This window comes from Rhinopithecus roxellana, chromosome 19 (genome assembly GCF_007565055.1).
Source record: "Rhinopithecus roxellana isolate Shanxi Qingling chromosome 19, ASM756505v1, whole genome shotgun sequence".
Classification (NCBI taxonomy): domain Eukaryota; kingdom Metazoa; phylum Chordata; class Mammalia; order Primates; family Cercopithecidae; genus Rhinopithecus; species Rhinopithecus roxellana.
The window spans coordinates 70951823-71169210 of NC_044567.1; the positions used below are offsets into that span (position 1 = coordinate 70951823).

The window sequence follows — 217388 nt, forward strand, 5'->3', positions numbered from 1 at the left end:
AGAGCTGCATGACTTTCCAGAGATGGTCCCCACCCACCACCCATCCCAGGTCCGCCCCTCCTGCTTCCTCTCCCGTAGCCTGAGCAGATCTCTGCACCTTTGTGTGTGCTGTTGCTTCTCCCCAGATTGCCCTTCCCCGCCTCTGCCTGCCTGGTGAACTGCTAGTTCCTCCTACAAGCTCAGCTCAAGCCTCATCTTCTGATGCTCTTCCTTTGCCCCCTCAGCACTAACCATCCCTTCCTTCATTGTGCTTTCTATGTTTTCACACCATAGCGCTGACCGCCCCAGGCCTACAGGGCGACCAGTGGACCCGTCAAGCTATGGCCTGCTCACCCTAGCCCCCTGATGTTCAGCATGGCATCAAGCTGTCATCCTGAAACTCCCTGGGATCTCATAGGCAAGGCGCCCAGGCACAGCAACGGCAGAAGTTGCCAGATCACAGGATGGGGTGGGGGGCTGGGGGTGGGGCCTGGAGGGAGTGGTGTGCTTTTCATTTTCATGTCCTCGGGAGTCTTGTGTTGTTGACCTAGGCAAATGAGCTTGTGTGGTTTCCTTGTTAGGGGGCAAGGGATTGGTTGTGAGGGCTGTGAAGGTGGCCTCACGTGGAGCCAGGGGGCCCCAGTTTCTGCCTGGCTCCCCCACTCCTAGCCACGTGATCTTTGCTAAGTCCATCTACCTCTCTGCATGTCCGTTTCCCCATCTGTAGGATGGCAATCTGGCACTCATTACTTTATGTGGCCCCCTGCCTAATCGCTAACATTCACTTGTTCATTCAACACTTCTGACTGGAGCAACCTTCTGTGTGCCAGGCGTTGTGCCAGGCTCTGAGGACATTGAGCAAGACAGGCAATGTTCCTGCCCTGTGGAACTCACAGTCTCATGGACAAGATATGCAAAACATATTGTTTAATTACAATTGTGAGAATTGTGGGATACTCTGAGATTATGGAACAGGAACTCAATATAGTTGAGGGGTTAAGGAAATGGTTTCTCGAAGAAGTCACATTTGAGTTGAGACTTGAAAGATATAAAATAAAAGAAAATAATAACAATAATGCCTACCATTTAGCAAATACTTGCTAAGGGCTCTTTGGGTGCATTATCTCCGGCATTCTTTTCAACACCTGGTGTGTGGGGTATGTGGGCTCCCTCTCCGGTAAGGATCAGGTGATAGCCACTACTGGCAAGCAACCTCTTCTCGGTTTCTGACACAGACCAGGGACTCATCCCCACCTTCCTCACCCCTCCCGGTATTCCAAGGTCCAGCTTATGGATGCTGAGGTCATAAATAACTAATGTGCAGCCTCTCCTTCTCCTTTCCACTGACACAGATAGCGTGTCCTGCTCAGGAGCCCTCTGCATTTGTGCATCTCTGTCAACAGCTCAGGGGAGTTGAGTCCCCATCCACAGAAAACTCCATCGTGTTGTTTGCCAGGCCTTGGTTCTGTCCCTCTTAGGAGCTGCTGTTCGGGGAGGGTTCAGAAACTCTGATCCGGATGGTCTGTCTCATCTAGGAAGTCCCTTGTCCAGCTCCCATATCCTTCTTCCACGAAAGCTGTCTCCCCAGAACCATGAAGTCTGTGCGGATGTATCACTGGGGTTTTTGGTCTGAGTATTTGTTCCTGCATGGCTTGGTGGTTTGGCTCTTGTCAGGCAAATCTCCATACAGCCACTTCCACTCAACCTGGCCGAGCCAGCCAGCCTCCTGGGGGAGGGTTCTGCAACAACCAGATCGCATCTACACTGACAGCTCTTTGAGGGGAGTCTCAAACTCTCTCTAGATAGTGGGGCCCCTTTGAAAAACTGATGAAATCAATACATCATCTCCTCTCTCATCACCCATAAACACATATGTACATGAGAATGCATTTGTGTGTGTGCACACACACACAGTCTCTCTCTCTCTCTCTCAAAGTTTTGCATAAAATTCTAAGGTCTTCTTGGATCTCTGCAGTTCACCGAGGGACCCAGGTTAATAACCCCTGTTCTAGAAAACGTGACTTTCTCTATGCTGATTTCTTTGGATTATCCCAGCACAGCTCCCTGTGGGAGGAAGCTGTTGTCAGAAGCAAGCTGGAGATGGTGATGAATAATGAAAACTGTATAGAGGACGCCGGTAGCGACTCACTGGTGAGAACCCAGAAGTGGCATGCTGGGGCCGGCTCCTGACTGTACACTGGGCCACCGCACTGTTGTTGGATTTCTCACCAAGTTTTGAATTCAGCCCATTCCAAGATGATTAAAGAGTGAGAGAGAAGGCCAGGCGTGGTGGCTCACACCTGTAATCCCAGCACTTCTGTGACCGAGGCAGGTGGATCACCTGAGGTCAGGAGTTCGAGACCAGCCTGACCAACATGGAGAAACCTTGTCTCTACTAAAAATACAAAAATTAGGCCAGGCGTGGTGGCTTACGCCTTGTAATACCAGCACTTTGGGAGGCCGAGGCAGGTGTGATCATGAGGTCAGGAGATCGAGACCATCCTAGTTAACATGGTGATAAAACCCTGTCTCTACTAAAATACAAAAAATTAGCCGGGCATGGTGGCGGGCGCCTGTAGTCCCACCTACTCAGAAGGCTGAGGCAGGAGAATGGCGTAAACCCGCGAGGTGGAGCTTGCAGTGAACCGAGATTGCAACCCTGCACTCCAAACTGGGTGACAGAGTGAGACTCTGTCTCAAAAAAAAAAAAAAAATTAGCCAGGCATGGTGGTACGTGCCTGTAATCCCAGCTACTTGGGAGGCTGAGGCAGGAAATCATTTGAACCCGGGAGGCGGAGGCTGCGGTGAGCCAAGATTGCACCATTGCACTCCAGTCTAAGCAACAAGAGGGAAACTTCATCTCAGAACAATGGTAACAAAACAAAACAAACCAAACAAACAAACAAAAAACAGAGAGAGAGAGAGAGAGAGAGAGAGAGAGATAGAGAGAGAAAGAAAAGGTGTCTGTGGCCATACATGTGAATATAAACAGTCTACAGATCAGAGAGGCAGGCATGGCTGTTTCTTTGCCACAAAAGTCTGCAACCTCCCGAGTTCCCAGGGACTGGCATGAGCTTGAGGCTTTGTTTCTCTGATGTGGTCATAGTTCTTTAGAACCAGTGCCTTGATGTAAAGCGCCATGTGTGAAGGATGTTTTCTTCAATTCCTCTTTTCTAAGGATTTTTAAAAGCATGAATGGTTGTTACTTTTGTCCAATACTTTTCTAAAGCCTCTACAAGGAAACTCTTGTATTCTTTCACCTTGTGATAGATTTATGTGACACATTAGGTCATGAACTTCCACGTATTGAACCCTCTGCATTTCTGGAATAAACTCGATTGGGTCAAAGTACTTTATTCTTTCAATACTGTGCTAGGTTTGATTTGCTGTGATTTTCTTTAGGATTTTTTTTTTTTTTTTTTGAGACAGTCTCACTCTGGAGTGCAGATGTGCAAACCTCCACCTGCCAGGTTCAAACAATTCTCGTGCCTCAACCTCTGAGTAGCTGGGATTACAGCCATCCACTACCACACCCGGCTAATTTTTGTATTTTTAGTAGAGACGGGGATTCACCATGTTGGCCAGGCTGCTCTTGAACTCCTGGCCTCAGGTGATCCACCCACCTTGGCCTCCCAAACAAAAGTGCTGGGATTATAGGAGTGAGCCACCGCATCCCGCCTTTCTTTAGGATTTTTGCATTAAATGAATTTGGCCTCCATTTTCCTTTTCTGTGCTGCTGTTGTCGGTTTTTGATATGCTGACTTTGCAAACACCTTTGGAAGCATGTCACCTTCTCCCGTGCCCTGTGACAGCTTATAGAGTGGGGAATGAGTGCTCCTTGGAAGCTGGGAGAACGGCTCCGGTCTTGAGGTCTTCCACTGTGGGATTCTTGGCTTCCCACTCCCCAAGCTTCCTTCTCTTCTCTCTTCCTCAATCCTCCCAGGTACACACCTGTAAACCTCAGTGCTCCCAGGCTCATGCCCGAGAGCCATCTTTGATTCTTGGCTTCTGATGTTCAGCCACTAGGTCCCACGGGTGCTTACTTTATATGCCTTTCAGCTTACAAGAATGCCTATTTCTACACTGAACTGGGCCGATCCACCTTGAGTGCATTCCAGGTGCTGCATTTGGAGGATGCTGATCAGCCACTTCATACTCAGAGAAAGGTGACCAAGATGGTGATGACAGAATATGAAGTAATTAAGAAGTAGAGAGGTTTTTCTCCAAGAAGAGAAGACAGAGGAGAAGTAGTATCTGTCTTCAGATGTTTGATGAGCAGTGTCCTTTGAAAAAGGTGAAGACACCTCAACTGGGGGTCATTCTCCAGGATGGAAAAGGGACGATGGAAGGAAAATTGTAAGAAAATAGACTCCAGCTCACTAGAAGGAAGATCTTAGAGAAATTCAGAGCAGATCAACAATGGAATGGGAGGCTTTGTGGTGGTGAGTTTCCCGTTGGGGAAAGTATGCAGGGAAAATACGTGTTATGTATTATAGAAATGAGAGCCGTGAGAAAGGAGACCAATATAGCTCATTTTTAAAGAGGCTGTAGTTCTCTAAATCATGGTGGCCATGTCTGACTGGTTGTGTAAACACTGGTTGTTCTGAGAACATAATTCGAGTTTAAGTAGTTCAGTGACCTTCAATAAACACGTCCCATAGCTGGGCAGTTTGCTCAGAAATCCCACAGCCCTGCTTCACAGCCCATTCCCCAGAGCAGAAGCACCTTGGCTGTTAGAAAACCATAGCCATTCATGGACACTGGGATCCTCGCCCACATCCTCTGCTGGGAGCACGGCTTTTTCTTGGAGTCTCTTGTTCTTGGCTCCTTCAGATACCTGGTAAAATAAACTAATTGAACCCAATTTCAAAATCGCCTTCCTCTGTGAGTGTCCCAGATAAGATCATGGGGCCAACGTATCTCACCTCCAGTTTGAGCTGGGAATTAATGTCCTCTTGTTCTTGGGGTTTTCAAGTCAACGTTTCATAGGTCTTTGCACTGTGCATTCACTTCTGTACCATGTTGAGGGTTTCATTTTGAGAAAACAAAAAGCTCTGCGTTCTCTTTGGCCTGTTATTGTGCTTAAGAGAACACAGGGGGCTGTGATGTGATGTACAGGCTACAGGATGGGAATAGAAGATCTAATCTCTAGTCCTGGTCCCTAATTACCTCCTCATCTTGCTCAGTCTGTTTCCTCCTGGACCAATTGGACTCTATGATTCTGACCTCCTGTGAGTTTTCAAAGCCTGCTCTCCAAGAGTTGTCTTGTGGGAGCTGCTCTGATGGGCTGAGCAGAGAGGGGACCTGCTCCTTCCCTCATGGTGCCACCTTACGACAGGACTCCCAGTGACTATGAGTCCCTCTTCAGACCCCAATGGCAGAAACCCACCCTCCAGCCCATGATCCTGCTGGAAGGCTTCCTTTCAGGTCACTGGTGGTTCTGGAATGGAAAGTTCCAATAGTCTCTTCCCAAACTGCATCTTTTTTTTTTTTTTTTTTTTAAGTTTCCATAAAGTCTGATGCCCAGCACATTTTTTTTTTTTTTTTTTTTTTTTTTTTTTTTTGAGACAGAGTCTTGCTCTGTCGCCCAGGCTGGAGTGCAGTGGCGCGATCTCGGCTCACTGCAAGCTCCGCCTCCCGGGTTCACGCCACTCTCCTGCCTCAGCCTCCCGAGAAGCTGGGACTACAGGCGCTCGCCACCACGCCGGGCTAATTTTTTTGTATATTTAGTAGAGACGGGGTTTCACCGTGTTCGCCAAGATGGCCTCGATCTCCTGACCTCGTGATCCGCCCACCTCGGCCTCCCAAAGTGCTGGGATTACAGGCATGAGCCACCACGCCCGGCCACTTTTTTTTTTTTTTTTTTTTTTTGAGACAGGGTCTCACTCTGTCACCCAGGCTGGAGTACAGTGACACGATCACAGCTCACTGTAGCGTCAACCTCCCCAGGCTCAGATGATCCTCCTGCCTCAGCCTCCTTAGTAGCTGGGACTACAAGTGCGTGCCACCATGCCCAGCTAATTTTTTGTGTTTTTTGTAGAGACAAGGTCTCACTATTTTGCCAAGGTCGTTCTCAAAGTCCTGGGCTCAAGCCATCCACCTGCTTTGGCCTCCAAGTACATGCTAGTTATTTTCACTTGATGCCCTATTTCAACTTAAGCAATGTCCAGAGCCCAACTCTGCATCTACAAAGCAGGCTTCCTCTGCAGACTTCCCCATTTCTGTCTCTGCTGAAACCAGACTCCCAGCCTTGAAGCCTTGGACTCATCTGAGTCCTCCCTCCATCTTCCTTGTTCCCCACTCACCAGCCAGTTTTGATGGTGCTTCCTTTCTCCATGGTTCTTGTTTCTCTCACTTCCCCATTACTCTCTCTGCTACCCAATTTGGCTTTCTTTACCATATGCCTCTGGTGGGCTTTTTGGACCACAGGCTCTTCCTCTCTTCACCAGGAGATTCTTCTTATGAAAACTTCTATGTCACTGTGTTCAGATGCCTTTGATGGTACCCCACTGCTTAGGGGGAGTCCAGAGTCCTTAGTCTTCTGTTCAAGTTTTGAAGTTGAGTCCCACTCCTTTCTCCACAAATCCTCACGCTCTCCTCCAGCCAGACTGCCTGACTCAGTTTTCCCAAGACCTAATGTGTGTTCTTGCCTCACTCATCCCCTTCCCAATGAGGGAAGCTTTCCAACCATTTTGTTCAGTGCTGACTCTCCAGTGCCTTGCAGGGGCCAGCGTTTGTCATTCAATCAGTGCTTGCTAAATGAGTGATTGTCTGGTTGAACAGCCAGCATGGAAGAGGCCCGGGCCTCAGCTTTGGATGACTGATGATCGGGCAGGCTGGCCTGCTCCCCATCTGAAACCTCTGTGGGGTTCAGTCATCCTCCCCCAAGGACCCTTCAGGTGTGTCACTGGCCTTCTGTGCACAACTGCAGGGGCTTCAGACACCTATGGCTTTGTGATCCACTGTGGGACAAAGCAGGTGTCCTCCTCTGGGCTGCTTCAGACCCCTAAGCCTCTGACAAACTCCAGGTGCAAACTCCAGGTGCTGAGAGCCCTCTGCTTGGGAATCTTTTTTTTTTTTGAGACAGAGTTTTGCTCTTGTTGCCCAAGCTGGAGTGCAGTGATATGATCTCAGTTCACTGCAACCTCCGCCTCCCGGGTTCAAGCGATTCTCCTGCCTCAGTCTCCTGAGTGGCTGGAATTATAGGCACTCGCCGTACAGCGAGCTAATTTTTGTACTTTTGGTAGACGTGGGGGTTTTACCATGTTGGCCAGGCTGGTCTTGAACTCCTGACGTCGGGTGATCTGCCTGCCTCGGCCTCCCGAAGTGCTGGGATTAAAGGTGTGAGCCACTGCGCCCAGCAGGGAATTTTCTTACCACCCTCCCATTTAGTCAGATTTAAGATGAGCAGTTAGCTAAGTGTGAGAGCAGGGGAAGCCCTGGTAGGGGAAGCCCTTCCCCCAACAAGCCACTCCCAGTCTGGTGACAGCTTCTGCACAAGAGCCTAGGGAAGTGTCTGTTTGCAACACGGTGTTTACAAGGCAGAGGGGCTTCCTGTCCCGCCCGTGCCAGGCTGTGGGGCAATCAGGGCAATCAGGAGCTATGTTTTCAGAGGGAGTAAGGCAAAGAAACTGTTGAGGGATTTCTGGGGATTCTTCGAACATCACCAGGGGTTGCCTGGCCTACTTGACCCTGGAGGACAAGGAAGATGTAAAACTCAGGTTTAAAAATTGGGAGCAAATTAAAGTATTGCTAACAATGATGAATTTGCTTGTGGTCCTTTGCAGCTTGCAAAAATATGACGTATTTTTCACAAAAGTGGCCCTCCCTCTGAGTCTAATGTGGAAGTCTTTAGAGCAAAAAACTTCCTTTCCTCACTCCCAAGCAGGGAGCATGGGTCAGAGTAAGCAAGGACAGAGTTCTTTCTCTCTCTCTCTTTCTTTCTTTCTTTCTTTCTTTCTTTCTTTCTTTCTTTCTTTCTTTCTTTCTTTCTTTCTTTCTTTCTTTCTTTCTTTCTTTTTTCTTCCTTTCTTCCTTTCTTCCTTTCTTTCCTTTCTTTCTCTCTTTCTTTTTGCAGAGGAAAGAGTGCTTTCTGGGGGAAGGGGAGAGCAGTGGAAATGACTCCCCAGGAGAGATAACTCCCCCATTCCAATTCAGAGCTCATGCATGATGGAGAATGACACTCTCTGTGCATATGTGAGAAATGGGCTGAGGAGGCTGATACCAGCCCCTCTGCCTCCTCCAAGGACTGTGGCAGCCCTAGGGCACACACCTGCCAACCTGGAACCACTGCTATGGCACCCACAGAAACATGAGCTTATGTCCAGAGCCCTTGTTGTCTCTCGGGCCTCAGTAAAAGTATCTGGAAAGGTCTTGGAAGGTGGGTTGGGCTTTCTTGGCCCTGGGGACAGGAATATAGTCCACTTCCCCACTTCAGCGGGTGGGTAACCCAAGCGTGGGTGATCAGAAGATGGGGCTCGCTCTTCCCACCTGACTTCCGAAGACCTCAGGTTGTTTTTAGTGGTGAATCCTTCCTCTGAACCCATTTGATGCCAAGTGTGAGCTGCCTAGCTGTAGGGCCAAGGTGCAAAGGCTCCTGTGAGATCAACACATTAGCCTGTGGGTCACGGTGCTATGATAGTTGTTGTTGTGAGGGGATTTGCTTTACTGTGCAAAACAGAGAAAAATAAGGGTGTGGCCCTTTAAATAACTTGCTAATAAAAACCTCCCACTTGAGAGAGGTAGAGGTTGACCTGAAGGGTGGGGTTGAGGAGGGAGATGATGGGTGGAGTTGAACAAGGACTAGCTTTGTGTAAGCATCAAGAAAACACATTTCTGAACTAGTGAGGCTAAGTAGCTCAGGTCCAAGGCATGTGAGATATTTGGGAGTTGGTTCAGAAGGTTGTTCTAGAAGGTACTTGAGTTGCCTAGCAGAAGAGATGGTGGGGACTTGTGGGAGTTGATGGAAGCAAGCCCTCAATGCTGGACCATGTAATGGATGCAATGAATAAAGAGGAGGCGTCCAACTTCCCATTCTCTCATTCTCCCAGCTGTGGCCCAAGGGACTGTGCCATCACAGTTCAACGCTCTCCTCTGAGATGGATGTAGCTGGTCAAGAATGCTCCTTCTTGGACCATGGCTCAACTCTACCACGTTCCCATCAAGGCTCCTGTCCAGGGGTTGTTGAAGGGATGGGGTTGCAGCCATGGTCATCATATGATAATGGCCACAGTTGCACGTTGGGTCCAGAGCTCAGTGGCCTCAGAGGTCACATCTCCCCTCCTCCCCCTACCTTTCCTTCCTGCATTTTCAAAGCTGGGGGCTTACTTCTCATTGGCTGTGTTACTCCTCAGATCTGCTCAGTAGATGGAGGTGAAAATGTTATTTTTCACTAAAATATCTGACTTTGTTTAAGGAGAAAAATTTTGTAATAATGCCCATAACTTATTCTCATGGTACTTTATCGACCAGTAAGAGATTACCCCTAATGCATTTATAAAAACATTACTCTCTCATCTTGAGTTGCTTCAATACTAACTGGCCAGCCCAGTTTGCTCCAATGAGTGTCTGGCCTTTAAATAGCTCAATCCCTGCTGGTCACCCTAGAGTAGGACATGCAGTGGTGGGGACTCCATGAAGAAAACCTATGCTCCAGAAGTCATCTCTGGATGATGACTTCATCCTCTGGAGGATGACTTCACCTTTTATGAGGTGTCTCTGTCAAGGAAATTTTGGGTATAACATGTGATCTTTAAGTCAGACCATAAACCACACTCTACAAATTCAGGAGAAACCCATCAGCTGTAACTAAATGACCTAGTAACAGAAAAACAAAAACATAATTTCTCTTTTTAGATAACTCAGCAGTCCCTGAAATAATAGTTGGTCTACTGGTTTCTCTGTTGGATTGGAGAGACCCAAAATAATAGTGGCTTAAACAAGATAGAGGTTTATTTCTGTCCCATGTAGCAAGCTGGGCATAAGTGATCCAGACATCACATGACAGCTTTACAGGTTGGGAACCAAGGTTCCTTTTGTGTTGTTGCTCTGCCTTCTTCAACATGTAGCTCTCATCTCATGGTCCATAATGGCTGTTCTAGCAATTGCCATCACATCTGCACTCCAGCTAGCAAGAGGGGGTAAAGGGGAAGGGAAGGGCATGCCTCTTCCTTCTAAAAGCGTGATTTAGAAATTGCACTTACCAATGTCTATTCATATTTCCAGTAGCCAGAATGTAGTCATGTGGTCATACTTAGTTACAAGAGTCTGGGAAATGTGATCTAAAATTTCTAAAAGTTATATTCCTATAGAAGGAAGGAGAATACATATGGAAGAACAATTATGAGTCTCATCCACATCTGAACTTTGTGAATCTTCACTGTTATATGGATGTTCTTTATCCCTTCTGTTGTGGAGTAAGCATGACTTCTAAGCCCTACTGAAAACTGTTGATAAAAAACAGCATGCTACACCAAAAGGTGGAATTAACCCAAATGTCCATTGATGGATACATGGATAAACAAAATGTATATATACATTCAATTGAATATTATTGATCCTTAAAAAGGAATGAGGTTCAAACACATGCTACAATATGCATGAACCTTGAAGACATTATGCTAAGTGAAGTAAGCCAGGCACAAAAGGACAGATACTATATGATTCCACCTATGTGAGGTAGCTAGAGTAGTTAAACTCATAGAAACAGAAAGTAGATTAGAGGTTACCAGAGGCTGGAGGGAGAAGTGGTGGGGAGTTAGTGTTTATTGAGTATGGAGTTTCAGTTTGGGAAGATGAAAAAGTTCTGTGAATGGATGATGGGGATGGTTGCACAACAGTGTGAATGTACTTAATGTCACTGAACTGTACACTTAAAACTGTACACACAAAACTACACACACAACCTGCAGAATGGGAGAAAATATTTGCAGACTATGTATCTGTCAAAGGTCTAATATCCAGTCTGTAAGGAACTTAAACAAATCAACAAGCCAAAACCAAATAACCCCATTTAAAAACAGGCAAAGGACATGAACAGACACTTCTCAAAAGAAGACGTCCAAATAGTCAACACACATATGAAAAATAATGCTCATCATCACTAATTATGAGGGAAATGCAAATCAAAACCTCAACAAGATACTATCTCGCACCAGTGAGAATGCCATTATTAAAAAGCCAAAAAACAACAGATGCTGGCAAGGCTGTGGAGAAAAGGGAACACTTACACATTGTTAGTGGGAACGTAAATTAGTTCAAACACTGTAGAAAGCAGTTTGGAGATTTCTCAAAGAACTTAAAATAGAGCTGTCATTTGACCCAGCGATCAGATTACTGGGTATATTCCCAAAGGAAAATAGCTCATTGTACCAACAAGACACATGTACTCACATATGTTCATCACCCCACTATTCACAATAGCAAAGACATGGAATCAACCTAGATGCCCATTGATGGTAGATGGGATAAAGAAAATGTGCTACATATAAGCCATGGAATACTATGCAGCCATAACAAAGAATAAAATCATGTCCTTTGCAGCAACATGGATGGAGCTGGAGGCCATAATCCTAAGCAAATTAATGTAGGAATGGAAAACCAAATGCCACATATTCTCACTTTTAATTAGGAGCTAAACACTGAGCACATGTAGACATAAACATGGGAGCAAAAGACATTGTAGGCTATCAGAGTGAGGAGGGAGGGAAGGGTGAGGATTGAAAAACCTATTGAGTACTGTGCTCAGTACCTGGATGCAATATAACCGTATAACAAACCTGCACCTGTATCTAACATAAAAGTTGGAATTTAAAAAATACTTACAATGGTAAATTTTATATTGCGTATATTTTACCACAATCATGCTATAAAGGACCAAAGGCAGGGTTCTCTGACATTTTAGGAGCGATGTCCCTACAGATGAAGCTACTCAACACCCTTTGGGTGAGGTTATTAAGCCAGTAATGAATCCATCTGTCTGTGTTATCATTCATGTTTTTTACATCATCATGAGACTATATAGCAAGACTTGCTAAAATTCAGATATGCTATTTTTGTGGCTGTTCTTGTATTACCTCTTTAGTCAGTGAATCCATTGATCCCTATGGGCTGCTGGTGGTTCCTGGATCCTTCCCTTAGCATTCACAGACTGTCTCTTAATAATGTATAGAGAGGCCGGGCACGGTGGCTCACGCCTGTAATCCCAGCACTTTGGGAGGCCGAGGCGGGCGGATCACAAGGTCAGGAGATCGAGACCACGGTGAAACCCCGTCTCTACTAAAAAAAAATACGCCGGCCGGGCGCGGTGGCTCAAGCCTGTAATCCCAGCACTTTGGGAGGCCGAGGCGGGCGGATCACGAGGTCAGGAGATCGAGACTATCCTGGCTAACACGGTGAAACCCCGTCTCTACTAAAAAAATACAAAAAACTAGCCGGGCGAGGTGGCGGGCGCCTGTAGTCCCAGCTACTCGGGAGGCTGAGGCAGGAGAATGGCGTAAACCCGGGAGGCGGAGTTTGCAGTGAGCTGAGATCTGGCCACTGCACTCCAGCCTGGGTGACAGAGTGAGACTCCTTCTCAAAAAAAAAAAAAAAAAAAAAAAAAAAAAAAAAAAAAAAAAAAAAAAAAAAAAAAAAAAAAAAAAATACAAAAAATTAGCCGGGCGCGGTGGCGGGCGCCTGTAGTCCCAGCTACTCAGGAGGCTGAGGCAGGAGAATGGCGGGAACCCGGGAGGCGGAGCTTGCAGTGAGCCGAGATCGTGCCACTGCACTCCAGCCTGGGCAACAGAGCGAGACTCTGTCTCAAAATAAATAAATAAATAAATAAATAAATAAATAAATAAATAAATAAATAAATAATAATAATGTATAGAGAATGTTGCCAGGGGACTGGTGGATTCAGACATATACTTTTAAGAATTCCACTTAAAAATTTAAAAAAAAATTTTTTATTACCATAGATTTTTGGGGAACAGATGGTATTTGGTGACATGAGTAAGTTCTTTAGTGATGATTTGTGAGGTTTTGGTGAACCCATCACCCAGCAGTGCACATTGTACCCAATGTGTAGCCTTTTATCCCTCACCCCCTTCCCACCTTTCCCCTGCCAAGTCCCCGAAGTCCATTGTATCATTCTTATGCCTTTGCATCCTTATAGCCTAGCTCCCACTTATGAGTGAGAATATATGACGTTTGGTTTTCCATTCCTGAGTTACTTCACTTAGAATAATAGTCTCCAATCCCTTCCAGGTTGCTGCAAATGCCATTAGATAATTTCCCCTTTTTTTCTGTTCCCCAAGATGAGAACAACATTTTCTAGCCTGTCTTGGTTTTTCTCTGTCTGTATCTGTCTCTTATACATCTTTCATTTTCTCTGATTCTTCAAAGATAATCGGTAGCAGCTCCCTTTTACAACCTCAAGTTTCTGTATGACTCTGAGATGCCTTTATTCTCTTCTGCAATCCTAAACTCATTTTCAGCAGCAAGCCTCCCTATTTGGCATCAGATGTTTCAATATCGGACCCTTTCGCCGCAGTCTACCTTTCACCCTGTGGCCGGTGCAACCTTCCAAATCCCAAAGCTGATGTGTCATTCACCAGCTCGAAATTTAGCAGTGGCTCCACATGGCGCTTGAGTAAACCCTTAAGCACGTAGCTTGGCAGATAAGGCTGTTCACAGTCTACCATGCCAGCCCAAGCAGCATCATCTCCCAGCATGCCCCATGTCATGCTTACCCTTCAGTAGGGTTGAACAGCCAGCAGTTCCCTAAAGGAACCATGCTGTCTCCCGCCTCTTGCCTCGGTTTATTTTCCTACCACCACGCCTGAATCTCGGCCAAGGCAGCTCCTCCTTCCTGAAATGTTATCTCAGGAGTCACCTTGTTGGAGAAGCTTTGCTAATTGACATTCTCCCTCCTCCAAGTTCCTATGGCACCTGTCCCATGTTAGCCTCCACTGGGACACCTACTCCACTGGGTAATTTCTAGTTTGAGGGTTATTTTGGATGGTGCTGCTCTGGACTTCCTATTGCATGCCCACTTGATATGTAGCTAGAAGGCATATACCTGGGGCCTGGAGCATGCTGAAGCTGAGCTTTTGTAGGGTCTGCTAGAGGATCTTCCATTCGGTATGTTGTCATACTAGCGTACATTCCCTGCAGCAACCGTGAAGGTTTGCGTGGCTTGACATCCTCACAACAGTGTTTTTCACCTTTTTCATTTTGGCCCTTCTGCTGGGTGTGTAGTGGTATTCTCTTGTGGTGGGAATGTGCGCCTCCCTTCTGACTAAAGATTCGGAGCACCTTTCCACGTGTTTAGTGGCCATTTGGACACCCTCTTCTGTGAAACGTCTATTCAAGCCCTTTGTCCAGCTTTCCATTGGGTTGTCTTTTCCATATTTTTCTGTTGCTCCTGCCACATAGTGTAGTGACTGCTCCATCCTCTTCCTGACCACGAGCTCTGTGAGATTTCTGGACCCCCAGTGCCTCGTGAAGTCCCTCAAATAGTAGACCCTCAATACATATTTTCTGCTGACTAAATAAAACATCTGTGATTCATGCTTTTCAGTAGGTTAACCATTCTCCTTACAACGGAAAAGCTTATCATGGTAAAGCTTTAGCTCCTACTTATAAGTGGAGGGAAAGATGGAAGTAGCATAGGAGTGCATTTCGGCTTTCTCTCATGCATCGGTCACTGTCTTGAGTTATTGGCCTGATTTCTCCTGGTTTGTGCTCTGCAAATAGCTTTACAGGTCCTTTTTGATGAATGCTGCATTTTTCTTTTTCTTTTTCTTTTAACACGGAGTCTCGCTCTGTTGTCCAGGCTGGAGTGCAGTGGCCTGATCTCGGCTCACTGAAAGCTCCGCCTCCTGGGTTCACGCCATTCTCCTGCCTCAGCCTCCCGAGTAGCTGGGACTACAGGCGCCCGCCACCACACCCGGTTAATTTTTTGTATTTTTAGTAGAGACGGGGTTTCACCGTGTTAGCCAGGATGGTCTTGATCTCCTGACCTTGTGATCCACCCACCTCGGCCTCCCAAAGTGCTGGGATTACAGGCATGAGTCACCGCGCCCGGCTGCTGCATTTTTCTTAAGGCTTGCTTTCGTGAGATGCTCACTCTCTCTCTTTTGTATCATCTTACTTGGGGACCTCGATTCCATCTTGATGTATGCCCCAGGAAGTCACGCTGGCTCCTTCACATTTCCCTCCTTTTCTCCCTTGTGACACTCTCTCACTTGCCTTCAGAGCTTGATTTTCCATTTTCTTTCCCTGTTAAGCCACCCTCTCTGACTTCCAGCCTCTTGTTGTTGTTATTTTAATAGACTAGATATGCACAGAAACAATTCCCAACCCCTTGAATAGCTGCTTTCATAAAGTCTATGACTCGCGTCTGACAATGTCTAGCATTTTCTTCCATGATTACTACAAACCCCGAAGTTATTGGTCCTTTTCTCCCCATTTTTCTCTCACTTCTATTTTACAAAGCTTTCATTGTTCTTGGTGAGAATTAAAGGCAGAAGATAGGATAGTTATCTTCCTTATCACTAACTTCACCTTCCAACAGATGAGATGACCAAGGGAGCAGGGATTCATTTAGGAACCTGGCTCTAACCTAATGAGCCACCCAGCTGCTGTCCGGGCAAAGATCCTGCCAGCCCTAAACCGTGGCTCTGGGTTCATTTTGGGATGCATGCGAGAAAAGCCTCATCCGTATCTCAGTCAGGCGGGGTGTGTGATCCCATGTGCTTCTCTCTCATCTTCCTTCAAACCTCTTCATCATTCATTCATTCATTCATTCAGCAAATATGTGCCAGGCATTCAGATGGGTCCTCATGGAGCTCACATTCTAATGGGTCTGGGAGTTAGAGAAAGGTAATGAGAGCAGTACAAAAGCAAAATGTCATCGTGTGTCCGTTGCTGAGAGAGATGCAGGAAGAAGTAAGGCAGGAGGCAGCAGAGATGGGGCTTGTCAGGAGTCCTCCTTGAGAACAGAAGATGGGAGAGAAGTGAAGGAGTGAGCCAGGCAGACACATAGGAGAAGAGCACTCAGGCAGAGAGAATGGCAGGCGCAAAGATCCCGAGCCAGAACAGTCAGGAGTGGGCTGTTGTGCTGCTGTGGTCATTTGAATCCTCAGAACATGGCGGGGCGCATGCTGGCATGTGAGCAGCTCAGCATTTGAAATGAAGGACAGCATGTTAGCCGTCTTTACAGCTACCACAGCGTGCAGCAAAGCACCTTATGGTCATATTCACTTGGTAAGAAAGGTTTCTATTTCAGGAAACACACTTAGGTTGCACAGCCTCTGAGGACCCTTCTGCCTCTGAATTGCTGTGATTATCTTAGATGCCTTGTGGATGGTGCCATCTCCTATAGTTTTCTTAGATGCCTGGCAGACGGCGCTGTCTCCTAGTAGTTTCCTTAGGTGCCTGGTGGATGGCACCATCTTCTAATAGTTTCCTTAGGTGCCTGGTGGATGGTGCCATAGTAATTTTCTTCCTAGTAGTTTTCTTTCTAGGTTTTCCATCTGGACTTTTCTGAACACATGGTCTAGTGGCTTCTGGGCATGTGACCTGATCTCGGTAAAGGGCTGGCACTCACACCAGATGGACCTGGTCTTGGTAAGGGGTTGGCACTCACACCAGATGTGCATGTTCCAGATACTATTGCTGTGTAACTACCTACCTACCCCAAAATGCAGCAGTGTAAGATTGCAACTGTTTTATTATGCCCATGGATTCTGTGGGCTAGGAATTTGGGCTGGGCACAATAGGGATGACTTGTCTGTGTTTAGGGTTGTCTGGGGTCTCAGCTGGGAAGACCAAACAGCTGGTAACTGAAACTGTAAATGAGGGTGCCTACAAGGGGCCTCTCCATGTCGTTTTGCCTACATCATGGCAACCTCCAGATGGAGAGTCTAATTTCTCACTCGATGGCTCAGAGCTCCAAGTTCAAACCTTCTAGCAAACAAGACAGTAGCTGCGTTGTCTTTAGTGACCTAGCCTTGGAAGCCATACAGCATCACTTCCGCTATCATCTATTGATTGTGGCAGTCACAAGCCCACCCATGTTTAAGGGGATGGGAATAGATTCTGCCTCTTGATGGAGAAGTGGCAAGGCTGTGATGTAAAGGAGATGTGGGATGGGAGCTATTGTTGGGATCATTTTCGGGACATAAAATCTTATAAGTACTTTCTATTTTTCTGGGGAGGAGTTCTCATTTTCTGTTGTTTCTGGACTACGGTGGATTTGAGATGTCTGCTTTGCCTCCTGTCTAGCAGAAACTCCCAGTGCCAGGTGCTTGCTGTGATGCCCAGCCTTCTTCTCACTGCTGCTAGCAGTCCTGTCCCAGGCTTTCTCTGGGTCACCAGCGAAACCTCCCTTATGAAGAAGGAGTAGCCAAGGGGCCGCCAGGTGGAGGGAATACAGTGCTGGGACCAGTTTCTCATCCCCTGAAGGGTGTGAGAGTGTGTGTGGCTGGGGTGGGAGGCAGACCTACTGATTGTTAGGGAAGAATCTCTTGGAGCTAGTGTCAATCAAATGCCCCATCCCAGTGGCTGGTTTCCTGGCACAACTCCTGGGCCTTAGCTGTGCCTCTTGAGTGCATAGGAAGCCAGGGCCTGCCAGGGAGTGAGTATACTTGCAGCTGGGGAGGACTCAGATCCTTGCTTTGAAGCGGGGTGAGGGGCCGAGCTAGGGTTTGGCTAGAAGCCTGCCACAGCTGAAATAGTGAGAAAGCTTTGCCAGCTTGCTGGGCTGCTCCACAGCAGGGCTTCCTGGACCCCCAGGCAACAGCATCTTCCTGGAGAGGAAGAGCCTCTTCCACACCCTGACCTTCTCAAGCGTATTCATTTGCTGTGGACTTGCTGGACATTCATCTGCTAACCTCAGCAGGAAATTGCAGAACTAACACATTAGGGCGGTAAGTGTAGGCCGTTTTTCCCCAGTCACAAGTCTCGGTGCCTAGGTGTAGTTCCCTGTGTGCCGCGATCACAAAGCTCCTGGCCCAGGATGGCTAGATATAGGAGGATCCCAAGAAGTTCACTTGAGAAGGCTGAGGAACTCTCCAGCTCCCTGTCCTGGTATTTCTCTTAGGATCACCCGTGTTCCTGCCCTAGCCAGGTGCTTTTGAAGCCTGAAGACAGGTCTGGAGAGTAAGGATGGATATAGGAGTGGTCCCAAGTTCCCGTTTCACCAGAGAATATGTTCCCACTCTTCATTCCTCAGGGAAGGAAAAACGCAACCTCCTCATTCCAGAATAAAATCATGGAATGCTAGTGCCTGAAGGAACTTTATACATAAATTAATTCATCTTGCCCCCTTTGCAGAGGATGTGCCTCTGATGATGGGCACACAACAGATGCTCAGCGAGTGTGTTCACTGTTTGAGAAATCATCACTGCATCATTCTGCATGAAGACACATGCACACTTATGTTCATTGCAGCACTATTCACAATAGCAAAGACATGGAATCAACCTAAATGCCCATCAACAGTTGACTGTATAAAGGAAATGTGGTACATATACACCATGGAATACTATGTAGCCGTGAAAAAGAGCAAGATCATGTCTTTTGCAGCAATGTGGATGGAGCTGTTTTTCTCAGCATAATAGATAACATAATAGAATAACAGGATGGCTGTTTTTTCTCAGCAAACTAACGCAGGAACAGAAAACAAAATACATGCTCTCACTTGTAAGTGGGAGCTAAATGATGAGAGCTCATGGACACAAAGAGGGGAACAACAGGCACTGGGTCTTACTTGAGAGTGGAGGGTGAGAAGAGGGAGAGGATCAGAAAAAAATAACTATTTGGGCACTAAGCTTAGTACCTGGGTGACGAAGTAATGTGTCCAACAAACCCCTGTGACATAAGTTTACCATAACAAAATTGCACATGTACCCTCTCACCTAAAATAAAAGTTAAAAAAAAAAAAAGGTGTATTCCCTAAGGTGTGGCAGACAATATTTCAGAATTATTGTTGATTTGCTAGGTGTGATCAGGTTGGAAGGTTGGAGAATGTCTCTTTTCTTTTTTTTTTTTTCTTTTTTTAGACGGAGTATTGCTCTGTCTCCCAGGCTGGAGTGCAGGGGCGCAATCTCGGCTCACTGCAACCTCTCCCTCCTGGGTTCCAGCGATTCTCCTGCCTCAGCCTCCTGAGCAGCTGGGACTACAGGCACGTGCTACCAAGCCCGGCTAATTTTTGTACTTTTTAGTAGAAACAGGATTTCAACATATTGGCCAGGCTGGTCTCGATCTCTTGACTTGGTGATCCGTCCGCCTTGGCCTCCCAAAGTGCTGGGGTTACAGGTGTGAGCCGCCGCACCTGGCTGAGAATGTCTCTTTTCTTAAGAGATTGTGCTCAAGTGTTAGACTGAACCTCATGAAACTGCTAATATCCTCTAATGTTTAATATGATTCAGTCAAGGCCAGGCATGGTGACTCATGCCTATAATCCCAGCACTTTGGGAGGCCAAGGCAGGAGGATTGCTTGAGGCCAGGAGTTCAACACCAGCCTGTGCAATGTATTGAGACTCCATCTCTAAAAAAAAAAAGAAAAATTAAATTAAAAATTAGCCAGGCTTTGTATTGCACACCTGTAGCCCCAGCTACTCAGGAGGCTGAGGTGGGAGGATCATTTGAGCCTGGGAGTTCAAGGTTGCAGTGAGCCGTGATTGTGTCACTGCACTCCAGTCTGGGCAACAGAGCGAGACCCTGTCTCCTGACGGGAAAAAAAAAAAAAAAAAGAAAAAGTTTCAATCTGATGTTTAGGACTGATGTGCTATGATGTCCACAGCCTGCAACTCACTGTCAAATGTTTTAGCAAAGCGTGTGTGTGTGTGTGTGTGTGTGTGTGTGTGTGTGTGTGTGTGTGTGTATGACGTGATCTGCTCTGTCCAGCTGGGGCAGCAGCCAAATAAGAATAAGGCTGACAGGAGATGAAGGCTGCGGAGCTTCCCTCTGTCTTCCTTCCTCCCACCCAAGACACCCCACCCCCTCCCACAGACTGTCTTTTGGCCCTGTGCCTGTCGGGGTGCTGGTGGGGCTGAGCAGGGCCCCTGCAGATGGGGGTTTGTGACGTGGGTGAGGTGTCAGGAATGGGTGAGGCAGGAGTGGAGGCAGGAACTGCGAGGAGGCTCCGACTATGGGTGGAACAGAGAAGAGGCCGCAGGGTGGGGGCAGGGAGGGGCTCTCCAGGGGCAGCTGTGTATTTCTGGATGGGGTCGGGCCGGCAGAGGCCAGGTGTGGTTTCCTGGGAGGTGGCGGAGATGAGAAGGGGTACAGACTGATTTCAGCCCCAGCTCAAGGATCTGCCTATTCCTCCAGGGGCTTTTGAAATACCCCAGGACCCTGTGAGACCCTCTGCAATAAAAGGGAGAGAAGCAGGAGATGGGATGGGAGATGAGGGCCCCATTGTGAGGAGCTGGCAGGGTGACCTCGCCTCTACCTGAGCTATCAGCTCCTTGTCTCCAAGGCAACTCTGCCGCCTGAGCCTCCCTGAAGCCCCCACGCCCGCCTAACGGGAAATTCTCAGATAATTCAGATGGTCATGGGAAAGCCCATACACGTAAATCCTCCTGAAGGGTTATCTGAGTAAATAGGGGGATCTTTCTGTTTACCACTGTCTTACTGCCTGCATCTCGATGCCTGCATTGATGCCTGCCATAGTGCAGCAGGCAGGATGGAGGGAGACCACAGGATGAACTGGCTGACAGGTGGTAACAGGTTGATATCCACAGGCCGCAGGCAGCAGGGACCACCACGGCAGGTGGTTCCCTAGAGGGCTCCTGGCCACACTCCTCTCGGGATCCTTGCGCTGCAGACCCTGCCGCCTGCCCTGCCACATCCTGTGCCCCGTCGCCGCGTGGGCCGCTCTCGAAGCACAGGCCAGATGTGCAAATTCTGCGGCTGTGCCTGGGGGCAAGCGCAGCACAGCTTGCTTTTCTTGGAAATCATTGGTGATTTGTTAGAAAAACAGGAAACATTGGGGCTGCTGGTGTACATTTTGACTTTTTTGTTTTTGTTTTTGAACTCCTTTCATCTGTCTCTGTATCAGGGTGTTTTAAGGGTATTTCTGCTCAACTCAGCCCTTTGAGCCGTCTCTGGTCACTCTTCCCTCTCTGTGCATCCGCTTTTTCTCTTTCCCCCTCTTGTCTTCTGCTGCCTTCGTCCCCTAACCCCAATCACTGCGTGGGGAGGGGGCCAGATCCAGGGAACCATGGAAACGTGCTGGTGAGTCACCTTGGCCACGTGCTTCTGTGGAGCCTGGCCTCCCTGCACCTGCCTCCCCACTCTCTGCCTCCCCACCAACCCTGCATTTATCCCCCTATAGCCCTCAGTCATGGTGGTTAGACAGGAAGCAAAGTGGTCTGCACAGTGGGACCTGCTGCAACGGGGACAGCTGGTGTGGCTGCCACTGTCCTGCTGCTGACACGCAGGGATGATGTGGCTGTGATCAGAAGTTGTTCTTCCCTGCTGGGTCACCCTCATTGGAGTGGAGAGGCCCTCATTGCTATACCCACTGGAACACTGAGGCTGAGAGAGGAGCAGGGATGCCTTCAATAAAGAAGAGGAAGGGGTGAGGAGGTCTGGGTTGGGACACGCTCTGGCTGTGTCCCAACTCAACTCCTCCCTGGCTATGTCTCAAAAACACAGCAGGGGCCGGGCACAGTGGCTCACGCCTGTAATCCCAGCACTTTGGGAGCTCGAGGCAGGCAGATCACCTGAGGTTAGGAGTTTGAGACCAGCCTGGCCAACACGGCAAAACCCCGTCTCTACTAAAAATACAAAAATTAGCCAGGTGTGGTGGCTCATGCCTGTAATCCCAGCTACTCGGGAGGCTGAGGCAGGAGAATCACTTGAACCTGGGAGGCGGAGGTTGCAGTGAGTCGAGATTGTGCCATTATATTCCAGCCTGGGCAACAAGAGCAAAACTTCATCTAAAAAAAAAAAAAAAAAACCCACAAAAACAAAAAACAAACAAGGAAAAAAACCTCAGCAGGCAGGAGGCTGGGAACTGTGGTCGTTTTGTGTATGGGATCTTCAGGAAAGTGTTACAAGGCTGCTGTTTGCTGGTGTCCCTTGGTGAGTTTTCCTGGGTCCTGTCTTGTCAGGGGTGAGCTCTGAGGATGGCCAGTGGTTGCTTTGGGATTGTTGTTAAGCCTTCTTGCAGCGGCTCTGAACTTCATAATGTACCACGGTGGAGAGACTCCTCTCCCATTTTATGGTCAAATAAACGGGTCCAGAGAGGTTCTCCATTCCCTAAACAGGCCCCAGTGAGGCGAGAAGGGCAGGGCCTCCCATGTGCCCAGCTGCTTGCGCTAGGTGGGCTGGGCTCTGCCCCTGGGTTTTCATCATTGCAGGGGTCCTGATACCACACCTTCAGCCAGGCCCCCATCTCCCAGGGGAAGCAGGCTTAGGGGCTGCCCTTCTAAAGTCATACAAGAAGTCTGATATGAGCGATTAGAAACTCCCCACAGCTCTCTGGGGGTTGTTTTTAAAAGGAATTAAACTGTCCAGAGAGAGATGTGTAAGACTAAGCTGAGATGGGGACCAGCGTGAGAACTGAAACACTATTTGGAGCTTTCCAGAAATAAGCAGATTGGAGGAATCTGGAGTAGGGAAGGACATTGGGGCAGGAAGGTGACCCCTTCTCACACCAGGGCTCCTGAATACATGAATATCAAAAGGCAGTGACAGGCCTTGGGAGAGGCAGGGGCCGTGTTCCCATTCCTCTCGACTGCACAGCTTCTCGGGAGCAGAGATTCTCAGCCAGGCATCTGTGAACTTGGATGGGGAACACGCGGCGTTGTTATTTTCACTCACCTGTAACTGAAGTTCACATTTGAACGTAGGCAAAAACCACAGTCATACCAGTAGCACCTGTGACTTTGTCACCAACAGAAATCCAGATGTTTTTGTGTCACTTTGAGGTTGCAGATACCTCAAATGTCATTCATGCTCTTCACTACATTTAGGTGATCATAGTCATTAGATTCTCTGCTGGGCTTTTGTTATTTCATGTGTTAATGAGAAGAACATATACTCCCATTTCGTAAAGCTGATGATTTTTTTTTTTAATCCAAAATGTGTTTATTGAGATGGTTTCCCACTCATCTTGATTCAGGGTGCCTTTAGTGCTGCTTCCTCCTAAAGGAACATCCTTCTGTAAGCCTTGCTTTTCCTCCTGTAGGCTGGCAGAGGACAGTGGAGCAGCCAACACACAAAACTACCGTTTGTGCATGGCTAAAGACCATGGTGATTTTATAGCATCCTGGGCATTTCACATCCATGAAGTAGGAATTGGGCTCTGCACCAGGCGTTTCTTCTTGTGTTTCCCCTTCTCCTCTTCTGGGGAGGGATGAAGGAGATCCTTTGCGAGAGGCATGTTCTCGTGTGGGTAGGTCGTCACCGCCGGAAAAAAAAGCTGATGATTTAAAACTAGTTCGACCATTGTATTTCAACGTCCGTCATTTCCTTTGCAATTCTGTATATTTTATTTCGTGCATTTAAAGCATTATTATGAAGAGGGGTCTGTAGGTGTCAGACTGCCAAATGGTCCCACGGTGCAAAAAAGTTTAGGAATTCCTACTGCTGGAGCAATTAGGTAGAGAATTCGACATGTTCCTTGACGGCTGGGGAGGGCTTTGGTGGTCGGCAAGCCTGAGTTAGCATCATCGCTCTCACTTGCTGCAGATTCTGAGAAAGTGACTTTATCTCTCAGAGCCATCGTTTCCTTATGTGTAAAATGGAGATGAAGAATGACTACCTGAAAGGATTGTCCTACGTGAAAGTGCCTGCCTCTTCCAGCGTCTGACAGGTAGTAGGAACTCACTGTGGGTAGTAGCTGGTGGCAGTGGCACCAGCTTATATAAGCCCATGAGACTCAAGCAGGATTCTTTCTTATTACAGAGGAAACTCCAGGCTACATTCATTTCTTACCTGTGCCTCATGTAGAAGGGTAAACTTGGGTCATATCTGGATACTGTCTCTCATCTTTTTTCTTTTGCTCTGAGCAGGTAGCTCCCAGGTATCCAATAGGAATCTTGGTCCATAAATTCAAGTATTTGAGAAATAAAATTTCAAATATATACTTGAAATGCTTCAAGTATATTTGAGAAATGCTTGGTATGTCCACACAGTGAAATATTACTTGGTCATAAAAAGGAGTAAGTACTGTTACATACTACGACATGGATGAACCTAGAAAACATGCGCTAAGTGAAACAAGCCAGATGCAAAAGACCACATATCATATGACTTCATTTATATGAAATGTCCATAATAAGCAAACCCATAAAGACAAAAAGTAGATGAGTGGTTGCCAGAGGATAAGGGGAGGGAGAATGGAGAGTGATTGCTAATAGGTATAGGGTTTCTTTTTGGAGTGATAAAAATGTTCTGGGATTAGATAGTTGTGATGGTTACATACTTAGTGAGTATACTAAAAGCCACTGAAGTGTATACTTTAAAATGTAAAGTCTGTGTTATTAATTACAGCTCAAGAAAAAAAGTAAAAATCACTCCCTAACCTATGGACATTGAAAGGATAATAAAAGAATATTATGAATAACTCTATGCCCACCAATTTGGTAACTTAGATGAAATGGAATAATTTCTTATTTCTATTAAAACTCATACAAATAGAAGTAGATTATCTGAATAGGCCTATATCTATTAAATAAATTGAATCAATAATTAATAATCTTCCAAAACAAAAAGTTTCAGGCCCAGAGGATTTCGCTGGTTAATTCTACCAAACATTTAAAAAAAATGGCCGGGTGCGGTGGCTCACACGTGTAAGCCCAGCACTTTGGGAGGCTAAGGCAGGCAGATCACCTGAGGTCAGGAGTTCAAGACCAGCCTGGCCGACATGGTGAAACCCCATCTCTACTAAAAATACAAAAAAATTAGCTGGGCGTGGTGGCAGGTGCCTGTAATCCCGCTAGTCGGGAGGCTGAGGCAGGAGAATCGCTTGAATCCGGGAGATGGAGGTTGCAGTGAGCCGAGATCACGCCATTGCACTCCAGCCTGGGCAACAAGAGTGAAATACACACACACAAAAGAAAAAATGGTGGCAACTCTCTACGGTCCATTCCAGAAAATAGAAGAAGAGGGAATGCTTCCTGACTCATTCTATGAGGCCAGCATTACCTAATACCAAAACCGGACAGAAATATTACAAAAAAGGAAAACTACAGATCAATATCTTTCATTAATGTAGATGTGAAAATCCTCAACAAAACATTAGCAAATTGAATCCAACAATGCATGAAAAGAATTATAAATCACAGCCAAGAGGGATTTGTTCTGGATATGCAAGGCTGATTCAATATTTGAAAGTCAATTAATGTAGTTAATTACATCAACAGGCTGAAGAAGAAAAATCATAAAACTAGACACAGAAGAAACATTTGACAAAATCCAATACCTGTTTATGATAAAAATTCTCAGCACACTAGAAATAGAGAGGAACTTCTTCAGCCTGATAAATGCTTACACGAAAAACCTACAGCTAACATTATGGTGAGAAACCAGATGTTTTCCCATTAAGATTGGGACCAAGGCAAAGATGTCTTCACTTACCACTCATATTTAACATCGTACTGGAAGTCCTACCTAATGCAAAAATATAAGAAAAGGAGATGAAAGGTATACAGATTGGGAAGGAAGTTTCTGTTCACCAATAACATGATTGTCTATGTATACAATCCCAAAGAATCAACAACGACAAACAACAACATTCCTGGAACTAAGCAATTATAGTAAGGTTGCAGAGTGCAAGACAAATACATGAAAGTCAAGTGCTTGCCTATATACCAGCAATGAGCAATTGGAATTTGAAGTAAAAATACAATACCATGTACATTAGCACCAAAAAATGAAATGATCAGATATGAATCTAACAAAATATATGTAAGATTTATATGAGAAAACAACAAAATGGATGGAAAAAAATCTACAAAAATCTAAATAAATGGAGAGATATTCCATGTTCATGTGTAGGAAGACTCACTATTGTTAAGCTATCAGTTCTTCCAACTTTATCTATAGACTCAATGCAATCTCAATCAAGACTCCAATAAATTACTTTGTGAATATTGACAAACTCATTCTAACACTTATATGAAAAGAAAAAGACCTAGAATAAACAACACAATATTGAAGAAGAACGAAGTCAGAAGATTGACATTACTAACTTACTAAGACCTGCTATAAAGACTTACAAGACTTACTATAAAGGTGCATCCGTACAACGGAATATTATTCAGTAGAAAAAGAAAAGAGCTATCAAGCCATGAAAAAACGTGGAAGAACCTTAAGTGCATGCATATTGCTAAATGAAGGAAGTCAATCTGAAAAAAACTACATACTGTATAATCCCAACTATGTGACGTCCTGGAAAAGGCCAAACTATGGAGGCAGTAAAAAGAAGAATGGCTACCAGACGCTGGAGGGAGTAGGATGAATAGATGGAATATAGTGGATTTTCTGGGCAGTGAAAATATTCTGTGATACTGTAATGTGTATTGATATGATATATTTGGAGAAACCCATAGAATTGTACAACACAAAGCGTGCACCCTAATGCACACTGCGGACTTCAGTGACTGCTCTTATATCAATATTGGTTTATTAATTTTAACGAATGAACCGTGCTAATGGAAGATATTAATAACAGAGGAAACCATGGGTGGGAGGGGAAAGGAGAGGGAGTTTATAGGAACTCTTTGTACTTTCTGTTTAATATTTCTATAAACCTAAAACTACTTTAAGAATTAAAGTCTATAAAAGAAAAAGAAATAACCACTGTCGTCTTCTTCTTCTTCTTTTTTTTTTTTTTGAGATGGAGTCTCACTCTGTCGCCCAGGCTGGAGTGCAGTGGCGCGATTTCAGCTCACTGCAAGCTCTGCCTCCCGGGTTCATGCCATTCTCCTGCCTCAGCCTCTCGAGTAGCTGGGACTACAGGCGCCCACCACCATGCCCGGCTAATTTTTTGTATTTTTAGTAGAGACGGGGTTTCACTGTGTTAGTCAGGATGGTCTCGATCTCCTGACCTCGTGATCCGCCGCCTCGAGCTCCCAAAGTGCTGGGATTACAGGCGTGAGCCACCACGCCCGGCCTTCTCTTCTTACATTGACAGAAGTCCGATGCAAAGCCCCATCCTGCCAGGAGCTGTCCAGGAGCTCAGAGCTATTCACTTTCCTGCCACAAACCTTCCTCAAGGTGGTTGCCTTCTTAGTTAGCATGGAGATAGAGTGAGGGGAGGGCACAATGTACGGAAAGAAATACATTCATAGAAATATACATTGTCCTGTATTTGTACTCTGAGGTCTTAGGAACAGCTCCGGGGAAGCTTGGGTTCTGACCTGAATCTCTTCCTTTGGCCTCTGGCAGAGGAAACACGGAAGGAAGCAGGTCTCCCAGGCAACCTGCCCACACAGTGGGTGGCCAAAAACGACTCGTTCAACACCTCTGAAGACTGACTCACTGGGACGTTGCAATAGACGTGATTTCCCCTTGAAGCCAGAGGAATATCCCCTATTGCTCATATGGTCATAACATCATGGGCACATATTTGGGTGGGGCTTTGTTTTGCACACTCATGTAACTTTCCAGGGAGAATCTGTCCAGACCCTCTGCCAGACACTGGGGTTAGAACCATTATGGTAGATGGGACACTGACGTCAGAGCTGAAAGCCCACTAGAGAAATAGGCAGTTAGAACGCAGGCACAGTGGAACCAGAGAGGCTCTGGGAGCTGAAAGGGTGGGGGGGTGGACATGCAGCCAAGCCTGGGGGTCAGAAGTTCTCCTCTGAAGAAGTGAGCTGGAAATGGAAGACAGAAGAATGCATGTTAGGATGCACATCAGAAGCAGGGAAACGTGGGCGAAGTGTTTCAGGCAGAGGCAGCACATGCAGGAAGAAGTTTTTATGGAGAGGAAAGGTAAAGGTTTGAGACTGGCCAGGGAAGAAGGGCACGACCTCTTGGGGTCTAGTGAGCCATGTTATGGGCTTGAGTTTTGATTCAAGGCAATGAAAACCCATAGGAAAGGTTTCAGAGGGCTGGGAGAGAATGATGGAATCAGATATGCTTTCTCGAAGACAACCGTGCAAAGAACAACATGTATACTGTGGTTGTATTTATATGAAAGAAAACCCATGATACAACTTATTGTGTTGATCTATGTGTGCTTAAATCATCGTACCAGATTGTCTTGATTTCTGTAGCCTTAGAGCAAATCTTGAAGTCAGATAGGATGAGTCGTCCACCTTTGTCCTTTTCCCAAACCGTGTTAGCTATTTTAAGTCTTCGGTATTTCTGTATACCAAAGGCATATTATCCATTTCTATTTTTTAAAGTTTGCTGAGATATTGACCGGGATTGCATTGAATCCATAGATGAACTTGGAGGAAAACTGACATAATATCAATGTTGAGTCTTCTGGCTCATAAATATGGCGTATCTTTCCACGTATTTGTTGATTTATCTTAGCAATGTCTTGTAGTTTTAATGGTGGGGGTTTTCCACATTCTTTGGTAAACTTAAGAATTTTGGTTTTTTGATGCTATTATGAATAGTGTTTCTAAAAACTTCACTTTCTAATTAGTAGTTATTAACACATAGAAGTACAATTGACTTTTAAATACTGACTTTGTATTCTGCAACCTTGATAAATTCACGTATGGTAGTTTTTAATAGATTCCTTAGGATTTTCTAAGTATACAGTCATGTCATCTCAGAGTAAAGACAGCATTACTTCTTCCTCCCTGATATATATGTGTTTTTTTCCTTGCCTCATGGCAATAGCTATGACCTCCAGTACAATGTTGAATAGAAGTGGTAAGAACAGACATCCTTGCTTTGTTCCCAATAATAGGTGAAAAGCGTTCAGTTTTCACCTTTCAGTATGATGTTAACTATAGATTTTTCATAGTTGCTCTTTATAAGTTCAAGCAGTTCCCTCTTACTGAGAGTTCTTATAAATGGGGGTTGAATGTTTTCAAAGGTTTTGTATGCATCCATGAAGTGGTTATGTGATTTTTTTTCACTCTTCTTTATTAATGTGGTGAATTACATGAATTTTTGAAAGTTAAAACAACTTTCCAAATACAGCATTCCGAGTGGATAAGTCCCATTTGGTCTTTTTATATATTTCTACTTATTTTGGAAATGATTATATTTATGTATTTCTAGACTTCATTTTTAACTGTTTTGTTAGGAATTTTTGCATCTTGAAATGTAAAATTAGAGATACCGATCTGTAATATTCTTTGTTGGGTAGTGTTCTTGTCTGGTTTCAACATCAGGATTATGCTGGTTTCATCAATGAACTGCGAAGTGTTTCCTCCTGCTCTATTTTATGAAAGAATTTGAGTAAGATTGGTAATATTTCTTTCTTAAAGATTTGATAGAATAGCTTTTTAAAAAACATTTTTAGTAATACATGTCTGCTGGTGACCATCTTTTCAGCATCTTTTCGTCTTTGAATGTCTTTATCTTCATTATTTAAAAATCGTTTTGTCTATGACTTTCTTCACTTCCCAACCCCTTTATTTTTATAGTTATTTTCATGAAAAATTTGCAAACATTAAAATGTAAAAACTTTAACTGTACAATTTTGACAAATGTATACATCCATGTCACCCACAGACCTAACAATATATAAAACATTTCAATCATACCATTAAGTTTCCTAATTTTTGTTTTTGAAGAATATTTCGACTGGATATAGAATTTTAGGTTGAAAGTCCTTTTGTGTTTTGTTTTCCTTTAAGCGCTATAAAGATGCATATCACTGTATCCTAGTTTGCGTTGTTTCTAAGGAGAAGTCAGTAGTTTTTCTAATTGTTGTTTTCCACATACAATGTGTCTTTTTCTTCTGGCTGCTTTTTGAGATTTTCTCTTTATCTTTGATTTTCAGCAATTAACTGTGATGTACCCAGGTGTGGTTTTCTTTGCACGTATCCTTCTTGGGTTTTTAGAGCTTTCCAGATCTATGGGTTCATATTTTTTGTTAAATTTGGGAACATTTTGACCATTATTTCTTAAAATATTTTTCTGCCCCCATTTTCTTTCTTCTCTCTTTTTAATCTATTAGAACTTTTGGTTGTGCTCAGAGGTCACTGACACTCTGTCCATATTTTGAAAATCTTTTTTATTTTCTATGTTTTAGCTTGAATGGTTTCTATCGTTTAGGTTCACTGATCTTATTTTTGCAGTGTCCAGTCTTTTATTCAGTCCATCCAACGAACTTTTCTTTTCAGAGGTTGTGTTTCCCTCTGGTAATAGATTTCCATTTGGTTCTTTTAAAATAGCTTCCAGGCTGGGCGTAGTGGCTCACGCCTATAATCCCAGCACTTTGGGAAGCCGAGGTGGGCAGATCACCTGAGGTCGGGAGTTCGAGACCAGCCTAACCCACATGATGAAACCCTGTCTCTACTAAAAATACAAAAATTAGCTGGGCATGGTGGTGCGTGCCTGTAACCCCAGCTACTTAGGAGACTGAGGCAGAAGAATTGCTTAAACCTGGGAGGCAGAGGTTGCAGTGAGCCAAGATCACGCCACTGTACTCCAGCCTGGGCAGCAGAGTGAGACTCTGGCTCAAAAAAAAAAAAAAAAAAAAAAAGGTTTCCAATTCCCTTCTGAGATTTCTCCATCTGTTTCTCCATTTTTCCTTGAAATCTCTGAACATATTTGTAACAAATGTTTTAAAGTCTTTGCCTCCTAATTTCAACATACCTACTGTCTTTGGGTTTATTTTATTCAATTACTTCCCTAGTAATGAATTTCATTTTTTGCATTTTTCTTCATTTTCATCTGTCTAGTAATTTTTTCAGTGTATTCTAGGCATTATGGATGCCACACTGTTGAGCATCTGGATTTTCTTGTTTTTCTTTAAAGAATTGTATTCTGGCAGGCAGGTGGATAAGCAGGATCCTTTCAAGTGTTTCTTAAAACTTAATGGATGTCTAGATGTCAAGCACTGCCTTTCTAGGATCTCAATTGAATGCCTGAGGTATCCAGTGAGATTCCTCCACCCCGGCTGATTGGAAATCCAATGTCTTCCAGCACTGTGCAACTTCTAGAACCTCTGTTCAACTCCAGGCTTTCCGGTAGCTGTTTCTGCCAGGCTTCATGAGGTCTCACCCTGCATGCACAGCTTAGTATTCAGCTAATGTCTTCTTGAGCTCTTCTTCTTCTTCACATTTCCCTCTTTTCCAGTTCTTTGCCCCACACGTTCCAGCCGTTTCTAGAGTTCCAAACTCCAATTTCTGTCTCCTCAACTCGGAAAGCCCTCCGTACTCTGCTTGGGTTCTACCTCTATGCTTCAAACCATGGAAGTGCCTTCCAGCAGAATCCCAAGGAAATCAAGAGTCTCCCCTTGTGTGTTTCCCTTCCCTCAGGGATTACAGTCCTGCGTTTGCCTGTTGCCCAGTGTCTGTAAACAGTTGCTTCAACTGTTTTGGGTAGTCTTACAACTGTCCATGGAGGGAGGCTTAGTCCTGTGCTAATTATCCCTTCTCGTCTGATGGTGAAAGTACCCCTTCTTTGGGGTGGACTCCCGAATATCACCTCTTTTATGAGATAAATCTGTTTGAGTATGATCTGTGGGATTTAAAAAAATAAAGTTTTTAGAAGGATAAAGATCAGAATATTGGCAGTGGTTATTCTGGATAGTTTTAAAGCTTATATTTTAACATTCTAAACTTATCTGTACAAGCCTTTTAAGTTTTGTTTTTAAATTAGACCTTTACATTTTGAGATAAATCATAGATTCATATGTAGTTCCATGAAATAATAAAGAGAGATCCTTTGCACCCTTTTATCAGTTTACTCCAATGGCAACATCTTGCAAAACAAATAGGACAATATCACAACCAGGATATTGACCTTGATACAGTCAAGATACAGAATATTTCCATCACCACAGGGATCCCTCATGTTGCCCCTTTCTAGCCACACCCACTTCCCTCCTGCCCCTGCCCTAATGCTAACCCCAGCAACCACCAGTATGTTCTCCATTTCTATAATTTTGTCACTTCAAAAGTATTATGTAAGGAAATAATATATTATGCATTCTTTTGGCATTGACTTTGTTTTTATTCAGCATACTTTTCTGGAAGTTAACCTAGGTTGTTGTGTGTATCAATAGTTATTTCCTTTCGATTGCTGAGTAATATTCATAGTATAGATGGACCATAGTTTGTTGAAACCTTCAGCTATTGAAAGACGTTTAGTTTGTTTTCAGTTTTTGGCCGTTTTGAGCAAAGCTGTTATAAACATTCATGTACAGGTTTTTGTATGAATGTAAGTTTTCCTTTCTTTGAGATAAATGCTCAGGAGCGCAATTACTGGGCCACACGGTAGTTTTAATGTACGTTATTTAGTGTTATAAATTTCTGTCTCAGAACTGCTTTAACTGTGTCCCACCAGTTTTAATACATTGTACGTTCATTTTCATTCCTTCAGTGAATTTTTGGATTTCCCTTGAGACTTCCTCTTTGGCCCATGAATTATGTAGAAGTTGGTTTAGTTTTTGAGTATTTGGAGATTTTTCTGTGATCTTTCTATTATTGATTGCTAGTTTGATTCCGTTGTGGTCATAGAATCATAGAATGCACTCAGCATGATTTCAGTTATTTTTAAGTCATTGAAATTTTGGTTGTTTTAAGGCTCAACTTATGATCTATCTTGGTTTATGTTCCACAGGTACTTGAAAAAAAAAAAGTGTGTTCTACTGTTGTTAGGTGGAGTGCTCTGTACATGTTGATTAGATCCTGTTGACTGACGGTGTTGTTGAATTATTATGCATCATTGCTGATTTTCTTTTTTCTTTTCTTTTCTTTTTTTTTTTTTTTTTGAGATGGAGTCTCGCTCTGTCACCCAGGCTGGAGTACAGTGGTGCGATCTCTGATTTTCTTTATAGTTGTTCTATCAGTGGTTGAGAGAAGGATGCTGAAGTCTCCAATTATTTCTTGTTTTCTACTATTTTTAAATTCGATCGCTTTTGGGGTACAGGTGACTTTTGGTTACATGGATGAATTGTATAATTGTTAAATCTGGGATTTTAGTGGACTCACCATCTGAGTAGTGTACATGGTACCCAGTAGTTGGTTTTTCATCCCTCACCCCCTTTCATGTCTCCCCCATTCTGAGTCTATGATATACATTATACAACTCTGTATTCCTTTGCAAACCCATAGCTTAGCTCCCACTTATAAGTGAGAACATGTGGTATTTAGTTTTCTGTTCCTGCCTTAATTTACTTGGGATAATGGCCTCCAGCTTCATCCATGCTGCTGCAAAGGACATGATTTTGTTCTTTTTTTTTTTTTGACTGCGTAGTACTCCATTGTGGCAGTCCCCAGTTATAATTATGAGTTTCTCTATTTTTTCTTTCTGTTCTCTCAGTTTTTGCTTCACATATCTTTTTGGTGTGAATACATTTAGGTTTGCTGTGTCTTTTAGTGAATTGAGCTTATGTCATTATATAATGTCCCTCTCAAAAAAAAAAAAAAAAGTCCCTCTCTGCTTCTGGTAATTCTCTTTGCTCTGAACTCCACCTTATCTGATATTAATATAGCCATTGCTGCTTTCTTTTAATTAATGCTTGCATGATATATATTTTCCCACCCTTTTACTTTCAATTTGCATATATATTTATATATAAAGTGAGTTTCTTGTAGACAGCAAATAGTTGGGTTATGTTTTATAATTCACTACAAATCTCTGTCTTTTAAGTGGCTTATTTAGTCCATTTAAATATAATGTAATTATTGATATGCTAGGGCTCAAGTCTGCTATTTTATTATTGGTTTTGCATATTTTCCTATGGACTAGTTGAACAGTCTTTAGAATTTATTTTTTATTTTATCTATAATGTTTTTATATGTATGTTGAATGGTTGCTGTATATGTTGTTACTTACCACAGTCCACTGTTACCATTTTGCCAGTCCTAGCGAACTGTACCTCCCTTTATTTCCCTTTGCCTGCCCCATTTATAATATGATTATCTTAAATATTTACTCTGCATGCATTTAATGGTACATCAGACTGTGTTATTTTTTATTCAGCCATCTAAGGTAACTTAGAAAACTCAAGAGGAGAAAGAAAGTCTATTGTATTTACCCAGATTTTTGCCTTCCTTATTGCTTCTTTCTGATGTTCCAAGATTTCTTTCTTTTATCATCCTTTTGTTCTGTTTAGAGAATTTCCTTTGGCTGTTCTTCTAGAGTAGGGATGTGGGTGACAAATTCTCTCGGTTTTTCTTCCTCTGATAATATCTTGATTTCCTCTTCATTCCTGAAGGATATTTTTGCAGAATATTGGACTCTAGGCTGACAGCGCGTATCCTTCAGCAATTAAAATGTTATTCCACTTCCTTCTAGCCTTCATAATTTTTGATGAAAAGTACACAGTCATTCAAATTATATTTCATCTAAGATAAGGTGTTGTTTCTCTCTCGATCCTTTCAAGATTTTTCCTTTGTCTTTAGTTTTCAGAATTTTGACTATGAGATGTCTTGGTGTGTATTTCTCGGCTTTATCCTGTTTATGGTTCGCACAGCCTCTTAAAACCATAGTTTTATATATTTTGCCAAATTTGACAAGCTTTATGTGATTATTTATTCAAGTACTTTTTCAACCCTGCCTTCTTTCTCCTCTCCTATTGGGACTCCAATTACAGACATTTTGTTAGATCCCCTGTTTTAGTCCCACCGGTGTCTGAGGCTTCATTCATTTTTCTTCATTTGTTCTCTGTTGTTCAGATTAGATAATGTGATTGTTATATATTCAAGTTCACTGATTCTTTCTTCTATCCCCACCATTCTTTTTTCTATACCTCTCCATTGAGCCCACCCATTGAGTTTTTTTTTAATTTCAGTTATTTTCTTTCTCAAGTCTACAATTTTATTTAATACTTACTTATATCTTCTATTTCTTTGCTGAGGCTTTCCTATTTTTCATTTGTCTAAAAAGAGTTTAAGCTCATTGAAGCATTTTTACTGATGACTGCTTTAAAATCTTTGTCAGGTAATTTAAAAAATCTGTCACATTGGTGTTGGCATCCATCAGTTATCTTTTCCCATTCAGTTTGAGATATTCCTTCTTCTTGATGTGACAAGTTATTTTTTATTGAAATGTGGACATTTTGGGTATCATGATAGTTATGAGGCTCTAATTTTTGTTTAAACCTTCTATTTTATCTAACACATCTCCAACAGGAGAAGAGTGGGGGGCATTGCCTCATTACCGGGGTAGAAGTTCAGGTTCCACACTTAGCCTCCATTGCCAAGTTTTAAGTGATTATTTCTTCAAGTACTTTTTCAGCCTGGCCTTCTTTCTCCTCTCCCACTGGGACTCCAACCACATGAATGTTAGACCTTTTGTCTGACATTACTAATGAGTGGCATGAGAGTTCCATCTTCCTATTAGGTTTTGTCTTTGTTTGTGCTGCTATAAAGGAATACCCGAGGCTGAGTCATTTAAAATAAAAGAGGTTTATTTGGCTCACAGTTCCACGGGCTGTACAAGGAGCATGGCATCAATATCCACATCTGGTGAGTGCCTCAAGCCACATGCAGTCATGGTGGAGGGTTAAAAGGAGCTGGTGTGAGGAAATCACATGGTGGGAAACTGGGTGCAGGGGAAATGTGCCAGGCTCTCAGGGGAACTAAGCTGGTTCCAACCAGTTCTCAGGAATGAAGAACGAGTACTCACTCACTCCCATGAGAATGACACGAAGCCATTCATGAGAGATTGGCTCCAACCATCCAAGTAACTCTCACCAGGCACCACCTCCAACACTGGAGACCAGATTTCAACATGAGACTTGGTGGGGCCAAGAAAACATATCGAAGTTCTAACAGGCCTCCACTGAGAAGTCTCTGGCTAGAAAGGGTAGGAGTGCCTCATTACTGCTACAATGCCACCACAGCAGAGGGGATGAACTCATTACTTCTAGGCAGCGTTAAAAGTCTTGACTCCCTACTAGGCTTCCTCTGACATCATCTTATCGCGGAGGTGTCTCTTTACTGTCTGGTGGGGGTGGAAGTCCAGGCTCCTCACTGGTGTCCACTAACACTGTGGAATGGGAGGGGGCTCATTACCACTAAGGGAGATAGAAGACCTGGCTATCTACTTGGCTTTTTCAGACAGTGCCCATGGCAGGGGATTTGGGGAACCTCATTACAGCCTGGCCAGAGTGGACGTCTAGGCTGATTAATTGGCTTTTGCTGGTGGAGGTGGCACCACAATTTTCCCTGTGGTGTTTGGCTGGAATAGAGCAGGTATTGTCTAAACGTGTCTGTCTTGCTAAGTTGCCTCTTTCCTCAGGCTTTGGCTAGAGAGAGAAGGCTTTCGTGAGGGCTTTATTTTAAATCTGCACCCGTTGTTTTTTTTCAGACTGTGGGCTCTTCAGCTCCAAGTCTGGAATATTAAGGCAAAAAAAAAGCCAGGGAACTCACCCACGCCATTCTTTGTCCCTAGGGTTCCTAGCATGAATGCCTTCTCTCTGTCTTTCAGGGTCTCTTATGTTAGTTTTATATATAATCTTCAAGGCTTGTAGTTGTATTTTAAATGGAATAGGGAAAAGCATATCTACTCCACTTGCCCAGCACGATTTTTAAATTTTTATGTATGTTATCTATGTGATAAAAAACACATAATACTACTATATATTATATGATATATAGTATATATATGATATTATACTATAGATAGTGTATATATATAAAATACTATACTATTATCTGTGTGATAAAAACAAGGCATAAAATGTGTATTATGAAAAATATTTATAAAAAATAAAAATTATTCCTATTTTTACCTCCCAGATATAATTGCTGTTAGCATTTTGACGTGTAACCATGTCGGGTAGTGACATGGTTTGGCTCTGTGTCCCCACCCAAATCTCATCTCCAGTTATACTCCCATAATTCCCATGTGTTGTGGGAGGGACCTGGTGGGAGATAATTTGAGTCATGGGGGCAGTTTCCCCCATACTGTTCTTGTGGTAGTGAATAAGTCTCACGAGATCTGATGGTTCTGTCAGGGGTTTTTGCTTTTGCATCTTCCTCATTTTTCTCTGGCCGTTGCCGTGTAAGATGTGCCTTTTGCCTCCTGCCGTGATTCTGAGGCCTCCCCAGCTGTGTGGAACTGTAAGTCCAATTAAACTTCTTTTTCTTCCCAGTCTCAGGTATATCTTTATCAGCAGCATGAAAATGGACTAATACAGATAGTTTTTCTTTTGACATCGATATAGACATTTTTTTTTTCAAACTGGAAGCACCTTAGGGTTCTTTTGGTCACCATGACAGCAAATGAACTTGTGCTAGGTAAAGAAAAACAAAAAGGAACTTGACAGAAGGATCCTGGGGCATCTCATAAACCCAGCTCTTCTGGGCAAAGTTTCCCAAAGTAGTTGCCTCTCTGCCACTTATTCTCTCTCCTCAGCCCATTCCATTTGGTCTTCTCTTCCTGCACTTGTTCCTTCATGGTCACCAAATCCAGTGGCCACTTCTCTGCCCTTATGCTGTAGATCTTGCAGCAGCATTCCTCACTCTCTCCTTGAAACATGCTTGTTATGAATCCTGTGACATCATGTTCTCCTCCTGCTCATGAGCTGCGTCTTCTCAGTGTCCTTTTGGTGATACTTCCGGGGCCAACTCTTAACACTGGAGGTGTTCTCCTCACTCTTCTCACTTCACATGGTTCACAGCCTCAGTGACCACAGCACCATGTGAACTCCAAATAGAGAACTGTAGCCCAGACCTCTCCACTGGGGTCTAAAGGGGATAGAACTTGGACAAAGCAGGACTCTTCTTCTCCTCTCCCAAATTGTCCTCTCCCCAAACTTCTCCATCTCAGTGAATGTGATGCATTAGTCTGCATTAAAGGAAAAGAAAAAAGGGGATGAAGCATCCAAGGAAAAAGTGCATACCCACTTGGGGACCAAAGTGTACTCAGCCATGATGCAAGCTGTACCGACTTATTATAGAGATTTTGGCCTGAGCCTAAGCCTGGATTGTCTTAATCCATTTCCATCAGACTTAGACATAATGTCAATCCCTGATTCTGGCCTGTCAGTGTTGGTTTCAGTTTGGATTGTATGCATTCCTTTTTTCTCTATCTATCTATCTATCTATCCATCCATCCATCCATCCACCTATCCATCTATTATCTAACTATCTATCTGGTGTGTTTGGTGAGAAGTTGGGAGAGACTGCATCAGTGCCTGATGCCCTAATGTCATAGTAAATGGTCCTTTAGAGTTCTACAGAGTTCTAGACTGGGCTAAACAGGACTCTTGACATCAGTGTTTGTTTCATAAAGAGTTGTAAAAACCACACCTGGCCAAGTATCAGGAGGAGCATCTGATTTCAGTTCTGTCCACAAACCCTGAGGAGTATTTGTTTTCTTGTTTTCTTGTTAGAGAGGTTTCGCTCTAAAGCATATTCATGAATGGGATTGGCGGGGCGGGGAGGGGAGAAGTTGAGAGATTTTTCTTGCATGATTGAGCAAGAGTTCAAACAGAGTAAAAAGGAGACTAGAGAAAATGGGTGTGCCCGTGTCTGAAAACAATGACCTGCTGTCAGATTAATGGAGAGAAGATGGGGTGGTAAATGGTTTATCATTCTGGAAGAGAAGAAAATCTGTGCAAGGGAAAAGATAGTGGATTGGACCAGTCTACCCCAAACTTATTCTGATAGTAAAGCATCTAGAAGTCACAGTGCTCTGGAAGAATAAAAATCTTCCTTGCCCAAAACTATGAAATATTCATGTCTGTCTTACAAACTAGAAATGATTCTATCTGGAGAAAGTGAGCAGCCTGTGTCAGACTGCAGGTGGCTCACACCTGTAATCCCAGCATTTTGGGAGGCTGAGGCCAGCAGATTGCTTGAGCTCAGGAGTTCAAGATCAGCCTGGTGACATGATGAAATCCCACCTCTACAAAAAATAAAACATAAAATTTAGCCAGGCATTGTGACGTGTGCCTGTAGTTCCAGCTACTTGAGAGGCTGAGGCAGGAGGATCGCTTGAGCCCAGGAGGTCAAGGCTGCAGTGAGGTATGATCACACAACTGCACTCCAGCCTGGAAGGCAGAGCAAGACCCTGTATTGAAAAGAACAGAAAAGAGGAAAGAAAAGAAAAGAAAAAAGAAAAGAAAAGAAAAGAAAAGAAAAGAGAGCAACCTGCAACAAAGCAAATTTGTCACAACTGCAATCTTTTTCCACATCCAGAAAAACCAGAAAGCTGCCAATATATGTGTAATTGGCCTTTCTTGAGTTTTTACATTTACATTCATTTGCTGCTTTATTCTCCTGTGCACATTTGCTAACAATTAAGATGGGTTCCATATTTAAAGGTGGCAGGATTAAACAGTCTCCAGTGTAAGTGCCCATGGATTAGTCCAGGCACCCAAAGAATTTGGTTGCTGCCTGGAGCTTATTCCTTGTTTTATTGTTATAGTCTTCCTCTGGTTTCTCAGTTTGGCAGTAATTTCAGTTTGCCCACCCCTGGCTCCAGTATAGCTTACTCTTACTTGCATGGAAAAGCTAAATTGCCTAGAGCATACTTCATTTACCAGCTGAGAGAATGCTCTGTACCTCAGTCTCCTCATCTGTAAAATGGGGGTAAGGAAGATCTACCTCACATGGATTTAATGACTTAATTCACAGAAACACCTAGAACAGTGCCTGCCACGTAGTAAGCTTTCAATTCCTATTAGCTGCTATTCTTAAAATTATATGAAAAGGCAACATTATACATCCTACTGTCTTTTCAGTACTCTACTTGGGTAGAGTGGACCAGATAGACCTTAGTTCAAATCCTCTCTGTGCTATCCGTATGTCCCTGGGAAAGTCTTTTAGCCAACAGGAGCTGAACTTCCTCATCTCTGCAAGTTCAGAGTGTTCTAGAGTAGCTCTAAATAAATGGGATCATGTGCTTCAAGCCCTAAGCACGGTATCTGGCCCAGGGTCAGTACTGTGTACAGGTTAGCATCTTTCTCCTTCCCCGTCCTTCATCCTTATCCCATTTCTTCTTGGTCTTGACCACAACTGTGGTCTTGGTCTTCCCAAGCATTCCTGTGTTCCTTCCTTGGTAAAGAAGGGCTTGAGCAAAGTTAGAGGGAAGTGGGCAGTCTTACCTCTGCTTCTTCAGTGGTTCTTTCTTTTGGTACATCTCTACTTCATCTACTGCCCTCCCTGGACCTCCATGCCATGTCCACCTACCTTTTCACATTTCCTCCCTCTCCTGGCCCCAGAGTCCTTCTCTTGCCCACTAGCTACCGTCACTGCTGTAATAGACTCATCTGGTGGCTAAATCATCCTCCAAGAATCTTACCTCTTGAAAAATAAGCTAGGACAGAGGAAGTGAACAGCCCTAACCCAAGGAGAATGAATCACTAACAATGGAAAACTCAGCCAATTTTTATGTAAGACGTCTTCCCTGGAAGCCTCAAATTACAACACTGAGATGAAACAGTACACTCAGCCCTTTAAGTGTCTAGAAACCAGTAGAAATGACTTCCTATTAACACAACATAGGAAAGAACATGGGCTTTGAGAGTCACGCCAACTTTGCATGGACTTCAAGCTCAGGCCATAGGAATCATGACCATAGGAACTTGAGTGAATAAATGGCTTAGCCTCCTTGAGCTGCAGGAACTGTGAATAATTATGATAATGTCAAAGGGTGATTATGATGATCAAACTAAGTAATCAGTGTCTTGGGGATTGACCGAATGTTAATCCCCAAGACAATGGAGATTGATAATTTGATAATCAATTATGATTATCAAACTAAGTGAAAGCGCCCAACATAGTACCTGACACAGATCAGCCACTCAATAATTACCTTCCTCCTTTTCTTCCTTCCTCCCTCCCTCCTTCTCTGTCACCCTCCCACCCTCCCTCCTTCCCTCCTTCCTTCCTATTCTCCAGGCTGAAACTTAGGGAGAATGAACAAATCGGGTGGTTTGTTTTTGCTGTTGAGTTATACAGGAGTTCTTTATATATCCAGGATGGTAGCCCTTAATCAGATATATGATTTGCAAATATTTTCTTCCATTCTGTGGCTTGCCTTTTCGCTCTGTTGATTGTATCCTTTGATGCATAGAGTTTTAAATTTTGATATTTAACTATTTTTTCTTTTGCTGCCTGTGCTTTTGATGTTATATCCAAGAAATCTTTGACAAATCCAATGCAATGAAGCCTTCCCCCAATTTTTCTTCTAAGAGTTTTATAGTTTTAGCACTTTACATTTAGATCTTTGATCCTTTTGGAATTAATTTTTTATGGTATTGAATCTTCCTATCTGACAGCAGAATATATATTTCCATTTACTTTTGCTTTTTTGTGCCCCTGAAACATTTTCTTTATAAAAATCTTGCATATTTTTAAAGTTTTTTTTTAAAGTTGTATCACTTTTGTTGCTGTTAGAAGTGGAATCTTGTTTCCCCAACATAATTTATTTGCATAGTTAGATAATATTGATTTCTACGTTAATATGTGCCCAGACAGTTTACCTAACTCTGTTCTTTGGTATGACCATTTTTCAGTTGATTTTCTTGGGTTTCTATGAACATTTTGAGGGTGAAAAATTATGAATTATGTCAATTCTATAATTGACAAAGCTATAATTCCTGAGCCAGAATGAATGACACATGACATATAAAGTCTCAGAAAGTACCTCACCCACACATCTGTCCTGAAATTACTCCAAATACTTGAGCTGAGCAAGAAATGAACCAAAATAAAGGACTTATAAATAGGAATGGTAGGATACAAAACAGTGAGTAATAAAATAAATGAAACTTAAAGCCACTGTCCAAAACTACTGCTGTTATCACAGTTATTACATTTAATGTAAATGTCAAAAACATTTAAAGAACTATGAAGTAGTATAAAATATTTAATACAGGCCGGGTGCAATGGCTCATGCCTGTAATCCCAGCACTTTGGAAGGCTGAGGCGGGTGGATCACCTGAGGTCAGGAGTTTGAGACCAACCTGACCAACATGGTGAAACCCCATCTCTACTGAAAGTACAAAAATTAGCCAGCCGTGGTGGTGCATGCCTATAATCCCAGCTACTCGGAAGGCTGAGGCAGGACGATAGCTTGAACCTGGGAGGCGGAGGTTGTGGTGAGCCAAGATTCGCACCATTGCACTCCAGCCTGAGCAAGAAGAGTGAAACTCCATCTCAAAAAAAAAGAAAAAAGAAAAAAATATTTAATACAAATATGGATCTGTATTTTGAAAGAAAACATGTTGCATTAAAAGAAGGGCTAAAATTACAGAAGTAATTATAAAAAATATATAGGAATTTCTGATTCTTGCTAATGAACTTTAAAATCTTGATTAAAGTGAAAGATATTGTCAGAAAACCTAAATTTGCAAAGTTGACACATAAAGTTCAGTACCTGAACAGATCAATAACTCTGGAAGAAATTTGAAAAGGGATTCCAAAAATAGCCTTGAGAAGAGCAGCTGAAGTCACTCACTGCTGGGCAGCAAGGAGAGTGTGATCCTCATTCAAGCAGGAGGATGCATGATTATCTTTTGTTCCAGGCTCAGATTCTACTTACAGATTTACTGGGGTCTAATCTGGGCAAGTCCCTTCACCACTCAGAGCCTTTGTTTTCCTATCTGTAGAGTGGGAGTGTTGTACTAAATGGTACCTAAGATGCCTTCCCAGTCTTAGAGTCAAATGTGTGTGTGTATGCATGTGTGTGCACATGCACGTGTGCATATTTGTGTAAAATAAAAAGCATGACTTTCCCAGCCTAACTGTGCATCAGAATCATGCAGGAGGTGTTTTATTTCCTGGCCTAGTCCCGAAGACATCAAGAGTTGGGCAGCTGAGATGTGTGTATTAAGAAAGCACTCTAGGCCGGGCGCGGTGGCTCGTGCCTGTAATCCCACCACTTTGGGAGGCTGAGGCAGGCGGATCACTTGAGGTCAGGAGTTCAAGATCAGCCTGGCTAACATGGTGAAACCCTGTCTCTACTAAAAATAGAATAATTAGCCTGGTGTGGTGGCACACGCCTGTAATCTCAGCTACTCGGGAGGCAAGAGAATTGCTTGAACCCGGGAGGCAGAGGTTGCAGTGAGCCAAGATCACGCCACTACACTCCAGCCTGGACAAAAGAGCAAGACTCTGAAAAAAAAAGAAAAGAAAGAAAGAAGGAAGGCAGGAAGGCAGGAAGGCAGGAAGGCAAGAAGGCAGGAAGGCAGGAAGGCAGGAAGGCAGGAAGGCAGGAAAGAAGAAAGGAAGGAAGGAAGGAAAGGGAAGGGAAGGGAAGGAAAGGAAGGAAGAGAAAGAAAGAGAGAGAGAGAGAGAGAGAGAAAGAAAGAAAAGAAAAGAAAAGAAAAGAAAAGAAGAAAGAAAGAAAGAAACTCTGATAGCTAACAGAGAACATATATTGAATGCTTATTATGCACCAGGAATGTTTCTACATATTTGCCTATGTTAACTCATTGTGCTTAACCTTGAGCTCTTGCAAATCCCAAGCACACATGTGGTGTGCCCTGTCCTTTTAGGTGACACCAACACGGTATGACACAAATGCAAACTAGGCACGAACATCTGGTAATGTTTGGTCATGAGGTGATCATCAAGATGTTCCGTAATATGTTAACTATGAACTGTATCTAGACTGACATTAAAATGAAAACATAACTTGAACATTCTCAAAGACAGCCCTTAAATCCCCCACAGAGCCCCAGAAATTCTCATCCCCAGTTTAGGAACTTCAGGTTGGGGGGTTTTGAGGCAGCCAGCCCTGCACTGGTCCACTGTGACTACAGAAGAAATAGCAAATGTTCAAGAAGTTCATGTAAGGTAGTGAATCATTTGATAACTGCCTGGAAAAGTACTGAAAGGGCATAAGGCTATGTAAATATATAAAGGATCTTAGAGCCATGTCCACCATTCACTCAGCTTCCTCTAATGAACAACTTACGTAAACATGGTGCAGTTATCAAAACCAGGAAATGATCACTAACAGGGTACTATTAACTAAACGACAGACCTCATTTCAATCTTAGCGTATTTTCCCCCTAATGTTCTCTTTCTGTTCTACAATTCAGTATAGGATCCCACATTGCATTTAGCCTTTGTGTCTCCTTAGTCTCTACCAATCTGTGATAGTTCCTCTGTCTTTCCTTATCTTTGATGACCCGAACATTTTGGTGAGTACTCCCCATAGTGAATGTCTGTATGGTGAATACTCGCTATATAGGATGTCTCCAAACTGGATTTTGAATGGTGTTTTCTCATGATTATGGTTATGTGTTTTTGGCAAAACAAAACAAAAAAACAAAGAAGTGACATGTCCTTCCCTCCTCAGTGCATTACAGCAGGGGATACATGATGCTGATATAGCTTATTGCTGGTCATGCTAATTTTGATCATATGGTGAATGTGCTGTCTGCTGGGTTTCTCCACGGTGAAGTTCTTGTTTTCCCCTTTGTAAGTGGTAATTATTTGGGGGGAACTACCTTGAGGCTATACAAATATCGTATTTCTCCACAGATTTTCACTAACAGATTTTTAGCATTCATCAGTGGATCTACAATTATTGCCATGGTGTTTGCCTAGTGGCAGTTTTCTATTTCTCTCATTCCTCTCACGTTTATTAATTGGAATTCTTTTGTAAAGAAGACCTGTCTTTTCTCCTCCATTTATGTTTTTATTCAAGTGTCTATAACATTTAACTATCTATAATTATCTATAGACTTGTGGATATTTATTTTATCTATGAGTTATAATTCATCACTTTCTTTGTTCATCCAAATTGTCCTAGCTGTGGCCATTGGAAGCTCCTTCAGGTTAGTCCCTATGTCCTTTTGACACTCCCCATGGCTTTTCAAATATTGACTTATTTTCTGGCACTACAAGATGTGCTGGGTTTATGTTGTATATTTCCTGTTTCAATCCTAGGATCAGCCATGTCTCTAAGGAGCTCTGGTTCCTTTTATTGGAGAATGGTATTTAGAAGCCAAGATCTGGGCACTAGATCTCAAGGACACCCCCGTAAAGACAGGAATGGGCAGAAGTGGTGTTGGCTGAGAGCGTTCATTTGCATCTTGGGTTTGCATCCATTACAGTGTGGGACACATAATGAGTGAGCGGGATGACTCACTCCTGGTTCATGGCATAGCCAGCTTGGCCATCACAGCAGGGGCTGGGCAGAGGGATCTTAAAACCCAAATCACATGGTTCAGCCCATGGGAAGAAAGGTCATCTAGGATGGAAGTAGCTTGTTGCTACCGGGATGTCATTGCTTCTGGGCTTTCTCTGTAGACGGAACTAGAAAATGTATGTGTATTAATCCGAGCACACCCATCTTTTTAAAATTTTTCTGTATGTATCTATCTGTATGTACACTAAAAACCATGAGTTCATCCTGATTCTTTCAAGTCTGGCCTAACTCCACAAGGTTCATTCCAGCTTTCCCCCTTCTTTATTTGTCACTTCTTTCTTTAGCTCTCCTTATCTATGGTTTATTCACGTATCCGCCTAATCCTAGTGTACACATAAAGAACTTTCAGATTTTTTTCTTTTTTCTTTTTTTTGACATGGAGTCTCGCTCTGTCACCTAGGCTGGAGTGCAGTGGCACAATGTCAGCTCACTGCAACCTCTGCCTCCTGGGTACAAGCAATTCTTCTGTCTCAGCCACTCGAGTAGCTGGGACTACAGGCGCCCACCACCATGCCTGGCTAATTTTTGTATTTTTAACAGAGACAAGGTTTCGCCATTTTGGTCAGGCCGGTCTGGAACTCCTGACCTCAGATGATCCACCCGCCTTGGCATCCCAAAGTGCTGGGATTACAGGTGTGAGCCACCATGCCCAGTCCTGAACTTTTATAATTTTTAACTCACATTCATATGAGAAACATATTTAATAACTGGAAAACAGTATTTGTCTATAGTTTTTATTTTTGTTTTTGACCAGTATCCAGTCAAAGTACCATTTTACAAAGTTACTTAGGTTAGTTCTTTCATTGCCTATCCGCCTCAGTGTGGTTATGTCAGTAATTGATTATACAGTTAGGTTAATGTGTTACTGCTTATCCCCCATTTTCAGTCCCCTGCCCGCATATCCTGGTTGATTTCGATTATTTATTTAATTTTGGGTATGTAAAATATCGCCATGGTTCTAAACGTTAAAGCTATACACACAGATAATCCTCAGAGAAGTGCTGCTCCTCCCTCATCTCCAGTTTCATTCCTTGATCCTGTCCACCCTTTTCTCACCTCCACCTCCTAGAGTAACTAATCAATCTCCTTAGTTTCCGGTGTATCCTTCCTGTGTTGCGAAGAATTCTTTTCCGTAGGTCACCGTGGAGATTCTGCTTTATGAAGGCCTGAGGAAGGGAGTGGGGCAGAGAAGGGAGAGTCAAGTCTTGGAGGGTAGGAAGCAGGAGAGGGAGGAGTCATCCAGGACGGAAGCAGGCTGGGTCAGCCCAGGACTGCATGGGCCTAGAATATTCCAGAACACCAGGAAAGCAATATGGAGAGCCAGCCAGAACCTGGAGGCCCCCTCCATATGAGATGCAGGCCCTCTAACTCCTCCCTTCATCGCTGTTTAGAAACCCCCAAGAGGGTCTCCTCCCTGCCCCATCGTGGGCTGCCTGGGGAAGCTGGACCCGGGCGGACCCCACGCCTTCTCTGACCAGCGCTGCACCAAAGGGAAGATGAGCCCTCCGCATCATGATGTCCTATCAACATGGGAAGAAAAGGTGGAAGCAGGACTGGCTCTCTCTGTGCCCTCTGGGGTCCCACCAACCCACCCCAACTCCAGGCCTTTCTGCCCCATGCAGGGTCCCCAGCAAGCACTATGAGTCCTCTTCGCTGGCTCAGAAGAGGAACTTGGAGATGGGGGAAGGCCCCGTTGTTGGACGTTTCAACACCACCTCACCACTGGCAGGGGAATTGGTGGTGGGGGGGGGGGCATTCCCGGCAGCAGCTGGAATTTTACAATGGGAGCTCTTCTCAACAGGATAGGGAGGGGGCTTGGGAGAGCAATGCCAGGGAAGCCAGGCCCTGCTTGCCCAGCTTTTGAAAAAAGGCGTCATGCTGGGAGAGCGGGTGCCACTGCCTTCCCCTGTCACCTCTGCCCCAAAGCCGTGAGGTTCTGCTGACAAGTCATAAGAAACAGCTGATGACTGACTCAGACGGAAATGAGCGTTCAAAGGGCTGGGTGGTGAACCCGGTGTGCTGGGTTAACCCCCAGGGCAGCATGACTGAGGGTCCCCTGGCTGGGCTCCCTCTCCCCGTCTCTCAGGCTCCCAGGGGCTAGTGACTCGGGCAAGTCCTGCCTCTGAGAAGAACTTGGGGCAAGCTTGAGGAAGCCTTGGAATGCCAGGGAGGCTGGCACACCAGAATTCCACCAGTGCCTGAGGATATCCTGCCCTTCCGTGGAGAAGGCTTTGATGTGTCCCTTGAACAGGGTGGGGCAGGGAGGGGGCACACTGAAGCCAGGAGATGGGAAAGTCACAGGCAGCCCTAAGATGAGAAGGAGAAGCCATGGGCAGGCAGGCATTGGGCGGGGTGTGCTAGCAGCAGCCCCATGGCACTGTATTCTGCCCCCTTAAGGACAGGAGTGTGCAGAAGTGGTGTTGGCTGAGAACGTTCATTTGTATCCATTACAGTGTGGGACACGTAATGAGTGAGCAGGATGACTCACTCCTGCTTCGTGGCATAATCAGCTTGGCCATCGCCGCGGGGGCTGGGCAGGGGGTCTTAAAACCCGATCACATGGTTCAGCCCAAGCTCCAGGCTAGAGATGCCTGGGCCCTGTGAGCCACCACAGTCATCGCCGGTGCAGTCCGAGAGAGTATTGCGCGGTATCCCCTCTGGCACACACTCCTGGGAGCCTTGGCCCTTTCTCTGGAGGATGCAGGGCTGTGAGGGGCAGCTGGTGTAGATAGACGTGTGGGGCTCAGAATCTCCAGCAATTGAGAGTCTAGATCTTTTTTTTGGAGACAGAGTCTTGCTCTGTCATCCAGGCTGGTGCGATCTTGGCTCACTGCAACCTTCACCTCCCAGGTTCAAGCCATTCTCATGCCTCAGCCTCCTGATTAGCTATGATTACAGGTATGCACCATCACACCCAGCTAATTTTTTGTATTTTTAGTAGAGACAGGGTTTCCCCATGTTGGCCAGGCTGATCTCGAACTCCTGACCTCAGGTGAGATCCACCCACCTCAACCTCCCAAAGTACTGGGATTACAGACATGCCCAGCCTACCTCTTAAAGCAAAATCAAGTCTTCACTTGTTGAAGTAGAGACGTGAATTGGTTTTATTTTTCTTCCAGTAACTGCCTCTGACTGTGCTGAGGGGCAATGTATTCTAGTGGTTGAAACCCCAGACTCCCTGGGTTTATACCCTGGCTTTGCCATCTCCTAGCTGTGTGACTTTAGGCAAGCTGTTTAACCTCTCTGTGCCGCCAATTTCCCATCTTCAATCTGCCCCATCCAGCTTCCTGCAAAATTGGTCCAGCCTTCAGCCTCCTTCTGATAGGTTTCCCTCACCTTGCTGGCAGCCCTCTAGAAAAGTAACAACAAATGGCTCAAGTCCTGCTTTTGTTTCACCTCTCACTCCAATCTGGAGCTCAAGTCTTTGACTTGTCCAACAGTGGGTCTGCAAGATGCCCCCTCTGCCCTTTGTCTCAGCCCTGCCATGGCTCACAGGCAGCACAGGAGCAGCCAAGTGAGGAAAAAAGGGCAGCACCCTCACCTTTGGGCATCCCAGTCTGTGTCAGGACTTCTCTGAAAGCCTTCTGCCCTCGGCTTTGGGGAGAGAAGGAAGAACCTTCCAGAATGGTTGAAGACCATTTTTCTCTTCCCAATCTTATAATGACAGGGTTTGGCGGATCACTGTGCTGGTTCTGGACTGACACCTCCCAGCAAGCCCACTGGGGTGGTTGTGCCCACATCCTTGACAATACTCCATGGCTCTTAGAACTTTGGAATGCAGAGCATTTAGTACTTTTTGTCCCTAGAATTGGGTCTCAGCCACAATTTGAAAATAAAAAGTCCTTCCTGATCCCCTTGTCTGTTCATACCAGTGGCAACTCTCTCCCAGCTGCCTTGAACAAGCCCCTTATCCTCACTGGACCTCAGCCTCCCCTTCTGTAAAATGAGGTCTCTGAGCTCCCTCCAAGAACCTGCCCTGGGGGTAACCTGAGAGAAATCAGCCTGAGGACAAAGGGTTGTTGATGACATCTGGGCCAGCCGTTTATGCCCCAGGCTCATCCATGTGAAGGTGCCTGGTGTTCTACCTCCTCCAGCAGGTGCCATTAGCCCTGAGCTGGAACAGGACCCACCTCCAGAGAGTCTTGTGGTCGGGCTGCCATGGGAGGCAGAAAGATGAGCCTTCATCACAGGTGTCAGTCCCCACAGATGCTCATCCATGCCAGGTACCAGCACAATCCCAGGTCAGGGAGGGGTCTGCCCAGTCTGGCTCAGGGTCAGTGGACTCACTACCTGAGCTGCCTGTGGAGGTGTTAAACAGAAGCCCCAAAGGCAACTGTAAAAGTCACACGGAAGGGCCTCAGGATGCCTCTGGGCATCCACGTGCTGCTAATGGACACACCCAAGGTCTTGAGTCACCAGTGAAAGGTTTTCTATCTTTTTTTTTTTTTTCTTTTTGAGACAGAATCTCGCTCTGCCACCTGGACTGGGGTGCAGTGGTGTGATGTCGACTTACTGCAACCTCCGCCTCCCGGGTTCAAGCGATTCTCCTGCCTCAGCCTCCTGGGTGACTGGGATTACAGGTGCCCACCACCATGCCTGGCTAATTTTAAAAAATCTTTTTTAGTAGAGATGGGGTTTCAACGTGTTGGCCAGGCTGGTTTCGAAATCCTGACCTCAAGTGATCCGCCCACCTTGGCCTCCCAAAGTGCTGGGATTACAGGCATGAGCCACCGCACCCAGCCACCCGTGAAAGGTTTTCTGAACTCAGCTCTTCACCTCCACAGCCAGAAGGCATGGGACCTAATGGGTTAGTCTGTCTCCTCGGCCAGCCCAGCACCCTGGCCTATGCTCCTGGGTCCAGGTCCTCAAGCGAGCTAATTCCTGCACCCAGACCATGGCATGGGCTGGCTCCCCTTTCTCCAACACTCTTCCCCATCACTTGTCCTGGCTTCCTCATCCAGCTTAAATGTCCCTTCTTTAGAGAGGCCTGCCTGACCCCCCAACACCCTGTAGCGGGGTCCCCACTTGTCCCACTCCCAGCACTATCCTTTACAGTATGTTTCACTTTCTGGAATCACGTCTTTCTTTGTTCCATTGCTCAGTGTCTGTGTCTCCCACCAAGGAGCACAGCTGCTTGGTTCACTGCTGTCTCCCTAGTGCCTGGCACATGGCAGACAGTCAGTGAAACTGTGATGGAACCAAGATGCGTGTGCTGCTTCCTGTGTGCCCGCTGCTGCACCGTCCAGCTTTGGTATGCGTAGCCTACCACAGACACTGTGAAAGGATGCTGGAGAGCTCACAAAGGGCTTAGTTTTCACTCGGTCAGCGGTGCCTCCCAGGCTGCGGAGGCAGGAGGATTTGCCTGTGTGGGACCTCCGTAAGCTGAATACTCCAGCTGCACAGCTGAACCCAGGTTAGGATTTTATCCTTCTTTGTCTGTCATTTGCATGGCTCAGCTCTGAGCTCTGTGCTTCCTCTTCTGGCTTCCAGAGCTGAACTGCAGCTTTCTCAGCATCCCTCTACGGCCTGGCCTGACTGGCCAGTGAAGGGGTCTGCCCAGAAGGGGTGAGTGCAGTGACATGCCCTGGGGCCAGGGGCGATGATGGCAATGACTGTAGGAGGACAGCTGTCGCGTGTTGGAGGCTTACTCAGCGCATCTGCCACAGCATTTTATCTTCCCAAGAGCCCCATGAGGCTTTAGCACCACTGTCATCCCATTTTACAGATCAGTCAACGGAAGTTTGGAAAAGTTAAAGTATTTGCCCAAAGTCATGTAGTTAAGCAAATATCAGAGTCCCGGTTTGAGTGTAAGTCTGTTGGATGCCAGAGCCAAGCTTACTCACTGTGCCAAACCACCTTCCGTGGCTTCTCCAGAGACCTGGGAGCCCTCATACATAACTAAGAAGCTGGGCTGGCCTTGCTGGGGGCTCTCAGTTCCCCATACGGGGCTAAAACCCTCCTGAAATTCCCACTTCAGTGACTTTCCAGCTCAGCTAACCACCCCTTGGATTCTCCTCAGTAGGATGAGGAAGGAGGGCAAGGTAGGTCTTTGAATGACAGGTAACATTGCCAAGCCCCAGGGGAAGGAAAGAAAAATGGCAAAAGTGGAGGTTAGGGCAGAAAGGAAACGGGTGCCTGTGACCTGGGCACCCAATCAGAGGGAGCTCCCTCCAAGCATATTTAGGGAGTTCCTGTGGCCTTCTCATCAGGAACATGCTCCCTGCCCCATCCCTGGAGGTTTGGAAAACACAGCCCTGGAAATTCAGAAAAAGTCCTCCAAGTGATTCTGATTTTCCCCTCAGGGTCTTCCTGCCCAGCCCATTGGGGTCTGACCACTCCCTGGGTACTTGGCGATGCTCCCTACTGCCCAGTGTGGAAGGCAGATCCCTTTCCATTTCTCTGCTTCCATCCCTGACCCTTTACTTCCCACACCTCTGTCCTGTCCTGCTGCAGGGGTGCTCTGTCCTGTAACTCAGATGTGAGCCTCCAGACGCCGTTCCTACCCTGGAGGCAGCTGTAAGGCCCCTGGTGCTGTTTCCACAGCACCTGAGCTATAGCTGGGCTGGGCTGATCGCGCTGCACTGTGAGTGCCCATTGTCTTTACTGGACCAGGTGCTTTCTGGGCAGGGAGCTCGATAAGCTGACTGGTGTATGTCCCCCATGCAGGCAATGACCCAGGATGCAGCCAGGGGCCACGACATGCACGGAGGACCGCATCCAGCATGCTCTGGAGCGCTGCCTGCACGGACTCAGCCTCGGCCGCCGCTCCACCTCCTGGTCAGGTAGGTTCGAGGGAGCCGGAGAGGCGTTTGAGGCCTCAAGGACGCCTCAGGGACCACGGTGGGCTCTGGACCAGGCATGGAAGCTGGTAGATTCTAGGTCAAACCCTGTCTGTGTGACTTGGGCAAGCCCCAGGCTTCACCTGGGCAGGTGCCCGGCACAACACTTGATGTCGTCAAACCTCAGTATCCGGCACTTTCTCCCTTCTCCCATGGCATCTTCCTCATCCTGCTCAGGGCTGCCTTTTGCTTCTGGAAGAATCCATTGAATCTGCTTAGAAAACCACAACTGCTGATTCTGAAAAAGCAGCTGGGAATCCACGGGCAGCTCGCCCCAGAATTCTCCCGTTTGTTTGTTTCTGGTTCTCTCATAGCCCTATTTTTCTCTTCCCTGTAGAATAAGGGAACACAGCAGAGCTACGGAGAGCGGGAGGGCTCTGTTTCCCATCTCCCAGGACTGAGAAATAGGATGTCTGCAGTCCCGGGCAGTTGTGTCTCTGAAGGCTGGCGCCTGGCTGTAAATAATTCCTTATGCTTGTAGAGCTTTTTCATGCCCCGTATCTCACTGGCCTCCCGAATTTCTCCGTGAGTAGCCACCCAGTGCTCCTTGAACATACCTGGTCCCTCCCTACCCCAGCACCTTTGCACTTGCTGCCTGGAATTCTTCCCTGGGAACTGCACATAGCTGGCTCCTTCTCATCCAGGTCTCAGCTCAAATGTCGCTTCCTCTGAGAGGCTGTCCTTGGCCTTTGGAATGAGAGAGACCTGGATTAAAGCTATCTCCCATTGGCTTTACAATCCTACACAAGCCACTCACCCTCCCAGGACCCTGGCCCTACTTGCCTTGTCTGCAAAATGGGAATAATAACAATGGAACCACTTTCCTGAAGGGACAGTGGGAGCCTCAATGAAGATAATGTATTCAGAGGCCTAGCACTGTATTGGCACATAGTAGGTGGTCAATAAATGGTAGTTTTCTTTCTTGCCTCCTACCCAGGTTTTGATGGAGGCTAAGCTCATAGGGCTGGGGAGAGGGATATCGTTAAGCAAAAGAATATAAAAATATCTGATCTTTGCAAATTTTCTGACAACCTGTGACCACGTGGACACATTGTTAGAAGCCTCCAGAACTTTGGAGGGAGCCTGTACACGTGAGAGGTCCTGGAGCTTGAGCTCCACGAAGTTCAAGTTTAATCCATTTCCACTCCTGGGGCTCTTACTCCCCACTCCTCACACACATACACACAGCCCCTCCCTGCTCCTCCGCCCCGGGCTGTCCCTTTAATTTTTAGGGGTTTACCCTTGCTGACTGCAGGGAAACAGAGATTGACAAAATAAGAAAGTCTGGGGAAGTTACAAAGTGACACAGTGCTCATGGCAGCTTTTAAAATAGAACTCATTTAGCTTCCCCTTCCTGGGCTCCATTGCTGCTCCTGGGAAGCTCCACGGCTGCTGTAGACTCAGTCTTGTGCCTTGGGACGGAACTCACCATGGCTCTTCTCTGTATTCTTCCAGCACTTTCTGCCTCTGTTCTAACCTCCCTGCAACTCATAGGTACCAGAACCCACTGTAGGAAACCAGGGCAGAGGAGGTTGTGGAAGAACTGGTGCTCCCACAGGGAGCAGAGTCGTGGTGAGCTCATTGTCCTCTAACGCGGATCCCAGACCACATCTCCAATCCCTGTGTCTCTTGCATATGCAGGAACAGGGAACTTGTCATTATGTCTTGATGGGGCATGGTAGGGTTGAGTGTTGATCCAGCCTCTTCTCCTAGATTCACTTACTTTAGAAAGGAGTGTTCCAGGCCCCGTGCAGTGGCTCACGCCTGTAATCCCTGCACTTTGGGAGGCCAAGGCGGGTGGATCACGAGGTCAGGAGATCGAGATCATCTTGGCCAACATGTTGAAACCCCGTCTCTACTAAAATACAAAAATTAGCCAGGCATGGTTGTGCGTGCCTGTAATCCTAGCTACTTGGGAGGCTGAGGCAGGGGAATCGCTTGAACCCGGGAGGTGGAGGTTGCAGTGAACTGAGATTGCGCCACTGCACTCCAGCCTGGGCGATAGAGCAAGACTCTGTCTCCAAAAAAAAAAAAAAAAAAAAAAAAAAGAAAGGAGTGTTCCAGTGCAATAGTGCAATACTGCAGAAGAATGTTCCAGCATAAATGCCCCTTCTCTACAACCCCTACCTGAGTGTGGCCGGAAGACACCAGAACTGACTCCCTTGCCTCTCTCTCCTTTTCAAGCTGGGCTGTGTCTGAACTGCTGGAGCCTGCAGGAGCTGGTCAGCAGAGACCCGGGTCACTTCCTTATCCTCCTTGAGCAGATCCTGCAGAAGACCCGAGAGGTGAGGGCGAGTCAGGAACTGAAGGGCAGAGCTGGGGCCTCGTAGAGTGGAGAAATGGGTCCCAGAGAACATCATTCCTGGGTGCCTGGACCTCCAGAGGGGCTTGGCAAAGGCCCTGGGAACCTGTGCATTTTGTGTTTCGGTAGTGCTTGCATATGAGGGGTTTCTAGGAAGGGGTGCATTCCGTAAGAACACATAATACACGAGCTAGGGTCCTGAGTTCAGCTACAGACATGGCTGGTAAGGCCAGGTATTGACTAGGGAGGGAGAAGACACTTTACCCAATTCCTTTCCTCCAAAAGATCCATAAAAACAAAGACACAAAAGAGAAAACTGATCGGAAAGGTAAACTGAGGCCTCCTCTCATTGTTCAATCAATGACTTTCATGACAAAGAAGAGGAATGTGTTTAGTGCTGAGCTGGGCTTGGGTTCCAGAATAGCTGTGAATCCCAGAAGAGGATTTGTATAAAGAATTCTCTTTTATAAAGAAGTATCTTTTATGGGGGGAGTGTGTGTGTGTGTGTGTGTGTGTGTGTGTGTGTGTGTGTTTTAATTATTTTAAATACGTGTGATTTGGAAAACATGTCACTTTCACTCTCAGTTACCTATCCCTGTAAGAAGATGCCCAAGGTTACACAGTTCTGACCCCACTATTTACCTGGTACTTTTTAACCCTCATCATAAGCCAACCAGCTCAGAAGAGCTGAACCACCTCTGGAGTGCATAACATATAAACCCAAATGGAAAGTCTAGACCACCATGTAGCAATACAGGAGGGTTTCATAGAAAGGTCTGATCTGCAAGGCTTGGTAGACACATTGTGTATTAAGGGTAAAGAGAAGGAGAATTCTCAATTTGAGCCTACTGAGCTCATCTAGCACAGAAGACATGATGGGGCTTTCTCTGTATCTCCAACCCCCACGAGTTCCAAAATGGACCGAGAAACCTTTTGACCAATGAATTCTAAATTGTGTGGTGTGCACACGTGTGCATGTGGTGTGGTAGGTGTGGTAGGTGCATCACAGAGGCAGTTCACAAAGGGATAAATAGAAGTTGTAAACTAATATGAAAAAGCGATAATAAAATGAATGCAAATGAAAACCATAATGAGACAAACTTTGCCTAACAAATTAGCTAAAAAACAAAAGGTAAGGCTAGGTACAGTGGCTTGTGCCTGTAATCCAAGCACTTTGAGAGACTCAGGTGGGAGAAATGCTTGAGCCCAGGAGTTCAAGACCAGCCTGGGCAACATAGCAAGACCTCGTCTCTACAAAAAATACAAAAAGTAGCCGGTTGTGGTGGTGTGCACCTGTAATCTCAGCTACTTGGGAGGCTGAGGCAGGATTGCTTGAGACCAGGAGGTCAAGGCTGCATTGAGCCAAGATCATGCCACTGCACTCCAACCTGTGCAATACCCTATTTTTCTCTCTCTCTTTGTTAAAAAAAGATAAAAACCAATGCAGGAAGAGCATGGTGAAACTGGTACTTATATATATAGATAGATAGCATAAATGGCAAAATCCTTTTTGGAAAGCAATATGACAATATGTCTCAAAGGTCATAAAAGTCTGTAAACATGTTGACAATCTTTGTTGACTACACTTCTTGAACTCTTTTCTAGATAAATAATCAAAATTGTAGAAAAAGGAATGTGCTGCATAATAGTGTTCATTGCAAAATACGTAAAATATCAAGAAAATAATCTTGAATGTCCACAATGAAACTAATAAGATGCTGGGCACGGTGGCTCACGTCTGTAATCCCAGTACATTGGGAAGCCAAGGCAGGTGGATCATGAGGTCCAGAGATCGAGACCATCCTGGCCAACATGGCATGAGCCACTGCGCCCAGCCTAAATATTTCCATTTCAGAAAATGAAGTTTCAAAGAAAATAAGAAAGTATATATGAATATTTACATGATCCTTGCATGCAAAAGCGAAAATCCATGAAGGAAAAATCAACACCTGTAATTTCTGTACATGAAAAATATTTATAAAATTAAAAGGCAAACAACCAACTGCAAAAAAAATATTTATAACACAAATAACAGGTAAATGTATAACCAGAAGAGAGAAAAGGTGGTCTTAGAGACTATATAGTAAAACAGAAATTTACTTATAATACTATATGTAAAATACATTAGGAGTAAAAATATACACACAGCTTATAGCTTTGCAGACACAGGAACAGAAAACCAAATACCATATATTCTCACTCATAAGTGGGATTTGGACAATGAGAACACATGGACACAGGGAGGGGAACATCACACACTGGGGCCTGTCAGAGGTTGGGGGACAAGGGGAGGGAGAGCGTTAGGACAAATACCTAATGCATGCAGGGCTTAAAACCTAGATGACAGGTTGTTGGGTGCAGCCAACCACCATGGCACATGTATACCTATGTAACAAACCTGCACGCTCTGCACATGTATCCCAGAACTTAAAATAAAATTTAAAAGAAAAGAAAATACATAGGGCAAAAATGGTGTCAGGAGAGGGACATTCAAACAGCTGTGGTTGGGTTTGGGAGGGGAAATTGTGAGTGTTTTCATTTACATCTATTTTCCAAATATTTGTCATGTGATTACACTACTTTTCACTTAAAAAAAAAAAAAAAAAGCAAGGCTAGAATGAGGAAGAACCACTGTCTTCTGCTTCAGGGAGCCCTGGACCCCGTGAATGAGTCTCATTCCCTTTCTCGTCCTCTCCACAGGTCCAGGAGAAGGGCATCTACGACCTGCTCACACCCCTGGCCCTGCTCTTCTATTCCACTGTTCTTTGTGTAAGTCCAGGTGGGCCAGGATGCGGGAGGTAAGGGAGGAGGGGCAGGAGTGACCTCTATCTGGGGCAGAGCCCTCACACCTCTGGAGATAAGCAGACAGAGAAACTGTCAAGCAGCGCCATGTGAAATGGGTTTCAACCTTTAGATGGCTTCAGAGCAGCCACCATGAGAGGCTTCCAGAGACTCCATGTGGCTGCCATAGTGCCTGGCATCTCTGGGCTCCCATGGAGGAACTGCTGCCACTGTCTGTTCACAAGCCACAAGAGATATTCTACGTCCACCTCATTCTTCACCCCAGTGGTCGGTCACCCAATGTAATCACCCGCTGTATTCACCAGACAGGGGGCACCAAATGTATACACTGACTGAATCCATCCTCAAAAAATAAACATTTACCTGCAGTGAGGCTATTTAAGTAAAGATGGTTTAAGCATTGAAGACCGCTATCCATAACATAACATTGAAGACCATTGAATCTACCCTCAAAAAATAAACATTTACCTGTAATGAGACTATTTAAATAAAGGTGGTTTAGGCATTGAAGACCGTTATCCATAACATGACACTGAAGACCATTAAATCCACCCTCAAAAAATAAACATTTACCTGTAATGAGACTATTTAAATAAAGGTGGTTTAGGCATTAAAGACCTCGATATTGTAATGAGACCAGGTGTTAGGAAAATAAACACAACCACAATCGAAATAATAAGATATTTTTAAAATTTATAAAATATATGTAAATAAAAAATAATATATAAATGTTTTACGTATGAATATATGAATATATGAATATTGAAGACCGTTATCCATAACATAACATTGAAGACCATTGAATCCACCCTCAAAAAATAAACATTTAACTGTAATGAGGCTATTTAAGTAAAGGTGGTTTAAGTAAAGGTGGTTTAGGCACTGAAGACCATTATCCATAACAATTGTCAGCAATGGCATCATTTACCAGTAAGGGGACAGCCTTTCAGAGAGGCTCACTCAAGCATTGGGTAAAGCAAGTCCCTTCCAGTAGAGACACCCCAGGTGCCATCTTGCCCATCTGAAACTCACTCCCTGTGGGTAACTTCCAGTTCCACCTGACCTTGTCCTGGGACACACCGCTGCCAGGAAATGTGTGTCTTTTGTGGAATATTCCAGAAAGGGAGCAGAGGCTGTTTGGGACTATCCGAGCCTTTTCTCACCTAGATCTCTTTGCTTGTTGCCTGCCTCCATCCTAGACACCACACTTCCCACCAGACTCGGATCTCCTTCTGAAGGCAGCCAGCACCTACCACCGGTTCCTGACCTGGCCTGTTCCTTACTGCAGCATCTGCCAGGAGCTGCTCACCTTCATCGATGCTGAACTCAAGGCCCCAGGTAAGCATTGAGGCAGCTGGCACGGGGGGCAGGGTTCACAAGGTCAGAATGCTTCCAACTCCTCTGAAACTGTTCTTTGTGACCCTCCTTACCTTGCATCCTTTGGTTCATCTCTGCCCATGCCTTGGTTCACAACCATGGAGTCTCCTCTTCACAGCACCATCAAGCATCTGATGGTTGAATCCACACAAGATGAAAGTAAACAAGGAGGTAACTCGAGGAGGGATTCTTAGGGGAAGCAGGAGCAAGCACTCAGGGCAAGGAGACCCCACCCCTTGGCCTGTGCCTCTGATCTGGTTAGTCAAGGGGTCTCCAAGGCTGCCTAGGTCAGACAGAGAAGCCCCCAGGATGCTGACAAGAGGCCTTTGCATGTTGTCTGTGCCTCAGGAACAAGTAGTTAATTCTGTGTGTGGGTTGATGCAGTTTGGGTCGGGGAAGGTGGCTGGTGCTAGGAATGATGGCCACTGTGACAAGTGTGGACAAGACCCGGGACTCAGTTTTCATGTGTGGGGTCTGAAAAGTAGGAGTTCAGAAATTGCAGGTGCTGTCATAAACATGAAAATCAGGTCTCAGGAAGCTATGATAGGGCAGGAGAAAAGATTATCAAGTGTGATTTACTGAGAAGTGGCTCAGCGAATCAGTACTCAAAGGAATAAATTCACAAAAGCACCTCAATAGATGCCTCTAAAATATTTCATAAAATTCATCACCATTCCTGATACTCAAAACCCCTCAATATATGGAAACGATTGCTCTAGAAGTGCTTTTACTATGGCAACAGCCGGAGGTAAAACACTAGAGGCATCTTCTTTAGAGCCAATAATCTTCCTCTTTTGGCTTATCGGTATTTTGCCTATGCAAAAAGACAAAAATAAAGAATGCTTTCTCTTCTGAAGAAGAGAAATTGTAATTAGTTGGAGCTCAAACAATTGGTTTTCTGTCAAGACTGAGAGAATCCCCTGAACGAAGAACTGTCAGAACTAGAAAACAGGTAGCTAAGAGCTTTTTTATAAACCAGCATTAACCAGGAAGAAAACATAATTTAAAAAAATTTACAATAGCAGTTAAAAATAAAAAATAAAATTTTAATAACCTATATAGAGGGAGCAAACTTTGCTAAAGAATGAATAATTGAAGAATCATATTGCTGAGTTGAATCGATATTGTAACGAGACCAGGTGTTAGGAAAATAAACACAACCACAATTGAAATAACAAGATATTTTTAAAATTTATAAAATATATATAAATAAAAAACATAATACATAAATATTTTACATATAAATAAATTTATATATAAATAAAATAAAGAAACTAAAATCTATTTGAAAGATTTATTTATGCACTTAGTATATATTCATTCACGTATTTTTAAAGGAGAGTAAGAAGGAAATATTTCCATTTTTTGAAGGTATTATAGGGCTATAGTTATTGAAATAGTACACTATGGGTATAAGAATAGGTAGATAATGGAAGAAAATGTAATATCTAGAAACAGATTAAATATACAAAATTATATGATAAAGTGGCATCCTCAAATTACTGATGAAAAAATCAGTCATTTCATAAATGATATCAGGATAATTGGTAGACCATAAAAAAAATTGAGTGAGAAAACTTTCTAAAAAGGCCGGGCGCGGTGGCTCACACCTGTCATCCCAGCACTTTGGGAGGCCGAGGCGGGCAGATCACCTGAGGTCAGGAGTTCGAGACCAGCCTGGCCAACATGGTGAAACCCCATCTCTACTAAAAATAGAAAATTAGCTGGGCTTGGTGGCATGAGCCTGTAATCCCAGCTACTCAGGAGGCTGAGGCAGGAGAATTACTTGAACCCGGGAGGCAGAGGTTCAAGTGCCTCTAAGATTGTGCCGTTGCACTCCAGCCTGGGCAACAAGAGCAAAACTCTGTCTCAAAAAAACAAACAAACAAAAAATTCTATCTAAAAAATAAAATTAAGAAGTTCTAACTCAAACACAGAAATAACTTTTAGATACATTAGCGGTTTAGGTGTAGAAGACAAGACCACAAAAACTACAGAAGAAAAATAGGTTGTATGAGCCTGGAGTGGAGAAGAGCTGTCAAACATATTCCCCAGGGCAAAAATTATAAAAGAAAAGACTAACAGATATGAAAGCATAAAATTTAAAGCTTTTCATATGGCAAGCCCACTTTGAGTGAAAGGTAAATGACAAACTGAGAAAAATATTTGTGATAAAAATTAATATATCAGGCTGGGCGCTGTGGCTCAGACCTGTAATCCCAGCCCTTTGGCAGGCCGAGGTGGGCGGATCATGAGGTCCGGAGATCAAGACCATCCTGGCCAACATGGTAAAACCCCGTCTCTACTGAAAATACAAAAATTAGCTGGGCATGGTGGTGCACACCTGTATTCCCAGCTACTCGGGAGGCTGAGGCAGAGAATCGCTTGAATCCGGGAGGCAGAGGTTGCAGTGAGCTGAGATTGTGCCACTGCACTCCAGCCAGGTGACACAGCGAGACTCTGTCTAAAAAAAAAAAATTAATATATCAAATCCATGAAGAGTTTTTTTCTGAGTCCATTAAAAATAGGCAAGCACACTTATGGAAATATGAATAAATATGATTGAACGACATCAAAAAAGAACCCCCCAAAATATTCACCCTCACTACTCATACAGAAAATGCAAAAGTAAAGAGCAAAACTCTTTTTCCACCCTATCAAATTGGCAAAAATAAAAAAGACAGAGCAAAAATGCCAGCGCTGGTGAGGAATGGGGGGCTGTGTTTGCTAAGGTGTCAGAAAAAATATCCTTTCACCCAGCAATTCTATTCCTGAATTTTATCCTGATGAATCCCTATGGATGTACAAAGATTCAGCTACAATGCATTCTTGCTAATAATCAACCAATGCTAAAAAACCTAAATACTGAACATGGTTGAGTACACTGTGACAAAGTCATTTGGTGAAATGTAATTCAATTATTAAAAACAATATTGTAGAAATAGTTACTGAGCTCAAAAGATGTTGAGTAACCAGTTGAGCGAAAAAGCAGTGCCCCCAATACTAAGTATGTTATAATCTCATTTTTATTTTCTCTCTAATGGATACATGCACCAGACCAGGTTTAGTACTGGCAGTGTTTAATTCTCACCTTACACATTAAACACACACAGAATGGAAGTACCAAATCTTATTCCCCAACAACTCAGGGACCCTAGAAAGCTCAATACTGGCTTGTATATTTCTTTGGAAGGGTTCGTAACTTTCCTAACCTAACCAGTTACCTGATCTGTCTGCGCCCTACGCAGTCAGCTGACCTGTTTGTGCCTCGTCCAATCAGCTGATCTGCATGTCCCCAGTCAGTCAGCCGTCTGCTGTTGTCTGTCATTACAAAGAGCAGAGCAGGTACAGCTAGGAATGGCCAACCCCCAAGTCTACCTACAACCAGGTTCTCACCTTGTGGTAGAGACTTGGGTGGAGATTTAGGACGTCAGGAAGACCCTTAGGAGACGCTGGACTCTGAAAGGTAAGAGCTGGGTCTGCCAAGCCAGCATCCCAAGGAAAGGAACAAACCAGTTAAAGGAACAAACACTAAAGGAACAAGCCGGTTTAAGGTCACACTCCTTCATTCCCTCCCTCACTCCCTCCCACTGTCCCCCAAAACAAACAGACTTGAATGTCTTCTGAGCTTCTTTTCTTCCTTTCTACAATGCTCCGAGAAAGAATTTAAAATGCAAATGTCTTGGCAGGGCCTTGGGTTTCTACCCAAGACTGAAATGATTCTTTTTTATTTTGAAAAGGATAAGGGAGTTGTGGGGTTGGGGGAGGGATTACCTGTGGGGAGACCACTTCCCAATTTCAAGTAGAACCAGCTGTCCCTCCTCACCTCAATGCACGCTATGCCTTGAGATATTTTTGCAGGCGGCTGGGTAGAAACTCTGTTCTGGGCAGACAGAAAGCAGATGTGCCATGGAGGGGCTGGCGGTGGTGAGGCCCAGTTCCTGGAATGATAAAATGTAAAGCCTGCAGCACAAGGACCAGGCAGGGCAGCAACTGGAGCCGGAAGTAGAATGAGGGTCCTTTGGCCTCAGAGCAGGGGGAATCCTTGGAACCATCACTCACTGCTGACGGCATATCCTTCCCGGGACCATGTGAAGCCTCAGATATCCTGGTGACCAATGAGAAGTCAGATACCCCAAGAGGGCAGCTCAAGCCAAGTACCCATGGTAGGAACCTCTCCTCTTCCAGGGAAAGCAGAACCAAAATAGGAAACCATCTATTCTCCCTCATTTCTGGGAATCATTTTCAAACAGTTCCAAAACCTCACACATATATAAATATATAGTGAGCCTGTGCCCACTCATTAATGAGGACAGCAGCACGATGATACAGCTGGGTTATAGGAGCATCCAAGAAACTGAGATGAGCTCCTCATGGAAGCTAGGTAAGATTCAAAGTTAGATACCAAATAGTTAATATCACAGAGGGGAATAAAACCATAACCTTCGAGCTTATCTTTTCTACTGAACAGAAATCTCTTGCTACTTATCTCACATCCACCAGTTAACCTTCAATTTTAAAGAAGCTAAGCCCTAATCCATAACAAATAGTTAAACAAAATTACCTTCTACATGACCCTTAAATGAGCTTTTTGAAAAATGCTTTTGTATGGTCTTTTTTTTTGAGACGGAATCTCGCTCTGTCACCCAGGCTGGAGTGCAGTGGCGTGACCTCGGCTCACTGCAGCCTCAGCCTCCTGGGTTCAAGAGATTCTTCTGCCTCAGCCTCCCGAGTAACTGGGACTACAGGCATGCGCCACCATGCCCGGCTTATTTTTGTATTTTTTGTAGAGACGGGGTTTCACCATATTGGCCGGGCTGGTCTCGAACTCCTAACCTCATGAGCCGCCCACCTTGGCCTCCCAAAGTGCTGGGATTACAGGCGTGAGCCACTGCGCCCGGGCTTTCCTATGATTTTTAACAGGCCTGCGGTCATCTTTGTACCCAATTCCTGAGTCCCTCCCACCCCCAGTTAAGTGGAAAGAGGGCTAGGATGGAGGCCAGGGAACTTGAACGCTTGAAGGAGAGGCTGAATAACTTAGTGGCTTCTGGTCCTTGGGGCCAGATCATTGTACTTGCAAATCCTGGGTCCGCTACTCACTAACTGTGGGCCTTCAGCAAGACATTTAGTTTGTGAGCTTCAGTTTCCTCATCTGTAAAATGGGTGTATAGCAATGCCTCCCTGTCAATACAGTTCGGGAGGATTAATGTTGGCCTCATTGATTTCACAGTGCTGGGGGCAGTAAGGGTTGCAGTGGTGTTAGCTCAGAAGGTAGGTCCTGGTAAAGTCACAGGGAGAAATGAGAAGGGACGCGGGGAGGTGAGGCCCCCACCCGTGAAGTCTTAGGGACGCAGTTGCCATGGAAATGAATGAAACAGCTTATCCTGCTTTGATGTGGCTGGGTGGCAGAGGAAGTGGGCCTGTTATCAAGGCTGGGGCCTCCCCCTGCTTCCTGACTCCACCCCCATATGATCGTCCAGTGCCTCGATTCTGGAGGTAGCAGGAAACCTCACGTCAGTGCCACGGGGTCCTGCCCACCACAGCCCTCTTGGGCTCAGCCCACATGTTTGTTGAATATTTACTCTATGCCTGCATAGCTGTGCCGACCACAATGCTTTCCTGCAAAGAATTTATCTGTAAAGCTGGGAGATGACACTGGGCATCTTACGTGCAAACCGCTCTACAATTTTCAAAGCACACAAACTTCAAGGATTGTGTCTCGCCTGTAAGGGAAGAAGGAAAAGTCATATTCTTCTCATTATAAAATGGGAAATGATTTTGAGAAAACCAAGTTCAGTATTTCTTGTTCAAGATACAAAGTGAAGTATGAAGGAGGGAACATGAACCCTCGTATGACAAAGACCTGTAGTTCGTCACTTATTAGCTAATGATCTTGGACAAGTTCCTTAGACTCTCTGAGCCTCCTGGTCAAAAGCAGGATTATAATTATCACTGATGATGAGGAGGAGGAGGACAGCAATGATGCCAGGGTAGTCTATGGCATATGAAGCACTGTCACAGGTTCGTCCCATCTAACCCTCAGAATACCTCCGTGGGTTAGTTACTATTATTCCCATTTTTCAGATGCTGAAACTGAAGGCTTGGCATTTATGTAACTTGCTCCCAGTCACAGAGCTGATAAGAGCTCTACCACTCGAACCCATATCTCTTTGATAGCAAAAGTCATATCATATCCTTTTCACATTTGCATAAATCTGTGTTTCTACCAAGAGGCCTGACAGATGGCTGCATGACCCTGGGTTACCCAGGCTGTCTTTTTATAAACACTCTCCCCATTTGGGGAATTTCTCCTGCCCGTTTCCCTTTGGGATGCTTAATATGGCTTCATACCCTTTGATCTCCTATCAAATGAGGAACAAACCTGGGTTAGGTCAGTTTTGCTTATCAACAGGTGGCAGGTGAATTCAGAATGTTCTTCAGCGGTGAGATGTTTCTCTTGGGACATTACTGATCACAGACATTTGCATTTTATACTTTTTGTCTCTGGTTATGGAATGAAAGGTTAGACCTCTTGAAGGATGTCAAACATCATTGACTAGTAGGTAGGGGAGGTTTAGGGAAAAGAGTAGAGGCCGGTGTTCCAGAAATCACAGGGTGTGATCAGTTAGGACTGAGTTGGCTGCCTATAGCAGAAAGCCCCAAACAACAATGCCTTAAACTCATAGGGGCTAGTTTTCTCTTATACACACACACACACACACACACACACACACACACCACACAATCTGTAAGAAGGCAGGCCAGCATTGGCATGGTGGCCCCATGAACCTCCTAGACCAGCCTTCTCTCATATTTCCGCTCCACCATCCTTAGCAATAGGCACCATCTTCAAGGTTGCTTCATGGTTTAGGATGGATGCTGGAGCGCTGGCCATCATGTCCACATTCCAGTTAACAGAAAGAAGGAGGTGAGGGGGGTTGCACCTAAAACATTCTGCAAGGGAGGTTGAGAAATTGACTCATCAACTGGGTACAGTGCCCAGTGTCTCACTCAGTGGATATTGAGTAGATGCCTAGAAGTCTCTGCCGCATGTGACTTACTCGTAAGAGTAGCCCATAAGGCCTGGATTGGTCCTGTTAGGGTGACTATCACTAGGGTGGTGAAAGGGTGTTATGAAAGGCCTCATCTCACTTCGCCCCCACAAGCCTGGTAGCGCTGCAAAGCCGCAGACCTCATCCCGCAGGCATTTCTGTGGGGTCACTGCACTTGTTCAGAGCGGCATATGTCTTGTGGTGGCACTGAACGTTCATTCCAACAGCTCACATCTCCTCTACCTGCATGGAGGCCTGCCCAGTGGGTTCCTTCTCCCCAGTATTTTCCTCTTGGCTTTCTAGCCACATTCCTTCTCACCTTCCACCTCTCTGCTCCTGGACTCCCGGTGGCCAGGGATTCCAGACTCCCTTGTTAGTCCTCTCCTCCTTTGTCCATTTACCTGAAAGCTGTGCTTCACCTTCCTACTGTGGGCCCTGCTGAGGCCCACAGCCATGAGTTTCCAATTCCTCCAGTCTCTCTGGAGTCCAGGATCCTGGAGATGGGGAGCAGGAAGGCACTGCACAGGGGCCCCCAGTGAGGAGGGAAGTGTAAGAGAAACCAGGCTGTGGAGAGTGGGGTGCCTGGGGTTTGCTTCAGGGTATGACGTCGGTCAAACTGTCCACCGTGAGTTGATATTAATCGTAGATGCTGGAGAACCAAACCTGACCGAGTCTCATTTGGAGACTGCATTGCTGTTGGGGCCGGGCCCTGCTTCCACCCTGTGGATTCCGTGGAATCTTGGTGTTCCCCTTGTAAGAGGAAACTGAGTCAGATGTGGCTGCTGCCTGCCTCCCCTAGGCTCAAGTACCCACATGACCCTCAGCATGGACCTGTCTATCAGTGTATTGTGAATACCAGTGCTGCTTGATGGCAGATGTAGTGATTTTCACGTGTTCTGGATCTTCACAGTCAGCTGTTTCTGTGCAGAATCCCTGTCTATTTGCAACTTTGAAAAGAGTGGAAGCTTTGATGGGCAAACAAGGCTTGATGGTGAAGGGTCTTGGACAACTGGGCCAGGAGTTTGACCTTCACTACGACTGTGTTCTGCCCACCCACCGCATTTTTGCCTATATGGGGTGACTCCTCTCGATTTCTTACTTGCTAGGGCTTGATGCAGGAACAACCCAGGCAAGGTTTTTGTTTAGCCCTTGCACCAATCTTGATCTAAGAAGCTAAACTCAGAAAGTCGTTTCCATCTGCTAAGGTGACCAAGGAAGGCTGTGATCTAAGATCAAAGGGAGAGAGGAATCTGTTGATCTGAGGCTCCCCAGTGCAGCTTCCCTGTTTGGGGAGTGGAGGGTGGAGTTAAGGGTGGTCCCGAAACTGATATTGCACACCCCCACTTAGCATTCATGGCCTCCCTGGCATCACCAGGTAACACTGTGAAAACCAAGCCCATGGAGGATGCCAGGAGATATTTCCAGCCTCACAGCATAGACCAGCAAATGGGGACTCAGCAGTACAATTTCTAAGCCAGGTTCAAAGGAGTGAGTCTGTACAAAAGTTTGTAGGATGAAAGCCTCCTCCACACTGCACAGTCTTTTCTAATTTGTTCCCAGCTCCGGCCCCAGCCCACCAGTTAATTACCCAAAACTCCACACCCCATGCTAAGAAGGAGGGTCCATTACCAAGAGAGGCCAAGGAAGGGGGTTGACGGTGTTTTTGGGGTGATGGTGGGAGTTTATCTGATGATCGTAGCCTCTGCTTGGGAACTGTTGGTACCTTGGGTATTCAGCACCAGCCAAACAACTCGGAAAATAACTCTCTCTGGGTCAGGGTGTGCCAAGAGGTACAGGCAACCTCCTAAATATCCCCCGTTAAAGCAACAGGATACATACAGCAACAGTCGCGTGGAGTCCACGTAGCTCATACGAAGCAGCTTCTTGTTCTAACTGTAGCACAATCCGAAGATGAGACTAAGGCACATGAATGTAGACGTGAGAGATTGCTCCTCATCCTAGAGACGAGAGGAGATGAAGGAACTTCAGCGTTGTCCACAGTATCCACAGTACTCCAGAACAAAAGTTCAAGCAGCGTGATGATGAACCGTTGGGTATGGCGACGGGGAAAACGTTGCCAAGCTTCAGGACAGCAGGGTCAGGAGGGCAGAGGCATTGGAAGCCAATGGCTGGGCGTTTTGGAAGAAAGCTGATGTGGAGGGAGAGCGACATCCCAGTCCACTGCTTCCTGGAGTGTGACCGCGTGGATAACCTGGGTCAACAGAGGCAGAAGTGGCGGTGACGAAATGGGGTCAGCGGGGTGTAGGTTACCTGTTAAAAGCATTAAATAGTAAAAGAAAAGAGAAATAAGGTCAAGAGAAGATTTTGCGTGTCTGTGTGTTTTACGGTCAGGGAGATGGGGGGTTATCTGTTTGTCTCCACTACGGTAACTACGGTAACTACCGTAACTACCGTATTATGTTGGGGTGGTTGGAGAGTGGGCGAGGATCTCTTCTCTGTAATGCATGCGAGTGGCCACCAGATGGTGTCCCAAGTCCTGATGTAATAGCCACTGTGTCAAGGACTTTCCTGGCAAAACAGACCAAATGTTAACTTCTAAATATGTGATGAATACCAGTGCTGTACATAAAGTAAACATCACACAAAAGGCCCAAAATCAAAGCAATTAGGTCCCAAGTTAGAAGAGCATTATATGATAATTTTCTGCCTTTCACAGTCTTTCTATTTATAGCTGTCTTTAACCCCCTGGTCCAGACTTGCACTTCTGAGGGGACATCCTGCAGGTTCCCAGCTCAGTCCCAGTTCAGGGTGGCCCTGCTCTGGATGGGGACTACCCCGGGCCTATTTCCAAGCTATGACAAGAAGGCAGCCCGCCCCGCTGGGTCCCCAGCCCCTGCTCTGTGAGGGAGTGAACTTGTGCTTCCTGTTTCACCTCCTCTTGGTGGTGGAAACAGAACTGAACGCACACTGTAAAGCAACTACTGTGCAGAACGGAGTCAAGTTGCAGAAACAAAAGGAAAACCTTTGGTGTGTTTCTTCTCAGCATTTGGAAGTCAGAGGAGACAGAGAGGGAGAAGGGCCGGGGAGAAAGGGGCTGGGAGCAGATCCTGGGATGCAGCTGCCTCAGGGCAGAGAGGACGCCAGGCCAGACCGTAATCCTTTGAGAGGACTCGGGACTCCAGGCAGAGATGGTGAGGCGCAGGTGTGGAAACTCGAAACCCGCTGCCTGGCTGGAGCTGAGGCAAAGTGGATGGGCTGACAGGTGCCTGGCATAGCGGGAAGGCACCCAGGACCGGGAGAGGGGACGGCGGCAGGGACCCAGGAGTAGCCTGGCGGCACGAGACATGGCAGCCTCCTGGGCCCAGGTTCTGCTTCCTGCGATGCTCTCCCTCCCAGTCTCTGAAGAGAGAAACTTTAAGTTGGTCAAGCTGTGATGGGGCCTGGGAATCGCAGACTGTTAAAGGCCTCAGAGGCCACTGATCTAATCTGCCTCTTCCCAGGAGAAACTGAGGCTCAGGGATTAAGTGACCTGGCCAAGGTCACACAGAAGAGCTGGAATAGAACTCAGGCTTCTGACCTGGGCTCTCACCCTGGATCCCTTTCTCTTTAGCTAGGCTGCCTCCAAGCCTGGGGCCGGGGCCTGAGCCATGAGGGGAGTGGCAAGCTCTTGGGAAGGGAGGGCAGTCAGAAAGGCCACGGGAATCCAGAGGACAGTGAGGCCTAGGACCAAGTTTTGGTGTTGGAGGCGAAGGTGGGGACATGACTCGTGACGTGTAAAAGGATGCACAGAAGCAAACTGCTAGGCACACTGGAGGAGCCACTGAACAGCTCCTCTCCAGGTTCTCCTGAGCTCCATCCGGGAACTTCCAGCCTGATTGTCCGGTGCTTGGCTTGCCACGAGGCACAAGGACGATGCTGAAGGAACTGACCAGCCCATGAACTCTTTTCTTGTTGGCCCACAGGGATCTCCTACCAGAGGCTGGTGAGGGCTGAGCAGGGCCTGCCCATCAGGAGTCACCGCAGCTCCACCGTGTGAGTGCTCTTGGGGGATGGAGAAACGGGGGGGGGGGGGGAGGGAGTTTGGGACCCCTGCACTGTTCCACCTTCACCCTCCTCCCCGACTCAAACATCCAGTACCCCGCCCCCCCGCCATCCACCCCAGCCAACAACAAACAGGCTTCCAGGGAACTGGGAACTCCTGGCACTGCTGGCGATATTTTGTGTCCAGGTTTGTTTTTCTAGGCTGAGGGTCTTTCACCAGATTCTTAAAGAAGGCTGCATCAATTGTGCCAGTTGTTAGGCACACAGTTCCCCCACTTTATCCATTCTTTTCAGATGAGGAACTGGAGGTCAGAGAGGCCAAGTAACTTCCCCAAGGTCACACAGCAAGCAAGAGTCTGAGCCACAATTTAACTCTCAGGCTTATTCAGAAGTCCATGGTATTTCCACAGTCTCTTTCTGCCTGTTACTAAAACAGTGTTTCCAAACTTTTTTGACCAGGACCTATAATAAAAATCCATTTTATACGACATCCTGGTACACACACACACACACACACACACACACACACACACACACACACACACACACACACCTACCTGAAACGAAATGTATCCCTGCTACGTAGGATGAGCTCTATTCTATTCTATTTCATTTAAGAAACAAATTCAGCTCCCCCAGATGACTTCATTACCCACCCCTGGGTCCTCACCTGCAGTTTGAAAAGCACTAGAGAGGGGGTGCCCATTCGGAGGACCCTCTGCAGGCCTCGAAGAGTTGGGTGCTGCCTTGCCTTGACATGTTGGGAGCCCAGGGACCCCAGCCTTCACCAGCTCAGAAATGATAGGCCCCCGGCCCTCCCCATTCCCAGCCCCAGGGGTTCACTTCCCACTCACTCCCCTGAGCAACACTCCTTGATTTCCCTCTAGGTAAAAACAAGCACAAACAAAATGATAGATGTCGAGAGAGAGGGAGAGAATGCTAACATGTTGTAGTTTAGTAAGTAAATAAGATGCCTCTGGGGGAGCTGGGGCAGGTGGACTGATGAAGAATCATCAACGCCTTTTAGACCCTTTCTCGACCTCCAGGCACCATTCTAAGTGCAGTTACGTGTGCTGACTCATTTAATCCTCACGTTAACCCTGTGAGAAAGCGAGTTTTCACATAAGGGAAATGAGGCACCGAGAGATTTGTAGAAAGAGCTTACAGTTGGGAGATGGTCTCACTTTCATTATCTATGAATTGAGAATGATGATAAATTATTCGGCAGAGAAATTATGCGAGCTGGTGAGGGCAGGGGCTCGGCTGGGCTCGTTATAAGGTTATAAGGGGCTGCTTATGCAAGCCCACCTCCTTTTTCTTGCAGATAGAGAAATCAAAGTTGGTTTCTTCCCAAATGATGGGGACTTTGACAGAGACTAGTCCTGTCTCTGCCCTGTCCCCGGGCACCGATGTCCCCAGAGCCTGGAGGGAATGCTTCCTGCATGGTGCTCCTCTGCACTGGGTTTAAATGCAGAGTATGGAACTGACAGAGCAAGAGCCATCACATGCAGCTCATACTAAAGCATTTATGGATACAAAGCCGCGATGGCCCGCGTTTGCTTCGAGGTCATGCAGTGATGTAGGGGTTGGCATGGAGGAAGTGAGAACAGCCATGCGTTGTTAACTATAAACAAAGTGATCAGTGCCTCAGAGCCCACGATTCTTTTAATTTGGGGTATGTTTGAAAGTTTCCACAATAAAGAAATGTAAACACTGGCACCAAGAGGGAATCTGGGTGTCCATCGGGAAGGGAGGTAGCAGTGGCCAGGCACACACTCCCCTCCCAGCCCATGAAAGCCTGTATCACGACTTTGGGCCAATTAGTAAAGGTGTCCCTCACGAGCGCAGGAAGAAGATGCACTCTGACTTGGCCCCACGCCACGAGGAATTTCATGCCCCTCTCGCCCCAGACCACACTGCACAGCACCCCGTCGCTGCCCGGCTCCCCCCGAAAACTGGTCACTTGGCTTCAAGTCACCTTGCCGAAAATATGATCCTCATTTGAGTAATCTTGCATCCACTCAGCTGTCTCATAGGAAAAAAATGTTTTTATAAAAATTAAGTAAATTTAGTTTTAAAGAATTAAGTTCAGTTTTGAAAAGATCTTTGAAAACAACAGCTGAAAAATGCTCTGCAGTGAACCCCACGCTTTCCCTGGGGAACCTGGATCCTGGAGCTGCTGCTTCTGTCCTGGCCTCCTGTGGTCACCTCCTCAAGCTCTGCCTGGGCTTGAGGAGGCCCTGGCCTCAGCGGAGCTGAGCACCAGCAGGCACGAGGTGGGTGGCTGTGCCGTGGCATGCTGCCCACCCCCAGGTGCCATAGCCGGTCCCCTGTGTCCCCAGCACCGTGCTGTTGCTGAACCCAGTAGAAGTGCAGGCCGAGTTCCTCGCTGTAGCCAATAAGCTGAGCACCCCCGGACACTCGCCCCACAGTGCCTACACCACCCTGCTCCTGCATGCCTTCCAGGCCACCTTTGGGGCCCACTGTGACGTCCCGGGACTGCACTGCAGGCTGCAGGTATGTACCTGGGGCCTGGGGCTCTGGTGGAGTACCTCTCCGAAGAGGTAGCACCCTCTCCCTGCTTCATCTCAGCCACGGTCTCCAGGGTACGCTAGTCTCCGGCACCCCAGGTGACATGGCAGAGTGGTGGCTGGAGGGCTGGCCTCGTAGAGGGGGTTTCTGGTGCGCTGGATCCTGACCAGTTGAGTGGCAGCCTGGGCAGTGGGGTCGGGTGCTGATAACGGGTGCCTCAGAAGATGGCATGTGCCATAAGAACGAGAATGAGCTTTGGGCTGAAGACCTGGCCTCTAGGCCTGGCTCTGCCACAGGTCGGCTGTGTCACCACACACAGCTTCTTCCCCTCTCTGGGGTACAGTGAGGAGTGCTGAAGTCCCTCCTGACTGCACTGCCCCATGGCTTTGGTCCTTTCTCTCCTGACCATTTCCTGAGAATGGAAGGGCAGGGAGAGGCCTGGCTGCCTGGCCAGCTGTGGGTAGGAGATGGGTGATGAGGCTGGGAGGGGACAGATCACTGCCTCCCTCAGTAAGAAGCTAGGAACTAGAACAGGTGGACAGCTAGCTCACGGTCCAGGAGCAATGCCCATCTCCTCCTGGGGTTTCAGGCCAAGACCCTGGCAGAGCTTGAGGACATCTTCACGGAGACTGCAGAGGCGCAGGAGCTGGCGTCTGGCATCGGAGATGCTGCAGAGGCCCGGCAGTGGCTCAGGACCAAGCTGCAGGCGGTGGGAGAAAAAGCTGGCTTCCCTGGGGTGTTAGGTGAGGCTCTTGGGAGAATGAGGTTCTCCCACATTCCCCATGGCCTATTCTAGGTCCCAAGGTGCACAGTCCAGGTGGGCCTGGTGGCTCTGCTCCACACAGTCACTCAGGGACTCAGCTTTTTCAGTATCTCACTGCTCCGCCATCCCCTGGGGTGTCTGTCATTCCTATCTATGGGGCAGGGTGGGGGTGCCATCATGATGGCAGCTTGTAGGAAGAGGAAAAGAGAGTGCTTATGAGGGCAAAGCCTGGGCTTTTCTGTTGAAGGTGATGCAGAAGCTGGGCACATCACTTCTGCACATGTTCCTTTGAGCCTGCCTTGGTCACGTGGCCACATCTTGCCCCAAAGGATCCTGGGAAACATCCTCTCTACAACTCTATTACCATAGAAGGGAGCACAGATTTTGAGGAGCCATTCGCATTCCCTGTTACAATATTCCTCATAAAAACCTTCCCGACTAGTACTATTATTCTCCCATGGGCACATTGTAAAATGAGGCTCAGAGGTTGTGGCTTGGCCACGTTCTCACAGCTCATAAAGGGCATGCCTTGAAAGAAGGGTCCTCTGGCTGGGAGCCTGCACCCTGGCTCTAACTCAGCCTCAGCCTATCCAGCTATGCATCCTTGTGCCGATCCTGTCCCATCTCTAGTCTCTTCTCCAAGGCAAGGGGACTGGACTGGCCAATCTCCAAGGCCTCTTCCCAGCCCTCTTCTCCTATCCTCCCTGTTCTTACAGACACTGCAAAACCAGGAAAGCTCCATACCATCCCCATCCCTGTCGCCCGGTGTTACACCTACAGCTGGAACCAGGACAGCTTTGGTAAGGAGCCAGGGCCCTGGTGACACCCATGCCCCACACTGCCTGAGCTGTCTTTCGGTCCTGGGTCTGTGCAGCTCCTACCCCGTCCCCAAAGCTCTCCCACCTGAGCAGGCTCTAAGCAGAGCAGGGGCCAGTGCTAGGAGACTTGGGCTGGCCCTGAGTCCTTCTGCTGTCTCCCCTCCAAAGGGAATATGGAAGAGGATTTGGGGGCCCAGACACCCAGACAGTGCTGGCCTTGCTTCCCTGCAGACATCCTGCAGGAAATCCTGCTCAAGGAACAGGAGCTGCTCCAGCCAGGGATCCTGGCAGATGATGAAGAGGAGGAGGAGGAAGAGGAGGAGGAGGAGGACTTGGAAACTGACCGGCATTGTGCTGAGAGAGACTCCCTGCTCTCCACCAGCTCTTTGGCGTCCCACGACTCCACCCTGTCCCTTGCATCCTCCCAGGCCTCAGGGCCAGCCCTCTCGCGCCATCTGCTGACTTCCTTTGTCTCAGGCCTCTCGGATGGCATGGACAGCGGCTACGTGGAGGACAGCGAGGAGAGCTCCTCCGAGTGGCCCAGGAGGCACGGCAGCCAGGAACGCCGGGGCCACCGCAGGCCTGGGCAGAAGTTCATCAGGATCTATAAACTCTTCAAGAGCACCAGCCAGCTGGTACTGCGGAGGGACTCTCGGAGCCTGGAGGGCAACTCGGACACGGCCCTGCCCCTGCGGCGGGCAGGGAGCCTCTGCAGCCCCCTGGACGAACCAGTATCTCCCCCTTCCCGGGCCCAGCGCTCCCGCTCCCTGCCCCAGCCCAAACTCAGTACCCAGCTGCCCAGCTGGCTTCTAGCCCCTGCTTCACGTCACCAGCGCCGCCGCCCCTTCCTGAGTGGAGATGAGGATCCCAAGGCCTCCACGCTACGTGTTGTGGTCTTTGGCTCCGATCGGATTTCAGGGAAGGTGGCTCGGGCATATAGCAACCTTCGGTAAGAGCCGTAACGGGGAGGCATCGCTCTGCCCTGGGTAACAGCGTTGTTGCGCTGGTGGAATCTGGGGCCTGAGGCTTAGGCCCCAGAGGAACCAAAAGTTCCTTTATTTATTTATTTATTTATTTATTATGATTACTATTATTGGATAATAGTATAATAGTATACTATTATTACTATTACTATTATTTGGTCCCAGAGGAACCAAAAGTTCCTTTATTTATTTATTTATTTATTTATTATGATTACTATTATTTTGAGACAGAGTCTTGCTCTGTTGCTCGGGCTGGAGTGCAGTGATGTGATCTCGGCTCACTGTAACCTCTGGCTCTCCGGTTCAAGCGATTCTCGTGCCTCAGCCTCCCAAGAAGCTGGGATTACAGGTGCACGCCACCACACCTGACTAATTTTTTTTTTCTTAGTAGAGATGGGGTTTCCCCATGTTGGCCAGGCTGGTCTTGAACTCCTGGCCTCAGGTGATCCACCCACCTTGGCCTCCCAAAGTGCTGGGATTACAGGTGTGAGCCACCATGCCCGGCCCCCTTCTCACTATCTTCTTCTTGCCAGGCGGCTGGAGAACAATCGCCCACTCCTCACACGGTTCTTCAAACTTCAGTTCTTCTATGTGCCTGTGAAGCGAAGTCACGGGACCAGCCCTGGTGCCTGTCCACCCCCTTGGAGCCAGACGCCCTCACCTCCGACAGACTCCCCTAGGCACGCCAGCCCTGGAGTACGTCCCCAGACTGGGCCAGTGGGGTGGTAATGTAGAGTTCTGGCTACCTGAAGGAAGCCGATTGGAAGTCGTGGAAAGCAATCCCCTGTGTTGACAGTGCACCTGCCCCTGCCTGGCCCTCACTCCCTGCCCTTGGACATGACATTTTGCCATATGACAAAGACTGAAAGTTGTCATACTTCCCCAAGGGCAGGGAGAAACTCAGCTTGGGGCTGCAGGTGCCATCCAAGGCCCTGGAGCTAGGATGGGCAGGCCTCCTGGGGAGCTGGGAATGACTCTTGTCCCTCGCGCTAGGAGCTGGGCATCACCCCATGGGAGGAGAGCACCAATGACATCTCCCACTACCTCGGCATGCTGGACCCCTGGTATGAGCGCAATGTGCTAGGCCTCATGCACCTGCCCCCTGAAGTTCTGTGCCAGGTAAGTGACCCCTGCGGTTGTGGAACAGGGCCCACTGGCTGCAGTCACCCAGCCTCACTTACAAGGCCCTGGATTTAGGGAATCCAGCTTGAGGCCCCCATGGAGGACCTGGGCCCTCTTGGAAAAGATCAGGGAGTGTGGGTGAGAAGCAGGACCGAGCCTGAATTCAGGACACTGAGGGCAAGAGCTGAGGTCACTGCAGTGATGGAGGAGGGGCCTCAGAAGGGTCCAGGGGACCTCAGATTTCAGCCCACTTCCTCAACTCCCGCCCTTGTCTGGCTAAGCCAGACGCCTCCCCGGAGGCCGGTGGGTCAGGTGAGGGGCATGGAGGCTGGGCACCGGCCCTCCCCTGCTTCCTGCTTCCACCTCACCAGCTCCCCCTGGCTGGCTGCCTCTATGTCTCTCTTCTATCTTCCTCCCTAATTCTTGCTCCTTCTTGCCATCTATCCATCCACCCATCTGGATTGGCTGCCCCTTCCCTCTGGCCACAGCAGTCCCTGAAGGCTGAAGCCCAGGCCCTGGAGGGCTCCCCCACCCAGCTGCCCATCCTGGCCGACATGCTACTCTACTACTGCCGCTTTGCCGCCAGACCGGTGCTGCTGCAAGTCTATCAGACGGAGGTAAGGCCTCCCTGACCTGCACCGCCTCTTGCCCACCTGCCGGGCCTGCAAGTCCCCACCCCTGCCTTGGGACAGCCAGGTCTATGCTGGAGGAGCCGAATGGGCCCCTCCAGGGGGTTCACACTGATGTACATGCTCCTGCACTCTCCAGCTGACCTTCATCACTGGGGAGAAGACGACAGAGATCTTCATCCACTCCTTGGAGCTGGGTCACTCCGCTGCCACACGTGCCATCAAGGCTTCAGGTGGGTGCTGCCTGAGCAGAGACAGGCGGGGAGGCGGGGCCTGGGACACGAAATGCGGAGCTCTGGGGAGGTGGGGTTACCTGGGAGGCGGGGCCATGGGAAGGCGGGGTTGCACAGGAAGTGGGGCCATGGGAGGGCGGGGTTACCTAGGAGGCGGGGCCACGGGGAGGCGGGGTTGCCCGGTAGGTGGGTCCATGGAGGGGCGGGGTTACCCAGGAGGCGAGGCCATGGGGAGGCGGGGTTGCCTGGGAGTCAGGACCCTGGGGAGGCAGGGTTACCGGGAGGCGGGACCATGGGAGGGGGGGGTTACATGGGAGGTCGGGCCATGTGGAGGCAGGCTTACCCAACAGATGGGCCCTGGGGAGGCAGGGTTACCCAGGAGGTGGGGCCCTGGGGAGGCGGGACCCTGGGAAGGTGTGATCACAGCGAAGATGAGGCCCTGGAGTGATGGGGTCACTGAGGAGATGGAGGCGCCCAGAAGGTGGAGCCAGAGAGAGATGCAGGGCCTTGATGAGACAGATCCCTAGGGAGTCACGGTCAATGTCGTAGGGGATGGGGAGGTAAGTCCCAGGGAGGCAAGGCCACTGCGTTCGTGAGGAGCCTGGGAAGCCAGAGGGAGTGAAGGGTCTGTCTGTGTGTGGCACAGGTCCTGGCAGCAAGCGGCTGGGCATCGATGACGACCGGGAGGCTGTTCCTCTAACACTACAGATTATTTACAGCAAGGTAAGACCCACGCTGGGGCTCCTTCCCCTCCAGGATCTGCTACTGATCCTTCCTCCGCCAGAGCTTGGGCCCAGAGCTGGACTCGTGTGTTCCTGGGCCCCAGTCTTTATGCTGGAAGGCCACAGCAGGCTCCCCTGGATGCTCAGAGAAGCAGAGAGGGGAGGGAGTGGATATCTCTGTGCTTCTTGGCCTCCAAAGCCTCTCTCCCACCATGTTGTCTGCCCTCACCTGAATGCGCTCAGCAGTCGCCCAGGGGTAGGGGTCTGCTGGGCCTGGCTACAGGGCCGGGGCTGAGAGGGGGCAAGGGAAGGCTTCCAGAGGCACTTGAGGGAGAAGCCAGGGTCTCGGGGGCGCCAATGTGCCTGGCAGCCTGCATGCAAGGTGCGATTGGATGAGAAAGGAGTGAGGAGAGTTGTAGGGAGGTGGAGGGCTGTCCATGACATGCCAGAAGACATGAGTTCTCTGAGCAGATCACATCCCAAGTTCTAGGCTGAGGGAAGCGTGGCCTCACAGGTGGGCTCCTTCCTTCTTTCCCGCTTCCTTCCCAAATTCCTTTAGCCATTCCAAAGATATCCTCTTAGCACCTGCCCATGCCACCTCTGTGCTGGGCAGAGGAAAAGAGGGGTTGAGCAGGGAAGCCTAGGCCTCACTTTAGCTTGTCTAGCGGAGGGAGACAGACAAGAAATGAGGAAACAAAGAAATAGCCAAGATAATTCCAGACAGTGGCAAGTGATGACAAGGCATTAAAACAGCAGATGGATGGTGGTGTTGGGGCTGTGGTGCATTTGGCAGTGAAGAAGGTGGGTAGGAGGCACCAACACTCAATGCAGCCACATACCAGGTGCTTGCTAGACATCTTCCACGGCCCAGGCACTGTTCTAGGCCCTGGAGCCTTCCTAAGAGTGAACAAAGGACAGACGTGGTCCCAGGAGACATGCTGACCCCCTGGAGTGGGCGGTAGGCATTGGTTAGATGATGCACACGATGTAAAATTACAACTGTGACACACAGATGAAGGAGAGGGACACGGGATGTTCCTAAGTGGTGAACTGAACCCAGTCAGGAGAGTTAGTAGTGAAGGCTTCCTTGAGAAGGGACCTGAGTTAATATTGGAGGGAAAACCAGGAGTTAATTAGGCTGAGAAGAGAGGTGAGTGCTCTCGAGGCAACAGGAACTGCATGTGCAAAGGCCCTGTGGTGGGAGGCAATGTGAACACCTCGAAGCACTCTGAAAGAAGACGCTGGGGCGGAGCAGAGACAGCCGGTGGGAACATGATGCCGAGGTGAGGCTAAAGAAATGTGGTACCAGCATACCAAAAGCCTTGATTGCAATGAAAGGAGTTTTTTTTTTTTTTTTCTTTTTCTTTTTTCTTTCTTTCCTTTTTTTTTTTTTTTTTTTTTTTTGGACACAGTCTCACCCTGTTTCTCAGGCTGGAGTGCAATGACGCAATCTCGGCTCACTGCAACCTTCACCTCCCTGGTTCAAGCAATTCTCTTGCCTCAGCCTCCCGAGTAGCTGGGATTACAGGTGCCCGCCACCACACCCAGCTAATTTTTTGTATCTTTAGTAGAGACGGGGTTTCACCATGTTGGCCAGGCTGGTCTCGAACTCCTGACCTCGTGATCCACCTGCCTTGGCCTCCCAAAGTGTTGGGATTACAGGCATGCGCCACCACGCCTGACCCAATGAAAGGAATTTTATTTTGGTCCTAAGAGCAGTGGATATCCATTAAGGAGGCTTACTGTGGTGGGGCTGGGAATGCTTGTGACATGATCAGATCTGAGGCTTGGAAGCTCCCTCTGGCAGCTCTGTGGAGGAGAGATTGGGAGGGTCCGCAGGTGATGCGGGAAGGCCAGTTAGGAGGCTGTTGCCATGGTCCAGAAGAGAAATGAGGGCAGCAGCCTGCACTAGGGTAGTGGTGGCAGAGCTGGAAAGGAATAGGCGACAGATGGGAGTGATGTAATCAGCAGGGCTCATGGATGGGTTAAGGAAAGGAGAGGCCAGACTCCTGGAGTCGCTCCTCTGTGACTGGCAGCACCATCTTCTCAGGTGAGGACCACGGGAAGAGACCCGGGTCCAGTTGGGGAAGATCCTGATTTGGGGTTGGGACATATTATTGAGGTGGAGAGGCCTTAAGAGGTATAAGGAGACAGTGAGAATAGGCAGCTAGCTGAACGGGCCTGACTTTGTGGTGAATACGAAGATGGGTGGGAGCTGCTAGTGGAAAAAGGTTACAGAGGAGACTCCTGAAGTGGGGAAGCAGGGAATACAAAGAGCAGAGGACCAAGGGGAGAGGCTTGAGCCCTTCATGATGAATGGTGGGCAGAGGGTGGCCATCCAGCAAAGCAGAGAGGCACCAGCCAGAGAGGCACAGGGAAACCAGGAAGGTTCCATCACGAAAGCCCAGGAGAGGTTTTCAAGGAGGGGAGAGCCGTGAACTATAAGGTCAAGTAAGCTGAGGACCAAGAAGTGTTCTTGGGTTTAACAACAGGGAAGTCCCTGATGACATAGACATTCACACAAAGACTTGAAGAGGGAGTTCGGGTCTGGCTGTGCCAGAAACAGCATGTCTGTGGGCCCATCCCTTCCTCACTCTGGGCCCAGCAGGAGAACCTCAGGACCACCCCTGCAGGTGCTCTCAGCTCTTGTACCTTTCAACGTGGTCACAGAGGCTAGACCAAACCAGTGATGTGGGCTCCTCCCTGGAGTCATCCAGGTCTATCCAGGGTGGCACAGGGGCCCTGGTGAATAAGAGAGAGCTTTCTGGGGACATGCTGACTAGAGGCAACCCCCTGTCACTGATGGGCCTTCAAAGAGAAGGTGGCAGGCTTGGGGGCCTCTGGACTCAGAGGGTCTGGCTATGCTGCATTTCCAGGGGGCCATCAGTGGACGAAGTCGCTGGAGCAACCTGGAGAAGGTCTGTACCTCCGTGAACCTCAACAAGGCCTGCCGGAAGCAGGAGGAGCTGGGTGAGTGGGGTGGGCAGGGTGGGGTCGCCGTAGGGAGGTGCTCCGAGCCTGGCCTGAGTGCCCTTGCCCTTCAGATTCCAGCATGGAGGCCCTGACGCTAAACCTGACAGAAGTGGTGAAAAGGCAGAACTCCAAATCCAAGAAGGGCTTTAACCAGGTACCGGCTTCCCTCTCCTTCCAGCCATACCCTCAAGAGACTTACTGGAGCATGCATGTGCGTATGTGTGTACGTGCGTACGTGTGCGTGCACATGTATGTGTGTGCATGTGTGCACATGTACGTCCATGTGTGTACAGGCGTGTGTGTGTGAGAGAGAAAGAGGAGAGGTGGGGGAGGAGAGGCAGGGTGAGGGGTGTGATTTGGGGATGTTTGAGGGGTGTGGTGTTGTGGGGTGTTGGGGAGGTAGGGGTGCCCTGTGAGAGGACGCGTGTATGTGGAAAAGTTATGGGGTGGGTGCCAGGAGAGTCCTAAGACTCTGAGACCAAAGAAAGCAGGCTCTGCGTCAGGGGACCTGGGGCTGCCCTACTGAGGGCAGCAGGCAGGGCAGAGTCTCCTCAGGGGGCACTTGCTTCTTCCAGATGCTGGAGAGGAGGCAGGGGCTGAGGGAGGCCTCAGGCTCCCTCCCCTGACCTGGCCATTAACCCTGGAGTGCAGTCAGACAAACCCCTGCCCTCCCACACCCCCAGAAGCGGATGGGCAGTTCTGAGAGAAAGAACTGCCAGGGGCTGGCAGTGTTGCGTGGCCAGGGATTCGGGGCTGACCTGGGCCTTCCTTCCAGATTAGCACATCGCAGATCAAAGTGGACAAGGTGCAGATCATCGGTTCCAACAGCTGCCCATTTGCTGTGTGCCTGGATCAGGATGAGAGGAAGATCCTGCAGAGTGTAGTCAGGTAGGAAAGGGGTATCCCAGGGAGGGGAGCAGTTTCTGCTCCCACCAACCCAGAGGCCTGGAAGGAGCTGGAGGGATGGGGGCTTGCTCTGATCCCTGGCCCCTGCCCTGCCCCACAGATGTGAGGTTTCACCCTGCTACAAGCCGGAGAAGAGCGACCTCTCCTCGCCACCCCAGAGGCCTCCTGACCTGCCGGCCCAGGCCGCGCCTGACCTCTGCTCCCTTCTCTGCCTGCCCATCATGACTTTCAGTGGAGCTCTGCCCTAGTGTGGGCCCAGCGCCAGACTGGACAGAAGCCCTGGGGCAACCTCCTCTGTGACCCCTCCGGGACAGTCCCTCTCTGTGGAGAACTGAGTGGTCCTGTGCAGAGACAGAGTCCCACTGTGGGTCCTGCAGTGAGCCGGGTCTGGAGTAGAGGGTTTCTGGGGCCTCAGGGTTCTGGGAAAGGAACAGCTATCAGGGAGAGAAGGGCCAGACCCCATTGCCTCTCAGATTCCTCGCAGTAGAAGGAGAAGGATGGATAAATTGACCTCCGAAGTGCCTGACCACTAGCATGGTCTAGGATGCTTTCTAGAAGGAAGATCTGAGGCTCTGGTGCTCAGGGGGATGGCTTGGGCCTTTTCTCTCAACCTTGGCTGAGCCTACCCCTTACTTCGTCAAAGACTTGAGGACCCTGTATGTCTGGAGTTCAGTCCCCTCCTCTCTGGGACTCGGGTGACTGAAATGTGGATGAAATATTTCTCTACTTCAAGACCACCTCTCCCTCCAAACACACACACACACACACACACACACACACACACACACACACACACACACCAACAATTTCTCTCTCTCAGGTTTCCTGATTCTCTGGAAAAACGGCACTAATGCTAGACCTGTCTACTCTCAGAACTCGGCACAGATTCTCTCTTGATCCCCTTTTTGGATCTGAGATTCTTGGAAGACAGTATAGGCTTAAATTCAGTAGCAGCTCGGTTCTAGCTAAATCACCAGAGGAAGTTAATTACCTTTGAGCCTCCATTTCCTCAGCACTAAAATGGAGTGGAGAGTTGGAGTGGAAATAAGGTATCCTTAAAAGGTTAAATTGTCTGCAAAGCACCTAGCCCAGTGCTGAGCTCCCAGTAGGTGCTCAGTAAAGCTTAGCACCTGACTTTCTGAACACCTATTCCTCCTGTTTGGAGCCACTGGGATACTCTCACCTCCGTTGGGATGCTCCTCACTCCTTCCCAGTTCATGGCTGAGGCAGAACCCAGACTGAAGGGGGAAGAGACATTCCAGACATTCCAGAGACCTTCGTCAGGGTAAGGGGTGGGCTGCTCAGGGGCCCCACCCTTCACCCCCTTCTGTATCACATTGGCCCTCCCACTCCCATCTCAATCTTTGTGTGCAAAATCTTCCATGCCCGCAAGTTCACTGGCACTCTTCCGGCACCTGGGCAAGATCCCAGAACAGAGGATGGAGTGACTGGTCTCACAGAGCTTAGTGCCCAACTCAGGGGAAATGGCACTGGTGCATGGGACCTGGTCAGCCTAGGATAGGACATGAGAGTCTAAGATTCAAAGAGAGTAGCTTGAAGTCGTTTAAGAAGCTAGAAACCAACGTGGACTAGAGAGAGCAGAAGTCAAGACCAGGATTTGGACTGATAGACGTGGAGAAAGCAGCCACGGAAGCATGAACTGTATCCCGCACAAAGTCCCTCTTCTCCTCCTCCTAATTCATTATGCCCAAAAGGTCTTACATGAAATTCCAGCCCAGAGTACACATGACTTGAGAGATGTGGACACAGCCAGCTTCTACCTTGCCTGGCCGTTTCTCCCATCTTTTTTTTTTTTTTTTTTTCGACAGAGTCTCGCTCTGTCGCCCAGGCTGGAGTGCAGTGGTGCAATCTTGGCTCACTGCAAGCTCCGCCTCCTGGGTTCACGCCATCCTCCTGCCTCAGCCTCTCGAGTAGCTGGGACTACAGGTGCACGCCGCCACGCCCGGCTAATTTTTTGTATTTTGGTAGAGACGGGGTTTCACCGTGTTAGCCAGGATGGTCTCGATCTCCTGACCTCGTGATCCGCCTGCCTCGGCCTCCCAAAGTGCTGGGATTACAGGTGTGAGCCACCGCACCCGGCCTCTTCCCTGTCTTCATGTCTGCTCTTGCTCTAAGCTCCAGAAGAGTGGCGGGCCATGTATCTTCAATACTTTTTTGCTGTATGGGCAGGTTGTCCTGTTACATGATCAACAGATGTCCAGGAATTAATAAGTGGAATTTAATATTTTTGTCAAATAAAACTTGATTTGTCTTATATTTAATGACCAGTAGTTATTTTGCTGCATGACACCTGCTAGTTGGACAGTTTATATAGATCATTTTATTTATACCAGAAAGAAGCTTCATAGGGGATTGTTTTATTTTTCCTTTTGTAATTTTCCACCCTATAGAAAATATATTTGGGTGAAAATTTTCCCCAATACTGTTCTGCTTAAGCCTCACCATACTCACCGACCCACAGAACAAAAAATCCTACACCTAAGGACTCAACATTTGGGGTTTCCTGTACCACTTCACTTGAGAAATATACACCCATATATCCATCTGTTCTCTGTACCCCAAGCCCTAGGGAGGGGATGGGCCTGAGGCTGTTGCTGTTGGTGGGTGGTGGCACAGTGGATCCCGGACCTACCATGTAGCTGAGAGCGAGGGAAGAGAGCTCAATAACGGCCCTCTGGATCTGGGACTGCCTTTCGACTTGGGTGATAAGGCGGGAGAGAAGAAGAAGTGGAGGGATGGTAGAGGACACCTGTGGCTTGGGAGAGGGAGGTAAGTACCAGGTTCCCAGAACACTATTCAGGATGGAGAGAGAAAGAACTGTGAGCTGTTTCAGCTCTGCATCAGCTGGCTATTGCAAACAATGAAGCATGCCTTCAATTCAGGGGACTAAGTCTCGGATCATTTGTTCTCGCTCATGCATCTAGAGGTCATCTAGGGACCCACTGATCTAGGTGGTTCAGGTGGTTTGGCTTAGGCTCCGAGTGGTTTGGCTCCAAGCTGCAGGATGGGTGCAGACCTGCTTAGCTGGCCTCTCAGACACGTTGGACCAGCCTGAGAGGCCAGCAGAGGCACGCGATACCTCCTAGGAATGGAGCCTGGAACGGGAACAATATTCCTTCTGCCAATAATTGGCTAACACTGAGGAAGCACATCAACCCGCAGACTTAATAAACCCAGCAAATTTTACACAGGAAATTTGACACAAGAATCTCCACACAAGAAAAAAAAAACAAAATCACGTGAGAAGTGCACTTTACCTTTGATGTTCTTTCCAGAACTCCAGTCTAATCAAGAGAAAAAAACATCATATAAACCCAGACTATGGGACCAGATAACCTGACCAGTACTTTCTTAGTGTCACGAAAAATAAGGAAAGACTGAGAAACAGACAAAAAGAGAAGGAGTAAACCTGAAAACTAAGCAGTGGACACTGGCTTGAATCCTGAAACATTAATCTAAAAACTGGTAAAATCCCAATACAATCTGGAGTTTAGTTTTTTTTTTTTCTTAAACCACACACACACACACACACACACACACACACCCCTTACTGTCAAACTTCGAAAGAAAGAAATGTAATGAGAAAATATTAAAGACAGAGGAAAATAATACACTTTATCTTCAAAGCAGCAACAATTAAACTGAGAACTCCCTCTTTCAACAGAAACAATGGAAGCCAGAGATGATGAAATGATCTCTTTAAAGTATGAGGGGAAAAAACAAACCTACTAACCTGGAATCACACACCCAGAATTGTCTGATAATTACTTTTTAAAAAAATCTTATAAACTGCAGTGGCCAGGTGTGGTGGCTCACACTTGTAATCCCAGCACTTTGGGAGGCCAGGCGGGCGGATCACAAGGTCAGGAGATCGAGACCATCCTGGCTAACACGGTGAAACCCCGTCTCTACTAAAAATACAAAAAAATTAGCCAGGCGTGGTGGCGGGCACCTGTAGTCCCAGCTACTTGGGAGGCTGAGGCAGGAGAATGGCGTGAACCCGGAGGCAGAGCTTGCAGTGAGCCGAGATTGCACCACTGCACTCCAGCCTGGGTGACAGAGCGAGACTCCATCTCAAAAAAAACCCAAAAAACAAAAAAAATCCTTATAAACTGCTCACAAGGGACACAGTTTAAAGATAACATCACAGAAAGGTTCAAAGCAAAAGGACAGAAAGAATCACACCATGCAAAACCAGACCAAAAAAGCTGGTGTTAATACACTAATATCCAAAGATTTAACAGCAGAAGCATTACAAAAAATAAAGAACATTTCATAAAGATTAAGGAGTCCAACAAAAAGTATTACAGTTATAAAGCTATATACACCAAATAACAACTGAAAATTATATATAAATACAAATATATGTCACTATATATAAATATAAACTATATATAAATATAAAACAAAAATGGACAGAATTAGAAGTCTCCATAACCACAGTGGTCAACCTACCTCTCTCAATCGCTGATAGAACACATAGACAAAAAAAATTAATAGAGATATGTAAGATCTGGACAACACAATTAGCAAATCTGATGTTATTGAAATTGATAGAACATTGTGGCGCGACCTCGGCTCACTGCAGCCTCCACCTCCCGGGTTCAAACGATTCTCCTGCCTCAACCTCCCAAGTAGCTGGGACTACAGGTGCCCGCCACCACACCTGGCTCATTTTTATTTTTTTTTTTTTTAGTAGAAACGGGGTTTCACCATGTTGGCCAGGCTGGTCTCGAACTCCTGACCTCAGGTGATCCATCCACCTCGGCCTCCCAAAGTGCTGGGATTACAGGCGTGAGCCACCGCGCCCAGATAGAAGATTCTTTAAACCATACTTCAGAAAAATCACTGGCTAACCTAAGAATGGATCCCCCATTGGTCAGACACATACCCTGGATACAATCACCATGATCTGTAGGCGAATCCATGGGCCAAGTGATTACAGACTGAAGGGCCTGTGAGCCAGAATGTCTCATCAAGTCCATAAGCTTTTGTAATCCAAGTCATTGAACACTGAGGAAAGGGGCCAGGGTAGGGGACTGAAACTAGAACCCTTACCGGGTCCTGCTGTTGGCAGATGAAGAGAAAGGAGGAGGCTGTCCTTTTCAGCACCCCACCCTCCTCCTCAAGGTGGCCCCTCCTCTGCGTGGTACCTCACCATGAGCTCAGGAGCTGGCCATAAACTTGAAGACTCTCATGTCCCACTACTCAAGAGTGGAATTACTCCTGCCATAGGGGTGTTGACCTCCTAGTCTTGCCCTCCCTGGAATGGGTATATTTCTCCAGCTTTGGAAGGAGATGGGTGTCTCCCTTTGCCACTTCCTGCTTCCTAAAAGGCTGGGCAGGCCTCCGTTAGGGGACCAAAATCAAGCTGTGCACTGCAGGTCTCAGGGTTTGGGGCTATAGAAGGGAGTGCTCTCTCGGCCTCCAGTTCCGTCATTCCTTCCTGCACCTGGTGGAACCCCTCTGGCCTCACATTTCCTCCACTCCCTTTGCTGGATGCGGCACTCTCTCAGGCTAAACCTCGGATCACAGGGAGGCCAGGGAGGAGCGGGAGCACTCACCCTTGGAGTGACCCTGGCCGCCTCACAATGTCTCCAAGCCTCGGTTCCTTGCCTGTGAAAATGACACGGTGTCTACTTTCCAGGGAGTGTGTAGGGCTTATCAGGGGATGCAATGTGAAAGGGGATGATGCTGCTGAGACTGTAGTCCAGGTAGCCTGCCCAGCCCCAGGGCTCCCGGTGAGCAGAAGACTTACCGAGGGGGGGCTCCTCCAGACACAATGGCTTACACCTTTTTGTTCTCCTCAGGCAGCTGGGAGCTTCCGCTAGGGGCCGGAAGGTAGTGGTCTATCACCATCTTCAGACCTCTCCCTGAAGTCCGTGGCATCCCAGTCATGTCTCCACCAGGAGAAAGGGCTCTAAGCAGAGGCAGCACAGTTTTCAGCCCTGGCAGGTCCAGGCACACCCGAGATGCTGTGTGGACCCAGCCTGCCTGGTGCCTGCCCTGGGCCTTCAGACTGACCCTCCCTCGTTGCCACACTGCCACCCACTCCAGCACCGGGAATGTTCACAGCTTCCCTGGGAAAAGGGCTCCCCCGTTTTCTTGAGGAAGAATCCACTTCCTTCTTTTCCCAAGTCTCTGAATCCTTCTCTTTCTTCCCCCAACCCTACCAGTAAAATCAGGGTAAAGGAAATGCTTCCTGGGAGAGGGTGCCATCCCCCATCCCTCTGGAGGCAAAGTGAGGCAGGTGGCAGACTCTGTCCCCAGGCGTGCCGGCTTATTTCTCTCTGTTCTGTGCGCAGGCACACCTATGTCCTGGCTGGGACCACAGCCCTGGAGACTCTGAGTGTGGGCTCCCTGGAGACATGGCTGTGGTCACAGCAGACGCATGTGTCTGCCCCTCTTTGCACAGGGGGAGTGGGAAGAAATGACGCTCGTTCGAAGGATCTCAGCTATTTCGAGCTCAAAGGTGCAGCGTCTCAGTCATTGCCACCTGCACAGAGCATCACCTGTGAATGTCCACATCGAGTGAACTGAGCTATCAGCAATCACTTTCAGCACCTACTGAGCACGTGTCAGGCACTGCTCTGTGTGCTTTACATGCTTATGTTAACTTGTTTGTGCTGCAACCCCATGAGCTAGGCACAATTATGCCCCCTTTTGCAGGCAGGGAAACTGAGGCAGAGACAAGTAACTTGTCCAAGGTCACCGAAACAGTAAAAAGGGGAATCCAGGATTTAAGCACGGACAGGCGGGCTCTGGAGTCCCTGCGCTTAACCACTAATCTCTGCTGCTCTGTCGAACCTCTCATGTGGGTGGTGGCTAAGCTGAGGCCATGAAAAGGATCACACAGATGTCTGAGAAGGATGGCTTCATTTCTTTCTTTCTTTTTTTTTTTTTTTTTTTTTTTGAGGCGGAGTCTCGCTCTGTCGCCCGGACTGGAGTGCAGTGGCCAGATCTCAGCTCACTGCAACCTCCGCCTCCCGGGTTTACGCCATTCTCCTGCCTCAGCCTCCCGAGTAGCTGGGACCACAGGAGCCCGCCACCTCGCCCGGCTAGTTTTTGTATTTTTAGTAGAGACGGGGTTTCACCGTGTTAGCCAGGATGGTCTCGATCTCCTGACCTCGTGATCCGCCCGTCTCGGCCTCTCAAAGTGCTGGGATTACAGGCTTGAGCCACCGCGCCCGGCCAGGATGGCTTCATTTCTAATGGATCGCTGGAGACGCTCTGATGGTTTCAAAATAGAAGCTGTGTTCACACAACCTCACGAATGGTGGGAGTGGCAGGGGTGGAAAAGTTGGCGGGGGCATACAGGAGGAGCGGAAGCTGGGGCCGGACTGGGTTGGCGGGACTCCAGGCTGGTCTGCACTGACCACTGCTGAGGGGAGGGCAGTCAGGAAGGAAGCCCTCAGTGAATGGTGAATGTCGCTCCTGGCTCCAGAGTGGACTGAAGGGGGTCCCCCGAGACCTCTGGGGAGGAGGAGGGAGGGAGCGGAGCAGCCCCCACCCCCACACACCCAAGAAAGGGGCCCTTGCAACCAGGGACCAGAGGCTTTCTCTGAGCAAAACTGTAGCCGAAAGTCTCTGAGGCCAAAACAGAATCGTTTTGGGGCTGAGAAAGCTGAGGAGGGCTTTGCACACCCAATCTGCAGCCCCTCAGGTTACAGAGGAGGAAACTGAGGCCCAGAGACTGGGAGAGGCCTGCACAGGGTCACACAGAGTGAGAAGCACGTGCCAGGAGGAGGGCCCAGCCAGGTGGCTTGGCTCACTTTTGGGGGTGTGTCTCAGTGTGTGTGTGTGTGTGAGTGCATGTGTGGTCCTGCACATATGTGTGGAGGGCAGGCAATTTGTATAAATAATGAGAAGTTGGAGTCTTTGTGTTTTTGCACTGATCTCCTGGTTGACCCCAGCCATCTTGATTTGTTCCAGTTCCTGGTGTGAGTTCATTTGGGAGAAGAAAATGGAGAGGGTGATATGCATATCATGCAAATCAAGAGACTCCTAACACCTCCCCAGCTCAGCTCCGCCAGCAAAAGCGTGTCCAAGGAGGAACCTGTGGTATTAGGGGCTGAGGGAGAGGAAGCAGGGGTCCACTTGGTCTCCCTCTCAAGGCAGCCATGAGAACAGGGGAAATGAGAAGAGACCAAGCCCCACCCTTCACGGCAACCCCAAGATGTCTGCCCTCTCACACCATCCCAGAGCTGCCAGTACCAAGGAGTTTGGGAGAGGGGACAGTTGCACCTGCAAAAGAGAAGGAGGAGGTCACAAGGTTTACTTCACCAACTAAAGGATGGCTTTCGGAAGAGGGAGAGACTGATTTTTCTCTGTGTCCTTCCCATTTTGAACCCTGTAAATGTGTGACTAGTCCAAACAAAAATGTACACTTTTATTTAAGGAAAGAATGCAGTTGATCCTTATGCACTGATATGTCGTGATCTTCAAGGAAACAAAGCAAGTTGAAGAGCAATTTCTATAGCGCTTATGTGTATAAACCATCCCAAGCTATTTACCACGGTTACCAGTGGGTGGGAGGGTAAAGAAATTGGGGATGGGGAGGAGAGAGACTCTCCTGTTTAACTCTTAGGTTCCTACAATGCTTGAGTGTTTTTATAATGGAAATATATTTGTGGATTACCTAACCAGTTTTTGTTGTTGTTTGTTTGTTTGTTTGTTTGAGATGAAGTCTTGCTCTGTTAACCAGGCTGGAGTGCAATGGCACAATCTTGGCTCACTGAAACTTCCGCCTCCCAGGTTCAAGTGATTATCCTGCCTCAGCCTCCCGAGTAGGTGGGATTACAGGCACTGGCCACCATGTCCAGCTAATTTTTGTATATTCAGTAGAGATGATGTTTCACCACATTGGCCAGGCTGGTCTCGAACTCCTGACCTCAGGTGATCCACCTGCCTCGGCCTCCCAAAGTGCTGGGATTATAGGCATGAGCCACCATGCCTAGCCTACTTGACTAGTTTTTTAAACTTTACAGCTTAACGAAAAAAGAATATTGATGGCATTTAAAATCAAAACTTCCCCACCACCACCAAAAAGAAGAATGGCTGAGAGGGTGACTGTTTGGATATGAAGCATAAATCTGCTTCTTCTATCACCCCAATTAGCCCTGATTCTGCATGCACCCTGCCAAATAACACTGCTGGAAGTAAAGGATGGAAGATTCCCGAAGTGTGCACTGTTCCTCCCTTTCCACAGCCACAGCAGACAGTACTAGTTGATAACAGATTTCCAGGGCAATGCTGATGCTACTGGTCCAGGGATTACCCTTAGGGAACCACTGGCTTAGAGCATAATGCTGTCCTGCCTGCCCCCGGGCTGTGGGCAAGAGCTGGAGGGACTGCACCAGAGGCAGAAGTGCCCTGGAGGTGGGTACTGCCTGTGCCACTGCCTTGGCCTTCCTGGACTGAGGTCGAGTGATTCAGGATTCAGGCTGGCTCAGCCTACAGATCTTCCTGGGGTCGGGTGGGAAGTCCTAGGACTTGGGGGTCCTTGGTTGGAGTCTCACCTCCACCAGGGATGTGAGCTTTTAAACTTGACCTATCTGTATAACTGTAGCTGACTCATGAGGTGATTGTTTAAACGAAGCAAAATGTGTTCTCCTAACAGCTTTTTTCTGGTTTATTCCCTTTCACAGTTTTCTAAAAATGGGTCCTGCCAACCAGAGAGCCATCTGTGTGGGTGGTGGTAATGAGTTGGGGGTAGAAAAATGAGGAGCTGGCCAGGCGCGGTGGCTCACGCTTGTAATCCCAGCACTTTGGGAGGCCGAGACGGGCGAATCACAAGGTCAAGAGATCGAGACCATCCTGGCTAACACGGTGAAACCCCATCTCTACTAAAAATACAAAAAAATTAGTCAGGCATGGTGACGGGCGCCTATAGTCCCAGCTACTTGGGAGACTGAGGCAGGAGAATGGCGTGAATCCCAGATGCGGAGGTTGCAGTGAACCGAGATCGCGCCACTGCACTCCAGCCTGGGCGACAGAGCAGGACTCCATCTCAAAAAAAAAAAAAAAAAAAAAAAAGAGAGAGAGAGAGAAATTGGGGAGTTAAGAATTGGAATGGAATTGAAGTGCTCTAAATGCACGTCAAAGACAATTCAGGTATGTCTGTGAAAAAATCCAAGATGGAGGAACCAGTGCTAGTGTGTCAGGGTCATGTGGGGAGAAGAAAGAAAGGAAAAAGCACAAAACTCCACCCTATTCCAGGTTGCCCGCTCCAATGGCACGGCTTTGAGGAGGGACGTTGGGATCCTCTGAACTATCCACAGAGGATTTTTGAATAGTTTGCCAAGAGATGTGTGATGTACTCTCCCTTTATCCTCCCACATAATCTTTAGTAAAATCGACTTTGCTTATTAGTATTATATGTAAGTGGATTCCTTAGAAAACTGAAATGACAAAATCTGCTGCCTTCAATGCTGAATAATCCCAGAGCAGCTCCCATGGTGGGTGGCACTGCAGGCAAGGACACAAGCGACCCTGGGGGCCTCCTGTTCTAAGCAAATAATTCTTGCCTGACTCCAATACTGTGGTCCTGCAGACCTCCCCAATGCCAGTATCTGGCCCCCCTCACCCATGGCTCAGTCCACAGTGGCAAGAATATTTAATTTTTGTTTAAAGCTCTCAGTGGCTTTGTCATGGACTAGAAAATGGATGAGGATGGAATAGAAGCAGTGGTTCATCTGTAGAGAAAGTAAGTGACTTTGTAACCCCAAGGTGAGTTACGTGAACAGACTTCCAAACACCCGGGCTGAGATAGGGGAACCTGAGGAGAGGCCACTGCAGCTATGCCCAGAAGGGTTACCAGGAGTGGGGACCCTCACTTGGCAGAGGAGGGTGGCAGAGGGAGGAGGAGGAGGAGGAGTGGCAATAGATGGTGAGCCTTCTGCTTCTGTATCTTGGGCATTGATCATTCTGGGGGGTCTTTGCCTCCATTAGCTGACCAGGTCATCTGAGACCTAGTACAATGAAAGCAGGGAACCCTAATTTTTACAGTTCTGATGCTGATGGATCATTTGCCTTTCGGCAGAGAAAGAGGGGTCTGCTCTTGGGAGATTGGTGCAGATGAGAAACCTGGTAAGAGCACAGCCTGGAAAACTCAGATTAAACAAATCCTAAGAACATGGTCTGGAGAGGAAAGACATGGCTGGAATTGGTCAAAGGGGTAGTGCCGCCTTGCCTTGGTGATGGTAGGGACGGTGTACTGGGGGCCGTGGGGGAACTTGGTCCTTCCTATTGTCACCTCCTCCTCCCGCTGTCCTTTGTTCCTGGCTGGCTATCAGCAGTGTGCACTCAAAAATGAAAGCACCCTAGCTCCTCTTTGCAAGGGACAGCTCTGGGGGCCCTCTATGGTCACCAAGCTGCCCTCTCCATGGCTACCAGAGCCAATGCAGTTGCAGAAATGGTAGCTGATGATAAGACAGCAATGCACCCACAAGAAGTGACCTCAGCTTGTGATTTCCGATTCAGTTAAAGTCAAGGCTGATAAGATAAAGTCAAGGCTGATAAGATAAGCCACCCTGTGGCTGCCCAGGGTGGCCACACTGCCCGGGTGCTGCTGAGTCTGGAACCTGCAGGGGCTGAGTTCTTGGTCCTTTATTCTGTCCTGGGCATATTCATTTCCTTCATTCAGTCACCCATTTGCTTCACAAATAAGCCAAGCATTCTCTTAACACTCTTTCACCCTGTGATGGATGGAATAATGAACAACACCCTAGCCCCTGCTCCTTCAGAACTCACTGAGGGAGGGAGGAGGAGCAAGGCAGACATGTGAGCTGAGAACATTAATACGAAGATGCGAGATAGAATGTGACTTCAGTCACATGAAGGGGACAGAAAAGAAGCAGCTGTGGGAGGAAGGCATAGCTGTAGAGTAAATGATTTACATTTCTGGACTTCTTTTCCAAATAGCTTCCTCTGCAAAATGAGGGGTCAGCATAGAACCTAGTCAAGCCCCTACAGAAAAAGATCAGTGACTTCACAGCCCCAAAGCTATTTGGGTTGAGTTAAGTGACAAACTCCAACAGGCTTAATCCAAAAAAGAATGGAATTTATTGCATCATATACAATGAACAGTCCAAGAGTAGATTTAGCACCAGAATTTCAGGCATAGCTGGATCCAGCACTCAAACCATGCTGTCAGCAATCTGTCACTTTCTAGAGCCATTTACCCATTAGGCCCAACAGGATGACAGCACAGAATCTGTGAGTTTTTCGAAGCTCTAGAAATGTGTCAGAGACTCTCCCAAATAGTGTTTGGCTTCAAAATGTGAAAAAAAGAAAGAAAATGACAAAATAGCAAACGTGTCACCATGCAGTTGATCGACTTCCCCCAGAAGCTCTACTGTCCCTGCCCAGCACTGCTCTCTCCTAATCGCCAAGGACAGCAGGTGCGTTTTCATTCTCTTCACCTGTGTCCTCTCTGCAATCATTGACATTGTTGACCATCATCTCCTCCTTCGCATTCTGTCTTCTGCCAGCGTCCCTGGCACTCCACTTTCTTCCTGCCTCTCAGGCTTGCTTTTTCTTCTTCTCTGATAAATAACAAATGACAAGAGGTGAGCCAGGAGAAGGGCTGGGAAGCGATTCCCACAGCCTGGATCGTTAAGAGACTGCAGTACTTCTGGGAGGGGCTGGAATGAGGGATAAAGCATGAGCTTGGAGTTTAGGGAGGGACCAGATCAAGAAGGGTCTGGCAAGTCACACTGAGGAGTCTGGCCATTCTCTTTAAAGTAATAAGGAGCCATTGAAGGTTGTAGCAGGACTGTAACATGAAGGAATTTGTGTTTCACTCTTAGAGACCTTTGGCTGTGGGGTGAAGGACCTCAGGCCATTGTGGTGGTTCAGGAGAAAGATCATGGTAGTCAGGTGAAATAGTGACAGCCATATGGATGGAAGAAAGTGGAGGATTCATGAGCTATGGACAGGGCTTGGTGCAGTTTAGACGTAACAGGTGAGGGAGAGGGAGGCGTTGATGACCCTGAGGTTGCTGATTCTGAGGCGGGAAACAGAGAAGTGGGCTTAGAGGGGGAAATGATGAGCTCGGTTTGTACCTGTTGAGATGGAGGTGCTTGAGGGACATCTGACTGGCCATGTCCAGGAATGGGGGATGGTTGGTGAGTCTGGAGCTTGAGAGAGAGGTCAGGGCTCCCTGCATCAATCCCTCCCCCGTCAACACCAGAGGGAGTCTCTTGGGAGGTGTCCCTCCCGTCCCATAAAATTGGTCGCATTCGATCAGAATAAAGGACCTCCAGTGACCGTGGGTGACCACAGATGCTTCTTTAGCACACAGTCTCACAGCAGAACACATTCTGGGAGGAGCTTCGAGGGCCACAAGGAAGGGGAAGGAAGAGGAGGGGACAGAGCTGTGAGACATCGAGCTTTCCTCTGCAGATCTGAAGAGCACAGTCAAGACCACAGACACCCGTGGAGGCCCTCCCAAGACATCTGCTTCTCTGGGACTGGGGGCCTTGCACAGGACTGTAAGGAGTTGGTTGAAGGACTTGGGGAGCCCAGAAGCTACCACTGAGCCAAGGTAAGTGCTGGCTTGGATGGAGCTCGCCAGGCAGGCAGATCTGAGCAGAACAGACAGAGGGGTGGAAAGGAGGGAGCTGGAAGGGGAGCCCTGAGGGGGCTGAAACACCCCTGGCTCTTATTTACCCAGGCTCGGGGCTGCCACGGCCACCTTTCTGAGAAGGGTGACCTCAGACACTGCAGGGTAACTCTGCCAAGTCAAGACTGTTTCATCCCATTTTCATAAGAAGAAAGGGCACAGGACCCTGTAAGAAGGATTCTCCTTTCTTCTGGAATCCTGTACACGCCGTTAATAATAGGACTAATGATTCATGCCCCGTGCTGCAGAGTACACCCATTTTCCCATTTGATTCTCACCAGCAGTTACAGGTTGACTGGATAAGTGTTTTAGTGCCATTTTATAGGACAGAAGACTGAGGCTTAGGGAAATGAAGCAATCTGCCAAAGATTGCAGAGTGGGGTAGCAAGGAGCAAGACTCAGTGTGAAGCATCTGGGTCCCAGTCCGTGTCCTTTCTGGGACATCATCTGTCCATCACTTTCCTGGGGAATTTGGTGAAAGTCATGCTGGTCTGGCCGATTCTCTCCCTACACACGAATCGGGTATCTTCTATGTGTGCCAGCGTCTGACCGAGGCCTGGTCTCTGTCCTTGAGGAGCTGACTGCCTGCAAAGAGGGTCTGAACACAGCTGCGAGTGACCAACCCAGAAAGTAATACCTGCCAGGGTCCTCAGTGAGCCAGGCAGTGTGTGGTGTGTGCAGGATGAAAGAGAGACTGCAGGGTGTGGGCTCAGGGAGGTTTCCATGGAAGGTGGCTCCTGGCTGAGGCTCAAGGGAGGACCTGGTGTGCAAAGAGGTGGCAAGAGGCACCCCAGCAATGGGGAGCAAAGTGTGCAAACCCCCAGAGGCAGGAAAGCAGGTGGGAAAGTCAGGTTTTGGGGGGAGCACAGCTAGAAGGGGTGTGTGTCTGCTACTGGGGGGCGTACAGAGCACTCGCGGGCCGGTCCTTTTTTTTTTTTTTTTTGTTGTTGTTGTTGTTGTTGTTGAGACAGAGTCTCACTCTGTCGCCCAGGCTGGAGTACAGTGGCGCGATCTCAGCTCACTGCAACCTCCATCTCCTGGGTTCAAGCGATTCTCCTACCTCAGCCTCCTGAGTAGCTGGGACTACAGGCGCGCACCACCACACCTGGCTAATTTTGTGTATTTTCGGTAGTAATTTTTTGTATTTTCACCGTGTTAGCCAGGATGGTCTTGATCTCCTGACTTTGTGATCCGCCCACCTCGGCCTCCCAAAGTGCTGGTATTACAGGCACGAGCCACCGTGCCCGGCACGGTCCATTTATTTATTTAGCTCTAAGTGGTTTTCAGATATCATCTCATTTAGTCTCATGACAAGCCTATGAGGTAGGCATTGTTGTCAAGTCCCCTTTAAGATAGGGAAACTGAGGCACGGAGGTTTTAAGCAAGCAGCCCAAGTTGCCCTATTGACAGGATTGGAATGCCACCTGCCTGGCCACCATGTCCCGCTGCCTCCCATTAGAACCTGCTGCGGGCCCTATACTGTCTCCATGCAAGTGCTTCAGCTGACATGGTGGCTGCAGATGCCAAGCTGCAGTCGTCACCCTCTGCTCCCTGCTGCATTCGGGCCCCATTAGATCCCATCAAGCTTCCCTGCCCCTGGGAACAATGCTCCCCCACCCCCACCCCACTGGCTCTTTCATATCCAGGTGTTTCCTTCTGGTCAGAAGCAGACACAGCTGAGGAAACAGGCCTGTCCCTGTCCACGGGGGCCAGCCCGGGCAGCAGGACCCTCACCTCCCGGTCACTTGGGAATCTGAAAAGTAGACCTCATGGGGGCAAGGGCTAAAGGTTGAGGGGCCCCCTCAGGACCCAGAGCTCTGTCTTCTCACTCCCTTACTCCCTCACTGCCAACTCAGTCACCACACACTCTGATCCAAAAAAACAAAAACACAGCTATGGTGTCTGGCAAGCCTGAGCTGCCCCTAAAACCCTGAGGGCATGAGGCAGCTCTGGTGGGAGAAGATGAGAGGCAACAGAGGCAGGTCACCCAGGCTCGGCAGGTTCCCTGTCTCTGTGCCACAGGAGCGGCTGGAGGACAGGAGGCAGAGTGTAGTCCTGGGAAGCTCCGCGTCTTTTCTGCCCAGGCTTTATTCCTGCAGCTGTGGTACAGGGAGGCCTGGAAGCTCTGCGTCTTTTCTGCCCAGGTTTTATTCCTGCAGGTATAGGGAGGCCTAGGTGGTGGGTTCTTCTGTCTGAACAGCTTGTCCCAGGAGCCAGCAATGGGGGGCTGGGGGGATGGGGGGACAAGGGACTGTCAGATCTGGAATCTTCATGACAGAAACACTGAACCTGAGCCAGGCTTCCTCGGATCCTCCTCCAAGCCCTCTTACTTCAGTATTCTCTTCTATCCAGGAGGTCACCCCCACTTTATCTTACACCAATGACAGGGAGCAGCAGCTATGAACAGGTGGCCCCCATTCGCTTCTTTCTGCCCTGTCCGTAGAACGCCTCTATGGTTCTGTGGTCGGTCCTTGGGCTTGTTGTACCCCAAGGGAGTGAAGAGCTGTGTGTGTGCACCTGGCTTGCGACTTGCTCAGTACTGATGCTCTGTGTTTAAGGAAGAATGCTCTCTGAATCCCAATTCACTCATCCCTTTGTTCGTTCATTCATTCTTTGTCTCCGATCTCATCCCTCTGCCAAGAACTGTGAAGGGGCGGGGCACGGTGGCTCACGCCTGTAATCCCAGCACTTTGGGAGGCCGAGGCGGGAGGATCACGAGGTCAGGAGATCGAGACTATTCTGGCCAACATGGTGAAACCCCACCTTTACTAAAATACAAAAGATTAGCTGGGCGTGGTGGTGTGCGCCTGTAGTCCCAGCTACTCGGGAGGCTGAGGCAGGAGAATTGCTTGAACCTGGGAGGTGGAGGTTGTGGTGAGCCAAGATCGTGCCACTGCATTCCAACCTGGCAGATAGAGTGAGACTGTGTCTCAAAAACAAACAAACAAACAAACAAAAAACAAAACACACACACACAGACTTGGGGATTGGGGGAAATAAGGACATGCTGGTCAAAGGGTATGAAGTTTCCATTAGATGGGAGGAATACGGTTTCTGAGATTCATTGCACAGCAGGGTGACTATAGTTAATAATGGTGTATTGTATATTTCACAACTGCTAAGAGAATAAATATTTCAAATGTTTTCACCAGGAAAAGGATAGGTATTCGATGGATATGTTAATTAGCCTTATTTCATCACTCCACGTTATATATGTCTATCATAATATCACTTTGTACCTCATAAATATATGCAATTATAATCTATCAATTGACAATCAAATTTAAAAGTTTAAATTTAAATCTATATTTAAATATCTATATATCCAAATATCTATATGTAGACACTGCACACTCCTCCCCAACTCTAGAACCCCTCCCTCCCCTTCCCAAGGTTATTCTTATAGCACTATATTTATCCAATATATGATTTAATTATTTGGTCAATTTTCTGTCCCCTACACACCCACTAGAGGCAAACTTTCTGAGAGCAGGCATTTTGTGTATTTTAACTTATTGTCACATCCCCAGGACCTGGAACAGTGTCTGACACATAGGAGGTGCTCAGGAACTATGGAATAAGTGAAATAATGAGTGAATGCTGTGGGCAGTGTAAGTGAGAGGCCACGGTGGGGGTGACCACAGGGCGTCTCCCAGGTGTTGGGATTTGTCCCTTGGCCACTTTCCTGCTGCCTATTTTGGCTTCCAGGAGTCTTGCTGACTGCAGGTGGAGGCTGGTGTATTGCTCTCCTGTAATGTCTTATTCTTGCGCTACGGCGGGAGGGAGAGGAGTTTTTAGATGAGCCCTGACATGCTCATCTAAAACATGCTCATGACATGTTTGGTTGGTCAGTACCTTGCACATTGCCCTTGTGGCACAAAAGCAGCAGTCAAACATTGCAGCCTCAGCTGTCCATGATAGGGCCCAAGAAAGATGGGCCACCCCCAGGTGACAGAGGTAGCTGCCAGGTCAATGTGGCACAATGTCCTTCTCAACATTGTGTCTGTCTCCACGCTTCCTATGGGACTGCTGTCTTCTCTGCCGTATTCTGAGCATCAAACTAATCTCTGTTTCCTGTGTCATTTATTGTAGCAACCATACCCAACAGACTTGTTTCTGTCATCTAGCCCAAGAGTAGCTTTGGGACAGTGACCCTGCCTTGTCTTCATATGAGTGCCTGACATTCATTCATTTATTCAAGCATATTTATCAAGGGCCTTCCATGTGGTATAAACAGTGTCAGGTAATGGGGACTCAACAGTGAGCAAAATGGAGCCCCTGCCCATGGGGAGCTTATATGTTAGTGGCGGCAGCCAGATGATAAACAAATGCAATAACGTAGTCCCCTTACCTGCAGGGGACACACTCCAAGACCCCCAGGGGATGTCTCAGACCTCCAATAGTACTGAACCTGGCTGCTGTCAATCAGAACGCATTTCTGCTCAGGTCTCGCACCCACACATTTAATACCCTTTCTATCTTATGAAGCACTGTGGCCCCAACTTTGCAGTTTCAGATGAGACAGCAAAACTAGAAAAAGATCTTTTTCCTTCACAATTTCATGGCTAGAAGATTTGTTCTTACCACACATCTTAGCTACTTCAACATACAATTTTTTTCTTTCCTTGTTAAGATGAGAACTTTCGCCTTTTTTTTTTTTGAGACGGAGTCTTGCTCTGTCGCCCAGGCTGGAGTGCAGTGGCCGGATCTCAGCTCACTGCAAGCTCCGCCTCCCGGGTTCACGCCTTTCTCCTGCCTCAGCCTCCCGAGTAGCTGGGACCACAGGCGCCTGCCACCACGTTCGGCTAATTTTTTGTATTTTTAGTAGAGACGGGGTTTCACCGTGTTAGCCAGGATGGTCTCGATCTCCTGACCTCGTGATCCGCCCGTCTCGGCCTCCCAAAGTGCTGGGATTACAGGCTTGAGCCACCGCGCCCGGCCGAGAACTTTCGCCTTTTCACTTCAAGGAAGCATTTTACAGCTTCTCTTTGGATAATTGACGGCAGGCAGGTTCAGTACTATCGGAGGTCTTAGGCATCCCCTTGGCATATCTGAATTGCCAGCCTCACTTCTCTTGCACCTTGGGGCCATGAGTAAGTAAAATAAGGGTGACTTGAACACAAGCACTGCGACACCGTGACAGTTCATCTGATAACCATGATGGCTTACAGTCAGGTGGCACACACCGTGTACACCTGCTGAACAAAGGGACGCTTCACATTCTGGGTGGGACAGACCAGAACGGTGAGAGGTTTTCATCATGCTCCTCAGAACAGTGTGCAATTTAAAATTTAGGAATCATTTCTTTCTAGAAGTTTCCATTTAGTATTTTTGGACCACAGTTGACCTTGAGCAACTGAAATTGCAGAAAGTGAAGCTGCAGATAAGGGAGGATTACTGTACAGGGCATCGGGTGCTAGGGAGTACAGAGATGCGCGGTGTTTGTTGAAAGACTTCTATGAGCACTGTGTGGCAACCCTAATGCCCAGCCCATTTCAGACATTCTGCAATTAACTTTTCTCTTGGTGAACTGCAACTTGAACCACAATATAGAACATGGATTGCCAACATGTCTGCTTTTTTTTTTTTTTTTTTTTTTTTTGAGACAGAGTCTCGCTCTGTCACCCAGTCTGGAGTACAGTGGTACAATCTTGGCTCACTGCAACCTCTGCCTCCCAGATTCAAGCAATTCTCCTGCTTCAGCCTCCCGAGTAGCTGGGACCACAGGTGCGTGCCACCACACCCGTCTAATTTTTGTATTTTTAGTAGAGACGGGGTTTCGCCATGTTGGCCAGGCTGGTCTTGAACTCCTGACCTCGTGATCCACCTGCCTTGGCCTCCCAAAGTGCTGGGATTACAGGCGTGAGCCACCATGCCCGGCTCATGTCTGCTTTCAAGAGCCCAATAGGTAGCACAAATGGTGATGTGGACAGGCTGATAGTGCTGGTGTGGTGTGCCTGGCACTGCCCCCGGCTTTAGAGTCCCCATTGTGAACTCAACAGGGACACTGAGGTCCTGGGGAGCACATGGCCCTTCTACAGGGAAGCTGCATGGCTACTCCAGCTAACTGTCACCACACGGGATCGTGGGTTTGGTGTCGCTAAATCTTCCAGTTACTCCTTTTAAATAAAAGCTGGAAATCTTGATTTTTAGATGAAATATGACTTTTAAATGTTGGCCACAGATTCAAATTTCCAAAAACGGTGGCGTCTCCTGCGGAAGGAAACCGATGGGCCAGAGCAGCAGTCCCCAACCTTTTTGACACCAGGAACCAGTTTCATGGAAGACAAGTTTTCCACGGACGGGGTTTGGGGGTGGGGAGGGATTGGCTGGGTGGGTAAGGGGGCTGGGGCTGGGGATGGATTTGGGATGAAACCACTCCACTTCAGGTCATCAGGTATTAGATTCTCTTAAGAAACGGGCAGCCTGGATCCCTCGAATGCGCAGTTCACAATAGGGTTCAAGCTCCTATGAGAATCTTATGCCCCTGCCACCACCCCACCACTGATCTGACAGGAGGCAGAGCTCAGGCGGTCCTGGTGGCCCACCAGCCACTCACTTGCTACTGTGTCCCTAGTTCCTAACAGCCCATGGATCAGTGCAGGTCCACAGCCTGGGATTTGGGGGACCCTTGGGCCAGAGGATAGCTAAGAAGGAGCCTGGCCTTTCACTGCATAGCTATCTGTGCCTTTTAGAGTTTTGCCATATGCATGGTTTTTAATGTGAAAAGTGAATTTAAAAATATACTAGACAGAGTATATTTATATATATATATAAAATACGCTTTATAAGTATATTTTATACTTTATATTTATATAAAGTATACTTTATATTTATGTTTTTATTGTTTACAGAGTAACACAACAAATACGATTGAGAGAGAGATTGGGAGGTGGGTAGGGGTGGATAGAAAGCAAAAGGATGTATTAGCAGGGATTGGCTCCTGTGATTGTGGCGGCTAGAAGTCCCTCATCTGTGGTCTGTAAGCTATAGAGGCCCGGGAAAGCCCGTGGTGTGATTCCAGTCTGAGTCCGAAGGCCTGAGAACCAGGGAAGATGATGGCGTCAGTCTCCACCCAAGTCCAAAGGCTGGAGAATGAGGGCGCTGATTTTGTCCAGGGGCAGGATGGAGGTCCCAGCTGAAACACAGAGAGCACATCTGCCTTCCTCCTCCCTCTTGTCTATTTCAGGCCCTCAGCAGATCACCTGATGCCCACCCACATGGCTGAGGGCAGATCTTGACTCACTCCCTCCATTCAGATGCTCATCTTTCCTGGAAACACCCTCACGGACACCTCCAGAAATAATGCTTCCCCGGCCATCTGGGTTTCCCTTGGTCTGGTCAAGCTGACACATAAAATAAACCATCACAAGCGTGCTGCGTGCATGGGGCCGTGAGACAGTTTCAGTGTGCTAATGGTGGGCCATGGGTGTGTGAGGTCTGTTCCAGGGGTCTTGGGCAAGTACAGCCACCCTGCGGTATTACAAGGTGGCAGACTGGTAGACCATGCAGCCCCAAGGGGCAAGGACTGTGTCTCATTCATTCATCTCTAACCTCTCAGGTCTTGTGCAATTTCTGCCCCATGGATTATGTTCTGAAGAGGCTCTTTGATTTACTCAGCAACCTCAGCCACCCGAAACACTGCCAGGAACTCAGAAGACAGCCAGCGGGCCTTCTGAGCAAATAGAAGTTGCAAGTCCATGCATGGAAGTTTGGTGCTCTTTTCATTGATCAGTTCTCAGGCTTTGTTTCTTCATTTTACATACAAGACAATTGCATGTGCTTATCCAGCTTCCCAGCCTTCAGCAAACTGGCAGTTGGGTGGAGGAGCAGACACAGCCCAGGCAGGGCTGCAGCCAACACAGAAGGCACTTTGTTCAAATCAGAAAGAGGCACCCCTCTGAGCAGACAAATTACAGCAAGTTCCTCTTTGGATGGATGAATTGCAAAACCTCACCCTCCCTGCCCGGGTAAATTACAGAAAGGCCAGCAGAGCAGTGGGCTGGACTGCAGCCTCCACTCACCCACTAAGTGCAGGACATAGTCGGTGCTGCTGAAATGAGGAATCATACATGAGAAGTCAAACAGTAACAGCCACTCAGTGTAGGATAGGGTTGTCCTGACCTACTGATAGCTCCTGCCGTCGTCACCGTCTTATGGCATGGTGCATGCAATCAGCTTCCATCAAGACTCATTGAGAAAACAGCCAGGCGCCGTGGCTCACGCCTGCCTCTAATCCCAGCACTTTGGGAGGCTAAGGTGGGTGGATCACCTGAGGTCAGGAGTTCGAGACCAGCCTGGCTAACATGGCGAAACCCTGTTTCTACTAAAAATACAAAAATTAGCTGGGTGTGGTGGCAGGTGCCTGTAATTGCTAGCCTCAGGGAGGCTGAGGCAAGAGAATCGCTTGAACCCAGGAGATGGAGGTTGCAGTGAGCCAAGATCGCACCACTGCACTCCAGCCTGGGCGACAAGAGGGAAACTCCGTCTCAAACCAAACCAAACCAAACAAGATTAATTGAGAAAACATTCAGAGGCATGGTTTGGTGCTTGAAAGGGCAAGCTTTATTTCCTAAAAAATTCTTCTCATTCCTGAAGCGAAGACACATGAGATGTTGATACATTTTGAGAATGAGCTGCTTCTATTTCCATTTCCTGTCTACGTGCAAGCTTGTCCCTTGGGGGCTCTTCCCCTACACTGGTGTGGCCAGCAGCCCCAAAGGACAGGAAATAGACCACAAAGGTCCCCTGGGGGAGGAGCAAGGAAGCAGCACCTGCACAAATATATAGAAATGCTGAATAAATGTTTGATGAGTGAATGTGTGAGTGACTGAAGGAATGAACAAATTATCAGGAAGGCTTTCTGACAGTTACTGGTAAAGTTTCTTAGAATTTTATTTTCCTTTTCGTTTTTTTTTTTTTGTTTGTTTTTTGTTTTTTTTTTTGAGACAGAGTCTCGCTCTTGTTGCCCAGGTTGGTATGCAGTGGCGCGATCACGGCTCACTGCAAGCTCTGCCTCCCAGATTCAAGCGATTCTCCTGCCTCAGTCTCCCGAGTAGCTGGGATTACAGGCACCTGCCACTATGCCCAGCTAATTTTTTTGTATTTTTAGTAGAGACGGGGTTTCACTATGTTAGCCAGGATGGTCTCGATCTCCTGATCTTGTGAACCGCCTGCCTCAGCCTCCCAAAGTGGAATTTTAGTTTCAATTAAAAATCAGCCCAGAAGCACTCTCCATTTGCCACAAAAATTCCTGGGATCTTATACTTCTCTGGTAGTCTTTATCTGTGAGATTTCTTTTCTTTCAAGGCTGCCCCACGTTCGTTATTAACCCATGCCACCCCAGACAGAAGTTTGCGTTCATTTTTTCATTTTATTTTACTAAGACAGAGGGGGGCTCTGTGAGGTTTAGAGAGGGGAAAGGAAGGCACGTGGAGGTCACAGGAAGTGGCCACGACTCCACGCCCCAGGTTGAGATCTGGGCTCTAGCCCTGGTTCTATCCTTCATTGGCCACGTGGCTTTCGGCAGTAGTCTTCACTTTCATTCATTCATTAAATATGCATCTAAAATAGGTATTCATTGTCCACTGAGTGGGTGCTGCCCTAGGTGCTGGACATGCTGCAGTGAAGAAGACACACCCCGTCCCAGTATTTGTGGAGTTCACATTCTAATTACTAGCCAAGAAAACTGAGCCTGACAGGAAAATTTTCCATACTGATAAATGCTATGAATAAAATCAGAGTGTGCTGCAGTGTGACAGGGAGGGCTATTTTGGACAGGATGGTCAGGAAAGGCCTCTGAGAAGGCGACATTGACAATGAGACCTGAATGTTGACGGGGAGCCAGCCGTGGGGAAAGCTGGGGGAAGGGTGCTCCAGGCAGGGGCGTGCAAAGGTTCTGAGGTAGGACCAACTTTGGCGGGACGAGATGCAGCGGGAGAGGTGTGCTGGGGCCCCATCAGGTGAGCTTGTCGGCACCGTGGAGTTCACTAGGAAATCGAGGAGAAGCCATTGGAGATCTTGAATCAGAAAATGGATTATGAGGAGAAAGAACGGAAGCTGGGAGACCCTGTAGGGGTACTGCCATGATCCGTGCAAGAGATGATGGTGGCTTGGACCTGGTGGGGCAATTCAGGTGGAGGTTATAATGATCATTCTCCACATCCACACAGGTCACACAGGGGGACCTGGGAACCCCAGCCTCCTGCACCCCGTCTGGAAAGCTCCTCGTGGCTTCCCTCCGCCACTGGATGTGGGGTCAGGACCTGAATCTGCCTCATGCCCACCTGCCTGTCTACCCCATGCAGTGGCTCTGCTCACACTGCCTTGCCGTTTTCAGCTCCTCCTCCTTAGAGTGGAAAAGACTCAAACTCATCCAGAGTCTCATTTTCATGAAATAAAATTTCAGGAAGTTGGAGTTTTTATGTTTGAATTTTCATCATTCATTCCAATTTCGATGCCTACTTTTATTCACAAAGACAGGCCAGGGAGCATTTTTAGACAGAACGGCACGGATGGTTGACATGTTCCTCTCTGTACAGGGATCTCGGGCCCCTGATCTCCAGGCCCAGCCCTTTATCTACAGGGTGTTGTTCAATAGTCTGACATTCTACCTGGCGCTTTTGGGTGTGTGATCTCACCAAGGAGGTGGCTGAGGCTCAGAGAGGCCAGAAAAAAATGAGCCACACAGGCTAATGGTGGGGGAGCCCGACTCGAACCCAATTCTTTAGACTCCAGTCAGTCACGCCCATAGCACAGCATGAATCAGCTTCTTAGTGCAGCTGTCCCTGAAGCTCAGGGAGGGGAAAAGGGGGATTATTTTAATAACTTTATTGTTGTTGTTGTTGTTGTTATTTTAAAAGTTAAACCCACAGCACAATGTTCTTAAATTGACTGGCGGGCTCCTGGATGTTCATGTTATTATGATGTCCCTGAACAGAATATGTTAGCTCTCTTCTTTTGTGTGTGCCATCTGTTATACAAAAATAAGGTCAAATGTACGTAATATTAAGAAATCAGAAAATGTAGAAATGTATTAAAATAAAAATTACCTGCGACCCCACTGTTTATGGGTAAGTAAGTCACCTTTTTTGTAGTTTAGTGAGTATCATTAAGAGGTAAGAGACTGACACACAAGTACAGTTAAAACTGGGGAAACTTGAATAAAATGTATCGACATCAATATCCTGGGGTTTTTTTGTTTGTTTGTTTTTGAGATGAAGTTTCACTCTTTGACCCAAGCTGGAGTGCAGTGGTAAGATCTCAGCTCACTGCAAACTCCATCTCCCAAGTTCAAGCAATTCTCCTGCCTCAGCCTCCCGAGTAGCTGGGATGACAGGCACCCGCCACCACGCCTGGCTAATTTTTGTATTTTTAGTAGAGATGTGGTTTCACCATGTTGGCCAGCCTGGTCTCGAACTCCTGACCTCAAGTGATCCACCTGCCTCAGCCTCCCAAGGTGTTGGGATTATAGGCATGAGCCACAGCACCCGACCAATGTCTTGGTTTTGATACAGTAACATCATTTTGCAAGATGTGGTCACTGGGGGGAAACTGGGTAAAGGGTACCCAGGAACTCTGTATTATTTCTTGCCACTGGATGGGAATTTACAGTTATCTCAAAATTAAACGTTTGCTTTAAAAAAGAGATAAAGATTCCTTTAGCTGACACTGACCTATTTTCTGACCCTGTAGTTTTTGTTTTTTTCTTCTTTTCTAGGATGTCATATAAATGGAACCACACGGCACGCAGGCTTTAGAGCCTGGCTGCCTTTACTCAGCATAACGTCTCTAAGATTCACGCATGCTGTTGCACGTAGTTCTCTTTTCAATGCCGAGTGTTCCGCTGTGTGGGTGTATCACAGTTTGCTCATCCACGCACCCACTGAAGGCATTTGTGTTCTTTCCAGTTTGGGGCCATTCTGAATAGAGCTGCTATATATATCCATGAGCAGGTGTTCGTGTGGAACGTAAGTTTTTATTCCTCTGGAGGAAATAGCTAGGGATTACAGGATCATACAGTAAGTGATGCGCAACCTTATGAGAAAGGGACAAACTGTTTTCTGGTTGTGCCATTTTGCATTCTCACCAGTAACGTCTGAGAATTCCAGTTCCTCCTGACGGGTTGATGGGTGCAGCAAACCACCATGGCACGTGTATACCTACGTAACAAACCTGCAGGTTCTGTACATGTATCCCCGAACTTAAAGTATAATTTAAAAAAAAAAAAAAAGAGAGAGAGAGAATTTCAGTTCCTCCGTGTGCTCTCCAGCACTTTCTATTGCTCATTTTAAAATCGTAGTCATTCTAATAGGCGTATAGTGAGATCTCATGGTTTTCACCTGCCTTTCCCAAACTGCTGATAGCATTGAGCATTTTTTCATGTGTTTATTTGCCATCCACATGTTTTTTTTAGTAAAGTATTTATTTAGATCTTTTGCCCATTTGGGGATTATTATTTGTTTTCTTACTGTTGAGTTTGGAGAGTTATTTCCTACATATATATATATATATATATATATATTTTTTTTTTTTTGTCAGACGTGATTTGCAAATATTTTCTCTAAGTCTAAACTTTGTTTCTTTATTTTATTTTATTTTATTGTTGTTGTTTGTTTTGTTTTGTTTTTGAGATGGAGTCTTACTCTGTCACCCAAGCTGGAGTGCAGTGGCACGATCTCGGCTCATTGCAACCTCTGCTGCCCAGGTTCAAGTGATTCTCCTGCCTCAGCCTCCTGAGTAACTGGGATTGCAGGCGTGTGCCACCACACCCAACTAATTGTTGTATTTTTAATAGAGATGGGATTTCAATATATTGGCCAGGCTGGTCTCGAACTCCTGACCTCAGGTGATCCACCCACCTTGGCCTCCCAAAATGTTGGGATTACAGGCGTGAGCCACTGCGCCCGGCCTGTTTTTTCATTTTGTTAAAGGCATCTGTCACAAAACCAAAGTTTTAAATTTCCATGAAGTCTAATTTGTCATTTTTTTCTCTTATGGATCATGCTTTGGTATTGTATCTAAAAACTTTTTCCTTAACATGAGGTCACAAGGATTTTTTTCCTGTGCTTTCTTCTAAAAGTTTACTGTTTTAAATTTTACATTCAAATCTATGTCCACTTTCAGTTCATTTTTGTGTAAGGTCTGGGGTTTATGTCAAGGTTTTGCTTCTTGTTTTGCATATTAATGATCAATTGTTCCATCACCATTTGTTGAAAAGATTCCTTTCTCCATTGACTTGCCTTTACAACTTTGTCAAAAATCAATTAACCATATCTGTGTGGTCCTGCTTCTGAACTCTTTGTTCTGTTCCATTGATTCATGTATCTAGCCCTTCACTAATAACTTTATAGTAATTCTTTTTTTTTTTTTTTGAGACGGAGTCTCGCTCTGTCACCCAGGCTGGAGTGCAGTGGCGCTATCTCCGCTCACTGCAAGCTCCATCTCCCGGGTTTACGCCATTCTCCTGCCTCAGCCTCCCGAGTAGCTGGGACTACAGACGCCCGCCATCTCGCCCGGCTATTTTTTTTTTTTTTTTGTATTTTTTAGTAGAGACGGGGTTTCACCGTGTAGGCCAGGATGGTCTCGATCTCCTGACCTCGTGATCCACCCGTCTCGGCCTCCCAAAGTGCTGGGATTACAGGCTTGAGCCACCGCGCCCGGCCAGTAATTCTTAAAATAAGGAGTGCGAGGCTGGGCGTGGTGGCTCACGCCTGTAATCCCAACACTTTGGGAGGCCGAGGCGGGAGGATCATGAGGTCAGGAGTTCAAGACCAGCCTGGCCAACATAGTGAAACCCCCGTCTCTACTAAAAGTACAAGGAATTAGCTGGGCATGGTGGTACGTGCCTGTAGTCCCAGCTAGTTGGGAGCCTGAGGCAGGAGAATTGCTTGAACCCAGGAGGCGGAGGTTTCAGTGAGCCAAGATCACACCATTGCACTCCAGCCTGGCGACAGAGCGAGACTCCGTCTCAAATAATAATACATAAATAAATAAATAAATAAATATTTAGAGATAAATCTAACAAAACATGCAGGAACCATATGATGAAAACTATAAAATGCTGATTAGATAAATCAGAGAAGACCTAAATAAATGAAGAGAAATACTGTGTTCACTGATTACAAGCATGAGCCACCGTGTCTGGTCTAAATATTTATTTTTTAAAAAATATTTGCGGCTATTGTAAATGGTATTGTATCTTCCGAATTCAGCCAATACAGATGTATACCATAATTTTATAACTGCATGGTATTTTGTTGCACAGATGAATTTATTTACTTGGTACTTACTCTATAATTGTGCCTTTAGTTTTTTCATCTGTTTTTTCTCTGTTGTTAACAATGTTTTAATGAATGTTGTTGCACATATCCTTTATCCATTTGTCCAATATTTCCCTTCAGATAGGTTTCTAAAAGTGAAATTGCTTGGACAAAAAAGTATGAACATTTTGAGTTTTGATAAATATTGTCCAGCAGTCACCCAGAAAGGCTATACTAATTTCTCTTCTCACCAACTATGTATGACTGGAAATTTTCTCATATCCTATCCTTGCCAATACTGGATGTCATTATCTTTTGTCAAAATCTTTGCCACTCTAATTTTTTTTTTTTTTTTTTTTTTTTTTTTTTTGAGACGGAGTCTCCCTCTGTCACCCAGACTGGAGTGTAGTAGCGACATCTTGACTCACTGCAACCTCCACCTCCCGGGTTCAAGCGATTCTGCTATCTTAGCCTCCTGAGTAGCTGGGATTACAGGTGAGTACCACCATACCCGGCTAACTTTTGTATTTTTTACTAGAGACGGGGTTTCATCATGTTGGTCAGGCTGGTCTTAAACTCTCGACCTCATGATCTGCCCACCTCGGCCTCCCCAGGTGCTGGGATTGCAGACATGAGCCACCGCGCCCAGCCTGCCACTCATTTTAATATTCATTTCTATGATTGTCAGTAAGCTGACATTGTAGTACATTATAATTACAATCCATTGCTGAATTCAATTAGTTGATATCTATTTTTACATGTTATATAGATATTTGTAGGCGAGCAGCATGGTCTATTTTGCTATTTTGGTAATATATGGATGTATAAAATTTACCATCTTAGCCATTTTTAAGTATATAACTCAATGGCATTAAGTACATTCACAATATTGAGTAACGATTACTGCTATCCATTTCCAGAACCTTCTCATCATTCCAAACGGAGACTCTGTACCCATTAAACAATAACTTCCCTTTCATCCCTTCCCCAGTCCCTGGTAACCTCTGTCATACTTGCTGTCTCTGCCTCTGTGACTTTGCCTATTCTAGATATCTCATATAAGTGAAATCATACAATATTTATCCTTTTATGACTGACTGACTTCACTCAGCATAATGTTCTCAAGGTTCATCCATGATGTAGCATATATCTGAATTTCATTCCTTTTTAAGGCGGAATAACTTTCCACTCTATGTATACATCATATTTTGTTTAGCCATTCATTGCTTCTCTGTTGATGGACATTTGAGTCACTTCTACCATTTTGCTGTTTTGAATAATGCTTCTATTAAGATTGGTATGCAAGGATCTGTTTGAGTTCCTGTTTTCAATTCTTTTGGGTATTTACCTAAAAGTGAAATTGCTAGATCATGTGATAATCCTATGCTTGACTTTTTGAAGAACTTGTCATACCATTTTCCACAGCAGCTACACCATTTTGAATTCCCACCAGCAATGCACCACATCCTCCCAGAGACTGCGCCCCAGAGCAATAAACTCAATGACTGGGAAGCAGGGGAACTCCAAACAAATACAGTTCTCCATACCCTTGCCAATGCTTGTTTTTTTTGTTTGGTTGGTTTTTTTTTTTTTTTTCTCTGTATATATAAAATGGTCATTCCAATGGGTATGAAGTGCGTGATCTATTTTTTTTAAACTACCTTTATTAGATTTTGGTATCAAGGTTAAGCTGGTTTTGTCCAATAAACTGAGACTCTTCCCTTCTATCTCCCTGTTTTGGAGCAGATTAAATAACATAGATATTTTCTTTGTAGGTTTGAAAAAACTTATCAGAAGAACCATCTGAGCCAGACATCACTCTCTCAGAGCTAGTTCTTTGACAACTGTCTCTATTTCCTCACTGGTTACAAATATAAGCAGTTTTTCTAATTCTTCTAGAGCCTTTTGAGTCATTTTTATTTTCCTAGAAAACCAGGTGTGACACACGGGACTCAGATTTTCTTTTTTGGTATAAATAAACATATATATATATGACATTTATCATTTCTAATATTGGCTCTTTTTTATCTCTTTTGAGATTAGTTTTCCCAATTATATGTTTGTTTGTTTGCTTGTTTTCGCTCCAAAAATAAGCTCCTGGATTTGTTTGGAGTTCCTCTGCATTCTGGTCATTGGGTTTATTGTTCTGGGGAGCAGACTCTGGGAGGATTTCCCACTGGGGTCACAGTGGCGCAGCCAGAGGTCATGCTTAAGGGAGGGCTCTAGAGCCAGACGGTCTGAGTTCAAGTTCTCATTCCTTACTTACTACTATTTGACTTTGAATAGTTACTTAGCCTCTCTGTGTTTCAGTTTCCCATCTATAGAACTGGGGAACGGGGAGAGATAGAACCTGCCTCATAAGCTTAATATTAATATTAAAAAGTTGATATTTCTTAAGTGCTTAGAAAAGCGATGCCTGGCACATAGTAAGCACTATATAAGTTTTCTCTTTTCTCTTTCTTTTTTCAGCCAAAGTCTTGCCCAGGCTGGAGTGCAATGGCACCATCTCAGCTCACTGCAACCTCCGCCTCCCAGGTTCAGGCGATTCTCCTGTGTCAGCCTCCTGAGTAGCTGGAATTACAGGCACCTGCCACCATGCCCAGCTAATTTTTTGTATTTTTAGTAGAAATGGTTGGGCTGGTCTGGAACCAACCATAACCATGTTGGTTGGGCTGGTCTCAAATTCCTGACCTCAAGTGATCCACCCACCTTGGCCTCCCAAAGTGCTGGGATTACAGGTGTGAGCCAACACACCCAGACATAACTTTCCTTAAATACAGCTAGACTCCCCCCAGTGTGCTAGAAGCCTAGGCCGCTTAGGAGCTTCTCCACTTCCCAAGGTGATTTCTGCACCTTCCCACTGCTTCCACTAATTAACTGCCTCTTATTTTACAGAACCACCTCTGTGCAGAAAAGCAACCACCTTGTTTTCTATTCTGCTGCCTGAGACAACCACATCCTCCTCCTATACCCAAAGGCTCCCATGGAGAGCTCAGGTCAGTGCGGTGGGGGGAAAGGGGTCTAGTGAGCCTGCTGCTGAGTGGGGAAGGCTCTTCTCATGGGTGAGGATGCCTCTAGGGCTGGCAGGACCCCCTGCATGTAGACAGGCTGCAAGACCACAGTTCAGGGATCCTGCCTAAATGTGAGAACATCTTGAGAGTTGGACATCTACACACTTGCACGAGGCTCCAACTGCTCGCTGGACACTGAGCTTGACAATGGGAATAATGACAAGAATAGTCAAGATTTATTGCCAAATACTTGCGACTATTTAACAAAAACCTATATCGCACTTATAATGGATTGAGGAGGGATAAAAGCACTTGACAAATATTAACTCATTTAGTCTTGGTTAACCCCGTAAGATAGGGATTGTTACTCTTGTTTCACAGAAGGGGAAATGGAGGCATGCCAGGGGCAGGTAGTTTTCCCCCAGTCACATAGCTATTGGGTGGTCAAATCAGGAGTGGAACTCAACAATCTAGCTCCAGTGTCTAGGCTTAATGATTTCAGTATGGATTGCCTTACACAAATGCCAGAAGGATTCTGTGAGGTGGGGCTAGCACTATGGTTACCCTCATTTTTCTGAAAGGGAAACTGAGGCCTGGAGAGGTTATATAATTTGCTCAAAGCCACATAGCTAGTAAGTGGCAAAGCCAGAACTGGGGCCTAGTCTGGCTGATTTCAAAGCCTGGATTCTTCACCCTATGTCAACTTGGGACAACCGGGAAAGATGACCGACCCCCAGCTAGGTGTGCATCATCTATTGGTCACCCGGAAAGTGAAAGATCACACCTTAGGCCACCAAGCCGAGACTCTAATTCCCCTAAAGATCCCTGTCCTGGGGAAGGGAAGGGCACCCCCTAGGCAGGGTCAGCTGCTCAATTGTTAATATTCCTATGACATAAATTCTTTTGACATCCATCCATCCATCCATCCATCCATCCATCCATCCATCCATCTATCCATCAAGAGCCTCGTCCAATCAGAAGAAGCTCCATGGAGTCAGGCAACCCCAGTGAATCCTGGTGTTACAATATTCTGGGTCATCCATAACCAGCTGGGGTTTGGAGTGGGAGGCTTGGGATGGGGAAGCACTGTGAAAATCTAAATACAGTCAGGCACTGCATATTGGCAACGTTTTGGTCAACGACGAGCCTTATAAACAGAGGTGGTCCCATGACAGAGTACCATATTTTTATTGTGCCTTTTCTATGTTTAGATACGTTTAGACACACAGAAACTATTGTGTTACAATTGCCTACGGTACTCAGTGCAGTCACATGCTGTGTAGGTTTGTCGCCTAGGTGTGTAGCAGGCTATGCCGTGTAGGTTTGTGTAAGTGAGCTCTGCAATATTCATACAATGATGAAATTGCCCCATGACATATTTCTCAGAACATATCCCTGTAGTTAAGTGACACGTGAAGGTATTTCAAAACCAACTTACTTTGCACTCACTTTATAACAATAATTACATGCCATGCTGTCTTTTAGGAAAAGAGGTGCACCAATAAAGGTTTGTTTTATATAAGCAATAGAAACTGATGTGGCCAATTTAATTTTTTTTAAATGTGGCCAAGCATCAAAGGAAAAGCTGAAGCACCAGACACCAGAAAGGGCAGGGAAAGCGTAGCCCTGCCTCCAGGACAGAGAGAGGTAGGCAGTGTCCTTGGAGAGCACACCAGACATCCTTCCCTCCTGGCCATTCTCTGCACAAGGCTGAGAGAGAGGCAGAGACAGAGAGTATCAGTCCTTGGGCAGCCTGGTTCTGTGCCCACACCAAGGTTGAAGCTAAGTAGGCACCTGGGTCACAGTCCCCCCAAGACTGCAATGAGCAAGGAGGGACGCTGGGCAGGTGAAGCCACTGACTTCCTCCTCCAAAGGTGTGGCAGATGACTCCCAGATCCAATGAGTAAAAGGAAACATCCCCAAATCAGGATGATTGCCCTGGCAACTCAGAAGAGGAGTTCTCCCATCATGACCAGGACTGCAGTTGTCTTTCCACATCATGACTTTTTTTTTTTTTTTTGAGACGGAGTCTCTCTCTGTCACCCAGACTGGAGTGCAATGGCGCCATCTAGGCTCACTGCAGCCTCCACCTCCTGGGTTCCAGCGATTCTCCCGCCTCAACCTCCCAAGTAGCTGGGATTACAGGTGTGCACCACCATGTCTGGCTAATTTTTCTGTATTTTTAGTAGAGACGGGGTTTCACCATGTTGCCCAGGCTGATCTTGAACTCCTGACCTCAGGTGATATGCCTGCCTCGGCCTCCCGAAGTGCTGGGATTACAGGCGTGAGCCACCGCGCCTGGCCTTTGATTGTTTTTAACACTCTCCACCTTCCCACAGCTCTTGGAGTCCTCCCATCCTACAGTTAAGAAGAGGGGTACCTGAGAAGTAAAATATTTATTTCAGGGTATGCAAAAGAGCAATATTTCAGGGGCACCAAGCTGTTGTTATTTTGCCATGCCTGCAAACAGGGGTAAGATTGCAAAGGTTTTCCAAACAATCTGAGCCTTTATACTGCATAGGGGTAAGGAGGATCAGGTGTAGGCTGGAAGAGGTGCATCTGGGTACTGGAGGCCCTCTAGGTGTGGCTTTCTGTGATTGGAGAGGCAATATATGACAAAGGTAAGGGCTCTAGACCTGGAATATATCAAACAGGGAGAGAACAGTATTTGTCCCGCCAAACTCACAGGGGGCTTGTCAGAATCAAGTGAGATCAGACATTGGAATACACTTTGCATATCCATGAGTCACTCAGAGAACAGTAGCTGCTTTAAAAGCAAATGGCCCCAAATGTCAGAGGATTAAGACAAAACATGCTTATTCTTACTCTCACCACAGTCCAATATGAGCTTCAAGCAGACAATGAGACTTATTCCGTCTTGTGGAAAGGGAAGAGGAGTATGGAGGACAGTGCAGGGAACACAGGCCTGCAAGTGACTTACATCATTTCCACCACATTCCATTGGCCAGAATGCAGTCACGTGGCTTTTATCTAACTGCAGAGGAATTTGGGAAATGCAGTATTGCTGTCTCTTGGTGACAAAAATGAACTTGGTTTGGTGAGCACATAGCATCACCTTACCACACCTATGGAAGACTCTCTGTGTGTACGCCTTTCAAGTGCTATTTAAATGTTATGTATTCAAGGAGGTGAAAGATCTTTACAAGTACAAAACACTGCTAAAAATAAATTATAGATGACATGAACAAATGGAAAACAATTCCAATGCTCATGGATTGGAAGAATCAATATTGTTAAAATGGCCATACCACCCAGAGCAATCTATAGATTCAATGCTATTCCTATCAAACTACCAATGTCATTTTTCACAGAACTAGAAAAAACTATTCTAAAATTTATATGGAACCAAAAAAGGGCTCAAATAGCCAAAGCAATCCTAAGTAAAAAGAACCAAGCTGGAGGCATCACATTAACCTCAAACTATACTACAAGGCTTCAGTAATCAAAACAGCATGATACTAGTATAAAAATAGACACATAAACAATGGAACACAATAGAGAATCCAGAAATCAAGCTACATGCCTACAGCCACCTGATCTTTGACCAAGCTGACAAACATAAGCAATGGGGAAAGAACTTTCTATTCAATAAATGGGGCTGGGATGACTGGCTAGCCATGTGCAGAAGAATGAAACTGAACCACTACCCTTCCCCTTATACAAAAATTAACTCAAGATAGATTAAAGATTTAAATGTAAGACCTCAAACTATATGAATCCTAGGCAATACCATTCTAGACGTCAATCTTGAGAAAGAATTTATGGACTAAGTCCTCAAAAGCAATTGCAACAAAAACAAAAATTGACAATTGGGACCTAACTACACTGAAAAGCTTCTTTTTGTTTTATTTTGTTGAGACAGAGTCTTGCTCTGTTGCCCAGGCTGGAGTGTAGTGGTGCCATCTCAGCTCACTGCAATCTCCACCCCCCAGGTTTAAGTGACTCTCGTGCCTCAGCCTCCTGTGTAGCTGGGATCACAGGTGTGCATCATTACGCCCAGCTAATTTTTGTATTTTTAGTAGAGATAGGATTTTGCCCTGTTAGCCAGTCTAGTCTCGAACTCCTGGCCTCAAGTGATCCACCCCTCTCTGCCTCCCAAAGTGCTGGGATTACAGGCATGAGCCACCATACCTGACCTACACTAAAGAGCTTCTGCACAGTAAAAGAAATTATCAACAGAGTAAACAGACAACCTACAGAATGGGAGAAAATATTCACAAAGTATGCATTACCACAGAGGTCTAATATCCACAATATATAAGGAATTTACACAACTGATTAAGCAAAAAACAAATAACCCTGCTTAAAAAAATGGGCAAAAGACATCAACAGACACTTCTCAAAAGAAGACATACAAGCAGCCAACAAATATGGAAAAATGCTCCATGTTACTACTTATCAGAAACATGAAAATCAAAACCATCTCACACCACTCAGAATGACTACTAGTAAAAAGTCAAAAAACAACAGATGCTGGCAAGGCTGTGAAGTAAAGGGAATGCTTATACACTGTTGGTGAGAATGTAAACTAGTTCAGCCACTGTGGAAATCAGTTTGGAGATTTCACAAAGAACTTAAAACAGAGTTACCATTTGACCCAGCAATCCCACTACTGGGTATATATCCCCCAAGAAACAAATCATTCTATCAAAAAGACCCATGCACTTGCATGTTCATCACAGCACTATTCACAATAGCAGAGGCACAAAATCAACCTAGGTGCCCGTCAACAACAGACTGGATAAAGAAAATGTGTTGCGTATACAACATGGAATACTATGCAGCCATAAAAAAGGACAAAATCATGTCCTTTGCTGCAACATGGATGGAGCTGGAAGCTACTACACTAAGCAAATTAATGCAGGAACGGAAAACCAAATACTGCATGTTCTTACTTACAGGTGGGAGCTAAACTTTGGGTACTCATGGACACAAAGATGGCAACAATAGAAACTGGGGGCTACTAGAAAGAGGAGGGAGGGAAAGGGGGAAGCGTTGAAAAACTAGTTAGTTTGTATACTAATACTACTCACAGTTGGGTACTATGAGTAGTACTATTATTAGTAATAGTACTCATAATACCTAGGTGATGGGATCATCCATACTACAAACCTCAGCATCAAGCAATATACCCAGGTAACAAACCTGCACATGTACCTCTTGAACCTAAAATAAAAGTTAAAAATGTTTTAAATAAAAAATAAAAGCTTTAATATTAATAATAATATTAATACCTAATTAGTAATATCCCACATTCCTGGATACAGAGGAAGATAATAATAACGGATGCCATTTATCTATTGACTATTTGAGTCATCAAGGATGTCAGACCTGCATATCATATAGAACAACGCTGAGTCACTGGAGACATAGGAAATATCCCATTTCTTTCTTTCATTTAATCAAATCAAAACCAGCTTCAATCTCTCGTTTTCCAAGGTTAGGATGAACTCTAGCATCATTCACTTGGAGTGCTTTCCCGTCCGTGGGAGTTTGTAAAAGCTCAGGGTTTATAAAGTCTGGGTAGTTGGAAAAGGCTGTGGTCTCCAGTCCATGATGGCTGCAGCCACCAGAACTGCTTGGCCAGACTTGCAAGGTCCAGAGGGAGATAGAGCCTGCCTTGGGGGACGGTCTAATGCTCTGGTGAAGATGGCTCAAGAGACCTTTGCTGTGGCATCAGAGGGTTCAGTGCTTAGCGGCCCCTCATCTGACCTTTGCCACCACTGGTAAACTTTGTCCCAGCTGGTCTGATTTTCCTCATTCCCTGGAACCCTATATCTCTTGTGCCCTCACAGTCTTAGGGCATCCAACCTCCACCCTTGGGCTGGGCCACTCTCCTCTTTAAAAGCATCAACCTTCTTCTGCGCTTAGACAATCCAGCTTGATTGGCTCAGTCAACTTGCCAGGAGCCTCAGACTGAAGTGCCTTCAGGGGCCAGGCAGAGGATGTCAATGAGTGAAACCGAGGCACGGGGAACTAGAAAGACCTAGAGAAGCTGTGCTCATCTAAGGGGGCAATTGCTCCCCACCCCCTACAACTGTCACATGTGAGAAGAATGCAGGTTCAGTGTCAACAGATTGTCAGATTTTCAAGAGATGCCAGAAACCCAAACTGTTATGCAAAATCTCCTGACTTGTAAATGTTGGCAGCTAATTCATAGCTTTTTTTTTTTTTTTTTTTTTTTTTTAAGACACTATACAAGCCCAAACAAAACACATAGCAAGCCAGATGTGGACCAAAGCCTGAGCGTTTGTTTTAGCTACCCAGACATTCAAAAACAAAATTTATTTGAAGTGGTCTCCCAGGGCTACTGGCAACTTCTCTATTTTTGTGTGAAACACAAAAACTCAACTTCCTTTGCAAAGCAAGGGGACCTAGGCTCAGAAGACAAGGGCTTGGCTGCCCTTCTGATGAGGGGAATGAGAGGAAATCACATTTGTCACAGTTTTCAGCCTTTCCGTGCAAATATGCAGTGGAAGACAGAATAAGAAAGAGAAAGAAGGAAGGAAAAAAGAAAGGAAGGAAGGGAAGGAGAGAGCGAAGGAGGGAGGAGAAAGAAAAAAGACTTAGCACCAGCTAATGTTCTAATAACTCATCCTGCATTAACTCATTAAATCTTCATGCAAGGTAGAAATACATAGACGAAGGAAAGACTGTGACCAACCTTCAGGCCAAGATAAATGATTTCCTCGACAGTCTGGGGAGATGATGCTCTGCCCAGCAGAGGGACCAGGTGGGCAGATGCAGCTGTAACACCCTGTCCACGCTCAGCCTGGAGGAGATTCAAGACCAGGCCTTGCCAGGGACAAGTGTCTCACAGGGGACATGTGAGAGCCAGGAAGAAAGTGGGGGCTTCAGGGATGTGGCCCCCATAGGCTTTGCATGGGTCTGAGGAGGGGCCAGACCATGGGCACTAGCATCTATGGTGACTTGGCCTAAAAAAATGTTAACACTTGGACTGCAATCTGCCAATTTTTAAACGTGTTATCTCTATTCTACTTACTTCCAAAGGAATCTGAGACAATTCAGATGTAGATTAAATAGAATATAAAGCAGGAGCACCAAAAAGGAACCAAGAAGAGAGATCCCTGTCACATGAGATGAGCTAATTTTTGAGACTGGGCCCCAATTTGACCGTAAGTTTCCTGAGAGCCAAGTCAAAGAGGAACCCTTGAGGCATGTGGTTTGTGTTGTCTGACAATTAGAGAATACACACTCACCTATAATGGCAAACTCTTGGTGGGAGCTAATTGCAAAGAGGAATTTATTGTATGAGGAGTGTTTCCCATACTTTCTGTCTGAGTCCGGATCTGCCAAGAAGCAGACACCAAGTTCAAGGATTTATTTGGGGAAACACTTGTGTGACAGAAACGGAGAGGGACCTGGGAGAGCAGCTGTCAGACCCTGGTGCAAATCTGACTCCGAATGAAGGAAAAAAGGAAGAACGGTCAGTGGAAGTGCTTTGGACTGATGGGAGTCCAAGAAAAGCTCAGCAGGGCAGTTTTAGAAGCTTGAGCATCTCCTGGGGAAGGGCCTGCTTTAGAACCACTACCATACCCTGTATTGGCTGGGAAGTGTGGCTCAGCAGAAAGTGATGGATTTCACAGCTGTCTTAGTCTGCTTGCATTGCTATAATACAAAGGAACCCTGCAGCTGGGTAATTTATAAAGAAAAGAGGTTTATTTGGCTCAGTGTTCTGCAGGCTGTGCGAGAAGCAGAGTGCCAGCATTTGCTTCTGATAAGGGGCTCAGGGCTCAGGAAGCTTCCACTCCTGGTGGAAGGGAAGCCAGCATGTACAGATCACATGCTGAGAGATGAAGCAAGAGAGAGGGGGAAGGTGCCAGGCTCTTTTAAACAACCAGTTCTCAGGGGAGCTAACAGAATGAGAACTCACTCACTATCACAAGGATGGCATTCATGAGGCATCCACCTCCACGGCCCTAACACCTCCCATTAGGCCCCACCTCCAACACTGGGGACCAAATTTCAACCTGAGATTTGGAGGATCAAATATCCAAACTACTGCGACAGCACAGCAGCTGGGGACCTGCGTCCATTAAACTCCCGGTAGTGGGAGATGAGCGAGGTACATTCTCACAGCTACCACACTTCCCAAATGTCAGTTGCTTATTCTTGTACCACTTTCATGATTTTTTTTTCCATGTCAATGTACCACTGTTAAAGAAAAAATTTATTCTGACACTTGTTAAAATGGTAAGGAAGACTTATCCAAGACTATTGCATTAGGAAAGAGAAACCAGGCTCAATGTGGAATAAGGAAAAGCCAGTTGGGAATTTACAGCCAATGGGCAGAGTGAAGGGGTCAGTGGATGGAAATTCCTAAGAGGGGACATCAAGGGTCGGGGCATTCTTGCTAAACTGAGCTAACGGGATTCTTGCTAGAGGCAGGTCAAACTCTTGTACATGTACAAATTCTTGTACATGAAGGGGTGCAGGAGATATCAGGGTGGGGGATTCCAACCTAAACTGATTTGGCAGGATTCTTGCTAAAATTGGGATGGGCAGGCCAAAGGCAGGACAGGAGTCAAGGCTGAGGCCCGGTGAAGATGACGGCTAAGAGGGGTCCAAGTAAGGTTTGGTCAAGGAGAGAGTCTTTGTTATCACCTGTCCTGGTATGGATCTGACATGATTCTTCAAGTTGACTTTAGATTTTAGCTTTATGCTTGGATGGGAGACTACCGGAAAACACAGGGTACTGTAGGCTTCAAAAGAATAAATAAATAAAATAAATTTTAGCTTCATGCATGGATTGAGGAACTATTAAAAATAATGGCAAAGGCCAGGCGTGGTGGCTTATGCCTGTAATCCCAGAACTTTGGGAGGCCGAGGCAGGCAGATCACAAGGTCGGGAGATGGAGACCATCCTGGCTAACACAGTGAAACCCAGTCTGTACTAAAAATACAAAAAATTAGCCAGGCATGGTGGTGGGCACCTGTAGTCCCAGCTACTCGGGAGGCTGAGGCAGGAGAATGGCATGAACCTGGGAGGCGGAGCTTACAGTGAGCCGAGATCATGCCACTGCACTCCAGCCTGGGCAACAGAGTGAGATTCTGTCTCAAAAAAATAATAATAATAAAATAATAGTAATAATAACAAAAACTGCAATTACTTTTGCACCAACCTAATAGTTTTATATATATATAATATATATATTCGGAGAATATATATATTTCGTATACATATTTGGGGGATATATACATTTATATATGTATTTGGAGGATATATATTTCATATACGTATTTGGAGGATATGTATATTTATATACATATTTGGAGGATATATATATTTCATATACATGTTTGGAGGCCATATATGTTTCATATATATATTTGGAGGATATATATTTCATATATATGAAAATACATATATGTATTTTCTAACATGCATTAAAATAAATGCATAACTATTCAAATTTTAAGGTTGTATATCATCTAAAATTATCCTGCATAGCACCAGTGGTACACATACTGCACTGTGGGAAATGCTGGTTTTGCAAAGAACACAGAGATGTGGAAGGAAAGGCTATATTCCAGCCCTGGCTGGCATGCTGGCTGCCAGCTCTAAGTAGATTACTTCGGGCACCTCTTGAGGCTCAGAGAAATGGCTAAAGACATTCTCAGGAGGAATGGAGGTGGGACGAGGGTGAGGCTCAGTGGACTGAGTTTCCTCCCACCCCTACTACTTCCCAGACGTGGAGCTGGACCTCCAGAGGAGCGTGCAGGCTGTGCTCCGGGAGCTCAGCACCCAGGCCCCTGCCCTGCAGAGCAACCAAGGTAAGAGCCAGCTGGCGGCAGCAGCTGGTCCCTCTGACCTCCACCCAATCCCAGCCAACAATACACACACATACAGGAAAGGGCCCCGGCCTGGAGCTCATGGGGCAAAGGTCTTCTCGCCAAACCCCTTTCCTGCTGGAAATACCTAGAGCCTGAAGGACTGAGAAGGCTTCTCTGCTCCCTAGTTCAACCCTCTCAGCAACTGCCACAGAGCACGTTGGGGATCTGCCACCGTTTTTCTTTCCTTTTTTTTTTCTTTTGTTTTTGAGATGGAGTCTCACTCTGTCACCCGGGCTGCAGTGCCGTGGCGCAAACTCGGCTCACCGCAACCTCTGCCTCCCCGGTTCAAGTGATCCGCCTGCCTCAGCCTCCCGAGTAGCTGAGATTACAGGCATGCGCCACCACACCTGACTAATTTTTGTATTTTTAGTAGAGATGCAGTTTCACCATGTTGGCCAGGTTGGTCTTGAACTCCTGACCTCAAGTGATCCGCCTGCCTCAGACTCCCAAAGTGCTGGGATTACAGGCGTGAGCCACGGCACCCAGCCTGCCACCCTCTTTGTTAACCACCTTCCCTAGCTTCACTTTCAAAGCTAATTCCCCTCAGCACTCCAGGCCTGCAGGACTTCCAGAATGTGGCTGGGGGCACACATCTGCAAGCACTGCTGCTCTGTGATCCACACGCATACACCTGTCACAACCTGTCCCCACTGGTGTCCCACCTGCCTTCCTTTCTGCCCTGGGAATTCACTGTCCACAAAGGGCTACAGATCAGAACTCCCCCCTTGGGAGGAGCCCACCCAGGTGCCCAGGTGCACCTGGAGCCAAGCGCTGGTGGCAGGGTCAGACCTGTGGCTGGTCGGAGCTGCAGCTGGGGCTCCAGGGCTCAGGGTCCTGCTCAGAGGGGTCTCCTGTAAGAGCTCCTTCCCACCTGGTCATGCTGGGCTCCCCTTTCTTCTGGCCCAGGCATGTGGAGGTGGTCCCTGCACAAGAAGGTCGAGCGAGATCCTGGTAAGAGCCCGGCGCTGGTCCGCATTCTGCTCAGAGAACTGGAGAAGGTGAGTTCCTGCACCTCAGGAAGGAAGACGGGGATGAAAGGAAGAGAGGGGCCAGTTGGGCAGGGGCTCAGTCCTGGCAGCTGTATGTCTCCCAAGCTTTGGTTGCCTGCATGATTTTTATCATATGCATCTCCCTCCTGTACCTTTAGATAAGCAATATTTTCTTTACATCGACTCTCATTGTGTTACTTGAATAAACATCTTTCAAAAAGAAGCGCCATAATGCGACCACAAATGGAAAATCCATATCACTTGTCAGAAACAGAAGGTGCCTATACACATCAATATACGATTATTGACGTTTCTCAAAATTATCCTCGGGCCACCTACATTATCCTCCATGCTACCCAATGTCGTGCTTGCAACTGTGTGGGAAACACTGCACTCAAGGATGGCTCCAAGCTAGGGACTTGTTTGTTGCTTTGCTGTGACTCCTACCCTAACTGAATTTGGCCCCTCACCTGCTCCCATACCTTCCCCGTGGGGCTTCCTCACCTGTGTGCCCTTCCCTCCCCGCTCCTCTATCCAGAGCAGACAATGGCCCTTTGCTCTCCCCCTGGCTGCCTTCCACTCCATCTCCTGCCCACCCCCAGCCTAGACTGCCTCCTGCTAAGAGGTGGGGAGTCCCCCAGCCCAATACCTGTCACGTGATCTCCTGTTTTCCAGGCGGAAAGCGAGGACCTCCGGCATGTCATCATTCCCTTGCTGCACACAGTAATGTACGTGCTCACCAAGGTGAGCAGGGGACTGAGGTCGAGGTGGTACTGGTGACCTCCATGTGGCTGGGCCGGACACTGTCCTTTTCCCTTAGTGGGCAGTCAGTCTCTGCCAGGATGAGCCTAGAAAATCCCTTGGATTACCTGCCCTAAACTGGCTTCTAAGCGCTAGCCACCCCCTTTCCCTCCTATATGGAGAGAGAACTTTGGAGAGACAATGGCCTTGATTGGCAGGATGAGGTCTTTGCATTTGCTCCTGTGTGCAGTGCAACAGGAGACATCACTGATCCCTACACAGAGAAGAGACATGATACAGATGTGGTGAATGTTTCAGGAAGAGTAATCGGGAGCTGTGTGTTGTCACAGGGGGTGGGAGTGGTGGTTAAGGAAGGCAGGAAGAGCAAGTCTGGGGTTGCTGGACAGTCCAGGGTCAAGACGGGGCTTAGCTGCAGCAGAGGCAGAGGGCATACTGAGGTGGGGAGGGAGAGGGGGGCCTCCTGGGCACTGTGGAGCCCAGGCCTGTGGGATGCAAGGGGGAGCAAAGGAGACTGAGGAAGTGCCTCCAAGGTTTTGAGCCTGGAGAACCGCAGGAATGTGCTTCCTTGATAGAGCAGGAGGGCTGGGAGGAAGTTGATTTGCTTGCAGAACTTGATGCGATGAATTTTTATCTTGGTAAGTTGGGGCGGGGCGACAACGGGATGTCTTACAGGTGCCGGGAGAAGAGGCTGGAAGGTGTGGGTTTGGGAGAGAGCTGTGAGCCCAGGTCTGGCTGTTAGGCCTGACCTTTCACCTCTTCTCCCAAGCCCCTCCCCGGAAACTCCCCTGGGACCCTTCACCTCCCCCTCCTCCCTCTCATTTCCCCCTCCTCCCTCTCACCTGTCCCTCCTCCTTCTCACCTCCCCCTCCTCCCTCTCACCTCCCCCTCCTCCCTCTCACCCAGGCCACAGGAATCACAGAGGAGCTCCACCAGAGAATCTATGCCTTTTGTACAAGGTTACTGACCCTGCCCACCCCCTACTGCACAGTCGCCTTGGACTGCGCGATAAGGCTGAAAACAGAGACGGCCGTCCCAGGTAAGAGTTACCGAGCATCTTTGTCTCCCATGCTGCACCTCCAACACTGCCCAGGGTCTTTCCTTTTTCTCCAGGATACCAGGGGGCTCAAAAGCCTCCACAACTTCTGTAGAAAGGTGGAGAATGGGAATCAGAGAGACTTGGGGGCTGGTTGGCCAAAGTGGTCTGGTTTGCAGGGACACTCTACCAAAGGATGGTCATTGCCGAACAGAACTTGATGAATGAACTGTATCCCTACCAGGAGAGGTGAGTGGCCCCAGAAAAACTGCTGCCTTCAGCCTCCTAAAAGTGTTGTGGCATTAGTGACTGCTCCCTGGCAGGAGGACAAAAGAGGAGGTTGGATTAAGAAGAGCCCTAGCAGAACTCCCCAGCCATGACATTTGTCCAGCGGTGGAGTGCGTTTGCAGTTCAAGGTTGGCGCCATATTGTTTTTTGGAGACCACTGAACACAGGATAGGTCTTTCTTCTGAGGCTGGATTCGAAGCTACCTTGCTCACGTGCAGAAGGTGGACATGGCCTCGGGGCCACTTTGGATCTCTGTCATTCCACCTCCATCCTGCCCTTGGCCATGATGCAGCATCGTACCAGCCAGGCAGCCAGAGGAGACTCCAGAATAGCCATAGCGGAGGGGCTCAGGGGCAAGTGCACAATGAAGCCCGAGGGCTTCCATGGGAGACGCCCAGCCCCTTAGATAAGACTGAGAAAGTGTCCCCTGCTCTTGCTGGGGAGAGGGGTGATGAAGTTGGGAGTGGCACCTCCCTTTTCTGCAGGCACCTCCACTAACTTGGCCCTGAAAGGCACAGCTTCAGTTTGGAGTGTGAGGTGCTGTGTTCATGAAAGATGCAAGGATGCCCAGGGCACCCAGAGGACTTGGCATGGGAGAGGTGGGGAGACACAGTGGGTGAGGAGGAGGGAGTAGGGGAGGTCGGCTCTCTGGTGTGATAAGGGTGATGAGAGAAGATGGGATCCACTCAGAGCTCAGAATTCCAGTTCTGGCAGGAAGGATTTAGAGTCCCTCCTAGAGGGTGACCTGCTCCCTGGGCCAGGATGCTGAGAGAGGGAGCAGGATTGAGGCTGGAACTTTCCTAGACATGGGACTAGGCCTGCTGTCTTCTGTGGACAGTGATTAGAGCTGCCCCTCTAGAAGGGCAGTGCATGCTCTTATTTGCCACAGTCCTTACCACTCCGTATTGTCATCCCACCTAGAGACTTTCGAATCTAAGACTCCTCTTTTCAGCAGGATTAAATTACTTGAGGGTGCTGCACAGCTCTGAGAGTGCCCATCCGGTGGCCCCTCTCCCATTAGTTACAATCGATCCCACCTCTCCCCTCTGCCTCTGCCCTCAGAGTGTTCCTCTTCGTGGATCCTGAGCTGGTGTCTGCCTCCGTGTGCAGTGCTCTGCTACTGGAGATCGAGGCGGCCCAGGAACAGCAGACACCAGAGGCTTGCATGCGCCACGTGGTCTCCCACGCCCTGCAGGCGGCTCTGGGGGAAGCCTGTCACGCAGGCGCTCTGCACAGGAAGTTGCAGGTAATAATCCTGCCTGTAGCCCCTTGTCAGTTCCAGCCCTGGTCCCTGGATGCCCATACCAGTTGCTCACCCTGCTCTTCCTCCTTCTCCTGTTTCACATCACCTTTTCCCTCAAATCAAAAATTCATACAGTTTGGCTGGGCACAGTGACTCCCACCTGTAACCCCAGCACTTTGAGAGGCTGAGGTGGGCATATCACCTGAGGTCAGGAGTTCGAGACCAGCCTGGCCAGCACGGTGAAACCCTGTCTCTACTAAAAATACAAAAATTAGCTGGATGTGGTGGTGCGTGCCTGTAGTCCCAGCTACTCGGGAGGCTGAGGCAGGAGAATCGCTTGAACCCAGGAGGCAGAGATTGCAATGAGCCGAGATCACACCACTGTACTCCAGCCTGGGCGACAGAGCGAGACTCCGTCTCAAAAAATAAAAAAAGTCACTTTCTCAGGGAGGCTTCCCAGATCACACAATTTAAATAATCTAGCCCCTCTCTCAAATTCCACATCCTCCTTTTCTGCTTTATTTTCTCTTTGGTGCTTATTGTTGTTATTTACCATACCATAAATTTTACTTATCTTGTTGATTGCCTGCTCCTCCTGCCATATACACACGATAATAGGAGCTCCCAAATTTTTGTCTTTTCGTTTGCTGCTGTATCCCAGCTCCTAGGACAACGCCTGGTGCAGTGAGCTGTTCTAAGTGCTGGAGATGCAGCTGTGAACGAAACACAAAATTCTCTGACTCCCTGGAGTTCACAATCTAGTGGGGGCTAGAACATGGATCCAAGTGCTGGGTGACGCTTTTAGGAGGTGGGCTTCAGCGGCTGTCTCTGCCCCTCTGGGTAACAGATGATACAGACCAGCAGTCTCCCCCAGTAGCGTGTGAGGGGCAGAGGGGAACCCCCACTTGCAGGGCAGGTGTGGGGCCCTGAATGTGAGATCCAGAAGCCTTTGGGGGAAGCTCCTGCCAGTCCACCAGGGGCAGCGGGGAGGTGTCACCTTGGGCTGCCAGGGCCCTGAGGACTTGGCTTAGGAGCTGGGGTGCATGGGCGCTGGGCCAAGACCCAGGCTCTGCGCCCCTACCGGACAGGCCAGCCCTCGCCGCACCCTGGAGCACTATTTCCACGCCGTGGTGGCCGCCGTGGAGCAGATGGCCAGTGAGGCCAGCCCGAGCCGGGAGGGACACGTGGAGAGGCTGGAGGAGATTTACTGCTCGCTGCTGGGGCCCGCGGAGGGGCCCAGAGGTGGTAAGTGATGGGCGATTGGGGGACCCTGCCAAGGGCCCCGCGGGGGCAGCTCACTGCGCCGCAGGGGGCTCCAGAGAGCAGCGCTGGACCTGCCTCCGTCTGGGTGCCTGGCTGACTCCCAGGAGCCTGGGTACTGGGGGCAGCTTGCGGATTTGGCAGGACCTGGACTAAGAAGGCGGGTAATTAGGCCAGGAGCGGTGGCTCACGCCTGTTATCTCAGCATTTTGGGAGGCCGAGGCAGGCGGATCACCTGAGATCAGGAGATCGAGACCAGCCTAGCCAATATGATGAAACCCTCTACTAAAGTAGTAGAGGGTTTAGTCTCTATTAAAAAAAAAAAAAAAAAATCAACCGGGCATGGTGGCGGGCGCCTGCAGTCCCAGCTACTCGGGATGCTGAGTTAGGAGAATCGCTTGAACCCAGGAGGTGGAGGTTGCAGTGAGCCGTGATCGCACCACTGTACTCCAGCCTGGGCGACAGAGCGAAACTCCATCTTAAAAAAACAAAAAACAAAACAAAAAAAAAGAAGGCGGGAAATTTGGTCCTGATAAAAGCTGTTGCCCACAGAGCCCCTACTATGCTCCAGTTGCTGTTCTAATCACCTTACATATATTTAAATATATTGCCTATACTGTATTAAATCAATGAAACCTCACAGTCAACTTATAAGCTAGAAACTATTATCATCCCCATTTTACAGAGGACGAAACTGAGTTAGAAAGAGGTTAAATATCTTGCCCAAGATCACGCAAGGCAGTAAGTGGCAAAGGCAAGATACAAATCCAGGCTGTCTAGTTCACCACTCAGCTGTAGTAATCAAAGGATTTGATCGTCCAAGGACCAGAGTATCTAAAAGGGCAGATGAGTCAACATCGTTTATATCTGGTATCATAGAGTTTTACTCCTCACCCTTCCCTATTTGCATATTTATAAGATAACGCCTTATCTTATGCAAGGCATAATGTAGGTAAGATAATGCCTACCCTGACTCAAGCCCCATGTGGATGGGGGCATCTGAAATAGCCCAGAGAAAAATCCCGAATATATGTTTCCTGGCTGTTGTAGGATGGTTCTGATTTGGGTCCTGTTTCATGGTCGCCCAAAGTATCATGGAATGTGTCAGCCTACATGTCCCAGATATGCATGGTCTCTGATCGTGCATCTGTAGTTGTAAGGCATGGGGTTAAGGACTGGAATCCACTGGAAGAGGTTAGTGTGCCAGGCCCTGGGTTTGAACTTGGCAGCCCCGGTTGGGTGGAGGCCACAGCAGTTGGGTGAGGTGGGCAGGATAGTCCCTGCCTCAAGACTCCATCTTCGAAGTTTTCCACTCTTTTGCTTTAATATTCTACACTGCCTCTGATCCCACATGGAAAAAGCTGCTCCTGCACCCCAAGCTGGAACAAACCCTGGGGCCGGTCTGACTTTGCTCCCCTTGTGGCCCCTTGCTCACACTCACCAGTGACTCTGCGTGGATCAGGCAAGATCATCTGCGCTGCTCCCAAGCCACATCTAAGGGCACCTGTCTCCTGCCCAGACTTGCCCTGTGCATTTTATTTATTTATTTATTTATTTATTTATTTATTTATTTATTTATTGAGACAGGGTCTCACTGTGTCACCCAGGCTGGAGTGCAGTGGCACGATCATGGCTCACTGCAGCCTTGACCTCCTGGGCTCAAGTGATCCTCCCACCTCAGCCTTCCAAGTAGCTGGGACCACAGGCATCTGCCACCACACCTGGCTTAGCCCTGTGCATCTGAATGACCAGGCAGCACCCCCGTCAAGCCCCTGTGGCTGTAGGGGGCAGTATGGAGCAGTGGTTATAAGCACTGTGTTGTGGGTAAGAGCAGAGACTCTGGAGCTGAGCTGCCTGGGTTCAAGTCTTCACTGTGCTATTTACTATGTGACCTTGGGCCAGTCATTCAACCTTTCCATGTCCTGGCTCCTCCCCTGTAAATTGAGGATAATAATGTCACCTGTTGCCCAGGGCCATTGGCAGGATCCAGAGAAATGATTACACTGTGTGCCAGGTGAGTAGAATAAGGCCTGGCAGGCAGTAGGTGCTCAGTGAATACTAGCTGCTCTCCCCTAGGAAGCTTGCAGCCTCAGGAGGGGGAAGCCACAGCAATATAGAAATGAAACAAGAATACAGAGCCAAATCCTAAGGCCACATGTGAGGTGTGCCCAGTGTGCAGACAAAGTCTGCTTGGAGGGAATGACCACCGTGGGCCGCTGGAGTGGTCAGAAAATATTCTAGAAAGAGGAGCAGGAAGAAGGCTGGTCTTGGTCTCTCCCCTGGACCGCCCGGGGTTCCTCCTGCCCCCAAACTTTGCTGATGAGTTCTTGTCAGCAGCACTGACAGCAGCGAATGTTAATTGAGTGTCTGCTGCGTGCAAGATATTGGAGGCAGCCCTGAGAAGGGAAGCGGTCTTTCCTGCCTCGTCTGGATGCAGGCAGGGCATTTTAAGAACAATGGAGAAGCCAGTCTGGTGGCTGCACAGGGCTGAAGGCATGGCCAGCATAAGAGAATAGGTTGGAAAAGGCCTTGTGAGCTGGTTTGTGAAGATCCCCTAAGGGCTGAGCTAGGTTTAAGGAAACATGGCTACTAAGCATTGTTGGACAGGGAGGGGACAGCTGCACTGTTGGGCCCTGGATGGGCTGGTGGTGGCAGAGATGGAAAGGCAGACCAGATGTGAAGGAGAGAGTCCCTGCCACCCCTCTAAGACCCTGCACAGGAGCTGAGCAGGATGGGGAGGGCAGATGGGGAGGGTCCCATGGCCTCCTCCATGGCTTCCATAGCCTGCTCCTTTCTGCAGGTGACCCTGTCCAAGAGCGGCCACCAAGCATTCCCCTGCCCAGCCCCTACATCACCTTCCACCTGTGGACCGGCGAGGAGCAGCTCTGTACGTGCCTGCGCAGCTGTCTGGAAACAGTGGTATATGTCTGTGTCTGTGCGTGTGCATATGCGTGCAGGTATGTGTTTGTCAGTGTGTTTGTGTGTGTGTGTCTGTGTGTGCATGTGTGTGTGTCTGTATGTCTGTGTCTGTAAGTGTGTGTGTGTGCATCTGTGTGTCTCTGTGTCTGTGTGTGTGTCTCTGTGCATGTTCATATGTGTGTCCTTATGTGTCTGTCTGTCTGTGTTTCTGTGTGTGTGTGTATCCTCTGAGGAGGACTGGTTGGAATCAGGAACACAGCCCTGCCAGCCTTACGTGTCCTCACTGCCCTTGTTCCCCCATCCCAGGGAAGGAATTGGTGCTCTTCCTCCGCCCAAGATCCCAGCTGCGCCTCAGTGCTGACTTGGAGGTCTTGGATCTGCAGGGCCTCCGGCTAGACCGGGAGTTGGCCCGGGTTTCCGTGCTGTCCACTGACAGTGGCATCGAGCGGGACCTTCCCCCGGGGGCTGATGAACTGCCTGCACCCAGCAGCCCTGAGATAGAGCGAGCTGGGCTGCAGCGCAAAGGGGGTATCAAGAAGCGTGCGTGGCCCCTGGACTTCTTGATGCCTGGCGGCTGGGACGGGCCCCTAGGGCTGCACCGGAGGACAGGCAGGCCCGGTGGGGATGGGGAAGTGCTGCCCGGTGTCTCCCGGCTGCACACAGCCCGGGTACTTGTACTGGGAGATGACAGGATGCTGGGGCGCCTGGCCCAGGCCTACCACAGACTCAGGTGGGGCGCCAAGGTGGGGACTGGGGGTGGGCGCTGGTCAGGGGCACAGGTGGGCCTGGCGTGGGCTGGGGAAGGATCACAGGGCGGCAAGAGAGGGTCGGGAGGCAGAGGCCAGGGTGGGGCAGAGGAGGATGCCACACAGTGCCAGCAGCCGTCACAGAGCACCGCAGTCCCTGCTTTGTGTTTGTTAGCTCCGTGAACCCTCATCGCCATCCTGCGAGGGAGACATTACTGTACCCATTTTGTAGATGAGAAAGCAGAGGCTCAGAAAGATGACACACATTGCCCAAGGTCCAGAGATAACAAATAGCAGAGTCGAGTTTCTTTGAAGCCAAGCCCCGCCCCTAACCTCCTCTGCTTTGCTGCCCGTTGCTAGGAAACGGGAGACCCAGAAGTTCTGCCTCACTCCCAGACTCAGCCTGCAGCTCTACTACATCCCCGTGCTGGCACCTGAGGTAACTGGACCGCGGGGAGGCGGTGGCGGGCCAGAGACAGGGCAGGCTGGGCAGGGGCACACCTGCAGCCTCGCATCCCCCACATCCCTGGCGCAGGGACTAGAAAAAGCATCCTTGGGATGTGGAGGCGGGACAGCCGGCAGCAGTCTTCTGTTTCAGAGGCTGCAGACGGTGCTCTGGGGGCTGAATGTGGCCAGAGATTGGGTCTCTCTCTTGATGGCAGCCTGCTTGCTGCTGATACTCGTTTTGTTTTTGTAGGTAATGGAATTAGTTGCAAAGTTCTCAAACACAGGGCTCTCTCTCTCTCTCTCTCTCTCTCTCTCTCTCTCTCTCTCTCATACACACACATACACACAAACCCCACACCTTCTGGTATGACATGAAAGGAAATTTCAGGCAGTGAAGTCCATTCATCTAGTTGGGGGGACAGAGCCACACTTGCAGGTCTTCCTTCCTACTGCACACGCCACTTCCTACTGCACACGCCACTTCTACTGCACACGCCACTTCCTACTGCACACGCCACTTCCTACTGCACATGCCACTTCCTACTGCACACACCACTTCCTACTGCACACTCCACTTCTACTGCACACGCCACTTCCTACTGCACACACCACTTCCTACTGCACACACCACTTCCTACTGCACATGCCACTTCCTACTGCACACGCCACTTCCTACTGCACACGCCACTTCTACTGCACACGCCACTTCCTACTGCACATGCCACTTCCTACTGCACACGCCACTTCCTACTGCACGCTCCACTTCTACTGCACACGCCACTTCCTACTGCACATGCCACTTCCTACTGCACACGCCACTTCCTACTGCACACATCACTTCCTACTGCACATGCCACTTCCTACTGCACGCTCCACTTCTACTGCACACGCCACTTCCTACTGCACACTCCACTTCCTACTGCACACGCCACTTCCTACTGCACGCTCCACTTCCTACTGCACGCTCCACTTCCTACTGCACGCTCCACTTCTACTGCACACGCCACTTCCTACTGCACACACCACTTCCTACTGCACATGCCACTTCCTACTGCACACGCCACTTCCTACTGCACGCGCCATTTCCTACTGCACACTCCACTTCTACTGCACACTCCACTTCCTACTGCACACACCACTTCCTACTGCACGCTCCACTTCTACTGCACACGCCACTTCCTACTGCACACGCCACTTCCTACTGCACATGCCACTTTCTACTGCACGCTCCACTTCTACTGCACACGCCACGTCCTACTGCACGCTCCACTTCCTACTGCACATGCCACTTCCTACTGCACACGCCACTTCCTACTGCACATTCCACTTCTACTGCACACACCACTTCCTACTGCACACGCCACTTCCTACTGCACACGCCACTTCCTACTGCACACTCCACTTCCTACTGTACATGCCACTTCCTACTGCACACTCCACTTCCTACTGCACACTCCACTTCTACTGCACACGCCACTTCCTACTGCACATGCCACTTCCTACTGCACACGCCACTTCCTACTGCACACGCCACTTCTACTGCACACACCACTTCCTACTGCACACACCACTTCCTACTGCACACTCCACTTCCTACTGCACACGCCACTTCCTACTGCACGCGCCACTTCCTACTGCACACGCCACTTCCTACTGCACACTCCACTTCCTACTGCACGCTCCACTTCCTACTGCACACGCCACTTCCTACTGCACACGCCACTTCCTACTGCACACTCCACTTCTACTGCACACACCACTTCCTACTGCACACTCCACTTCCTACTGCACACGCCACTTCCTACTGCACACGCCACTTCCTACTGCACACTCCACTTCCTACTGCACGCTCCACTTCTACTGCACACACCACTTCCTACTGCACAGTCCACTTCTACTGCACACACCACTTCCTACTGCACACACCACTTCCTACTGCACACTCCACTTCCTACTGCACACACCACTTCCTACTGCACACACCACTTCCTACTGCACACTCCACTTCCTACTGCACATGCCACTTCCTACTGCACATGCCACTTCCTACTGCACATTCCACTTCTACTGCACACACCACTTCCTACTGCACACGCCACTTCCTACTGCACACGCCACTTCCTACTGCTCACTCCACTTCCTACTGCACACTCCACTTCCTACTGCACACGCCACTTCCTACTGCACACGCCACTTCCTACTGCACACTCCACTTCCTACTGCACACGCCACTTCCTACTGCACGCTCCACTTCCTACTGCATGCTCCACTTCTACTGCACACGCCACTTCCTACTGCACACGCCACTTCCTACTGCACACGCCACTTCTACTGCACACGCCACTTCCTACTGCACATTCCACTTCTACTGCACACACCACTTCCTACTGCACACACCACTTCCTACTGCACACGCCACTTCCTACTGCACACTCCACTTCCTACTGCACATGCCACTTCCTACTGCACACTCCACTTCCTACTGCACACTCCACTTCTACTGCACACGCCACTTCCTACTGCACACGCCACTTCCTACTGCACACGCCACTTCCTACTGCACACGCCACTTCCTACTGCACACGCCACTTCCTACTGCACGCTCCACTTCTACTGCACGCGCCACTTCCTACTGCACACGCCACTTCCTACTGCACACGCCACTTCCTACTGCACACTCCACTTCCTACTGCACACTCCACTTCTACTGCACACGCCACTTCCTACTGCACACGCCACTTCCTACTGCACATGCCACTTCCTACTGCACATGCCACTTCCTACTGCACGCTCCACTTCTACTGCACACACCACTTCCTACTGCACACGCCACTTCCTACTGCACACGCCACTTCTACTGCACACACCACTTCCTACTGCACACACCACTTCCTACTGCACACTCCACTTCCTACTGCACACGCCACTTCCTACTGCACGCGCCACTTCCTACTGCACGCTCCACTTCCTACTGCACGCTCCACTTCTACTGCACACGCCACTTCCTACTGCACACGCCACTTCCTACTGCACACTCCACTTCTACTGCACACACCACTTCCTACTGCACACTCCACTTCCTACTGCACACGCCACTTCCTACTGCACACGCCACTTCCTATTGCACACTCCACTTCCTACTGCACGCTCCACTTCTACTGCACACACCACTTCCTACTGCACAGTCCACTTCTACTGCACACACCACTTCCTACTGCACACACCACTTCCTACTGCACACTCCACTTCCTACTGCACACACCACTTCCTACTGCACACACCACTTCCTACTGCACACTCCACTTCCTACTGCACACACCACTTCCTACTGCACACTCCACTTCCTACTGCACATGCCACTTCCTACTGCACATGCCACTTCCTACTGCACATTCCACTTCTACTACACACACCACTTCCTACTGCACACGCCACTTCCTACTGCTCACTCCACTTCCTACTGCACACTCCACTTCCTACTGCACACGCCACTTCCTACTGCACACGCCACTTCCTACTGCACACTCCACTTCCTACTGCACACGCCACTTCCTACTGCACGCTCCACTTCCTACTGCATGCTCCACTTCTACTGCACACGCCACTTCCTACTGCACACGCCACTTCCTACTGCACACGCCACTTCTACTGCACACGCCACTTCCTACTGCACATTCCACTTCTACTGCACACACCACTTCCTACTGCACACACCACTTCCTACTGCACACGCCACTTCCTACTGCACACTCCACTTTCTACTGCACGCTCCACTTCCTACTGCACGCTCCACTTCCTACTGCACGCGCCACTTCCTACTGCACACGCCACTTCCTACTGCACACTCCACTTCTACTGCACAGTCCACTTCTACTGCACACACCACTTCCTACTGCACACACCACTTCCTACTGCACACGCCACTTCCTACTGCACACGCCACTTCCTACTGCACACGCCACTTCCTACTGCACACGCCACTTCCTACTGCACACACCACTTCCTACTGCACACTCCACTTCCTACTGCACACACCACTTCCTACTGCACACACCACTTTCTACTGCACACTCCGCTTCTACTGCACACTCCACTTCCTACTGCACACTCCACTTCCTACTGCACACACCACTTCCTACTGCACACACCACTTTCTACTGCACACTCCGCTTCTACTGCACACACCACTTCCTACTGCACACTCCACTTCCTACTGCACACACCACTTCCTACTGCACACTCCACTTTCTACTGCACGCTCCACTTCCTACTGCACGCACCACTTCCTACTGCACACGCCACTTCCTACTGCACACGCCACTTCCTACTGCACACACCACTTCCTACTGCACACTCCACTTCCTACTGCACACTCCACTTCCTACTGCACACACCACTTCCTACTGCACACACCACTTTCTACTGCACACTCCGCTTCTACTGCACACTCCACTTCCTACTGCACACTCCACTTCCTACTGCACACACCACTTCCTACTGCACACTCCACTTTCTACTGCACGCTCCACTTCCTACTGCACGCACCACTTCCTACTGCACACGCCATTTCCTACTGCACACGCCACTTCCTACTGCACACTCCACTTCTACTGCACACACCACTTCCTACTGCACGCTCCACTTCCTACTGCACACACCACTTCCTACTGCACACTCCACTTCCTACTGCACACACCACTTCCTACTGCACACTCCACTTTCTACTGCACGCTCCACTTCCTACTGCACGCACCACTTCCTACTGCACACGCCATTTCCTACTGCACATGCCACTTCCTACTGCACACTCCACTTCTACTGCACACACCACTTCCTACTGCACGCTCCACTTCCTACTGCACACACCACTTCCTACTGCACACTCCACTTCCTACTGCACACACCACTTCCTACTGCACACTCCACTTTCTACTGCACGCTCCACTTCCTACTGCACGCACCACTTCCTACTGCACACGCCATTTCCTACTGCACACGCCACTTCCTACTGCACACTCCACTTCTACTGCACACACCACTTCCTACTGCACGCTCCACTTCCTACTGCACACTCCACTTCCTACTGCACACACCACTTCCTACTGCACACACCACTTCCTACTGCACACACCACTTCCTATTGCACACTCCATTTCTACTGCACACGCCACTTCCTACTGCACATGCCACTTCCTACTGCACACTCCACTTCTACTGCATGTGCCACTTCCCACTGCACGTGCCACTTCCCACTGCACGCTCCACTTCCTACTGTATGCTCCACTTCTACTGCATGCTCCACTTCCTACTGCACACGCCACTTCCTACTGCACACGCCACTTCCTACTGCACATGCCACTTCTACTGCACATACCACTTCCTACTGCACACTCCACTTCCTATTGGGAAGCAGTAAGGTCAAAGACATACTTGTCTCTCCCCTTTTAAAGTCGGTGATCATTTTTCAATGTCCCTGGTGAGTGAACCTCAGCAAAATATATTCTAGCTTCATCTGAGTTTATAAAACAGAACAACGATGTGTCTTCACATGCAGAAATTGAGGCCCCAAGAGGTTAAGTGACTTGGCCATATTCACACAGCCTAGGCTGATGGCAGCTGAAAGGCAGAGCTAGAGAGAGGGTCTGACGGGGTCTGCCCTATCCCCTTTCCCCCAGAAACCTGCAGCATCCAGGCAGCCAGAGCTGGGAGAGCTGGCTACATTCCTGGGCCGCGCAGACCCATGGTACCAGAGCAACGTCAACACGCTGTGCCCCGCCATCCACAAGCTGGCTGAGATGGTAGGGGAGGGTGAGGGTACCTGGGAGGGAGAGAGGGAGGGGAGCGGGGTCTGGGCAGAGGGGAGAACGGAGGAGCCCAAGTGGGCAGCGAGGGTGAAATGAGGGTGAGAGGGGGCTATCTTTTTGCTGCTGTACTTGACCCTTGACCTTAAGAGTCAGGTGGGATGAGGCAGGAAGGGAATTCGAGAGAGGGGCCCTAAACAGCTAGTGACTTTGAACTCACTTGGAACACTTACCAGGCACTTACTTTGGATCAGACCACCATGGAAAAGATTAAGTAAAATATTCTTTCATAAGCGTGTAGGGAAGTTATATTCCTTCTTGTGTGAGCTTCCTGTGATCTTTTTTATTTGTTTTTAATAATTTATTTATTTATTTTTGTTTTACTTCAAGTTCTGGGATACATGTGCAGAACGTGGAGGTGTGTTACATAGGTATATATGTGCCATGGTGGTTTGCTGCACCTATCAACCCCTCATCTAGGTTTTAAGGCCCGCATGCATTAGGTATTTGTCCTAATGCTCTCCCTCCCCTTGCTCCCCACCCCCAGACGGGCCCTGGTGTGTGCTGTTCCCCTCCCTGTGTCCATGTGTTCTCATTGTTCAACTCCCACTATGAGTGAGAACATGAGGTGTTTGGTTTTCTGTTCCTATGTTAGTTTGCTGAGAATGATGGCTTCCAGCTTCACCATGTCCCTGAAAAGGACATTAACTCATTCTTTTTTATGGCTGCATGGTATTCCATGGTGTATACGGGCCATAATTTCTTTATCCTGTCTATCATTGATGGGCATTTGGGCTGGTTCCAAGTCTTTGCTATTATAAATAGTGCTGCAATAAACATACGTGTGCATGTGTCTTTATAATGGAATGAATCATTTTTCTATGATTGTAATAGCTGATGTTTCCTGAGCACTTATGCTGCACCGGGCACTGCTCTAAACACTTACACACAGGGCGGCTCATTTAATTCCCACAGTAGCCCAGAGGCAGGTGCCCCTGTTGGTAGGTACTATTGTCACCATAACCCCATTTTACAGATCAAACAACTGAGGCACAAAGAGATTAAGTGTCTTGCCTGAAGTCACAAAGTGAGTGGTGGAGTGCCACTTGGAACCAGGCAGCTTGACTCCAGAGCACCCTCTCCTAACCACAAACCCACGCTGCCGTATCCCAACCGTGGCTGGCAGTGGAGAGGGAACTCACCTTTTACCAATTTAAAAGGGCTTTTATATAGTAAGACAATTCTACCCTTTTTGTCGTCACATATGTTGCAGATTTTTTTCCCACGGTTGTAACTTGCCTATCTACTTTTTGACTTGCGGAAGTTTAATACTTGGATGTCATGAGACATACCGCTTTTATTCTTTACAGTTTCTGCCTTTGGAGTTGTGCTTTCAAAAGCTTAAATAAATGTTCACTGATAATTTACTTTAACACTTTCCATGTCTCAATTTTTACATTCAATTAATTGCCTATCTGCAATTAATTTTAGGGTTTAGTGTGAAGTGTGTCATTTTATTTTTTCCAAATGTTGAGCTACTTGTCCTCAAGCTATTTTGCATAAACCATCTTGCCGCAGCAATTTGAAATGCCACTTTTATCATTTGCTAAATACTTACATGTGCCTGTATTTAGTACATGATACTTACATGCACTTGTATGTAGTACGTGATCCTTACATGTGCTTGTAAGTATTTAGTACATACGTACTCTCTCATTGATTTATTCATTTCTGTACAAATTAGCCTTTTGATATTTTAATATCTGGCTATAGAAGCCTGCCTACCCCATTATTCTTCTTTTTCAAAACGTTTCAGAATATGCCTGTTTATTTATCTTCCTGATAAACGTTAGAATTTCAAGTTTTGTTTTTGTTATTATTTTTAATCCTATTGGATTTCAATTGAAATTTGGGGAGAATTAGAATCTTTAGCATATTGAGTTTTTCTCTCTAGCAGCATGGTATAGTTCTTTATTTGTCAAAGTGTCCTTATATATCCCTTGGTATAAGTGTGAAGTTTGCATCATACAGCTTCTGTCCAATTCTCACTAAATTTATAACTCGTATGTGATAGTGTTTCTTACTATTGCGAATGCTATCTTTATCCCATTATATGGGTAGTGCCTGAAGCTAAAAGGAAGCTATTGATTTATACATATTTATCTTAGTTTTAAAAACTGCAGTAAAAAATGTAACATTAATTTACCACTTTTACATGTCTGTTTTTTAACTTGCCACTTTACTGAGCTCTCCATTTTGCGTTATCATTTGATTGATGAGGGTGTCTTCTTACATATTTTATTCAAATAAGGACATTTAGGGATGCACATTTTCTGGATTATACCTGATCCGAAAATGTCTTTGCATACACACAGAGACCATTTAGCTGGGTATTAAAATACTCTTTCCTTGAAACTGGGAGGATATTACAGTGGGAACATTTGATGCAGGCCCCATTGGTGCTCCTTTGCTGGTAGCTATTTTTCTCTGCCAGGACACTGTAAGATTTTGGTTTTCCCTTTCTCCTTGTATTTAATAATTTGAAAGGCCCTATGCTTACTCCAAAAGCAATTGCCACATGAAGAGACCAGAAACATTGTGAGCAATGACAGCATTATTAGAATATGTTCATAGCTCCTTAGTGTGACCCTTTTGAAAGGAACAATATTTCAGTACACCAGATGTGAGAGTCAGAAGAGCTCTTACAGGACCGGATATGAGTTGGATGAGATCAACTCTGAGCTTCCTTCTAGCCCTGACACTATCACATTCTATGTAGATGTTCTGAAAACCCAGTCACTATGCTTTATCATCATATGGGACCAGGGAAGGACTGGAAGACAAGACGCATAGTCCATTCCCAATAACACACAAACCTGAATTATTTTATTTTATTTTATTTTATTTTATTTTATTTTATTTTAAGACAGAGTTTCACTCTTTTTACCCAGGCTGGAGTGCAATGGCACAATCTTGGCTCACACCTCAGCCTCCGCCTCCTGGGTTCAAGCAATTCTCCTGTCTTAGCCTCCCAAGTAGCTGGGATTACAGGCATGTGCCACCACGCCTGGCTAATTTTGTATTTTTAGTAGAGATGAGGTTTCTCCATGTTGATTAGGCTGGTCTCGAACTCCCGACCTCAGGTGACCCTCCCGCCTCCACCTCCCAAAGTGTTGGGATTACAGGCGTGAGCCACCATGCCCAGCCAATTAGTTTATTAATAGATGCAGGGACCACCAGAGCTGAAAGAGACATCAGATCATCTGGTTCAACCTCTCATTTTCTCTAGAAGGACATTCAGACCTCAAAGAGTTTGAATAACTTGCCCATACCTGCCTGGTCAATGGCAAGTAGCCCATCCATGCCTAGAACCCAGTCCTGGCTCTCTCATTAGCTTCACTCTCCAGCATCTTGTCTCCCCCAATCACTTAACACAGTGCCTCACACATAGCAGTGCTCAGTAGTCTCTGTAGAACTGAAATTAGTCAGATTCCCTAGGGAGGTAGGGCTCTGGACAGGAATATTTTGATTGGGAGTAGAAATTCAGTGGCAGGAAAGGTTTGGAATGTGTTGAAGGATGCACTGGGTTAGTGCATCCCAGAGATGTAGGGACTTGGAGTTTCTCTCTGAATAAAATGGCATCTCCCACAGTGGCCTTGGGGGAGATGGTGAAGACATTCCCTGTCTCCCTCACAGCCTCCTTCCCTGGACTCATCCCAGACTGTGGACCCCTTCATCCTAGACGTCATCACCTACTACATCCGCATGGGCACCCAACCCATCTATTTCCAGATCTACACAGTCAAGGTAATCATCCCACTGGAGGCTCCAAGGGACCCCAGGACCCCACAGATTAAATATTCAGGCTCGGGGGAAACACTGGTCACCAGGCCACAAATCATGAACACACCCAGACACTCCTGGTTATTCACGTTACCTTCTTCATCTCTAAATGAATCAGATCGTTATTAATTTCAAGACCTCAAATCCAAGAAGTAGGTCTTCTTTATGTGGAAGGGTTCTCCATGGCCCTGGATCTCTGGAAATCAGGGATAGAGTGATTTGGAAATCACACCAGGAAATGTCACCCTCCCTTCCTCTCTCCAGATCTTCTTCAGTGACCTGAGCCAAGACCCTACTGAGGACATTTTCCTCATTGAGCTGAAGGTGAAGATCCAAGATTCTAAATTCCCCAAAGGTAAAGCATCTGCCTCCCTTTTCCCAAAGGTCATCCTGACTCAGCTTCTCCAAACTCTCATCCTCTCGCCTCTCACCTGATGATGCCTGCACCCCCACACCCTCAGTGCTCGTTCCTGCTCTGTTCCCTGCCTCTGCTGAATGCCAAGGCTACCCTTGATCCCCTCCAACCCCCCGAAAGACTGAAAGGCAGCCTGGCCCCCTGAGGTGTGGCCTTTCCATCCAGGGAGATGGATGGATGGGTAAACCCAGCAGCTCAGCTCCTGCCCTCAGAGAGGTGGGGAAGTCAGGGCGAGAGGGCTGGGAACCTCCACCCCAAGCCTCTTCTCATCTCCCCGCAGATGGCTTTTCACCCAGGAGGAGAGGCGTGGCCGAGGGCCCAGGGGCGGAGCTCTCCCTGTGCTACCAGAAGGTCAGCGTGCATGGGCGTGGTCAGTAGGTGGACAAGAGGTACAGCTGGAGAGAGCAGGCTTCGAGGACAAGCAGGGAAGCAGACAGAGCCAAAGGAAGCTTCTGCCTCTTTTCTTGAAGCTGCCTGCAGAGTTGCCCAGCCTTCAGGGAGTTTTGCAGGGATGAGTGGGTTAAGTTGGCCTTACATGTAGACCAGGAGGTGATCTGATTTAAGGAACAAGGGGCCTGACTCCTTGCTAAAAAATATCTTCCTCGCTAGCTGACCAGATGCTTGAACTGATTTCACTGGAAATTTATTCTTTGGGGTCTGGAAGGCTGAACATACTTCTAGGGCTGGGAGTGCTGTAAACCTTTATCGGCTAGCCCTTATGGGACCGTAGTGACATAGACAAAACAGGGTCTGGCACAGTGGCTCATGCCTGTAATCCCAGGGCTTTGGGAGGCTGAGGCAGGAGGATCACTTGAGCCCAGGAGTTCAAGACCAGCCTGGGCAACATAGTGAGACCCCTGGCTCAAAAGAAAAAAAAAAAAAAGACTCTCATGGCAGGGGTGGAAAACAGGGGAGGGGCAAGACTGTGGACGTGGGGATGCGTGGGGAAAGGGTATGTCCTGAGGACCTCCACCTGTTCCTTGATCCCCCTCCCCAGGCCTTGCTCAGCCACCGGCCCCGAGAGGTCACCGTTTCCCTGCGGGCCACTGGGCTGGTCCTGAAGGCCATTCCAGCCAGCGACACAGAAGGTGAGGAACGGGGAATGCAGAGCAAAGAAAGAGACAAGAGATGAGAAGGGCAATGCTGGGGAGAGGGCAGAGTGGCAGGAGAAGGGGGAGCCCTCCCAGTCACGGAACTGGAGTCAGGTCCAGGGCTTGGTGACTGCCTTCAAGCTGCTTGCTGTGGGGTCACCCAGATTCTAGCACTGGTCGCTGGCTTGAGCCTCAGCAGCCTGGTGAGACATAGCTGGAAAATGGAGGACTACAGGGAGGGGTTGCAGTTGGCCTCCTGCCACAGAATTGGTCCTGCAGGGCTAGTTGTCTTCTGTTTGGAAATTTTGGACTTTGAATGTCATTCCAAAAAAAAAAATGGAGACAATAGAAGATACCAATTTATGTGCACATAGTAAATTATAAAAATTAGCGTATTTTGTGAGCTCCCTGGTCTCCTAGAATAATGCAAAAGATGGCAATATGGATTACTAACATTGCAAACATGCACCAGAGGCCAGGCATTGAAGCATGTGAACCCTAGGAAATAGATATTATTAGTATTAGCAACTTTTTACTAGAGAGGAAACCGAAGGAAAGAGAATAATGCACCCAACATCACGTCTGCGAGGAAGAATCAGAACCGGAATTCAAACCCAGGTATTCTCATGCAAGAGCCTATGTTCCTTACCACTGCCTCCCCTAGAATCGCTAACTCTCAACAGACTAGACTTAGGGGATGTTTATCTGGTGATGCTTGTAGAAGACCATTTTGGAGCAAACAAGAAAATTCACCCAGGCAGAATTATATCTTGTTTGCCATCTATTCCATTTGTCCATGACGTGTCCTGGCATATAGTAGATACTTGATCAATATTTCGGGAATAAATGAAATACTACTTTACACTCAAAAATTTGTTTTAAAAATGAGTGAACACATTTGGAATATTCCAGAAGAAAAACGGAATGAAAATACACGTGAGCCAGGCTGGAATGCTTATGGGGAAGCCAACTCTGATCCCTCCTCTCCTCTCCAACTACTCCGTCTCTGAAATCCACTATGGCTTTGCTAGCATTCCAGTTATGACGCCTTTCTGACAATAATGCATTTGTGTTCATGTGTGGGTGTCATAGTTTCACAATTTCCTTAGTGTCTGGCACAAAGAAGAAACTCAAGAAATTATATCACTTCCTAATGAAATTGCTTCCAGGCAAGTTGAATCTGTGGATGACATATGAAACTCCATCACAGCAGGACACTCTTTCCCTGCAACTGTTTTTTTTTTTTTTTTTTTTTTTTTTTTTTTTTTTTTTTTTTGAGACGGAGTCTTGCTCTGTTGCCCGGGCTGGAGTGCAGTGGCTGGATCTCAGCTCACTGCAAGCTCCGCCTCCCGGGTTCACGCCATTCTCCTGCCTCAGCCTCCCAAGTAGCTGAGACTACAGGAGCCCACCACCACGCCCGGCTAGTTTTTTGTATTTTTTAGTAGAGACGGGGTTTCACCATGTTAGCCAGGATGGTCTCGATCTCCTGACCTCGTGATCTGCCCGTCTTGGCCTCCCAAAGTGCTGGGATTACAGGCTTGAGCCACCGCGCCCGGCCTCCCTGCAACTCTTTAACACCATGAAGGAGACGTGTATTCGTGGCAGCAGCTCTTAACCTAGAGGTGCTCAGGAGCAGGTTGTCAAGGCAGCGGGGCCAGAGCCAGATGGGCAGGGCCCAGCTTTGCCACTGACTATCTGTGTGACCTTGGATGTGTGACTTGTGTCCTTTCTACCTGTTCTGTTTCTTTTTTTCTAAAATGGAGATAATAAGTAGCTAATAATTTGTGTGCATACAGTAAACGATAAATGTTAGCTCTTACTGTTCAAACTGTATTCCTTCCATTTCTCTCACAGACTGTCCCCACTCCCAGCCCTACTCTAGACCCTATCAGTACCAGTCTGATGAGGCCACCCCCGGTGGAGCAGACTTCTACAAACCCTCTTTAGTTGGCAGGGAGGGATGAAGCCTACCAGCAGGCGCACAGTAATGATTTTTGACACATTATAGACTATTAAGCAACCCCATCTCTACTAAAAATACCAAAAAAAAAAAAAAAAAAAAAGAGTTAGCTGAGTGTGATGGTGCTCGCCTGTAATCCCAGCTACATGGGAGGCTGAGGCAGGAGAATCGTTTGAACCTAGGAGGCAGAGGTTGCAGTGACCGAGATCATGCCACTCCAGCCTAGGCAACAGAGTGAGACTCTCTCAAAATATATGTATATAATATATATGTGTATATATACACATATATACGTATGTCTGTATATGTACGTATATGTATATATGTGTGTGTATATGTATATATGTGTGTATATATACATATGTGTGTATATATGTATATACATATATACATGTGTGTGTGTATACGTGTGTATATGTGTGTGTATATATATATACACACAAAAAAACTATAATGAAAAAGGAAGTCAAAGAAACACTCTACCTGTTGGCACTACTGCCCTCCTCACCCACTTGGAGCCTCTGTCCTGCACAACATCCCTGGGCAGGTGCTTCTTTCATTCGTAGCATGCCCAAGAGCTGCAGGAAGTTCAAGAGAACTTCTAGAACTTTATTCCTTTTACAAAGGGTTGCAGGAGGACATAATGAAAGGGTGGGGTGGGGATTTGGGTTGGTGATGGCCACTGACCTGAGGATATAGAAACTTGGGGATTCACCGGGGAAGGAAGAAGGATGATTGAAAAGGAATCGTAACTTGGCTGGGACCAAGCAGATTCAGGAAGTGGGGACCCAAGAAGGAGTGAGAGGGCTGGGGGTGTGAAGATGGGTTCATGGAGATCTTGAGACCTAGAATCTCAAAATCCCCTACTTCCCTGGAGGTCCATTTACAGCCCCACCAATCTCATTCAGTTTCAGGGTCTCGCTATTGCCCCCTGCCTGCTGCTCCTGTCACAGACCACACATGTCTGAATGTCAGTGTGACAGAGGTTGTCAAGTCCTCCAACTTGGCGGGAAAGTCCTTCTCTGTAAGTACTGAGTAGACTGGGAAAGGGAGACGGCCAGCCGGGAGCTCAGAGTCGACTGGGAAAGGGAGATAGGTGGCCGGGAGCTCAGAGTAGACTGGGAAAGGGAGACAGGTGGCCGGGAGCTCAGAGTCGACTGGGAAAGGGAGACAGGTGGCCGGGAGCTCAGAGTCGACTGGGAAAGGGAGACAGGTGGCTGGGAGCTCAGAGTCGACTGGGAAAGGGAGACAGGTGGCCGGGAGCTCAGAGTCGACTGGGAAAGGGAGACAGGTGGCTAGGAGCTCAGAGGGGAGGGTATTCAGAGAATGGAACTGACTTCCCAGCCTTTCTGAGCCTTTGCTATTGGAATGGGTCTTCCTGTTGGAAGGAATCTGCTTTGCAGTCAGTCTGTCTGAAGTGCAGAGTGCCCATGGTATAAGGAAAGCACTTTAAGAGTCAAAGGCCTGCCCTCCATCTGCTGACCATTTGAGGACCTAAGACATACCCAGATGACTGCAAAATGCACCTACGTCCTGTCATCCCAGGCGCCACACCACAGCCAGACTCCTAAACAACAACAGCCCAACCTTTGACCAAATCAAACCAGCTCTCTCAATCCCCTTGCCCTTTGCCCTTTTGCCTTTGTGCATATCGATACTTTTTTTTTTTTTTCTTGAGACGGAGTCTCACTCTATCGCCCAGACTGGAGTGCAGTGGCACAACCTTGGCTCACTGCAACCTCCACCTCCCAGGTTCAAGCAATTCTCCTGCCTCAGCCTCTCGAGTAGCTGGGACTACAGGTGTGCGCCACCATGCGCCATCATGCCTGGCTAATTTTTGTATTTTTAGTAGAGACAGGGTTTCACCATGGTGGCCAGGATGGTCTCAAACTCCTGACCTCAGGCAATCCACCTGCCTTGGCAAAGTGCTGGGATTACAGGCGTGAGCCGCCACGCCTGGCCGATACTTACTGATACAGACATAAGACTATTCATTTCCTTTCTACCCAATGGCCTCTCTGGACTTCACTTCCCTGCTCAGCTTGGCTTTGGTGCCCCATGACTGCGCCTGAACCATGTTCGCACTGATGTCCTCACTCCCGTGCACCACCCAGCAGGCTGACACTCCGATTTAGGTCAAGCCACTTACTCAGTCTGTATATCCAGGTGGCCAAGTGCTTCTGGAATAACCCCTGCATCCTCACTGATTAGATCCACAGCAAACTCATGACCTCCCCCTCACCCGGATCGTCGGGATCACGTAGCCCTTTCCTTACTCACCCCCTCCAGGCTCTTCTCTATCTGTTTGCAGTTCTCCTTGCCCAGCTTTGACCTCTTCCTCTCCACTGCTCCTTCCACTTAGCCTACACACACTCAGGTCTTTTCCATCTTAAAAGAAAAAAAAAGGCAAAAAAAAAACCTCTGCCGTGACCCACCTACTTCTCTAGCTACCCATTGCATCTCTTTCCTTCCCTTCTCAGTCAAGCTCCTTGAAAGTTACTTCTAGAAGAGTTTCCAGCCCCTTATCAATAACTCTTCTACCCACGACCACCTGTTTACACACTTCCCACTGTGGCAAAGTCACCTCCATGTTGCCGAAAGCAGTGGTCACTTTTTAGCCCTTGTATTTCTTTATGCTTTAAGATAATGTTTTTGTTTTTTTGTTTTTTTGAGACAGAGTCTCACTCTGTCACCAGGCTGGCGTGCAGTGGCGCGATCTTGGCTTACCACAACCTCCAACTCCCTGGTTCAAGTGATTCTCCTGCCTCAGCCTCCTGAGTAGCTGGGATTACAGGCACGCGCCTCCATGCCCAGCTAATTTTTGTATTTTTAGTAGAGACGGGGTTTCACCATGTTGGCCAGGATGGTCTCAAACTCCTGACCTTGTGATCCACCCGCCTCAGCCTCCCAAAGTGTTGGGATTACAGGCGTGAGCCACTGTGCCTGGCCAAGATAATGTTTTAACCTATAAACAAAAGTTTCATTATTTATTTTGGAAAATATAAAAAAGCACAAGAAGTACATTCACCAGTAGTCGCAATCCCTGGAGAGGATGAATATTAACATTTTCAGGTGTAAGCACCCAAGTCTTTTTTTCTAGCTATTTTAAGATAATTGATAGCTTCGCTACATACTAGTCTGTACCTTGATGTTTTTTACTCAAAAATATACTAAAGCCTCATAAATAGGTCTTGATGGGACCTTGCTTTGGTCATTAAATATGTTTTGTGTCATTAAGTATATGTCAGTATTTATTATATGATGGTTCCATATACCTATATAATTCTAATAATTCTCATAATAAATTCTAAGACGACGTTTAAGTAAGTTCTCATTTTTCACCATTACGAGCATGTGAGCAATTTCCTTAGGGGTAGATATGTGCTAAAAATCATGGTTATGTCTTTTTAGAAGAATGCCTGGAAGTGAAATCGTCCAGTCAGGTGGCATCCTTTTTATATATTTTGCCAAATTGCCTTCCAGAAAGCCAATACCAAGTTCCAATCTGATTGTAGTGTTTGAGTGCCAATTTTGCAGCACAATTCACATATTGATTGATTTTTTTCATCTTCACAAATTTGATGATCAAACTTTTCATTATTTTGTTTCCTTTATTTCTATTTCTTCATTCTAATTTCCTATTTGTATTCTCATCTCATACTAATATCCTATTTTATAGTGTGAGGACATTAACCCCTTCTTTGTCATAACTTTTGGAAATACTTTTCCCAGTTTATCTTTTGATGTTTTTTTTTAACCTAAAATAGCTTTATATTGTGACGTAACAAAATCTACCATTTTCCTTTAATGATTTCTGACTCTGATATGATTAAACATTATATATGTCTAAAGACCGCATCTCCTTGAATTTAAGGCATACCACAATTTTACATACTACTAAGAAACAAACAATGCTTCCTAAACTATGGACAATGGTCTCTTATCACATTGGTTGCAAAATACTCCCTAATTTTAGAGCTGTTAAAACGTGTTTTAGAATCAATGAAAATGGCAGACCTGTTTAATAGTAGTATGCTGTTCCTTCCTTGTGGTTTTATTCCTTTATTTCTTCCCTCATTCTAAACATCTTTATTTTATAATCTGATTTATGTGATTTCATTGTCTATAATTACTGGGAGTCCAATCCTTCTGTTTATTGGGTTCACCGACTCCCTCCCCACAGTAGCTTAATTCCTTGTTTTTCAATTATGAGTTCATATGTCTTAGGGCTTTCTCTGTGGGAAAACTGGGTGGAAAAATTGTCCTTCTAGAGAAATTCTGAATTTGTTTTTGCCAACTGCCTCAGAGATGTTATCAGCTCAGGACCATCTTTTGAGTTCAGTTTTGGCTGAGAAATTGCCAGACCATGAAGATAGTGTACATGTGTACCCCAGATTCATATCCAGACAGGCTCGTAGCTAAGAATCTCCAGGAAAGACTTGCCTTCTTCACTCATCATACAAGCCAAAACAGACGGGCTTTTTTTCTGTGGTCTTCCCTATGTCTGTGTTTGTTTTTTCGTCCGTTTGTGTCTTTTGTTTTATTTTGCTTTCTAGTCTTTCACTGAGAGTGTAGCCTTCAAGAGTCCCTGCTTCATGCAACCCCATACCATTGCCTCCCATCCCCACGTGGCTAAACCCAAGCCCTTTGATTCCTGAGATTGTTAGCAAATGCTCCTAGGACAGCCAAAGCATCTGACTTACACAATTTCAACTTCTTTGGAATGTACTGACATTTTTTTTGTTGCCTGGTAGATGATCAAGTTTTTTTTTTTTTTTTTTTTTTTTTTTGAGACCGAGTCTCACTCTGTTACCAGGCTGGAGTGCGGTGGTGGTGAGATCTCAGCTCACTGCAGCCTCTGCCTCCCGGGTTCAAGCGATTCTCCTGCCTCAGCCTCCCAAGTAGCTGGGACTACAGGCGTGCGCCACCACACCCAGCTAATTTTTGTATTTTTTGTAGAGATGGGGTTTCACCATGTTGGCCAGGATAGTCTCAATCTCTTGGCCTCCCAAAGTGCTGGGATTACAGGAGTGAATGATCAACTTTTTGATATTCAATGGCAACTAAAAATACATGTTTGTTTTCTATCTATAGAATATATAAAGTATGAAGTTTAGTTATTAAATCAAACACATTATATTACTGTAATCTACAAATTTAAAATATTTTTTGTCTATTTCATCTGGCCAAAACTGAGAGACGTTTGTGGATGTTCCTGCTATGGTTTTGATTTTGTCAATTCTATCTGGATTTCTTTGAACATGAACTTTCTTCTAGTTTTTGCTGCTGCTGTTGTATAATATGATGCCTTCTTATGCCTAGTCTTTGTATGAGACTTTTTTTTTCTCTCTCTCTGTCCCTTTGGAAGCCTTAAATACTTAGTTTTAGAGAAGATTCTGAATATCACAGGAATATACCTTGGTGGGATCTTTTTTCATTCATCATTTTGGACCTTTGATGGACATTCTCAATCTGGAGATTCATATCTTTCACTTCTCAGATATTTTCTAATACAATCTTTAAAATAGTTTCCTTCCCTTTATTTCTTTGCTTTCTCTCTCTGGAACTATGAATAGTAGGATGTTTGACCTTCTAAATTAATGCTCTAAATTTCTCATCTTCTTTCTCCCATTGTCCTTCTTTGTCATTTCTTCAATATTGGGGGAGTTTTCTTCAAATTCATTTTTTGAAAATTTACGCTATTTAAGAATTGTTTCTTGTTTTCTGGTTATTTGTTGTCTCTCTTAATATGATCTCTTGGCTGGGTACGGTGGCTCACGCCTGTAATCCCAGCACTTTTGGAGGCCGAGGAGAGCGGATCACGAGGTCAGGAGATCGAGACCAGCCTGGCCAATATGGTGAAACTCCACCTCTTCTAAAAATACAAAAATTATCTGGGCGTGGTGGTGGGTGCCTGTAATCCCAGCCACTTGGGAGGCTGAGGCAGGAGAATCATTTGAACCTGGGAGGCAGAGGTTGCAGTGAGCCAAGATCACACCATTATACTCCAGCCTGGGCAACAGGGTGAGACTCTGTCTCAAAAAAAAAAAGGTCTCTCTCTTAACTAAAGAGGGGGCACTAAAAACCTGGGTCAATGGTGGGCTTCTCAGTGGGCAGTCAGAAGGCCATGGTTCTTTCTGTGGGGGGAACCCAGATGTCAGTATCTGCAAGTCTCTTTGCTAGGACAGTTTTGTTTTTCCAGAAATGAGTCCTTTGGGCTCCTGCCTCAGCAAGTAAAGGGGGCCAGGGATGAGGGGTGGATAAGCCTGCTTATTATGCCTGTCACTCTGGAGCTGGGATAATTTCACTTTCTGTTTTCCAATTTGGATGCCTTTTATTTCTTTCTCTTGTCTGATTGCTCTAACTAGGACTTCTGTTATGTTGAATAGGAGTAGTGACAGTGGGCATCCTTGTCTTATTCCAGTTCTTAGAGGTGATGTTTTTAATTTTCCCCCACTCAGTGTGATGTTGACTGTCAGTTTGTCATATATGGCTTTTATTATTTTGAGATATGTTCCTTCTATTCCCACTTTGGTAAGGGCTTTTGTCATGAAGAGATGCTGGATTTTATGAAATGCTTTTTCTGAATTTATTAATACAATCATATAATTTTTGTTTTTAATTCTGTTTCTATGGTGAATCACATTTATTGATTTGTGTATGTTGAACCAACCCTGCATTGTTGGAGTAAAACCCACTTGATTGCAGTGCATATCTTTTTGATTCACTGTTGAATTTGGTTTGCTAGTATTTTGTTGAGGATTTTTGCATCTATGTTCATCAGGGATATTGGTCTGTAGTTTTGTTGTTGTTGTTGTTGTATTCTTGCCTAGCTTTGGTATCAGAGTGACCCTGGCTTTGTAGAATGAGTTAGGGAGGATTCCCTTCTTTTCAATGTTTTTTGAACAGTGTCAGTAAGATTAGTATCAGTTCTTCCTTGTATGTCTGGTAGAATTCCACTGTGAACCCATCTGCTCCTGGGTTTTTTTTTTTTCAGTTGAGAGACTTTTTTATTAGTAATTCAATTTCATTACTCATTATTGGTGTGTTCAAGATTCTAATTCTTCTTGGTTCGATCTTGGGAAGTTGTACGTTCCTAGATACATGGAATTTATCCATTTCCTCTAGATTTTCCTGTTTTGTGCATACAGATGCTTATAGGTCTCTGATGATCTTTTGCATTTCTTTTGTATTAATTGTAATGATACCTTTCTCATTTCTGGTTGTGCTTATTTCATTCTTCTCTCTTTTTTTCTTGGTTAACCTAGCTAGTGGTCTATCAATTTTGTTTATCATTTCGAAGAACCAATTTTTCATTACATTGATCCTTGGTATTTTTTTGTCCCAATTCCATTTAGTTCTGCTCTGATCTTTGTTAGTTATTTTCTTCTGCTAGCTTAAGGTGTGGTTTGTTCTTGTTTTTCTAGTTCCTTGAGATGCAACATTAGGTTATTGATTTGAGATCCATCTTTTTGATATAGGCATTTAACACTATAAACTTCCCTGTTAGCACTGCCTTTGATGTATTCCTTGAGGTTTCGGTATGTTGTGTCTCTATTTTCATTCATTTCAAATTTTTTTTTATTTCTGCCTTTATTTTATCATTGATGCAACAATCATTCAGGAGCAAATTATTTAATTCCCATGTATTTAAGTAGTTTTGAGGGTTCCTCTTGGTGTTGATTTCTAGTTTTACTCCACTGTGGTCTGAGAAGGTACTTGATATGATTTCAAGTTTTTAAAAACTTTACTGAGACTCACCTCGTGGTCTAGCATATGGCCAATTTTTGAGAATGTTCCATGTGCACATGAGAAGAATTACATTCTGCAGTTGTAGAGTAGATTGTTCTGTAAATGTCTGTTAGGTCCGTTTGGTCTACAGTCCAATTTAAGTCCAGAGTTTCTTTGCTGATTTTCTGCCTTGATAATTTCTCTAGTGCTATCAGTGGAGTACTAAAGTCTCCCTGTATTATTCTATTGGTGTCTGATGTGGTTTGGCTGTGTCCACACCCAAATCTCATCTTGAATTCCCACATGTTGTGGGAGGGACCCAGTTGGAGGTAATTGAATCATGGGGTCAGGTCTTTCCTGTGCTGTTCTTGTGATAGTGAGTAAGTCTCACAAGATCTGATGGTGGTATAAGAAGGAGTTACCCTGCACAAGCTCTCTTTTTGCCTGCTGCCATCCATGTAAAATGTGACTTGCTCCTTCTTGCCTTCTGCCATGATTGTGAGGCCTCCCCAGCCATGTGGAACTGTAAGTCCATTAAACCTCTTTCTTTAGTAAATTTCCCAGTCTCAGGTATGTCTTTATCAGCAGCATGAAATGGATTAATACAGTAAATTGGTACCAGTAGAGTGGGGTGCTGCTGAAAAGATACCCAAAAATGTGGAAGCAACTTTGGAACTGGGTAACAGGCAAAGGTTGGAACAGTTTGGAGGGCTCAGAAGAAGACAGGAAAATGGGAAAGTGTGGAACTTCCTAGAGACTTGTTGAATGGTTTTGCCCAAAATGTTGATAGCGATATGCACAATAAAGTCCAGGCTAAGGTGATCCCAGATGGAAATGAGGAACTTTTTGGGAACTGGAGCAAAGGTGGCTCTTGTTATGTTTTAGCAAACTGGTGGCATTTTTGTGGAACTTTGAACTTGAGAGATGTGATTTATGGTATCTGGCAGAAGAAACTTCTAAGCAGCAATGCATTCAAGAAGTGACTTGGGTGTGGTTAAAGGCATTCAGTTTTATAGGGGAAGTGGAGCATAAGAGTTTGGAAAATTTGCAACCTGACAATGCAATAGAAAAGAAAATCCCATTTTTTGAGGAGAAATTCAGGTCGGCTGTAGAAATTTGCATAAGTAATGAGCAGCCAAATGTTAATCCCCAAGACAATGGGGCAAATGTTTCCAGGTCAGGTCAGAGGTCTCCCATCAGCCTCTCCCATCACAGCAGCCTCTCCCATCACAGGCCTTGAGGCCCAGGAGGGAAAAATGGTTTCATGGGCTGGGCCCAGGGTACCCATGCCATGTGCAGCCTAAAGACTTGTTGTTCTGCATCCCAGCTGCTCCAGCCATGGCTGAAAGGAACCAATGTAGAGTTCAGGTTGTGGCTTTAAAGGGTGCAAACCCCAAGCCTTGGCAACTTTCATGTGGTGTTGAGCCTGCAAGTGCACAGAAGTCAAGAATTAGCATTTGAGAACCTCCATCCAGATTTCAGAGGATATATGGAAACTCCTGGACACCCAGGCAGAAGTTTGCTGCGGGGGCAGGACCCTCATAGAAAACCTCTGCTAGGGCAGTGCAGAAGGGAAATGTGGGGTCAGAGCCCCCATGCAGAGTCTCTACTGGGGCACCACCTAGTAGAGCTGTGAGAAGAGAGCCACCATCCTCCAGACCCAGAATGGTAGCTCCACTGACAGTTTGCATGTGCACCTAGAAAAGCCACAGACACTCAACACCAGCCCATGAAAGCAGCTGGGAGGGAGGCAGTACCCTGCAAAACCACAGGGGCAGAGCTGCCCAAGACCATGGGAACCCACCTCTCACAACAGCGTGACCTGGATGTGAGACATGGAGTCAAAGGAGATCATTTTAGAGGTTTAAGATTTGACTGCCCTTCTGGATTTCAGACTTGCATGGGGCCTGTAGCCCCTTTGTTTTGTCCAACTTCTTCCGTTTGGAATGGCTGTGTTTACCCAATGCCTGTACCCCTGTTGTATCTAGGAAGTAACTAACTTGCTTTTGATTTTACAGGCTTATAGGCAGAAGGGACTTGCCTTGTCCCAAATGAGACCTTGGACTTTGGACTGTGGACTTTTCAGTAAATGCTGAAATAAGTTAAGACGGGGACTGTTGGGAAGGCATGATTAGTTTTGAAACGTGAGGACATGAGATTTGGGAGGGGCCGGGGTGGAATGATGTGGTTTCGCTGTGTCCCTACCCAAATCTGATCTTGAATTCCCACATGTTGTGGGAAGGGCCTGGTGGAAGGTAATTGAATCATGGGAACAGGTCTTTCCTGTGCTGTTCTTGTGATAGTGAGTAAGTCTCACAAGATCTGACGGTGGTATAAGAAGGAGTTTCCCTGCACAAGCTCTCTTTTTGCCTGCTGCCATCCATGTTAGAAGTGACTTGCTCCTCCTTGCTTTCTGCCATGATTGTGAGGCCTCCCCAGCCAAGTGGAACTGTAAGTCCATTAAACCTCTTTCTTTTGTAAATTCCCAGTCTCAGGTATGTCTTTATCGGCAGTGGAAAATTGATTAATACAGTGGCTATCTCTTTGATCTAGTAGTATTTATGAATCTGGGTGCTCCAGTGTTGGGTGCATATATATTTAGAATTGTTATGTCTTCTTGTTGAATTGATCCCTTTATCATTATAAATGACCTTGTCTTTTTTTACTGTTGATTTAAACTCTGTTTTGTCTGATATAAGTATAGCTACTCCTACTTGCTTTTGGTTTTAGTTGTGTGAAGTACTTTTTCCACCCCTTAGAGTGTAAATGTCTTTAACAGTTAGGCAGATATCTTGTATGCAACATACAGTTGGATCCTGTTTTTCTTATCCATTGCAACATACAGTTGGATCCTGTTTTTCTTATCCATTGCAACATACAGTTGGATCCTGTTTTTCTTTTTTTTTTTTTTTTTTTGAGACGGAGTCTCGCTCTGTCACCCAAGCTGGAGTGCAGTGGCCAGATCTCAGCTCACTGCAAGCTCCGCCTCCCGGGTTCACGCCATTCTCTTGCCTCAGCCTCCCGAGTAGCTGGGACTACAGGCACCGCCACCTCGCCCGGCTAGTTTTTTGTATTTTTAGTAGAGACGGGGTTTCACCGTGTTAGCCAGGATGGTCTCGATCTCCTGACCTCGTGATCCGCCCGTCTCGGCAATCCCAAAGTGCTGTAATCCAAATCCCAAAGTGCTGGGATTACAGGCTTGAGCCACCGCGCCCGGCTGGATCCTTTTTTTCTTATCCATTCCACCAGCCTATATCTTATTGATCCCCCTACTTCAGCCTCCTGAGTAGCTGAGACCACAGGTGCAAGCCACTATGCCCAACTAATTTTTTAATTTTTTTGTAGAGAAGAGGTCTCACTATGTTGCCCAGGCTAGTCTCAAATTCCTAGACTCAAGTGATCCTCCTTCCTTAATGCTTGGAACTCAAGCATCCCAAAGTGCTGGGATTACAAGCATGAGCCACTGTGCACAACTGGGCCTATATCTTTTAAGTGGAGCATTTAGTTCATTTACATTTAAAGTTAGTATTGATATGTGAGGTTTTGTTCCTGTCATAATTATTACCTAGTTGTTTTGCAGTCTTGTGTAATTGTTTTATAGGACCTACATGTTTTATACTTTCCTGTGTTTTTATGACAATGAGTATCACCCTTTTGTTTCCATGTTTAGAAATCCTTTGAGCATTTCTTGTAGGACCTGTCTAGTGGTGACAAATTCCCTTAGTGTTTGCTTGTCTGGTAAATACTTTATTTCTCCTTAATTTATGAATCTGTGTTTAGCAGGATACAAAATTCTTCGCATCTTTTTTTCTTTAAGAAGACTGAAAATAGAACCCCAGTCTCTTCTGGCTTGTAAGGTTTTGGGTGAGAAGCCTGTTGTTAGTCTGATGGGATTCTCCTTTTAGGCAATTAGACAAAATATGTATATTTGAAGTTATATTTATATATTAATACTCCAATGAAGCTGGCTTCTAGCACTGTCATAAATGTTTTACCCAGTTTTATATTCCTTTGGTCAATTTTGAGTGGAATTCCATTACTAGAACTGAAGCCCTGTTCTCTGAATCTTTAAACCCTAAATCTATAAATTCAGAGACACCACTTTCTTACAGATTTTCTTCTACATGCCTGACTATTACGTGTTGGCCTCAATCCCTGAACTCCTTTTCCTAGATCCTTAAGTAGCTACTGTCCTCAATTTCTATCCATGTCTCACTTCTGTTCTCATTTCCTGGACTATCAAACTCACAAGGATTTAGTTCCACTTGTTAAGTCCTCTCAAATCTGTATCTTCTGCTCTGACATTCATACCTGAGTTTTTGCCTCCTGCATTGAACTAAGTTAGCATGAACTGGATGTCCCACAGTACCACAAACTCAAGATATTTAAAATCAAAGCCAGTACTTTCTAATAGTTAAGAGCTCTCCAGAGCCAGATTGTCTGGGTTCAGATCTTGCCTCTGCCATTTACCAGCTATATGATGTTAAGCAAGTTAATCTTTCTGTGACTCAGCATCATTTTATAAAATGAGGAGACAGTCATTCTTCAGTATCCATGGGTGATTGTTTCCAGGACCCCCAAGGATACAAAAATCTATGGATGCTAAAGTCTCTTACTGTTGGCCCTTTGTATCTGCAGGTTCCACATATGCAGATATGGAGGGCCAGCTATAATAACATTACCTACCTCATCCAGTTAGAGGATTGACTGTTGCATGTGAAGCTCTTAGAAGAGTACTTGGCTAAAGTAAACATTATGTATGTGTTAGCAGTCATTTTTATTTCATCTCCTTCTTATATCCCCATCTCATTTAATGGTACCATCATTAACCAATCACCTCTGCCAGAAACCCAGGAGTCATCCCTGCTGCCTCCTCTTCCTCACTTCCCTTTGTCCTGATGGAACACTTCTCAAATCTCTCCCTTCTTTGTCCTGTCTCTTCTGGTCCAGCTTGGTTGACCAACTGTCCCTGTTTGCCTGGGACTAAAGGGGTTTCTTGGACTTGGGACTTTGAGTGCTAACACCAGGAAAGTCCCAGGCAAATCAAGCAAATTTGTCACCCCAAGTCTGACCTTCATCTATCTCCTTCTAGCTGGTCTCCCCGGCAATACTCTGATCCTCCTTAAGTCCACCTTCCTGCCCATGTTATTCCATACTTAAAACTCCTCCATCATCTCCCATTCTTCAAAGGCAGAAAAATTCTTCAGTGTTGCATAGCTTCGCTCCTCTTCTTCTCCATCTGCAGCTTTGGGCACTCCCTGGAGGCTCTTCCCACCATGTGTTTGGAAGTGTTCCTGAAGTCACATCTCTGTGCCTTTGCTCATGCTAGTTCCCGGACCTGAAACCTCATTCCTCCCTTCCACCTGCCCACCTTCTTTTTATAATTCCTACTCATCCTACAAGTTGAGACTCAGGTGTCATCTCCCTTAGGAGGCCTTTCCTAATGCTTTTCCCCCTTCCTTCCACATCCTCCACCCTCCTCCCCTCACCTAGGTGAGCTAAGTGCACCACCTCTGTGCTCCCATAGGACCCTGGGGACATAGCTATGGAAACATTTGTGACACTATAAATGGCATGATCTTTGTATGTCAATGGCCTGCAAACTCCCTAGGCTCAGGATCCTCATCTTAGCTGGTGTGGTGTCTGGCCTGCAGTGGGGCCTCACCAGATGTTTGTTGAGTCATCTAATCCACCTTCCACCTCATTCTAGATCTCAAGCCGGAACTGGAAGCTGACTCTGAAGCAGCCTATCCACTGTAGGAGAGCTCTGATTGTCTGAGAGGTTTACCTTGAGCTGAAATCTCTCTTACATTTAAGTTTTAGGCTCCAAAGTGGACCTATTTACCCCTCTGTTGCATTTCCTCTTTCAAAGTCAGTTCCTTAAAGTGGTTTCTGTTTTTAATGACCTCTTTAGACAACCTGGTCAGGGGCTTTTTGAAAGTCTAAACTTATCACTTCAGCAAGTTCCGTTTTATCCCTACAGGGACTTGCTAGGGGAAAATTCCAGCAGCTGTGCTTTCCTCCCAGAACCAGGCAGGTCCACGTATGTGTGTTGTCCAAATGGATTGGATGATAACCACTGAGCAGGAAGGGGAAGCTCATGGTGAGCTGGAGTGAGAAGGCAGAGACAGTTTGAAGAACAGTGTGGGGCAAGGGTATTGTGGCTGGCTTGGTAAGTTTAAGGGTCAGATATGACCTTAGCTGGATTGGAAGTTTGAAATAGAAAAGAAGTGGCAAATAAAGCAGAAACAGAAGAATTGGGGCGTTGGGGTGTGGAAAACAGGAAGCTGCCAATAGAGAACAGGAGACAATTAGCAGCACTTTGTCCATTCCTTAGTCTTACGGAGAGTGGGATCCTTTGCAAATTCTGCATCTGGACCTTTCCACTTGCTCCCCTGGATTCATTTATACACTAAAATCTAAGACTCTTGTGGTCCTTATGGGCCAAAGCCAAGCAGGTAGAGTGTGTCTAGGTGTGCAGACCACAAAGGGAAATGAAAGGCATCTGCCTACACCGCAGGCAGAGTGGGAGGAGGCTCCGAGACTGTGTGTGATTACCAAGAAGGCGGGGCCAGGTCCATGGGCAGGTCATGGAGGCCCAGATCCTTCCAGAGACGCCTAGAGCAGCCTGATGCTAAAGAAAGAACACCAAGTTGAGAGTCAGAGAGCTGGCCCCATAGCTACCACTGTGCAGGCTTCAGTGGGTCACATTCAATCCCCAGTCTCCTAACCTATGGAAACCGTGCATCTCTCTCACCAGGTGCAATCAGTTCAGGTGCAATTCCATTCACTATGGCAAACAGAATGCACCTGGCTTTCCCCCGACCCCAGCTCATGCAGCACTTCAGCCCCCTGCAGTCTCTCCAGGTATTTTTGGAAGGTCATGAGTGACATTCCAGTATCAATGGTCATTCCGTTAGCTGTCCAGTCAGTGCCCACTAGGTTCCACTGCCTGCCCCCCTGACCACAACCTCCCACCGTGGCTGACAGCTCCAGAGCACAGAGCACTAAAGGTGCCACAGGCTCTTTTTTTTTCTGAGAGAGTCTCATTCTGTTGCCCAGGATGGAGCGCAGTGGCGCAATCTCGGCTCACTGCAACCTCCACCTCCCAGGTTCAAGCGATTCTCCTGCCTCAGCCTCTCAGGTAGCTGGGATTGCAGGCATGTGACACCACGCCTGGCTAATTTTTTTGTATTTTTGGTAGAGATGGGGTTTCACCATGTTGGCCAGGCTGATCTCGAACTCCTGACCTCAGGTGATCTGCCCACCTTGGCCTCCCAAAGTGCTAGGATTACAGGCGTGAGCCACCGTGCCCAGCCAAGGTGCCACAAGTTCGGTTGGCACCATGGGAGAAGCCCCCTCTCCCCTGAGTGTTACCCTCTGTCATGGAGTCGCCCCGTCTTACAGAGGTTTTGTTAGATCTGTCTTTACTCACAGCTCACCCATTCAGATGCACAGGAGTCTATGCATAGTGGGGTGATAGGTGGGGGCTTGGCCTAGGGCACAAACCAAGAAGAGAAAGAACCCACAGTAGGTTCCCCTTCCCCTCTGACACCTGGGACTTCATTGCTGAGTCCATTAGTCATGCTTGGCTCCTTCTTGGAAAATTATAATTAATAAGAGTTCTTAACAGTGTCTTGGACTCTATTCCAAGCACTTAATATATACTGTCTCATTTAATTTTCACAACAATCCTAAAAGGTAGCACAGAGAGATTAAGAAACATGCTTAAAGTCACACAGCTAGTAAGTGGCAGAGCCGAGATTAGAGCCTGGGCAGCCTGGCTTAGAGACTATGCTCTTACCCTCCTCCCAGGGTATCCCGCACGGCCTGTCCACAGACTTCTGGCTGGCCTACTCCCGTCCCCTAAAAGTTCAGCTGAAATGCCTGGGCATGTGTGAACCCCCAGTTTAGGCTGCTGCTCATGCCTCTGCTAGGTGACATTGAACAACTCAGTGGTTGTTCTCAGCCCTGCCTACATTCAGGAGCTTTGTAAACAATGCCGGTGCCTGGGCTCAACTCCATGTCACTTGAATCAGAATCTCCAATATTATATTTTTGAAAATTGATTCTTATGGGCAGCCATAAGGCATCACTTGAAAGAGATGGTCTCTGAGGCCTCTGGCAACTCCAGGGTTCTGTGGTTGTAAATTACCCAAAGCTGCTCTCCGTGTGTGGAATGAGCCACAACCTCTGAATGCTCCACCTGCAACCCACAATCCTCATAGTTCTCTGCCCAATAGGAGGCGACCTCTCTGGAGCTACTCCCTCAGATTAGGAGTTATAAGGATGCCTGGGGGTGCTTTCCTTTGGCCTGGTCTGAGGCTTGGGGTCTTTGGCTGCTTTCTAGACCCTCTGTGTCTGTGGCAGGTAAATAATGTATGTGATTTAATGCTGAGAACCAGGGTCAAAACTTTTAAAACCACTGAAATACCCCCAAATTCCATATACATTAACATGCCTGTCATAGAGGAGATGCTCGGAAAATGTTGAAGAAATCAGCACTCAAGTTCAGGTAACTTGGCAGCCTGGCAAGCACTCTCCACAGCACTCCCGTTTGTGTTCAGAATCAAGGACAACAGGTTGGGAAAAGAATTGGAAAAACGATGTGAGATCCCAGGGCAAGGGCAGCCTCGAAGCAGTTTGTACAGGGTTGTCACTCCTCCGTCACTTGCAGGAGGAGAGCTGGGGACTCCGTGTGCTGCACTGAAGAAATACAGTGTAGGAGATGTTGGCAGGGCCACCTGTTGAGCAAAGGTAACACTCGCGCGTGCGATCTCTCTGCTGCAGACGGTGACCAACACCTTCAGGACGAACAATATCCAGATCCAGAGCCAGGACCAGAGGCTGCTGACATTGTCACTGGACAAGGACGATCAACGCACTTTCAGGGACGTGGTCAGGTGAGGCTGGGCCTGCCACCCCTAGAGGTCCAGGGCCCGTGGGACAAACCGAAGCAGGAGCCAGCTCCTGCCATCTCCTACCTCTAGATCAAGGCACCTCATCGGAGGTAGATCCTGTGGCCAGGCAGGTGTCCTTGGTGAGGATGGACTGAGGCCACTGCTCTATGCCTTGAATCCAGGAAGTTGAGGCAAATGAATGGCAGACCCAGGGCAGCAGCTGCTACTGCATTTTCCCCAGATGCCTCTGCATACACTCAGCCTGCACCCTCTAATCCAGCCCCGTCTGCAGGCACGGGCCCCTCCCACACAGGCTCACCTTCAGTGGCATCTGTGTCCCAGTTAGCCGACCCTTACTGGCTTCCCCTCGGGACGTGTGTTCGGGTAAGGGAGGCATACGCAGAGTTACTTGCTCCAAGTGTCTCCTCCTCTCCTGGTGAGCTCCAGGCCCAGGTTGTTCTTTCTCGTCCTGACTCTTCCTCTTTCTTCTGTGTGGCCACCTCCTCAATGCCCTATAATGACAGCTCTGCCTTTCAAATGCCCTAGGCAGATCTGATCCCTGAGACGGGTCACCTGAGCTGGTCTCTCTCCACCCACAGATTCGAGGTTGCTCCCTGCCCAGAACCATGTTCCGTGGCCCAGAAGTCCAAGGCGCCGTGGCTCAATTTGCATGGGCAACAGGAGATGGACGCGACCAAAGCCACACCCAAGCCCCTTCTGATGCCCATCAACACATTCTCTGGCATTGTCCAGTGAGCCTGCAGGGACAGCAGGCCCGGGAGGAAGGATACACTACCCCACCAACTCCAAACACTCACACCAACAGCCAGAGCAAGGCCCAGCTCCACACGGCAGCTTTGGCCTTGACTAGGAGCCAGCGAGTGCCTGGGAGCACAGGGAGCCTGCCGTGGGGGCTGTGACGAGGAAGGGCCCACACAGAGGTCTACGGATGGCCCGGGCAATGCCGCAGCTGCTTGAGAACACGCACACCAAGCCCAGCTTCTCACACAAATGTCTACGCCTTCATTTAACTTCAATTCCCACTTCTCCCGCTGTCCTCTCCCACCCAAGCTCCCCACCCAGCCCGTAAAACCAGTGTTAGAGCTGCTGTCTCGGCCAGAGCCCTGTGGCCTAGGGGAAAACGGGAAAATGGGAAGCAGGGAACAGCAGTGGCACCACCTCCCTCCCAAGTCTCTTCCCTTCCCACTCTCAGGCCACTGCCCACCTCACCCAGTCCACGCAGGTGTCTCTATGAGGTGGGAGAAAAATGTCAGATTCAATAAATGTACACTGAAGTCTTTCTGCTTTCATCTCACACCTGGCAATATTTATATGTTAATAGGAATCATTAAGGCAATCCTTTATATAACCCGTTGAGTCCACTGGGGCCAGGTCAGAGTTCTGTGAGGTAGAAACTGGTGTGTTCTGTCTCCTGCCCCTTACTTGCCCTGTCACTGCTCTGGAGTGCAGTGGCACAATCACAGCTCACTGTAGCCTCGACCTCTCGGGCCCAAGCGATCCTCCCACCTCAGCCTCTCAAGTAACTGGGACCACAGGCGCATGCCACCATGCCCTACTACATTTGGGATTTTTTTGTTTTGGGGCGTTTTTTTTGTTTTTGTTTTTTTTTTTTTGTTTTTTGTTTTGTTTTTTTTTTGACAGAGTCTTGTTCTGTCACCCAAGCTGGAGTGCAATGGCATGATCTTGGCTCACTGCAACCTCCACCTCCTGGGCTTAAGCGATTCTCCTGCCTCAGCCTCCCAAGTAGCTAGGACTACAGGCATGCACCACCACGCCCTGCTAATTTTTGTATTTTTAGTAGAGATGGGGTTTCACCATGTTGGCCAGGTTGGTCTTGAACTCCTGACCTCAGGTGATCTGCCCACCTCAGCCACCCAAAGTGCGGGGATTACAGGCATGAGCCACCACACTGGCTAAGCCAGAGATTAAAGACATCAAAATTCTTGGCTTTTATATTCAAAAACTTATATCCAGGTGTAAAATAGAAAGATCAATGACACATCTTCAGTTTCTTCATCCCCAGAAATAGGTATGGTGTGGGGGTAAAATAACAGAGAAAACAAAAATGCCTGGACTTGAGTCCTATCACCTGGACGGAGTGCCAGGGGATGACTGTGGGCATGGGGGTAAGGTGAGGATGGTAGAAGATTCCCTTTTAAGTTTGGAAATCCAAGAATAGAGAAGAGGGCACTTTGCTTTGGGCCAAATTGCCCCAGGAGTGGAAGCAAGTCTCAATGGCAGGACACCGTCTCAATGCCAAGGGGAGTGTCAGATGGACCTCCTGGCATGCAGAGCCAGAGGGGTCCAAGGTCAGTCTTAGAGAGAGTCCCTGTGCCTGTATAGGACATGGGAAGCAGGCAGAGATTTTCTCGGGTAGCTGAAAGCAGGCAAGCTCAAAGGGATAAGGGTGCAGCTGCAGGCAGCAGTGTGGAGCACGGCACCTGAAGGCCAGGTGCAGAATTGTGGGCACCTCCACAGACTCCAGCATGGTGCAGTGAGAGAGGGAGCCTGGGGGATGCCATTCACTCCATTCTCACTGCCCCCACCCTGACTGATGGTTTTACTTGCCTGAAGCAATCCAAGTGTTTAGCTCAAGTTCCTGGGGCAACATGGGCAGCCAAAGGCTGGGTGGGGCCCATGGTCTAGCTCAGGGTGCACCTGCAGGCATCAGGACATGCCCCTCGCACACCTGCACATCCAGGCACACTGGAGTCTGACACCTGCCTCCCAGTGGAGATGAACCCAGGACAGGTCAGGACTGAGAAGTGGATGGATGCGCTATCTTCCACTGAGGCTGCCCACAGCAGAACCCAGGGAGGGGCGGGAGTAGGGCAATCAGTGTGACTGAGGTGGTTTTAAACCTGAAATGATTGTAGTAGCACTGAATTGGAATGAGTTTACCTGGAGGAGGCTAGATTTTATTTTTCCTGCCATTGGCGGGATGTAAACGGATTCATACCAATTTGATCACTCAGTCATTTAGGTTTTCAGTAGATGTCTGCAGAGTTTACCAGTTTTTAGGTTAAGTGAGGCCTCTGGGCCTCCCTCCAGCATACTCTCCACCAGCTGATAATGAAGGCAAGTCACAAATCGAATTCTGTTACACATAGACATGTGTTGGCAAGTAGTTCCGCTCCACCCCCAGCCAAATTAGGTGCTCTAAACAAACCTCGTATGAAAAGTTTACTGAATCAGGGGCTGCACACTGGATCATTTTGAAGCAAAGCCTACAGCATCCTTCCTAAGGGTTTGGACTAGTGACATCTCTAGATTATTATACCCTGTTCCAGCAAGAGAGGAAGTGCCTTCAAAAAATTATACCCAATCCAGGTGACTTGGACACCACCAATTTCACCAGTGAAAAACTAGTTCTAATATCTGTTATGTTCATTAGTGAAGACACTTCCGTTGATTTAAGATTGTTGACGTGCTTGTATTAGCTGTCTCTGTCTTTTTGATGAAATGCTAGCTAACCACCTCAGGTGTGTGTACTCTTAAACAGGGCACCTCAGTACCCTCAGGTGTAGGTTAAAACCGTGCAGCACATACATACGGCTCTGGGGACGTCTATGTGCTGGCGGATCGGCTGCAAGGAGTTCCCCTGGACGACTGCCATCAGCTGTCAGCCCTCCTTAGGGATTGTCCCAGCCGGAGACAACCGTGTCACCCGAGGTCATGCCACTTCCGAGGGCAGTGCACATCTAATGAAACAACTCTAGGCCCCTGGGACAAAAGTACCTGCCTTCCTGAAGCTTGGATTCTGGTGGAGACAGACAATAAACAAGGTCAACACATGAAATATAAGTCCGTAGTGCCTTGGACAGTGATAACGTTCTAGAGAGAACGATCAAGTAGGGCAGGGGAGTGGGAGTCTTGGGGGTGGGGTGTGGACAGAGGTATGGGATTTGTGATGTCAGGGTGGACCCCGTTGATCTCTGTGGTTGGTCACTGATCAGGGTGCATTCGAATAAAGACCTGAGGAAGATGAGGGAGAGAGCCTGGTGGATACCATTCATTCCATTCTGGCTCCCCGCACGCCGACTCTGATGGTTTTACTTGCCTGAAGCAGTCCAGGCGGTTAGCTCAGGCTCCTGGGCTACACTGGCAGCCAAAGGCCGGGCGGGGCCCGCGGCCTAACTCAGAGCGCACCCTGCAGGCTTCCGGACGCGCACCTCGCGCACCTGCGCACCTGCGCACGTCCGGGCAGGTGGCCCGCGGTGGCGGCGGAACGTGGCAGGTGCGGCTCGCAGGTGCGCCGGCCCCGCCCCCACCTTCGCCTCCGCCTCGCCTCTCCCTCCGGGCGGGGCCACTTTCGGGCCAGCGGCAGGACCTGGGGGCGGTGGCCAGGGGCGGCCGTTGACCTGGTGACCGCGGCGCCGCCCCAGACCGGGAGCGCAGTCCCACTCGCTCCAAGCCCCGGGGCCCCGAGCCTCCCTCCCGGGGGATATGGGGCCGCGCCCTCCCTGCGCCCAGCTCCGCCCTGCGTCGGCCCAGGCCTGACAGAGCCCGGCAGCCATGAGCGCCAACCCCCGGTGGGACATCAGCAGGGCGCTGGGAGTGGCCAAGCTCTTCCACCTGGTGTGCGGGGTCCGGGAAGCCTGCGTGACCCCATTCCTGACTCTCTACCTGAGGCAGCTGGGCTTGGCCGCGCCCTGGGTGGGCATCCTAATGGGAACCAAGCACCTAATCGCTGCCTTCTGGGCTCCGGTCTGTGCCTTCCTGGCCAAAAGCTACCGGAAACGGAGAGTGCTTCTGATCGGCTCCCTGCTCAGCTCGATGGGGGCCAGCCTGCTGATGGTCCTGATCCCAGCGGCGGACAAAAATCGGATGCACCTCCCTTGTAATGGAAGCAGCGGCGTGACCAGCACAGATGCACTCCCGGGGGTCACACTACGTGTGAACATCACTTCGGCCCAAGAGCCTGCCTCCAGGCACCCAGCCAATAGGACTGCAGAGGTGGAAATGCCTGGCTTCAGAAACCCACCTGGTGAAAGTGACCGAGAAACTTTCCGTGATCCACACGACTACGTAGCGCCCTCCGTTGAAGGAGCTAGGACCACATCCCAAGTTCTCCTCCATCCTGTCACTTCGGGGCTGAAGGATCATCCCTGGGAAGTTACTTTTGAGGTGGTCAAGACAGCCCTCCCTTTGCTTCCTGGGGGGAAAGGGCCCGGAAATCCAGCCAATTTGTCAGGGACCAAAGGGAAAGCCTGGGCTTTAGACCTGTCCTTGGATGGCTTGCGGTGGACTTTCATGCTCTCCTTGGGGTCCATGGCGTTCTGGGAGCTGCTGGCAGCGCCTCTGGAGCAGGTGGCAGATGACAGCCTTTATGAGTATCTGGATTTTGTGGATGCCACTGACCGATACAGAAGCCTGTGGGTCTGGAGGTTGCTGGGCATGTTGGCAGGTGTGTGTGGCATCGCAGCCTTGGTGGGGCAGCTGGACTGCTTCCTGATGAACAGCGGCCCCCGGGGTGTGGTCCACTTCTATGGGTACTCGGTGGTCAGCACCCTGGCCTTACTGGTGAGCATTGCCTTTCCCATTCCCATCTGTCAGCGGTGGGAGCCCAGCTACAAAAGCGTCAAAGCACTGTCTATTGTGGGGGGCGACCTCCGCCTCATTCTCCTCGCCTTCACCGTTGTTTTGACAGGAGCCATCGTCAGTACTGTCCAGAACTTTCTGTTCTGGCACATGAAGGACCATGGGAGTGGCGAGCTGGTCATGGGTTTCTCGGTCGCCCTCAGTCTGCTGGGGGAAATTCTGCTTCATCCGTTCAAAACTACATTGCTTAGGAAACTGTCCAGGACGGGCCTGGTGGGGCTGGGGCTGACCTGCCTCGCTGGGCAGCTGCTCTACTACTCTTTCCTCTGGAGCTGGTGGTCCGTCCTCCCCGTTCAGATCTTGAGTGCCATTAGCAACGGGGCTCTGTGGTGGGCTGTGGGGGCCTCAGTGGAGGACCTGGCCACTCCTCGCATGGAGAGGGCTCTGAGTGCCTTGTTCCGAGGCCACTTTTACGGGAGTGGCTGTAGCCTGGGCAGCTTTGTGGGGGGTTTTGTGGTGATGCACTTCAGCCTGGCTGTGCTCTACCAGGCCTGCTGTGTGGCCCTGTTGCTCTGGTTGGCCTTGCTCCTGTCCATACAGCAGAGGCTGCCTCAAGAGCGGAAAATCAAGTACTCGAAGCTGCTGTCCATGGAGGTGAGTGACACCAGTGACTCTGAGCAGGGGACAGAACGCGACTGGCTTGTGAAGGCCATGAGGGAGGAACACTCAGACTGAAAGGGCTGAGAAATCCAGAGTGTGCTGATCTAGGAAGGAATGAATGGACTGAACAAAACTCGGCCTGCTGAGGACAGAAACCTGCCCTGGACTGCAGGGAACCAGGGAAGAGAGGGTGGGTCTATGCTGAAGGCCCAATAGGATCATCTCATTGCATGATTTTCTTTACTTTTGAAGTAAAAGGAGATTTAACTTTTCACCATTCGATCTTTTTTAAATGATGGAGGAAGAATATATTTGCTTTCTTAGAAGTTCCCTGTGTAGTCACTATATGTTGATGTATAAGGTTTGCAAAAGTCCTGACTCGGGTGCTGTTGAATTCAGCAATGGCTGAAACGATCAAATCAAACTGTCACTGCCAGGAAGACCATGGGGACCTTCAGGATTCAGTTGGCAGAGAGGGCAGCTGACTTGGATGAATCATGGCATTCCCAGGGGTCATAAAGGGATTAGCCTGCTTCTATAAAAGCCATGCTGTGGGCAGGTAAGAATGGTAATGAAGGGCCGGGCGTGGTGGCTCTTGCCTGTAATCCCAGCACTTTGGGAGGCCAAGGCGGGCAGATCATGAGGTCAAGAGATGGAGACCCTGGCCAACATGGTGAAACCCCGTCTCTACTAAAGACACAAAAATTAGGTGGGCATGGTGGAATGTGCCTGTAGTGCCAATTACTCGGGAGGTTGAGGCAGGAGAATCACTTGAACCCTGAAAGTGGGGGTTGCAGTGAGCTGAGATCACGCCACTGCACTCCAGCCTGGCAACAGAGCGAGACTCCATCTCAAAAACAAACAAAAAAGAATGGTAAAGAAAACAAACTCCTTTCTGTTCCCACAGATCTGCAAGTGCCCGCACTCACACCCAAGTGCTTCCAATGGGAGAAAATAATGGGAAATGTATGTGTGTTGGGAGGAAGTGGGAGGTTAATAGGTTTCATTCTTACCTTCTCACAAATGTGTGTCCCACTTAGAATCATCATCTATATTTACATCAGAGCAAGGGAAATTTCATGTCTTTTGAACTCACATTTTGCGTGCTCTGCCTCACAAAGCACATGGAGATTTTAACATCTGTTTTATTGGGGTGCAGATGTCTCCATAGGTCAAGGTGCTATAGGTCCTCCACACTGTACCTGTGCCCAGGCACTTGGTGGGGTTTTGGGAGTGATATACTAGCGCTTCTGCCTTCTCAAACTCCCCCAGGGGAAAGGCCTGGAATAAAGGGCTCTTTATTCCAGAGGCCAGCCCCCAGGGCCCAATTCTTCTACCTTATTGTTAGTTAAATATAGGATATTGAATTTAGAAGAAGCCTCACTGCACAAATGCAGAAAATGTCTCATAGCTGGAGAGGCGGAAGCAGATATATGAATGTCCACTGGGTCAGACACGGCTCTAGCATCTTTATTTGTTGTTGGTTTTGTTTGTTTGTTTTTTGTTTTGTTTTGAGATGGAGTCTCGCTCTGTCGCCAGGCTGGAGTGCAATGGCGCGATCTCGGCTCACTACAACCTCCAACTCCCTGGTTCAGGTGATCTCCTGCCTCATCCTCCCGAGTAGCTGGGATTACAGGCATGTGCCACCACACTCAGCTATGGGTTTTTTTTTTTTTTTTTTTTTTTTGTATTTTTTTATTTTTAGTAAAGATGAGGTTTCACCATGTCACCATGTTGACCAGGATGATCCTGATTTCCTGACCTCGTGATCTGCCCGCCTCAGCCTCCCAAAGTGCTGGGATTCCAGGCGTGAGCCACTGCACTCGGCCCTTTATTTGTTTTTTATTTCGCCCTAAGAAGCTTTAAGGTACAAATAGTCAACAAAAAAATTACCTCCACCCTAAACAATTAGAGATTTCATATATATATATGACATTCAGGGGTGAGCAGCCTAGAGATGGTGCCACTGCTGGATGATGCCACTGGGGATCTAGAATCTTTTCATCTCCTCACACTGTCATCCTCAGCCTGAGGCTACCTTCCCAGATTTGTACCCTCATAGGAACCAGATGGCTGCTGCTCTTCCAGCCCTTTCATTCGTGTTCCAGGCGGGAAGAAGAGGGAAAGACAATAGGACAAAGGGAGAAACAGGAACAAGTGTCTGTATCAAGAAAATAGGCTGCACAGTGGGTGGCTCATGCCTATAATCCCAGCACTTTGGGAGGCCAAGGCAGGAGGATTGCTTGAGCCCAGGAGTTGGAGACCAGCCTGGGAAATATGGTGAGACCTTGTCTCTACAAAAAAAAAAAAAAAAAAAAAAAAAAAATTACATTAGCTAGATATGGTGGCGTGCACTGTAGTCCCAGCTACTCAGGAGGCTGAAGTGGGAGGATCGCTTTTGCCCAGGAGTTTAAGGCTGCAGTGAGTCGTGTTTGCACCAGTGCACTCCAGCCTGGTTACAGAGCAAGACCCTATCTCCCCCCCGCCAAAAAAAAAAAAAAAAAAAAGGAAAGATAAGCCCCCCCAGAAACTCAGCTGAGTGGCCACTCTAGCTGCAAGGAAGTCTGGGAGGAAGTATTTTCAGCTAGGCACAGTTACACACCAAGCAAAATCAGGGTTGCATTAGGAAGAGGGGGCTGGATATAGAACTGGCAACTAGCAACGTCTACAGCAGCCTCAAGGATGGAACTCACAGCCAGGTCCAGCTTATTGCAAAGTCTGTATTCCTTTCACCCCAGTAAGCCAGCTTCCCCCACAGAAATGACTTTAGCAGCATGACCCCAACAAATACTCTATGAATAAATCAAATTTGTTATCTGCATTTTACAAATGAGAACGTGGAGTCTCAGAAGTCACACACTGGATCACTGGCAGAAACATCATCAGAATCCTGGATCTCCTTACTCCAAATTTGGGGCATTTTCTTCTGTGCCAGTAGTTCCCCAGCCTGGCTGTCGATCCAAGTATGAGGAGCATATCCTAAAAGCCAGGTTCCTGGGTTCCATCAAAATCTCACAGGTGGGACTCAGTAATCTGCAGTTTTGGAGCAATCTCCAAGTGATTCTGATGTGGTCAGCCAAGCACTGTCTACTCGGTTACCCTTTCCAGCTCTGTCTGTCTCAACACTTCTTTGCCAAATGTTTCTATTTGCAGTGAAGCAAATAACAACTATTGAGTGGTCACTCTAGGCCAGGCACTGTTCTCAACAAGGCACACAGTGTACACATACTAGCTCATCAAGCGATCATAGGATGTAGTCACTATTAGCATCTCCCATTTCAGATGACAGAACCGAAGGTTCAGTGACTTGCCTGAGGTCACTCAGCTAGTAAGTGGCAGAGCTGATATTCAGATCCAGCCTGGTGGCTCCTGGGCCTGAGATTTTAATCACCGTGCTCTATGGCGGAGAAATCGAGGTGAAAGCCAGGGCTGGGAGTGGAATTAAATGTTAAGATCTAAGGTAGCTATCACTTGAAATTGACTGGATAGTAGATAATATTTACTATTTAGACAGAACATACAGTAATACCAAAAGGCAAACACGTGTAAGTCCTCTTAAACAAAAGGATGAGGAACAGGAACTGGCATAAGAAAACAGTTAAGTAAGTGTGATTTAGCCTGAAGAAGAGGAAGAAGGTGGAGAAAAAGAAGCATGAGTTGGGGGTAGGGGCTGTAGAGGAGGAGACTGAAGACAGAGGGAGGTGACGACTGATGGATCTAAAAGATTTTATAGGAAGGATGGGAGGCCGAGGCTATTAAGTTAGGGCTATTTAGTTAATGTTTGACTTTTTTTCTTTAATGAATGAAGCCCCCTTTTCCAAAGGGAAAAAAAAAAACATCGTGCTACTTGCCATGGGGAATTCAAGGATGAATGAAATGCACAGTCCATACCCTCAAGAAGCTAACAGTCTAACTAGAAGATTTACTTACACACACACACAAACACACAAACACACAAACACACACACGGAAGCACAGGACAGTGTGGGAGATGCCACAGAAAAAGTATTACTAGAGTTTAAGAAAGAGATCATTTCTGACTCAAGAACTTAAATAAGGTTTTGTGGAGATTATATTTAAGTCTAAGTCTTCAAAGATAGCTAAACTTTATTTTATTTATTCGTTTGTTTGTTTATTTTTTGAGACAGAGTCTCGCTCTGTCGCCCAGGCTGGAGTGCAGTGGCACGATCTCGGTTCACTGCAACCTCCACCTCCTGGGTTCAAGTGATTCTCCTGCCTCAGCCTCCCGAGCTGGGACTACAGGCATCTGAACCAGCCAAAAGAAGAGATACACAGGGTAAGGACTGGGAGGATCCCAAACATGAAGCTTCTGTGTCTTCTCCTTGTGGAGTCAGGACAAAGGACCCTTCCAGCACACTGATGTGAGACAAGACAGAGTGTAGCCAAGCAGTCTGATTCACCCAAACTTTGATAGCCATTGTTTTTATTAGGGGCTTCATCACATAGGCGTGACTCATTGGATCACTGGCCTGTAACTCAATCTTCAGCCCTTCTCCTCTCCCCAGAAGTCAGGCCTATATCAAAAGCTCAAAACCCCAACCTTCTAAATCCATAGTTGGTTTTTCTGGTATGGCCAGCCCCCATCCTGAGTTATTCCATTAGCATAAATTATGTAAGGTCCCATCATGAGTCACCTGATCAGCATAAACTCAAGTGTGGTTGATGGGCCAACCACCGATAACAAAGACACTCTTTGACTTGGAAAATTCCAAGAATTTAGAGCCCATCTCCCAGGAACTGGGGACAAAGGCCAAATTCTTTATTATACAGGATAATTAATTTGAAAATCAGCAATGATCTCAAGTATACTAATAGCTTCTTCCTTTTCATTGCTGAGTAGTATTCCATCGCATGGATATACCACAATTTATCCATTCATTTGTATTGTATTATATTACAATACATTTCAATTCCAAAGATGTTATTGTTTTCAGTTTTTGATGATTACAAATAAAACTTTTTATGAATATTCATGTCTAAGTCTTTGTGTGAACACACACTTTCATTTCTCTTGGGTAAATACCAAATCAAATGGTAGACATATGCTTAACTTTTAAAGAACTGCTAATAGTTTCCCAAAGTGGTTGTGCCATTTTACATTCCCACCAGCAGGGCAGGAGAGTGCCAGCTTCTCTACACCCTCACCAACACTCTGTAAAATCGATCTCTTTAATATTAGCCATTCTAACAGGCATGTAGTAGCAGAGTTGTGTCTTGGTATCCTTGGGGAATTGGTTCCAAGACCCCTCCCCCAACAGATACCAAAATCCAAGGATGCTCAAGTAGCTTGTATATAATGGCATAATATTTGCATATAACTTATGCACATCATCCCATACCCTTCAAATCATTTCTAGATTATTTATAATACCTAACAAAATGTAAATGCTATGTAAATAGTTGTTATTTCCTATTTTTGCATTTGTATTATCTTTGTTGTTGTTGTTTGGATTATTTTTGATCCATGGTTGGTTGAATCAGCAGGTACAGAGCCCACAGATGCAAAGGGCAGACTGTATCTCATTGTGATTTTAATTCACATGTCCCTCATAACTATGATGCTGAGCATCCTTTCTCTGTGCTGTGCTTTTGAAAATTAATCAGCAGCATAGAAGTACGCAAGAATAAAAACAAGCTCAGGTGACTATAAGAGCACCTTACCTATCAGAATAGTAAATGCTTCCGAGCAGTAGTCTTTGTTTCTAGAATACTTTAATGGTGGGGGGAGGGTGGAACCAGAACAAAACAAAAAGTCTTGATAACTTCGTGTCTTGGATAGTTTTACTTAGTCACAAGCCTAAAGATATTGAATCAAGCCAGATGATCTCTAGAGGTCCCTTTAAGAATTCTTTTTTTTTACATTTTTTATTAGCAATGCTTTTGGAGAAAGACGCTTTGAGAATTCTAATGTGTGCATGGGGATATGGCCTTTGTAGGAAAACGCTGAGACCACTGACTACTTTCAAAGTTTATAAAAATGTGGAAGTACAAAAAATTAGCTGGGCGTGGTGGCAGGCACCTGTAGTCCCAGCTACTCGGGAGGCTGAGGCAGGAGAATGGCGTAAACCTGGGAGGGGGAGCTTGCAGTGAGCCGAGATCACGCCACTGCACTCCAGCCTGGGCGACAGAGCGAGACTCCGTCTCAAAAAAAAAAAAAAAAAAATGGTTGGAAAATGATCTTCAGTGCAAATTCCTTCGTTTAAACAAAGCCTGTCCCTGTTGCTCCATTTGCTGCATGGGTCTCCAGATGCGGGATGGGAACAGTAATCTTCCTGACAGGCACATCTCTACAGGAAGCCGTTCCTGACCAATACCCTACTTTTTCATTTCTGCTAAAGTTGGTTTACCATTCCCTCTCTGAGCTTGTTTCAAAGAAGTGGCTTTTCACGTTTTAGGGCATATCGTTTCCTTTAATAATCTGATGAATGTCACAGGGGCTGTCCTCTGAAATATGCATATCAGATTTTTCATGCTGGTCAATTTCGTGGATAAAACAACGACAACAACAACAACAACAGCAACAACAACAACAACAACAACACATTCACTGGCCTCAGGTTAATTAAACAGATGAAGCTACTTGAGGCAGATTTTCTGCCAAATATCTTCCCAATGGCCCAAATTAGGAAACCTCCTTTCTAATTTCGTCTTCGCTTTACTCCATGACCTGTGATTTTTGCTATCACGAGCTTCCCAAATTCTCTTCACTTTGCTGCTTCTCCTTGTTCAGCCCTGCAGTCTTCTGTCTTTATGCCGGCGGCACCCCGGGGTGAGGTGTTGCAGAGTCAGAGGCTGTGATAGAGGGAAGTGGGTTCAGAGTGAAGGCCCTGGGCTCAAGCATTCTTCAGGTCACCCTTCCTTCATAAGTATGTACTGAGCAAGGCTGTGATCCTTCAGGATGCTGGGTGAGTCTTTAGGAATGCGTCTACCATTCCCTCCTGCATGACGTCACCGGATGCCTCCCACATCTTCCCGGGGTAACTAATGTCACCTCCCTATGGCTTTATGCCATTCTGCACATTTTGTTCCCAGGGTCACAATCATTGTCGGGCAATGCACATGTGAACTACCCTGTCCAGTCAGAGTAACACTCAATGGACTCTCTCCCTTGGATATGAGGCCAATGCTACCCACCCTGTCGATTTGTGCAGACGTGAAACCTTGAACTGCACTTTGCTTCTATGACAAAGCCTGCCTGGGAACAATACTGACAATTTAGAAGGAAAGACCTAACCACAAAAGCACGTCCACAAACAGAATGGGACAGGACAAGGTAAATGTCAAGTGAGAAGTTCAAATAGTGAGCGTTTCTCTCTGGGCAGACGGGACAGCTGAGTGCAGGGACCTTCCGAAAAGACCCTCATGGAGTTTATGAAATAAGCCTGTGTGTGAAGGAAGCACTGGGTCATAAAGTCTTAGACTTCAAGCTGTGACTTTCACTCTATTACCTACTTTACCAGTACGTCAGTGAAGCTTCAGAGAATCAAAAGTAAATACAATTCTTAGCTCTTGATCTTGGAGCTGTTAAAGATATTGAGTTTGACACTCTGACGTGTCTTGGTTCCAGCTAAGAGGAAATTAAATATTGACTGAGCCATTAACCATTACGCTAAGGTATACTTAGACCATTATTTCCCAAGTGACTTGTGCAGAACATGCAATCCTAGTGGTGTGGAGGGCTGGGGAGAGCATTACATAAGGATTCTGTCTGTGGTCAAACAACTGTGGAAAATGACGTTAATTATTGTCACCCTGTAGAAATTTGTGATGCCTGTTAGCAATTAAAGACTCTCAAAAGCCTGCAGTCAACAAACCTGTTTCTCTCTCCTTGACCTATAATTCCCCTTATTTGGTGTCACAGGCTTCTTCCCATGTAACACTAATCACAATCTTTCAGAACTAGTGTTCCCTGGAAGACCCTTTGAAAAATGCCATTTGTAGTATTCTGGATGATCTTTTCAACCCAATAGAGTTGATGCCAGGGACAAATCTGGGCTCCCACACCCAGACTAGCAGGAATCTTGTGCATCGTGCTAATAAGAGTGGGATAAAGCTTATCTCATTAAGTCAGAGCATCAAATTTATGAAATAAGATATTAGTACGGCCTTATTTTACAGGTGAAGTGACTAAGGTTCAGAAAGGTTAAAATTCAAAACTAGGTCTCTCTGACCACAGAGTCCATCAGCTGCTATGTTCAGCCAACTCAGGCAAGTGAAGAGGCTCTTCCTAGCAGGGGAGCAATGATCAGGGGTAGGGGCACAGTAGAGATAACACATCAGATATGTGCATAGATTTCGTAGGAGATTCATGGAAAATAAAGTTGGAAAGATGTGTTGGAACAGATTGTAAACCTCCTAAGCCTCAATCTAAGGGAAACAGAACTCACACTGGCTGAAATTTGCTTCTGCTCTCTATGCCTCACACCTGCACCCAGCAATACTCATAATTCTCATACGAATCTCAGTTTACAGTAGGGGAAACTGAAGCTGCGAAAGGTTAACTGACTCAGTTACCCATGGATGCGGCTATTAAATGGTAGAATTATAGCTTGAACCCAGATCTGGCTACTAGAAATCCACGGTTCTTCCTCTGAAGACTATGGGGCCTCTAGAAGAGAAGATTTGACCAGCCAGTGGAGAGGACTGAAAGCTTTTATAACTCTTGCCTGTTGCGAAGTGAACAATGAGTCTGAGTTAATGGAGATTATGGGTGCTGAGACATTTGTTTTGGACAGATCACCCCAATTTTCCAGGCAAGAAGACGCTGCATCCCAAAAGGTATGAGAATCAAATGACAACGTAGCACAGGTATTGGAATGTCAGAAGTGGAATCAACAAGACAGCCCTTGGGTGTTGATTGGATAACAGGGCCGGGGACCATCAAAGGAGTATCAAGGATTGCGGATGATTTTGTAATTTTGAACCCAGGTGATGAGGCGGAAGTTCCACAGAAATGGCAAAGCCCGGGAGCCCATGAAGCCGTCCATCCAAAACCTGAAACCAAAGTACAGATCGTAAAACTTATAGACAATACAGGCCGGGTGCGGTGGCTCATGCCTGTAATCCCAGCACTTTGGGAGGCCAAGGCCGGCGAATCACGAGGTCAGGAAATGGAGACCATCCTGGCTAACAGAGTGAAACCCCGTCTCTACTAAAAATACAAAAAAAAAAAAAAAAAAAAATTAGCCGGGCGAGGTGGCGGGCGCCTGTAGTCCCAGCTACTCAGGAGGCTGAGGCAGGAGAATGGTGTGAATCCGGGAGGCGGAGCTTGCAGTGAGCCGAGATTGTGCCACTGCACTCCAGCCTGGCAGCCTGAGTGACACAGCGAGACTCCGTCTCAAATAAATAAATAAATAAATAAATAAATAAATAAATAAATAAAAGAATTATAGGCCGGGCGCGGTGGCTCAAGCCTGTAATCCCAGCACTTTGGGAGGCCGAGACGGGCGGATCACGAGGTCAGGAGATCAAGACCATCCTGGCTAACATGGGGAAACCCCGTCTCTACTAAAAATACAAAAAACTAGCCGGGCGACCTGGCGGGCGCCTGTAGTCCCAGCTACTCGGGAGGCTGAGGCAGGAGAATGGCGTGAACCCGGGAGGCGGAGCTTGCAGTGAGCTGAGATCCGGCCACTGCACTCCAGCCCGGGCAACAGAGCAAGACTCCGTCTCAAAAAATAAATAAATAAATAAATAAATAAATAAATAAAAATAAAAGAATTATAGACAATACAGCAAAAACTCCTCATCTGCTAGCTTCCTTCTACAATTGCTGCCTGTCACTGAGACCAGAAGCCCTGCCACTTGGTGACACCTGTGACATGGAGCAAAGCAGAAGGCATGCTTGGCATCCAGTGGCTTTCTACAGCCGTGTTCATGAAACCTTTATCTTTTTGCAAGCCTGGCTGTGAAATGGCCTGGAGACATGAGGCTCCACTGGACTGAAGTTCTTTCCAATCCTGGGAGCCCGTGGTCCCTGATAGAAACGTGACTGGTGAGGTGTTGCTATGGTTTGAATATTTGTCCCCTCCGAAACTCATGTTGAAATTTAATCCTCCATGTGGCAGTATTGAGAGGTAGGACCTTTAAGAGGTGACTGGTTCATGAGGGTGCTGCCATCATGGATAAGTGAATGGGTTAATGAATTAATGGCTTATTATAGGAGTGGGGCAGGTGGCTTTATAAAGAGAGAGACCTGAGCTAGCATGCTTAGCCCCCTCGCCATGTGAGGCCCTACAACACTTTGGGAGTCTGCCGAGAGTCCTTCCCAGCCTGAAGGCCCTCACCAGATGTGCCCCCTTCACCTTGGACTTCTCAGCCTCCATAACTTTAAGAACTAAATCCTTTTTCTTTCTTAATTACCCAGTTTCAGGTATTCCATTATAAGCACCAGAGAACGGACTAAGGCAGTTGTCATCGGCTACAGAAGTAAAACTTAAAATATGACCCCTGGGCAAGTCACTTACCCCACTGGGTCTCAGCTCCCATGTCTGAAAAATGAGGGCCTTGGCCTCTATGACTTTCTAAGTTTGTGCCTCTCGGCCTTGAAGTGATTCCCTCCTTTGGGCCAAGGTCACCCCGGCCCTTCTCACCCTGCAGAATAGCACAGCATTCTGGAACCCGGGAGATGCTGGGGCCTGGAATGAATGTTCATCTCCTTCCCCAGAACCTGGCAGCAAGTTCCTGGTCTGTGTGCAGAGGGGCCACATTGAGCCCAAGACACCAGCCCTATAGGCCAACCTATCTGCCCTCAAAGCCAGGATCTAGGGAGTGGTGGGATGAGCCGGAGGGGGCAATCTGTGGTGATTGGAGCTTGGTGTCTGTGGTCGAGGGCTGCAGCCTGGGGGGCTACTGCGGAAGGCGGAGGTCTGGGTAGGCATCTTCAGGGCAGGGGCACCTTGCTACTGGCACTCAACGTTCTCTTCAGCTTTGTTCATGTCGACCCCCTTAGGCTGCAGTTTTGGACACTTGCATCCCCTCTGCCCTTTGCAAGGGGCGAACCATGCTCTCGGGCCTGGAAAGCTATTTTCTGCCTCCACACGGTGGTGGTACGGCTGTAAGCGGGGACTGAAGAGCGCTTCTGAAGGCAACCAGGACAGGAAGGGAGAAGATTCGACCCGGGGTTCCGAAGTTCTCCACCAGGGGGCGCCAAACACATGAGAAAACTAGCGTCCCTCTTACTTGGGCAAACCCGGTCCCTATGCCCTTCCCAAAGCTGTGGCTCAGGATGAGGCCGGCAACCTGAAGACCCTTTAGTTCTTGGAGTTTGGGATTGCAGAAAACCCCGAGGATCAGGTGCCGTTGCTGAGCTAGCTTTGTGAGAGACAGGAGGCGAGTCCAGGCTCTTGGAAAAGGGAACGGCTGCAAAGGCTTCCAGTGGAATTGGCAGATGAGCCTGGCCAGCCCAGACAGCCCCTGGCAGCCTTTCCTGAGGACATGGACGACCTTGATGCTACTTTCGTCTTGATCAGTGTAAATGTGAAGAAACGGGATAAACAGTTGCATGTACTTCTTGAGTTTCCTAGGGCAGACGAAGGACCACCTGAGGTCAGAGTCACAATAATAAAACCAATTTTACAGACCCTCACCTCCTGTGCCTCAGCCCCATCGCCTTCCAAGCCTGGCTGCCCAAATCGCATCAGTGTATATTCCAGGGCCTGCAGAGAGAGCCTCGCAAGGATTTACAAATAAGTCCTATCTCACCAGGCACTCACTGGATCTCTGTCACTGTGGAAAAGATGAGAAGATTTGTCACGGGAAGCCTCCAAGAAAATTCCAAGACCCTCCACTATCATATCAATATGTTACAATTTTCCTCTTTCAGGAAGCATGTAGCATCTAGAAACAGTGTTTCTTCCTATTGTTCTTGGCAAATTACATCAAAATCTGTGTGCTCTTTGCCCAGAAAAGAGATGACACTTCCAGGAAGGAGAGAATATAGCACCTGCTTTTGGCTAAAAACCCTCTTCTCCAAGGTTGTACTGGCTTGTTTTCTAAATGTCGATTAGAGAATAGTGAGAAGCTTGCCCTTGGGGAGGTGAATTAGGTAAGAGAACTATGACTGGATAGTTCTCTTGAACGATCCAACTATCAATGAACCTACCTGAAATGAGGTAAGAGAGTTGGGAATGGATCCCACCAGAGGCCCATCATTTTTATGGCAAGTGCTAAGAGGGATCTGAATGTGTTGCCCCATGGCACTAGCTGTCCCACCTTGCCTTGGAGCTTGGCTGTCAGCAAGCAAATAAACCTCACTCTGTCTGTCCCTGGGACTAGTGAGCCAGACCAACTAGGGGCTGAAGGTGTTTGGATATTTGAAGAAGTCTTGCCTTCCACAGAAGACTAGAGGTTATGTGGTGTTATCTGAATTTTGCTTAGCATTGTCTCGAACAGGGACTAAAGAAGCATTTCAAGAAGAAAACAATTGTTTTTAAAAACTTAACTCTTCTTTGTCATTTGGTGCTCAGAAATCTTTGTCTCATTGCCAACAAACGAACCTAAGTAAGGGCAGTCTTGGAAAGAAGAGGCACCAGGTACCATTACTGCATTCATACTGAGGCCCACCACCACCATGACCACCACCAGTGGAAACGAGAGATGGGGTTCACATGTGGATGACAAAGATGTGAGTGACAAAGGTCTAGCATCAAAGGACAAAATCAACAAAAGAGAAGAAGCAACCTATGGAATGGGAGAAAATATTAACAAATCATATGTCTGATAAGGCTTTAATATGCAGAATATATGAAGAACTCTTAAAACTCAACAACAACAAAAAACCTGGGTTTTTTTTTGTTTGTTTTTTTGTTTGTTTTTTTTTTGAGAAAGAGTCTCGCTCTGTCCGCCAGGCTGGAGTGCAGTGGTGCGATCTCAGCTCACTGCAACCTTTGCTCCTGGGTTCGTGCCATTCTCCTACCTCAGCCTCCCAAGCAGCTGGGACTACAGGCACCCGCCACCATGCCCAGCTAATTTTTATTTATTTATTTATTTATTTATTTTTGTATTTTTAGTAGAGACAGGGTTTCACCATGTTAGCCAGGATGGTCTCAAATTCCTGACCTTGTGATCCACCTGCCTTGGCCTCCCAAAGTGCTAGGATTACAGGTGTGAGCCACTGTGCCCAGCACAACCTGATTTTTAAATGGGCAAAGCACTTAAATAGACATTTCTCTAAAGAAAACATACAAAAGACCAGCAAGCACATGAAAAGATGCCCAACATCACTAATCATTAGGAACATGCAAACCAAAACCACAATGAGATACCATCTCTCACACTCATTAGGATGGCTGCTATGAAAAACAAACAAAAAATGAACAACAGCAACAACCAAACAGGCTGGGCACTGTGGCTGGCCTGTAATCCCAGCAGTTTGGGAGGCCAAGTTGGGCCGATCCCTTGAGGTCAGGAGTTCACCTGGACAACATGGTGAAACCCAGCCTCAACTAATAATACAAAAATTAGCTGGGCCTGGTGGCACACGCCTGTAATCCCAGCTACTCAGGAGGCTGAGGCAGGAGAATCACTTGAACCTGGGAGACAGAGGTTGCAGTGAGCTGAGATCGCACCACTGCACTCCAGTCTGGGTGACAGAATGAAACTGTGTCTCAAAAAACAAATAATAATAATAATAATAATAATAACAAGTGTTGGCAAGGACGGAGAAATTAGAACACTGTGAACTGTTGATGGGAAAGTAAAATGGTGCAACCACTATAGAAAACTGTAGGGTTGTAGCTAAAACAATTAAAAATAGAATTACCATATGATCTAGCATTCCCACTCCTGAATATATACCCAAAAAATGGAAGGCAAGGTCTTGAAGAGATATTTGTACCTGCATGTTCATAGCAGGATTATTCACAGTAGCCAAAATGTGGAAGTAACCCAAGTGCCTATCAACAGATGAGTGGATAAAAAGTGTGGTATATACGTACAGAGGAATATCATTCAGTCTTTAAAAGGTTTCATATGTTTCCTCTCTTCTTTTCTTTTTTTTTCTCCTCCTGTGTTCTCATTACATGTATTTATGTGAATAGCTTTTGTAGCTATCCCACAGTCCTTGGATGCTGTGTTCAGTTTTTCTTTTTTTAGTCTCTTTGCACTTTGCTTTTTTTTTTTTTTTTTTTTTTTTTTTTTTTTGAGATGGAGTCTCACTGTTTCACCCAGGCTGGAGTGCAGTGGTGCAGTCTCAGCTCACTGCAACCTCTGCTGCTCAGGTTCAAGTGATTCTCCTACCGCAGCCTCCCGAGTAGCTGGGATTACAGGCACCCACCACCACACCCGACTCATTTTTGTATTTGTAGTAGAAACAAGGTTTCATCATCTTGGCCAGGCTGGTCTGGAACTCCTGACCTCGTGATCCACCCACCTCAGCCTACCCAAAGTGGTGGGATTACAGGCATGAGCCACCGCACCCGGCCTTGCACTTTGCTTTTTAGTTTTGGAAATTTCTTTTGAGATATCCTCAAGCTCAGAGGTTCTTTCCTCAGCTGTGTCCAGTCTACTAATTAGCCTATCTGGGTGGTCTTTATTTCTGTTACAGTGTTTTTGATCCCTAGTGTATCTTTTCAGTTCTTTCTTAGAAATTATCTCTCTTTGTTTAAATTGCCCATCTGTTCTTGCATGCTATCTGCTTTATTCATTAGAGCCCTTAGCATATTAATTATAGTTGGGTTAAATTCTTGATCTGATAATTCCAACATCCCTGTCATATGAGTCAGATGCTGATGCTCTCTCTGTCTCTGTTTTGTTTTTGCCTTTTAGTATGCCTTGTAATTTGTTTTCCCCAGACATAACGTACTGGGTAAAAGGAACTTCTGTTCATGAGCCTTTAGTAATGTGGTGGTAAGGTGTGGGGGAAGAAGAGCATTCTATAGTCCTATGAGTAGGCCTCAGTTTTTTAGTAAACCTTCCCCTGGACTGTGAACTTCACACATGCTTCTCAATTGTTCCCCTCTCCCCATACATAAGCTAAGATGGTTAGAGTGAGCTGGAATTAGGAATTTTCCTTCTCCCGCATGGAAGGTTAGAGGAAATTGGAGTTGAGTATTTCCTCTCCTCCATGTGGAAGGCTACAGCTGGTTGGAATTGGATATTTTCCTTCCCCTAAGTTAATTAGGCTCTGATAAAATCCCAGCAGGTCAGACTCGGGTTAAATAGTTTCTCCTAGAGGAAGGCTTTGTTGAAAAGAAGGGAATGCATTGGTTATTTCCAAATAGCTTCTTTTCCCATCCCCAGGATGGAAGCATGAGGGAATTTTTCTCACATTATTCACTGTGAGAACCTAGTAGAGATCCAGGAGGTAAAATTCACAAGAGTATAGGGACCCCCTTATGCGTGGGTCCCCCTGGAATATTTATCTCTCAGACTTGTCCATGCCAAGCCTCCAGCAACTCATCAAGTACAATGCTGGTTTCTACTTGTGAATTTCTGCTTCAGTGTGTTTTGATTCTCTGTATCCACCTCTCTGTCTCTCCAATCTTGGGGGCACTGGTTTATATTTGACATCGCTTGTCTCACAAATCTAAGAAGAGTTGTTGATGTTCTAGTTTTTTCAGCTTTCTGCTTGTTAGGACACAGTAGCACTTGGCTTTGTAATGTCTCAGTATTTGGTAAGGTGAGTCCTCTTTACTCTTCTTTTTTTAGGCTTTATTCTCCCTTATAAATCTTACAGTAACTGTTTCACTTTCCCCCCAAAACATTCTGGAAATTTTATTGGAACTGCATTGAATTTGTATATTAATTTGGAGGGATTTGGCATCCTTACATTGTTAAGCCATTTATCCACGAATATAGTATGTATTTCCATTTATCTGAAACTTTATTATTTTATTTTTTTGAGATGGAGTCTTACTCTATCGCCCAGGTTGGAGTGCAGTGATGCCATCTCAGCTCACTGCAAGCTCCGCCTCCTGGGTTCATGCCATTCTCCTGCCTCAGCCTCCGGAGTAGCTGGAACTACAGGCATCCACCACCATGCCTGGCTAATTTTTTGTATTTTTAGTAGAGATGGGGTTTCACCATGTTAGTCAGGATGGTCTTAATCTCCTGACCTCATGATCTACCCACCTTGGCCTCCCAAAGTGCTGGGATTACAGGCGTGAGCCACCACACCTGGCCTCAAAACTTCTTTAAGTCCTTTACTAGTTTTAAATTTTGCTCCACAAAGATCTCATGTAGTTTTCATTACATAAGGTCCTAAGTACTCAGTAGGCTTTTATGCTATTGTAAAAGATCATTTTGTATATTTTTATATTTTCTAATTGGTCATTGACAGTGCAAACAAACTCTATCAGTTTCTTTTTTTTTTTCTTTTATTTCTTTCTTTTTTTTTTTTGAGATGGAGTCTCACTCTGTTGCCCAGGCTGGAGTGCAGTGGCGCAGTCTTGGCTCACTGCAAGCTCCACCTCCCAGGTTCACGCCATTCTCCTGCCTCAGCCTCCCGAGTAGCTGGGACTACAGGTGCCCGCCACCACTCCCAGCTAATTTTTTTTGTATTTTTAGTACAGATGGGGTTTCACCATGTTAGCCAGGATGGTCCCGATCTCCTGACCTCATGATCCGCCCACCTTGCCCTCCCAAAGTGCTGGGATTACAGGTGTGAGCCACCATGCCTGGCCTACTTTCTGATTTTTAAGTAAACATGAATTATGAGATAACTCTAACTTGATCCTCATTAGGTTTTAAAAAATACACTGTTGGACTGGGGTAGCCAATATTTTATTTAAAATTTTTTGCATTAATATTCACTCTGTTTCTTTTCTTTCACTTTTCTTAACCTGTTTTCTCATTATGATTATACTAGACTCATAAAATAAATCAAGCAGCTTTCCCTCCTTTTTCTATTTCCTATTTTATGGAACAACTTGTATAACATAAAGTTTATCTGTTCAACGTATGGTAAAACTTTGTGCCTGGAGTTCAGCAGAGCCACTTTTCTTGTATCCAAGAAAACTTTATATACAAATGTTTATGTAATTTTCTATTTCTTCATATGACATTTTACATTTTCTGGAAATTTATCCTTTTCTACGCAAGTTTTCAAATGTATCAGTGTATAGTTCTTGAGACTGTTGCTTGCCTACCTAATATACATTTCCCCTCTTCTTTACCCAAGTTATGTACCTGACAGCAATTGTGTTCACGTAAAATGTTCACCTTACCATACTCTGCATCTTAAAATGTTCACCTTACCAGAAATTCTGCAAAGGATGTCTGGTAAAGATTTTTGCTTTCCAGATGTAGGCTCTACCTCCTTCTCTTCCCCCTCCTTAGAGGAGAAACAGCCGTCTTGCAACCATGAGGTGAAAAGCATGAGCAAGAAACTGCTATTCTCAGCTGAACACAGTCCTTTTTGCTCAGTTACTCTTACCAGGTTTATGTTTAGTGTTCCCCCCCGCACCCCGCCACAAAAAAGGCTAGTTTTGGTTTAGCTAATTTTATCCATTGTGTTTGCTCTCTCTTTTTATTTCTGCCATGATCGTTATTAGTTCCTTAATTCTCATTTCTGTGGGTTCACTCCATTGCTCTTTTTTTTTTAACTTCTTGAGTTACACACTTACCTTTTTGTTCTAAGTATTTTTTCTTTTCTAATAAGCATAGTCACAAATTTTAAATTATCTTGTGTGCTGCTTTAGTATAAATTTTGACATTGTGATTCAGCACACATTTTGACATTATAATTTGGTTCTAAGTATTTCATAATTTCCCTCATCATTTCCTCTTTAGCCCAAAGTTAATATTAATTCTTCCCAGAAATGTGGTATTTTTAAGTGCCCCTTTTATAATGGATTCTAACTTTATTTCACTATAATTGAAGGATGTAATTTCCTCATAATTAATTTTTTGTAATTTATGGATTTTCCTTTGTTAAGAGTATATGTTTGTGTATGTTTTAGTTCAAAATTATTAAATATATTATTCACATATTCTATCTTGCTTATCTTCTTGATTCACATTCTGAAAAAGCTGTGCTAAAATCTCTGCATATAATTGTTCATAACCATTTCCCCACTATACATTTTGAGGCCACATTGTTGGATGCATATATGTTTATGATTGTTATTTCTTCTTGATTTATTATCCCTCGTTAGTATATAACATCTCTATTTGTCCTGTGTGTTATTTTTGCCCTAAATTCATTTTTCTTCCGATGTTAAAATTGCTACCTTGGAGTTCTTTCTTTTCTTAATGTGCCTAGATTTTTTAACCTTTCATTTTTTAATTTTGCATAAATTATCTTTTGCTAACAGTATTTTATTGAATTTTGTTTTTATATTCAATCAGAGTCTCTTTATTTTGATTTCTGCGTTTAATTCACCTACATTTATGTCAATTAATGTTATCTTGGGACTTATTTCTGCTATCTCATTTTGTGTTTTCTATTTACTGTATTTTCTTTCTACTGCTTTCCATCTTCTTTGGGATAATTCAGAATTGTTTTCTTCCATTGAAATGTTTGGATTTTATACTTTCCATTGACTATGTCAAATTTATTTTTTAGAATATAATACATTCTGTGTATACTCTTCTCATTGTTGACCCTAACATTATGACCCTTAATTATGTTTATTCTTTCCCTTGTCAACTTCTTAAGTTTAACAGCATCTTAAGCTTAATAATTCTTCCTTAAACAGAACAAGTGCATTAGCATACTCCCATCACCCTCTAGACTTTCCTACCAGCAGTTTCCCACTCCCCTTTCCCACCATGCTTCTGGTTTCAGGTTGTATTTCTGAATTATCTATGATATATAAATTTTGCAGGAGGAGGCATTGCTAATTTAGGTAACAATATTTTTTGTAAGATATGTTTCTGCCTTTTACCTTGTGTATTTCATTATTTCATCCTGTATTCATTTCCCATATTACTGCGGTACTTCTCTTTTTAAAATGCTATCAAGGGAGATTGCCTTCTAAAATGGTGAAATGAGGACTTTGGTGAGCCATTATCCCTTAAAAACAACAAAAATCCTGGCAAAACAACTAAAATCAACCATTTCAGAACTTTGGAAGTATACCAAAGCCACAGAAGGAACTGAAAATCATCCATCCAAGAGAAAAATACTGAACTTCAATAAGACAATGGTGTCTGTGGGATTTTAACTTGAAGCTGTTCCTATCCTCTCTCCCTCTCCAGCTTGGTGGCCCAGTAGCCATGGAAGGCCAGCAGACATGGAGCTAATGGAGATGACTGACCTCTTTTGGAGCTCCATTAAAAGCCCCACGCCTAGAACACACTCAATATTTTGTCCAAATTAGTAGCTACCTGGAAAATCTCTATTCCCAAGGTGTTGTGGCTATTTCATTTGATTTACAACTCAGCTCATGGACAAAAACAGCAACAACAACAACAACAACAACAAAGCTGTCCCCAGGACATTGCCAAAAACAATAGCAATCTGATGGCAATATCTCAGCTGCCTAAGTCTGCGATTCTGGTTGCAGCAAACAAGAGCCTGACCAACAACAATAAAAGCTTAAAAGGAAGTTCTTGAGAACTAGAAAACCACAGGGAACTTAAAAATGTTCCAGCATATTCCTGGGGATCTAGAAGGCTGTACTCATATGCATGCTTGGGAAAGAGCTTGGAAAGAGGAAGGCCCCAGTCATTCACCTCTGGGTGACCCTGAGTCCCTGTACAAGCAAAAAGTGAAAGTTAAGGCTGTCTTATAAACTGCCTGAAGTGTGAAGCTGTGCCTTCAGATACAGATCCCCTTGGCAAATGGTGAAAGATATACAGACAAAGCATTTAGGGAAATCTTCAGACCAATCATTATTGGCTGACCACTAAATTATACTGACCTAGGACTGAACCCTAGGAAACCAGACTTAAAAATGCAAATAATAACCCTTCTTTAAAATGTGAACAGAGAACTCAAGACTTGCATATTGCAGGGAATATAGAATCTACAGAATTAGTCCAGGAAAGGCACTAAGCACATAAGAAGCAAACAGGAAAACAATGACATAAAAAGCTGCAAGAGCAACACACCTGGGGGGAGGGTATCTCATACCGTGTTGTTACAATACACTATCTATCTTAGTCTGTTTTGTATTGTTATGACAGAATGTCTGAGACTGGGTGGGTAGCTTATTTTTAAAAAGATAGTGGACCTAGTGGCTCATTCCTATAACCCCAGCACTTTTTGAGACTGAGGTGGGTTTAGTACTTAAGCCCAGGAGTTCAAGACCAGTCTGGGAAACATAGTGAGACTCCATCTCTACAAAAAATAAAATACTAGCCAGGCATTGTGGTTCACATCTGTAGTCCCAGCTACTCAGGAGGCTGAGGTGGGAGGATTGCATGAGCCAAGGAGGTCAAGGCTACAGTGGGTTTTGATTGCACCACTGCATGCCATCCTGGGTGACAGAGTAAGACCTTGTCTCAAAAAAGAGAAAGGAAAAAGAAAACAGGTTTATTTGGCTCGTGATTTCAGTGGCTAGAAAGTTCAAGTTTGGGCATCTCTATTTGATGAGAACCTTGGGCTGCTTCAGCTCATGGCAGAAAGCCAGGGGGAAGTGAGCATATGCAAAGAGATCACATGGTGGGAAGGGGAACAAGAGAGAGGAATCGAGGAAATCAGACTATTTTAAACGACATGCTTTCGTGGGAACTAATTGATTCCCACAAGACAGAAAACTCACTGACCCCCATGGGAAAGTATGAACATATTCATGAGGAATCCACCCTCATGACCCAAACGTCTCCCACTAGGCCCACCTCTCAACACTGCCGCACTGGGGATCAAATTTCAGCAAGAGTTTTGATGAGGACAAACTATAACCAAGCGATGGCACTATCAAAAATGTTCCATTTCGGCTGGGCGTGGTGGCTCAAGCCTGTAATCCCAGCACTTTGGGAGACCAAGGTGGGCAGATCACGAGGTCAGGAGATGGAGACCATCCTGGCTAACATGGTGAAACCCCTTCTCTACAAAAAATATGAAAACTTAGTGGGCGCCTGTAGTCCCAGCTACTCGGGAGGCTGCAGCAGGAGAATGGTGTGAACCCGGGAGGCAGAGGTTGCAGTGAGCCGAGATCACGCCACTGCACTCCAGCCTGGGTGACAGAGTGAGACTCCATCTCAAAAAAGAAAAAGGTAAGTTTCATCAGTAATTTACAAGACATGTAAAGAAACAGAAAAGTATGCCACATATACAGTTAAACAAACAGCCATCAGAAAATATCCCTTAGGGCACACAGATGTCAAGTTTAATAGACAAAGACTTCAAATCACCTATTAAAAATATGTTGAAAGAATGAAAGAATACCAGGCCTAAAGAATTCAAGAAAAGGTTGACAACAATATCTCACCAAATAGAGAATATCAACAAAGAAATGGAAATTACCACAAAAAAAAGCCAAATAGAAATCTTAGAGTGGAGAAATACAACAACTGAAATGAAAAATTCACTGAAAGGGATTGATAGCAAATTTGAGCTGTCGAAAGAAAGAATTGGCAAAGTCGAAGATAAGTCAGTAAAGATTATCTATCTGAGGAACAGAGTAAAAACAGAATGAAGAAAAATAAACAGAGCCTCAGAGACCTGTGGGATATCATCAAGCATACCAACATATATATAATGAGTGTTCCTGAAGAAGAAAAGGAACATAAAGAGAAATAAAAAATATTTGGGGTAATGACTAAAAATTTCCCAAGTGTGGCGAAAACCACTAGTGTACATATCCCAAGAAGCTTAACAAACCCCAACTAGAAAAACTCAAAGAGATTCACACCTAGACACATTATAGTCAAGTGGGTGAAAGTCAAAGACAAAAAGAAAACCTTGAAAACAGCAAGAGGAAAACAACCTATATTGTGTCCAAGAGATCTTCAATAAGATTGACAGCTAACTTCTTATTAGAAATCATGAAGGCGGGAAGACAGTGGGATGACAACCTCAATGTGTCAAAAGATTCTCAATCAAGACTTCTCTACACAACAAACCTCTACTTCAAAAATAAAGATGTTAAGATATTTCCAGATAAACAAAAACTGAGAGCACTCACCACTAGTAGAGCTTATCAGAAATACAAAAGGGAGCCCTTTGGGCTGAAATGAGAGGACATTAGACAGTAACTTGAATCCACATGAAAAAATAAAAAGCACCAGTAAAGGTTATTAAATGGATAATTATAAAAGGCAGTATAAACATATTTTTGTTTATAACTCTTCTCTTTTTCTGATTTTTCTCTTTTTAAAATCAACTGCATAAAGCAATAATGATAAAACTGTATTGATAGCTGTATAAAGATGAAATTTGCATAACCATATTGGCACAAAGAAGCAGGGAGGGAATGGAAGTATATTGGAGCAAAGAATTTGTAGATTACTGAAATTAAGTTAGTATTAATTCAAAGTAGATTTTTTTTTGGAAATTAAAATGCTAATAGTAATCCCTAGAGCAGCCACTAAGAAAACAATTTGTTAAATGGTTTCAAAGAAGATCTTGATGTGGTAAACGTTTTGAGAATTTATGTGCCTGAAAATATTTTTAATTCATGATCACATTTTAATAGTAGTTAGAATGCATACAAAATACTGGGCTTTGAAAAGCTCTTGTCCTTCAGTCATTTAAAAATATTACTCAATTGTTTTAAGTTTGATGTTGAGAAGTCTAATGCCAGTATGGTTATTGTTTCTTTTTCTCTGGAAGCTTTTAGAATTTTCTGTCTCAACAACGACTAAATAATAGCATATTTAGGAATGAACTTAACAAAAAACGTACAAGACCTATATAAAGAAAACTTTAGGCCGGGTGCGGTGGCACAAGCCTGTAATCCCAGCACTTTGGGAGGCCGAGACGGGCGGATCACGAGGTCAGGAGATTGAGACCATCCTGGCTAACACGGTGAAACCCCATCTCTACTAAAAAATACAAAAAACTAGCCGGGCGAGGTGGTGGGTGCCTGTAGTCCCAGCTACTCGGGAGGCTGAGGCAGGAGAATGGCGTAAACCCGGGAGGCAGAGCTGGAGCTTGCAGTGAGCTGAGATCCGGCCACTGCACTCCAGCCTGGGCGACAGAGCGAGACTCTGTCTCAAAAAAAAAAAAAAAAAAAAAAAAGAAAACTTTAAAATTCTGTTGAAAGACAAGAAAAAGAAGACTGAAACAAGTGAAAAAGTTTAGTTGAAAAGAATAAATAAGACCTTGTATTTGATAGCACAATAGGTTAACTATAGTCAATAATAATTTAATTATACATTTAAAAATAACTAAGAGTATAATTGGATTATTTGTAATACAAAGGATAAATGCTTAATAGGATAGATAGCCCATGTTACATGATGTGATGATTATACATTGCGTGCCTATATGAAAGCATCTTGTGTACCTCATAAATATATACACCTATTATGTACCCACAAAAATTAAAATTAAAAATTAAAACAGACCTTGGCTGGGCACAGTAGCTCATGCCTATAATCCCAGCACTTTGGGAGGCTGAGACAGGCGGATCACTTGAGGCCAGAAGTTCGAGACCAGCCTGGTCAATGTGGCGAGACCCTGTCTCTACTAAAAATACAAAAAATCAGCTGGGCGTGGTGGCGTGTGCCTGTAATCCCAGCTACTCAGGAGGCTGAGGCATGAGACTTGCTTGAGCCTGGGAGGTGGAGGTTGCAGTGAGCTGAGATTGTGCCACTGCACTCCAGCCCGGGTGATAGAGCGAGACTCTGTCTCAAAAAAAAAAAAAAAAAAAAATTAAGACAAAAGAAAAAGTTTACCATTTTCATTAGGTGATTCAGCATCACAGAGATGGTCTACATTCATTTGTACATTTAATGCAATACTAATAAAAATATTAGCTGGCTTTTGTTGTTGCTGCTGTTTAGTTGATTGCTCTGCTTGGAACTAGAAAAGCTGATTCTAAAGTTGATATGGAAAAATAAACAAGCATAGCTATGAAGACTAAAAGAGAAGTACAGTGAGATTGGACCAGCCCTAAAAGATGTAAAACTACATGAATAGACAGACTGACAGAACAGAAATTTTTCATGAAGAAAAGGACTAGTCAGTAAGTGATTTGGAGACAATTGGGCAGCCATAGGATGGGAGGGAAAAAAATGGATTCCTATCTCACACCCTACACCAGGAAAAGCTCCAATTGGCTCAAAAACAAAAATGTAAAAAGTGAAACCATAAAATGATATGAAACCAGGCCGGGCGCAGTGGCTCACACCCGTAATCCCAACACTTTGGGAGGCCGAGGTAGGAGGACTGCTTGAGCCCAGGAGTTCAAGACCAGCCTGGGCAACATAGTGAGACTCTGTCTCTACCAAAAATACAAAAATTAGCCTGGAGTAGCAGCATGCACCTGTAGTACCAGCTACTCGGGAGGCTGAAGTGGGAGGATTGCTTGAGCCAGGGAGGCAGAGGTTGCAGTGAGATGAGATCATGCCATTGCACTCCAGCCTGGGTGAGAAAGTGAGACTCTGTCAAAAAAAAAAAAAAAACCTACATGAAACCATGAAAGCATTTAAAAAGAAAACATGGAAGAATTCTTAATAGCTTTGTAATAGAGAAAGCTTCTCTGACTATGACTGAAAATCCAGAAGCCATAAAAAATATTAGTGCATTTGAATACATAAAAATAAAAAATTACACTTGTCAGGTATAGTAGCTCATGCCTATAATCCCAGCACTTTGGGAGGCTGAAGCAGGAGTATCACTTGAGCCCAGGAGTTTGAGACCACCAGCCTGGGCAACATAGTGACACCCCATATCTACAAAAAAGAAAAATAAAAAAATAGCCAGGTGTGATGGCACATGCCTGTAGTCCTAGCTACTTTGGAGGCTGGGGTGGGAGGATCACTTGAGCCTGGGAGGTTGAGGCTGCAGTGAGCCATGATTGTGCCACTGCACTCCAGCCTAGGTGACAGAACAAGACCCTGTACCCCCAAAAAAAATTCTACCAAAAAAAAAATCCCACCTCAGCATAAGTCAAAACACAAACCGGGAAAAATATTTGTGACTCATTTCATGTCCAAGAGGCTATTTTCCTTGCAAATCTCCTACATATCTATAAGGAAAAGTCATAGATTTGTAAATAAACTCAATAAACTGATAGGCAGAGAATATCACAGGCAGTTCACAGAAACAGAAAACAAGTGAATAGACCCAGGAATCCTACTTTGTGGAATGTATCCTACAGATACACCTGCCTAATCATTAAATGGTATTTATACGAGGTTATCTATTACCAAAAAAAACTGGAAATAGCCCAAATGTCCATCAGTAAGAGACCAGCTACATAAATTATGGTTTGTCCACACAATGAAAAAAAATTATGCAATTAAAAGCGCCTTTTGTGTATTGATATGGAAAAATCCCTAATGTATATTAACAAAATAAAAAGTAATAAAAATATAGAACAGGATCTATGTACCACATTTTGTATAGAAAGAAAGGAAGCTAAGATTATATTCATGTCTGCTCATATTTGCATAAAGAAACTCTGCAAAATATGCCAAAAGTAAGAAAAGTGGTTATCTATGGGGAAGGGGTGGGAAACGGATGGATAAAAGAAGAAATGCAAGTTAGACTTTTCACTAGACACTCCTTTTTTGAATCTTTTGAACCATGAGAATCAACTATCTGCCCAAAATTAAAAACTGAATTAAAAAGTAATTTTCTTTTTATTTTCTTTTTCTTTTCTTTTTTTTTTTTTTTTTTTTTTTTTTTTGAGACGGAGTCTTGCTCTGCCACCCAGGCTGGAGTGCAGTGGCCGGCTCTCAGCTCACTGCAAGCTCCGCCTCCCGGGTTCACGCCATTCTCCTGCCTCAGCCTCCCGAGTAGCTGGGACTACAGGCGCCCGCCTCGTCGCCCAGCTAGTTTTTTGTATTTTTTAGTAGAGACGGGGTTTCACCGTATTAGCCAGGATGGTCTCGATCTCCTGACCTCGTGATCCGCCCGTCTCGGCCTCCCAAAGTGCTGGGAGCAGGCTTGAGCCACCGCGCCCGGCCTAAAAAGTAATTTTCTATTGGTCTTTGCTGTTCTGAAGTTTCACCGCAATATGTCTTGGTGTGGCTAGAATGTTTTGTTTTGTCTTCTTAGACATGAGATTTTTTGGGTGCATCTGAAGTCTCTCTTGGAAATTCGTGGTCACTTTTTATTCAAATTAGTTCATCCCTCTCCATTTTCTTTTCATGAGACTCATCTTACTACTTAAATCTTACAGTTTTGCCTCACTCCTCTTTCCTAGCTTTTATACTTCATCTCTTCCTGATGTCTCTAGGAGAGTTGCTAACCTGGCCTCCACTCCCTAATTGCTCTTTGTCTGTATCCATCCTGCCATTCAATGTACCCATTCAGTTCTTTCATTCATCAGTCTTCACATTCGGGATGTCCATCTGATGTGTCGACACCAATGGGGCTTGCTTCCCCTTCACATTTCTGGTACCTTCCCTCATGTCTTTAGACACATTTGTTATGCTTATTTCAAATTTCGATTCCATTAATTGATTGGTTGTTTCCTTTGATACAGGTTGTTCCATTTATCTTTCTCATATAACCATTGCCCTTCATATAACCGTTGCCCTCCTCAGACATCCCCTTCTTTTTCGTTAAGAGTTCTTGTCCTTGGTACTACCAACTACATCAGCTGCCAGTGCATACGTGTCCATTGAGAGAGCTTCTGGTGTTGCAGTCTGAAAGCAATCACTTCCCTTTTGTCTTCCCCAACCAGGCAATACTTTTCCTCAGCAAGTCTTCCAGAGCCTCTTCCTCAGATATTATTCTTTTCCAAGGGCTGCCTCCCTCTGTTGCAACTGCCTGTCTCATTATATTCATCGGCTCAGACTGCTATAACAAAATACCACAGACTGGGTGGCTTCCATAACAGACATTTATTTCTCACTGTTCTGGAGGCTGGGAAGTCCAAGATCAAGGTGCCAGCCCGACCGGTGTGTGGTGAGGGCTCTCCCTTGGGTTTCAGATGGTTGCCTTCTCACTGTGTGCTCACATGGCCTTTCCTCTGTGCGTGAACACAGAGAGAGGGAGCAAGCGAGCTCTCTGGTGTCTCATAAAGACACTGATCCTATGAGATCAGGGCCAACCTTTACAACCAAATATAGCCTTAATTACCTCCTGAAGACCCTGTCTCCAAATACAGTCATATTGGATTAGGACTTTAACATACAAATTTGGGAGTAGGGGGGTGGTCACAATTCAGTCCATAGCACCTGTGGAAGAGGGTACAGTCAGTCTTCGCCCTCGTATCTGCTGTAACACTGCTCCCTTCTCACCTCGCTGCTCCCAGTTGGCATTAAGTTGGCCCTGGGCTAATGCTGCTTTTTGTCACCCAGTGGCAACAGGGTGTGCCGGGGTCTTGCCAGGGCAGAACGAAGGCGAGAGATCGACAGTCTGACATCCCCTACTGTTAGGAATAATGCTCAAAATCCTAAGGAAATTGAACACTCGAACAAAGGGTTCTTAGCAAAGCAATTTTACTTCCGCGCGGAGGGGTGCCTTCTTGGCCAGTCGCCATGAGAGCACACCTGAACAAAGGGGCACGAGAGCCTTTATTCCTGACGCAAGTCCTACCCCTGTACCCTTTCCCCATTAGCCGGGGTCAGGTCGTACAATGTAAACTAATCCCGGTTGGCTAAAACATTTGATTTTTTTAGATAGGATGGGCACGTAAAAGAAAGTGGAGGGAAAGGGGAAGGGGTGTCTGTAATGAGCCAGAAAGTTTGTCCTCTTTCCAAATAAGGAAAGGAATGTGAGCTGGTACTGATAACACCTGGTATTGTGGCATACCTGGGCATCTAACAAAGGCAAGAAGGAAAAAAGGAGAAAAAAGGAGAAAGATGGTGGGGTACTATAAATTAAAGAATAAAAGATTGATCAGATTATTTGCAGAGAAACCTTATCATATCCCACACTACCCCCCATCCATAATATCTGTTCCTCTTCTGCTTTAGACTTACATTACACACATACAGTCTTTCTCTCTGTCTCTCTCTCTCTCTCTCTCTCTCTCTCTCACACACACACACACACACACACACACACACACACACAGGCATCTAACCATATAACTCCTCAGGGTTCCCTCTTTGTTTTCTGTTCAGTTCCAGGACCTGTTAACCTCCCTCCCACTTCTGCAGCATCTCCAGGAACAGAAGCTAAGAGCCTTTCCTGGTTGCAATCTCGTGGGAAGCCTGAAGTTAGCCTCATGTCAGTTCCCAGCTTTGCCATTGCTGGAGATGAAGTTGAATCTCCAAGCCTCCACTGTTTTTCTTCTATTATCGTGAAAAGCTTGGAATCGATGATCTCGGGTGGTTCTAGCTCCAAACTTCTGGGATTCTGTGTGGTAAGTGAAGAAGTGGCAGGTAAGGAACATTGAGATATTTTAAGACTACACAGTTTCCAAGGAGATAAAGAGACATAGTGGGGGAATACCCAACAAGAGAGAGTTATTAGCAAGAATGGATGTCAAATATAGAAGGTAGAATGTCAATCAAGTTTCAGGGAATGAGAAGAAGGCGAAGGATGTTAGTGGAGATTCATAAAAGAAAGGGAAAATGACTGATTGAAAGATTTGGAGGAGAATCTGCAAGACTGAAGAATGACAAAAACGATTAACCATCATATAAGCAATTATAGTATTTTCTTTGTAATTTATTATTAAATATTGCAGATATAGCAAAAGGTACACGGAATAATAATGAGCACTTTGTCCCCAGAGCTCAATCTAAACTATTACTCATTACCAATATATAGTAAGCCTCCCTGGTGCTATGTCCTTCCCTCCACCGTCACCAGGAGATGGTAATTATTATGCTAAATTCGTTATTCTTTACACTTCCACTACACAGGGATGTATTCAGGGTCAACATTTTCTTTTTATAAATCAAAGTTGGGCCGGGCAAGTTAGCTCATGCCTGTAATCCTAGCATTTTGGGAGACCGAGGCAAGAGGATTCCTTGAGGCTGCAAATTCAAGACCAGTCTGGGCAACATGGGGAAACCCCACCTCTGCAAAAAATACAAAACAAATAGCCAGGTGTGGTGGTGTATCCCTGTAGTTCCAGCTACTTGGGAGGCTGAGGAGGGAGGATCACCTGAACCCAGGGAGGTTGAGGCTGCAATGAGCCATGATTGTGCCACTGTAAATCGTGCTCCAGCCTGGGCAACAGTATGAGATGCTGTCTCAAAATAAATAAATAAATAAATAAATAAATAAGAAAAGGAAATCAAATTTGATGTCTGAAGACTGAGAAGTATGACAATTGAAATGCTTGAGATAAAGAAAGGTGTCCTCACTGGAACGGTCTGGGCAAGGAGAAAAAGAAAATGGATGGAATAACTCGGGGCAGAGCGTGAGAAGCTTCCTTTTACCCACTTACGTCTTTCTAGGTGAAGAGGTCACTAGTAGTCACTTCCATACGTGGACATAGAGCATCGGTCAGCTTCCTGGTGAAGGCAGAGAGCCACACTCCCAGAACACCCAAGGTCAGAAGGAAAGGCGTTATTTCAGCTACTGCCTAGTAGAGCTGTTAGTTTGGACGAATGGGAGTTCTCAGTAATCCCGGCATTGGGAAATTGGTCATGATAGAGAACAGGAGGCCATTTAACATGTCAGGGACAAGCCACAGAGCAGGCTGAGGTTTGAGGCTGGTCTCCAAGACCAGACTTAGCCATGACTGCCCAGTGAGATGAGTACAACCAGTGTTCTGCCTCATCCTTTCCCTGAGAGTGGCCCTTGAAACTGCCTCTGAGGGGTTCTGTCTTCCTCAGCCTCAGCAGACTGCCAAAATGGAGTCATAGAATCATTCCATGAAAAGATGGCTGGGTTCAGGAAGGCCACCGGCCTTGCATCGTTGTATTACTGAAAACCCACTGGGGCCATCTTTAGACAACCCAACCCTGCAGCAAACTTAACTAAGCCCTAAATGCTGCCATAACAAACAGATTAAAATTCACTTTCATTGACATTAAAAATCATTTGGGAGGGAAAAAAAGGCAGAAAGATTTTTCTTATTTTGCTTTTGAAATTATTTGTCTGAGTAACTCATTTAATTCACAATTTGCTTTGCTTATTTTCCCCCAAAAATCTGTGCATAATTGGGAATTCTCGAGAAGTGAGGAAATGAAATCCACAGATTACTTTCAAATGTGTGAAATGCTGTATGAATGCTAAAGTTAGCAATTCATGAAGCTGGTGTGTTAACATTTGTAAGCATTGAACTCAACATGTATTCTTCATTTTGTGACTTCCTTTTTGCATTTTAGAGCCAGCGATTATTTTCAAGCTGGAAATATTGGTATAGGCTCCCGAGAAGCTCATAGGGCCTAGGCCCTGTCCCCAGAGGCCTGGAGGATCAGCAACCCAGTGAGAAGGTTTTATGGGAGGTACTTGTGTCTGTGGGCACTGACTGGTTCCTTTGTCTCAATTCCCATACCTCCCCACTCATGTTCCTTGAATGTTTCCTCCTCCCACTTGCCATAACAGTGAGGACTTTATGTTGTTCACTGCCGCATCCCCAGCCCAGAAGAGCATCAGGCCCATCACAGATACTCGACATAAGTATTTGTTGAATGCACGGTCACCTCTGGGAATGGGATTGGGTGGTGGACAAATAGGGCTCCAGATGTATTTCTATTGTTCGAATGATGTATAATGAGAATGTACTCACTTATTAGTTTTGTAATTAAAAAATAACATAATTTTACAATGAGATGTCACCTCGCATCCATCAGGATGGCTACTATTAAAAAAAAAAAAAAAAACAGAAATAACATGTGTTGGCGAGAATATGGAGAAACTGGAACCCTTGCGTGTGGTTGGTGAAAATGTAAAATGGAGCGGCCACTGTGGATAACAGTACGGTTTCTTCAAGAAATTAAAAACAGAATTACCATATGACCTAGCAATTCCACTTCTAAATATATACACTCCAAAAAATTGAAGCCAAGTCTCAAAGAGGCATTTGAACACCCACATTCATAGCAGCATTATTTGCAATAGTCAAAAAGTGGAATCAACCCAAATGTCCATCAATGGATGAATGGATAAACAAAATACAGTATTAATAGAAGGGGATATTATTCAGGCTTTAAAAGGAAGGAAATTCTGAGATAGGCTCAGAATTCTCAGATAGGCATGGAAGAGCCCTGAAAACGTTATACTAAATGAAATAAGCCAGTCACAAAAAGACAAACACTGTATGATTTCATTTATATGAAGTACCTAGAGTAATCAAATTCATAGAGACAGAAAGTAGAAAGGTAGTTGTCAGAGGCTAGGGGAAGAGCAAAATGGAAAGTTATTCATTAGTGGGAATGAAATTTCAGTTTTACAAGATGAAAATGTTCTTTTTTTTTTTTTTTTTTTTTTTTGATGGAGTCTCACTCTGTCGCCCAGGCTGGAGGCCTGGAGTGCAGTGGCACAATCTCGGCTCACTGCAACCTCCACCTCCCGGGTTCAGGCCATTCTCCTGCCTCAGCCTCCCAAGTAGCTGGGACTACAGGCGCCCGCCAGCACGCCCGGCTAATTTTTTTGTCTTTTCAGTAGAGATTAAGTTTCACCATGTTGGCCAGGATGGTCTCGATCTCCTGACCTCATGATCTGTCCACCTCGGCCTCCCAAAGTGCTGGGATTACAGGCATGAGCCACTGCGCCCCGCCGAAAATGTTCTAAACATTGGTGGCACAAACGTGTGAATAATACTTAACAATACTGAACAGTACACTTAAAAATGCTTAAGATGGCAAATTTGTTTTATGTGTATTTTACTACAGTTAAAAATAAACAACATTTAACAATACAGTTCTAAACGTAAATATATTTATACTTTTGAGTGCAGGAGACTTTTTTAAAGAAAACACAAAACTCAGGAAGATAGAACGATCATCAGATTCAGCTAGAAAAATATTTTACATTTCTATGATAAAAGACAACATAAAATTAAAAGACAAACAGCAGGCTGGCAGAAAATATCTACATACATATGTTGGACATTATTCATCATACAGGAAATCTTTTTTTTTTTTTTTTTTTATTTAAGACAGAGTCTCACTCTGTCGCCCGAGTTGGAGTGCAGTGGCGCAATCTCGGCTCACTGCAACCTCCACCTCCCAGGTTCAAGCTATTCATTGGCCTCAGCCTCCCAAGTAGTTGGAATTACAGGCACCTGCCACCAAGCCCAGCCGATTTTTTTGTATTTTTAGTAGGGACAGGGTTTCACTATGTTGGTCAGGCTGGTCTCAAACTCCCGACCACAGGTGATCCACCAGCCTCGGCCTCCCAAAGTGCTGGGATTACAGGCATGAGCCACTGCATCTGGGCCATACAGTAAAACTATTTATGGGAGGAGGTAAGTATATTTGGTTTAGTTAGCATAAATCAAATTACTGAAGTCAGTGAACTCTGAGGACATATCTGACAGACACACAAAATAAGGAGGAGGAGGTTCCAAAGTGTTGATGCTTGTGTAACCACAAGCATGGCTGAGCCTAGAACACAATTAGTATTCAAGCAAATGGAACCATGCAGGTACTGATACAGGTTACCTTCATTCTGTCACTAATACCATAAACCACATGCAAATGAGGCAAGTAAGATCTGGGAGGAATTTGAGAAGCGTTTGTGCAATGTCCGAGAGTGAACTTACAGTAGGATGAACTTAGGGAGTTAACAAGAGTCTGCACTGACCCTGAACCCTCCAAACATTCTTGCGATGGCCAGGCACAGTGGCTCATGCCTGTCATCTCAGCACTTTGGGAGGCCCAGGTGGGCAGATGGTTTGAGACCAGGGGTTCAACACCAGCCTGGGCAACGTGGTGAAACCACACCTCTATAAAAATACAAAACTTAGCCAGGTGCAAGGGTGTACACCCATAGTTCCAGCTATTAAGGAGGCTGAGGTGGGAGGATTGCTTGGGCCTGGGAGGTCAAGGCTGCCTGAGCCGTGATCATACCACTGCACTCCAGCCTGGGCAACAGAGCAAGACCCTGTCTCAAAAAAAAAAAAAAATTCTTGGAGACTGCAGATATGTTGTATCTATCTCTCAATAATGTAGTCACAGGGTAAACAAACCAAATATTGCCCCACCTCTCCTCTTTAGTACCATCTCTGCTTTTAGAGAATCCCAAGCCTAGAAGGAGGGAAAGCGATTTCTTCTGTTGACTTGGTGAATCAGCCTGGGTGCCTCGCTATTGGTCAGCCTGCCATGGATTGCTGTGTTGATTGCCTTCCCTGTCCCTTGTTGCATCCAATGATGGTCCAACCAATCCATTCAACAGTATTAGGATGAATAGAAGTGAGCATCAAAAATATAGGATTACATTCGAGAACACAGAAAGGCCTTCTATAAATCAATAAAAATGCAAAGCAACTTGTATGCATCAAACATGAACAAGATACTCACAGAAGAAGAAACAGCTGTATACAGATGTGTAAGCTCACCTATCAGACTGGCAAAAATTTAAGAGATTGGTAATATACCATATTGGTGAGTGTCTTAGCCAGTCTGGGCTGCTCTAACAAATTATCATAGACTGGGAATCTTAAACATCTCTTTCTCACAGTTCTGGAGGCCGGGAAGTCCAAGATCAAGGTGCCTGGAGAGGCAGTGTCTGCTGAAGGTCGGCTTGCTGGTTTGCGGATGGCTGTCATCCTATTGCTCCCTCACATGGCAGAGAGCAGAGAGAGAAAGCAAGCACTTTCTTTTCTAAGACAGAGGACACTAAACCCATCGTGAGGGCACCACCCTTAGGAGCTAATTACCTCCCAAAGGCTGAATATCCAAGTACCATTACATTGGAGATTAGGGTTTGATATGGCTTGTCTGTGTTCCCATTCTAATCTCAACTTGAATTGTATCTCGCAGAATTTCCACGTGTCATGGGAGGGACCCATGGGGAGGTAACTGAGTTGTGGGGGCCAGTCTTTCCGTGCTATTCTCCTGATAGTGAATAAGTCTCAGGAGATCTGAAGGGTTTATCAGGGGTTTCCGCTTTTGCTTCCCTTTCATTTTCTCTTGCCACTGCCATGCAAGAAGTGCCTTTCACCTCCCGCCATGATTCTGAAACCTCCCCAGACATGTGGAACTGTAGGTCCGATTTAAACCTCTTTCTCTTCCCAGTCTTGGGTATGTCTTTATCAGCAGCGTGAAAACGGACTAATATAGGGTTTCAACATGTGAATTTTGGGGGCAGGCATTCAGTTCACAGCAGTGAGGATGCAGGGAAATGAAGACTGTCTACACTTTGGGTTGGAATTTAAACTTGTAAATTAGACTTGTAAAGTCTTCAGAGGCTCAGATATGACATGTGAGCCTTGTGACTTCTGAGGATCAAGGCTGTGTTCTGGCAGCTCTCTCACCATTGGCAAAAAAACAGAAAAGTATCATTTCCATTGGATATCCTGCTACGTACTGAATTTTCACATTGAACATTTGATTTCCCATTTAAATAAACCCATCTGGAGTTTGATTTGTATATGTCTTTCTATTTTCCAAATAATGAGCTAGTTGTCCAGCGCCATTTGTGGCATAATCTCTACTTTCCCCACTGGGATATGCCATGATAGCATATAATGCATTCCTATAGAAACTTGGGTTTATTCTGAACTTTCTATTCTCTTTGTTGTATCAAGGATCATAAACTGGGACCCTGTAGCCCATTTCAGGCCTCCAGATGTGTGTTTGGTCTTGTTTTGGTTTTGGACCGAAGTGTCTTTGAAAATTGTGAGTTTTCATGCCTTTAGGCAGCTCACAAAGTCAGGCCTGTCTTGGAGCAAGGTACTTGCCCAAGCCCTTAGAGCACTTGAGGATTTTTGCCTGGAGTGACACCAGCAACATCCTGTTTTAACACTTTCACCTTAGAACACATTTTGGTGTCTAACAGTGGACATTCCCTCTCATTCTTCTTTTGTGATGGTTCCTTAAGTACTCAATTCTCCAGATGAACTTTTACACTGTTTTGTCAACATCTGTGGGGGAAAACTCTCTGAGATTTTGACTGCAATTGCATTAAATTCCTAAATTCATTTGGATGGACTGTACAGCTTTACCATATTGAACCATCATTTTAGACATTTTGTAAGTCGCTATTCAGTTCTTTTACATTCTCAGTTACAATTTTTAGTGTTTCTTCTTTTAATGGAGACGCAGTCTCACTGTCACCCAGGCTTGAGTGCAGTGGCGCTAACTTGACTCACTGCAGCCTTCGCCTCCAGGGTCAAATGTTCCTCCCACTTCAGCCTCCTGAGTAGCTGGGACTACAGGCAGGCGCCACCACACCCAGCTAGTTTTTATATTTTTGGTGGAGACAGGGTTTCGCCAAGTTGCCCGGGCTGTTCTTGCACTCCTGCGCTCAAGCAATCCTTCTGCCTTGGCCTCCCAAAGTGCTGGAATTACAGTTGTGAGCCAATGTTAGGGGGCTTGTCGACCAGCACACGGGGGGCTTGGAGGCTGCTTCAGAAGTTCCCACTAAGCCAAGGATACAAAGCCTGGTTATGGCGCTCCTATGTGAGGCCCAGGTCTTCTGTACCTTGTTCAAAAAATCTTTCCTGCTCATTTCATTTGAGAGTGATTTTGCTTTCTTCGGGATCTCTATTGCGTGGCGTCATCCAGAGAGTTCCATATCTGAATGGACTCCAATGATGAAGTTAAATCAGCCCTCACCTCAGTCCTTTGGAATTAGAATCTATGGGGCTGGGTCCTGACATCTGTATCTTAATGTTCCTAGTTGAGATCCTTAGACTGAAAGACCGGTATTTGTAAAGCACTTCTTTTCCTCCAAACTCAGCCTCCGAACTAGCTGGGACTACAGGTGTGTGCCACCACACCAGGCTAATTTTAAATTTTTTTGGAGAGACGGAGTCTCACAACGTTACCCAGGCTCGTCTCCAACTCCTGGGTTCCAGTGATTCTCTCGCCTTGGCCTCCCAAAGTGTAGGGATGACAGGCATGACCCTGTTACTGTTACAACAGTAACGCGCTTCTGTTTCACTCTAACAATATTTTTGGTGCATACCTACAGCCATTGTTGTATTAACCTGCATCACTGAAGGAAAAGAGAAGGGGAGAAGTGATAGTTTTGTTTTTCCCTGAACATATCAGATGAAACCTGGGCTGTTTAGCCCATTTTTGGATAATATATTGACATAATTTAAGATGGCTGTCTTATTGTAGCCTGTCTACAGAAGGTGCCTAGAAGACAGAGGAATATGCGAAACTGGCTTGAAGAGTAATTAATCAGAACTTTACATGATACAGAAGATAAATTTTAATGGCAACAGAATATTGATCTTCTAATATTTGAAAGCCCATTAAATAGGAGAGAAAGATGATTTTCTGTTTTGTTGTAAAAGGATCCAACCGGCTCTGATGGTTCAAAGCATCATGAATGCGAAGGTCCAGTCAACAGAAGCAGAGCTTCCTGACAATTGGACTTCCACAGGGACGGGATCTGCTTCCTCATTCAGTTGTGCCTTTCCCATCAGCAAGAGACTCCTAGGAGCCCGTTAGGAAGCTGTGCCAGAATTCACAGGTTTTTTGGATGGTATCTGAGATAGTATCCAGCTCTTATATTTTTACTTTTTCTTTAAAAATTATTTTTGAGACTGAGTCTCACTCTGTCCTCCAGGCTGGTGTGCAGTGGTGCAATCATAGCTCACTGCGGCCTCAAACACTTGGGCTGAAGCTATCCTCCTGCCTCAGCCTCCTGAGTACTGGGACCACAGGTATGTGCCACGATTCCTGATTACTTTGCTTATATTTTGTAGAGATGAGGTCTTGCTATGTCACCCAGACTAGTCTTGAACTCCTAACCTCAAGTGACGCTCCTACCTTGACCTCTCAAAGGAGTGAGATTATGAGCAGGAGCCCCTGGGCCTGGCTGAGATTTTTCCCCTTTAGTCTTTCTGTACACAGGATATTTTATTCATAAAATACATAAACAGTAGGAAATTTTAGGGTCAAGTGAAATAGATATGTTGTAATAGTTGATCTATAGACCAGAGTTCTTTAGCTGAACTGGAGGGGCAGGCTTTAGGTGATCCATGGATGCTCTGAGCTTGTGGACACCATTGAAAATCTGTGCGAACCCATGGACAGTTTCCTATGATTTTCATTCCTCAAAATGTCTCTTGGACTCAAAGATGCTTGAGAGCAATTGATGCGTGTTCCCCAGTATAGGATCCAGGATAGTGAATATCAGTAAACATTCAGCCAAAAAGCTTTGCCACATTGAGTGCTTCGACGTAACGTCTTCATTCAACAAGTCAATGTGCCCGGAATCTCCTACATATGCTAATCTCACTCTTGGAAGCTCTCATCATTCTGCTTACCCTAAATTTCCTTCCACCTTCCTCCCTCTCCCACCAGACTGGACTCTGAAATGGGAAGGAACGGTGGGGAGGAGAGCCCAACACTCCTCAAGTTTAGAGTGAAGACACAGACTCTACTGGGAAAGGGAAACGAGGAATATGGAGACCATGAGGATGCTTTTGGACAATGCTCAGAGGTTGGGACATTGCCAGGAGATACCGTTCACCCGGGATCTCCAAGAAAAGAGATCAGTCTGGCAGTTACGTGTGTTTTTCTTCAAACTGGTTGCCAGGTTGGAATGACCAATGACATCAGAGATTCCGACCTTCGTGATTGGAAGAACTGGACTCTGGGTGCTTGGGAGCTCAGGTGGACAACAGCAACTTCTCAGAGCTGTTCTTCACTCCTAACTTCTCCCGAGCCTCTAGAAGAGAAATGCGCTCTTCTGGGTCCTAACGGAGTCTGGAAGAAGGCTTTGGACAGAACAGGGACTAGGTTCTGTGGACAGAAACAAAGTGTTTGGGAGAGACTATGGCCAGTGGTCAAGCGCACCCTCCGTTTGAGGAGGAAAGCCCCCAGCCTAGCACATCGGTGCAGTCCCCCCAGGTGGTGACGGATGATGAAGTGCCAGGACCATCAGGTGAGGTGACTGGAGGGAGAAGTGATGGGAGATGATTGACTGAGGAGAGGGAAGGGGGCCAGTTACTGGGAATCCGGAGCACCTGAGTAGGGTGTCTGGGAAAGAAAGGAGGGATTTAGAAAGCCAGGGATCAGGGGAGGGTGCAGGGAATGGGGCTAAGCATGGCCACGTAGAAAGAAAGCCTGGGGAGCAATGAAGGGGGTCAGGAGATTCCCTCAAAAGATGAGAGAGGAAGGCCGAGGTGGGCGGATCACAAGGTCAGAAGATCGAGACCATCCTGGTTAACACAGTGAAACCCTGTCTCTACCAAAAGTACAAAAATGAGCCGGGCATGGTGGCGCGTGCCTGTAGTCCCAGCTACTCAGGAGGCTGAGGCAGAAGAATCATTTGAACCCAGGAGGCAGAGGTGCAGTGAAACGAGACTGCGCCACTGCACTCCAGCCTGGGCAACAAGAGGGAGACTCTGTCTCCCTACCCACCCCCCAACAAAGAGAGAGAGAGAGAGGAGACAGAAGAGCTCAAGGGAAGGTTTCCATTTTTCTCCAGTTGAAAGTTCTTATCTGTGATGAGAAAATGTTTTGAGGACAGAGAGCTGGAAGAATGGGGAGGTGAGGGAGAGGCAGATGGGGATCAGCAAAGGAGAAAGGTGGAAACATGGCCTGGAGAAGCCGACAGTCTGCGAGGCTGGGGAGGATGGAAGAGTAGTATGAGGTTTTTGGGTTGGGGTCTAAGGTGATCAATGGCAGAAACACAACACTATAGCCTGGTTTCTTCACTCAGACCCTTGGGTAGATCCCAGCCCCCAGCCTCAATCTCTTGGCATGAAAAAGAAGAGGGAATGGTCAGACGAATCCGAGGAAGAGCCGGAGGAGGAGCTGGAGTTGGAGCGCGCCCCTGAGCCCCAGGACACCTGGGTGGTGGAGATGCTGTGTGGGCTCAAGATGAAGCTGACGCGCAAGCGAGCATCCTCCGTGCTCCCTGAGCACCACGAGGCCTTCAACAGGCTGCTTGGTAGGAGGATACCCCAAAGAGCACCTCCAACCCGGTTCTTTTTAAAAAGCAGAAACTTTCAATAATTACTCTTTCCCAGTAAGAAGATGCCCTCCAGGGGGTGGGGGGGTGGTGGGGGTGAGAGATCCATGCAGGAGGAGGATGCTTAGGAGATAGAGGATTAGGCTGGTCTTAATAAAGGTCTGCGCTTGAAATAAGAAAGCTTGATTTCCGGCCAGGTGCAGTGGCTCATGCCTGAGATCCCAGTGCTTTGGGAGGCTGAGGTGGGAGGATCTCTTGAACTCAGGAGTTTGAAGTTGCTGTGAGCTATGACCGCATCACTGCACTCCAGCCTGGTTGACAGGGAAAGACCTTGTCATAAAATAAATAAAATAAAATAAAAGACAAAAGAAAGCTTGGTTTCAGCTGAACCCTCTGAAACTCTATGTCTCTTGCTGACTTTTCTAAACCTAAGTGTCTCCATCCATGGAGGGGGATGACAAGGTCATGGGCACACCCAGCTGTGACTATCTCCAGAAGCCATGATGGGAATTCCATTATGACTTCTGCGGTGGTCCCTTCATGTATGATGGGAGGACATCATGGCTTATTCACAGCTCCTCATCCTGTAGACTCTGACACCAAAGGCCTCCTTCGGCCTCTCCTCAGGGCAGTCTCAGAGCGGGAGCCTCCCTCCTTGCCCAGTGAAAGTCCTTCTCTCCTCTCCCATCCACGTAACCCTTGGCCACAATCCTGAGACTTCCCCCAGAGGGGCACAGTTCTCCTGTCTGCTCTGTTGCTCCCACGGCAACCCTGTTCCGCTTCTTACCCTGACACAGGCTCTCTTTTCACAGAGGATCCTGTCATTCAAAAATTCCTGGCCTGGGACAAAGATCTGAGGGTGTCAGACAAAGTAAGGTTCTCCACTCAACTGTGTTCCTGTTTTAACACATGTCCTGGGGGAGGGTGCAGCATCTAAAACCACAGTTTCTCTCCTCTCTCCCTCCACCATCTCCCACCCACTGATCCCATAGTCTTGGGTGCCCACATTTTGACTTTTATTTTTTTGGAGAGAGGGTCTCGTTCTGTTGCCCAGGTTGGAATGCAGTGGTGCCATCATAGCTCACTGCAGCCTCAACCTCCTGGGCTCAAGCGATCCTCCCGCCTCAGCCTCTCCAATAGCTGGGACTCCAGGCATGAGTCATCACACTCCAGCTATTGTTAATCTTTTTATAATTTGTCAGCATCTCCCTCAGGGCTCTGGTGGCCTATTGCATAGTGGACGTGTGGCCCCTGCCTCTGCCCAGGGCTTGAATCTCTGGGCCACAGTCCTGAAACTCCCGACCCCTATCCTCTTCTATCTTTGGGACAGTCCTTTGCTCCAGCTCACCAAGACACTCCTGACATTAGCCGCCCTAGACACACTCCCTCCAACGATTCCATCGGAGCTCATCATCTTGGGAGCATCACAGACCTCCCTTTCCCTGACTTCCCGAATTTGCAGCTGACTTTGAACACCTCTCTACCCGCAAGCCTCCAGTGAGCATAGCCACCCAACACCGAGGTTCCTTGTGCGATAGGCAACTGCGCCCCAGCCCCTGTTCCCTTATCTCCACTATCTTCCTCTTCCAGGATGTGACCAATCTTTCTCTCTCTCTGTTCCCTTCTCTCCATCAGTATCTCCTGGCTATGGTCATAGCGTACTTTAGCCGTGCCGGCCTCTTCTCGTGGCAATACCAACGCATTCATTTCTTCCTGGCTCTGTGAGTAATTTGCTTCTTCCCACCTGTCAATATCCAACACCCTGGGACGGTGGAGGAAGTGGGATTCCAACCTTTCGTCTATTTTTTGACCCTAGTTCTCCTCTTTACTCTGGGTATAAAAATGTTAAGATTATACTGTGGTGTTCTTAGTCTGCTCTTTCTAGAAACAAACACAAATGCAGTTGACAAATAGTAGAATCAAACAAAAGGAAACATAAACCCGTCCTAAGGGGAAAGCCGTGGACACGACTCTGCCCCCCAAGCAAGCAGCCATATCCTTCCCATATCAACACCAAATGCAATTTTCCATCCTCCTCCTCCAGGTTCCCGTGACAGAGCCCGAAATTCAGGTCATCCTCGCATAACACGGATCCATCATCAAATACTCCCTGATGGGGCTTCCTGCCAGTCCCGCCCCAAGCCAGGGGGCTTCCTAGTGCTGCCTGAATAGCTTTCCAAACACAGCTCCCACCCCTTCACTGCTCACCTGAACAACTTCCTTAGCTGATTTGCCTATAAATGGAGGCCCGGATTCACAGGGCGAATCCAACCCTCTCTGCAATCCTTCTACCACCAAACCTGCCCACCATCTTCATGTTTCATGGTTTGCTTTCACCGCTCCTTCCAAATGCCCTCCACTCCATTTTGATTTTGTGTTTTCTGTCTGGGTGTCCTGCACCCGTATGCATCTGAAGGGAACCACTAATTTGTTGAAGTCAGTTCAGCCCCCACAGCCTTTCCGATGCCTCCCCTGATCTGCCAGCGTCTGCATGCCTGCAGCACTTCAGTTACATCCTAGGATAATGTGCCATTTTGGATTCGTTGATCTGCCCTCCTTTTCCCCAAACCCATCAGACTAGACCCCTGTTGAAGGCAGGGTCTTGTCAAAATATCAAAGTTTTTGTTTTTGTTTATACCAGACAGAGACTTGCTCTGTCCCTCAGGCTGGAGTGCAGCAGCCAGATCATAGCTCACTGCAGCCTCCATCTCTCAGGCTCTAGATCCTCCCACCTCAGCCTCCCAAGTAGCTGGGATGACAGGTGCACGCCACCACATCCAGCCAGTTTTTATGGTTTTTAGTAGAGATGAGGTTTTGCTATGTCACCCTGGCTGTTCTGGAACTCCTGGGTTCTCACCTCAGCCTCTCAAAATGCTGGTACTACAGACATGAGCCACCCAATCAACCAAAATATCAAAGTATTCCTAAAACACTCAGCACAATTCTTTTCATTTTGCAACTGTTCATGTTATATTGACTCTGTGAAATTATTCGTATGGCATTTGCGTATAAGATAAATCTTTCCTTCTTTCCTTCATTCATTCATGTATTCTTTTATTCAACAAAACCTTACGAAGTACATCATACGTGCCAGGGAATAGGAAGGATGGGAAGAGAGAGTTCACAGCAATGCTTGTTGAATTAATGCACCAAGATAAACAAAGCCCTCTACTGGCCATTTGGTAGGCGAGAAATGATTTACAGAAACAAACCAGTCAGTTCCTGTCCTTGGGGGCACTTATGATGGAGGGGGAAGACAGGTGTGTGCATACATGAGAAGGAAGGGGGGCGTGGGAGGAACATGGATGGGGACTAGGATGAGGTGATGTCATCTCTCTTGTATAAGGATGGCAGGACACATCCTTAGGATAAGACTTGGATTGTTTTTAAATTCAGAGGGGGTCTTGCCATATTACCCAGACTGGTCTCTAACTCCTGGCCTCCAGTGATCCTCCTGCCTGGACTCCCAAAGTGCTGGGATTCCAGGTGAGAGCCACCACTCCCAGCCACCACTTGGATCGTCGCCTTCCTGAAGGTGTGAGTGGCGCCCTTAGCAGGTCTCTGTCCAGTGGGGCCTCCTAAGGAAGGTGGGGCTCTCTGCAGGTTGGGTGTTGGTGCTGAGCTGAGGATGGTCCCCTCCCCTCCTCTCTGGGAAGCTGCCCTCAGGCAGGGATCCCTCCTGGTGGGGCCCCTGAGTAGCAGCCTGATCTCTCTCCCCAGCTACCTGGCCAGTGACATGGAGGAGGACAACCAGGCCCCCAAACAAGACATCTTCTCCTTCCTCTATGGCAAGGACTACTCCCAGCGACCCTTGTTCCATAAGCTTCGATACCAGCTCATCTGCTCCATGCGTTGGAGAACGTGGGTTTCCCCAGAGGAGATGGAGGAGGTAAGTGGGGCCATATGAGGAGGTGGGGGTGGGGAGGGATGGGGTGGATTGGAGGCTGGAGGAGGGCAGGGAGGGGTCTTGCTGGGGAGACCCTGGCTTCTCAAATGGTATGTGTTTTTCCAGATCCAGGCTTATGACCCAGAGCACTGGGTGTGGGCCCGAGATCGCACCCTCATTTCCTAGAGCTCCGGGGATATGGAGGCCTGAGGTCATCGGCCTGAGGGAAGGTACGTGTGTATGCTTCGGGGTAAAGGCAGAATATTCTCATCTATAAGAAAATCCGAGGAACCCAACTGCTTGATCTGGCTTCAAGCCTGGTCAATATGGCAACACCCCATCTCCACAAAAAATACAAAAATTAGCTGGGCATCCTGGTGGGCGCCTCTAGTCCTCACTACTCAGGAGGCTGAGGCAGAAGGAACACCAGAGCCCCAGGAGGTTGGGGCTGCAGTGAGCTGTGATTCTGCCACTGCACTCTAGCTGGGGCGACAGAGTGACATTATGTCTCAAAAATGAGACTACTACCTAGGTCCAGGGAGGTTCATTATGGTTGACACACTTGAGTTACTGATTTGGGGAAAGGATTCAGTGAAGATTTGGTTGACATCTTGTGCAGCGAACCACATTTAGGACCGAGCATTAGACTTAAGCATGAGAGATTAAGGTTCAGGATTAGGAATCTGGTCTGCTGGTTTGTGAGGTTGTCATATTAGACATGTCTGTAGCATGGTTAAAAGTTTAGATCTTAAACAACACAGAAGGCCCCAAGTGTGACGAAGTCCAAAGCCACATTCTCTGAGGGTGCTCTACTCCCTGGGCCGACCCACCCAAAGTCCTTGCTATGAAGCAGATCACTGGGGCTGACCTTGGCTGTATTAAGTGATTTTTGGAGTCAAGCTCACCAAAGTGTGAGTGTCAGAATCGAAAATGATGGCTCAGAATCAGGGTTTACAATGAAGGGTTAGAGATAAAATCAGATTTACACATTGCTCTGAACTCTAGCTAGGACTGGGATGGGAATAACCTTCCTGTCTGGAGATCTGCCTACTTGAAGTGTGACATCCTGTCTCTCACTTCCAGAACACAGGGCCCAGGGGAGAGGGGAATTTTCAGCAGGAAGTTTATCCCAACGCTAATGCCAGACACCAGGAAGGAAGAGAGGAGCCTCCTATGCAGATCATCTAGAAGAACCTGGCCTCGTCTAGAAGGAGCAAAATAGAGTGACCAGGTTTTCCTCCTAGGAGCTGTGGAGGTACTTCTAGGAGTCGGTGGAGGGAAAGTGAGAAATCAGGGGTGTTTCTGGTTCCACCCCTTCCTGCGACACCACCTCCCTTTTCACATTGCTGAATCCCAACCTCCCCTGGGCTGGAAGCTGGAGTTCCTGTTTCCCATGGACTTTGTTGCCACAGTCCAGAGCATTTGAAGGCACAGCGCAGGCGCTCAGATTGTCACAGAATTCTTTGTTAAATATGAAATTACTGCCATAGGATTTTAAAAGATAGTTTAATAGATACTATACATTTTAGTGGTTTATTTTGAAAATGTTGGCCATAGAATTATTACTATGTTGATTTGAAATAGTTTGGAATTTTTCTAGTTTTGAAAACATGCTGTTCCTTTAGAGCTCTGTGATGGTCATTATATTCACATAAATATAATTTAGTTTTCATTTTTAAGAGAGAATTCTTTTTATCACAAATGTTTTCTCTTTAAATTGTTTTATCTATTATTACATGTGCTCCCAAAGTGAGCACTCTTGTTACCTATGATACTGACCTAATATATCCATTATATTTATAGCTAGGTGGTAGTTCCCCTATGTTCTTGTAAATAGAAATGTTTATTTTCTGTTTAGTGTTTGTTACTGAACTGTGAGAATTCAGTTGTGATTTTTAACATGCCTTACATATATACTAACATGTCCAATATACACTAGACATTTTATTTGTTTATTTGAAAATGATGGCATGGCATTCTTACTACATTTATTTAACTAGTTTAGAAAAACAAGTATTTTTTAAAAGACACTGTTCTTATGAAGTTGATGGGTGTTATACCTGTTACATACACAAAAATATAATTCTGTTTTCATCTTTAAGAGAGGATTCTTTTTATCCTACATGTTTTATTTTTAAATCTTTTTATCTATTATTACATGTGGCTGCTGAAGGGCGCACTGTTATTACCTAGGGTAGTTACATAATGTATCTATTATATTTATAGCTCGGGTGGCATTTCCCCGAAATTCTTGTAAAAATAAATTTATATTTGATGTTGACTGTTATTGAATTGTGATAATTCAGATGCAATTTTTTTCAGCTTGTATTGAAAGGTTTGTATGTTCCTTTAAAAAGGGCGTGTGTTTGGAAGGAGGACAGGAGCTGTGTGTTTGAAAGAGGACAGTGCAGTGTGCTGCCTGCGAAAATGCAATAAAGATGAAGTTTTCTCATCTTCACAATGATTGTGACCACATTGGTCTGGATTGCTTATCTGTCATCCAATGATATTTTTATTTAATGGGGTTTTAGTTATTTGAACGAATTAATTAACCCTGGAAAATAATGCTGCATCTTTCCTTTTTTTTTTTTTTTTTTTTTTTTTGAGATGGAGTCTCGCTCTGTTGCCCAGGCTGGAGTGCAGTGGCACAATCTCGGCTCACTGCAAGCTCTGCCTCCTCCGTTCACGCCATTCTCCTGCCTCAGCCTCCCAAGTAGCTGGACTACAGGCAAAGGCCACCACGCCTGGCTAATTTTTTGTATCTTTTTTTTCTTTCTTTCTTTTTTTTTTTGAGACAGAGTCTCACTCTGTCGCCCAGGCTGGAGTGCAGTGGCGTGATCTCGGCTCACTGCAAGCTCCACTTCCCCGGGTTCATGCCATTCTCCTGCCTCAGCCTCCCGAGTAGCTGGGACTACAGGCGCCCGCCACCCACGCCCGGCTAATTTTTTGTATTTTAGTAGAGGCGGGGTTTCACACCATGTTAGCCAGGATGGTCTCGATTTCCTGACCTCGTGATCCGTCCGCCTTGGCCCCCCCAAAGTGCTGGGATTACAGGTGTGAGCCACCGCGCCCGGCACTTTTATTTATTTATTTATTTATTTATTTATTTATTTATTTATTCATTTATTTATTGAGACAAGGATCTTGCCCCATTCCCAAGCTGAAATGCAGTGGCTCAATCTCAGCTCACTGCAACCTCTGCCTCCCACATTCAAGCAACTCTCTTATCTCAGCCTCCTGAGAAGCTGGAATTACAGGCACCTGCCACCATGCCCAGCTAATTTCTGTATTTTTAGTAGAGGCAAACCATTTCACCATGTTGGCCAGGCTGGTCTTGAACTCCTGACCTCAGGTTATCCGTCCCCCTTGGCCACCCAAAGTGCTGGAATTACAGGCGTGAGACACTGCATTCGGCCCATACAGTAAAACTATTTATGAGAGGAGGGAAGTATCTTGGGTTAGTTAGTAGAAATCAAAATACTGAAGTCAATGAACTCTGAGGAGACGCTTGACAGACACACAACATAAGGAGGAGGAGGTTGCAAAGTGCTGATGTTTGCGTAACCACAAGCGGGGCTGAACCTAGAACGCAATTACTATTCCAGCAATGGAACCGTGAAGCTATTGTCACAGATTGCCTCCATTCTGGGACCCTCGTGTCGCCAGTACCATAAACCACATGCAAATGAGGCAAGTAAGATCTTGGAGGGAATTTGAGAAGCGTCTGTGCAATGTCCAAGAGTCAACTTATAATGGGATGAACCTAGGGAGTTAATAAGAGTCTGCACGGAGCCTGAGCACTCAAAACATTCTTGGGATGGCCGCGTGCAGTGGCTCATGCCTGTCATCTGAGCACTTGGGGAGGCCCAGGTGGGCAGATTGTTTGAGCCCAGGAGTTCAAGACCAGCCCGGGCAACATGGTGAAACCACATCTCTATAAAAATACAAAACTGGGCCAGGCGTGGTGGCTCACACCTGTAATCCCAGTACTTTGGGAGGCCAAGGCAGGTGGATCACGAGGTGAGGTGATTGAAACCATCCTGGTGAAACCCCGTCTCTACTAAAAAAAAAAAAAAAAAAAAATGCAAAAAAAATTAGCCAGGCATGGTGGCATGCGCCTGTAGTCCCAGCTACTCAGGAGGCTGAGGCAGGAGAATCACTTGACCAGGGAGGTGGAGTGGCAGTGAGCCTAGATCACGCCACTAGCTCTCCAGCCTGGGTGAGACAGAGCAAGACTCCATCTCAAAAAGAAACCAAAAACAAAATACAAACACACAAACACACACACACACCAAACTTAGCCAGGTGTTGCGGTGCACGCCTGTAGTCCCAGCTACCCAGGAGGTTGAGGTGGGAGGATTGCTTGGGCCTGGGAGGTCAAGGCTGCAATGAGTCATGATCATACTACTGCACTCCAGCCTGGGCAACAGAGCAAGACCCTCTCTCAAAAAAAAAAAAAAAAAGAAATTCAAAACTATTCTTGGGGAGTGCAGGTCTGTTGTGTCTATCTGCCAATGAATGTAGTCACAGGGTAAACAGACCAAATATTGCCCATGTTTCCTGTTTAGTGCCATCTCTGCTGTTAGAGAATCCCAAGCCTAGAAGAAGGGAAAGCTCATTCTTCTGCTGACTTGGTGAATCCGCCTGTGTGTCTGGCTGTTGGTCAGCATGCCATGGATTACTGCCTGAGTTGCCTTCCTGTCTCTTGCTGCATCCAGTGAGGGTCCAAACAATCTTCTCAAAAGTATTAGGATGAGTAGAAGTGAGCGTCAAAAATACAGGATTACTTTCCAGAATACATAAAGACCTTCTATATATCAATAAAAATGCAAAGCAACTTGATTTTTAAAATGCATATGAAACATGAACAGGAGACTCGGAGAAGAAGAAATGACTGTATACAGATGAGTAACTTCACCTATCAGACTGGCAACATTTAAGAGATTGGTAATATACCATGTTAGTGAGTGTCTTAGTCAGTTTGGGCTGTTCTAACAAATTCTCATAGACTGGGAAACTTAAAACATTTCTTTCTCACGTTTCTGGAGGCTGGGAAGTCCAAGATCCAGGGGCCATGAGAGGCAGTGTCTGGTGAGGGCCCATTTGCTGGTTTGCAGACTGGAAATCTTAAATATTTCTTTCGCATAGTTCTGGAGGCCAGGAAGTCCAAGATCAAGGTGCCAGGAGAAGTAGCATCTGCTGAAGATCGGCTTGCTGGTTTGCAAATGGCTGTCTTCCTGTTGCTCTGTCACATGGCAGAGAGCAAAGAGAGAGAAAGCAAGCTGTCTCTTTTGTTAAAAGGGCACTAAAGCTACCATGAGGGTACCACCCTTAGGAGCTAATACATCCCAAGGGCTCTATATCCAAGTACAATTATATTGGAGATTAGGGTTTGATATGGTTTGTCTGTGTCCCCATTCAAATCTCAACTTGAATTGTATCTCCCAGAATTCCCACGGGTCATGAGAGGGACCCAGGCAGAGGTAATTGAATTGTGGGGGGCCAGTCTTTCCTGTGCTATTCTGATATCCAAATAAGTCTCAAGAGGTCTGATGGGTTATCAAGGGTTTCCACTTTTGCTTCCCTTTCATTTTCTCTTGGCCGCCACCATGTAAGAAGTGCCTTTCGCCTCCCGCCATGACTCAGGCCTCCCAGCCATGTAGAGAACTGTAAGTCCAATTAAACCTCTTTTTCTTCCCATTAAACCTCTTTTTCTTCCCAGACTTGGGTATGTCTTTATCAGCACCGTGAAAATGGACTAAGACAGGGTTTCAACATATGCATGTTGAGGGGGGGCACAGATTCAGTTCACAGCAGTGCGGATGCAGGGAAATGAAGACGCTCTAGGCTTTGGGTTGGAATACAACTTGTAAATTAGACTTGTAAAGTCTTCAGAGACTCACATACGACTTGTGAAATCAAGGCTGTGTTCTGGCAGTTCTCTCACCATTGGCAAAAAAACCAGAAAAGTATCATTTCCATTGGATATCCTGCTACATAATGAATTTTCACATTGAACATTTAATTTCCTATTTAAATAAACCCATCTGGAATTTGGTTTGTATATGTTTTTCTTTTTCCAAATAATTAGCTAGTTATCCCAGCACCATTTGTGGCATAATCTACAACTTTCCCCACTGAGATATGCCGTGATAGCATATAATGCATTCCTATAGAAACTTGGGACTCTTTCTGGATTTCTATTCTGTTTATTGTATCAAGGATCATAAACTGGGGCCCTGTAGCCCATTTCAGGCCTCCAGATGTGTTTTTGGTCTTGCTTTGGTTTTGGTCAGAAGTGTCTTTTTAAATTGTAAATTTTCATGCCTTTAGACAGCTCACAAAGTCAGGCCTATCTTAGAGGCAAGGTACTTGCTCAAGCCCTAAGAGTACTTGAGGATGTTTGCCTGGAGTGACACCAGCAACATCCTGTTTTAAACACTTTCACCTCAGAACACATTTTGGTGTCTAACAGTGGACATTCCCTCTCATTCTTCTTTTGTGATGGTTCCTTAAGTACTCAGTTCTCCAGATAACTTTTATACACTGTTTTGTCAACATCTGTGGGGAAAAAACTCTCTGAAAGTTTGATTGCAAATTGCATAAAATTCCTAAATTCATTTGGATGGACTGTACAGCTTACCATATTGAACCATCATTTAGACATTTTGTAAGTCCTCTATTCAGTTCTTTTATATTCTCAGGAGAGGGGAGGGGAGGGGAGGAGGTGGAAAAGCGGGAGGGGGAGGGGGAGGAGGGGGGAAAGGGGGGGAAAGGGAGGGGGAAGGGAAGGGAGGGAGAAGGGAGGGGAGGGGAGGGAGAGGAGGAGGGAAGGGGGAAGGGA

General features: G+C 46.6%; 4 protein-coding genes, 1 long non-coding RNA gene and 1 pseudogene across 12 annotated transcripts; 4 read left to right on the forward strand and 2 right to left on the reverse strand.

The window, feature by feature from the left end:
• Positions 1–23039: 23039 nt before the first annotated feature.
• LOC104658282 lies at positions 23040–23375 on the reverse strand (annotated as a pseudogene). The gene has a single exon (XR_747412.2). The product of XR_747412.2 is annotated as a 40S ribosomal protein S27-like (transcript).
• Positions 23376–45944: 22569 nt separating this feature from the next.
• Positions 45945–62496, reverse strand: LOC115894744. 2 transcript variants are annotated; one of them, XR_004054892.1, is made up of 4 exons: positions 62333–62496; positions 61903–61985; positions 58560–58637; positions 45945–46352 (listed from the first exon to the last, which is right to left on the reverse strand). It is a non-coding gene; the product is annotated as an uncharacterized LOC115894744 (long non-coding RNA). The 2 variants fall into 2 exon arrangements; XR_004054891.1 differs by lacking the exon at positions 45945–46352 and having other exon boundaries at positions 58462–58637.
• Positions 51853–83151, forward strand: PIK3R5 (phosphoinositide-3-kinase regulatory subunit 5). Of its 3 annotated transcripts, none has more exons than XM_010358252.2 (18): positions 51853–51968; positions 54210–54310; positions 57028–57096; positions 58329–58467; positions 69482–69551; positions 71903–72077; positions 72682–72835; positions 73572–73655; positions 73842–74622; positions 75190–75352; positions 75650–75775; positions 76267–76395; positions 76547–76640; positions 77287–77363; positions 80239–80332; positions 80407–80489; positions 81111–81223; positions 81342–83151. In XM_010358252.2, the coding sequence occupies exons 1-18, from the start codon at positions 51866–51868 to the stop codon at positions 81487–81489; spliced, it is 2703 nt and encodes a 900-aa protein (XP_010356554.1). In that variant the 5' UTR covers positions 51853–51865; the 3' UTR covers positions 81490–83151. The 3 variants fall into 3 exon arrangements, with proteins under 3 accessions (XP_010356554.1, XP_030778516.1, XP_030778517.1); XM_030922656.1 differs by having other exon boundaries at positions 76270–76395; XM_030922657.1 differs by having other exon boundaries at positions 73905–74622.
• An 11502-nt stretch (positions 83152–94653) lies between these two features.
• On the forward strand, positions 94654–162777 carry PIK3R6 (phosphoinositide-3-kinase regulatory subunit 6). 4 transcript variants are annotated; one of them, XR_004055142.1, is made up of 21 exons: positions 94654–94808; positions 112043–112143; positions 121891–121974; positions 122941–123032; positions 123699–123767; positions 124689–124821; positions 124998–125067; positions 126169–126352; positions 127438–127594; positions 130410–130496; positions 130835–131258; positions 131635–131713; positions 137397–137519; positions 141219–141329; positions 141630–141720; positions 142061–142131; positions 142778–142868; positions 145740–145855; positions 158546–158734; positions 161353–161465; positions 162062–162079. XR_004055142.1 is itself a non-coding variant. In XM_030924006.1 (20 exons), the coding sequence occupies exons 2-20, from the start codon at positions 112131–112133 to the stop codon at positions 162216–162218; spliced, it is 2265 nt and encodes a 754-aa protein (XP_030779866.1). In that variant the 5' UTR covers positions 94654–94808; positions 112043–112130; the 3' UTR covers positions 162219–162777. The 4 variants fall into 4 exon arrangements, 3 of the variants coding, with proteins under 3 accessions (XP_030779866.1, XP_030779869.1, XP_030779868.1); XM_030924006.1 differs by lacking the exon at positions 158546–158734 and having other exon boundaries at positions 162062–162777; XM_030924009.1 differs by lacking the exons at positions 94654–94808; positions 158546–158734 and adding an exon at positions 109625–109642 and having other exon boundaries at positions 162062–162777.
• A 2981-nt stretch (positions 162778–165758) lies between these two features.
• MFSD6L (major facilitator superfamily domain containing 6 like) lies at positions 165759–168013 on the forward strand. The gene has a single exon (XM_010381115.2). The coding sequence runs from the start codon at positions 165999–166001 to the stop codon at positions 167757–167759; it is 1761 nt and encodes a 586-aa protein (XP_010379417.1). The 5' UTR covers positions 165759–165998; the 3' UTR covers positions 167760–168013.
• A 37373-nt stretch (positions 168014–205386) lies between these two features.
• SPDYE4 (speedy/RINGO cell cycle regulator family member E4) lies at positions 205387–210730 on the forward strand. The gene is made up of 6 exons (XM_030923953.1): positions 205387–205626; positions 206407–206637; positions 207471–207529; positions 208294–208379; positions 210379–210547; positions 210671–210730. The coding sequence occupies exons 1-6, from the start codon at positions 205518–205520 to the stop codon at positions 210728–210730; spliced, it is 714 nt and encodes a 237-aa protein (XP_030779813.1). The 5' UTR covers positions 205387–205517.
• Positions 210731–217388: the final 6658 nt, after the last annotated feature.

Coding starts and splice junctions, on each gene's coding strand:
- PIK3R5 (XM_010358252.2), top strand. CDS start 51,866: ATGCAGCCAGGGGCCACGACATGCACGGAGGACCGCATCCAGCATGCT. Junction 74,623..75,189: donor CGGGCATATAGCAACCTTCG/GTAAGAGCCGTA, acceptor TCTTCTTGCCAG/GCGGCTGGAGAACAATCGCC. Junction 76,641..77,286: donor ACGTGCCATCAAGGCTTCAG/GTGGGTGCTGCC, acceptor TGTGTGGCACAG/GTCCTGGCAGCAAGCGGCTG.
- PIK3R6 (XM_030924006.1), top strand. Junction 121,975..122,940: donor TGCCCTGCAGAGCAACCAAG/GTAAGAGCCAGC, acceptor CTTCTGGCCCAG/GCATGTGGAGGTGGTCCCTG. Junction 123,768..124,688: donor TAATGTACGTGCTCACCAAG/GTGAGCAGGGGA, acceptor CCTCTCACCCAG/GCCACAGGAATCACAGAGGA.
- MFSD6L (XM_010381115.2), top strand. CDS start 165,999: ATGAGCGCCAACCCCCGGTGGGACATCAGCAGGGCGCTGGGAGTGGCC.
- SPDYE4 (XM_030923953.1), top strand. CDS start 205,518: ATGGCCAGTGGTCAAGCGCACCCTCCGTTTGAGGAGGAAAGCCCCCAG. Junction 206,638..207,470: donor GGCCTTCAACAGGCTGCTTG/GTAGGAGGATAC, acceptor CTCTTTTCACAG/AGGATCCTGTCATTCAAAAA. Junction 208,380..210,378: donor ATTCATTTCTTCCTGGCTCT/GTGAGTAATTTG, acceptor CTCTCTCCCCAG/CTACCTGGCCAGTGACATGG.